Source organism: Calonectris borealis, chromosome 1, assembly GCF_964195595.1.
Source record: "Calonectris borealis chromosome 1, bCalBor7.hap1.2, whole genome shotgun sequence".
Lineage (NCBI taxonomy): Eukaryota > Metazoa > Chordata > Aves > Procellariiformes > Procellariidae > Calonectris > Calonectris borealis.
In genome coordinates, this window is record NC_134312.1 from 159,623,482 (window position 1) to 159,911,839 (window position 288,358).

Sequence of the window (288,358 nt, forward strand, 5' to 3'; positions counted from 1 at the left end):
ATGTATATAACTTGCTTACTTCAAATATTTTGCTACGTGAAAACAAATACTGAAATGCCATTCACCTGTACCTGCACCCAAAAGCAGGGATGGAAGAACGTGGGGATGGAGGGAGCAGGCAATTGAGAAACAGTGACAATTTGCTAAGAGGGAAAGGAGAGGCTATTGAGATGAAAGGATGAGAACTTGCATTTTTCCTATAACCATATAATGCATACTATGGTTAAGAGCAATTTCTTCTTTAAGGTAGCCTGTAGTTTGGGGTTTTTTTTTAATGTATAATATGGAAATGGGGTTTTGTCATCATGCTATGTGTATGGATGTTCATGTCCTCTTCCTGTTACCCATTTTAGCTTTCACAGATAGTAAAAGGTTTAAAGATAATTATTCTCTTAGAAGTGTATGTGCCGCTTTTTGTGTCCCAGCTCTGGGAAAAGTTGGAAGGGGAGTTGACATTTTCAAAGAAGAGAGAATTGGTGTTGAAGAGAGTGCTTGTAGGTGGCCAGCCCTGAGAGGACCTTCAGGCAGTGCTCACATGATCTCAGGTGACAAAGTCAATAGGCAGTGAGAGAGAAGTTGGAAGCCAGACATCGCTGATTCCAAGGATTTGTCTGATTTTTAAACTCTCTCTATAAGCCATAGGTAGGAATATCTGCTTTATTTTCCTATTTATTTTTCTATGAAGTCATTTTTCAACTGCCTTTTTTGTCTACCAGAGCATTTATAAGCATGTTTTCTTGACTTTGTGATAGAGTAGAGATTATGCTGTATATAGTGAGCTTGCTTTATAAATGAGACACAGATTTCTCAGCTTTTGATGTCATGGAGGATCAGCTACTTTTTAAAATTTGTCTTGATTTTTGTAGGAAGTGCAAACTTCCATCAGCAGGAGTGTCTTGTGGTTAGTGTGGATATCACAAACTGGGGTTAGACCTTCTCCAGACTTTTTTTTTCCCAAGTGCACCGTGGGTCTTAAGTTCACCAACTATTGTGCTAGCATACCTTCATTTCAGCAGAAGCTGCAAATTTAGTGGTTGGTGGTGGTTTAGGCGGTGTAGTGGTTGCTGAGCATACCTGCAAATTCAGGAAGAGAGAGGAAGAGAAAAGGCTGACCAAATGGATCTGAAGGGGCTCAGTGTGTGAGTAATTTTCTATTTAGTCTTCTTCCTTTAATTTGCCTTTGCTTCTAAAAATAGAGGAGAGATTTAAAAGCAAAGACACTACATTCCTCCCTGAGAAGGTTGACACCCGCGCTGTGGATTTCATTGCTGCTATAAAGAAAATACTCCAAAGAAATGTCAAGTGGATGTAGCCCCAAAACTCCATGATATTTTCCTGTCTCAAAACCTGTCTTTGCCCTGCACCCAATATTGCTTAAAAACTCTGGAGCTAGAAATATATTCTAGAGAATGTATTAAGCCTTTCATGTTAATAACAGGTTGTGATCAAAGAAAGACCTCATGATGTGTGTCAGAATCAATGCAGGAACTGCAGGGGTGGATTTGTAGTCGGGGTTAGGGAGGGCTACCGCCTCCCCATTAGCACAGCTTGGTGTAGTGCTCGCTGCGAGTCACATGCTGGAAGGAGTTCGTGCACAGCTCCCTTCCTCCTCTTCATCTTTCAGTTGGTTCCCCCTTGCAGAAACAGGTGCAAAAGGGATTAGAGTCCAAGAGTTAAAATTCGTTACATGCACAGCAGAGTCCCGAGGCTGCACTGGGCTTTGTGTTGCTCTACGGTAACAGACACGCATAAAAGCCTGTGAGTTCCCTGGAAAAATAAAAGTAGTGAGAACAACAAAAGAAAATTGCATAAAGTCTTGAGAGCAAACGTGCTATACTTTGAATAATCTTCCTAACCACCATGTCCAGAAGATTCTTGGCTTGTCGTCTTTATTCTGCATTTTTTGTGGGCATTTCTGCTCATTTCAAGTAGAGAAGTAAACAAGCTGGTTCTTACATTCCATAAACATTTCCTCCCTTCCTCCCTTGGATTTATATACATGGCGATTTGTTTATTCAAGACCACCTCTTAAAAATAAGAATTCTGATCTCTTTAGTCACAACATGTAAGTATGTGAACTGAATCCATTATGGACGTCTAAACTTCACGATATTTTCTGTTCCCAGATCAATTAAAAAAAAAAAAAATTTACCCCTGGGTAAAAGGGTAAATGGGAATTTCATTAGAAGGATAGGGCTAATCTTCCTACACATCAGATGTATAAATAAGCAATACTGAGAAAAGCATAAAAACAACAGAGCCTCTCTTAATAGCCAGTTGATAATTATCTGCTTTCTTTCCCAAATTTAGAGTGTCATTTATTAAAAAACAAATCAATAGTGGTTTGGCAGTGTTTCATATCCTGAGCCTTTTCTCGTAAGTATTGATTGTACTTACCTTATTTATTCTCTATTTATTCATATGTATTTTCTTAAGAGTTTACTAGGAGCACTGTCATAGCCATCACCAGAAATGGTAAACGTAAAATTATTGTTTTGTTAATTCACTGATTAGCTTTTGAGTAACAGTTTCCCAAGGAAAGAAACAATTTATTTGCAAGAAACATTTTAGAAAGTGTCTTCTTTTTTTCCTAGGGTCTTGAGAAATGCAGCTCCCAGGACATTGCAGTAAACTTACCATCACTGTGCTAAATGTAGCCATTTTAAGGCTTCATGACCTCAAAAAGAACCCCAACATCTCTGAGGCTTCAAGCGTTTCTAGTTATGCTTTGGTTCAAGTAGAGAAAATTGGTCAAAACATTAGGCTTAGAAATAAATAGGAGAAAGCAGGAAAATTTGCTAAAGAGGAGGAAATGGTGAATTCAATTATGAGAAAGAAGTCGGAGCAGGAAGCTTGAGCATGAGGATTAAGAGAACATACAACTTGTATGGATATTATTTCAGTCTTCATTTGTTAGAGAAAGACTATTAATTTGTAATGTTCATTTTACGTTATCTGCATATTTTTAGTGACAGCTTACCAGTTTCACTTGTACTAAGGTTACTGTGACTGACCATCCAGCACAAATAAAGGTGTCAGAAGTTGTCCCTTATTTTGTGCCTTTGTATAATTTCTATTTATTTTAAAAAATCAATTACTGCATAATGTCAGCTCCTCCAGCTGGGAGCATCAGTCCAAGACCTCGACCCTGTTGCTTTATGGTGTATACAAAGACAGAAAAATGGTTCAGGCTTGGGTTTTAAATATTAGACAGGAGATATGACATAGGTGCGTATAGGCAGGAAAACACAAGGTCATACTGACAGCACAGTCATCATGATCAGGAGTTTTAGTTTACTGATAGATACGAAAGAAACTACTGAAAAAACTTTGTAGAAGCTTGCAAGGAGCTCATATGTAGAGCTCGTCATGTATGGAGAGATACCATAGGAGAAACCACAAAAGCACTCTTCTGAAAATGCAGCAAGGGAGTTACAGAGACAGGGGCTGACCTCTTGAATCTGAAAGAAAGAAAATAGACAGAGTAGGAGTAGACTCTGAGAGACTTGGAAGAAGATGAGTAAGATATGTTTGCCATAACAGCTAAAAGAAGAGACGGCCAAGGATGCATAGGTGCATAATGTTTGGACATGAAGCAGCAGCCTGTGTGGTTGAAAAGGCCAACTGAGACCAAGCACATGGGTACTTCTGCAGTCCTGAGCCCACTGTTTCCTCCAGCTAATCGAGGACAGTGTCTCTTGCATTCATGTTGCAATCATCATTGTGATACTTGGGCCTGTAATTACCAGGGCCTGTAATTACCAGGGCCTGTAGTGACAGGACAAGGGGGCAACAGTTTTAAACTGAAAGAGGGAAGATATAGGTTGGACATAAGGAAGAAATTCTTTACAATGAGGGTGGTGAGACACTGGAACAGGCTGCCCAGAGAAGTTGTGGATGCCCCATCATTGAAAGTGTTCAAGGTCAGGTTGGACAGGGCTTTGAGCACCCTGATCTAGTTGAAGATGTCCCTGCACATGACGGGGGGGGTTGGATTAGATGATCCTTAAGGGTCCCTTCAAAACGAAGCTATTCTATGATTCTATTTTATATTAGTTTTGACAAACTTTTCAAAAGTGCAGTATCACATACAAGCTTGGTCCAGAGTAAAGGTCCAGAACAAGGTCCCAAGATCTTGCTTTCTCCTTCCCCCTCACTTTCCTGAAAAAAATCCTTAAGGAATTGTATTTCATGAATGACAGAATTGAATTTCATGGGCAGACTGTTACTCTGTGGGAGAGTGTATCTTCTTCATCTCTTTGGATTTATTTAGACTCTGGGATCCATGAACTGTGTCTGCAGGAAAGTCAATAATAAGATCTAACCCACCTTTCTGCTCTCGTGGTGTGTCTGCTAGTTGTAGTTCACATCGCTGAGCATAAGAAGGCTCAGCCAGTGCCACCCCCTCAGGAATGTCCAGACTTGGCCTGACCTTGTGGAAATGACCCATTTTCCTCAGTGCTTCCATGTGTCAACACAAGCCCCAGAGACAGCCAGCTGTCTGGCTGGATAGATAATTGCCAACATAAAAATGAGTATTAGAAAAATACATGTTAATAGTAGTATATAGCAAAAAAGCTCTTCTGATTTCGGTAAAGAACATTAACATCTGTTGGCTGCTTAACATCGCCTGTTTGCCTTTGGCATGTTGGGCTTTATCTTAGCCTAGTGTAATAAATGGAAATGTCACCATTAAATTAAATGGCTCCAGGTCAAATCCATCCAATGATTACTCTGGGTTTAAGTTCACAGCAATAGCATTCTTTGCATATTGGTACAAATTTTCTGGCAGCGTTGCTAAGTTTCTGGTAATTGTTTGCGTTGCATACCTTTATGTAAATTTTTGTAAACTAACAAGAGTCATGTCAGTGATTTATATAGGCAAAGCTTTTTAATAAAATGAAGATCCTGTTAATCAGTAAGTACAAAAGCAGTTTGCATGAAAACAAAATGCTTTAGGTTATTTATAAAACTGTTCAAAATGCATTATAAAATGGTTTTAGTGAATTAATGTCTTCTCATTTTTTTCTCCCCAAGGAGGCTTCGTGATTATAGATAACAAAAGTTAACTTCAGGATGCTAAAAAGGAAACAAAGTTCAAGGGTGGAAGCCCAGCCAGTTACAGATTTTGGTCCCGATGAATCTTTGTCAGACAATGCAGATATTCTGTGGATTAACAAACCAGTAGGTATCTCTTTCTGTAGTTACTAATTTTAAGTTAAATGTGACTTGTTTTGTTGAAATATGACTTCCACGGAAGATTCTGTAATAGATATTTGTCAGAAACAAGTATTGAGCTATAGTTGCTAATCTACCAGTTCATTTTTTGCAAAAAGTCCAAAACTAAATAAAAAGATTTCTTTTGGTTGTTGCAAACTGATGGGGATGATCAAGCAGTGTTTGCCAACCAGTTCATCGACTGATTGTTTTTTTAAACAGCCATCCTTTCAATGTCTCTGGTTCCTAACACGTGTATTGAAATTAGAAGTTAAGTTCGTAAAATGAGCTTTTGAAAGGATGTTAAAAAGGAGCACTTCATTGCTAAAGTGGTAGCCAGCAGTCGGCACTTTTGACTTTCAAATCTCTCCTTTTACATCACTTATGAATATAAAAGTGTATTTTGGCTGGTTATTTTGAAGTACAGCTCGCATTTTTCTGGCATCATTTAACCTACAACCTGCCCTAAGAAACAGATAGGTGTAAAAGTGTCTGGCAACTTGAAACTGGGGAAAGCTTCATTGGGAGTGGAGTTATGAATAGAATGTGCAGTATTAAGAAAATGCCTTTACCATGTAAATATGGTCGTAATGATTAAATTATTTATTCAGCAGTCAGTGTGTATCCGGGATTCATATATTTTGAATGATTCATGTTTTTGCAGAGAAGGCATTTTTGCATTTCTCTTAAAGTAGTGTATAAATTTTTACTTTGTAAAAGCAGAAAGTCAAATATTCTGAAATAATACACGTTGTTGACATTACATTTATTTAATGGAACCATCATCTCATTTGCAGTATGGGTGCCAGATCCCCTCTGCTTTGCTGCTGAGTTTTAACGTCTAAATCATCTACAAGACAACACCTATATATTAATTCATGCTAAATAATCTTAAGCAGAATATTTGTATTGACTGCTGTAATAAGCTCAAAATGTCATTGCAGAAATATATGTTGGGTTATTTACCTATGTTTCTCAGCACACAGTACACGGTTTTTCGATGGAATAATTTATTTCTTGTCACGCTGATGAACTAGTTGTATGTTGCTTAGCATGTGTAATACCAACATTTTACTGTGGCAGAGAACGGTTTTTATATCAGCCACACTTTAATATTTATGTTAATTTTTTCAGTTGAAACAAGGTTTGAAAGAAAGTGGGTGTTAAGGGGACATAAGAGATCATTCATCAGGTGCCCTCCACTTCCAAATTATTCATTTCTGCTCAGAGTATGCAAATGATAGAGCTATTCAATTCGGGTCAAATATCATTACACCTAAGTGAGCATACAATGAGTATTAAATTAGGTGAGTGTTCTTAAATCTTCTTGATATCAGAAGGCCTGAGGTGGTGGAAATGAGTGTAGAATTTTTCCTCAGATGAAAAATTGTTATAAATACACTTTAGTTCAGTGTTTTTTGTTTGGAGAACTTTTTTCTCACTGAAGTGTCTTTTTTTTGTTCTTCTTGTTCTGAGAGAACGACCTTACCAACTGATTCATTACACTTGTCTGGCTTCAAGATGTTTCAATGGTGTTTTGATTTAAAAGAAGAAAAATCCAACCTTAAACCCTGGTATTGATACATTTTGCTTTTTTGTTAGACCTCCCACTGTGACTGGCACTGAATTATCAATCAGCTTTATTGATAATGATTATAGTGGGACTGAGACCTAAGTAGTCATAGAAATGAACTGTTCTTTTATAGCAACAAAACTTGTTTGGAACAAAACTGAATCCTGATTTTAAGAAGTAACTTTCTGTGACATAGTCTCTTTTATGTTTATTCTTTTCATAAATGGAAGGATGCTTTTAATCCCTGTGCCTCTCACTTAATTTTTGGAATTGTAAACTGATTTAAAAATGAGTTCATCTAAGTGTGGAACTAAAATTTTCCACAGATATTTTCATTCAATATATTCACTCAATTTATAACATCAACTAATTCCACTTATTGTCTGCACATAAATGTGACAAGTTGTCATTTGAAAAGAAATTGGATTACAAAAGCCACAAAGTAGAAATGATAGAATCCTAATTCTCAGTTTCCTGGCTCTTAATTCTTGGTTTCTGAATTATACAACCTCCCAAATTAACTAATAAAATAATACATGTGTGTATATATATACGTATATATATGTGTGTGTATATATACATACAAAGAAATAAAAGTGCTTATTTTTGGATGAAGACCTTTAATATGTGGATCGTGATGTAAAAGAAAAACGCAAACATGCGTTTACAAAAAGTTATGGAGGCTAAATATTTGAGCTTTTCTTGAACATCAAAGCAATCTTGCAATGTCTTTTTTTTTTTCAGTGGGTACACTCTTTACTACGAATCTGTGCCATCATCAGTGTTATTTCTGTTTGTATGAACACTCCAAAGACCTTCGAGCATTATCCTCCTCTCCAATATGTGACATTTGCTCTTGATATTCTGCTGATGTTTCTTTACACTGCAGAGATGATAGCAAAAATGCATATCCGTGGGATAGTGAAGGTAAGCATTTAAACAGTATTCTACATGTGCTTAAGAAAGTGATCTCAATATATGCTGGTGACATTTGATCTTTGTTTTTTAACTTCTCAGCTCTTTTTGCTATGATTGTTTTTAACTGCAGGCAACACCATGGCATATAAACTGAAAAGACAGATTAACAAAGGTGCAGCTTTACTGCATATTTAATCCCCACAAAATACAATACCAACATTCATAATCGTGGTTTCCTACTAAGAAATAGATAGTTTCATTGTATTAATATAAACAATAAAAGGAAAAATAAGCTACACAGACATTAGAAAGAATATTTTGTAAATGTCTGGAGATCCATATATGGACTTAGAACTTTGATTTTCATTTCAGAAGGCTGGATGTGTTGTGTTGTGGTTACTTTATTTAAATAAGAACATATGTCTTACTGTGAGCTAAATGAGAAAGTTATTTTGCTTTACTGAATTTTTTCCTTAATATAATGCATGTTGGTAAACAAATGCTTCTGTTATCATATGTTTACTGTTGTTGCTGGACTAATTTGTGTAAGTTGATATGATATTGGAGAATGTAAAACTGCAGACTTTTTCAGCAATCATTATTTTGTACTATTTTTTTACTGATTGTTTCCAGTCTTCTGTAAAAAGATACGAATTCAGCCTACACATAGAAAATCCATCTGCAGGCCTTATTTGACAATTATGTCCTTATTGCACAGAATGGAAAATCAGTGTGTTATCCTTCCCTTTCACTCCTGAAAGGTCTGGTGACTCCAGAGACGTCTGAGGTTGTACTTAGCTCTTCAGGTGGTTCTGAGTTTGCAGATAGCATTTTTTGTTCACTGCCAAGCTAAGCTATTATGTCATCATACTTAATGAATATTAATAGCAAAAATTAAAGTATCATTAATATTAATATTTAGAAAATTACTGAAATAAGATGATTCTGAGAAAATCCTTGTGTGTTGCATAAGGGCAAAGGTAATCCTTTGTGAAGTGCTGTTTCTGGCCGCTACCTGTACTCTTTTGTTCGGATATGTCCATTAAGCAGGTGAAGATGAGGACACAGGATCAGGAATGGGGAATCAGTGACCAGCGTGCAAATTTGAACAGTGTTAGAGGCAGTACAGACTTTGCAAAGAAATGGGCACATAGATATTAGAGCAGAGAGAGGGAGGGGTGGCCAACAGTGTGACTTTTGTACTAAGCTTGATTTCTCAACTTTTGTGTATGGAAGTCCCAACTTCATTCACAGTCGACGCTTAGGGACTATGAATAATATGTTGCTGCATATTCTAATGTCTTTCACTGCATTATTTAAATTTGTGGTTTTGTGTATATAGAACAGAACAGAATAGAATAGAATAGTTGGAAGGGACAGTTGGAAGAGACCTACAACGATCATCTACTCCAACTGCCTGACCAATTCAGGGCTGACCAAAAGTTAAAGCATGTTATTAAGGGCATTGTCCAAATGCCTCTTAAACACTGACAGGCTTGGGACATTAACCACCTCTCTAGGAAGCCTGTTCCGGTGTTTGACCACCCTCTTGGTAAAGAAATGCTTCCTAATGTCCAGTCTAAACCTCCCCTGGCACAGCTTTGAATCATTCCCACGTGTGGATACCAAGAAGAGCTCAGCATCTCCTTCTCCACTTCCCCTCCCCAGGAAGCAGGGCCCCTCAGCCTTCTTTTCTCTGAACTGGACAAACCTAAAGTCCTTAGCTGCTCCTCATAGGATGAACTTATCTTTGATCGTCATATGATGAACTTGTCTTTGAAGCACGTCTGATGAGTCTGTCCACACAGAATGAATAGCTGTCTGGAGTTGGTTCCATTGCCTTGATTCATGTTACACATGTATAGATGGCAATGCAGATTATTTCATTTATACACTGACATTGTACTCTTTGTTTATTAGATAAAAATACAGTAGAATAGATTAGACATAACCACTGTTACGCAAAGATAGATTAAGTAGAAAATGGCTGCATTTGTTGTTATTTTAACAACTGAGGATTTGCTTACAGCTTAATCTCTTGTAGCATTCATTGGTGAATATAGTTACACTGAAATGAAGTGCCTTCATTGGTGCTATTCATGGAGTCATAGAATAACTTAGTTTGGAAGGGACCTCCAGAGGTCATCTAGTCTGCTAGATGCCCAAAGCAGGTCCAGTTAGATGAAGTTGCCCGTGGCTTGGGTTGTCCAGGTGAATGTCAGACTCCTCCAACGATGAAGATTCCACAAGCTCTCTAGACAGCCTGTTCCAGTGCTTGACTGATCTCATGCAAAAATTTTTTTTCCTAATACTTAATCAGAATTTTCCATGTTTCAGCTTGTGTCCCTTGTATCTTGTCTTACCACTGTTCACTTCCAAGAAGAGTTTGGCTCCATTTTCTCTGTATCCTCTGATTAGGTAGTTGTAGGTAGCAACAAGGTCTCCCCTTTGCCTTCTCTGCTGAAGGCTGAACAGACCCATGTCTCTCACCCTCTCCTCCTACATCATGTGCTCCAGCTCTCTGACCTTTTTGGTGACCCTCTGCTCACTCTGTTATGTCTATGTCCTTCTTGTACTGGGGAGCCCAGAACTGCACTCAGCTCAAAATTAGGCTTGTGGTTGTGGTCTCACAATTGCTGAATAAAGGGGAAGGATGGCTTAACTGGTCCTGGTGGCTACACACTATTCATGTGAATAAGAGAGAACTGTAGGAAAAGGATATGGGCTTGTGTCATGTATAGCAACTTTCATAGAATCATAGAATCATAGAATCATTAAGGTTGGAAAAGACCTCTAAGATCATCAAGTCCAACCGTCAACCCAACACTACCATGCCCACTACACCATGTCCCTAAGCACCTCATCTACACGTCTTCACATACTTCCAAGGATGGTGACTCCACCACTTCCCTGGGCAGCCTGTTCCAAGGCCTGACCACTCTTTCAGTAAAGAAATTTCTCCTAATGTCCAGTCTCCCTTGGGGCAACTTGAGGCCGTTTCCTCTTGTCCTGTCGCTAGTTACTTGGGAGAAGAGACCAACACCCACCTCACTACAACCTCATTTCAGGTAGCTGTAGACCGCGATGAGGTCCCCCCTCAGCCTCCTCTTCTCCAGATTAAACAACCCCAGTTCCCTCAGCCGTTCCTCATAAGACTTGTGCTCCAGGCCTTTCACCAGCTTCGTTGCCCTTCTCTGGACACGCTCCAGCACCTCCATGTCTTTCTTGTAGTGAGGGGCCCAAACCTGAACACAGTATTCGAGGTGCGGCCTCACCAGTGCCAAGTACAGGGGCACGGTCACCTCCCTACTTCTGCTGGCCACACTATTTCTAATACAGACCAGGATGCCGTTGGCCTTTTTGGCCACCTGGGCATACTGCCGGCTCATGTTCAGCCGGCTGTCAACCAGCACCCCCAGGTCCTTTTCCTCTGGGCAGCTTTCCAGCCACTCTTCCCCAAGCCTGTAGTGTTGCATGGGGTTGTTGTGGCCGAAGCGCAGGACCCGGCACTTGGCCATGTTGAACCTCATACAGTTGGCCTCAGCCCATCGATGCAGCCTGTCCAGGTCCCTCTGCAGAACCTTCCTACCCTTGAGCAGATCAACACTCCCGCCCAACTAGGTGCAAACGTACTGAAGGGAGCACTCGATCCCCTCATCCAGATCGTTGATAAAGATATTGAAGAGGACCAGCCCCAAAACTGAGCCCTGGGGAACACCGCTCGTGACCGGCCACCAACTGGATTTAACTCCGTTGACCACAACTCTCTGGGCTCGGCCGTCCAGCCAGTTTTTTACCCAGCGAAGAGTGCACCTGTCTAAGCCATGAGCCGCCAGCTTCTCTAGGAGAATGCTGTGGGAGACAGTGTCAAAGGCCTTACTGAAGTCCAGGTAGACCACATTCCCTCATCCACGAGGCGGGTCACCTGGTCATAGAAGGAGATCAGGTTGGTCAAGCAGGACCTGCCTTCCATGAACCCGTGCTTCCATGAACCCTGGGCCTGATCGCCTGGTTGTCCCGGACATGGCTTGTGAGCGCCCTCAAGACAAACCACTCCATAATCTTCCCCGGCACCGAGGTCAGGCTGGCCGGCCTGTAGTTCCCCGGATCCTCCCTCCGGCCCTTCTTGTAGATGGGCGTCACATTGGCAAGCCTCCAGTCGTCCAGGACCTCCCCAGTTAACCAGGACTGCTGGTAAATGATGGAGAGTGGCTTGGCAAGCTCCTACGCCAGCTCCCTCAGTACCCTCGGGTGGATCCCATCCGGCCCCATAGACTTGTGAGTGTCCAGGTGGTCTATCAGGTCGTTAACTGCTTCCTCTTGGATTATGGGGGGTTTATCCTGCTCGCCGTCCGTGTCTTCCAGCTCAGGGGGCTGAGTACCCTGAGGGTCACTGCTCTGACTATTAAAGACTGAGGCAAAGAAGGCGTTAAGTACCTCAGCCTTATCCTTGTCCTCAGTGGCAACGTTCTCCCCCGCATCCAATAAAGGATGGAGATTCTCCTTGGCTCTCCTTTTGTCATTAATATACTTGTAAAAACATTTTTTGTTGTCTCTCACGACAGTGGCCAGGTTGAGTTCTAGCTGGGCTTTTGCCTTTCTTATTTCCTCTCTGCATGACCTAACGCGATCCCTGCACTCTTCCTGAGTTGCCTGCCCCTTCTTCCAAAGGTGATAAACTCTCCTTTTTTTCCTGAGTCCCAGCCAGAGCTCCCCATTCAGCCAGGCCGGTCGTCTTCCCCACCCGTTCTTCTTGCGGCACATGGGGACAGCCCGCTCCTGAGCCTTTAAGACTTCCTTCTTGAAGAATGTCCAGCCTTCCTGGACCCCTTTGCCCTTCAGGACTGTCTCCCAAGGGACCCTCTCGACCAGTGTCCTGAGCAGGGCAAAGTCCGCCCTCCGGAAGTCTATGGTAGTGGTTTTGCTGGCCCCCCTCCTTACTTCACCAAGTATCAAGAATTCTATCGTTTCACGGTCACTAAGCCCAAGACGGCCTCCGGCCACCACATCTCCCACCAGTCCTCTGTTTGTGAAGAGCAGGTCAGGCGAGGCACCTCCCCTGCTAGAGTCGCTTACCAGCTGCGTCAGGAAGTTCTCTTCCACACACTCCAGGAACCTCCTCGACTGTTTCCTCTCTGCCGTGTGGTATTTCCAGCAGAAGCAATGTTAGAACCGGATTGACCTTTTTTCAGCTGTTAAATCAGAGCTTTTTTGAATATGTTATCAAGTTCTTTCTTTGAATGCTAATCAATGAATAATCCTTTTTTAGTGAACTATTTGACTTACTCTTTGGATTATTGATTCTAGGGAAAATATTGGTTAAATATTATAACTCCGCCAAGAACATAATGATCCATGCACTTCCAAAGATAGTGGCAATCAAAGTAAAATAAGGCACTATTTAGAAACCTATTAGCATTTATTGAAGATGTTTGTGTATGAAACGTTTTTATATAAGGAAATTTGTTTATGAACTGTAGTCCTAATTCAAATGCATTCAAGAATTTTAGTGAACGTAGGATCAATGAATGTATTGCTGTATGGTTCTACTGAACTTTACCATAAATCAGTATTTCTGTCAAGGCCTTAGGAATTGAAATGCTAATAAACTTTTGAACCATGATTAATGCAAAATTTTAGTCCAGCGAGAAAGCTAATTTATGGAGAAGGTAGGCACCATCCACTTAAGGCCCAATTAATAACAATGCAAGTGTAGCTGAGCTAAGAAGATTTTGAAAATGTTAAGTCATGTCTAATTAACACCTTCTGAGGACAAATGAGAAATTTACTTCCTTTAGTTCCCAGGGGTTTTTAGAAAAGGAAAGTAGGTTCTGAAAAAACTAGCGTTTTGTCTGTAAAAAGTTTCCCTTTTCCCTGTGTAAACTAAGTGACAAAATAAAGCGATACATCCATCCAAGTGTTTTGTTACCCCAGAAGAAAGTTAAACTGAAATGTTGCTGTGACATTGTGCCTTTTATTACTGATGTTTCCTTCTGAATAACTGTTGCCGTGCTAGTAAAATCTATTCAAAATTTGGGCTGCCTACGCCTTGTGAGTGTTGGTTGTTGCTTGTTCCATTTGCGAAGACGATACAGAGGACTCTGAATTACAAGGGCACTGCTCATATAGATATCAACCACTACAAAGAAAATAGACACTGACATGTGTTTAGAAAAGGAGCACAAAATATTGAGGAAACCAGAAGATGACACTATAGAATATATCTACTACGGGGTCCGAGGTCCTTTTGTTTTCAAAATAGCATATTGATATTCCTTATTATTGCTATCATACACTGTTTGCTTCTAATAGGTGTTATGATAGGTTGACTCCTCTGGAAGAATTGAAATGGGTATAACAGATGTATATTCAGTATATAGGCACAACCTGGGAAGAAAGTACTGAAAGGCTTGTGATATGATAATCGTATTATAGTTTTTGGTATTGCAGGCTATTGTTACTTGTCATGAACAAGTGAACTAATGCTAATAATATGTCTGTTTTTACCTTGAAACTCATCTCTGAAAAATGAAATACAGGCTATAATTTCTTACTGATTGAGGTCTTTTTAAATACGAAATTCTAGGACAGTCTGCCTAATGTTGGCTGGCCGCATTGTATAAAATGTATGTACAAACAGTAAGACAACTTGTAGTGGTTTGCTAAGTTTTCTGTGAGATAGAGACAGGGAATTAGACCAAGTCAGTTTGTTTCTTATGACGTATTTTTATGCTTGTATTCTAAATTATGTTTTAAGTTGAAGAATGATGGCCTGTGATAGAGCTCACTGTGAAATGATAGAGCAGCTCAGGAAAATACTGTGTACACAGTATTAAATCTATTTCAAATGGATGAAGTCAGTAAATACATAATATCACTGACTAGAGAATAACTTTCATGAATACTACCTGGCCTCCAACTGACTAGTTTGACGACATTAAAAGTTAGGTGTTAATTACTTCATCAAGCAAGTTATTCAGGTAGTTACAAGAGAAACTCGTGGCTTACTATTTTGATTTATGTTTAACCTATTAAGTTTTTATGAGCAGATAATTTTGAATATAGATTTCAGTCATGAAAATATGCTGTAATAAGTACAGCAATAATATTTTAATACTATTTTTAAAAAGTATTGCATTCCTAGATATGTAAGTTTTCATAGTTACATATTTTTTCTGCAATCTTTCTGTGTAGATCACACATTTTAATGATTTCAAAGCATTGCAAATTCTATTCTTTGAGTAGCACATGAATTAATGGATGATGTGACATAGCCACATCAATATTTTTGTAGGAATAGCTTATGAAGCATGGTAGCAGATGTCTACTAAATTGTGTTACAGACATATCTTAAAAAGACCTAATGTTTTAGAAATTAAAAATTCTGATCTCTTTAAAGGTCATTGAAAAAAATTAAAAAGATTAATGGTAAATATCACAGACTTTCTGCACGTTAAAAAAGCTGTAGAGTGTGTAAAATAAAAAGGCCATTTTAATAAAATGGTGAATGAGGTTCTTTTAGCATTACCACATACATATTATTTCTTTGTCTCAGACCTAGAAACATTAAATATAAAGTACAGCTCTGCTTCAGGGGTGATTGAAGGTAAGAATAAAGGCCAGGAGACCCCTTGACTTTGACTTGTTAGAACGTCAAAACATGGTATGTGGGGAAAGGCTGCGTGTTGACATAAATTTTACATGAGATTTAATGACACCAGAATAGTGTGGATTTTAGGAATAGGAATGTTTTAATCGAATGAAATCAAACTTCTATTTTTAATTATTTTTGACAATAGAGCACGAACAATAGTCGTCACTATCATGGACTTAAAAGTCTTCCAGTCCTAATGTGATGTCCAATCTCATCATTCATTCAGTTCAGTGAATAATTCAGGGGTGTTTCAAGAGATTACTTAATTTAATTTTATTTTTTATTCTCTCATGTGAGATGGAAATGCATTAACTTAAACCATCTTCATAGTGTAGTGTTTTCCCCAGCTATACTCAGGTATGTCTGCTCAGCAGATACAGGCTGAATCATAATATCTTGAAACGCAAAGCTCCACTGGTGCCTGAGTGGCTGAATAGCACAATATAGTATCAGTGATTTAGCAGAAGTCAGGGATCTCTTTTATGTTGGTACAGTGAACAGTGATGGGTTTATTATCAACTATCCTCTCACAGAATACATTTACTTCTCTGGCAACCACTTTCTTATGTTCTAAGTAATATTTTATTAGGTCAGAAATACTCTGTGTTACTTGGAGTTTATCAGGAAACACATAATAAGGTGATGGTCAGAATACCTGGAGTATGAAGATTTGCAGACGTAGGCAAAGTTTAGGTAAGTGACTGACCTCTGATTCACTGGGATCATAAAACTGGAACTTCCACATTTAGCTGGAAATTATCTTTGTTTTACTGCCTGCTACTGGTGATTTATATTTGTATAAAGAATTTAAAAGTTAAAATTGTGTGCAACCATAATATACTTCTTTGGTATATACTTATTTGGTTTTGTGGATGAAATTACATCCTTCTAAGAAATAAATGCAATTTTGGTCACCACAGTACCACACCATGTACCGATGTATAAAATGTAATAAATTAGTGCAATGGTAAAAGTTACTGAATTCAATTTGACATGGGTATTTTCATGATCTCTTCAGTTCAGAATTCCACTTTCTTCAATTGATCCTAGATTTGTTTGCATGATCTTTATTTCCCAGAATGTAAATAGAGTTCAGTGACTCTTTGGTTCCGCTTTCTTTCATGTCTCGGGCTCCTTGGTCAGAAAGAGCTCTGCTATAATCAGCTGCATCAGGGAAGTATTAAGTCTGTTTAAATGAAAGCAGATCAATCTCCTTCATTGTGTCTTGAATAAGATTTAAACTGGTCTCCCAATTACATGCAGTTTATGTCTACTGCATAACTTATTGATTGATTGGCAGGCTTCCGAGAGCACCATGAATTAACTAATGTTTGTGTCTGTTGAAATCGTTTACGAGTCAACTTGTAACCTAACTGACAGGACTCGCAGTCCCTCAGAATGAAAGCTCGTATTTGTGGGCTCATGAGTGCCCACTCATTTGTCACTTATGAACATGACTATGTGCTTGACATAGGTCTGTTCATTGATTCAAGGACGGTTTCCAAAATGATCTCCTCATTGAAAAAAGGAGGTGGAGTGGAGTTAGAGAAAGGAAAGATAAGTCTCAAGCCTAAAACAGATGTGATATCAGATGAGCATCAGACTTCTGAAAGAAAGCAGTGAGCCTAACCTGTGACGGAAGGACTTGGTATTTCTTTTAATCAGTGTGATGCAAAAATTACCTTCTTGCTTTCTAATCGGGTGTCTTCTGAAGGTCATTCACATAGGTATGAGCAAGGTAAGGGTACCTTACTTTAAAGGTACCTTATCTTTATAAGAAGTTTTTACTTTCAGCCTTTGTTTTAGGAGATGGAATAAGGAGAGAAAGAAATATTCCAGGTAAATTGCTTTTATTAGACACACTTGCACTGGTGGCATTATGTATAATAAAATAACGAAAGAGGAAAATGTGCCAAAATCTGAGAAACTTTCAGGAAACTCTGTCCATGATATGAAAGAATTCATGTCCACTACAACAAAAAGGAACCAAGTAACAGATGTCTTAGGTGAAAATTCAGCCTTTAGGGAATGAGAGATGAATGGGTGTTGTTTCACTCCATGGACATTGTGAGGATGTGTGAAATTATCTTCATTATACCACATCCTCATTGCGGCTTCTAATCACAGTCATGATGGTATTAGAAAACCTACATTGAAATCATGTTGTGAAAAGGAGGCGTGGTTTATCCTCTTCCTCTGTTAGAAGAGTAACACTGTAAAATAAAAAGTGTGAGAGTTCTCTCTCCTGTCTTTTGAAAAAGCCTAGCTGACACTTATTTTAGTATCATCATGCTGAAAATTAGAAAAATTTTTATATAGCACAAGTAGTGCACTGAATTTAATGGAAATGTCTTACTTTTCACTGTGCAGTTGTGACACATGTCAGCTAACAAAGGAGATTATAGAAAGTCAGAAGTAATGGTCCTTGACATTTCCCCCATTGTTCAATCAATTACGTTCATAGCAAAACTTTTGTACTAACTGACGTAGTTGCGAGTGGATTTGTCAGACTTTATTTCAGTAGCACAGAGCGCTATCCACTGACTTCAGTACTCCTGCAAGGGGCTGAAGTGAATGGTTGCACCATTAGCTTTCCACACTCTCTCGGTGAATTCATGCAGGAACTGAAACAAAGCTTAATTGTCCACCAATGCAGTCACAGATCGATGGGAGCCATTTCATTTGCTTCTGTCCAGTACTAAAGGCCAGTTAACTGAAATCAGTGGCTTTCAGCCTGTCGGGTGTTCCCAGGCAGCGTTAGCCCTGTGCAGAGAGCACATTTTCCTCGTTGTTTTTCTGATAGGTGGTTTGGTTGCTGTAGTTGCTATCTGTCTGCTCAAGAGGAGAGAATCGAGGACAGAGAAGGCTGGAGACTTACTTGAGCCATGTGGGCTTAACTGTACATTCAGTTCTCTGCCAATATAAGGAATTTTCCACCTATAGTGCAAGCAATGTGAGGTGGAGACGGGCTTTTTATGCTGTAATGAAAGGCTCTGGTTGCTATCATCTAAACTGGGGTCTGCAGCTGTTTCCGTTTGCATATTCTGACACTTTTTTATCTTTGCCTGCACGAAATAGATTTTTGGGCTTAAAATAGAAACACTTTTAGTAGGATTCATCAGCGCTAATTTGAGGGTCTGCAATTGTCTGTAATTAGTTGTTTGTGTCTGAAGTAGGCTCTCCCAAAAGGTAATTTATTTGGCCTGTTTTTCTCCAGTGACTGAAAGGGAAGCTTCAAGTACCTAGGCTGACACCTAGCCTTTAGGTATCTCACAGTCAGCGATTACTCTAACCCATTATTATAGATTTGTTGTCAATAGACAGGTGGGCACTACAGAAAGTATACAGACAACTGGATGCCAGCTGCTTCTTTAATGCTTATGGCATTAAGTCATTTATGCCTAAATGAGTTTCTTCCGTAATCATCCTAATTCAGAAGTTTGTCTTGAGTTATGGATTACAGAACTGTTGTTTACTGTACTTTATTACGAGTATCTGTTTTGCCTTCTTTTCAGTACTTTTAATATTAAATATTCCACTTTCATCTAACAAGAATGGAGAAATTACAAAATTAATTTAATTCTTCTGATAAATGATGGAAATATTAATTGAATTGCGGTGAAACACTGTCAGCTGGCTCACCAGCTTTTAGTAACTTTGTCAAGGGACTTTCTGCTGCCTTACAGACTGAAAACGAAAGATGGAAATTCTGAAATTACTGCACTCCCTGACTTTAGATATGCTGTATACCCCATGGTGTATAAATGAGTTAAGGGTCAGGAAGTTGTGTTGTTTTCAAAGGTCAGACAGTAAAACAGAATATGTGGCACCTATCATGCCCTGTCAGCATGCTCTGATGGGCTCGTGGTGCCTGGTGGTGAAAGCTCAGTCCCGGGATGTGCAAGTCACAAACAGGAGTGAGAACCTTGAGCTGGAGGGCAGGGGCATAACCAGTGGAATCAGTGGCAAGGATGAGAAAATGACGAGATGCTTTGATTAAACAGGGTGTAATTATGTGGGGGGAAAAAATAGAAAACTACTTACCTGTGGTAGTAAAAAGCTCACAGAGCAAACATGAAAAAAGACCCAGTTGATTTGAGTTTTCCCTTTGACGCTACTTCTTGGGATCGTAAGGTGAAAATTATTTGTCCTTATGACAAATTATTTCACATATCTATATTAAAAAAATAGAATTCTGTACTATGTATAACGCTGTTGGAAACCTAGATGTGTAGTGCAGGTCCCATGCTATTCAGCGTTGGCAAAGTATATTATTTCAAATTGTCTTAAAATTGAACTTGAAAAATACTGGAGTATTTTAGAGGTGGCAGCTGTGATTGATTGTTAGTTTTAAATATTATTTCATTGTAAACAGTATTGATATCCATTATTCGACTAAGACATTACTCTGCAAAAGTTGATTCTTCTGTCTTACCTTTTTCCCGTGTTGGTCTGTTGCTCTTTTGCTAAGCGCGTGTGTCCATCGCAAGGACGTTTGTTCCCAGCCTACTGGGATCGTATTGCTAGTGAAATGCTGCGATGCTGTTTCCAGTCACAGGAAATTAGAAAAAATTAAAACTGATTATCATGAGGAAAACAAATACGAAGTTGCCTGCAGCATCCTGCTAGTTGGGTGTTGCTGCCTGTGGGCCCGGGAAGGTTAGAGACCATGGCACTGGAATATACGCACCTGTTTCTATGGTTACTTGTGCCTGGTTTTGTTGGAGTGTTTATTACAGGAAAGTAATGACTCATATTACACAGTGGGGCTTTTTGCACCATTTTTGCATTAGAGTATTAGAAAATTAAAGGCATTTAAATTACTTAGTGATCTTACATAGGCAGTATTTCTAAAATAAAAATGGTAATTTTTCTAACCAGTCAATGGGTCATAAAGATTTTTAGTGAGAAATTATTTTGGGGCATGGATTGAAGTATGTGTCCATATAACACTTAGTGACTTACCGTGGTGATCAAAATTTAACCTTAAAGCTGCTAAGAAAAAATATACAACATACTGACTTTCATAACGTATTTAGAAATTGCTCTTTCAATATACAGACCAATTAGTTGAAGAAAACTTTACTTTCAGTAATGTTATTTTTTTCCCTTTCTAATAGTATTTTCAAGGATTACTTTACTGTTTTTCTTCATGAAGGCAGCTATTATCAAGGGATATTTTTTATGTATCGCTTCATGTCAGGGTAAAATGACACATATACTGGGATAGCAGTGAAATCAACATATTGGATAACATGTTATGTGTTCAGGTAGGAAGAGAGGGAACTTCATCTCTAATGTGCCTTTCTGTGTTGAAACTTTCATTTTCAGGGAAGTCTGCTATAATTAAACAATATCTTTTTATTTTATTTTATTTTGTGCCCGTGTTGTCTTCTCTCTTAATTTGAGAGAATAAAACAAGACATCAAGACGAAAAAGTCTTAATGACATCCAAATCCTTGTGGAAGGGAATAAGAACATTTCTGTGCAGCTGTATTTTCATGAAAATGACAAAATTTTTGTGGGGTTTTTAAGGCAGTAAGCTGAATGTAAAATTTCATTTCAGATTATTGTGTTCTCCACCACTAATGTAAATATTGCTTTCTTACAGCTATATTAAGATTGTTGTTTCAATAAACTTTTCCTGGTCTGTGTAGTATAAAATGGATTCCCCAGCTTTTAATAATGCTAATTACCAAATAATAAAATCCTCTTTCTGAAAAGAGCCTCCTCCTTGTCTATTCCAACTTTCATCATTGTGGCTTTTTTATGTTGAAGGAGAGCTGTGAATGATGATGATAAATCTGAGTTTTGTCATGCTGGATGAGACTGTTTGCCTGTCAAATCTCCCTATTCAATCTCCAGGCAATATTTGATGCTTTAGAGTGAAAGCTTTCACCTTGAAATGTTTGGATCTAAATCCGCCCATGACATCCACCATAACATTAAGACTGGAGGAGGGCAGAATACTGCTGGATGAAGCACAGCAGCGTTTAACACATATCACCTTCTCAAGACTGCAGATTACTTCCAAGCATAAGCAGACATCCATGCATGTGGAACTAGATGTAGAACTGGAGTCTATCCCAAGGAACTGGCATCTTGAGGAGATTGTCTTAGATGCACACAACCAGAGAAAAGTCTGGGTTGGAAGGGACCTATGGAGATGGTCTGGACCAACCTGTTACTCAAAGCAGGGCCTTAATTTGGTTATCCAGGATCCTATCAAGCTGAGTCTTGTATATTTCCAGCAAGAGAGATGCTAGCATTTCTCTGGGCAACGTGTTCCAATGTTTAATTGTTCTCACGGTAAAGATTTTTTTCCTGTGCACTTCCTGGAAACAGTGAGTGCTGTTCCATGTAGGGGGATCCTATTAATCCTCCTCCTGATCAGCCATTTTTAGATTTGCTGAACCCTTTAGACATCCAAGGGAGCCAAGTCAGCTAGTAAGGCAATACTTATGGCACTGAATACAGTTGGCTAATGAGCAGGTGGAGAGGGAAATGAAACTGAGGGTTTCAGTGTAGTAACCTATAAAATCTCACTGCAGGGCATGTTGGCACCCGACTGCAGCGGTAAAGCAGTGTATCAGGAAAGCAGCAATGTAATACACCAGCGAAGCTCCCTTCCCCACGTGTTCTGTAACCGTACCTACTGTTGGGTATTTATAAGAAGGTATTAGAATCTGTTCTCTATTGACTATATATGAAGGCTTGGGCAGCTCTGAATAGTGGACAATCTGAATGACTTGTCACTCAGCTGAACTGAGATGCTCCACAGTGCTGATACGGGCGGTTTGTTGAGGCATTCCTTTCCATTCTTTTGTGGAAATGGTTATTCCTCTTGATACTTTTTGTACTTGAGGAAGGGAGTGTTATGTAATGTTTTCATGTTTGTTTCTGTTTTGTTTTTAAATTTTCTTTAACAGTTTTGGTTTAAAACACTATTTTTTAACTCCTCCCAATTTCCCCACCCCCCTTATTTTACAGTAAACACTGTTACAGGATTTTTAGCCAGTAAAATGGTCCTTGTTTGTCTATTTGAAAGTCTTGATTCTTACTTCATGGCTGGGATTGTTTCTTTTTGGTGGGTTCTTTTTCTTTCTGTTAGAAACAGCGAATGAGATGGTGAACACTATAGTTTAAAAACCTCCCATTACAATATGAAACATGAAATACTAAGTTTGGTGAAGTTAATTACATAAATAAACAAGAATCTAGTGTGCCTTAAAAATACCTTTGAGACTGTTCGTTAATGAATGAAATAGCCTTACATCTTCATTGGTAATTGCTAAAATAATCTGAAAATCTCAACAAATTCACTTAAAAATCTTTTTTTTTAAATTCTTGCAAATGATGAAGTAGTGGTTCTGTAGTGATTATAACTTTTTTGTAATGATAGATCGGAACTGTGTGTGTTGTGTGTCTGTAACATGCATGGAATCACCCTCTAATCCAAAGGAGCAGCAAGAGCTGTGTTTCATTTTTTTAATTATAAATAGAGTAACTTTGTTTTCTGTGCTGTAACATCAAATGGTTTTCAAACGTTTATCTAGCATAGACTACAAGATTACTACAAATATTACATTACACGTTATGACAAAGATAAATTATGCACTAGTAATGTGTTACTCAGAAGCATCTGATGGTGGAGCAGTTCAGTACAATATATGAGTAGTTACAAATTGAACTTGTTTAACTCAGTGATGATAAAGTGATATTACACCCACTATAACCGTTCAGAGTTAAGCTTCACACAGCAATTCTAATTCCATTGGCTGTTACAAATCAATTGCTGTTATGTGAATATGTTTTAAATAAGTTCCTTCACTGTGAATGAAGACACTTTATGAGAAAAAGAAGACATACAGAAATGAGCAGCTGTGTGTCATCCTCCCCCTTACTGTTTCTGTTTTTTTCCAAATACAGACTTTTAAAAAAAAAAATGTTGGTTCATTTTGAAGTGATACTATCACTGTTGCAGAGGGCTAACTTGGAGGTGACCACCCATTTTCAAATATGCCGGTTTTTCCTTGGTTATTAACATGGTCTTAGCTAAGCAATCCACAATTCCCTTTGTTTCCTGCATGGATCATCATTTTACAGTTACAGAAGTACTTTGCGTTAAAAGATGGCTAGTATATAATTTGCTGGTTGTTGCGTAATAAAATGCTTCAGGTTGAATTTTTTCATGTCACACAGAGTAGAAAATGGACTTTAGGTAGGTAGTGCAGCTGAGAGTCGTCTGTCTGTCTGAGGTCCCACTTCAGTCAGTCCCCAGGGCAGCTGAGGAGTTGCAAAGCTCTGGAGAAGGAAGAAGACACATGAGCACATTTGAGAAATAGTTTTATTTTGGGGGGACAGAAGAGGATAATTGAGAACAGAAGTCAGAGGCAGCTTTTCTTCTTGATTAGGCTGTATCTCTTCATTCTTTTTCCTGAGTGAGGAAAATGTTGAAAGTATTTGACAGGTTGGGGGCTGGGTTGGATTGTCCGCATCATTCTGCCACTGAACAGACCTGTAAACTGCAGGTTTTAAGGAAATAGGGCAAGTTTGAAGTTGAGCCAGAAACATAAGGGATGTATGTGTTCATGTGACCGGGTAGGAGATGTGTGTGTATGTATATCTTTATCTGCATTTGGAGGGGGGAGGGAGAGGTAAGGCAAGGTGCTCCCTTGAGCTCTGATTTCATTTTCCGTCCCACTCCCACCTCTGTGCCTTGCAGTGTTTGTGTGGAGTAAGGGAATGGGGGAGGGAGGGTGAGCCTTGTTTCCCTAACTCGGCTATGCCCTCTCTTCTAGCTTCCTCCTTTTGCCTTATAATGAGCATAGCAAAGGGGGAAAAAATGATACTCCCGAATTCTGATTCCCTCTATTCCTTCTATTTCCTCCTGTGCATTTATGCTGCTCCTAAAATGCCAGTAAATGTCAGCCTCCACCCCCAATGCTTATTTGTAGTGCTACACAATGTAGCCCACAGGGTGGTCTGAAGAATTTGCTAGAGTTGTTGATGTGCTTTATTTACAACCACCACATGCAGGATCCAGTGCCCATGATAGAATAGCAAAGTAGCTGGTTGTTATTGAGCTTGCTGGTCTCTTCACATTTGTACCGTCTTTCAGCTATCCTGTTTGTCAGAGACTGTGAGGAAAAGTGGGAGACTAAGGTTCTCCTAATGACAAATGATAAACCTGATATTACTCAGAGCAAATGTCATATCACTTCTTTTATTTAGCTTTCCCACAGAGGTGGCTGGAAAGGGGCGGGAGGGGAGGATTCAGAGAACAGGTTGTAGTCAGGGATGAGAGAAAAAAAGAAATTCCTGAAGGCAAGCAGGGAGGCAGAGAAGGCTTTTCACTTGCAGGGATTTGCTTTTCATCCTGAGATGTTCCTGAGATGTTAAGCGATAAGCAGGGCAGAAATGACCTAGGAGATGACTGTGCTATCATCTAGCTAAGCTGTCTACCTTACCAATGAGATACTGAAATTGCTTAACAAAATTAGCAGACATAATCAATCTTCTAGCAGATCGCTTTATGCAATTCGGATGTTGATTTCATAGAGTATTTTGTTTTCAGCATGGTTGATAATGGAATAATTTTTTATTAAAAAATTACAGTCTGGCTAGTCTTTCCTTCTGGTATAAGTTAAACTGTAACGGCTCTCATGGAGTGACTACCTCAGGTGTTATTACTTCTGTCTGTGGTTCTGTCTGTATTTTGTATTGGCTCACATTTCCAATGAGTTAGGTTATAATTAGTTACAATTTTTTTTCTTTTTCCTGTGAACTTGTGTAACGACTGTTTAGGGCACCTAATACTGGCAGTTGATATTTTATCTTTAATGTGCTGGTTACAATTGAGAAAGTGTATCTTCCGGCATCTCAGTGCTGTTATTGGGTATTAGTATTGCATATGAAAATAAGAAATGAAGAAATGAGCTAATACTTTGTACTCAGTTAATGTAATGGTGCTAAAATCAGGCAAAAACTGGTGAAATAAGGAGAATGTAGGGAGAAGGGAGGAGATTTATTTGTTGGTCCTGTTTTCAAATAGGTGAAGAAATGCTAAGATCTTATGCTGAACTTGAGGTATTCTTCCTTAGTTATGGCAACATTGCCATAGAAAATTAAGTTAAGTTCTTACAGGGCAGAGAATATTTTAATTACAGACCGTTATGTCAAGCTTGTCTGTTCTTTTGGGATGTGAAATTTCAGATTAATTCAGATTAGCATCTCTAAGAAAGAGGCAGACTTTCGATCCATTCTACATGTGTGGTTTACCAAGAAAGCCATTTCCATGGTTGTGTACTAGCCTAACAGTGATACTGACCTGTTGTAAATAAATACTGAGGGAAAAAACGGAAGCATATTAGGAGAAACTGTTTGGGGAGACTAGGAGGGGTATTACAGAATAATGAATAGGCCTCTAATTAACAAAGAAAAGATTGATAAATCTAACAGCTAAGCAGTATTGCTCCTTTGGACTTCAGATTTTTTATGTATCTTAAAACGCTTTGTGTTTAACAGCTGTTAGTTACTTAGCTAGTCCACTGAGTTCGAGCAATGCCCCTTAGTTTGCCTGGGAGAGGCATTAAGTGAGGGCATGGTTTACTGCGCAAAAGCCTTCCAAAGGCTGTCCCAAGCCTGCAGTCATGGACTGCGTAAGTGGACTGGCATCCACTGCTCTGTCAGAAGCAAATGATTTTGTTGTCTAGATAGACTGTAAGTCATGTTGCTGGCGAAGCTTTCAGGACTTGCTGTGCAGATTAAAGAATCCACTGTCCACTGTAGGAAGTAGGGAGTCAGCAACTTTAATGACTTGAAGAGGTTTGGATTAGTCTCAGCATGAGGCATCTAGTCTACAGTACTAATCCTTCATCTTTTGCAAATGTTTAGATCATATTTCAAAGACTTGTAAACCCTGATGCAAATGGTCTGGGATAGCGCATTCACAAAAAAATTCTAAAACAAACCTCATCAATAATTCTCAAATTTCAGCAGACATGATGAAAAAAGGGTGAGGGATTAACACATTGCAAGACTTCAGCTATTTTAGGTAAGATGTCACCAGATGTATTTAAATTTCTTGTATCTGTATTCCTTTCCAAGTCTAAGAACAGGCTGCCATTGAAGGTAAGTGTGGAATTTCAGCCCAAGGCTTTTTTCAAATGTGAATGAAACTCACTGTTCATTGCTATTAATATGTGAGTGCTAGCCTGTGTGCAGTCATAATTAGATTTTTCATGGAAGTAGCACTAGAAGTCAATGTCAAGATTCATACTAAAAAGTATATTCTGATTTTCATATTAAGCAGGACATGGTCCTGCCTTGAAAATGCTTCCAACACCAAGTAACATCCCATATGTCAATACACAGTATAAATGCATTAAAGATTCCCCACGATGTCCGCTGCCACCCAAATGACAAACACGAAAAGGATTTAGCCAAAGCCTCCCTACATGCAAAACAGAAAGGGCCAAAACCTCCCCCAAAATGAGTAGTTTCTACAGATGTAATTCAGGTGCCCTAAGTTTCTGTGGGTGATCCACTGACAGCCTCCCTGACAGGGAGGATGTAGCAGGGGAAGCTGGCCTGACGTTACAATGAGAGAAGTGCGGTGGTGGAGCGGCCTGACTGGTGAGAAGACTGGAAAGGGTCACGACATCATCCTTTGTAAGGAGAAAACAGCAGAGCTGCTTCAATCATGCCACACGTATTGTGGAGAGAAAAAGCCATTTCTAAAAAAAGATTTGGCTTTCAGTGAGTCCTTGCTGGGTTATTCAGAGGAGGGTGAATACAGGAACTCCCACACGAGTTCATGCTCAGATCTGTACAGTACATCTCGGGGAAAACTTTTTGCTTTAGACAAAGGGTGCTTAAGAGAAGAAAAGTAAGTTTCAAAGAGTTATTCAGCGAGAGAAAGACCAATCACGATCTTTGTTCAGAGCCACAATTGAAGGACTCAAGTTGCATGTTGATACAAATCTCACCGGAGATTTGTTCACTAAGAGGGAACAGGGGGAGAGGAGAGAGGAGTAAGAGATCTAGGGTGCTGGTAGCTGATCTCTGCAGAGAAATAACGTGTATCTGCTTCACAGTTACTGAACATAACCACTGAAACAGCTGAGTTTGTTCAGCCCTGAGTGAAGAGTTTTTGATTTGCTGAGACTTGACTTAGGGAACTAAGTCTACTTTCTTCAGGAAGGATAGGTTAAAATTATGATGGAAAGTTCCTGTTCTGTTGCTTCCCTGATTTGCAATCTTCCTCCTCTTAATTCTTGAATTGAGGAGAACTTTAATATCCCTATGTGTTAGAAAATCCTCCGTCTGAAAATAGCATTGAAGTTCTCTGTCCTTTATTTCTGATTTGAAAATCACTTACAGTATTTTCCTTATATCCTTACTTTGTTCACTTCTGCCCTGAAGAATTTTTGCAATGGAAAAAAACCTTTTTTTAAAAAAAACATATTTTGTCTCTACACAATATATCTTGCTGTCACCTACTGCAAGGAATGATAAATAATTTTTAGGATAGTGTATGTCATTGAAAATATTAGATTAAAACAAAACATCCTGTCTGCTTTTAGAATCAATGAAAATGCTGAGACATTTAAAAACAAGTACAGCTTGACTGAAATAACTATCACTGAGATAAGAAACAATGTGTATCAAGCCAGGAATCACAGAACAGGCCAAAGTCCAGTACTGTCTTCAAGATTCTTGAGACCTGACAATAATTTTTTCCCCAATTATACCTGTGAAAAGTGGATGTCAAACTGTAGTTTGTATCTGGAAGAACACTAAAGAGAGAAAAGGAACCAGATAATGTATAAGGCAGGGGAGGGTATGTTCAATCTGTTCAATCTGTTAGGAGAAACCTCATTTGGAAAGAGGTGTTTACATGCCCCTGAGATACACTGCCAGTGCCTCTGCATATGTTTTTACTGCTATACATGAAACTGGGATATCCACTTTCCTTCGGTCCAGTCTTGTCTAGTCTCCTTTTCAACAAGCTGCATCTATCTATATGCATTTGGTCCCCAACTTCCTCTAGGCTCCACGTGGTACACGAAACTATCTAACTCTCAGCCATAATCTACCTAATAAATGTAGGGTTTTTTCAGTTTGGTGGTTGAAGTAAAGTGTGAGGCATTAGCAGCCCACCAAAGAAGTGTTTTTATAGCTTGCAGTGGCGGGCCTGTGTTGCAAGTCATCGTGAGACATGAGGATATCTAAGCATGCAAACTGGAGCAGTGGTTGAGAATAGTGTAGTATGGAGGAACCTGAGCTTGGAGGCAGTCTTCTCCATGCCGCCTTTTAGGTATGTTCTCTGGATTGGACTATCACCAAAACCGTGCTCAGGTATTTTAGAGAGTTAGCTGAAGAAGTCTAAAGCAGAGCCAGAGAACAGGTAGGAAGACATATGGGTCATCAAGAATCCAGTGCTCAGTTTTCTTTCCTTTTTGTTCAGTAGTGCAAAGGTATGCTCTGAATCCTTGTGCTAGACAATTAATGGAGTGCCAGTAATATCAATGTTGAAAAGTTCACCATACCTATTATTAATGAAGTCTAAAGAATGAATTGTCATTTTGAGATGGTACAGAGTTGCTCAGGAAATGTCCAAAGAAACTTGAAAGCTGACACTGTGATGAGATGGTGGTTACTGTCTAGTGTTTTGGAAATGGCAAGACTTTTCTAGAACGTGAACAATTACTGAAAACTTACGGAAAGAAAAATGTAAAATGATACTGATTTAATTGAAGCTGTTGAACGGCACAATACTAGATTGCTAGCATTTTACACTTACCTTCCTCTGCAAGTATTTTGTAATGGGCAATACAGTGGAAAAGTGAGTCCAATGTTCATTTTTTGTGTGTTTTTTGATTTACATCAAAGTGTAAATAATAGGTCTCTTTATAAGTTTTTTTTGACACAAACTGAGGAGAAGCACTGCACAAGAATGAAGCTACCATTTATTCACCCAGAAGATGTGTTTATATGTTTCCAGCATATTCTAGCTCAGATACTAGGCTTTTGGAGTCTTTCAAAAGTAGCATTTTAAAAGTGGTACAGAGAAGACTTTTCCTTCTTCCAAGAACTTTTGCATATGATATTTGTAAATCCTAACAGTAAAACAACAACAATTTACCTCTTACCTTTTCTCTCTCTTGTAGGGTGATAGCTCCTATGTAAAGGATCGTTGGTGTGTGTTTGATGGATTCATGGTCTTTTGTCTTTGGGTGTCACTGGTTTTACAGGTAATTATTTTACTTACCTTTTTCAATGAATAGTTCCTGAATTGTGAAAAATAGATGGCACAACCAAGTAATTACGAGTTGTGGAGGTATAGCTGTACATGGGTCAAATTGTTTTTAAAAAACTGTGCTGAATTCAATAGCTCCATAATTGCACATTGCAGTATATCTACATTAGTAGTAGAATTTATCTTGTTTAATTTCTCTTACTGAGAAGTTATACGTTAATCTGAAGCTTGTTACCGTAAAGCCTCTGCATAGTCAAAAGGAAAGAGAAGGATCTTCAGAGAGCCATTTATCTCTTACTCCATATGACAGTTGTGCTCATCTCCTTCCGTTGGGTCTAGTGGGATGCCATGGTGACTAGCTTAGGCAACTAAAGGGAGAATGTTTCCAATGATAGATGTTTGCCATGCTGTAGGCATATTGATATGGTGGGTGGAGGGGTTTCATGTAATATAGCCCACACCTCACAAAACCTTTTCCACAATTCAAGTTAAAGCACAATGAAAAAAAGAATAATAAATACATTTGATAAATTTTCATAAAGAAGGGAACTTGGACATGTTGCAAAAAAGCGTGGAGTGTTAAGGTACAGGTCAAATTGTGTCCCGCAAACCAATCAGTCCTTAATTATAGCCAGTATTTTGGGTAAGAACAGATTGAAGACTGTGGGACTGGGCCTGCAATAATACAAGAATTGTAAAAGTTCTAGAGTGATTGCTGTTAGGCATAACTTACCCACTTCTGACAAATTTAAGACACATTGTAATTTTCTGCTTTATACACAGGGGAAGCTTTGGTACATCATGTACGCATTTAGAGTGAAGGTTGATCATTACAGATAAGCACCATAGATTACCCAGTTTATGCGTTGCCACGTTCTCCCTCCATTTTCTTAGTATTTTGAGCAAATATTAAATTAAGCAGTTATTCTCAGAGAGTGAGAGACGAGGATTAAAACAAGACATTTTCACCCAATCATTAAGGTAAATAGTCTTTATGGAGTGCCAAACTTGTCAATGTATTAAGGAAATGGTTCCGTGTTCTGTGGCTTGGCTGAAATTCGTGCCATAAGTGGAGTCTAGGAGAACATGTACAGTTTTCTCATGCACTTGGAATTAAATGGAGAATTTATAAGCATGTTGCAACTCATAAGGTGATCTATGTATATGTACTTTTATATCATAGTAAAAACCTTAGTGGTGTGCAACATTAATAGATACTGATTTTCATATTTGGAAATGTAAATTATTCACTTTTAACGAAGTTGTGGGAAACTTGTGGGGTAGGACTAGCACAGAAGCAGGCAGCTGACAAGCTGGCACAGTCGTCTTGAGTTGTTTGAGACAGAAGCATTATGAACATAGGCAGAGTATGTTTTTGGAATTTCATTAGGATAACTTAGAAATGGATTGAAGGATTTACTAAGATTTTTCTTTTAAAAAACATGGTTAAAATGAACCAAGCGAAGATTGAAAATGAAAATAAAAATCATGTATAGTGTTCATAGTTTTAGAAGTTCTGTAAATGAATACAGGACAGCGCCATCAAGAAAACTCCTAATTCTTTTGTTTGTAGGTGTTTGAAATTGCTGAAATAGTTGACCAGATGTCACCTTGGGGCATGTTACGGATTCCACGACCACTCATTATGATTCGAGCATTCCGGATATATTTTCGTTTTGAGCTGCCAAGAACTAGGATAACAAATATCTTGAAGTAAGTAAGGATGTTATTTGAAGAACAACAGAGAAAATTTCAGTTTTCACTTAGAAGACTGACTGTGCAGCTCAGAGAATGACCGTTCATGCTTAATGGGCATTTTCTTCCTGAGTTTTAGTTCTGGCCAAAAATTTCTTGCTATTTTCCGTATTTAAGGAATCGTCAGCTTTCCTAGGAAATTATCAAAACTGTCAAATATTTAAATAAATCTTAAAGCATTTTGCTAATAACTGTAGCCAGCAATTTTCTACCAATGGCAGTAAATTCTGTTCCATTAATATGGGCACTTAATAATCAAGGTGAACACTCTTGGTAGGGTAATATTTGTAAATAAAAATACATGAGCACATGCCTTAACCATAACAATTACAAGTGTACATGTATTGGTATATGTACAGAGATGCTTATATGCAAGCAAACACACATAAGTACGTTTGATACAGCATGTAGTGGCAAAAGCCATGTAATGGTAATGTGAAAGAGTTTTTGGTATCAACTTTACTTCAGCATCATATCTTCTCTGTATAAGTCAAGTGTATATAGTGTACATATACTGTAAGTATATAGTATATATATCTAATAGTATTAGATACTGTTTTACAAAAGCTAGATGTTGTACATATTATTTGGGGGTTTTTTTGTTCCATCCTTTGTAGTTTACCCCTGGTTTAATTACCCTAACTTACGGGTTTAGAAAAAATCGCGGCTCCGTTTTCTATCTCCGCACAGAGTGAGAGATCAGTTTTAAGGACAAATTTTCTGCAGGATGAAATGCTACTTTCTCTGTGTGAGCATATTTTCTCTTCTGGAGCTTTTCAGAGGAGGCTTCACATTGCCTGTGCGTTCAGTGTCATATTTATGTTTTTGCCAGGCGTTCCGGAGAGCAAATCTGGAGCGTTTCAATTTTCCTTCTGTTCTTTCTCCTCCTGTATGGGATCCTGGGAGTGCAGATGTTTGGAACTTTTACGTACCATTGCGTGACCGACGACACGCAGCCAGGGTGAGTTAGCCTGTGCAGGCATGACATGGGTCTGTTCTTTCAGTGCATATGTATAATTGTGGTTAGCGTCAGTGGGTGTAAATTGGACTTAATAGATTAAAAGTAGTCCACCACACTAAAATAAATTGGGAAAACAAAGATGTTAGCAATTATGAAAAATACAAATTTTAACTGTGACAGAGAGATAACAAATGATGGCATTGGGCTGCAGTCTGAGTTAGGGGGTGAATGACTGTGTATGTGTGGGGGGGAGTGAGAGAGCAGGAGAGCAGAGGAGGCTTTAAGAGGAGCATTGCCACTTGCGGCTCATTCAGGTCACTGATGATTCATCAGCTTTCACGGTATTCTCCTTTCTTTTCCCATGACACCTGGGCGTGGGGCCAGACTAAAGTATAGGGCAGAACTGCCCCTAGAATCTCACACCCTTTCTGGATTAAGAGGTCGCTGGGACCTGATGCCCAGATTTAAAGACCCTTTTTACCCAGCCTTTGGAAAATACTTATGATTAATATTTTGCACTGGTGATCGAGTACACATCATGTTTTTGATTCAGCACATACTTAAACACAAGATTAACTTGAAGTACAGTATAGCCTCTTGTCACTGGGATGGCTCATAAAATCACAGATAAGTATACGCTTACATGTCCTGTTGAATTGAGGGCGTATGCTCGACCACCATTACATTATGAGATTCCATTACATCTATTTCTTCATTTTGTCCCTGTTTCTTTGGATAGGAAAATGTTAGCTCTGGAGTTGTAGCCTTTGCTTTAGTCAAAATTGGATCCTTTTATTACTGTATTGAATTTGTCAGAACCTAAAATAAATAGAGTAGACATGAAAGCAAAACACTGCTTAATCTGCCACTGTGCTAAATAAAAAGTCTGATTATCACAAAATTCTGTGTTAAAAGATTTTTCTAAACTAGGGCCTATAAGCTATGAAATACAAAATGAGGTTATTAAAAGTGTCAGATACCAAAAAAGTTACAAAATTAGTTGAGAATATGCTAGACATTATGTGGTATTTTGTTAAATGAAAAAATTGACTTTGGGATATTTTCTTATTTATTTAATCCATACTGTAGTAAAATATGGGGCTGGTCCTCACCTAGACTGAAAATGAGATATTTCATTCTGGCTTTTCCTCTTTTTTAAGAGAAAATCTTTATAGCACAGATTTTTTTTACAGTTTCCCATAGACATGGGGGAAAAAAAATCTTTGTGAAAAATTCGTTTGTGAGAAGATCTGTGATTCTGTGATTTACTGATGTTGTTTGGAAAAACAAGAAGTGGAATAGACAATGGAGGGAAAATCGGGCATCATATAATTGCTTGTGTCACTGAATACAGCTTTTCCCTGAATTCCCCAGAAAAAATGAAGAGGGACGTAATAATGTTTGCAATATGGAAAGTTAAGTTTATAACTTTAAGGTTGCCCATAAAAATTTTGTCTGATTTCTTCTGCATGGGTTGCTCTCTGAATACTGCATTATTTAAAAAAAAAAAGAAAGTTTATGGAAACACCTCAATTTTAGGTTGTAGAAAAGCTGAATTACACAAATAGGTTAAAAGGGTCGAATATCCAGTACTTAAAATAAAAACCTGTCTACAATGAGTTAAAGATGGAAAAGTCAAGCATGCAGAATTAAGGAAATTTTAGACTTGAGCTTGAACATCTAACCTTAACTCCTTTTTCCTTCAGTATCATCAAGTGTATATATTTTTAGCTGCTTAAAAATTAGAAATCTAATTTAAGTTACTTTTTAGGTACCTGGGATAGGCACCTTCAGAAAGTAATTAATCACTTTTGCCATCTCCAAACCAGAATTGTAACTTTAAATGGCTCCCATGGTTGTATATGAGAACTAGAGTTACATTGAAAAGCAGTTTTTCCCTAGAAGTGCTGCCTCATTTATTCTGACAAATGAATGGTGCTCACACGAAGAACAATATATTTTTTTCTTTGTTGCTTGACAAGTGGACTTACACCTTACTTTTGGCATACTGCTCATTCCTACTCTGAAAACACTTATTTTTTCTTCTTGTCTGTAGCATTCATCGTTACACCTTGTGAACACTTACGCGTATCTGATCTTTCTTTAATTTTTGAGAAATGCAGTGCAGAAGCTCTGGGTGGAGTTAGGCTGTGCCTTTTTCACGTAGGTCAAGGGTGACCTTCCCAGAGCTGGCTGCAGAATTTGCAAGAACAACCACTATGGGCTGGGAGAATAAATATAGAGAAAGAAATAAAAGTTCTGGTGCCAAAAGAGGACAATTTAGAGGCAGACATTGGTCCAAAATGTAGTTAGACAGGAGGTGACATGCCACTATTAAATCCAGGAGAGTTTATTAGCCGAGATGTAGTAAGAGCACAAAAGCACAAAAATTGCCTAGACAAATTCTACTTTTGTCTTTGAGGTTCAATTTCTCAACTTTATAATGAGGATTAAACATTCCTGTCAGAAGTTGTCTGTCTGTCTGCCTGCCTGCCTGCCTCAGGTGGTTCTGTTCCAGGCAATGGAGAGTGGCCAAGGTTGGCTGTACTTGGCCTTAAATAACTTCAGAGTCTTTAATGAGCCACAGCTGTAAATACTAAGTATTTCTGGAAACGAGATCCCAGGCTCCCAAGTCAAGATGAGAAAATGAAAAGCGTGCAATTTGTGGCCACCTGTGAGAACTTTGATTTTAGGTGATTTGCCTTGTATTATGCAGAATTCTATGGCAAGCGGCAAGGGTAAAGTCTTATTATTGAGGTCAAGACTTCATCTATTTCAGAAATTTTAGAAATCACTCTTTTTAAGTCTACTGCCTTCTGAATTATTATTATAAGGGAGGCAAGTGTCTTTTGGAAACGGCATCTTAAAATCTTGCTATTCTTTTTTTATTTGAAAGGACATGGCAGCCTCATCAGACACTCATTGCCTCTTTGACTGCTGCAAGTTCTTTTATCCTTCTTGACGCCCACACTGCCTGACCTCCTGTCTCTCCACCTCCTCAGTCATTTTCTAATGTTAACTCTGACAAACAGAAATACTGAAGTGAGCTAACTGCGGTCTTGAGTTTTTCATTCCATCTGTGAAATCAGCAAAATCTGACTTTCTTCCAAAGGCTGAAAAGTTTTTGTTGTTGTTGTTTGATGATAAATCTGTTTTTCCCCTCATTCTTATCATCTTTATTTTGCCAGACTTTTTTTCCCTACAGGGGCCACTGTCTTCTTCCTAGACAATTTTCTCACTCAGTATTCCCTTGTGATTATTACTTATCTTTTTACAGCTATGCTGTCACAGCTTTTCCCTGACGATTTCTCCAACCGGTATATCTTTTTTCTGAGAATAAGTGCTATATTACATGGATTTTCTTAGTATGAATCTTCTTTCGTTGCTTGAAAGACACACAGTATGGTTGGAATGTAATGTATACATAATCCAATTATCTAGATAAATCCATACATTATAAGCAGTTTGACAGGTTATTTTGTTATATCTGAGATTAATTTCAAAGAAGAGAACAAATATGGGGAAAATAGGTTGTGTTCCTGAATCTACTGTAATTTACTCTCAGGCACCTCCAGTATACAAAAGGTACTTCCACAAGGACAGGAGAGAGAAATTATTTCCAAACCATTGCTTTGGCTCTGTTAGAGTATTTTATATATCCTCACACACTAGCTACTCAGTGTTTTCTTTATTTTTATTACCAAGACATGTTTGACTACACAAAAATACTTTCATACTGCATGATTAGTTTATATTTATTCCACAACAGTAAATTTTCCTTTTCTAATTCTCAGCCTGCACAGGAGCTAGGGTAAAGGAAGCCTTCCCTCATCAAAACGAAGAAGGCTAGTATGGCTAATTGCCATAAAATGTAGTACTTACCTATTTCTTTTCCCAAAGTAATTCTTTAAGGGCCTTTTTTTAACACTTTCAGTAGGGTATAGATTGAGTATTTCTGTAGACCTGTCTGCCTTGTCACCATGGCAGTCAATTTAACATTCTTCTTTGCAAGGTTTCTTGTTTAAAGTGGGAACTGCCCAGGAAAATAGATAAGAAAAATAATTACCGAGTAATAGAAAGATAAGAGGTTCTTGGTCATCTTTCCATCTGTCTATGGATAGGCCCCAAAAATGTCAGAAAACAGCTTCAAAGACTCTGGAGCTGAAAGTTCACCACAATATCTAATAGAGGAAATAAATATGATTAAAAAGAACAAAAGAGATTCAAGATACTGTCTCATATCAGCAGTGGGAAAATATGAATGAGTAATTGGATTTCTGAGAAAGGGAAGAAATCAAAGATCAAGCTTGAAAAATCAACATTACAGGACTTCTTTAAAAGGGCACATTAATTTATTGATGCTAGTTGAACGACCAGCACTGCTTTAATACTGCCTTTGGGATTTATTCACAGTCTCTGTTAGTGGTGATATGTCTCTAGTATAAACTCCTCAGGGAGAAGAGAAATAGAAGAAATCTTACTTTTCCAGGCCTGATGTTATTTAGACCCCAACCGAAATCAAGAAAAAGACAGCATCAGACTAAAAGGGAAGTAATTCAGTCCAAATGGGATCCTATCAAAAGGATGGAAGAGGGTGCTGAGGTGATGACCAGTATTGGTGCCCAAGGGAAACAGTCTTCAGGAGGGACTCTCCTCACTTTCGGAGGGCGTGTGCTTTCTGAGCAGAAATCCTTATTTTGTCTAGAACTGTTACATAGACAGTTATCCAAAGGAATTGGGCTGTTGATGCATTTCACACAGGGTTTCCACTGTTTTTGTTTGCCCAGCTCCATTTTGAGCGAGAAGGTGACCTTTTAATGAAGATCTACAATAGAATGATTGGAACCCAAAAACCTCAGCACTTGGTGTCTCAGTAATGACATATGCTTACCTGTAGTAAGATTTGAAGCCATTCGGGTTTACACAATTCTTTGTCCCAGTGAAGACATTACAGTTTATTGAATTTCTACTCAGCCTGTCAACATTTATGAGATTCCTCTCCTTCTCTGGCTAGTAAATACTCCTTTTGAGTAAGCTGGAGTGAAGTTTATAGACTATGGTGAAATTGGCTGACTATAAATACAAGAATTTGAATAACATAACTGCCATATCTCTACAACTACCACAACTCCAAGAAGTTCCATATTTGTCCACAAGATTTTTACCTTGTAATCGCTGTACAGAATTAAGGCCTGGGTAGTACTGAGCTTTCCAAAGGAAACCTGCAGGAGGCCAGGATGCCGCAAGTCAGGACATCCTCCAGTATATCATAAAATTGAGGGAAAGGCCAGGCATCACTAGAAAAACAGAATTGTAAGAGTGCTCTCCACTGAATCTGCCAGGTGGGCGATCAGGTGCTTTCTTGAATAGAAAGGAAGCTGGAAAAGTTCTCTTTATATTGCAAGAGGAAGCCAGACAACCAATGGAGAAGTCTGTGGATGTCCTGACATTCACAGGTTAGACAGCAGTTACCACTGAGCAGTACATCTCCCGTAGCCTGGAAACACTGTGAGGAAGAGTCACTTCTGGATATGCAAGCAGTTACAGGAAATAGTAGGAAAAAAGTTCTAAAAGAGACTTCAGCTCTGTTTCCATGAGTGATCTATCTCATATGTTGTTTTGAAAACCAGGTGACGGTTTTCAGTACTGCTTTCTGGAAGCTGAATGTGAGGTCTAAATTTGTTTCCTGTCCCTTGAATTACTGCAATTCGAGAAGCTCAACATGACCGGGCAATGTGCGCTTGCAGCCCAGAAGGCCAATCGTATCCTGGGCTGGGTCAAAAGAAGCATGACCAGCAGGTCGAGGGAGGTGATTCTCTCCCTCTACTCCGCTCTGGTGAGACCCCTCCTGGAGTACTGCGTTCAGCTCTGGGGCCCCCCACATAAGAAAGACATGGACCTGTTGGAGCCAGTCCAGAGGAGGCCCATGAAGATGATCAGAGGGCTGGAGCACCTCTCTTATGAAGACAGGCTGAGAGAGTTGGGGTCATTCAGCCAGAAGAAGAAAAGACTCCGGGGAGACCTTATAGCAGCCTTCCAGTACCTGAAGGGCGTCTACAAGAAAGCTGGAGAGGGACTTTTTACAAGGGCATGTATTGATAGGACAAGGGGTAATGGCTTTAAACTGAAAGAGGGTAGATTTAGATTAGATACAGGGAGGAAATTCTTCACTATGAGGATGGTGAGGCACTGGAACAGGTTGCCCAGGGAAGTTGTGGATGCCCCATCCCTGGAAGTGTTCAAGGTCAGGTTGGATGGGGCTTGGAGCAGCCTGGTCTAGTGGAAGGTGTCCCTGCCCATGGCAGGGGGGTTGGAACTAGATGATCTTTAAGGTTCTTTCCAACCTAAACCATTCTATGATTCTATGATACGATATGATGAAAAGGTCTGGGAAATGCTGGAGTATTCATCTTGAGATACTTACAAGCAGACTGAAGCTATCATCTCAGCTATTTTATTATTTCCAAGAACTTGTGGAGGGTGGATGAGGAACCGGAAGGCAGGAAAACCGCAGAAGTTTAAAAAGGAGGAAGGGATTAAAGACATGGAAAGAAAAGCCAGGTTAAGGAAAGTTAAGGAAAACCTTAACTTCTGTCCCTGAAAGAATTCTGTAGTGAATAAACAAAAATAAATTTGTAAGCAGCTGGAAGATAAAGAAGTGAGTAGCAGCTAATATAGATTTGTCAAGAATAAACCATGTCAAATCAATATAATTATCTATGGCAGGGTAACAACCATATGAATTGGAGAGAAGAGTGGATGTCATATATCTTTATATAGGAAGGCTTTGTAACAGTCTTACAGGACATTTTTGTAAACTGACAGAAGAAACATGGTTAAGGTGAAAATAATCATAGAATAGGTGCAAAACTGCTTGGAAGACATGCTCAGTGAGTTGACATTAATGGCTCGTTGTCAGAACAGAAAGAGTGATGGCGAGCAGGATAAACCCCCCATAATCCAAGAGGAAGCAGTTAACGACCTGATAGACCACCTGGATGCTCACAAGTCTATGGGGCCGGATGGGATCCACCTGAGAGTACTGAGGGAGCTGGTGGAGGAGTTGCCAAGCCACTCTCCATCATTTACCAGCAGTCCTGGTTAACTGGGGAGGTCCCGGACAACTGGAGGCTTGCCAATGTGACGCCCATCTACAAGAAGGGCCAGAAGGAGGATCCAGGGAACTACAGGTCAGTCAGCCTGACCTCGGTGCCGGGGAAGATCATGGAGCAGTTGGTTTTGAGTGCGCTCACAAGCCATGTCCGGGACAACCAGGCGATCAGGCCCAGCCAGCACGGGTTCATGGAAGACAGGTCCTGCTTGACCAACCTGATCTCCTTCTATGACCAGGGGACCCGCCTAGTGGATGAGGGAAAAGCTGTGGATGTGGTCTACCTGGACTTCAGTAAAGCCTTTGACACTGTCTCCCACAGCATTCTCCTACAGAAGCTGGTGGCTCATGGCTTAGACAGGTGCACTCTTCGCTGGGTAAAAAACTGGCTGGATGGCTGAGCCAAGAGAGTTGTGGTCAACGGAATTAAATCCAGTTGGCTGCTGGTCACGAGCGGTGTTCCCCAGGGCTCAGTTTTGGGGCCGGTCCTGTTCAATATCTTCATCAACGATCTGGATGAGGGGATTGAGTGTTCCCTCAGTAAGTTTGCAGATGACACCACGTTGGGCAGGAGTGTTGATCTGCTCGAGGGTAGGAAGGCTCTGCAGAGGGACCTGGACAGGCTGCATCGATGGGCTGAGGCCAACTGTATGAGGTTCAACAAAGCCAAGTGCTGGGTCCTGCACTTCGGCCACAACAACCCCATGCAACGCTACAGGCTTGGGGAAGAGTGGCTGGAAAGCTGCCCAGAGGAAAAGGACCTGGGGGTGCTGGTTGACAGCCGCCTGAACATGAGCCAGCAGTGTGCCCAGGTGGCCAAGAAGGCCAATGGCATCCTGGCCTGTATCAGAAATAGTGTGGCCAGCAGGAGCAGGGAGGTGATCATGCCCCTGTAGTCGGCACTGGTGAGGCCGCACCTCAAATACTGTGTTCAGTTTTGGGCCCCTCACTACAAGAAGGACATTGAGGTGCTGGAGTGTGTCCAGAGAAGGGCAACGAAGCTGGTGAAGGGCCTGGAGCACAAGCCTTATGAGGAGCGGCTGAGGGAACTGGGACTGTTTAGCCTGGAGAAGAGGAGGCTGAGGGGAGACCTCATCGCGCTCTACAACTACCTGAAAGGAGGTTGTAGTGAGGTGGGTGTTGATCTCTTCTCCCAAGTAACTAGCGATAGGACAAGAGGAAATGGCCTCAAGTTGCACCAAGGGAGGTTTAGATTGGAGATTAGGAAAAATTTCTTTACTGAAAGAGCGGTGAAGCCTTGGAATAGGCTGCCCAGGGAAGTGGTTGAGTCACCATCCCTGGAAGTATTTAAAAGACGTGTAGATGTGGCACTTAGGGACATGGTTTAGTGGGCATGGTGGTGTTGAATTGATGGTTGGACTCGATGGTCTTAGAGGTCTTTTCCAACCTTAATGAGTCTATGATTCTATTCTATGATAACACAAATGGACCCCATTCCCTCTTTTCCAGTGCCTAAAATACTGGCCACCCTTCTGTCCCTGCTGTAGCAGGCTGTGCTGGGCTCACTGATGCTTGATTTGCCCAGCTTCCTTCACAGATTCATAGTTTACTGCCCACCCTCTTCCCTTCCAGCTCCTTGTCTTCATTCCTGCCCTTCTAGCTCACCTCAAACAAAGGCGTAGCCTCCTCACACTCTCTTCTTATGTGGGGAGCCTGCCAAGGCAGCAGGAACAAGAGTTATTGCCTATTACAGCTTGATCTTTTATGCTGCCTTTCTCTTTTCTTGATCATCATGGCCATTGCCAAGGGGCAGTGTTAAAACTACAGTCCAGACCAACTTTTTGTACACCTTCTACCTGGCAGGTTAATGAGCAGGGCTCTTCAGCTGGTATTTGAAGAAAAAGCTTTGGTTACGGACTGTCAATGGCTCATTTAGTTTTGTCTCTTGAGCTGGATGTAACCTGTAGGCTTGAAGGCTAGACCGATTTGAGCTTTTACATTTGGGTTTCTTGGAGCCCCAGCAACGTTTCAGATCTCATATTGACAAAATTATTTGACCTTACTGGAGGTCTTCAGCTGCCTATTTTAATGATATTGTTCTTTGTAATGGCCTGTCAATGAAGCCCTTTCACCAGATAAAACAGCAATCTAGTTTTGGCAGTAAGTCTTCCTGTCCACCTTGTGTACCAGTCATGCTATAAAATGGAGAGATCAAGCTGCACTAGGTGAAGTGAGAGCTTTGGTGGAACAGCCAGTTTCACCAAATGGAACTGGCCAGTCAAAGAGCCAGTCATCAAATGCTAAAAGTTTCCATTCCGAGCTAGCTGGATGATGTTGAAAATTTGTTCTTAGGTGCTCAGTGGTAGCAGCCCCTTTCTTTTATGATGCTAAAAGTCGCATCTCCTGCCACTTCAGATGTTACATAAGTGACTGGCCTGCGTAAATGCATTTGATGAAGGCATCCTGTGTATGGTCTTGACACTTTGCAACACAAGCTTTAGGAAGGAATTTGTTTTGCATGTAGTTCAGGTTTGGATTCAGGGCAGTATTCTTTTACGATGCTGATGATTACCCTGTCTTGTGTCTAAGCAGAAATTTTGTCGAGATAAAACTGCATGGTGCAGTGGTCCAAAGAGAGAGCCAGGGAAACCTCCCCTGCTCGCTAGTCGTAGCTAACTGTGCTGTTATGAGTGACGAGTCGAAAAGTGCTTGTGAGCTTTGATGGAAGTGAATCCCACCTGAACGTCAGGCTTATGATTTTCAAATCCTACAGTGTAGTTTAGTGACCTTGTGTTTTCCCTGTAGTTGGTAGACAGCTACTCAGAAGGTATTTTTCTGTGTTTAATCCAAGTAAGTCTGATATGCAAACTTAGTTTTTTTGAAGTGATCCTGAACATACTTTAAAATCAAAATGGATGTAGTCTTCAGCTTATATTGTTTCATATATTTCAGTTCATGTCCTTGCAATTTAAAAGAGAATGGAGGCGTTTTTCACTCTTTCTTTTACATTCTCTAAGGAAATACTTTATTGGATTGTAATAGGTACTATAGATATGAGATCAGTTCAACTTGTAAACAAGTCTAATTTGATACACCTTGGTGAAATGCAGATTCGTGCAAGCTAGCTGGATTTGTTTTTAACTCTTCCTGTTTATTTCCTCTCTATTAGCACTTACAACGACAGCCTCCTTCATTGTGCGAATGCCATTAATTCATGTTGGTTTGATTCCTGTGAAACGTCTTGCATTAGCATATCTATCCTGCAATTGCTATTTGAATTCAGCTCCCTCATGACTGATTGTAGCAGTCACAAAAATGGGCTGTCATAGAGTTGTTATGCCATGTGGCATTTGATAAAATCTCAAAATAGTACTGTTCATGCATACTACTTCAAGAACAAATCCATACTGGAACCTCTGAAAATTTTCTTCTTTGAGCTTTGCTTTCTAGTGCCTGGATGTACGTTCCAGCACTGCCCATAGGAAAGATTTCTTCTTTTACTCGTTTTTCTGTGGTTAACTTAGGCGGCTTTGTTACTCTGAAGGATAATGACAGAGTGATTTGAATTTAATTTCCTCTAATGCCAGTAACTAGTGATCAAACCAATAGATTGTCAAAACTGTTCAGTAGCCGCAACCATCCTATTTTCATTTGGGCAATGATAGCATTGGCTTTGCGTAACATAAGCGATCTGCCATGAGTAGAGAGTCATCCGTTTCTGATGTTAGCACCTGTGTTAGGAACCTAAATGCCTTGAATTCCCTCTCTACCTAGTAGAGAGGGAAGGGTGCTTCTGGAGTGTGGCTGAACCCATTGACCTCTGAACCTCTGGAGATGTGTTTTCCTCTCTCTGTGTTCATTGCCTAAAATGAGGTGGGATAAGTCAGGACAGCAGAGCTGCAGCCTTTTATTGTGCAGCTCCTTCTGGTGATTCAGCTAAGAGATGCTGGGCCTTTGAATTTTCACATCCTGAAATGTGAGATAAGGTCAGTGATTTAATTTGAGTATCTTCAAAATTCCTTGTGCAGTGAATAGGAGTAGGTGGAACATCAAAGGCACATTTTGTAGACCTTAACTTAGGTCACATATGAAATGAAAAAAAGCTACAATCAAAATCAAATTAAACTTTACCTAGTATTACTGCCTCATGTAATAGGCAGTCTGATTTAATCATGCCTTATTACTGAATATGGGTGGGAGGAGAAAGGGAGTAAGACCAGTACTTTTCTTAATTTGTAGAATAAACATGTAAACAATTTTCTTCTTGAAAAATTGACCAAAAAAGTAAGAATCTCCAAGTTCTGTCCACAAAGGTTCTGTGGTCTCTGAAAAGTGTCAAAAAACCCCAATGCTGAAACCTGAAACTGAACATATAAATAATGAATAAAACATCTGAACTGAATGATAAGATACAGAAATCTATGTACCTTGGGGCAAATAAAATATATTAGCAGTAGTAAAATATTACAGTGTCTATATATTGAATGTAGAGTCAAAAGAAACAATTGGATCATCTAGTCAGATTTCATTTTATTTCTCCTCTATGAAACCTGATAGCTTGCGTCTGACTTCAGTGTGTCTCCTAGATGTGTATCTATTCTCGATTACTTGGCATTAGAACAATTCATGAACAAGAGAACTTTTTGTTTATACCAAAAACTGTTTCACTGTTAAAAAAAATCTTCCTAATTCATAATCTTAATTTGTCCGGCTTCAACTGTTAGTTTTCTATTCTTGTTATACTTTTTTATGCTAGATTACACAGAACCTTAATTCCCAGTATTTTCTCTGTGTGAATCCACTTACACACAACACTTGAGGCACCTTTCAATATGCTTTTTAATAAACTAACATTATTTAGCTCTTTAAGTCTCTTACTGCAAAGCATGTTCTCCAGTGTTCTCATTTTCATGTTTTTGTATGATTTCCTCAATTTTTCAAATATTTTTAAAAAAACGAACAAAAAACCTGTACATAATATTAATCATAATTTGTATGAGTGCCATACAGAGAGGCACTCATTATTGTTCTGCTTGTACAGCCTGGGAAAGCTTTCTTGCCATGATGTTATTGGGACAAATATGAGAGGATACCCTATTATATCCTCTCATCTCAAACTGTCACGTAGCGGCTATATTCTATAATACAGTATTTCCATCCTCTTTTATGCCTTTTATTCCATAGACCATAGGCCATAACGTTTACTTTCAGTGATCCTATCTCTATAACTTTGCATTTGGCTGTATTAAAGCACATTTTTTTAAATTGGATCCAGGTAAGCAAATGATCCTGATAACTTGTGAGACTGTCCTGTCCTCATTGTTATTTATGTTTCTATCCGTATTCTTGATTTTATACCTGTTTCTCCCTCATTGATTACAGTAGATCATGATGATCATTTCACTGGCAGGTATTTTTCTGACATGTCAGTTAATCAGTTTTCAGCCCATTTAGCATGTGCTTTATTGATATTATATAGTGCCAACTGTTTAATCAGTCATGTGTTATTGAATGAATTGCTTTACAAAGTCTAAGCTAGGCAATTTTATTGGACAAATCTGTAATCTTATCAAAATCATGTTAGTATGATGAAAATTATTTTCTCTAAATCCATACTGCCTGCCATTAATTACATTCATGTTCTTTACTCTTTGTCAATTAGACTTTGCATCAGCTTGCTCTTTCTTTTGTCTTGGTTGATGTCAGGCTAACCAGTTGTGCTGCTTGTTCTTTAAAAATTAATGGCACATTAGCATTCTTCCGGAATTTCCCTGCTATTTCAAGATTTATTAAAAATTAATAGAAGAGATGAGAGATGCCCTCAGTTATTTGGGCCTGTTGATTTGAATATAATTATCCCTAGCCGATGCTGTCTGATATTCACCTCAGCTACTAATTCTTGAGTAGCGAAATCTGTGTTTGCCAAGTTAAAATGTAAAATACGGAATGTTGCCAAAGCTTAAGCTTTGTGTTTGTAGTGTTCCTAAAGTCATGAGTCCTTTAGGTATGCCCTATCTTATCTTTTAATGTGATAAAAATAATAAATAGATATCAGAGACAATCTGTTACCAGAAAGGTTTGAAAGCTTTATAGTTATAATTACAGATATAATTATGAGAAACATTAAATATGGATGAAGTTTTCACACTTACAGTTTAAAAGATAAAACAGATTTTGTTCTTGGATTAAAAACTGGAAACTGGTTCTGTAAGTATGGTACATGATGACTTTAGACCTAAGTTTGTCTAAAAGTAAAACATAACATTTAAAAATGATCCTTGGGAATGCTAAGATTACAAAATATCAGAGGAAGAATTGTGCCTAGACATATCTGTAATCCTTAAACCAGAGAGGTAGACTCTGAAATGTCTTTAACTATCACCAGTGATTTTGGATGATACTGTTATTGGATTATCTAGAACCTCTAATGACTCCGGCAGCAGCATTGTCCTAAGTTGCAATCTCTTTCTGCACAGACTAGAAGATCTATCAATAAAACTCAATTACAGTATGAGTCCCTTTCACTGAAGTTAACGGTTATATATGTGGCTGACTTCAGTGACAGGAGAGTTAGCTGACAGTGCATACACTTTGAAAAAAATATACCTAATAATAATGACAAACTACTACTGCGATTTTTAGAAATATCAATATCACTGATTTCTACATTAATATCTTCCTTGTTAAGCTGAGGTCATGATGTGATAATATTTATGAAGATGATCAATAGAAAACTTCATGATAGAAACAAAGTTCTTATAAATGTAATTATTATAACACAATATTATTCTAACAATTGTGCAGGAGAGGCTGTTGTTATTGTTAAGTCCCTCTGTAAAAGAGCAGTAGTGTAAGGGAGTAGTCTAGGAACCATCTGTTAATAGCAGATGTATGTTCAGAGCTTCTCACTGGAGAAAATGGACTTGATTGGGTAAGCACAGTAAGAATTAAGATAAGAATTTGGGAATAAAAGACACATTTAAAAGGACAAATGAAAGGAAATTTGCCTAGGTGCTTACATTGCTTTCACAGTCACCAAGCAACAAATAAATTTTAACCCTTCTCCCTTCTATTTTTTACAAGGAGTCAGATAAAAAGCAAGCACTTTTCCATCTAGGCTTTCTATCTTTTAAATTCCCAGAGTCTCTGAAAACAAGCGTAACTTGGAATATGAAAGAAATATTTTTAACTGCCTGGTGATGTTGGCAGCTGTATAGTAGTTGGCATGAGCTATCTGAGCTTTTAAGAGGACTTATTCTAAATAGAAAGGTTATTTAAAACTTCCCTTCTGCACAATGTTACTGGTATATTATTATCACAGGAACCTTAATCTCAGATTTCCTGATTTTTATTGGTATAAAATTACAGCCATTAATTACGGATATGCCAGAAGTGTCTTTTTTTTTTTTTTTTCTTTTTACTTTCTGTAAATTATCTTCTTTAAGGACAGTCTCTTGATCGGAAAACAAGGTTCTGTGCTCTAAAACTGGACGGTGGTATAGGGGGGAAGCAAACTAAGGCTGATGACTTGGCTTATTGACCATAGGAACCATCATTTTTTTAACGTGAAGGGCCTAATGCAGTTATGCATGTGTAGGCATTTAGTGCTACTTGAAATGAGTAATGTGTCCAAGACACTCAAGTATGACACGGGGCTCTCAGGTGTGGCACAGGACCTACAGAGACCTGTGACCTCCTAGATCAGCATCTAGAGGTTAAGAGGGTTACCACCAGGCATCCCAAATGGCACTAGCAATCTGTGGAAAATCAAATTGAGTTTGGGTATTTGCATGGACTGAATTGCAGGAAGGAGCTTTAAAACTAGAATGCAAAGTGTTTGTGACTAAATAGAGCTTATTCTGCACTTGATGTGAAAATCTGTTCTTTTGTACGATTAAATGTATTAGTAAGAAATTAGCAAGAAAGAAGTTAGTATTTGCTACCCTAGAAATTAGTATTTGCTATATCAAATCTGTGACTTGAAAGGTTCCGTTATTATTAATCTGCCAGTCTGTACGTATCTTGCATTTATATTTTGGTGCTTCAAAGAAAGCTCCAAAATCATTGTTAAAATCAGGATGCTCATAACACAGCTGACCTTATTTTCCCACTATGAATCCAGCTTGTAAATTACATCTACTTTCATAAAATACTGATATAATATAGAATTTAAAGCTTAAAAAAAAATGTTCATGAGCTAGAATAGTTGTCTAGAATGGTGCAGTGAAGGTGTTTCACAGAAGTAGATCGCCCTGGTTTTCAGAATTAATTAATTGCATATCATTCACCTATATAATGTAAGAGAGCAGCATTAATAATACTTATGAGATAACTTGTCTAAAGTCAATGTAGAACCACAGTATTATTTCATCAGAAAATGTTTATTGAGTGATCCTGGCCCAGAATCAATTTAATTTGAGCTTCAAGAACTTCTTCTCTGCAGCATGGAACTCTGTGCTCTCTTCCGGATTTATTTTAAGTTCATTGCTATATTCTCACTAGCTTGGTGCTTTTGCCTTGTGTTCTGGCAATATGGCAAAACAGAAGCGTCTTTTAGAAAAACGTATAGGAATGGAAATTTTGTTTCAAAATTGCGTGCTCAGAGTTATACATCTAAATTCATATAGCAGAAGAAGAAACTATAAATTCTTGATATCTTAAAGAGAAATCTATCTCTTATCAATCACCTGATCCAAGCTTATTTCTATATTAGTACTTCCTATACAGCAGTGTGAATTTCGCATTTAGGTTCTATCACTTTCTGAATTCATTACTTGACATTAAATCACCATTATTGAGAATAACCTTTAAGCTTTTCAGAACTACATAATCTTTCTATTCTCAGAGGTTTTTGTCATCCTTCAGCGTATGCTTTGTGTGATTTTGATGAAGTGGGGTTCATACAGTCCCACAGGTCACTAATGAAAATGGATAGCACAGAACCCAGGCCAATTCCTCTGAGGTCCCAGTTAATGTATTGCTCCCTATTTGAAAGCTGTACAGCTGCTACTTACCTGCTTCATGATCCACCAGCCATTTTTTATGTCTGCTATGGTATTTTTACCAATGCAGTAGTTCTTTAGTCAGCAGCTGTGCAGACAGACATAGGGTTCCTTTCAACTAATACAGAAAATCCTTCAGCTCCAGCTAATTCGTTTTTAGTTATTGACTTCTTTACCTAATTGACCATTTGGAATGTTTTTTTAATACCTTACCAATAAATATCCTTCTTAATTTTTTCTGTAATTTTCTGGATCTGGAAGCTACATGAGCAGATTGGTAATTTTGAATGGCTTTCTGATGATATCTTAGAAAATTAATAGAATACCAGCATAAAAAAATCCCATTTTTTCTCCATTTCTATTTTCGGCAGGAAGTTAGGAGCTACCTCGGATAATTTGTCTCTTAAGTTGTCAAAACCTCTCTTTGAAGAACGGCCCTAGTAAAGAGATGGTGCTCAAAGAAAGATTGTGCTCACATGATGTGCTGGTTTTGGCTGGGGTAGAGTTAATTTTCTTCACATTAGCTAGTATGGGGCTGTTTTGGATTTGTGCTGGAAACAGAGTTGATAAAACAGGGATGTTTTTGTTACTGCTGAGCAGTGCTTACACAAAGTCAAGGTGTTTTCTGCTTCTCACCCCACCCCACAGCGAGCAGGCTGGGGTGCACAAGAAGCTGGGAGGGGACACAGCTGGGACAGCTGACCCCAACTGACCAAAGGGCTATTACACACCATATGATGTCATGCTCAGCAATAAACTAGGGGCAAGGTTGGCGGGGGGGGCCACTGCTCAGGGACTGGCTGGGCATCGGTCAGTTGGTTGTGAGCAATTGTTTTCATTTGCATCACTTGTCTTTCTTGGGTTTTATTTCTCTCTCTTTGTTATTTTCATTTTCGTTTTCATTACTATTATTACTATTATTATTACTATTATTATTATTATTATTATTATTATGTTACTTTATTTCAATTATTAAACTGTTCTTATCTCAACCTACGAGTTTTCTCACTTTTACCCTTCCAATTCTCTTCCCCCCATGGTGCTGGGGGGGGAGTGAGCAAGCCGCTGTGTGGTGCTTAGTTGCTGGCTGGGGTTAAACCATGACACATGAGCACATAGTGGTTGAAAGACCATTTTTGCTACAGATGCCATGGAAAACAGGCACGTGTCGTGCCAAGATATATCAATTCAGGTTCTTCTTGTGATGTACATATGATGTATGTAGTCAGAACATTCTTCAGACAGTTAAAAACATGTCAGAGTAGCACTCCTATGTCTTTTGCAACAATCTTATTATTGAAGGGTTCTTATCAAGCGATGTGGAGTCAATTATCTCCTTCTACATCCTTTACATTCCTGTGCAGAACTAATTTCTCAGCTCACCTGTTGGGTTGATGCTGTAGTCCATACACATTGAATACTAGGCATAGAAATATTCAGTTTGTCTATTGGGATGAATTATTTCTTTGGTTGTGTTGCAAGAATTCATAATTTTATCAAGGCACCCTATTCAGCAAGATATTTAAGCCCATTGCCTAATTGAACTTTTGAGATGCTTAAAACTAGTTATGTGCTGAATCAGCATCTCAGTATTTAGTTGATATTGATATGGCCTATGAAGGAATAAAACCATTTAAATCACCTTATATTGAAAACAACTGGTAATATTGTAGCCATTTCTAGACTAGATGTCTAATATCTAACTTTTTAGCAGGGCCTGTTGTGACACGACAGGGGGGAATGGTTTTAAACTAAAAGAGGGTAGATTCAGACTAGATATTAGGAGGAAATCTTTTACAATGAGGGTGGTGAAACACTGGCACAGGTTGCCCAGAGAGGTGGTAGATGCCCCATCCCTGGAAACATTCAAGGTCAGGTTGGACGGGGCTCTGAGCAACCTCATCTAGTTGAAGACATCCCTGCCACGGCAGGGGAGTTGGACTAGATGACCTTTAAAGATCCCTTCCAACCCAAACTATTCTATGATTCTATGATTTTCTAGTCCATGTAGATTAGTCTATGCTTATTTACTGTCTTGAGGCAGAACACAAATTGCCTAGTGACATTGGTCCAAATAAAGCCTGTATCTGTACGGGGACAGGTACTATAAGCAGAGATTCTTCCTTTTTAGCCTAAATCATACTCAATACATGGAGACAGCTTTTCTTCTTCAGAAGGAGGCTTGATGTGATATAAAAATGACCTAGATTTAAATGAAGCATTTAAAATGAGTGCTTTGCATTGTAGTGATTGAGCCAGCAATACTTTTAATAATATGCCCTCACGCTGCTAGCCTCTTGGATCTGAGGGATTTTCTAATGCAAACTGTAATGTAAAATTCATTAGCTACCAGTAGCCAGGGTTCTGAATCTGCTTGAGCCAATGAATTAATTTTCATTTCTGAAAATATTCATAAAATGTTGTCTTATGATAATCCTATATATTATAATGGCTTTTAGATGGCAGTATCATAAATCTAACGTACTTAAAGCATACAACTGGGTATGAATTAACATATTCTAGTATAAAGGAATTAAGGTGCCCAGATGAATTTTTAAATCCTTGAATGACATGTGCTGAGCATGTTTACAAAAAGTGAAATGAGTACACGTGTGCTTTTGTATCTGTCTGTCTTTCTAGTTACGCACATAGCTAAATTTCAGGGTCGTCTTTAAAACTTCAGCTGGAACTATACATGTCCGTGTGTGCATCCATGCAGATATGTATGGCACTCTGGTATCATGAAGAAATGACTACAGGATGGGTGCAACTACAGTTATTTCTCTGCATTTATAATTGCCTAGGAAAAATTGTGTAGGAAGCTTTAGTTTCACACTGTCAGATTTAGACTAATCTATTGCTATCGCATGCGGTGCATAAAAGCAAGAAAAATAAAGTAATTAAAGCCTCTGTTCACCCAATTTAGTTGTCAAAATGCATCTATGAGTTAGATTAAAAGAAGAGGACTTTCAGAAGAACAATAAGATACTAATTACACTAAAGGGCAGACTGAAAAGTTTCGCCTTTTCTGTGGACAAGCAAGATTAATTAAAATGATAAATTTTAAGGCACTGGTCTGAAACCTCAGGATAACGGGGTGAATACTACAAGATTTTCTGTGTAACTTTCAGCAATTCATTTTGGGTGTTTCTATATCAAAAGTCTGTGCTGTGACCAGGGAGTCAGAATCAACCTGAACATGAATGGAAAAATGCTATCAACTCAGACCAGAACTCACCGTGATTAGCTTTTCAAGTCTGATTTGAAATTGCCCTAGGACTGAACAAAGATCAGGATTTTCATTTGTTGGATGAGAGAATACAAGCAAGGAGAAAAACGGATGTTGCTTAGCTGTGTGCCTGTTCAGCACAGTTGGAGCTATGTCATATTGCAACCTTTCTTCTCTTTGGTTTACCCAGCTGATTCAGAGCATAAGTAACATGAATACTCACTTCTGCGTTGTAATACTGTGCTGTGTTGCTTTGTAGACCCTAACAGGGACCTGCTCAGGATGGAGGGGGGTGGTTTGCTAAGGCTACCTCTTAACTAAACTACTTCTTGGGAAATGGGGTGACCAGTTTTGGCAAAGGACTATGTATTGCAATTATTAACTGGGTGCTCTAAATGCTTAGGGGAAATCCACTGCCTGAGCTTCTCCTTACCAAAGTTTGGGAGTACTTGGGTACCCATCTTTATGCCAGAGGCACAGACTTAACAGGACAGGGAGCTACAAACTTGTCCTCCCTCTCCTTTTAGCTTCTATGTCCCTTAGCACTGGACCTACCTGAATTCCCATTGCGGTGCAGCATGACGGAGCCTCTTCAGCAGCTCAGCCCCGGGTACCAGAGGAGCTGGGAAGACAAGTGATGCTCAGCTTCTGACAACAGTAAAAAATGGCCAACACACTGTGTTGCAGTGCTGCCCCTTGTCTTGTGATCTTTCTATTTTTCAGTGTTACATTTACCAACATAAATCAGTTTGAACCAGTTCAAACCAGTTCAAATTTTTTCACCTGTTCTATCAAATCATTACTGGAGTGACCTAAAAGTGAATCAAATCTGTTTCAGTCACAGCAATACCTAGATACCAATTGCACTAAACATGTAATGATTTGACTTCTTTGCCTGTGACTGTGGCTATCCATCTGTGGTGGAAACCTGGCCTGACCAAGGTACAAGAAGCTGAATACTGACAAGTCATCTGCAGTGCTAAAGAGTGTCAAAGCTAGCTCAGGTAATGTCTGTGGAAGTCCAAGTCACAGTATTGACTGCAGTTGAACACACTCTCAGGATTTGCAAAGGAGCCTGAAGCACTAAGTGTCCAAACTGCATTAAACAGCAGTTCCTGCAGCTGTGTGTTAACTCCTGTGTGTCTTGGAGAGTCTCCATTTTTGATGGGGTCTCTAGGCATTAGTATGAAACTTCTGCTGTTAGTATTTGTACTATCATTACATAAGACTGAAGTCTTAGGAGACAGTTAGCTTGCCCTGTACAGTAAGTGCTTAATTAATGAAAATAACATACCAAAGAACATCAGATAGCAAAAATAATAGCTGATGTACTTTTCACTTTAGTCCTCTCGCTTTCAAGTATTTAGTTTTGCTATGAGTTGAGTTTATGTAACGCCTTAATTTTGTATTTTTCACAGAAATGTAACCTGGAATAATTTAGCTATCCCAGACACCCACTGTTCCAGAGAGCTAGAAGAAGGTTACCAGTGCCCACCTGGATTTAAATGCATGGACCTTGAAGATCTGGGACTAAGCAGGCAAGAGCTGGGCTACAGTGGCTTTAATGAGATAGGTCTGTCCTACTGGTAACATCCATTTCAGTATCCATTTAAAAATGTTTATGAAATGAATAGAACAGATAGCTCATGTCTGTGCTGAAAAGATATCAAGTGCAATCAGTATTCTGCTCAAGTAAAGCACATGCCAGAAAGAGAAGCTGTGCTATTTGCTTTGGAATGATGAAGTTATCATCTATTTTTACATTGCTTGGGATCCCAGGATTTAAATAACTTTAAAACAATGTCTTTATTTAAGAAGAGTCAACCGTTGATTATCACCAGTATGCAAATGCGATGACTAATTTCTGCATTTTATTTATGATTCATTTAAAAGTATATAATTCATCCTATTTGTCTAATTTTAGTAGTAATTCCCATGCAAAAAACCCCACCCAAAATTACTTTGATAATCATCTTGGTACTAAAGAGAAGAGGGGAGAGAAAATGATATCATGTATCTGCGGCAATCTCGATTCAAACTGTGTAAGTCAGAACATCAGCCAGAAAAATGATTGGGAGTCAGGCAGATTTTGCGATACAGGTGCAATTTGTGTTCTGTGAAAAACACTACAGAGTCACCGGGAGAATATATTCTCTGCTAGCTGCAATGTGTCATGCCATCCCCATGGGGAAACGAGCGTAGAACAATAATTCAGGAAAGGTGGCAAGAGCGTGGGGAGCTGTGGCAAGATCCATATCCAAATGGAAAATATGCAGTTACCCTGTCAGAACATTGTGGTCATCTCACATTTATTTAACAGACAAAGGTCCAACAGGAGCCTGCAGCTTAAATTTTCATTTCAGCACAGGTAGGGAAGTCCCTTCAAATGATAAAACATGCCTGCAGGCCATATTTTTTTGATGCATCTCTCTGACTCTGATAAGCTTTTTTTTTTCATTTTTCCTGGCTTGAGCTCCAGACTGTTATCCTGGCCCCAGCTGAACTTGAAGGTAATAAAAAGGTTTAATGACTGAATGACTGCAATTTTTTTTGAATATTGAAAGCCTTTGCAAGCTGAAATCACTTCAGTTGATTCCCAGACTGCTGAATATACACAATGAGCCAGAGAGTTACAAGAAATAGTCTCAGAGTCCTGTTACAACAAGTACTCTGTGATACCAAATACTTTCTGAACAAAAACTGCCATTGTGTCCTTTCTTTTTTCTTGTGAGAAAGGGAGAAAAAACTGTTTTCAGCCAAGCTCCATTCTGTTTCCTCTGGAAGTCAGAAGCATACCAGTTGTACCAGTACTGCTAGCTGAATAGCATTACTGATAGTACCTATCTTTTATGTAAATTTTTTCTTCAGTAGATCTCAAAGGATAACCCTGTCTAATCTCTCAACCTGCAGATTCCTAAGTTAGTGGCATTCTGCCAGGCCTGGGTGAACACAAGCTGAGTTCACACTAGAAGCTAAAAACATCCACACACAAGTTCTCTAGTTTGAGATGGTTTGGCAGGGGAGTGTGGGATAGGTGTTTCACCGGAAGAATTATGCCTCAGATTGAAATCACCCTTCTTATCTTGACATGCAAAATTATTTGTGGCATTGAAGGCTGTCATTCTAGCTGCCTACCTGGTCACCAGGGAAAAGTAGTTGCAATGCCTTAGACAAGCTTAAGTGGGTAGATGATTTGAGCAAGGCTCAGAGTGCTTAATAAAGGAGGCCAGTATGTTTTTAGTGATGGGGGTAGGTTGGCAAAGACAGGTGAAGTAGTTTGTCCAAGGGTGCGTGCAAAGCTCATTGAAAAAACAGGGCTCAGACTTCGGTCTCCTGAGTCGCAGTCCTATAATTTATCAATATGTCATCTGAGTGCTGCATTTTAAAGATCAAAGATTGCTAATAGACTTAGGAGACTTGTCATTGATATATTGTTTTTGTCTAGAAATAGGTAACTAGGATATAACACTTCTCCGTACAGCAGCCAGAAGTTAAGTTGAATATCAATTGAAAGCTGATAACCAAACTTAAAATACTGGGTAAGACACAGCAGCTTTGCCACAAAATGTTAAATAAGCTTCCTCAAGTTAGGAATGTTATAAACAGGGTTATAACCAGCAAGTTTATCAATATTTTATAAATCTCCATTTTGTGATGCACCTTTGTACGTAGTTAACAGGTAAGTAATGCAGTAGATCTATTCTGTGTAATGATACTATTTTATTGTATACATTCATTGATATTTTACTTGCAGATATTACTATGCAGCCTGTCCTGTTGGTTCCTGAAATCTATCATTACAAAAATCACAAAAGCATAGCAGTTTGGCAGCTACTGTATAATTAGTACCACTTAATTTGCGGTATATAAGTACAAGCATATTTGATTTGATCATTTCTGTTATTTTTCTTCTCTTTAAAGAAAAAGGGAGGGTTTTTTACAATTTTATTACTGGGTGAAGACCAAACTGTCCTAATCAGGTAAAAGTTAATAGAATTTTTTATACTGTGAGGGCTATGCAAAGTAGGTAGTTTCATATTTGGCAAATCCCTTAATTGTGGCCATACCCCGCTCCCACTTTTATAAATGGCTTTGGCTTTAAAGGGATGAAAATTGGAAAGATGATAGTAAGTTGTAAGTTGTAAGTTTTGGTACTTGATAACATATTTATTTCCCAGGTTTTCTATTTTTAGTTTTGAGGTGTTCTGTTTATCTGTTTTATGTATGCTTCTGTGCAAGTATGTATGTATTGTTTAAGGAAGAACATAGTTATAGACTACTGATAAATATGGCTTGAAGTCGTCTTGTCAAAATAATCTAGGCCATCCCCTTTCAATGTGAAGCAGACTTCCCAGTCTTTCCAGGCAATCTATTGCACTGCTTCATTGTCTGTACTCTTAGGAAGATTTTCCTAAAGTATAACCTGACTCTTTCTTTTTTGCAATTTTAGATCATAATTTCTCACCTTATTCACTATTGACATAAAGAAAAACTTTAAAAAAGCTTTTCTGCATCTTTCAAAACTATCATTAATCCTCTTCTACCCTCTATGGGCCTGCTGGGCCATATAGCTCCAAATGTTTCAGTCTTTTGCTATAGGACTTATATTTTATACCTTAAATTATTCTTATTGTCCTTCTCTAGACTTTCTCCAGCTGATTCACCTCTTTGTTGAAGTGCAGTAGTGGCAGAATACCCCAGTAGAGCCATTACTTTGTGTGTTTAAGCTTTGTTACAGTTTCTACATCCTAGTGAGATGTTTTCCATTTTCAGAACAGCAGGTTGTGGGTGATTCATGTATATTTCTGATTGGTTACAGCCCTTGTGTCTTTTGAAAGAGCTGCCATCACTGTTTCCTATCCTTTATTTGTTTACTTGATTATTTCTTTTTAAATGTAGACCCTTGCATTTGTCTCTGTTGAATAGCATACTTTCTTTTTTTTCCAGACAATTTCTTCAATTTGCAAAGATCTTCTGGAATTTAAATTTTTTCCTCCTGAATACTTTCAGTGCCTCTTAGCTTACTTTTATCTGAAATTTGATGAGTATAATTTATTTTCTATCAACCTGATCAAGAGTGAAAAAATAAATAGAACCAGACCAAGATCAGACTCTGTTGGAACCTCATTTGACAGTCATCTTCTCTGACAATGTTTCATTAATAGCTGCTCATAAGGATACTTAAAAATCGTTTTGCACCCATCACACAGTAGTTCCACCTAGCCATATTTCTGTATGTTGTCATGGTGAGACAATGTTAAAAGCCTTTTAAAATCAAGATGTAGACCATCAAGTGCTTCTCCTTTCTTTACAAAACCTCCTTCCATTCTGCATTTGTATAGTAATAATACAATAAGATTTGTGCCATAGGTTCTCCAATGCCTGCACCCTTTCAGTATGTATTAATAATATAATACTTACACCTGATGTTTGTGAAGGTAATTTTTCAAACATGGGCCACATCAGCATATATCTACAGCTAATGCCTCTGTTCTTCAACGTACATATTTATAGATTGGCTGTAGAATGAAACACCAATTGGTTTTGCCAACTTACCAGTGTAATCTCTAATAAGAGTGAAATTACTAAAAGCTGGGGCAGTTCTGTCTGGCTATACCTCTAGGAAAGTTATGAGCAACAGCCACAGAGGTCTATCTTAGAACTGTTTGTGAAACTGGAGAATCAATGAAACACTGAGTGGAGAACCAATTAGCCAAGGCCTCAGTACCCCCAAATCCCTAGGTGACGTGACTTCAGATGTTTCAGGTTGCAGCTGATGGCAGGCTACAAGAAGTTACTGCTTTCTTTTAGTAAGTTGCTCATGAACTCAGTAGAAACCGAGTACTCTTTCCAACAGTTTGACACAGAACTTAACTTCTTAAGTAGGTGCTGTTCTTATACAGTGGGAACCTTCATATTAAATGAAGTCTTTTATCCATCAGGATACTTGAAAGGTTTTTCAAATACTACCTGTGGGGCTGAGTGGGAGTAAGAGAAAGGATATGAATGAGAGGCTTGGCTGGCTCTGTGGATGTGAGTGGCAAAGCTCCTTACTATTGACTACACCCGTATGGTACTGTCAAGCTCTTCTCTTTCTCAGACTTCTTAGCTGATTTTGATTCAGGCTCCTGTAAAAAGGTTAATGTTTCCTTCATATTAGAACAGCCTTCAGCCTTGTCTCCCACTGAGAGCATCAGGTACATCCATAGTTGGCCTGTTTCTTCTTTCTGATTTTATTGTCTTCTTCTCTGTGTTTTTCCTAGCTGTGTTTAATTCCGTAGGGTGTAGCTGATAGGATGACAGTATCATGAAGTGTGAAAAAAATGCTAGAATAAATATTGAGAAAAATGACCTTTGTTTTCTGAATAAACCCCAGTAATTGTACAACTCATTAGGCATGTGATTGTATTTGCATAAGTGTTTTCATCTGATATATCTAAAAAGCATAAATACAATTGTTGAATTAAATACAAGCATGCAAGACTTGGCAATTGGAGAACTATGACAAGTACTTCTGCCTTCCATGTCACATGTTTATCTGAATGTGCATCTACCTTTAGTCAATATTTAACATGGCAATAATTGCTATCAGGGCCACACTAAGGATATTGGTAGAGCTGTCTATGTGGGTGCTGCTGGAAAGGGTGCCACATAGACACAAATGTGCCAGAACCCCTGCTGTTGCTGGATTCCGGGCAGTTTTCCTCCTTACCTGTACTTTCCACACAGTACAGATCCTTTTGCATTCAGGTTTTTGTAACATCTGGCTAGTAATCATTCCACATGCCTCATGGGTGCAATCATCTGTAATCATCTACAGATGTACACTTGCAGCTACATTACTGATTTTACTCTTGACATAATCCTAGAGAATGTTTTTTTGTGATTTACAGTGCTACAAATTGCTTCAAATATTCTCAAAAAGAAAAGGAAGTCCAGAATGAGAGATACCTAAAATTTAAAAAATTTTCTACAAAGTAAGGGAAAGAAGTTTTATGCCATGAAAGATCATTCTGAAAGGAGAAGATGATCTTATTCTATGTTGTATCATCAACCCATCTGTAATTGCTAGGGCCAGTACCCTATTAAATTATACTAATTACATCTCATACCTGGAGGGAGTATTTGACAAAGACTACCATATTAATGTCCTGTTTACACAGAGGAGATAAACACACACATGTTGTATCTTGGAGACAAATAATGACACTTCAATGGTAAGGAGTGCTTCAAACTACATATACAAAAATTGCATCTGTATTAAGCCTTACTTGCCTTACAGTAGAAGTGAACACTGTTCAATGGCACAATGAGCCAGCAAAATCATCTCATTTCATGGGCTGTAAAGCAGCAACAGAGCTTTAGGTCTCAGATATTTCCCATGTTTATTATAAGGCCTTTTCTCTTATAGTATGTGACACAGAATTTAAATATTCTTGGCATGCCTACAGTTGAGAGCCTTTTTTAAAATTGGTAATTAGAAGAAAAGATTTTGTATGTCACTGTGAAAAATGTCTGCCATGATTAGGTTAAAAGTGAACCTAATTTAATGTTTGTTAAAGGAAACATCAGGGTGGGGCCAAAGTCAACTTTCTCAATTCACTTATAGGTATTGTTTTAGTAAAAGACTTGTAGAGGGATCAAAATAGCCCCTTTGTTTACCCATGAATTGAAATTTTATCTACCAAACACAGGAGTTACATTGGTTCTCTAAGGATTTCTTTTATGATGGGGAAAAGACTTTCGAGTGTGCAACCATTTTGAATTGCAAAGGCGCTGCTCTTAGACTGGAAGAAGATTGGGGTGGCATTAGGCCCATTGTTCAGAAGGAAGGAGTTAAGGTTAAGACAGTATGCTGTGAATGTGGATTGTACTTAACAATCCATTAAGTACATTTTCCATGAGAGATTTAATGTTGCCTAGAGGTCGGGTACCTGTCTCTAGGATTAGAATTCATAGTGGCTGAGTAGTGTGTTGAGTTGTGAGGTGTGATGGACACATGAAAGCCAAACAGCTGGAAAGGGAGAAAGGATGCTCATACCAGTCTGGAATAAAAGCTGAGAAATCAGCCTAAATCAGATCCCCAATTAGGTGCTCCTAGAAGCAGCAAGCATTCAGAGCTACAAGTCCATTTGTTTATGTGGACACCTGTGTAATGAATTTGGCTGCAGGAGACTGATACAGGTTCTTAAAGAGAAAGCAGAAGTGACCCACGTAGCGCAGTGGTCAAAGTGAGACTCTTGCATTCTGGAAGGATGCCCTACTCACCCTTGTGCAGGGGCTGGGGCAGAGCACACTCCCTTCCATTTCCCTCCCCCTGAGTCTGCAGCAGCAGGAATTCCTGGCCCCGGAGGAGAGCAAGCAACACAAGACTGGTGACTAGAGGGAGTACTATAAAGACCTGCTCTTTTTCATTCTTCCGTGAAGTTATTTCCAATTTTTCTCCATGGACTGCCTAACACAAAAATGTATAAAACCACCTTTAACGTGTAGGAGGCTGAATGTTAACAAGACATACCAACAGAAAAGAAAACACTTGAAAATCCAACTTGCCATTCCTGCTGCCACTGGATGAAGGAAAGAGCCTGTCACTGGTGGCAGAGGCTGACCTTTTCATTTGTCCATTACTCCAAGCCCACCTGACACACTTGTCTCTTGGTGGCAGTATTAGCAGCCACTTGGTCTTTCCAGGTCCCTGCATGAGCAAAAGAAGCAGGTGGATTATGACTGATTAGTTTTACTAGGCAACTGCCTATTCTGCCAGCTCTGAGACTTCCAGGTCCATGAGGAACAGTGAATTATGAGTTGATGAACAGAATGAAAATTATATTTGCAGGTTATTTGTTCAAAGTAGGAGATACAACTGATAGTGAAAAGGATTGCAAGGTTGTTTTCAGCCTCCTATATGCCTCCTTGCTCCCCCCACTACCCTTTCGCTCAGTCATCTCCACGTGAATGAAGCCAGTGTTGTTTTGCGCAGATGTATATGGCCAGAAATGCAGATCAGCCTCAACACCACAGCCTGACTCCCTTGGCTCTGAGTCAGTTGGTATCTGGGATAATAGAAAGCAATGAGGGGATGTAATTGTTAAGTCAGAGCCTCCACTTAATTGTACCTGTTAAAGGCTGAGAGATTAAGATCTTAGGAAGGAAGCATTGGCTCAGTAATGATTTCATCAAAATTTGTGGTCAGACTCTTTAAATCTACAGATGATATGTCCACTTGATATACGCATTGAGTCTTAATACTCTGTTTATCCTAGCAAGCACATCATAGTATTAAATACTTTGATAAACAGGTCTAATCTTATTCCACTTATGCAGCTCTTTGATTCAGGCACTTGCATGTAAAGTACCTAATAAGGAGGCCTTCATCCATGACCATAGCCTGTGGAGTTATCATGTGGTAACATGACAAGTGATAACGATGTTAATGTGTGAAGGTGTAAGAATGTAATTAGGGAAGCCATTCAGACTGTCTAGCAATAAAACTCGTATTTTCTGAATGTGAGCCAAATGACTTAAAGCATGCCCCATTAGTCCACTGATTGAGAAACCAGTGAAAATCATTATTTAAAAAATGGTGATAGATTTTTGTTTTTCTCACTGGAATTCCTTCCTAGGCCTTGCAATAGGGCCCTGATCCCAGCTGAGGCACTGTTTTGGGCAAAAGAGTCTCCACCCAGAGAATTTCACTTATTTGTTTTACTACCAACTAACACATACTTACAATCACTCGTTCAGGTATTAAGAAGCAAGGAAGACAAACAGAGACACTTGGGGAAAACACCTTTCCTCCTTCACCTGTCTCAACTTCCGTCCACACGCCTCCCCTCCCCATGTCCTGGTCCCCGCTCCTCTGCTTTTGCAGCGTGTGAGGTGGGGAGCGGCTCCGGAAGCTGGGGCTGGTGCATAGTGCTTTCTTTTTATTGCGGCTCCTTGTTTCTTACTCCTCTGCTGCAGCTCCTTCCTTCTTAATCATCTCCTCTGCCCCAGAATGGGCTTAGCCATGGGCTGCAGTCCCTTCACAGGTGCCCCTACTCTGGCGTGCCCCCTGCTACCAAAGCCTGCCAGTTATGCCCACTGCAGGCACCGAAATAAACCTAGGCATGACAGCTTAGGCCACCTTTACATAGGCACTTTTAGGTTATACAGGTTTTTGGTGAGCACAGAGGAGTAAAGAAAACGGTTCATATGCCCTGTGCACGTGAGAACAGTGCAGTCCTCATTGTGTTGTTCCTCTTGGGAAATAATTCTAGTTATGTAGGATGTGAACGCTGTGAGGAGTGAAGCATGGCTATGTGAATAAGATAAACAAGTTCAGTTTGTTCCTGAGATATAATGAACATGTTGAAGGGGAGTCAACTAATAAATCCCTGTTTAGGCTTAAGGCACAATATTGTTTTCACTGGTTGCAGCTTCTTTAGGACCTGCTTACAAGGCTATATTTTGTTTCTCATAAGAAAGCATTTAATAATAGAAGGCTTTGGGGGTTTTGTTTTTTCTTTGGGGTTTCTTTTTATTTGGCAGGAGAAGTAGTAATGGAATTCAGTGGTTGGAAGTTGAATGTAGACAAATGTATTTAGGAAAACATGAACATTTTGTATCAGTAAGTGTCACTACCTATAAAAATAATTACCAGGAAGTCGAAGTGAAAACACTTGGTATTTCTCCATGCTAGAGCCCATACAGAAGTTACTGAATTTGGTGCAGGAAACACTTGATTAAAATCTCAGCTTTTTTTGCTATACAAATTAATTTAAAATTCTTCTAGTTTAATGCTAGATTAAATTATCCCAGAGGTTCCTTTGGGCCTTAGGATTGATTCTGTATATTATTTATTCTTTAGCTTGACAGTTTTGTCTCAGTCTTATATGTGGCTGAGAAGCGAATGACCTGCAGTCATAGCATAGGAGAAGTAGTCTTTGTCTTTTGCTTTGTGGTTTTTTTAACTATGGTTCTGACACTTGAATACTTTAAACAAAAGATAACAGAAGAGAAGTAATGCCAACCTACCATGGTCTATGGGTTAGTATTTTCTTTCATTGTAAATACCTGTGCTGTATTTTAGCATTTGTATTCTTAAGTGTTGTTTGATTTTACTCCTGGTTTTATATTGTCCTGGTTTCGGCTGGGATAGAGTTAATTTTCTTCCTAGTAGCTGGTATAGTGCTGTGTTTTGGATTTAGTATGAGAATAATGTTGATAACACACTGATGTTTTAGTTGTTAGGTAGTGCGTACACAAAATCTTACACAAAGGACTTCTCAGCTTCTCATGCTCTACCGACTGAGAAGGCTGGAGATGCATAAGAACCTGGGAGGGGACATGCCTGGGACAGCTGACCCAAACTGGCCAAAGGGATATTCCATACCATATGATGTCATGCTCAGCATATAAACCAGGGGAAAGCTGGCCTGGGGGCCGCTGCTCGAGGACTGGCTGGGCATTGCGCATCACTTGCTTTGTATGTTCTGTTATTGTTGTTGTTGTTATTACTATTATTATTACTATTTTATTTTACTTCAATTATTAAACTGTTCTTATTCAACCCATGAGTTTTCTCACCTCTACTTTTCCGATTCTCTCGCCCATCCCACTATGGGGGGGAGTGAGCGAGCGGCTGTGTGGTGCTCAGTTGCTGGCTGGGGTTAAACCATGACACATTTTCCTGTTCTCAAACACTTCTTAATGATTCTAAACCTGTTCTTCCTCCTTGCAGTGAAAAAAAATGCAGATCTACAATATATTCAGTTTTCACAGAATATGAAAAAGCATTTTTTGACACAATATTCCTCTCTCTTGATGTTCACCTTTAATTCCACTCACTGTTTCGCCACTCTTTCCTTTGAGGTTCCAAATGCCAGTTTGCATAGAGGCTTAGCTTCAGAAAACACAATAATGACCATCTTTCTACGAGGGTTTTACCCACAAACACCATTTTCCATTATGTTCTTCAGCAGGATGTGTAATTTTTGCCATCAACGTTTTGAAAGCTCTGTTCATCTTACATTATGCTTGCTTGTGTTCTTTGTTAGTATTATATCTTGTAAGGATACAGGATAATATCTTTTAGATAAATTTTCCTCTTACTGAAATTTTCTTGATACATCAAGTAGAAACAATGTTTTAGGGACTCTTGTCATGATCCAAAGCAATAAATGTAGCTTTTCCTTCATGATTTTTTTTTTCTCAGAAATTCTGGATTTTTATTCTGTTCACCAAGTGATGACTTTTTTGATGCCTCATTCATGTACTGCCTCTCATGCTTTTATGACATCTAGGTGGCTGAGTTACCACTTTTTCCTTTCCTCAAGAAAATGTCTCTTTTGAATGCCTTATCGTCCATGTGCAATTAATATCATTATTAACTTACTAATTGAACAATTAAAACAGTTTCAGGCATTCTGGTCCATCCTTCCGCCCCTGATGACATGCTCAGTAGTTTAGTTGATACCTTAAACTTAAAATAGGAAATATGATTGATGTAGTCTTGAACTGACAGAACTGAGAGATTTGGCAACACGGTGTGTAGAAAATTCATTTTGCTATTAAAAGAATTACTCAGGCTTGTCTAAGAAGCAAGATGGTATAATTTAATTCTCAAATTGGTGCATCAAGAAAGGACTGTTGCTTATGAGCAGAAACAGAAATGAAGAAGAGTAGGCAAACTTAATTTATCAAAATGTGCTTATATGGCACAAATATTTTCAGCCTTGGCAGTGTCCCTGGGACGTGCATATCTTGCATTGCACAGTAAAGCAGAGTCTGGTAAACCAACACCTAGCAGACAACAGATAACAATAAGTTTTTCCCCTTGACTTATCTCCACATTCTGTAAAGTAGACTTTATATTTTGATCCTATTTCTGTGCCTTTTGTATAAGTTTCTACGGCTTGGCAAGGATATCCCACCTTATGCTTGTCACTTTTCCCCCTTAAATGAATGCTTACGGTTTATTGTTATGTGTACAGCTCCAAAAGCAGGTGTCTCTGTTTTTTTCGGATATAATGCTGTCAGAATATTTGTGCTGCTGCATTAGGTGGGCTCGAAGACGCTCATACCGGGTTGTTGCCTCTGCAAAGTTATTTCTTGACTTGGAGACAGTCCTGTCCTCATTATACCTGCTTTCTCCATTTAGATTTAAGTTTATTCAAGGGTTCATAAACCTTATAATCACAATACCAATTTTTAAGCCATCTCCCAGGATGACTGGTTAGCAGCTGACTGGTTTTAGAAATGCTGATATCCTCAGTATGGAGTTTTCTTCTGAGCAGACACTGAGTGATTGGCCCTTATTTACTGACTTCCTTTGATCATAAATATACTGTTTATCCTTTGTAAATCACTTGCTCCCACAGCCTACAGGACAGGGTTTATAACCCTCTATTAACTGTATATGTAAGGGAATATCCCTGTACATTATACTTTGAACATACAGTTTTTCTTACTTAAAAGTTATGCAATAAGGTTTACAAAAAGCAGACAAATACATGTGATTCACTATTTTTTCCTGATAGAGATGAGATATGGCAGTTACCAAACAATTTGGGGGTGATAGTGGTTTTAGGGTGAGTGACAATTAGCTTGGTTTAGCAAAAATTCTGTGGCACGTGGCAAAATTATTATTGCTATAGAAGGACTGACCATGCCTTTCAAACCTGAGGTCTTGATGAGCCTTCCACTGAAGAGGTGTAGTTTGCCAGACATCTTCAGATTATTTCTGTTTTGTTCTTTAGTATGACAATTCCTTCTAAACAAGCGGAATAATTTTAAAATGGAGGTTCTCTAACATAAGGCAGCGTTAGTCAGTGAGCTTGCATGGTTTGGGAATGTACGGGGAAAGGAGAAAACAGGTCATTTCTTGGTTTGCAGGGAACACAATGACAAAATGATCAGACTCTAGCAGGGAGCATGTTTCCTGAAAATTTTCAGTCTCTTCAAGCTCTCTGAATTCTTACTGTTGCTGAAGGGAGTCACATCTGTTGTATCATTGTTGTGTGGGTGATGTAGATTAAGTTTTACTGGAGAATGTATTAGCAAAGAGTCTTTCATGAGAGATTTTCGGCAGATAAGAAACAACTGTGTCTTAAATACATTATGTAAGGCCCTGAATTGTCATGGAAAGCCAATGGGCTTTATTTAAAGGCTGTATCTCAACTGGTGGACCTGCATGTCTGAGGTCCTGGTTTTGTATGCCCTGGCTGTGTTGTGACCTTATACCGGAGAGATACTTCATTGATCCTTCTTTATTCCTGCTTGATTTCTGTGGGAGAAGGAATGCCGATACGTAGAGCGGAAGGCAGCTCCAGCCTCCCTTCCCCAGGGCTGAGGCACCAGTGTCCTGGCACTCCACAGCACACACCGACTGCTTAAACTGGTTGTACTATGTGGGTCCAAGGGCATGACTGGGATGTAAATATTGGCTGTCACTGATGGTCACAGTGAGGTCTTTGTATTTCTGTGTTGGAAGAGCAACACAGAGATACCTAAACCCACAGATTTTCAAAAAAGGATACTAAGACAATGCTTCTGATTTTAGACAGCTGAATAAGTGGCCTGAATATGGGGAAAAAAAAAATAGTGGGACGCTCCAGTTAACTCCGTTAGCTATTTGATGTTTCTGTGTGCTTGCCACTTTTCTCACTGAGGCTGTTTTAGTTGCCTAGTTAATTAAGACTTTTTCTTTTTTTTTTAAGCAATGGTTTAGAGACACAAAAAAATTGCACAAATAATGTCCATTGAATTAGGCCTGTTACACTAACAAATGGTATGTGGGAAGTTGTAGAGTTTTGGAAACTTAGAGTAATTTGAGCAGCCCTCCAGAATTTTAATTTATTGCTGTGTTAATCCCAAAGTAATTGAGTCTTGCATTAAACCAGGCAATCAGGTGAAACTAATGTGAATGGATTAGTACGGTTGTCTTGTACTGACGGTCAAAGAAAACTTTACTGCTGCTGAGAGAATTCAGTGGAACATACTTTCCCCTGCCATTTCAGGGTGTTCCGTGTTAGTTTCAACAGCTAAATAGTTGGATCTAGCATGGAACAAAACAACCTTCCAGAAAACTTTACTTTTTCTTTTGTTCTCAATTTTGTTTGTAATTGTGGATCTTTCCTGGTGGCCATCTTTTTCTGCTATATATAGTCTGATATATCACTCGTGTCATTATAGTATGCTGCACAGAATTTAATGACCTGTCTGACATCTGTGCTGTGCGCTTCCTCCTCTCTCTCTTTCATTCCCATCTGCGCCTGGGAACGCAGAAGGAATGGTTTGCACATTGAACCAGTATGTTTTGATCAGATTTCATTTTGAAAGCAAGTATTTTGAAGATTTCCTTCTAATATACCTTCTGATAAGTACTTGCGTGATAGGGATGGCAATGTTAAAAAAAAATAGTCATACTTGCTGATTTTAAGTAAAAGGCCCATAAACTGTCACTGATCATAAGCTGCAGAGATGGAAGAGCAAAGTGTGGCAGAAAGGCTGTCTTAATTGAAGGGTGTAAGAAAATGGAAGTTGAGGCAGATTAAATGCGAGCTTTAATTGCATCTCGTTATGCTTTTTTCTACTGTAAGCTATAACACCTCAGACATATCGATCCCGTATTGACATATAACTTCATGTACTGTTTCTTAATTTATCTCAAGTAGCATAGTCTTAAATTCTATGTAAATAAGTTTTCCCCTGTGATTAGTAGGAGACCACAAGCATAATAACAAAAAAAATTGAAAATTCAGTAGAGCTCACTGGCATCAGCACAACTGTTGGCTTCTTACTGAACCACTTAAATCCCTGCCCCTTGCTCCCTACTGCGTTGTGTCTTAAGAGGGCTTATTTGCTCCAACATAAGGGTTTAAGGAGTCCTGGAATGGAGCTTGCTGGGGAATGTGGTGCTGGAAACATTGCAACTGGCTGCGCAGGGCGCAAGCTCCCAGAGGGCGTCCCTAGCAGAGGGCAGCCTTTGCACCGCCTCCCCCAGAGAGTCTGCAGTGTGTCAGCGACGCTGCTGCAGACTGTGAGTTAGAGGTAGTGGAGGTACTATTTCCACAGATGACCTTCTTGTGCTTACTTTCTGCTGCCCCTGCTCCAGCATAGCGAGGCCTCCCAGCGTGATTTCGAGATGATACACACTCTGCGAAGGCGAGGGAGGCAATTTGCTTTTGTACTGCTGCTACTGTTTACTTATAATTCCTATGGGAAGCTTGAGTTAAAACACTCAGGTCTATTATCTACAGTGACATTTCTTTTTCTGTAATGCAGAATGCTAACCAAAGGGTCTGATAACTTGAGAGGCTGAGTAAAGCAGTCAGGGGACACATGAGTGCTAGGAATGCCACGGTCAAAGGGAAATAAATGCGCATTAAGACCATCTCCGTAATGAGGATTTACTAAGAAAATAAATATAAAGAGCTGCTTCAAGCAAAAACAACCTCCCAGCCCACCCGTTTGCACTCTGCATGAGAACTGAGGAAAGGCTTATGTCAAACACAAGAACTATTTGTGTGGATAGCTACTCAACAACTCACAGTCTGACAAGGAATAGAGAACAATGTGAAAAAATAGAGGAGTTAAAGGTGTGACAGTAGCGTGAACAGTTGAAAACAAAAGGCGTGACTAATTTCAGCCAGGCTAAGGAGCAGGAAACTCTTAGCCAATAGGCAAAGCATGAAGTTAGGCAATTAGAAACCTGTCATTCCATACCAAGAAAATTAGATCCTATCGGTTTAATTATCAGTCAGTGCCATTAAGACAATATAGCTCTGCATAATGAAAGCTGCAGTTACTGGGTAATAGAAGTAATTGTTTTCTCAGTGGAAGATCTTCACTTTCAGGCAAGAGCTTCAGTATGTGACCAGTTTACAGGCTTTGACCTTCAACACTTGCATAATGCATGGGACACATGTTTTTACCTTGCCTCCTGACATTTGATTATTATATCCTAAACAGCATTTTCGTAAAGTTGGTGGAAATGAGCAAAAACACCCACTACAAATGCAATCTACAATAGTCATGCAACATGCCCTCTGTTACTGCAATTAGAGCAGCTTACCAAATCATCTTTGATTTAAGACCTTTGATTTGATAACACAGGGCCAGCTTGCAGCTTGGCTTTCCCACTTCTGCTGGGGAATAAGGGGGAATAATGCTATTCCAGAAAATCTAGATCACAGATGGTCGCTCTAGAGGGGGTAGCACACACAGAGCAGAAGCTTAGGTGTGACTCTCCAGCACATCTCATCTGTGGTAACTGACTTCATACATGCTGCTACCCTTGCAGTACCCTGTGGCAAATGTGTAATGACATACTCCTTCTTCATTAAATAGTGCACAGTCTCACTTTATTACTCTGTTACTCAAATACTTAAATATGGAATGTTTCTTTTCCTAAGTGTCTTTTCCCTACTGTTCTTAGGGACTTTCAGTAGTTACTGTATTCTACTCCAGTAGAATGACATTGCCACGTGAAGAAATTCTTACACAATATCTAGTACACACTGCGTGGTATTGGAAAAGACCTAGGTTATAAGTTAAAAGAATAGTATGATATTTTGGATCCCCTGTGAACTACTTCAAAAAAATGTAAGACCATTCACTTCCAGTTACTGCCTTTCTCATAGCAACTAAGAAAGAATAGAAATGACTCAAAAGACCAAAAGTGTTATCTAAGAACATTAAATACCTTATGTATTCTTTACTCTAATCATGAATTTTGGTTGTGATCAAACTGGGAGCTAGATCTTGCAGTATCTTGAATAAATCTTTAACACGTCTAATGAATAGTTACCACTTCTGTATTTTTCTGTACTAAGGACACAATGTTGGGAAATACACCTTCATTTCTTTGCCACAGGGTCATTTTTGTTCTATGAATTGTTTCAATATGCAAATAATTGCTGTCTTTCCTAAAATCTCTACAGATATTTTCAGTGGACAGACTCTTTAATGGTACAAGTTGCTTTGGAGGTTCTCCTTAATACTCAGCAGAACGTAAGGCTTTTTGAAGACATGCTATTCCATCTCCAGGGAAGGTGTCAAGGGAAGCGTCAAGATACACCTTCTCCCATACTGCAGTCCGCATTTTCCACTCTCATCCAAAAACTCCTTTACAAGGTTATCCTCTACTTTTCCAACAAATCTATACTACCGTCACCTTGCAGTAGAGAGTACCATAATGATCAGCACTTTGGCTCATTTCAGTAAGAGATTTTGACCACAGTTTATGCCTCCTAAGATTAGGTAATTAGCATGAACTCTCAAGTTAAGAGTCTCAGTTCACATCTGAAAAGGAATAAACCACACAACAGTATCACCTTTTTCTTTCCACTGCGCAGAAGATTGCAGTAACTGAGCTCCCAATTTTGGCACTTAATTTAAACAGCTGTAATGAGATTGGATGACTTTGGGCCCCTGTTTCCAGCTAAGCTCTACACTTTTTAAATTAATGATACTGAAAGAATTAAAATTATTTATTGCATAAAATTCAAAAGAAGTGAAAACAGTTAGCATATTTTCTGACTGACCTTGTCAGTCCCCATTGGGGCAGGGATATCTAACCGTTCATAGAGCATAGATGCTCTGTGGTAACGTGTACAAGATAAAAACTTTAGAAATCTGTTCTGTTTCTCAAGGAGCTGACTCTATACATAGCTGATTCATCTTGACAGAAGTTACCCAGGGGCTAACAAATTCAAATAAAATAGATTAGTCACAACAGGACTTCTGTATGTCTATTCTGATAAACTGTGGTATTATTTTCTTCTAATTACCTGCCTGTGGCAGGTTTTCCATGGTTTTTGTACTGGTATGTGTACTACTTACATATCCTTCTGTATTAGCCAACTTTGCTATATTCTACATCTGAATATTTTTCTTACATTTGTTTTTCATCTGCTTTTTTTAGGCATTTTACTTAGAATTGTGAGGTTAAGTGACAATTAATTAAATATGTCTATCATCATCTCTGAAACAAAAAAGCTTCGGCTGTATTACTATTTAATCCTCTTCTCCAGAAAAAACTCTATCTGTGTTTTCTTTTTTCTGTTTTCATTCTTTGCATTTCATGTAGAATCATAATTCTGCCATTACCTGGATGTTTTCTTTTTGTCCTCAGTATGTGATACAGAAGTAGGGAGCAATAACGGTGATTCATGGAGGGGTAGTGGCAGCGAATAGAAATTGCATACTGCGAAAGCCATTTAAAGTCAGCATTCTATCATTATTATACCATAGTCACGGATATGTATTTCACTGACATTCACATATCAAGATGGTAAATGCCCTGGAAATAGCTATGGATATTGACTGCCGTCATTGGGGCAATAAGAGAAATTCTGAAGAGAGTTTGGAGTATCAGGGGAGAATACTGGTTTTGAATAGTTGCTCTGGGAAGCTTGTAGGATTAATTTAATAGACATCTGTGTAGTTATTTCACAATCAGATTGGTCTTTGAAGTCTTTTACCTGGTCATTTTGTCCAGTGAAGAATGCTGCTTCTACTGTGCACTTACTCAAACTGTGGTTAACCTGCTCTCTACAGGAGTTTCACAAGTGTCTTAAACCAATCAAAATAGACTATGTTAGTTGCTTCACACATACCTGTTTTCTGTCTATTCTCTTCTCAAATATTTTGCCAAATTTGCCAGATATGATGCTTTCTGTTATACCAAACTAGCGAGTCTCCATCAGCTTGTATTTCTCCAGATGCTTTCTGATTTCATTCATTCCTTAGAAGTGCTATGAAATCCATAACACAAGTTCTTTCATGGGTCTTCAGATTCTTGGTATCTCCAAGAGCTAGGACTTCTTTTTTTTTTTTTCCTCCTAAATGCATGTTTAGTTCCTTCTGGTCCTTAGGCAGTCCTTCATTTCAGTTAAATTTTAGAGTCATCAATAGATTTGACCCACTATGCTGACAGCAGTTTTTAGAGTGTTCAAATGCTTAGGGCTGCCATAGTGAACGTTTTTGACCAAAGTATGGGGATATTGTTAGTTTTGTATGCAATTTACTTACCACAGACAGATGCAGGATTGCAGCTGTGTCCACAGTGTCCTCAGGCACAATGGGGAAGGTGCAACTCAGGAAGAGAATTTCAATGGAGTTCAGAGTAATCAGATATTTTGTAACAAAACCAGACTGTACCAAAGAATGACCTTCCCCAGCTGTTGTGCAGTACTTTATTAAATCAGCCACATTGCTGAGAACTTCCAGAACAGAGCACAGTGTTAATCCTTCCTGTATAACTTCATTAGAAGCATTCTTCGAAATTTCCCCTGCCAGGAAGCCAATGAAAATGAAATAATTAACATTTTTGTACTATTTGCTGCTTGAGGATTAAGCTTGTATTATTTAAAACAACTGGACTTTATTGGACTTAGTAGGGTTTTGTTTGGAGCCTGTATCACAACATTTACTGATGAAGCCTTGTTTTTTAGCTGGAAGGAGCCTCTCGGTGATGCTCTTGTCCACCCCTTCTTGTGACCATAGGGAACTGTGCCATATCCATTGTTCATAAAAGTGTGAAGTCCAAACTTAGAAAACTTGCGAATGGAAGAGGCAAAACACGACAAAAAACTCTTTCAGGACTTCATTTCTCTGGTCCCTTCTAGAGCAGAATGGTTGTGTATCCATATGTATAGTGGTTGGTTTTGATCTCCACTGGACCCCTTGAGTCACCCCTGTGGCCCCAAAACATAACTAAAAAATGTGGGATTTTTCAGTCCAAAGTTCCCGTGAACGTTGTGTCACATCCCTGGTGTCACAGCCCACCAGGGATGTGATTTTATAACCCAGTATTGAAGGTGTGTATGGCACGAGGGAATGTCAGCCTGTAGAAAATGATGAGGATGTGAGCCTATGTGGAATAGTACTGAAGGTGTGTATGGGTTGGAGGGAGCTACACTTGGTAAAGGGACATCCGTAGGACGATAACATCAGGGAACAGGAGCTACAGTATTTGACTACGTAAGTGCTCACAGAAGTGCTGCTTTGCAATAGACTCAGGCTGCGGTTTGGCATGCGTTAAGACCCGCAGTAGAGATTGCTCAGTTTGAGGTAGGGTGCATGAATGTGTTACTGTCGGAGTCACTGAGGGAGGCACACAATACTGAAATTATACCAGCTTAATGTCTTTGGGCCGACTTTATGCTGGAGGTAGAAGAGCAGACAATACCTACTGTGGCACAAGTTAGGGTGCAGACGGACAATACAAGTCGCAGTGTGCAACCTTTCAGTACAAAGTGAAACCCTCCAAAAGGGTATTTTTTAAGGGGGAGAGTCAGCTTATAGCAAATCAGTACTTTGTTTCATGTGGCTATGGTGCTTTTAACATATTATTCAGAGCCTTACAGAGTTAATTTATCATCAAGTCATGTCCTGAGTGACATTTTATTTCTTCACAGTGTTACTTTACATCTGTTACTTTACAGAAGTTAGATCTACAACCTATGACTCACAAATGCTTCCTTTATGGAAGAAAAAGAAAAAAGGGCTTTTTGCTGAAGAATATGATTTAGCCGGTTCAGAAGCAGTGGAATTTGGCTCTGCACCACCATTCCTACAACAGTTTTCCAGGCAACCCTAATGCAAGGTGCTTTTTGCACTGTGAACTCTGTTTCTTGGTAGTATCTCCGTGCAGCATTTGGAGAAAGTAGTGTCTATGTGCAGCCTAAACAAACACAGATTACTTTATGCATGCTAATATAATTCTTTGTATAATTAGTAAGGATCGGATGCTGTACTGGCTTTACAGAATTTTTTAATGCTGTAAAATTGGAGACAACTAGTATGAGCCTCAACAGGATATCTATTTGAAGGTCAAGCTCATTGCCTGGCCACTCCAAGATTGAGTCACCTCTACCTACATCATTCCTCATAGATGCTTATCTGATGTATTCTTAAAGAGCTCTGAGGAGACAAATTCTGCAGTCTCGGTTATTGCAGTGCTCGCTATTGCCTCCTAACAGTTGTTTCCCCTCTATTTCAATTATTTCTGACCTAAGTACATGAATCCTGCTAAAAGCATTTCATTGGTACTTTTACAAGTTCCTTAGGGAAATCACTGGAAAGAGTTTTAATGCCAGGGCACCACAGATCTGCCTCATGGTCAGTTTTGGAAGCAGACATTTTTTGAGATTCTCGGTTGCATTTGTCTTCATTTAGGAAGCCGATCTCCCAGATGCTGTAAAATGGATGGGCCTGGAAACAGTTGTGCTTTCTTCTCTTGACTACGTCTTATAGTATAGTTTTGTTTTTAATGTGGCAGGCAATTTAATAAGTGTTTAGAAAACAACATATTGATCAAATATACTGTTTTTCCAACATCTTTTATGTTTTGCAGGGACTTATGTAGTAGAATCTCAGAACCATAAATCTAACTCTGTTTCTACTAAAGGAATGATAAAGCTCCCTTTGACTTCAAGCACTAGCATTCAGGCCAGGATTGAAAATTTCAAACTTGTCTCCTTCAGCATCTCAAAGAATCAGACTATATCCAGCTATCTGAACATCAGCTCATGTGCCTGACTTTGGGCAGTGCGATTTAAAAATTGTGAATGTAGTTTTCTCTTCAAAAATATTACATAAATGTGCTGGCAGAACTTCCAACTTAGGATCAGGATTTGTTTCTCGTTCTGAAAAATATGGGAACATAATGTAACAACATAAAATTCTACCCAAGCCGTCGTAGAACCTGCAGACACATTACTGAGGATAACAAGATGTGTTTATAATGTCCAGCAGTAACTGTCCTTATGTATGTTTTTATTCCTAAGTAAGTGATAGATAATTAGAGGTGCCTTTGACTTCAGTGAAGGGAGTGGATAGACGTCCAAAGGTCTTTTTTAAGGCGAAGAGTAGGCAAAGAGGTAGTCACTGTGAAGTAAATGGCATGCAGAAAGTCATTCCCGAATTTATGCACGTCACTTGTTTGCGCCTTCGGATCTAAAAGCTCTGATTTCATTTCACCAACTGAAAATTATTTTCGTATGGAAAATGAGGTCTGTTTAGCTCATCCTTTGATAAAAAATTACTGGGACTAGGTCTGATCTGTATTTCTTGGGAAACTGCTTCACTGAGCAATGCCAAAGTTCTTTTTTTTCATACACAGTCCTTTTTTTTCAAACCACATGTTCATGTGGCTCAGTACAAAATGCCACATTTTCCACTTTAGCAAAAAGCTTTGAAGAAAAATATGTTAAATATCGTAGGTCTATAAGAAATTAAAGCAACTTTGAGTCAAAGCACAGAGTTGACACACACCTACGCAAAGAATAAACATCTTTGCAGGTAAACTTGATGCTGAGAAAAAAGAGAGCGGGCATATCTGAGAAAAAAAAATTGTTAATTTGACAGTGAGAAATCCAGGAAATTTCTGTTACGGGTGTGTGGAACTATTTTCAGTAGTGCATAAAGATCAGAAAGGATTTCTGCAGAAGGAGATAATATTGAAAACAAGGTTTAAACAGAGTGTATTAAAACTTTGAATGTTCTCTCTCCCAAAAAATACCTGGCAGTTTATACAGCTTTTCTTGCCAATTTTGATTTTCGTCTCCAAATAAACCTGCCAGCTGCTTAGTCTATTAGTGCTAGTCTTCCAAGAATTCTTTTGATAACCAGTACATCTCTGGTCATGCAAACACTTTCTTCATACAGGCAAGAATAAAAGAAATCAGATGTTAGAAGAATTGGTTTTCTTTTCAACTCAACCTTTAATTTTCTGAAGGACAGAAAAAAAAAAGTTGTTGTCTATTCTTGCTGACATCCATGTATGTTTTGTATTTAAAAAAAAAAATCAGATTCTTTTGACATCCAGCTAAAGAACAAAAATTTTGAATACTCTAATCCCTTTTTTAAAATTGGAAATCTTTAAGATAGTCCCACCTTAGACATTGATTCTGTTGCTGTTTGAGGAAAGTCTCAGTGTCTCTAACTTAATACAGCCATCTCTGAAATGGAGTTAACAATATACTTACCTCACAAAGGTGCTGTGGGGTTTAGTGAGCTATCAGCACACTAAAACACTTCTCCCTGTCTCCTCCTGCTCCCTTACTGCACATATTAGGCTAGCAGGCAAACCGCTCTCTCACATCAACAAAGTAGGTAAATTATTTTACTTCTAGTGTCACATAACAGATACCAGGGAGTACTTAACTCATTAATAGCTGAACAGGTCACTGAGTGAGTGTCGTTTGGGTTTTCTTGTAACAGTCAATCATAGAGCTCCTTTCTCCCAGTCAGGAGAGGAAGATTTTGTCTCTTCAGTTAGACTAGTCTCTCAAGATGCATTTGGCACTGTATATTTGCTCCTGTTATTCAGATGTGTGGAGCCTAATGAGATTTCAAACATCTATCTGTTTTATAATGTCTCCTTGGCTTTCAACTTTCTTTGCAAGCTTTACTGTCTGGTTTTTTTCTTACAGAAATGCTTTGAGCTAAGTGCTGCTGCTGTCTTATTTTTGGTCACTGAATACTCAGCAGGTCTTGCTAGTTGGGATTTTCTACTGTTGTCCTTAGATGAAACTTTTATACAGAAAAGAATAAAGGCTTGTTCAGATATAGACTGAAAATTAAATTAAGGCAAATTAAATTAGGATGCTTTGGGGAGGGATTGTTAAAAACACCTTATTTAAGATGACAGCAGTTTTACCACTGTTTGCAGGAGGGGTAAAATTTCATGCAACTGCTTTTGAAATGTTATCCATGCAAGAGGAAGGGGCTGATCTCTTCATTTTAAGGGAGGGAGTACATCCTCAGAGAAGTGCATACAATTCACAAGTGATGCCCAAAGAAACTGAATGACACCAAAATGGAGCGTTAGAGCAGAGCAGCAGCTTTGGTTGTCTAGGTTTCCTTAAACTGTTGTTTCTCCAACCCTATGGTAAAAAAATAAATATAGCCTTCATAAGCTATTGAAATTATATACTGTGGAATTTCCTCCTGGAATACCTTCCTGGCTACCTGCAGATACCTAGCCTGCTGTAACTCATCATCAGGCTGGCCAACCACTTCCCACACACAGTCACCAGCACGGGTTCTCGTAGAGTGAATTTCAAGCTCTCTTTGGTCCTCTTCTGTCTCTTAAACCTCTGCTGGGGGCAAGGACGTTCTTTCCTTTGTTAAATATTTGTGCTGTTGTTTTTTTTAATTGCTGATTGATTGGACTGTTTGAAACTTTAAGATGAAGGGGTTACACTGCAACTGGAAATAAGGAAACACGTTGTCGTGGAGGTCAAATAAAATATGCTGCAGTAGGTTTGAAAACACTTGCAAGATCTTTTCTAGCACTTTCTGGACATGATCTTTTTTTCTTTATGGACTGTGTCAGCCTCTTTTTTCCTGTAAGGCTTTTTGTCTTAAACTTCTCTGATTGTTTGGTTCTTGCAAATATAAATACCACACTGCTCCATTTAGATCAGGCACTCTCTTGTAATCTGTATTTCCCAAGTATGCACACAATTTTAGGAGCTCTGTGCATCTCCAGGTCCCCCAGTTATTCTTCCGTTCAGCTGAATCACTAATGCATGTTCTCTCTAGCTCCTACATCTTTTCTTCTAGTGCATTTTTTCCACCTCCGCACATTTTTGTGCTTTCGAGGCAGTTGCTACTAGTTGACCAGACTCAAGACTTGATGAAATGATCTCTCATGGTAGAGCTTACAGTCATGCTTCTTACTTAACTCTGCTTTTGGGTAAAGTATCGTCATGGTCACTCTAGATGCAGAAATGTTACTATGTCAATACGTACTGTGGTTTCATTTGTCGATACTTCTTTCTTCTTACAAAGCAAATACGTTTTTTATTAATTAAGCAAATTAGTTGACTCCATGATGCATGCTAGCTTTGCTGTTTCATGACTGCACTTAAAATGAATTAGATTGCTCTGTCTATAACAATTGGGGAAAAAAAGTTGATGCAACAAGTGAATAGTCTTGACTGACAGTGTATGAAAGTCAATGCTGAATTTACGTGCCTTGTGTCAAGGAAGATTTGCATACTTTGTTTTCTCTCTAACAAAGGGATCCATCACTACCTTGATTTTAATAGTAATTCTCAGTGTTTAATATATGGCTGAATGACAATTCAAATGCGTAATGTCTGTACTGAGAACATGCCTTAAATTTGTCTATTTAATATGATAACCCTTCAAGTGTTCATTAAATTTTAAATGTAACAATTTGTGTAAATTTCTGAATGTTTGGTTTCTGGACTGTCACTTTTACTGTATGGTTTTAAAGGTATCTACATACATAATGTATTTTAAAAGAAGAAGAAACAGTCCTATAAAAAGATGTCTCATTTTAAAAGGAATAAGTTAATATAAATTACAGAGTTTCTTCTGTTTAACATTTTTTGTTACACAGTCTTGCCATAACATTTACTGTAGCAGTCATTTACTCTACTATGACTGTACTTCAAATCAGAGATGTTTCATTAGAAAGACTGAGGTGGTGGCAGGCCCAGCATTTGTCATTCTTAAAACCAAGGCCTAGGGATTCCTGTATTCTTGTTTTTTAGATCTGAGAAGTGAGTATTATTACAATTTGATTCCCTGACAGGGAAAAGCACAGCTATGGCAGTGCCCTACTTCCAGGCTCCAGCCTGAAGCTCTGCCCGTTCGGTTGAGGATGGGAGCCCGGGGATCTGAGAAAAGTTGCATCCTTAAAAAGACTCTCTAGGGAGAAGGAGAGGTGGGAGTTGTTGACTGTGCCACAAAGCTTCCAGGTAGAGGTGTGCGAGTTGTGAACGATTCACAGCTCAGCATTTCCTTGATTCTCATCAACTGCCAGTAAACTTTGTAAAGCTGCCACACACAAAAAAAGCAGCGATTATAAGAGAGAGTATATATTAGCACTACAGCTGTGTATTGCAAAAAGGAAAAAGCAGAGAGTATTTATGCACATAAAGCCAGCTTATGAGCTCTGCTGACATTTTGGATCCCTATTTGCTAGGTTATTTGTGAACATATAGCTGAGGAGCATTTTAATCATAAAAGTATTAAAGAAAAGCAAATACAAATGCTAGTCAGGCTAAATATCCATAAACATGCACACCTAAAGTAATTTTGAAGAATGGTTGTCCCTGTTTACACCATGGACATGTTCACAAATGTAAAATAGATTTCTCTTTGTAAAGCATAAAATATTACATCAGGGAGCGCAAGCACTATCACATGTAAGACACTAATGGTTTAACTAAGCATGAACTGCCATGCTCCTATTTACCCTGTTCAGTCAATACATATGCCAACATTGCCACATTCATGTTAGTAAGCTCACACTTCTGAATAGCGAACAAATTTCTAAAATACTTGCAAACAGTGCAACTAAGTCCATCAAAATTTTTGCTGAAAGTTGGCTGACTTTCCATCTTTCCATTACTAAGTCTGTAGAACAAATTGCATTGATCCTAGCACTTACATTTGCAATGTTTCTTTATCTCCTTATTGGTGGTTTTATGCGTACAGTCTCTGTGTATGGTCTCTTCTCATATGTAGAAGCTTCATCTTCTCATAAGGAAATATTTTCAAAATGAAGAATCAGGAACATATCACTGCTGTATGATTGAAGTCACTCCACTTACAAAGGTTAAAATATTGTGTTCAGACTGGCAGTGCGTTTTTTCTGCTGTTGTAAATCAGTGCTCTGCACAGCTTCCGTTTTGCCATCTTTTCCACAGCTCAGTCACAGGGAAATGGCACTGGGGTTTGAGGTTTCAAAGGAGGAGCAGAGCATGTTTCGTTTTTCTTCTTTTCCTCCTTACTTCTGCTGGCTGGCAAACTGGCTGGTATGAGTTGGTTTGGGAGAGTAAAGTAGACTGGATCGCTCACTCGGAGACGAGCAAGAAACCCCATGAAGCTGTTCAGGATTTGATCTTTTTGTTGATTCCAGTCCTATCTACCAGCTGCTTCCCAGAAGTGCTAACAAACAACTTTATCCTTGCATTTCTGGGTAATTTTTATTTCCTTCTAGTTTCACCAAAACAATAGTGTAAGACAGCTGGAAAATGCTGACTGCAGGCAGTGTTTTACAAGTAAGATAAGACATAAATTAAAAGCTGACTGGTCGGAGGGAATATCCATGCCTTGCAGGAATATTCAGCTTCATGATTTTATCAGTGAAAGTGAGCAGGGTCAGAAACGGGGTTGATAACATTTCTGTAGCCTAAGTGAGAGGTCGTTTCTTTATGGACGTAGCATTCACAAAACCATCTTAAGCAAGGCTGCCTGTCAGTATTCGGCACAACAAATACGGTTAAATTAGACAGCGGCGCCCGCTAGAAGGCTGCTTAGTTTTGCCGGGAAATGGCACAACCAGTCCTTTTGCCCGCGCAGCGGGGCTGCGCTCGCCGGGGGGGGGCGGCCCCTCCGCTGCCTGATGTTCCAGATGTGCCTGAGGTGCACGCTCGCCATCTGCTGGCTGCTCTGAAGTGAGGAAGAGGAGCGTGTTCCTGGCTGGCATCTGAGGCATTCTATGGGTGACAACGTGTAGCGTTTTAAGCTTTTAATAACAACGCATGCCTTTTTACTTGCCTGAATTATTCCTGATTAAAAAAGAAAAAAATTACAAAATCAAACTTTAATCATGTTTTTTTTTTACATAAAGTGGCCCTTCTGTAAATTTTCTTTCTCAGCAGCTTCACAGCAGGCACAAGAAAACTGAGAGAACCCTGATGTGGTAAACGAAGGTAGTCAATACATCAATACATCAGTACATCAATACATCAACACAGGTTATACGTGCAGAAAATGCTGGAGTTAATTGCATACCTAAGCTTAGTTTTCATTTTTCGTTTCTCGCTTGGAATAGCTACAAATCACATAGCACAAAGATATTAACAAAAGACAACACCTTGACATCATGCATCCCCTAATAATATGGGATTTTGAATCTAGAAGCAAGAACGTACCATAGAGTTAGGAGGAAAGGATTCTGTTTCCAGATTTAATGAAGTTTCCATGTGACCTTTTAGCTCTGCTCCTTTAATTCTGAAGTTATAAAATTACAGCATTATTCAGTGCACTCTTTTTTCCCTGATGTCCATTCGGAGAATGAACTGATTATAGCAAGAGCTGATGTCACAGAGCATGGTGGTGTGACACAGGCACAGAAACAAGCAGAAAATCCTGTGCGTTTACAAAACATGCATAAATATAGAACACACTATGTAAAATAGCATCCCTGCATAGTGATACTATTGTTCACTTCTGTCAACTATGAGTCCTTTTTTTAAAATAAATACCTTCTATATTCTTTAGGTATTTACAAGATAGGGTTTTGGCAGGATAGGTTTCTTCACTCCCCTACGGAAAATCATCACCTATGTGCTCTGGCTCTTTCAACTTTTTTCTCCCTGCTACTCTATTCATTTGTACAGCATGAAAGAGCCAGGTGACCTTGCACCCTGGAATGGCATGGAAACCAGTAGAATTTTCTTTTATTACCACCATTTGGGTGTTAAAGCAACTACTCCCTCCATGCCCCTTCAGGCTAATGCTCCCAGCTGGTAGATCTGAAAGAAACGTGTATTGAAGAAGGCATAAGTCCCTTCATTTTGGTGCTGAATGCCCATATACCTAAACATGCATTATTAGTAGGCATACAGTTTGTCTCTGGTTGCTGTCTTTTCTTCTATAAGGTATGAAGCAAGTGAAAGTGTTGCCTAAATTGAGCAAGATTCAATCTCTTTTCCCATACTTCACTAAATCTTTCATTTTCTGGACTTTTTTTCCTTTTGTTTTTGGTAATGACCACATGCAGTTGTAAAACATTTCCAAACATAGAAGTGTTTACTGGTTGCATAAAAGCAGTCTTTTGAGACTGATACAGATTATGATATTGATTTATTTAGTTTTAATCTGTGTATTGAGAAATGTTTTCCTTCCTCGTTTTGATTAAGCATCAGCGTGGTTAAAGGAATTGTTTTATTGTAACATCAAAATGTGGGATTTATTAGACAAGTTCAAACAAAAGCACTGAAATGAAAAAAATTCAAAGTATATTCCTGTGGTTTACTTCTGTTGTCATCAGAAAGATCCTCCTAAATGACTTCTTGCCACCAAGGTTTAGCCATCTACTGAAACAGATAGGAAAATTATCATAAATATTTTCTAGATATTTTTCTTTACTAAGATTTAACAATATTCGAGATGCAAATGTTGAAATCCTAGTCCCAAATTTAGCAAATTACCCATGCCAACTTGCCTAAACTGATGAGTAATGTCATTATAGTCATGTGTTTAACCCTCTTCATGGTTCAAAGCTTTTTCATGACTGAAATGTCTTGCTGATGCCTGTAGTTAGATTGCATGAATCTTGATCTAAATGTTCAGGACATTGACAGGAGATGACTACATTTTGAAGTAAATGGGGTTTGTTGTGTATCTGAATAGCCAGGCTCTGCAGGTTTTCAAGCCCTCGTGCCCCCGGCCACTGGTATTCCTGCTTGATTTACACAAGGTCCTATGCCCTCATGTGTCCTAATCATGGGACTCCTAGCACTATGTGGTCAGGACTTAAACCCTCTGAACTAGTAGAAGAAGACACAATGTCACTGATAGACAGAATACTGATGCCTGTGGAAAAGGGGAATTTTGCCATTTGATCTAAGGGGCATAAGTTAGAGTTCATACATGGCAGCATTGCCATGTCTGGTTTTTTGTGATGTATCCCACAATCACATAAAATTTTGATACTCCATATGGATTTGAACATGGTGAGAAAAATAGGCATGCTGCTCTGTGAGTCTTTTTAATAACTTACACATAAACTTTAGGAAGATGTAGTCAGATATTAAAGAAATACTCAGAAAAAATAGAATCAGTTGCTGAGTGTCTTCAAATGTAACTTTTAAAAGAGCAAAAACATGCAGTAAGGCAGATGTTAACTAAAAATTACTCTTCTTTTTGAAAACAAAACATTTCGTGGTGTTGGTCATGCCTTTATTCTGTACCCAGTTGAAACAGTATTTACAGAGATAGTTAACAGCATGGTTCCTGGCATCAGTATTGAAAGTTTTATTACTTTCGTCACATATGTTAAGTAAGAACGTATATTCTTAGCGGTGATTGCTTTCTAATAGCCTTAAGAACACCTGTACCAGTTATACAAGCCATATTTTTACTTTAGTGCCACAGATGAACACATATTATTTTAATTGGGTTAACTGTGCATTTTTGTCCATTCACAGTATTGCTTTACTGTGGCAGATGGCCCAGTGTATGTGTTATAAATACTTTGCATGACATCTCCTCTATTTTACTAATCTTCACTGTGACTTTCCCATTGGTAATGACTAATTACAGTTTCCTAGCCAGCAACTTTTAATAGATTCCTTTTTTTTTCTTAATCTCTGCCTGTCCTCAACAGCACTGTTTTGTTCAATAATTTAATCAGTTCAGCAACAGTATAATATTAGATAATTGAATCAGTACTTTTTGAATTTTTGAAATGCAAAATACCCATGAAGTAATCACTGATGAATATTTCAGTATTGATAGAGACCACTCTCTTTTCTGAAGGAACAGAAAGGGTTTTGCTAACTACACTTGAATGCTTTTTGTTTCCTTTTATTTTTATTTCTGTCCCTTGGCCCTGAGAACCATATGCAGTAAATAGGAAGGAACCCAAAAACCAGAAAAATTAACAGAAAGGATTAACATTTTTGCCTACCCACCATGACCATGTTAACTATCCAACACCTAGATATCAAACGAGCGAGTTTATACAGAAAAAGTTCCATTCATCCCTGTATCCTCTTATGGGTGAAAATTTTCTGCATAAGGAACTCCCTGAGGCAAAACCACTTCCAGGTTCATCACTTGTGTTAGCAGACAAAAGGATTTAGCTGCTGCTAATTCAGTGGGAGAATAACAGCGCAGAGCTCCTTATAGGCTGGTGTGATTTTTGGGGGAAACTCCTGGACTCGGGAATTTCTGACTAGAACCACTCCTTTCTCTGGGAATAGGATCAGATAGTCGGCTGGGTCATGGTTACTACCTGTATGTTTCAGACCGGACTCCCTTCTCTCCTTGGACGCACATGCATAGATGGGTTCACTGGCGGTATGCAAATGCATATGCATATGCAGCTGCGACGTTTTGCTATGGGCAGAACTCCTCACGCTCCCTCTCTTCTATCCAAGCTATTTCATGAAACGAAGCAGTAGTGGAGCGGAGCTAGCAGGTGGCTGTAGGACAATTCCATGATTTCACAGCAGTTTGTGAGATTTCACAGTTTAATTTCACAGTTTAATTGTGTTCCTTCTCAGAACAAAAAATTACTTCAAACAAGAATGCCGTATGAGCCCTAACCACAGTCTGTATTTTGAAGCTTTCGTGGCAGAGATAAGGAGGAAGGGAGAGCTGGCTGGAGCATACTATCCCTCAGACATTAGGATGAGTTTGGATCTTAAGTTTAAAATGAGTAACTTCATAGCTTTTATTCAAAAATGGTTTCTGCACACATAAATCCCTCATAACTTTTCTTTCATCTCCTCCCCGCCTCCCCAGAGTGGTATAGGAAGTTCAACTTCCTATGGCTGGGTGTGTTATTGCTAAGTTTTTATTTTCTTTTAGTGAAGTAGGATAATGCTTTTTTATCATGTCATTGGTGGGTTTGGAATTAGGTTGCTGTTGAATATCACTTTCTGTGTTAAGGAAGAAGAGCTGAAATTACAAGCTGTAGCTGGAAGAAGAGAGGTCAGAAGTGGCCGAAGTGTTTGGGGAAGCTGGTCTTGGAACTGACCTTTAACGTTTTTTAAAACAACACATGTATGTTAATGCAGCTACCCTGGCTATCTGCCTGAATTTCGAAACTGTAGCTTGTTGTAGACGCTTAAGTGTGTTTCCTAGTGTCGGGCACTTTCTCGGTGTATTGCTGCTTACTCAGTGTTGCTGGTATTCATAGTGATTTCTTTCACCTACTGAATGTTGATCCTGATAGTTTTAATTAAATCTGCCTTTTCTCATGGATGCTGCTGAAGTCACATGATGGGACAAATTCTGCCTTTGGAGATATTTGCGTACTGCCAGTGAACCCATCTAAGGGATTATGCATGTGTGTCCAGGGAGAGACGGGAGTCCGGTCTGAAACAAAACCAATTCATATTCAATTGCAAAAGGAAGAAATGCACCTGAAAAACTTCTCTTTGAAGAGAGGAAAAGAGAGCTGATTGATTGATACTCTTTAGAGAAAAGGAAAATAAAATAGATAAAAGATTATTGTTTGCTGATACTGAAAACTTTCAGGGAGGCTTAATGCCAAACATTTTCATTTTTCCTCTGACAGGCACAAGCATATTTACTGTTTATGAAGCTGCTTCTCAGGAAGGCTGGGTGTTCCTTATGTACCGAGCAATCGACAGCTTTCCCCGATGGCGTTCATATTTCTATTTCATCACCTTAATTTTCTTTCTGGCCTGGCTTGTTAAGGTACTGAAAAATGTGTTCATTTAAACCTGTCTGAAATGTAGATCATATTAGAATAAATTTCTTCTCTTTTCTGCTTGCTGAGCTTTGTGTCAGCCATTCTTTCTTGTTCCTTTTTCAGAATGTTTTCATCGCAGTCATCATTGAAACATTTGCAGAAATTAGAGTGCAGTTCCAGCAGATGTGGGGGTCCAGGAGCAGTACTACTTCAACTGCCACCACCCAGGTGAAGCACTTGAGATACTGCGGTTCTCTGGGGACTTGACTGGGTTTAGTTTATGAATGAATAATAAGCCAAAAATTCCTGTTAGTTATTGTTTTATCTGATTTATTTGACTTTGCATGTTACTGCATACATTTTTAAGTTGGTATATGAATTTTCTTGTAAAATTAAATTCTAGGGTATATTGTCCAACTAGGCTTTCTTAAAAAAGAATAATAGAGAAGACTGTAATATGTTTCTCTATGTGGCTGGGTATGTTATTGCTAAGTTTTTATTTTCTTTTAATGAAGTAGGATAATGCATTTTTATCATGTCATTGGTGGGTTTGGAATTAGGTTTGCTGTTGAATATCACTTTCTGTGCTAAGGAAGAAGAGCTGAAATTGCAAGCTGTAGCTGGAAGAAGAGAGGTCAGAGGGTAGCTGAAGTGTTTGGGGAAGCTGGTCCTGGAACTGAGAAGGGCATGTTGGGATCAAGGAGGAATGAGGTGCTGAGGCAATGAAAGAGCCATGCTAATATTTGAGGTAGTCACAGAAAGTGAGACCCTGAATATGATACAGTGCGTAGGAAGAAGCCATGATAGGAAGGTTGCTATGTGTGGGATGGGTAGCGTGAAAGACCCAGTATGAAAAACGAGGGCTAATGGGTTAAGATTTAAACTCTTCCACTCATTATTGTAACAATCATATTCTGTATCCTGAATGTACAAAAGGCCAGGCTTTTCCAGGCTAGTGCAGTTTGCCATCTCTAAGAGGGACCAGTACTGACTGCCTGCAAAAAGCCCTTAGGAAGACAGATATGAGAAAAGTACCCATGAGGAAAATTTTTCTAACCTCTGTAGCTAGAGATTATTTATTTTCTTAAGTCAGAGGATTTAAGTGTTTCAAAATTATTTATTAAATATTTTCTGATATTCCTTTGGATATTCCTGTAATCCATACGTAAATATAGTCCTTTTCTGCCTGCTGCTACGTTTTTTGCCTCAAAAAGACTTTGTGGCAATAATTTCTACTCTATATATGTCTTTGTCAAAGCAGACTTGGTGATATCAATTTAAAAATCTAACAAAAAAAAGGACTTTTCCATATGACACATACGTAGCCTGAGGAACATAATGTTCTTTTCATCTCTGATGGGACTAATTCCTAAGCCATATAGGCTTAACCGACATACTCTGAACTAGAAGCTGGAACAGAGAGATCAATGTAGGGAAACTCAAGAAGCAGCCAACGTTAAGGAATTTCAAGGATAAAAGAAATTCCCAAAATAATGTCATCATGCCAAAGAATATGAACATGCTGACTATAAATCGCATCATGCAAAATAAAAACAGCGTGTTGGCTGCAGACAAGCGAATGTTTCCTTTGTTCCTTGAGTCACTGGCATAATGGGACATAGAGGGAGTCCAGCTTACCGAACTACAAGAATGATTTCTCTTTTTCTGTATTAAGAAGGGCAGAAAATTTCTTGCAGGGTTTCTTGTTCAAAGACAGAAGTTAAAAACCTTGCTTGTTTTGTGCATGAAATAACCTTGAGAAAAAGCAACAATATCTTGCTTCATTTGCCCACTTCATAAATCATTAAACTGGTCCTGAAACTTAGTTCTATAGAAAAGAAAATGAGTGTCTGAGAGTCAAAGTCAAGGAAGGGGTCCCTGGAGAATGATAAAAGGAGGTTCTTGTAAAGCACTTTAGCATTGCACATTAAAGCATGGTACAAAGAGGAGTAACTCAGTGCTGATCTGAGTTAGCAACTCTTCCTGGTGCAGAGATGCTACATAAGGACTCAGCAGCATTATAACCATATTTGTGTGACGCTGTCCCCAGTCTAATGAGCACTTCTCTCAGGATGGCTTTTAAGCTTCAACCACGCTGCTGTGGCTGTGTCCTTGAGGTGACTTGTTTGGTTGCTGGGTGCCAAGGAAAAGGTGGGAGTGAGGTGGGAACTTCGCCACACTTCATTACATAGTATATGCAGACTCTCAGGTGGCAATTCAAAATGCTAGATTCATTCATTTTCTTTCAAGGACATTTTCAAGGACAGTGTTAATCACTGTTCCTTATGTCCTGCAGTCTTCATCTTTTTATGTCCTAATTTTTAAGTCCTCTAATTGAGGGGGGTGGGGGGGGGAAGCCAGAATGCCTACACCTATGCTTCCAGAGGTTATTGGTAAAATGTGAATACCACTGTGGTCAAGAGAGCCTTTTCCATTGACATCATTAGAGCCCGGATATCATTCAGCTATTTGCAGGAATTATAAGCTCTGGGTAACAGTACAGAAGGACTGTACAGCTACTCTTGATATGCATCAGTGCGACAAAAATAAAGTCGGATCTTTGGAGTAAAATAATTTTGCCAGTAAAAAAGACAAGGTTGTCTATTGTTTCGAAATGCACCATGAAACTTATTTTTTGGTCACAATGTATTTGTGTTTCCTCAGGATAAGCTTACCTTAGTAAGGAATTTATTCTGAACAGGTACTACTGTCTAATGATACTGATCAGAGATTAATTGAATCGGTTTCTACATTGGGACTAATAGAAACACATTGTGTTTGATGTTATCTGAGTAAAATTCAGAATCTATTAATGTTGGAAAAAGAGCATGTTGCTTTTTTTCTGAAGCAGTAAGAACAATTTCCCTCTTATTTTAAACTAGCTATCATCAAAATGTATGCAGGTCCTTAAGGGGAATGTATTAGATTTCACTTGTATTTATTGGCATGTAAAACATTTCTGACAATAATTTTCCCTTTCAAGATGTTTCATGAAGATGCTGCTGGAGGTTGGCAGCTTGTGGCTGTTGATGTGAATAAACCCCAGGGCAGAGCTCCTGCATGTCTACAGGTATGACATTGCTTTTTAATAAATCAGTGTGTGTTACCAGCACCACTCAAATGTGGGCATAAGGAGACTGTGGTGAGAAATAGCTACAATAGTTCTAGTCATAAATTTCTTTAAATCGTTGCTTTCTGCAGTGTAGACTTATTCTTGAAAATCACAGATCAACAACAAAAGATATACCACACCAAAGGGAGAAGATTAGAAAAATGCATTCCTTATAAAGGCTTTGTTTTGTGTGCTCATGAGACAAATATTTTAGACTTTTTAAATGCAAAATAATGTAAGTCATCATCCTTTATCTTTCAGACTTTATATACAAGCTGATTCCATTCCTAGGTTATTCACAACAGAAATGCTTGTTTATTAACTGCAAAATACAATAGCATATGCCAGGAAGCGTGACTAATCATAATAAACAGAGAAGTACCTCATTTTTCTTGTTCCATCTTGAAAATAGGCTTACAGAAGAAGGGGGAAGAGGCATGTAGGTAGTAAGCCGTACAGTGCTTGAAACTTCCAGATTTAATATTCTCACTTGGATATAGGTGAATTTGTAAAACTCTATCCTCATTGTTTAAATAAATCCAGACTAAGATAAGTAATATTTTTATAAATCCCTTTTTATTACAGCACATTGTACAGCAGCTTAAATTTTTATTTGCAAGTTAAATAATGTCACTTCTGGATGAAACAAACTTGCTTCAGAGTAGAAAGCCAAATTTACTATAGCAATCTGATAGCATGATGCTTGCTGGCAGTTTTGGTTATGTTTGGTTTAATGTGTAAACTAAAATACACATACTTGTTGGCAGCATGTACATTGCTGAACACTAAGCTGGCAAGCACCTTTCATCCCCTCCACAAGCTGTTCATTCTCAAATATCTCTGCTTTGTCAAACCACTGCCATATATTTAATTATAGCATATGTCTTAACTGATAATTCCTCTTCCCAAATTTGATTCTTGATTTTGACAGCAACAGGAACATCATTTGTGGTGTTCTCAAGTAACAGTCTCAGGTATGTGGGTAAAATGTAGCTGAACTCGCAATGGAAACTCCTCCATCTGACTTACCTAGTTTGCCTTTGTCTGTAGTATTGCATTCTTGCCCCTTTTAGGAATCATGTGAACACACAGTAAATTGTGTTCCAGGGAATACAAACCTCATGCATCAGTGGGTGCTGCAACTTTTTATAATTGCAACTCAACTAATGGTTTCCTTCTCATTCTTCATGCCTTTGTGCAACATCTGCAGGGTTTCCAATAATCTATGACCTTGCTGGATGTCAATCCAAGGAAAGCAATCCAAAGGAAAGCAATGTGTTAAAATTTTATTTTATTAGGACAGTGCCCAAAATAGGCTTTATTCTTATTAAATATAGACTAAAATACAGCCCAAAGAAAGTAAAATCTCAAAGTCTGGATAAACACACACACCTTTATTCATCTCACCATGCATTATTGTTTCAGTTCTATCAGTTCAAAGTAAAAAGAAAATAGACTTCCTAAAAAATTAATGTATTTAAAGCCTTTGCAATATATTAAAGGCATTCTTTATGCATTAAGTCCCTAGTGAGAGATGTGGTAGTTATTTTCTGAGGGTTTGGGTGCATTTTGTTCCTTCAGAGGAACATGGAGCATAAATCTGAATCTAGGAAAGAGTTAATCAGATTGGAGAATATATATCCTGCCTTTAGGACACATGCAATTAATATGCATTCTTCTGATCTTTATTAGCTAAGTATATTGTCATTCAATATCCTGTGAAGGATGGAGTTCTTAGAAAGAGGTAGATTTCCCTGTATCATTTTAATTAAACTTTGCAGTAAGTTTGGTTTTATTAATTCCTCTCTGGGCTCTGTAAATATTACTGCTCCAAATACGAAAAAGAACATTATTAAAAGTTCTGTTTCAACAGTTACATGGGTCTGGGTCTGTGTTTTGGTGAAACTCCACTTATTCAGTGTATTGAGTTATTTAGAATTTACTTCCTCAACAAACTATACTGTGCATCGGGAGAGGAAATACCCTAGCGGCGAAGGGAATGGAGAGGGACTGGGGAGATCTGGGTTCGATTTATTGGCCAAGCACAAATTTCCTGTAGACCTTGAGAAAACTACTTAATAGGTTTCTTTGCTTTAGTTCACATTCCTTATGCTGGAAAAGTATATCCCTCCCAGATTTGGCTACTGTGGTGTTTCAATCTACTAACTACTTGAGAGGCGCTCCAGTAAGATGGACTTGTGCTATCTCAGCTGGCAAATAGATACATCCAGCTCTCTAAAGCGGGGAGCGATGGAGGAAAGAATAATGTGATTTGTGTGTGGTGTGTAACATAAAAACCTCTCTAATACAGATTCAGGAAGACACTTCACACAGGACTAGCTGGATCTGCTGGGATTTACTAGTTTGGCCTTTGTATAACCATGCTTACTCCCACAGACCAGGTCAGGGGTTTCAGCCTGGCAGGCCTTGCTAGCCGAGGTAGAACATTGCGATGGCACGTGGAGCAATGCAGGTCTGGTGTTATTCCAGAGCAAACAACAATTCAGACAGAGATACCGTATAGGCTCTGTGCAGAGCCACTGTAGCTCACTTTGTCTCACACAAACGTGTCATTGTTGCACCGAACCGCACAATTGGGTAAAACGAACAAGCAGGCTAATCATGTCTTTACGCTTCTGTCACAGCTGATCTGCAAAGAGGGGATTACAAAGGAGTTTCAGAATCCCATCTAGTGAGTAGCGTGCCTTGGTATGTCTAAACTGCTGGGCAGGGGAGCGCAACTGTGCTTGCCAGGGTACCCCCTCTTGTCTCTCCTGAGAGAGCCCCTGCAAGGGCTCTTGTATACAGCAGCATAGTAGTTAAAAGTAAATAAGACTAAACCATGAGAGACGGGCAAGAAAGATGGGCATTAATCTGGTGTTTTCGAAGAACTTTAACTCAGACACCTAACTAAGTTTTCTTTAGTTTTTTAGAAACGGCTGGAAGTGGCAAGGTGGAAAATTAGTATCAGTATGGTTTCTGATTTTGACTTGCAAAACTATCCTAATGTGGGGCAAAGAGGCTTTTATTTTGGTATAATGGTTTTATATTTATTGCATTTTTCTTTTGAGTGTTCCCAAAGGTGCTTTGTGGTCTTTTGTTACTTATTCTCACTGTTCCCCATGACTGGCATTGATTTTAAATATTGATTTTCTTTTGTCACTGAAAAATAATCTTTGTGTTTTCCATTTCAACATGAACAATTTGGCATGAATGCACGCTGAGGCTCCCACATTGCCACGTTATTTTGCTGTTGTTGATATTACTTTAACACATTGTAGTGCGTTAGAACTTCCTGCCTATCGTGATTTACTCCTACGAGCACAGTAGGAAGCTCTCAGTTCACAAATAAAGAAAAACTGAGCACCAGGTTCCAGAAAAAATCCTTTCAAAAACTCTTTGAGCATGTATTTACCCCTTTAATCCCATGTTAAAGGCACACCATGTTTCTTATTATTCCTTTCCTGTTAATTTTAGAGGTTGTTGATGTTTTTATCACTCCTTCCTTCTCTTTGTCTTCCTGTCCGCAAAGACTTGTAAAATACGCATACTGATTTGAAGCTGAACTGGAAAGTTTTAACTCACGTGTCTTCTGTGAACCTGTGGTTGGTATTACTAACACCAAGTAATGACATCTTCATTCTTCTCAATGCTTAGTTTTGCAAAGAAAAGAGGAACTCTGGAACTGTGATTCCTGTGGGAACATTGAGCCAGACAGCAATTCCCTATTCATGCTAATATTTTGGGGTCGTATGTCCAGCAGAAATGAAACACACAGCTGGAGATGGAATGACGTTTAGAAAAAGCTTGGGAACGCTGTGTGTGTTGTGTCAGCATAAATGGAAATGGTCACCTACTCACAAACTGTATGTGCAGTCATACTCTGATAATAAAATCTTCAACAGATTAAAAATACTGCATTCACTTTTAATCATATGTGCTCCATCTAGGGAAGAAATAGAAGGTCACAAAGCTATGATCTGAGCAAGCAAGTGACATCATTATGATTACAGTGCTCTTGAACATATGATTAATGTCAGAAATTTAATCATATCTTTTTGCCTCAAAAAAAAAGTTAGTCCTTCATGCTACATATTATTATCAGAATGTGTTACAGAATTCTGTACAATTACAGAATTTCAGAGAATCTTGAAGGAAAGACAAAAAGATCAAAAGTAATATCAAAAGACAGAAAACATATAGAGGGTGGAAGAGACATGACATGGCCAGAGAAGCAGGAATTGAGTGTTTCAGCAGTTTCGTAATGGATATATTGGATGAGAGAGAGAGAAATGAGATAAAACAGTAGTTAGGGATTTTCATTGCAGGATTAACAGAAGACAGCACAAGTGGGTTTTCTCCTCATCTTTTTCATGGGAAGTAATTATTGGTGAACCAGAAAAGTGTGGTAGTCTATTTATATACTAATTTGCCCTTTAGTGTGACTTTGGAATCAAGCAAAAGGTATGCTTACTCAGTCCTATTCTCTTCTTACCTACAGTGGCTTTCATTAAATTAAATACATATATAATAGATTTCTTCCAATTAACTGAAATCCTGTCTTACAGTGAAAGAAAAATCTTCTATTATTTCAGTTGGCTAAAATTAAGTTTTGATTTGAATGAGTTTATTATTTGGGTATGAGTTCATTCAGAAGCAGATTAAATTGATTCCAGATCCTAAACTTCTGAGTATGCCATTAAAAAAAAAAAATCTACTTCTTTTTTCTATGCCCTGTTCTCATTTAGAAAGCCTAGAAATTGCATCAGTTAACAGAAGCTTGGATAGTTCAGTGATGTACTTGGCAGTGAAACAGGGCTGGAAAACAACCATATTAGTTTTACTGAGGAGACTCAGGAGCAGAATATGCGAAGTGTAAATGTAAAAGCAAGCTGTTAGTTTTGGTGAGGTAAAAATGGTGAAAAAAATGAGGTGGAATGGAAGACTCTGCAGGGAAACTAAACATGTTGGCAGCAGAAGAACATGCACCAATAAAGTCCAGCACCATCCACCCTTCCTATCCTCAGTTGCATATGGGAAGATAGTAAATCCTGGGCATTATGAAAAGAAAAAAAAAGAAAAGAGTCTTCCAGTATTTTCCCTGGATATATATCCTATACCCTATAGGGGTATGGGAAGAAATGGTGAAGTGTGGTGAATGGAATAAAGGGGTGGAAACTACAACATCTGACTAAGTCTCGGACTTTGGTTGGGGATTCACAAAATGAGCTGTCGTTAAATGTGTGCTCAGTTTCAGCTTTATGCCATTTCAGATGAGAAAGGTAAAGCTGTTACCTTCCTCTGCTGTTGCTCGCCTCCTTTTTTCAGGGGCTTTAACCACAGGAACAATGGCAACTGAAGAGGCAGTGAGTTTACTCCTGGGACACCTCAGCTCACTGTCTCATCTGGTAATGTAAACTGGTGTTCACTTCAGTTTATGTTATTAAAAGAAGTCATGAATTCACACAGCTGAAATGATTATAGTCCATGTAACTGGAGGAAGGACGGGACAGGGCAACTATAATGTAAATGAGCTGCTGCTGCGGTGTTGAGAACCGCTATCTGTTTCAGATATGAATTAAAAAGATAATCTCATAAAACTGGAGAACCAACATATTTTGCCCATATACATTTTTTGCGTACTTAAATTCACCATTTTTTACTAAAAGGGACCTGAAAAATAGTAAGCCTCATGATGTAAATAGCGGAGAATGCATTAAACGAGCAGACAAACAATGCATTTGCCGTGTCTCCAAAATCGGCCTGTACCAGAAATAGGCATATATAGATCATCCTTCTCTGAGCTTCTGGACATCCATTTATGCCCTTGTTCTCTATCTTGGAGTCCAGCAATCATTCATTTAGGGGCTTTCTGAAGTGGATGTTAATTTAGGCCATTATATTTAGTATCCGTTGGTGGATTTATCACCTATCAATTTTTCTAGCCTTTTTTTCGAACCCATTTATCGTTTTAGCCTCCAGAACATCTTGTAGGAACAAGTTACATAAGGTAACTATGTAGCATTTTAATGGATTACAGCTGAGGAATTAATTTGCTGATTTTCCTGAGATTACTCAGAAATTACAAAAAACGTAGCGCAAAAATTATTGGTTGTAATTTTGAGATGGATGCTCCTTTTCTTTTCAATAAAACAAAGAATTTGAAACAACAAAACTTGACAATGACAGGATCACAAGCTGTTGTAACATGCAATCAGTAACAAGAGGAGGGCAGACATGAGTGTCTGAGGACGATAAACACAAAGTATGGGGGGTGGTGGGTTTATGTTTGTGTTTGTGTATACAAACAGAATTATCAGTGATGAGGAAACTTCAGAAAGGGAAATAGACTTTGAATATCAGGAAGGACTGTTAAAAAAATAGATTAGTGTGTTTGGTGACAAGGCTGTCATTTGTAAGGCAACATTCAGGTCTCCCATAGGTAACATTTTGGTATTAACAAACATTAATTAACGTAATGATTATTAGATTCCTATTGTAATTTTGTCTATGCTTCTATTTCTCTGCTATTGTATACGTGCATCTAAAAGAAAAGTAATTTAAAGGGGGTGCAGAACTGCATGCATATTTCCAGTCTGCAAGGCATACAACCAACCTTCCTCCTTTCCTTCTCTCCCGTCTTTCCTTCCCTCCTTCCCTCCCTCCTTCCTCCTCTCCTCCCTTCCTCCCTTTCTTCTTTCCCGCTCCCTTCCCTTCCTCCCTCTCTTCCTCTCTCCCTCCCTCCCTCCCCTCTTTCTTGCCTACCTGCCTTCTTTTCCTTTATAACCATTATACCAAAGCACATGTTAACAAAGTTAGAGACATAGTTCTTTTATATTGATAGTTTCTTCTCCATAGTTTTCCATTTACTTGCTAAACTGTCTGTTCTTGTTCACTACAATCAAAGTAAATTACTAGCCACAGTTTGTAGCAATCTAACCACAGAAATGAAACAAAAAAGAACGAAAACATGTTATTGATTTCACTGTTTTGCATTTGAACAAATAGATTTCATGAACATGACTTCCTTAGCTTGAACATGTAATTTTCCTGCAGACTTAAAGTATCAGAATCCCGTTGCAAAGACAAAACGGATAGGTGTTAAACTATGATTAAGCTTATAAAAGGGTACTGGTTTTCCCTGGCAGTATTCTTTATTAGAGGAGGGCCTGCTGCAGCAGAAAACATGGTCACACCAGGGCCTTGGCATCTCCTTGGAAGATTTAGTAACAAGTATTTGGAATTTGTCTGAGGCAGTAGGTTTTCAAAAATCTTCGTATGTCAGAGTTATGGAAGCCTTGGCTGACAGTAATAATCAGTCAAGGTCTCTGAACTTCCCCTTATTTTTGGACAAGCTGAAAGTAGAACCTTTTTTGTAACTCCTAATTTCAAACAAGGCCCTAGAAAAACTTTCTGCTCCACAAGTAGTAAGTTGTGCATGAGGAATTTTTATAAATCTTGACCGTCTTTCACACAGGCCTGTACAGTTCACCGACAAATGGCTTTAAGTAGTGACATTCGGTTATTCCAACATCATGGTCAAATTAATAAGCTGAAAATCTCCCACGATAAAAATATGCAAGTTGTTATAATATTTTTAAAAGACTGCTTCAGGTATGTGGATTTTTTTTTTACCCTCAATCTTTTTGCAATGGTCTGAACATGCAGACTGGACCATTTTTCTAGCATTCTTTTGAGCAATGGACTTCAGTACAGGCTGTACTCATAATTTGCACTTAGAAATTTTGGGGCACATCAGTGTCAGTGGATTATAGAAACTATTCAGTAATGCCACTAAAATTAAAGTTCAGCTGAGTTTCCTTTAGCAACTTCTATTTCTGGGGTTAAATATGTCCAGTGTTTCAAATCCCATCAAACTGAAAACAGGTATTTAAATTGTCATGTAGCTTTTTTGTGTTTAGCACAATTACAGCAATCAAAGCGTTGGAAGCGGCAGCGGCAGCAGCATGACTTTCTTTAGAGCTGTAACTTGGATGACAAATCTAAGGAAAGTGGAAGACTGCAGAGTCTTAGAATAAAACTAGCAGGGATTTTTTTTTCTTCGTGTGAGTTGTTTTCCCCCCAATATTTTCCATACTTCTAGTGTTTCTCAAAGAAAGGTCTCTTTTCACTAGGGCTGCAAAGAACATCATGTACTACAGCTCTGTAGGTTATTAGATTGTTCTTTATAGATGTTCTTCTTAGATTTTTGAAACTTCGAAAAAAAATCACTTTGCAATACCTTTTTGTAGTGTTGGGATCTCTAATCCTTTGGGTTCCTCGGTAGTCAGTGGAGAGGGTGATTCCCATCATGAATCTGAAGATAATTGACATGTTGGGGATGCTGAATTTCCTCTCGCATTGTCTGTGTTTCTTCATTGTCACAGGGAGGCTACATAAACTGTGTGGCCTTCTCAGCACCTCAGTGAAGTTCCTAAGCGTAAGTGGGATGAGTCTGAGCTAATAGGTATTTAAACAAACAGCTCTTACTAAATTCTGAAATTTTTAAGTGGCTATTTCATATTCAGATTAAAATTTTTACTTTCAATTAGTCATAAATAAATAAATACAAAAATTAAAAAAAATCTAATAGAAAAAGTCTTTGCCTTTTCTTATCGTATTCTTGGTATTCTGAACACTGACTCTAACTCTTTTGAGAATCAGTCCTGATTCATCTCACGTGTCTTTAAGCCCTTAGTAGATACCGGTGGTAGGATCATAGCGTCACAGAGCCAATAGAAGGAGATGGGCATTGCCAGCGGCCAGCTGAGGATCTGCATCTGGTGTTGCCCATCACTCTACAGACTGCATCGGAGTGCAGGGTGTTTACTTGCCAGTTTTAGGTGTGCCAGTTCTTTTGGGGTGAATCTCTAAAGCCAAAGTCTTTACCTCCTCTTTCTCCAGTAGGCCATAATAATCTCTATTATATATTTTTGATGTGCAGATTTAAAGCAAAATTAAGTCCCACTTCAGCAAGCATGCATACTGAATTTTCATAAGTATTTTGCATTTATTAAATCCTACTGAAATCAGTAGAAGGTACCTAGAGCGTTGAGAATCATGTTTTTATATGAGTGATTTCATTGACATAGATGCGGTTGTTATACAGAGAAGTATTTGCACTGTCATGTCAAAGTCTACATCCTTTATGCTTTGTGAATTCCTAAAGTGCCAGCTAGAGAGAAGCATCTTCAGCTGACCTATGCATTTTAACAAATTGAAGGCTGCAGTGCAGTACAGTAAATTTGGATCTTCAAGCGGCTTCCCTCACAATTTTGCTTCCCCTTCCTAGGATTCCCTTTCTTTCCTACGCTTTCTTCAGACCTTTGAAAAGAGGGTCTTTGAGGCCTGGCAGGAGTGAAGAGGAAAGCTAGCAATGTGGCATATGGAGGAAGGACACTGAGTTTCTTCGCGTTTAATGTGTGTGAACTGATAGCACAGGTTTGCAACCCTTCTTCAGCATAGATGTACTTTGATCTAGCCTGAGATTTAGTTTGGTATTCAGGATGAATATTTTGCAGTTTGAGGTCTTTTTTTTTCAGTCTGTTATTTTATTTCTTCCATACAAAAAAAAAAAATCATTTTATGTTCTTGTCTCAGAGCTTTCAGACAACGTACAAAACTGAACTGTCACAGTAGGAGTGTGCATTCCCTTTTATAGACTCATTATCTTTATTTTTCTAGCTAAAGAGGACGTCTGACATGGACTGTGGCCTTTCATACTTCCTTCTCCAGAACAGATCGATCATGCCCACTTTACACAGTTGCTTGGCCCTTTGTATCTTCTGGGCCCCTGTGGCATCCCCGTGTCCTTCAGGCACAATTATTATTCTGTGTTTTTTTCAGTTCTGAGTATCCAAAATAATGTGAGGGTTGTGTTGCGGCTCACCAGAACGATAGTTTTATGGTCTGATGCTGAGATCACGCATTGCATGCTCTTAGGTTTGATACCAGGGCGAGTGAGGTTATTCAAGGGTGCAAAGACTTTTGTGATGTTAGAGAACATCACAGAACGGAGGGAGCCATGCTTGGGTGTTGTTTTAAGGAGAACTAACTGAAGAGGTCCAAACCAGAGCTGTGCAGCCAGCTAGCAATTAAGCAGACTGGGTATGGCAATCAGCTCTTGTAGTTGCTTCTTGGCTTTCATTCCTTTAACAGAGTAAAAGTACCAGATGGTACCACAGAATGAATTTTTGTCAGGTGAAAAGTTTTTAACAAATTCTTTCATAACACGGGGGCAAAAAGGATACAGTACAATACTTAGATGCAGAAAACAAATATGCCTGGTTGTTAATGCCAAGTATTTTAAAAGAGTGAGTAGAGAGGACAGAAAACTAGGATAGGGTAGAGCAGGGTGTACATTATATGGTGCAAGCAAGTGTGACTAAGACTAATGGCATAAAATTAAGAAGGAGAGAATTTATGGCCACCAATGAATGTTGTAGTTTGTGTGGTAGCAGGGAAATGCCCTCCAGTGGCTGCAGCCATTGTCAGGCCAGGCTGGACAAAAGGCTAGAAAATAATTCCGCATTGGTAGGGATAAGGGTGTGGTGCAGTAGGTACTTCTTTTACTCTCTTGTACGATGAGAAAGACAAAAATGAATCTCAGCTGAAAAACTGGCACTCAGCTATGTTGGGTTCTTTCCCCAACTTTACCTTTTGTCTACACAAGGAGCTTTCATCTGTCCATCTCAGCTCAGTGCAGAACTGTTATATGAGCTTCCTTTTCTCAGGACAGTTGCACTATATATTCACTACTCTATATATATACTATATATATTCACTACTATATATACACTAGCATATTCTTTCCTAGCACACAATAACCAGTTGTTCCCATGGGCAGGAATTGGCTTTTAACTTACTTTAGATATTTAAAATTTAGTTATCCAGCTGAGGCACAGGTTATACTTAGTGGAGAGAAGCAGGCACCTTCAGCAGATACTTTCTTTGCTAGTTGTGGCTTAGATTTTTTATCTTTTTGTAGGCCTAAACCCACAACATGCTATTTCATATTTAAATTGCAGTGTTTCAGGATTTTTCATAATTGCTTTCCACAATCAGTCATTTTCATTTAATCTTCACCTCATCGTTTGAATAGTAGCTTGAGACATCATACTTTAAGTGCTGTGCATTATTTTGCCATTAATGCCACCTGATGTATATAATCTATGTGGTGACATTTTATTAATTGCACAGTACCCAGAGTGTGTATAAATAACTTCCTCTTCTCAATCATAAACTACTCAGAAAAGTTTGCCTGAGGAAAGCAGATATATACACTAATAGGCTTGATTTCAGAAGGTGTTTTACTACAGATGCTGCTAATATAGCAGAGTTGGCAGTACATGTGCTGTGCTCCGTTCTTTATTTCTGGCCTCCACTTCCCTCTGTAGGATCCTAGATACTCAGAGGAGGAACTGGAACACTAATTAGTGAAAGCTGACTGTACACCCAGTTCCCTCCCTCGTGCTCTCTTTATCTGCACACAGTTTTGCCATCCAGTCTGTTATTCTGTTGGCTCAGAACTATCATTTTGGATATCTTCTCAGTTTTCTTCGGTATCTTCTATGCCATTTCTCTTTTACTGAGAAACTGCCTCCTACTGACTATTCATGGTTGTTTGCAAGAGAAGTCTTACTATTTTTACCCTCAGTCACTCCATTTTATCCCCCGCCCAAAGTAAAATTTCCCAATATTGCATAGCTTAGAAGTCACCACCAATAGATCCATTCACAGATTCTTAATTTCTTCTTTCTTTCTTCTCTAGCCAAGGTTCAGCAGCCTTTGGTCAACGCTGGCTGTCCTTAGCTAACGCTGATAAACCTTCAGTGTTCAGACCTTCTCTCCCTCATCCATTTAGTTGTTGCCACTCAATCAGAACCATAAAGATAAACATACTTCTTCACTCATATGCATATACATATATGCATATCAGTTACTGAAACAGGGCAGAAAGAAAGCAAACAACTATAAGAGCCCTCTGAGCAAGTTTTTTATGGGTGAGCAATTTTAAGCTCTGTCTCTGGAAGATAATCACCTGGACCGTTTCTTCTGGTGGAGGTCTTGATTTTCTGCTGGATGCACTCCTGTTGCATGCTTTGTGGAGCCAGAATAGCTCCAGTACTGCTCTTTTTTGCGTAGATTAAATCTTCTCCTGTTAAAGCAAACAGTGGTTTGTGCACTGCTAGGTATCACGTAGACTTTAGCCATACCTACCCACAGTATAAGCGTTTTGCTGAGATCAGTATAAGTGTTTGACTGATTTGTTGGTATTGTTCCATCACACCCTTATAGTAATCATTCTACTAAGCACACTCAAAGATAAGCTTATTTGAAAGGCAAAATTTTGGTAACCATAAATTCTGCAAACCAACCCGTTTTTCTCATATTTGTACATTAAGTCTTTTAAGTAAAGTTCCCATTTTTCTGTACATTGCACACTTCCTTTAAAGTGATTTTGTTGAATACAAGTTTGAAATACCAGTAGCACTGAATTTAAAGTTAAAAAAAAAAAAGATAAAAATGTGCTATGGCAATAGTAAGGCATAACTGTAAAGCACAACCACCTAGAACTCAGCACTCAGCTACACCTTTGAAAGGCATGGCAGGACATGGCAGGCAGCACACTGGAATTTGACTTTTTCACCCTAGAGTCAGATACCTTTAAAATGAGGAACACTCTAGTAATGACTGGCTAGGAGAAGTTTCAGACAGCTTGGTTAGCATCACAAAGTTTTCAGCAGAGGTAGACGTCAAATACAGTTCTCCAGGGAAGTATTCGGCTGCCTTAACTGTGAAGCCATCCTTCTCCCTGTGCCATTCTCTGCCTTACTCACACCATATGTTGCAGGATATTTCATCTACTGATGTGCATCCTATAGCCCCTTGATGTTCACTGTAAAGCTCAGGACTTTGGTGACCGTGTCATTAAAGGCTGTATTAGAGCATGCACACGCCAGACACAGATGACCTTAATTCCAGCATTTTGTAATTCATAGCTTTGCAGATTTAATAACGTTCTGTGGTTACCAGATTTACTTTTAACAGGAAGTAATTTTCAACTAAGAAGCTATTAAGCATATAGGTCTTTATTTTGTTTCCTGAATACCAGTAGTTTATTCAGAAAAAAATCCAGCGTAGCAAGCATAGGCATATATATGAATCTCATTAAAGTCATTGAAATATGTAAGGATTTTGTGCCCCAGTCCTCTTATTGATGCCATTGGCATTGTTTGCGGAAAAGTAAGGGTGCGGGTATGGACGGGAGTCTAGTTTACACTGTGTCTTGTAGTGGATGGTATTTGTTTTATTTGTGTGTTCCCGGTCAGAAGGATTCCTGTGAGAGAAGGGAACACTGTTCCTTTTTCAAGGACGCTACGGAACATGCTTCACATGGAAATGGTTGCAAAGGATGTAGATGAAGTCAGGCAAGGTGTAGCTATGTTACAGCATTAGGATCTTACAGCTTATGCCAGGAGACTTTGAGATGACAGTGAGTAGGCATCCTTCAAGAGGTGATAGGAGTAACTTCCTGGGGGTTAGGGCAGACTGAGCAGAGTTTATTGCAGCTGAGAATGCCACTGAGTTAACTAAAACCAAACTTGGAGCAGTGATCTGCCTGCAAGGATACTTGGGCAAAGAAAGAGCTGTGTATGATACAGAAATACCAACTTTGGCTTGCAGTCTTTCAGTTGACTGGTCTGAGGCAGGATGTTATTCACTGATGGAGCTGCAAAAGAGGATGATTCACTGCTCTTGGATTGGGTTTCTGAAAGAAAATTGGTGGGGCATTCTCAGTGTTCTGCAGAGCTAAGTAGAGCCAAGCGCCGATGCTTAGAGACCTTGTTCTACCTATTCGTCAGAGAAGAGGTGAGGAGGAAAGGGCATGTGACAAGCACAGTGTTTTTCAACCTCTGTTCCTCCAGATTTTCTCTCTTTCTGTTTAGGAGAAGTGCAGAAGGGAAACGGTAGAACCCTGGCACCATCAAACTCAGGAAGCTTTTTGCCACTGGCTGTACTGGACAAGGATTTCAGTTCTAATGTTGTGAATATACAACACTGGTTTTGCAGTCATTTAAAATGGCAGATTGAAACAAATCTGAATGCCAAACAGTCTTGAAACAAATAATACCATAAACCCATGAGGCAAAAGGGACATGCTCTTGCGAAGTGTTCCTCCTTAAAAACATGAAGATTTAGGGGTGTATGGGAGAAACTAGCTGTTTATTTCTCCCAGCTATAAATACAATGAAAAAAGGGAGTTCCTTAAATTTACTCTAGCTGTAAGAAATATACTTTACTGTATATTTATGTTTAACATTGAACACATTTCTAGAATACTACCTAGCTCTCGGAATTAATGACGTACTGTGCTTCAGCAATTCCAAGACTTGTTTTGTACCTATTCCATTCCTTCAATGGAACTTACATGTCTAAATCCACATGCTTTGAAAATCTTGATCTCTAAGAAGACAGGTAAGTGTAGGTACAAGACACATAGTGAATGCTACAAACTTACTCATTTTTGTGGATTGTGATTACGCAAATGTATTCAACTAAAAACATTAGTAACTGGCATTATCATTTAACGAAAGGACAGTAATACCAGTGGATATATATGAACCAGTGTAGTTACTTTTGCAGATCATTTGGAAAATTGTCTGTAGTAATGCTGGCACTGAAGTTCCTTTTTCACATAAAAAACCCACATTGTAAATCAATGTACAATTTCTGCTGTACGCACCATTTCAGTTCAGCATTAATCATGAATATATAACCATTAAGGTTAATCCTACTGGATGTTTAAGAGAAGAATAAGTTATGCAAAGGGTGAATAATTGAATATAACTGTGGCTTAGAAGGGGATGTATGGCAGTGATGGATGCAGTTTTAATTAGATGTTTTTACTCTTTTCACTGGTGGGATAGCAACATTAACTAGAAATTAATTTAAAAATTACTTAAAAGCCTTAAGGGTGGGAATGAGGGCAAGAATAGATATTTATGCGTAGGTGTGGTTGTACAGACATAGACATAGAAGGAATGGAATTTATTTGGCTGTCTTAGGAGTCTAGCAATTAAATGTGCTGATAGGATTTGATCACCTTAGGCGCTTTATAATCAGAAGAAAGAGACATCAACAGGAGGTGATTCGTATAATTTTAAGACAGTCATTGATGATAGCTCAAACCTAGGTCATTTAAATTTTCAAGACTCCAGCTGTATTCACAGTGCAAATATTGAATCACATATTGTGGTAATGCATTTTCAGTAGACCCTACTCTTCAAGTAGGTATGAAAACCCATCATGATAATAATGAGAAGCATTTGGGGGGCACGTTCTAGTTTACAGACATATCAAATTTCATCTGTTAAAAATAAAACTCGTTAGCCAAAACTGGACATAAAAACTAAAGAGTTTCTACTTCATTAGTATTTAGAATAGCATATTAATTCAGTAAACTGCAGTATGTCAGTGACAACAGTTCCCTTTAAAGAATTTGTACAGGATAAAAATACACTGGGAGTGTATATCTCCTGATGTCTTACAAATAGTTCTTCAGTTTTGGATGTATTTCAGTGGCCGTAATTAAAGAGATCGTTTTCAGTAAAGACAAATAAATTTCTTAATACTTGATATAATCAAAATTATATAAACCTAATACTTATAAAATAGCTGGAATTTCTATATTTTCCTGGTTTTCAGGGATGACTGTATAAATGGAAATATTACTTCATGATATATATCAATGTGATCATTTTTAAAAGTGCTGTAGATCTTCCTTGGAAAAATAAAATCAGCTGAATGATTTTCAAACGAGAAAACATCTAAATTTGCAGAACTTGCATCAATATTGTCAGACTTATGTTATTAGTTTGTTTTATCATTTAATTACAGCATCATTCTTCTTTCCTCAGGTCATATGAGATACCTTATAATTCCATTGAGAATTATCAAATAAGAATTATATATTCCAAATATAGGACAACAGCATTTTCCTATCAAAGGATATTCCTTTGTTGTTCAAAAAAATGTTTGATGCTCATATTTTTAAAGAAATCCTTTGAAGTTAACTTCAATAGAAACTCTTACCATACAGACCAGAAGAGATTTAGTTTACTAATTAGCTGCTTCATTTTGATTTAGTATATATCAAAATCAATTCACAATTATAGATTTTTTATTAATTAAACTTTTAAAAACAGCTGTGTATGTGCTGATGGCAAACTTTTAACCTGCCTTTTTCTTTTATTTAATTTTCTTTCTTCTCAATTCCCAACTTGATTTAATGCTCTACGTTTTTAGGCAAACACTGCACTCACCAGTTGAAGAGCAGGAACTAGAAGTGAGGCTCACGTAAATCCATATCCTAGAATGGGTTTCACCGGCCATGAATGGCAATTCCCCTATCATTGCCACCCATGGTTCTGTCGACTACTCTTACGAGCTCACCATGGTACTAAACCCTGCTCTTTGCACCTGTTCTGCTTCTCTGTCCTTCCCCTCCTGTGAAGATAAGATTTCTTAATTCCCACCCCTTTCATATTGAGCTTTCATATCAGGTAAGTATTTCTAAAGTGAAAATTCATAAAGGATATAGGGGAATAATTTTTGAAAGGATGGGTTATAGGGAGAAGAGCATTATAAGAGTTCAAGAATCTGTGGGAAGGGGAAGTTACGTATTTTCTTTCCTCTCCCTTACTTAATCAACTTCTTTCTATCCGTGTCACTTCTCAGTATTGAGGGCATGCCCCAAAATTTATCATTTTCATTCAAAATCACACATTACCTTGTGTGTCTTTACTGCTTTCTCAATCCCATTTATTTTGCTGTAATCCCGTCCATCTCTAGCAGCCTTCAGCGAAGCAGCTCTTAATTAGGTGGTGGTAAAACTGTCAGTGTTGCAAATCAGCTCTACGGGCAGCTAAACTGCACTTCTAGTTTGCTGGATATAGATGAGCAGAAGCTGACACAGCTCCAGCAAGTCGTGGTGGTGAAAGGAGTAAAAAAAATGCAGTTGTACCCCCCTACACACAATCTCCCAGCCTTTGAAAGGAGACTCACTAGCATCTGCATTTGGTGCATCTGTTGATCTGCCTTTTGAAGGACCTGCTAGGTTTTATACCCTAAGTATGCCATAGTTATGAATGCTAATCATTATGCTTATCTCTTTTTATATGGCACATACATTTGTAAGTCTTCTTAATCCTGTTTGGAAAAACAGTCAAAGAGTGGAAATGGTGTGCAGGTTTCTAAAAGATTCTTTGTGGTTTGTTTTTTTTTTTGGAGGGGGGGTGGAATGATTTTCCAAGAGGACTGAAATTTGGATTAACGATGCATATGTTAGGCTTGAGACAATCTCTCTGTCTTAGGTCTCTTGCTTTAAATAAATGTCTTAACATCTTATAAAAGAAAGCTGGCAATGTTGAACTATGAACTTGCTGAAAATTACCATTACAAGTTACCTTTGTGTGTGGTTATGAAATTGAAGAGCTATTATGTTGCTCATTCAATTAGCCAACTAAGTTTGAGTTCAACTAAATTTGGAAAGGTGAGCTTCAAAGTAACCAGAAGGCTGCAATCTCCCGTATCCTATGACTCCAGCCTCTCCAACAGATTTACACAACAGGATTCCTGTGTGTTCCAGTCCAAATCCAACCTTAATTTCATGACCTTTTTAGAAAGTGGGGAAATAATTTTTGTGCTACTACCTGTGAGAGGGAAGCAATTAAAAAAGTACAAATCTTTGATCTTAGAATCAACTTATTTTCATTCTGAAATGCTACTGAATTTCATCCAAGCCACATTAGTTTGAGTTGTCTTTCCATATGCCTTTGTTTAGACAGGTGTACACCGCTGGTTCTATCTTAGTGAAGGGAAGAGGGATATCACAGCTTGACTGCAGTAAAAGTAGTCTAGCTGGTAAAGTTAGAGAACAGATGCTTTGTAAAAAAAAAAAGGGAAGTACATAGGCAATCACTGCCCTTTGCCCTCCAAATTAATAGCAATCAAAATCTCTGATTAGCTCTGCTCTCCCCCTGCTCAAGACAATAGAGCCTTTAAGTTGTCAGCAGTTTCCAGTGCTATTTCGGTTTTAGGAGGAAATACTCCAGTAATTCTCTGCTGTGTGTTTTGTTTGAATGAAAACTGCTTTACTAGAAAGTAGGGTTTGAGTCTACGTGCAAAAAGTCTTTTTTTACTGCTAATTATTCATCTGATCACTTCTTTAATGGGCCATTTGATTTATTTCAAAGTAATCTCTGCTTTTATATGTAAATCACAAGTTTTAGAGTGTGATAATTAAATTATGCAAGGAAAATGCAAGGAAAAACTGTTCTAATCAAAAGGTGGAAATTCCATTAAAATGTTTGATATTTATTTATATCGCCAAGTAACTCATTTTAGAAAAACATTTTTTTAAAAAAATTAGGTTTTCTGTAGTGTACCACTGTGGGCATGTTCCTTATGTTTCCCATCACATAACTGACTAGCTATTTCTGAATGGTGTCAGCCCTTTAGTATGAAGTGAAATTTTTGTTGCCTCATTCAGGCACACAAAAGTGTTAAAGTGACAAAGACCAGAAGCAAAAGTATTTTAAGGGAGGTAGCTATTGCCAGTCTGAACTACATTGTACACTGTGTTCCCAAGACAAGTACAGTACATATGGTAACCAAGAAGATTAATGTACTCTGTTAGGCAAGGCGTTGCAATCAGAAACCGATAATCGATACAAATGGCCAGTCTGACCCAGGAAAAGATTTTCATTACTTCTGGGTAGAGTTGTCTTAATTGCCTAAAGCACACCTTTGGCAGTTTTTGTTTCAGAAGGGAAGTTATCAAAGAACTGAAGTATTCTACTACTTCTAATGCTGATCAAGTACTTCTGTGTTTTAAACAGCTCAACAATACAAGAGCTGTGAAAAAGCACTGAAATTCAGCTCATCCTTCTAAAGAATTTCAAAGCACACATGCTATAATAATAATTGTAAATCATTATAAAGCAGCTAGCAAATCTACACTACTGCAATAACATAAAAATAAAAAAAAAACCCCACATTTCTAATGAATCAAGAAAAAAAAGGCCAAAGAAAACAGAGACAGTGAAAATGGCTGATTCACATCTGGTTAATAAATGACATTTCAAAGACATAGTTCTTGAATCGAAATGTAAGTGAAAGAGTAAGTAGCCTATTGAAGCAATTTCAAGGAGGCATTCCAGATGAGGTCTTCAAAGGCATATAATTCAAGGAACCAGTGTTAATGGAAAATTATTGGAAGTGAGGCTCCTAGAGTTGTAAAATGTAAAAGTTATGGAAATTTTGAAGGCATAGAAAAAAATTACAGTGCCAGTAGGTTCCAAATTCATTCTCTTCACACTCACCTTTTCCTGCAATTTGCGGAAAAGTTGAAGCACATGTAATAATCAATTACTTGTCAAAATTATATTTAATGTGTTTCTGAAGGAGCGAGCAATATATTATTTACTACAGCTTATCCATAGTACTGCTTTGAATAATGGCAAACAGATTTTTTATTAGAGATGGAGCTGTCCTGCTGCCCAGTAAACACGACATTATTATGTTTTTTTCCTTTTGTGGTTAACATATTTTCAAAATAAAAATATACAAACATAGGAAATGTCAATATTGTTGACGTACATAAAATAGAAGGTTACATCTAGAGGATTCAGAAACTATAAACACAGACAATGTTATAATGCAGATACTGACGCAACTTGAGTTTTCAGAGAAAAACATAGAAAACGTAGATTAGTAACATCAAATGCATCCATTATAATGTGACTGACAGAGTGCAGCATCACAAATCAGCTATAAATTTGGCCTACTCTGTAAGTGTGTACATATATTCAACAAGGCCAAGTACCGGGTCCTGCACTTGGGCCACAACAACCCCAGGCAACGCTACAGGCTTGGGGAAGAGTGGCTGGAAAGCTGCCCGGAGGAAAAGGACCTGGGGGTGCTGGTTGACAGCCGGCTGAACATGAGCCGGCAGTGTGCTCAGGTGGCCAAGAAGGCCAACAGCATCCTGGCCTGTATCAGAAATAGTGTGGCCAGCAGGAGTAGGGAGGTGATCGTGCCCCTGTCCTCGGCACTGGTGAGGCCCCACCTCGAATCCTGTGTTCAGTTTTGGGCCCCTCACTACAAGAAGGACATTGAGGTGCTGGAGGGTGTCCAGAGAAGGGCAACGAAGCTGGTGAAGGGTCTGGAGCACAAGTCTTATGAGGAGCGGCTGAGGGAACTGGGACTGTTTAGTCTGGAGAAGAGGAGGCTGAGGGGAGACCTTATGGCTCTCTATGACTACCTGAAAGGAGGTTGTAGGGAGGTGGGTGTTGGTCTCTTCACCCAAGTAACAAGTGATAGGACAAGAGGAAACAGCCTCAAGTTGCCCCAGGGGACGTTTAGATTGGACATGAGGAAAAATTTCTTCACCGAAAGGGTTGTCAAGCCTTGGAACAGGCTGCCCAGGGAAGTGGTTGAGTCACCATCCCTAGAGGTATTTAAAAGACGTGTAGATGTGGTGCTTAGGGACACGGTTTAGTGGTGGACTTGGCAGTATTAGGTTTACAGTTGGACTTGATAATCTTAAAGGTCCTTTCCAACCTAAATAGTTCTACGATTCTATGATTTTATATATATACGTATACGTATGTGTGTACATATATTTTGGAAGTGTTCAAAGTCAGGTTGTATGGAGCTTTGAGAAACTTGATCTAGTGCAAGATATCCCTGCCTATGGCAGGGAGGTTGGACTAGATGATCTTTAAAGGTGCCTTCCAATCCAAACCATTCTATGTTTCTATGATTCTGTGGGGTTTTATATATTTATGTACATATGTGGTATATAATATGACCAGGTGGAAGTGTTAAATTGCGTCTATACCACTTCCTGTACCTGAGGTTAAATGCATTTATCACTGTGCTTTGAAACTGGTCCAGATATCTAGGTTGCTGCTAAGAGATCAGTGATAATTTGCAAATTTAGAGTATTTTTTATTGTAAAAGGAAAAGAATTTGTAGACTTTCATTTTGAAAGTACTACAGTGCGAGGAAGTATGCTAATACACATAGGACAGGAAGGGAATCAATTACACCTTAGTAAAGTACAGGGTCCACTTCAACCCTACAGCTTAGATGAAGTCACTAGATACAAACCAAAAATTAATTTGGCCTATTTCATTGCAGGTTTTATACAATAATTATTTTGTCTCCTTGTATTTTCTGAATTGAACTGTGTTGCAATGTTTAGGAAAAAGAGTTAAATCTGTATTTGTATTATTTGGGTTCTATTTTGCATTTCATAGTATGCAGCTTTAAGAAAATTACTGCTGAGGTGACGATATACTTACTAACAGTTCTAAAATCTGAGGAGAAGGTAACAATCTCTACGCATTATTGTTATCACGAACAATTTAAGTAGTATTTTTAGGTTTCTTTTATGTTGCAGCTGCTGCTCTCTATTTCTCTAAGTCAGATTGCAGTCGCTGAAAGGCTGCTTACTTCCTCTCTATCTTTTTGCAAAGAAAATGACATATCTGCGCTAGCCGATTTATAAACTGGTGAGGAGGAGGTTCATTTAGTTTCAAAGAAGCCATTATTTCATGGATTTTTTAGGGCAGAAGAGACACCATTTCTCTTTTTGACTGTTCTCTTAGAAGTTTGTGGGAGGGGAAAAGGACTACTGTTAGTAAGAGGCATACAGGAATGCACCCGTACTACTGCTTTATTCTCTTATTGCAGGGTATGAATTAACAGGATGGAGCTAGTCTGAAGGAGGCATATGCAACACTTACTCTTTAGCCCTATAGCAGAAATAGGACTTTGGCTATCAAATCTAGGATGTAAGGGAAAAAAGTATCTAATTTCTGACAGCAACTTTTGTCTTTAAAGTTTGGTTACTCGGAAAAGTCATATCTTACAGTTTTTCATTTCTCTTCAGTAAGCTTTCTATCATTATTTCCATTCATTTACTTCCTAAGTGTTTATTTTCTCATTCTTCCTGTGTTACTGACTTTACTTCGTTCCTTTGACCAAAATTCAGTTTGCCTTTTTTAAGTAGTTTTTTTTTTTATTTTTAAATCAAAATTTGCTATGCAAAAAGGCAGGAGAGTCTGGTACAATATGACAGGTTTATTAATTGCTTGTATTTTCAAATATTACAGAGACATTTAGACTATTGGAAGATAGTCCTTGGCAATTGCTGATTTCTGTATGATTTTAGCTATAAATAATCTGAAAATGACATTTGCTTTAAAAAATGTATTGTGATAGCATGAAAAGCAGGACCCTGCTTACATATCAGAGCACATCTCAGATTTACAATGTTTTTTAATGTCCCACATTGATATATAACTGCATCAATGTAAGATATTAAAAAGCCTGTTCCCTTAAGATTTGTGGTTAATGCTTAATAATTTTCAGAAATGTTCAGATTGCAGAGCATGAGAATAATTTGCTAAATTCTCCTTACAAGCATATCTTTGTCAGGCAGTCATGAAGTAAGTTGAAAGCAAAATGGTTTATAGAAAATTAGTTACACAGCTTGTAAAATGCTCTACAATGTTCTGCAAACAAAAGGGAAAATTTCCTGCAATTTCACAATTTTGTACTTGCTCAGATGGCCATTAACCAACAAGATGAAAATCAAATTTATCCTATTCATGCTATGAATTATCTATGATTAGCAGTCTATAGAATGTGATTTTCTAAAGCTCCTTTCATAGTCAAGGTATCTTCAAGCACTTTGTAAAAAAAAAAAAAGAAAAAATAAACACCACAAGTATACTAAACCTGTACGGGATCAAAAAACTTGCCCTTTTCTTTAGACCAAGATTGAATCTTTGCTCAGTGGCTTTTAGAAATTATGTTGCATAGAATCCTAAAAGTCAAGTTTTCTTCACTATTTCTAGTCTTGTTTCAGGACCAGTACCTTATAATAATTTCTGAGGCATGTGATGTCTCCTGCTTTCACTATGAAATCTGTATCGGCTAGCACCTTGAGCGACTGTTTCCCATGTTGCTTTCTCAGTGGTATGAATTCTATGCATACAACTTAAACTGGCCCTGTTGTATAAAACCTATGATCCCTTTATATGTATTTAGAAGTTGTGGTCCAAGCTCTGAAGAAATTGCCAAAAAAAAAAAAAAGATCATTTACTCACAATACGTTTTCATTTCTCATTTGACTTACTGTTTTCTGTGCTGCTGTAATGAACTTGAGTCATGCTTTGTTAGCTCTTCTGAACAAGGGTTCTGTATTCTGTGATACTCGTATGACGCCAGCTAGTGGGGCTTTAAGAAATCATCAGGTACCATAAGACTTGCAGGTACCATAAGACTTACAGAACGTACCCCCATCACAAGTCATGGTGGTGCTGTGCACTGAAATAAACTGGGAGTCATATTTGCCTTCATGCCACTGCAGTGGTGTGATCCAGGCTGCAACAGGCCTGTAAGTAAAAAAGACTGGAGTAGCACAAATGTAACCTTTTCAGTTGTGATAACTATTTTAAAATATCACCCGACTCTTTTGTACACATCTAAACAACAACTTTAACAAATCAAAATCTATTCTAGCTACCAGAGAAGATGGTCTTCCAGTAGACATGTGTAGACATGACTACAAATAACCTACAACATCATTATAGCCATAGGTACAAAATTAACCACAATAATCATATAGCCAGTATAAGGTCTTTCAACAGCTGTAGCTGGAAGCTTGGCAGGAATCTTTTAGCAGGATCTAACTTCCTTGGGCAAATAGCAAAAGCTGATGAAAATGAAAAGGGAGTAAGCAGCTTGCCTGGGCCATCCTATTAAAACATGGAGGAGGACATGCTATTGTTTTATCAAGTGTTAAATTATATCTAAAATATGAAGAGATACAGGTACAAACTGTATTTTTCCTACAGTTTTGTGTTGATGAATACACAATTCAAGAGTATCAAAATTGGGAAAAAAGCTGCTTACCCATACAGTGATTATCAAAGTCTTTCAGTTAAATGGTGTTTACACTGTTCATTAATTAGTTTGGTACTTTTGAGAGCTACCCTGCCAGTTAGACAATTATGCACTCTAAGCTTTTCACACACTAAATGGCCAAAATAAGCAGAGCTTTTCTGCATATCAAATCCTCACTATGTCTTGTTCAGTACTAACAAGCTTGAGGGCTTTGTCAGTAATTTTTATTCTTCAAGCCAATTTGTCCTCATTATTTTTTTCTTAGACTATCACCAAGAGTGTTAAGTATTGTCAAATGGAGTCTGAATTTCTGTAGGTCTGAACTAAAACCACTGAGCCCTTTGAAGACACCTCTTTCAAGGTTTCACATGGTAATATTGAACATTATCAGCCTGGCCAGTTTTGAGCTAGTAATATCAGGGTAACACGGCCCGTGTGTTCTTTTATTATTAAGTCAGTCAGACCCTAGAAGTTTGCAACATTTGCCTGTTTGCTTAGTAAGCAATATCTATTATAGACTTGAAACAAAAATCCCGTGTAAAGGATGGTGGTACGAGGAATGACCTGATGTACATGTCAAGCCACAGAAAGGGGTTTAGCATTAGGAAAATGTAGTTCCACCTTCAGTTATTCTGGTTTGCTTAGTGACTCCTTTCCTGAGCCAGGGTCTGTCTGGCTTTGGCTGCATAAGGTGGCAGCTGCTGTGGATTTTCTCCATGGCAGTGAGCTGGCAAAGGCCAGTTTATGTCACTCATCCTCCCTCTGCTGTGCAGGAAGGTGGAAGGAGCATTAGAGCAATGTACCCCATTCTGATACTCCTGACGTGACAGAAGACTGCTTTAGGCCATGCATGGTAATGCTCCATAAGACTAAGTGACCCAGGTAGGCTCCTCCTGTCAGCAATTCCAGTGTCATCGCTTAGTTCAGCTTTTGGGTGAATCCAGGATATTACGTATAATTCTTTGTTTAGAGTTCCTCAGTTGTAACAAGCATATTCCTAACGTTAAATAAACGAGTAGTATTTTAGAAGTCTTTTCTGCTTTCATGAAATTCCCATCTAGGCACAAAGCAAATCCTCAACTGCTTTGTGCATTTCCAAACACTGAAAGAGTTTGAATTGTTAACAGTTTGTCATGTATTGGTTTTTATGGCCATTGCATCTTTAATGCACTGTGCCATCCACGTTCTTCACAGTGTCCTGGACACTGAGAATTGTCATCCTGCATGAAGCCAGGTGCCAGCATTAGAAGTGATTCATAGTAAACGTACAAAATCCTTCACTGTTGTAGTTGATTGATGGCAGCAACAGGGCATTTCTCTTGAGACTGCTTCAACACAGCTAATCTTAAGTCCAATTTAATATTAGACACAATTTTCCCGTCATGCAACTGGCTGACAGCAACATCAGAACACTTCTTCCATCTTATTCCTACACAGTTTAAGAAACACATGTCCAAGGGCTGAAAAAGGTCAGTAAATTAAACAAGAACAAAAACTGGCATTATGTCTCTTCTTTCAAGTTTGCACAGAGGATTTTCCGTGGCTGTGTGCTCTGAAAAGGGCTGTAATCCAAACGACACGCTGCTGATCCAGTGATCCAAAATGATTTTTAAGGCTCAGGCAAGTGCTGTGGGCTAAATTCAGCTTTCTCTTAGACCTTGTTCCAAATACAGAAACGTGAAAAGAGACAGTGAACTGTCATGGTCAAACATTACAGCAGAGGTGCAGTTGAACCATTTCAAGGGTACAAATCCAAATTAAAATTCTGTGATGCAGAAAGAACAAACTAAGATTGAAGTAGGGGGAAAGTTGGGCACAGTAGGTGTGTGGGCTAGAGCACTGTGATTGATCTCCTAAGGATATTGCAGTCTGTCTCTGAGAGGCCAACAGGAAAGCTGCTCATCACGCATAGCATTCATGACAAGTGAGCAGCTAGATTCTCACATGCTGTAGAAAAAATTAAGAAACACAGATGCCAATCTGGCCCCCGTGAGCAGGCCAGTCCTGGGATTTAAAAGTAATGAATTTCTTTTTTGGGTCTCCTCAGCATAGTGTTTTTGCTGTACATGTGTATTTGCTCTGATACCTCCACCTTGCTGGCCCCATGGGCTCTCTGTCTTTCTGCCAGCAACTAGCTGCTTTTCACATTGCCTCCCACAGCCATCTCCTAATTTCCTGCCTCAGCCAGCTGTTCCTGCCTGTACGCAGCCTGTGCCTAGCTTCTATCCTATCTGAACCTCCTTCCTTATTATCTTGGTGTTGAATTGTGTTATGCCAACATAATACTCTCTATTAGCTAAATCGTTTCCTTTCAGTTCAGTTGGGGTGGGAAGGCAACCTTTAGTAATTGACAAGAAGCTTCACTGAATTTTACTGAGTCATACTGCGATTAAGATATTATTTATGTTATTGTAATTTATTTTCCAGCATTAAATATACCACTGGAAAATCTTTTTATGAGTGTCCGAAGGTACGGACTGTATAAAAAAGTATGCATGTATGTACATGTATACCAAGGCGGTTTATGCTTTTTTATTCTTCCTGTACTACCACTTTGCTTCCCTGTTGTTTTTTGTGAAGGGAGAGAAAAGTACGTTTTACAGCCTCACTTACTAGGTTCTTTTAGCAAGTCCTTTCACAATTGAGGCAGAATACTTTGTTACTATGAAGGAAATTTTGACACTATTAAAAATACAGTGTAAAATATGCAGAGAGACTATCTGTTTAGAACTTGTGTGAAATAGAAATGTTACAGATACGACGCTACCTGTTTCGAATCACACCACTGACAAAAATGCATGATTGATGCCAGTAGTCCTATCTTTAATTTATTGTATTCTTATAGCTTGCCTTGTGGATTAAAAATAAAAGCAAGGCCTCATTTAACCACTCATTTTGGTGACTTCACTGCGCTTTAGGCATTGTTACTAGCCCAGACTTGTTCTGTAAATTTCTGACTGTCAGGCTTTATCTCCTAAGCCTCCCTTTCTAGATTGGAATATACAACCATTTTATGCCACTAGAGTCAAAAGGAGGCCAGCTTGCATGAGGAGGGTTGAGCTGTCTTCTGCCTGCAATGCTACCGGTGATTTGCACAAGAAGTCCAGATATTAAGAGACAAGAGGCAGTCCTATTAACTGAATGCTTGTAAATATGTGCTTAGTCTCCTCTCAGCTTCAATTTAAGCAAACTACCTTAAAACACCAGTGGAATTCAATATGGGATGAATTCTTCTGTAGGCAGGTACAATTCTTTGCTAAAAGCCTAAACAAATGCTGATCCCTGCAGCCTCCCATACATACCATATTGTGTTCTAATTTGAGCACAAAAAAAAAACCAGTAGTACGAAGAGTAGCTTGGTCAAGACCCCCAGCTCCAGGCAGAGTTAAACATAAAATGTAAATGTGGACATTCTTTACCAACATAACAACCCCAGCTCACTAAAGACTGAGACAGTATTTTACAGCTATGTATATGAATCTTCTAATATGTTAATGTATATTTACAAATGTAAAAATGTGTTACTTAATTTTTGCATTCTTCTGTAACATCTTTACATTCACAGGCCCCGGTTCTCTTGGGGCAGTTTAACCACTCTGGTATCTGCTAGAAGGGCAACACAGCAGGAAACAATCCACATTTCTGGATTGCAGTGATGGTAACTTCTTAACACATGTGAGCTGGTGAGGGCAGGTATTCTGGCTGGACCTCATACTTCCAAGCAAGGAGGAACTTGGTCAGTTGTGAGGTTCAGGGGCAGTCCTGGTTGCAAAGACCATGAGATTGTGGAGTTCAGGATCCTGCAAGGAGGGAACAAAGCCAAAAGACAGGACCACAACCCTGGTGTTCAGAAGAGAAGACTTTTTCATGTTCAGGTATCTGCTTGGAAGAATGCCATGAGGTACAGTCCTAGAGATAAGAGGGTCCAGAAGAACTGGTTGATTTTCAAGGATCTCCTCCTCCAAGCTCAAAAATGGTCCCCTTCCAAGTGCAGGAAATCAAGCAAATGTGGCAGGAGGCCCACATATATTAACAAGTAGCTCTGCACAAAACCCAAAAATAAAAAGGAAGCATACAAAAGGTGGAATCAGGGCCAGGTGGGCCAGGAGGAATACAAAGATTCTGTCTGAGAGTGGAGGAATAGGTTTAGGAAAGCCAAAGCCCACATGGAGTTGAATCTGCCAAACGGCACGGATGGCAACAAGAAGGGCTTCTACAGATATAAGAGCAGCAAAAGGAAGACTAGGAAAAATGTAGGCCTGCTGCTGAATGTGTTAGGGGACCTGGTGACATGGAAATAGTTGAGGTACTCAATGCCTTTTTCACCTCTGTCTTGATGAGTAAGACTGACCTTCAGGAATCCCAAGCCCCTGAGACTCATGAAAATGTCTAGAGCCATGATGACTTACTCTTGGTGGAAGAGGATTGGGTTAAGAAACATTTAAACAAGCGGGACATACAGATGTTTATGGAACCTGATGGGATGCACCCATGATTGCTAAGGGAGCTGGCCAATGTTATTGCAAGGCCATTCTTGATTCATCAACACCCTCTTTAATGATCTGGATGATGGCACAGAGCGCACCTTCAACAAGTTTGCAAATGATAGAAAACTGGGAGGAATGGCTGATACATCAGATGGTTGTGCTGCTGTTCAGCCAGACCTTGATAGGCTAGGGAACTGACCACACAGGAACCTCATGATGTTCAACAAAGGCAAAAGCAAAGTCCTACACTGAAGAAGGAATAATTGCATGCACCAGTACAGGCTTGGCACCAAACAGCTGCAGTTTAGCAAAAAAGGCCTTGGGGGTCCTGGTGGACAACAAGTTGAACATGAGCCAGCCGTGTGCTCTTGAGGCAAAGAAGGCCAACAAATCTCTGGGCAGAATTAGGAAGAGCATTGCCAGCAGACTGGGGGAGGTGGTCCCCCTCTACTCAGGCCCGGTGAGGCCATCTGGAGTGTTGTGTCCAGTTTTGGACTTCTCAGTACCAGAAGGATGTGGACATGCTGGACTGAGTCTAGCAGAGGGCCACAAAGATGATAAAGGGGCTGGAGCATCTTTCATATGAGGAAAGACTGAGAGCGCTGCAACTGTTTAGCCTGGAGAAAATAAAGCTCAGGAGGAGATCTTATCAGTATGGAAAAATACCTGATGGGAGGAAGTAAAGAACATGGAGCCAGGCTCTTAATAGCGTCCAGTGGTAGGGCAACGGACACAAGCTGAGAAACATGATAAAAAACTTTTTCACTGTAAAAACACAGGACGAGGTTGCCCAGGCAGGTTCTAGAGTTTCCATCCTTGGAGATACTCACAACCTGACTGGATGTGGTCCTGAGCAACCTTCTCTAGGTGATGATGCTTTGAGCAGAGGGATTGGTCTAGATGATCTGAAGATATCCCTTCTAATCTCAGAGATTCCGTGATCTTATTTTTCGTCTCCCACTGGGACATTGTCTAATTTTGAACATCTGAACACAAGAAAACACTCTTTCACTGTGGAACAGCTTGCACAGGCAGGTTGTGGAGTCTTCATCTGTCGAGATACTCAAACCCTGACTGGACACAGTCCTGGAATACCTGCTTTATCTGACTCTGCTTGAGCAGGCAGAGGTAGACTAGATGATCTCAAGAGGTCCCTTCCAACCTAAATAATTATGTGATTCTGTGAATATAAACCAGTACAGGCACACAGAGTCTTTAGGAAGAAGTTGAGAAGAGGCAGAGTTCTTCTACCTTTTGAGTTTTATTTTTCCTGAAATTTTGTCAGGCGCTTTTACATATAAACTCAGGAGCAAATAAAAAGGGCCTTTTCCAATGTGAACACAAATTTACACACAAACACAAGGAACCATAATGGTGCATAACTTATTTACGTTGTGTTTGCAAATAAGCATTAAAGACATAAACTGTATTACTTGTGAAAGATTGTAAAAAATATAGATATTAGTGACCATTCATTCAAAGATGGTTTAATGTAAAATAACACTACATTCTGCCTGTTTGACTCTAGCTTCTACTTGAACAGGGTAGTGGTTAAGCTTTCAGGGTAAACCATAAGTCCACACTCTTTGTGGTGGGAGCCTAGAAGTTAGTTCTTCGAACTTCTGGCATACCTCTTATCACTACTGTTTTGGCAACTCATCGATGTAAACTCTTGGCCAGTGCTGTGTGCCTCCATTTCTCTTTTCTCTTGTGGGATTGCAGCAGCAGTGACACAAAGCGGTACATGAATATGAATTATCTGTGAAGTAGTTCACAGTTCATTGGCCCAAATGTGCATATGTACTATATGCAGATATGTTTTATACTTTTAGGCAATAGTTTAACATCAGATGAAACCCATATTACTTGTCTTTCTTGAGCAAAAGCAATGCACAAGGTAGAACTGATGTTACTTGTTCCTGAATAGTAAGTCATTAAGATCTGCGTGAATAAATTATAATGGAGTATTAACCAAAGGCCACTGAGTAGTTAGAAGTACAGTTCATGCTTTAAAAACATACTAACGCAATGAATATCATATTAAATGATAAAACTTCAGTAAGTAGTCAATTGGCAAATAAAAATCTGAAAAGTATAAAAAAAACAACTTGCATATATAAACTGGTTGAAGCAATATATTAGAATATATTTTAGAGAGTAATAAATTACAATAATGTAAAGAAGCTTTATAAAAACATATTATTATAGCTGATTATGTTTTGACAGTGTGATAAAACTTTATAATGCATGTGATTTGACTCATTTTGATGATAAAATTTTCTTTTTCTTTTGCAGAAAATGATGAGGTCGTCCGTGTTTCATATGTTCATACTAAGCATGGTGGCTGTAGATGTAATTGTTGCTGCTAGTAACTATTACAAAGGAGAAAATTTTAAGAGACAATACGATGAATTTTACCTAGCTGAGGTGAGTATGCTGAAATTACTATCTGGATATTTTTCAAGATAAGCTAAAGTAGAAAATGTGAATGGCAAGCACATTTTAGTATGTAATTTTTTATTCCCTTAAGCATTACAAGTATTCTTTGCTAACTTGTTCAAGTTCCTCTGTCTGACAATGGCTGACAGCCCTATCTTACAACCTTTTGAAAGGTAATTTCCTCAAACAAAATGTCAGTGGTAATGAGCTGAGGCTTAAGTATAACATCTGCAGGCAATGCACGGCTACTGAGTTGCTATCCTTCTCTAGCAGGAGTGTAACATTGAGAAGAATTTAACTTTAAAAAAGTGACAAAACACTGTCTTTAAAGAATATAGTACTTCTTCCTAAATCATCTTTATTTGATGTATACCTAGCTGCAAGAAGGTCCTTAAGCATAGCCAAAATAGTGTTGCAGATAGCCTGGCTTCAGTAACCTCGAGACCACACTGCAAAAAAACTCATTTATTCAGTCATGAATTTGGTGAAGGAGGAGGCTGTGCTCCTGAACTGGTGAAGTGGGGGTAAAAAGTTTCTTTATAAGTGACATTCTGGCAGGGCAAAGGGAGCCTGCTTGAGTCATTAGCTGCTCAAGGATTTTACTGTAGAGCATGCACTAGAGATCCTAGAACCTTGCCTCCATGTCTTTTTAGTACTATTTAATTCAGTTTAAAAAAAAAAAAAAAAGACTTGAAGTCTTTGGTACTAGTTTACAGGCACAGCTTTAAACAGATACTTGTTTTTCCTGAATCAAGAGTCAAATCAGTAGCATTCTTTATTAAAAATACTTATTTCCATGGGCACTGTGAATTGTTACTTTAGCTGAGTATAAATCCACCAGAGCTGAAATTCACCGAGATCAGTTCTCTGAAAGTGTTGATCACGGTTGTCTAGATTGGGCACATGTCTAGCTTTATGGTTACTGCAGTTTCCTTGGCTTTGATAATTACACAGTCCTTCTTTGGAGCCAGAGGGGACATTCTTAGGCTAGAGCACATGACAGCAGTATATTCCTTGTGATTCCTCTGCCACTTGTGAGGCAATATCAATGGCAGAGGAATCACAAGTCAAAAAGTCCAATGATTTGTACTCTTGGGGTTTTAAATGTCTAAATACATTTGAGAGTCAGGCTCAAGTGCCTAACTTTAAACCCTTTAGTCCATAACATTAGGATGCTTTATGAATCTCCCTTTTTTAAGGGAGATTGAGTTGATACCCATTTTTTAATTTATCTGAGTTTTAGAATTTGTATCTGATCTCGTAAAATCTTATGAAGCTGAGACTTCACCAGTTCTGGGACAAAAATGAAAGCAAAGAAAAGTTAAAGGTAGCACCAGAGTCCAAACCCTCAAAACAGTGCAGATTGTGGCGACATCAGTGCTGCGTCATGCTCTGCTGTCTCTCATGGCACTGGAGATAGCTGAAGTTTGTATGAACATTGAGTAAATTTGGCCCAGCCAACAATTACAAGAGTAATTGTGAAATGTATTATCTTTATTTTATCTCAAGTTCTTAGCATATTCGAAAAACAACGTGATCGTGAAAGAGGATGATCCTGGGAGTAAGACATTGGAATAAAACCAACAAATGCTGGATTCTCTTATGACACCCCCCGCAGATTTGAAGATAGAAGTGAAGACAGGGAAACTCATTTTAATCTCTGTCATGGTTTAACCCTGGCAGGCAGCTCAGCCCCACACAGCTGCTCACTCGCTCTCCCTCAGTGGGATGGGGAGAGAATCGGCAGGGTAAAAGTGAGACAACTCATGGGCTGAGATAAAGACAGTTTAACAGGGAAAGCAAAAGCCGCGCACGCAAGCAGAGCAAACCAAGGAATTCATTCACTCCTTCCCATCGGCAGGCAGGTGTTCAGCCATCCCTAGGAAAGCAGGGCTCCATCACGCGTAACGGTTACTTGGGAAGACAAACGTCATCACTCCGAACGTCCCCTCCTTCCTCCTTCTTCCCCCAGCTTTATATGCTGAGCGTAACGTCATATGGTATGGGATGTCCCTTTGGTCAGTTGGGTCAGCTGTCCTGGCTATCATCCCTCACAACTTCTTGTGCACCCCCAGCCTCCTCGTTAGTGGGGTGGGGTGAGAAGCAGAAAAGGCCTTGGCTCTGTGTAAGCACTGCTCAGCAATAACGAAAACATCCCTGTATTATCAATATTGTTTCCAGCACAAATCCAGAACAGCACCATACAAACTATGATGAAGAAAATTAACTCCATCCCAACCAAAACCAGTACAATATCCTAGGCCGGAAACAAATAATTAAGTCAGCATTAAAGCCTGAGATCATGAACTTTTCATAGTTGGCGTTTTTGCTTTATGCCCAGGATAGAGCAAGTGGAGCCTGGATTCTTAACAAAATAACATTAATTCTATTTGTATTCAAAATAGGAAACGCTGCATGTGCTATTTCTATTTTGGCACTGAACATATAGTATAATTATGCTTTTATTAATCAGTGCTAGAAACACGCTCTTCAACATCTATTTCAAGTGCAGGGTTTGGGGTTTTTTTCCAACAGAAATACTTGCCAGGGTTTAATAATTCAAGATGAGTATGTCATGTAGACTACTGTATTATAATTCTGTCCTATAAGCAATGTCCGTTTTTCTTTAAAGATACATTTTTCTGGTTTCTGCATAGCTTAGATTATTGTTTTATAAGTGGAGAGGTTGTCAGAAAACTCATTTGTTTACATTCTACATGTTTACATTTCTAAGTATATAAGGTAAATTAGTCTGGAATAGAGAAACGTATTTTGTTTATTTGTAAGGCATACTCTTTTGATGTCCATTTGTTTTTTTTTTTTTTTTTTTTTTACCTGAGATGCTTTTACTAGAGACACTATAAAAATCAAACAAGAACAAACCCCTAGTATCTTATGGGAGGAGGTGTAAAATACAGTAGCAGAAGAGCAGAAGAGTAAAAAAAGTCCTGGGAGAGAGGAGAAATTGATAAGCTGGTGTCATTTCCTATTTGGTTATTGTGAAACTTGTTCTTTGCAGCACAGGGTGTACAAAGAAATTGTTTTTAAGAGCCTTGAAGAGGCTGAATACTCAAACAATGCGGATTATTCCACAGTGGCTGGTTTGTTTCCTTGGTAAGGGAGACTGGTTGGAGCAGGGTGCGTTGCTGTTGCTCTGTTTTCCATTAGACTAGGCTGCAGAAAGCTTTCCCTTCAGAGGGAGCTTACTTGAGCAGCCAACAGCATTGGGGATTCCCTTTGCTAAAGGAAATAGCCAGACTGATTACGGCAAACATATCTGACTTTCTGATACATTTTCGAGAAGTTATCTTGGAAGCTGCTGGCCTTAGGAGCAGACATGGTCTAATAAAGTAGCTCGTTCGGTCCATTCTGTGGATCACACGTTGTAGTGGCCTAGAACTGTAGAAATACATCCACTTAAATTCAGTAGACAAATCTAAGTGAAATTACTGACATACCCAGTACCAAGAAAAAAAACACTATTTTCTTTGTTGGAAAGAGAAGACAGACTCAAGAGAAAAGGAGGCAAAGGTTGGACAAAAAGAGATACAAATGAATTCCAACCGCAGATCCCATTGGTTGCATAATTTTGTATACCCAGTAAACAAGAGGTTCTGACGAGCATTTCAACATGTATACATCAGCCCTGCAGATTAAGCAAAACCAGACTTTCAGCAGGATGACTCAAAACCCCAATGCAGTATCTGAGAACCTGGAAAGAGTAGAGCTTCAAACTCATTTTGGTAATTGTTATTGAGGATGTTGGCTTTACCTGCTCAATACCTAGACAGAAGAGTGATGGATGTTTGGTTTCATAGGCAACTGCCATATTGTCTTCCATTAAAAGAGATTACAGACTAGAAGTCTTATTGGAGACGTGCGAGGTTCCCACTAGTACTGCTTTAAAGGGTCGGAAAACCAGAGTTCAAAACCAGGAGCTCCTATACGCTTCCTCCTAGGTTCCTTTTGCAGTCTGTCCCCCTGCACTGCTGCCTTTGTGTAGCCTTTGCCCTGTCCCCGCTGAACGAAAGAATGAGTGCTGTGTCAAATCTGGTAGCAAGAGAAGTGCTGGAGGCCTGTGCCCTTAATCCCACTGATCCTGCTCGCAAGAATTCTTCTCTTTCCCGACAGCTTGATTAACCTTTCAAGTAAGGCACAGTTACAAAGAAAACTAACTGGGTCTGTCACCGTTGGATGTTGGCTGATACTGAGCTCTGCCTCTGCAAAAAAATGTTAAGGGGCTACTGGTAAAAGTTACTGTTGCTGAAGACAGCATTAATACTGTAAAACTTCCAGGTGACTGAATGGGAGGTAGCCCTCAGAGAAGCAGCCCAGTCCTGGTAGCTCCTCTTCGGCCTCACCAAAGCAAAATTGGCAACCTGGTGGAGGGTGGCTGCTCATGTGTTACACCTGCTTTTTCTGTGTGGGTCTGCTCTGGCTTCTTATGTGAGTTTGCCTTTCCCCTGTCTCTACAGCAATGAAAGGAGTGATTTCAGTTTTAAAAAGTCTATAAAATTGTATTACATTTCACACCTAACAAAAAGTTCTAGTCAGATATTTTGAATCCTCTCTTGTAATTAATTACAAGGAAGGAAAAAAATAAAAGCTCTGTCAGCAGGAAGACAGGTGTATAAATGTAATCAAATGTTATGCAAACCGTTTGATACATTTTTAAGTACTAGTGGTTTGAATTCGTTTGACAAGCATGTAAAATGCAAATGATCCCACCCACGCATTTTTAGAATAAATTAAAATACACTTAACATCGTATTTGTTAGTTCTTGTGCTAATAGGAAGCCTATGTGCTCTGAAGTATATGTGTGTGTGTGTTTTCCAATGGCATTGTTATTCCACCTGCTCTGAAACTGAATTCCAGCTGCTTTCTACCCACTGTTTCTTTTTTCCTAATTCGCCCCCCTTATTCTTTCAGGACTCAATTAGATTTTTTTTCCTTTTACAGTGACCTTCCATTTTAAAATTTTTGATAAAATATTTTCCTTGTGTTTCAGGTAGAGATTTTCATGTAGAGGGGTAGTTTCTTCAAACTTTCTTCAAAATTGTTCTCCTTGAGCTCTTTAAGCTACCAGAACAAGGGTTGAAAAACTGGTCAGATACATTCAAGAATATGGGCATGAAAACGTCCCTACACTGTGTACATGGATCCTTGTATGGCTGAAATCACACAAATATTTCTTACTAGTATTTCTTTCCTAATGTAAAGAAATTTTTTGAGTGCTCTGAAGCATTTCACCTTGATTTAATCATTCAGAGGACATCTGAAGCCTGATAACTATTTTGCGTGCCTTGAAGAAGCCTTATAATATAGCTGGTAGCACTGCTCATAAACAGCTGTGTGGAGTAGGGGAATAAACATAGGACATAAACTTCAGTGTTTAATTTCCATCTCCACTCCTGTTTGTGACAGTTCTGTACACATAAAATATGTGAAATTTTATTTAGCTATCACACAATCCCCCTCTTTCATGTTGATAAATATATTTTTGATGGATTGGAGAGTTTAAATTTTAAATAATGTAAGTACTTAAGGCAGCATCCCAGAGATTGTCACTGTCAGATTCAGGATTAAAATCCTATTCTCTAACTCTGTTATCCCCTGCCAACTCCAGTAAACCTTATGGTCCACAGTCAATTAATCTCTCCATCTTAAAAGATTAATAATACTTTCGCTCAAAGAAGGTTTGACCTGTATTTTGTTAATGTTTGCACAGCATTTTGAAAGTATTAGTCGTATATAGATGCCACCTAATGTTATTTCAGTGTCTCTTTTAAGGCCCAAAGTGTGTAAAGGGTCAGAGAGGAAAATTACTGAGTCGAGGAAAAACATCTTTTCCATTGGGTTTCCTGGCTGCTGGGAAGTGAGGGAGAGAGTATATACAAGGTAAATTAAGAAGACAGCTGAGGAAGAAGTGTGTCTAGCCAGGAAGATTTTTGGTGGTGAGAGAAGAAAGAGAAAATAAGTTTTGAAGATGTAAGCCTATGCAAAATTGTCTCCCTTTTTTCAAGAGGAACATCATGCATTTCAGTGTGTAAATATTTCAGGAGAGGCCTCTGGAAGAATCCCACAGTCATCCAATGCCTACAAGTAGATTTCTTCCCCTATAACCTCCCACTTTACTCTTTTTGCTCAACTTCTTTAACACTATCTCTTTTTAAAATTGTGAAAATTTACTAATTCTGGACTGAGTTTGAATTTCCTCTTTTTGTTAATTTGTTTCAATGCTTAAGCCCCATCACCCCTTTCTTACCTGTTTCAGGTGTCATACTATGGATGTTTTCAAAAATTGAAGAGATCTTTAAATTTTGCTTTGTTCCTTAGATCTCTTAAAATTCTTCAGACAGCTCATGTGTTGCTTCACATTTTGAAAAAAATTCTCATCAGTTTTTTCCTTTTCATCTGTATACACAAAGCAAAAGGTCAACTGGATGGATTTGTTATTTCATGCTTTCCAAATTGTAGAATCTACATGTCTGGGTTGAAACTTCAGAAAATTTCATAAAGTGTACATTTTAAGGAAGAATATGAGCCAATATGAGGAAATTTCTTTTTTATTATTTATTCTGTTTAGAGTATGAATGTTTTTGTTAAATATTATAGAGATCTTTATTTTTGCCATACAAAACCTTGGTAGACACCATGACATAGAAACTTGTTAATTTAACTCAGTGTTTTGAACACATCTTTCTTGTTTTATGTATTTGTCTAGGTTGCTTTTACAGTTCTGTTTGATTTAGAAGCTCTCCTGAAGATCTGGTGTTTGGGTTTCACAGGATACATCAGCTCATCTCTTCACAAGTTTGAGTTGCTGCTTGTAATTGGAACCACTCTTCATATTTATCCAGACCTCTATCACTCTCAGTTTACATATTTTCAGGTATGATCAGCTACTTTTACGTTTTACCCTATATACCAATTAAAAACATTACCCATCAACGTTTCACTCTCATTTACTTCCATTCTCAGACTACTGATGTTCTCACACTGATATTGACTCTTGTTGAGTATATCTTTAAAATAACAAATATGTCTGTTCATAACTATGTTTATTGGATGGTGTCGTGGTTTAACCCCAGCTGCCAACTAAGCACCACACAGCCGCTTGCTCACTCCCCCCTGGTGGAATGGGGGAGAGAATCAGAAGAGTAAAAGTGAGAAAACTTATGGGTTGAGAGAAAGACAGTTTAAATCTTCCAGCGAAGATTATGGAGCGGTTCATCTTGAGGATACTCACAGGGCATGTGCGGGACAACCAGGGGATCAGGCCGAGCCAGCACGAGTTCATGGAAGGCAGGTCCTGCTTGACCAACCTGATCTCCTTCTATGACCAGGTGACCCACCTAGTAGTTGAGGGAAAGGTCTAGATGTGGTCTAGCTGGACTTTACTAAAGCCTTTGACACTTCTCTCCTAGAGAAGCTGGCGGTTCACGGCTTAGACAGGCATACTCTTCGCTGGGTAGAAAACTGGCTGGATGGCTGAGCCCAGAGAGTTGTGGTGAACGGAGTTAAATCCAGTTGGCAGCCGGTCACGAGCGGTATTCCCCAGGGCTCAGTTTTGGGGCTGGTCTTGTTCAATATCTTTACCAATGATCTGTATGAGGGGCTCCCTCAGTAAGTTTGCAGATGACACCAAGTTGGGCGGGAGTGTTGATCTGCTTGAGAGTAGGAAGGCTCTACAGAGGGACCTGGACAGTCTTTAACAAGGCCAAGTGGCGGGTCCTGCACTTCGGCCACAACAACCCCATGCAACGTTACAGGCTTGGGGAAGAGTGGCTGGAAAGCTGCCCAGAGGAAAAGGACCAGGGGGTGCTGATTGACAGCCGGCTGAACATGAGCCAGCAGTGTGCCCAGGTGGCCAAGAAGGCCAACGGCATCCTGGCTTGTATCAGAAATAGCATGGCCAGCAGTAGTAGGGAAGTGATCGTGCCCTTGTACTTGGCACTGGTGAGGCCGCACCTCGAATGCTGTGTTCAGTTTTGGGCCCCTCACTACAAGAAGGACATTGAGGTGCTGGAGTGCATCCAAAGAAAGGCAACGAAGCTGGTGAAGGGTCTAGAGCACAAATCTATGAGGAGCGGCTGAGGGACCTGGGACTGTTTAGTCTGGAGAAGAGGAGGCTGAGGGGAGACCTTATCGTGCTCTACAACTACCTGAAAGGAGGTTGTAGTGAGGTGGGTGTTGGTCTCTTCTGCCAAGTAACTAGCGATAGGACGAGAGGAAGTGGCCTCAAGTTGCGCCAAGGGAGGTTTAGATTGGATATGAGGAAAATTTTTTTTACTGAAAGAGTGGTCAAGCCTTGGAACAGGCTGCCCAGGGAAGTGGTTGTATTTAAAAGACGTGTAGATGTGGCGCTTAGGGACATGGTTTAGTGGGCATGGTGGTGTTGGGTTGACGGTTGGACTCGATGATCTTAGAGGTCTTTTCTAACCTTATTGATTCTATGATTCTATGATAAATAAAGCAAAAGCCATGCACACAAGCAAAGCAAAATAAGGAACTCATTCCCTACTTCCCATTGGCAGGCAGGTGTTCAACCATCTCCAGGAAAGCAGGGCTCCATCACACGTGATGGTTACTTGGGAAGACAAAACACTATAGCTCCGAACATCCCTCCCTTCCTTCTTCTTCCCCCAGCTTTATATGCTGAGCATGACGTCATATGATATGGAATATCCCTTTGGTCAGTTGGGGTCAGCTGTCCCACCTGTGTCCTCTCTCAGCTTCTCGTGCACCCCCAGCCTACTCGCTGGTGGGGTGGGGTGAGAAGCAGAAAAAACCTTGACCCTGTGTAAGCACTGCTCAGCAGTAACTGAAACATCCCTGTATTATCAACACTGTTTCCAGCAAAAATTCAAACCATAGACCCATACCAGCTACTATGAAGAAAATTAACTCTATCCCAGTCAAAACCAGCAAATTCTCCACCCCTTATTCCATACCATTTACATCATGCTCAGGTCTCACACTATCTAATACATTCTCATTACCCACCACCACCCTTCCCATTTTGATACAATACACAGATATCATTCCCTTAGTCTATGGACCACCCCTGTGAAATGTCTGTAAAATATCCATAAATGTCCACAAAATGTCCATTGAGTTCATTTAGTCCATGACTTGGGGCTCCATCTGTTATGGTGGTCACTCAGGACAGGAGAGGTGGTGTGTTGCGTGGAGTTACTAGGCACCAAAGCCAGCTCAGGTCGTGTCACTGCTGCACTTGCACAGCTTCTTGTAAGGCTTGTCCTCCATTGGTTCAGGTGGTTCCTGCTATAGTAATTCCTGTAACATGCATCTCAAATCATAGGTTACAACAATTTAAAGGTATTTCCATTACAATCTCCACCCCTGGTCCCTTTGGACCAGACCATAGGGTTTAACATTGCAATGAACTCCTCCCCTTGCCCCTGCTTTAGCTTGGATTTGTCCACAGACTGCAGTCCCTTAGGGGTGTACCTGCTCCACATGGAGCCTTATCTATGAGCCACAGTCTCTCCAGGGGTATTCCTGCTGCGGCATAGACTTACCCACAGCCACAGTCCCTTCAGAAGTAAACCTGCTCTAACATGGCCTCACCCTTGGCTGCAGTCCCTCCAGGGGTGTACCTGCTCTGTCGTGGGCATATCTACGGCCACACGCTTTGGAGTGCTCCATCATGACCTCATGCACAGCCACTGATGCTTCAAGGTGTACCTGCTGCAGCATGGACTTATCCACAGCCACAGATGCTTCGAGGTGTACCTTCTCCAGCGTGGACTTACCCTTGTGCCACAATCCCTTCAGAGGTATACCTGCTGCGGCACAGACATAACCACGGCCACGGATGCTTCAAGATGTACCTGCTCTGGCATGGGCTTATCCACGGTCACAGACGCCTCGGGGTGTCCTGCTCCGGCGTGGATTCATCCACAGGTCACAGTCCCTTCGACTTGAGTTCACACTGGAGTTCCAGCTTGTCCAGTGCAGCAGCACAGAAGCAGCAGCGATGCCCTGGCCATCTGCCAGCCCAGGCGCATCGCCATGGCTGTTATCAAAATGTTCCCAGGCACAGCAGAGTCAGATGATGAGCAGGACAGCAGGACAGCAAGCAGCGAAAGCAAAAAGCAGCCACCAACGAGCACTAGACTCTAATGTACAGTCAGGCAAGCAAGCCTCATGGCAAGCACAGGAGCCTGCCAATTAATAGGTAAACAGCAATAACAGCTATAAATTTGATTTAGCACATTCCAATCAAACCTGTCATTATCTCAAACACTTCAAGTCCCATGTTGGGCACCAAAAAAGACTGACATGGTTTAACCCCAGCCGGCAACTAAGCCCCACACAGCCGCTCGCTCACTCACCCTGGTGGGATGGAGGAGAGAATCAGAAGAGTAAAAGTAAGAAAACTCGTGGGTTGAGAAAAAGACAGTTTAATAGGTAAAGCAAAAGCCACACACACAAGCAAAGCAAAACAAGGAATTCATTCACTGCTTCCCACCAGCAGGCTGGTGTTCAGTCATCTCCAGGAAAGCAGGGCTCCATCATGCGTAACGGTTATTTGGGAAGACAAACGCCGTCACTCTGAATGTCCCCCCTTCCTTCTTCTTCCCCCAGCTTTATATGCTGAGCATGACGTCATATGGTATGGAATATCCCTTTGGTCAGTTGGGTCAGCTGTCCCAGCTGTGTCCCCTCCCAACTTCTTGTGCACCCCCAGCCTCCTCGCTGGTGGGGTGGGGTGAGAAGCAGAAAAAGCCTTGGCTCTGTGTAAGCACTGCTCAGAGTAACTAAAACATCCCTGTGTTATCAGCTCTGTTTCCAGCACAAATCCAAACCATAGCCCCATACTACTAGCTACTATGAAGAAAATTAACTGTATCCCAGCCAAAACCAGCACGAGTAGATTCACAGAAATAGGATTCTTTCTGACTTTGCTGAGAAGTCCTTTCTGTTTTCAGTAACTCCCATTTCTTATCTGAGGTACACTGTTCAGTAGGTTCTGGATTAGTTTATTCACTGTCTTTCATTCAGCCTTGACCTTGCATACAGCTGTTTACAGCATCACCTTCCTGTAGTGTCCACCACTGCTTTCCTGGCTTCTGTGCCTGAGGACTCAGTACGCTTGCTGTTGCTTCTCCAAGTCTTCATCTCTACGGCAGTCACATGCCTAATTAAGAGTCTTTGTTCCAGTTATTGTGGGTCTTCTGAGGTCATTTCTTCCAAATCATCATAGTGTTTGTTTTTATAGCTCTCCAACTATTCCTTATCTATAGAGAAAGTGTGTTTATTGAGACTCTTCCTACATTTTCACTTTGGGGAAGAGCAGGAAGGAGAGACAAAGAAAGACTGATTAATTCAGACTTCCGATTCTTCCTCTGTCAGCCAGTCCAACCAATTCCCCATTCATCCTCCTTGAAGTGCTTAGGGTTGCTCCAGTTATAGGAGAAAGCATTGAGATCATTATTATGTGCTATATTCTACAGTGCTGAAGAAAGGGATTTTCTAAAAAAAAAAATTAAACGATTCATATCTGTACATTTTTCAGCAATGGATTGGCATAGTGAATAATTAATAATCAATAAAGGCAAATAATAAATTGTCAGACAGAGTCCTGTCAATAAATGTGATTAGCTATAGTGACACATATTGTAATCAAGTGAGTATAATATGGGGGGAGAAGTCTCCCTAAGTGTGGGTTGAAATATGATGGCCTTTTCAGACTTCTGCAAATGCCATCCTGCATTTTTTCTAAATGGTTCTACAAACCTTCTCAAGAAAGCTTTCAGGATAAGAAATCCTGTTTTGCTTTCACCTGGTATCATTTGAAGGCTTTTGGATGGTTATAGCTTTGATTTTGCTGTCCAAATATGTAAAATGTTGTTATTCAATGTATGTGGCATGATATTTCTAACCTGCAAGAAAGGATGATCTATCATCAGGAGCATGCCATTGCACTCTTGTGTCAAAAGCACACAAGAAACCTAGCTGGGAGCTCTCAGTTATAACAGTTAGCAACTTAGTTAATAGTTGGTCCATATTTATTAGGGCAGAGTCCACTTACGTCTGATGATTTCCTTCGAGGAATTTTAAGTATAAATTATCAACATGTTGGACTAAATAGGTAAACTAGCTCATAGGATTGAAAGTATAATGAAACTCTAGCCAGCTGTTCATAATGAAATAGTAGGTCTTTGTAATGGAATTAATTAGTTTTGTGGGACGGGGGTGGTGGTGTGTTTTTTTTTTTTTTGAAGTGCTAGCTTTCATGACAGAAAATATCAGGATGTGATTTTTTTTTCCAAAACATATGAGACACATACATTTTACAAGCAGAAGCACCTGCCACACTGAAAGATTTGGGTTGTATTTTGCAATCCAAATCCCCTAAGAGGCAAATGACAGTAAGGCTGGAAAATACTTTACCTTTAATGTCAGTGTGTAAGGGAGGTATGCACCATATTCCCCTACAATTAAGCTTCTGGGCAAGCTAGATTACACATTTTCAAATCAACCAAGGTCAAAAAGTCTTTTTCACATGGATACGTCTTGACGTTAGGCAGGTTTCCAGGCCTTTAGGTATTAATGATGACAGGTTAAATGTGTTCCTTGTCAGCCAACAAAAGAGATTACTGAAAATAGAAGTCTTGTTTGACACATTCCAGGATAGCGAGCAGAAATATCATTTGGCTTATCTAGTCTTCTTTAGCATATATTTCAGTCTGCATTATTCATTGGTCTTTATCATTACCTTTTGCCAACACATCCTTTGCTCTTCACCACATTGGCTACTGTGCTCCCCCCCCCATCTTCTTGCATTCATTGTACTTTCATTCAAAACACTTTGCAAAGCCCTTTGTGAAAGAATACAGCAAAGCACCATTCCGTGGCTATAATCTATAGTACACAAAATTAGTGGGGAAATGACAGAATTTGCATATTATTGCAGAGATCTGTAATGAACCAGCATAAAAGACAGAGATTTAAACAGAATTTGACCTATACTGGACTGAAGAGATGGTATTGTATTTGTGCTTGGGGAAAATATTGCTGAGTCATGTTCTGAATAAATATCATGCCTTTTAGGAGATGCAGCCATTCTTTGTAACAAAACTGTGGTTTCTCTTGTATTTTTCATTTTGATTTGGTGTTTAACATATTTTTATATTTAATCCAAATAGTGCACCTTCTATAGCTCTTAAATTTAATACAATTTGCGATCCAATTACATAGAATGCATAAACGTTCATTAGAATGTACTTTTGCTAGATTCAATTTGTCACCTAATGAAAATAAATGGAAAAAACCAAATAGTATCAATAAGATTAGTGTGTTGCTTAAAGGTCAATTAAAGTTCCGCGAAGGAAGGGGAAAAAAAGTAAGGCAGATAATACAGTTTATCTAAAACACAGCTCAGAATGCCAGCTAGCATGAAATCTTCATCCTACTGGGGTCAGTGTCGAAACTAGTATTAATGGGACCAGAGCTAGCATTTACACTGAGAGGAGATCTTGTAAGTAAGAAGGCACCATGTTTCTATGTTCATAGTACTTGGAAATCTCACTCATCTCACTGTCTGTCACTATCTTGGTAACCAGTTTCATGTATTCAGATTATATGCAATGTGATCACGGTACCAATGTGAAAGAAAGGACCTTATCTCACCTTGTTCTAGTGTTATGAAAGTTAAGCTGCCTAGTGTAACCTCTGTATCTAGGACCCTTTTTAACTGCTGAAGACAGCGAAGGCTCATCCCATTTCACACAAGGGGTCTGGTGTGTGTTGGAGTAAGTTGCTCTCTTGAGTTGACTTTCTCTCTCTCCCTCCTTTGACAGTAGAGCCTAGATGACTAGCGTGTTCTGTGTACCTGACGGATAGCTAGGGAGATGAATTTCATGCAAAATGCAAAGGTGTACGTTATTAGCAAGCTACAAGTTACAGTGAAGTCCTTCTGTAAACAACTACTTTATCCTTCTGTCAAACTTATTTTCTCTCCAAAAGCAGCACAGTAATTCTATTTGACTTGTACATCAGGTCAGCCTATAATTGCACTGTAATTCCTACCTTTCAGTTTCAATATGATTCTTATGGAAATACAGGCAATACCTTGGGCTAGAGAATCTTTTTCTTCGTAAGAACTGCAGAATCTCATTTGCCTCATATGCTCCTGTCTGTTGTCTCCAGCAACTGCTGTGGCTGCCACTGCCTCTTGTTGATACTGATGTTATGTCACTGTTTGTGCCGCTATAAGTGGCAGAAATAGGAGAATCAGAGCTGTCAGCAGCTTTTCCAAGGTAGAGTCAGCATTGAATGGGTCAGGAATTCCACGCATGATACAGTTCTGCCGCCGCCACTAATGCTGAGATGTGTCAAATATGTCAGCGTCACACAATGCCATTTCCTCTGATATTGAGAAATGCCACCTGAAATTTCCCTTGTTGTATATAGTATGGAATAGCAAAATATGTTCATTACCAAACTTCCTAGGTTATATGGTACACAATGTCTAGCCATTTTGTCTTGGGTCACTGAAACAGAAAGATGACTTGTGGAAGAAGAGTTGGCAGTTCTTTATGTGAATAGGTAACCTGGTGTAACAGAACACATAGAATCATAGAAAAATCTAGATTGGAAGTGGCCTCTCAAAGTCGTTTCATCTAGCCTGCTGCTCAAAGCAGAGCTTCCTTCAAAGACTGTTCTGGACCTTGTCCATTCAGAATAAATATGAATTTTTAACAGTGATGATAATCAAACTGGAGCAATTTACACTGTAATAGGTTCTCAGTTGCTAAATCTAGACTGATATATTTTGACCTCTGCCTGAAGCCATTCTTACGTTTGGTAACACATTATAAACCTTCATTGGTCTGTAATTCCACATTACCTTCAGATTTACTGTCTGTGGCGTGTTTTGCCTATATCTTTTTTCCATTTGTTACCCCAAAACCAGCTTTACACTCAATTACATTTCTGTGATGACTGTTGGTGATTGGGGAGTTGATTATAGTCTTGGGGGCCTTGAGTATCCTCCCGTGCCTGTACTCTCAAGACCTCTGCTGTCATCCCATGCCTGTACACCTCAATGTTGCATTTTATGAAAGGGTCATAAATAATTCATTCTAGGCAAAATTGCAGCTTGTTACTACTATATGTTAGAAAAAAAGAGATATGTAACAATAAGCATTACATCACACAATTGTAAAAAGCTAAGCAAAAGACGAAGTAGGTTAACAGTTACCTGGTCATTAGGTAACTGCTGTTACTAGCTAAAACAAATCTCCAGGCAGGCCAAGGTAAGTATAGACAAAACCGGACAGGTTCCAGGGCTTGTGTTCTTAACCTTACACACAACGTGTGGTCTGTTACGAGTGGTGGCAATCTGATATTTACTGGGCTACAAGGCTGCAAGTCCCTTTTTGGCCTTGGAGTCTCTGATCCTGTAAAAAGTTGTTGATTAATGTGATAATCAAATAACTAACACAGTCCTATTTTCTCTTTCTTTGCAGGTCCTTAGAGTAGTTCGGCTGATAAAGATTTCTCCTGCTTTGGAGGATTTTGTGTATAAGATATTTGGACCAGGAAAAAAACTTGGGAGTTTGGTAGTATTTACTGCCAGCCTTTTAATCGTAATGTCAGCAATCAGTTTACAGATGTTTTGCTTTGTGGAGGAACTGGATAGATTTACAACCTTTCCACGGGCAAGTATAAAAAGCATCGATTACTTATTGCTTGTTATTATTTTCTTATCATTGATAGATCATATTTGTTATTACATTAGCAGTCTTCCTTTCCTTCTAAGAACCATGAAGCAGTTTATCTCCATATGCATAGATAAAAGAATTGTATTTTCTAGGTGTAACAGTCTTCCTGTAGTCCTTCAGTAGTGAAGTTTGTCTTTCTTTGGGTTAGGTGTTCTATTTCTGCCGTCGAGGGAACATAGAGAAATTTTGTCTATGCACCTGATGATCACACAACAAAGCATATGGTTTAACGGTAGTCTAGCATGCTACAGAAAGAGGATTCATGTGCATAATCGTGACTATTAGCCACAAAATATATATAAAATATGTCTACGCATGATTTATATCTTCATATTGTGAAAGTGGTTGTTCTTGATTTGTACAGGAATGCTTGTTTTACACAGGGTCATAAAACCTGTCTGCATTGACAAAATAAGTGTTTGCCTTTTGGGTATAAATAATGGATATTTCTGGGCATTGCGTTAATTTAGAACAGAACATTGAAAATCAGTGGAAATTGGAGCTAATGTATTTATTGAAGCACACTGTTCTGAATGAAAATACTGCCATTTCTTTAATAATGGATTAGACTGAGTGTACGTGGATTGGTTCCAGTCACAATTTATTTGTTTCTGTCATTCCAGCTTGGTTATCCAATGTATCTATTTTAGTGAAAGTGCATTGGTTGGAACAATTAAATAACAATGAATAAGACAGCCTCAAGGGTCATGCATTTAGCAAACAAAATGGCTAGGCAACAATCTGTAATTATCAACCTGGACTTCATGTGTGGGAAGCTAGCCATCAAATGTAAGACAAAAAATACCTACCCACAGGAAATAATGTAACACCACGCTTTCTATTTCAGAAAACGTGCTTAGAAAAGCAGCCAGTAGGATCATTAAGAATGCAGTATAATTCATTTTTTAAATGCTGAAGAAAGCAAAAAGAATATAGTAAAACTTAAGCTTTTCTAATGAAGTCAGGCCTCTGTCTCTAAATTGAATGATAATACCACTATATTGTATGCCCAGCTCCCATGTATAACTTCAAAAAAACCTTCCAACTGAAAGTTTGAAATCATCGTGGAATTTGGTTTTAGAATTATTTTTATTATTTATGCAAAATGGCAATGACATTCCTGAATGAATTATTGTAGTATAATTAAAATAAGACAGATTTACAACCACCTGCACATTTTAACTAGATAAATTGGTATAAGTATCTGAGAAAGATTCTCTTGCAGGAAAACATTGCCAAAATATATCAAGATGTTAGTACAGTTTTAGATTATTTTGGACATTTCAATCTGAGGCCATTTCGGCCTCAGTAAGAACAATCATATTGAATTTTAACAGATAGATGTATATACTAAAATACATGTTTGAAGAGTGAGAAAATATCTACTCCAGTAAATTATACAGTTTTTTACAAGCAGAAAATATCCAAACTTTTTTTCTATTTTCTGACTTAAGTTTTGGAAAAGCAGAAGACCTGTTACCAATAATAAAGGAGTGTTCCTGCAATACTGAATTAAAATATTTTTAATACTTTTTATATGATAGCCAGAAGCAAGAGTCTCTCCTTATTTTTTAGTTATTGTTTATGATCTGTATACATATTCACCTCGTTACGAATGGTTCAGAAGTATACTTCATAGTATGTGTTTTCTTTTTGTAGTTTTCTGATGAAACATCTCTTAATAGGGTAATAGAGTCAGTGAAAATTTTGTAGTCAAAAATTGTGACTGATGGTGTGAGTGATGGTGTCCCTCCGAAGGAGGGGGCTTGGGGGGATTGCCACTGATGTTTTCTGCTCTGAATAAAGATCACTGAATCAGTTTACAATAAGGCAATTATAAAATATGCGATTTGGGGGTTGCCTGGAATGTATTATTTTCAAAAGGTGACTGAAGAAATACTTGCATTACTATGTAACACAGGAGATGGTGTGAGGTCTGCATTAGCAGAATTGGCTACAATAAATTTTTAAGGGCTTACCCCCAAAGAAGAGCGAACCTAAAATGGCCAGTACTGTGGCTGTGGACTTTTTCCGTTACAAATACAGAGAGGACAAGCACGCTAACGAAAATAGTGACACTAGAGGCTAGATTTTCAGTTTGTACATTAAAATGCCTTCTACACTGAAACAGACAAAACCTAAAATCATTTTGAAAACGTAAGTGTTTTATAAGAAGGCACAGTATGGGTTTTGGAACAAGTAGACCTCCTCCTTTCTCTAATGCCTCTAAATTGCATGTTTTCACATGGTTTCCTGACAACAGTCAATAGGCACAAGCTCAGTGTTGCCATGGCTACAAATTTTACCCTTCTTTTGGCCATTGTAACTTCCCAAATGGACTGGCTTTCTCTCTAATACTAAGTATGAAAATATAGATGTTTGCTATACTGTTTTTAACCGATCCGCCATCTCTATTTTTGCACATCTTCTTGGGCTGCACATACGAACCATGAGAAGGACGGGGGTGGCTGGGCCCCCCTAAGAAGGAATGGGGCAGGGGGGTGTTCAAAGGCATTGCTTTAAGACGGCCACTAAGAAATCTTAAAAATCACTGTATGGAAAACAAAACACGTTGTTAGTGTCTCTGACTTCCATGCCCTGGTTTCTCTTGGGGTTCGGGGCCATGTGCCGACTACTCGGTGTCTCAAGTTACAAAGCTGGGAATTGTAACTTCTTTTCAATGGGTCAACACAAGATGAAAGCCAGGCCCCACTGATCTCAGCAGCAAAAATCCCCCAGTCTTCAGCAAAACCAGGACTTCGCTCCTAGCCTTGAACTTGGAGAAGGCTCAAGTTGTGAATTCAACCTAAGCATCATCCATTAAATAAGTTGAACAATGTAGTCTGAATTCTCTGATGCAGTTACAATCTCAGTGCCACTGCCACATTTTTACAGGACAGCTACTCTTCTCTCAGGGTGTTATTGAGCACTCATGGCTATGTTAGGAGAAAAAAGCTACGTTTACACAGGTAGAACAAATTGCAAGCATTTCACAGCACTAGCCTAAATCCTGTTAGCTTAAATTGCAGAAGTAATCCCACTGATTGTAGGACTGTTTCCATGAATCAGGCCATTGGGATTTGGCCCATAATATTTTATGGACATGCAGCAGTTACAAGTCAGGTACATTATAACTGTGAGTAGTAATTTGTGTGGTACCACCCCTGTAATAGTTGGACAAGATATCAGAACTGGCGCTTGGGCTCGTATGTTCCACTGAACCTTTGCCAATCTTCCACTATAAATAAAAAGGTAGTTTGACTTCCATCATCAAAACAGCTAATTAAGTAATAGGGCATAAATACTCAAAGATATTGACAGTCTTTTCTATAACACGAATTAATTTAGAAAATCAGCATTTGCATAAATCTCTAAGTCTCATCTTCACAGATGTTGATTCTGTCAGCTAGTTGCATTTCAAATTAATTTTAAAATAAACAGTGGGAAGTGTACCTTTCAACTAAAAATAACTTGCTCCGAAGGAGCACATTGTGTGAAGCACATATTCATTGCGCAGTGCCGTATTTTCTTAAAACTAATGTTTTGTCATATACTGGACTTTAATGTTATAATAAAATGTTTAAATTATATTGAAAGGCCATTTTCTATAACTATATGCTTTATGGGCAGCTGTTTTAGATGGAAGATTAGGTTTTTATGATGTTAAAAGAATGTCTTTTCCAGATTAATCTAGTGCTTGTATTAATGAGGGGTCCACAACGTAGTACTGGAGGTGTCTTTATCCTTCGAAGAATTAATTAAAATATATATTTTTAAAAAGCAATAAACTATAGCAATTTAGTGTGACTCAGAAGGAAGGATACTGCCCTGGTTCCCAATCCCTCAGGTGTTTCTAAAGCCAGCAGTGGGGTGTATTACTTACTGTAGTGCCCCCCTTATGTTTCAGCAAGGAGTGTCACACCAGTCAGGCACGACCACCGCTGGCTCCAGCCACGCTCTGAGTGCAGGGGAGCAGCGACTGCCTGGTTTAGCTTCACCTCCCCCTCACGAAGGGGAGCTGAGAAGCGGTGCTGGGCACCGATGGGGTGGTTGTCTTCTTCACACTCAAGCACCACTGGCAGCTATAAAGGAGGTGGAATTTGCTGCTTGTTTCATGCATGCTCCTCTGGCTACAGAAGGCCTCTCCTGAGCTAAAGATCTCAAATGTTTCCTTCTCTTCAGGTTTTGCACAGGGAGAGACTTGAGGTATTTTGCAGAGCTAGGTACCACTTGGTGTTTTGTTGGGGTTTTTTTGCAGGACCCATATAATGATTTTTTGTAAGGAAAGGAATGACTAGTAAGAGTCTATAATTTTGTGCAGTGTAAGAAGTCTGCGTGTGTGGTTGTGAGGGGGCACTAATTCAAAGAGGTCAGGTCTGGGGGAGGATCTGGCCACAGGTCAGCAGCATGCTAGTTAAGGCCAAGATTACTGGCAGGAACGTGGAAGTGGAGGGCACTGCGAATTCCAGCCCCTGTATTTGGGCTCTCCTAACACATAACATACCAATGATTTTAGCTGACATAAAGGATTTACAGAAAAGTAGTTGCAAGCAGTTTTCTCTGCTGCTGCTAGTTTATGCTAGCCTTTGTTCTCTGTGGGATCTGTCTGTTCAAAGGGAAGGTTGGGACATTACATTTGGTCAAGATGTTGCTGATGTAGAAATTAAAGTCTTAAGTTTAACTTCATCTCCCAATGCATGCGATTGCTCACTTGGATGCCTTGATCTGTTTTATGTACACCTTAGCTTCACTTCTTGTGAGTGATTTGGACTTGATCATCTCTGAAAATTTGATTAGTGTGATTTAATTCTGAAAAACATCTGTAAAAATAGCTCTCAAACTCCTTGGTCTTAGCCTAACAGTATGTTTATGCTTCTGTCTGCTTCAGATTGCCACAGAACATAGCACCACTAAGAAACCGATCTGGGTTCTGGTGTGGGTTTTTTTGTGAGAGCCAGCAGGCAGAATTTTTACAAAGCCCGTAGCAGCTAAATGTTTGGGACCCCCCTAACAGACTAAAAATGCACACTTCTGAATGTGATCTAGAGGCAACATGATCTGATTTTTGTTCTTTAAAATATGTACTAGTTATAATGGGCAGAGGAGAAAAAGCTTTAGTCCTAGGGTCCTTATCAGTGGTCAACGAAAGAGGGCCAGACACTGAGCTCAAGCACTGGCCTCCTGATACTGATGCTGCTTAGTTGTTAACTTTATTCCTGCTTCCAGCAAACTCTCTTGGAGGCAATCCCTGGGCAGGGGCAGGGGAATAGTTCTCTCCAACTGGGCACTCCAAAAAGGCAGTGCCTTTTACACAGTGCCTTGCGCAACAAGGTGCACCAGATTAGATTGTCCCTGCCTTAGTTAGCCCTCCTACACCACCCCAGCAAGTTTTGCACTTGCAGGCCCTCTTTTCAAATGTTAATCATATAGCATACACACTTGATTTCACAATACAGAAACACTAGCGTGGCAAGCTATGCCACATCCTTATCATTACTTCAGATAGATGGAACCAGCTCCTTGTCACCAAATATTAATGATGTGTTAGGGCCATAGGGACATCACATAGGGCCAGGAGGAGATGCAGGACCAAGTGCTATATGTGTGCACATGGACAGTCCACTCTAAAGGAAATTGGCCTACACTGCAGGGTAGAAATCACAGCCTGGAGTGGACTCCTTTAAGGGTGTGCGTGTACCCTTAAGGGTCCTGTTTGCATTGAGAGAAACTACTTAGAGAAGACAATGTTTTGTTGGAAAAACTCTGCAAACTTAATAAGGAGCCCAAGAAAAGTATTTGCCTGTAGTTAGTATTAGTAATATAAACTTGAAGTCTCCCCCCCGATTAGTTCATTAGTTCTGCTAGCAGCTTTAAAAATTAATTAGAACCCTTTTTACTGTTTTTTAAGCACATAAGTTTATATATCTACATGTTTTCAGCTGTTCCAGCATGCATTTGGGTTTAGGATAAGTTGATGGGAAGGGCTCTCTGGGTACTGTTTTCTCATGGGTGTGACAAGAAGAGTCCTCTTCTCTTTGTGCCATGTGCATTATTGGGTTAATCTGCTATTGCTGGGGGTGTCAAGCACACTGAGCATAGACAAATACATCTTTATCACTGTGTCAGCATTTTGAATTCAAGGAATCCTATTATCTGGAAGCTGCATTGTTAATGTCTTTAGTTTCTAACACTTTTTTGTTGTGTATTAAACTTCAGTAAGATATCAGCTTTGATCCTTGCTGTCTGGAAAGACAGAACTTTTGATGTCAGGCAAAAGCAAAAGAAACTTGTGCAACAGTTTGGCCTTATTGAGAGATTTAGGACTATCAAGATCCACACTTCACTTTGATACCGTAGTCAAACTTCTGTGGCTGAGGCAGAGCACAGTCCTCAGCGTCTGTGTATGATGTACATGTCACGCTCACATGCTGGTCGTGTTGAGTTAGAGTCTGGTCTGTGCGGTAGGCTGAAGTTGGGGTTTCAAAGGTTTAAGATATCTGGGTTCTAGGGCTTAACTGGATTCATATATTCCTATCACCAAAACCAGTTTGTTGAAACATTTCCGTTATTCCCTGTATTTTTGACATGCACCCCTGGTCTGAAGGGATTTGAAAATGTTACAGGAACAGTTCCACAAAGAATGCTATTTACAAAATATATAGGGAAAGAATCTGACTGACTGAAATGGTTGGAAGAACTGTGACTTTGCCTTGTATTGGTTAGTCTCTTCTGTGGAATGCCTAGAATGCTTCTGCTGTTAAGATAACATAGATGTATGGTCACATTTAATTTTAACACTTTATTATAGGTATATTTATAGAGAGGTAACACTGAAGAATAAGCATAATCACAAAATTACAATACGGTATAACACTCAAAACAATGATCTCTGTTGCTCAGGGTATTTCTCCTATTTTGTCAGCCCTGGAGGAAATCAAAAAGCACTTCATATGGGCTGATGGAGCTAGGACTATGCTTACAAGTTGCAGATTACAGTTCTGTCAATGGTTAAGCTATTTATTTCTCCTTTTGCTCTGGAATAGCATTTCACCTGACTTTACAAATTGAAATACATTTGTTTATTAAGATTTAAAAAACAAACCAAAACAGGTGTTCTGCTCTGCTAAATCAACTTGAGAAATGTGTCTATAAAACCATGTTAATATAATTTGTGAACTGTTAATATGTTTGTAATTCTTATCCTTCCAGGCGTTCATGTCAATGTTTCAGATTCTCACACAGGAAGGATGGGTGGATGTCATGGATCAGACACTGAATGCTGTAGGACATATGTGGGCACCAGTAGTTGCCATTTATTTTATACTATATCATCTTTTTGCTACTCTGGTAAGTTTTGACTTGCAAATGTGCTGTGCTTTTCTTTGTTTTGAATTATTCTCATAGCTCTTGTATTACTTATTTTTCTCAGCTAGTTAAAACTAATTGTGATGCTCATTTTCAGCACAGAAGGCTTTAGGATTAGTTCTTTGATGTGGTAGAATTTACCCTTCAGCCATGTGGCATAAGGTGGTGAGCCTTTGTTTTGGTGTGAGGTGTTGTTCTTCGTAAGATCCAAGTCACACTGCTAGACTAATAATATAATTGTTAACTGTCTTGTACCTTCACAGTTCTGATGATTGCAGAGTGAAGCAAGTGCTTTTATTTATCATGTAGAAATGGTCTCCTCAACTTCCGTTGCACTCCTTTTGCAACAGTAATTAAAGTGAGAAGTGTAAAGCCTTAGGATGCAAACTCTTAACTAGAAATCACTGCTTTCCTGTTGTCTAATACAAAATCAATGCATGGAATATATATGATGTAGTATATCAAGCAATAAAAGGATGAGAATTAATAAAGCAGTTCCTGCACATGAATGGCAATGGGGATTATATCTAAATGCATATCTGTATGCATTTCAAATGGGATGATTACAATTTTGTATAGAGAAAATGGTAAGGGAAACAGCTTTTTGAATATCCTATATCAATAAGGCCTTGGTTCTGTATTTTGAATACCAACAAAGAGAAAATACCACAGTAAGGGGAATAACCATTTTAGCCACCCTTAATTCACTCCTACTTTTGCTCATTTTGTATTTTGTGTTCATTGCAATTTTTGATGCACTTATGCATATTTTCACTTTCTTCATTACATTTTCTTCCTTTGCTCAGCCATCTACTTATATAAGCCACTAAGTGTATTTATACAATCTCCATCAGTTTCTACTACTCTTTTTCACTTTGTTATCTGTCCTGTTTCACTTCTAAAGACTGAATGATCAGAGTGTAATTGTGGATGCAGCAGGTTCCTTCACATGGGTTGAAATCTCGACCACTTTATAAACGGCAGTAAAGGGCATTTGATTCTTTTAGAGCTGCTTAACCAAATTAAAGTATAAGCCAAACAAATGTATGTATCAGCAGATATATAGGACATGTAATTTGCTCACAAGTATCAGAGGAGTCCTTGGGATCTGGAAAAGCAACTTTTCATGCTGAAGTGATCTTTAAAACTCCTTGGGAAGTGGGGATAGAAAGCAAAAGCGAAGTGGGGTTTGGTCAGGGATTTGAAAGCAGTTACTGGTTAGAGAATCTTATTGCTGTTTTTCTGATTCTTTGCCAAGAACATTGTCTGAACTGGAATCCATTTTTATCTCTTAGATGAGCATTAAGCAAGTCCATAAAGTAAATTAGCGTCAGGTGGGCTCTGTGCTAAAAATTCACACCTTAATTGAGAATTAACTTAGCTGTAAGAGCAGTTTTAGTACTCTGCTTTATGTTTCATGTTCGAAAGAGTCATCTGGGACTTCTCCATTTGTTTACTCAAAGGACTTCTTTTGCTAGGAGCGAAGTCACTTTTCTGTACACCATCCTCAGTCCTTTTACAGGGAATTTGCATTTAAGTACACGGTCCTTGTGTTGCTTCTTAAGTGTACACGTTTCTTCTCATTCACCTATGTAAATTTTACATGGATGAAGAAACTCTGCTAAGACAACTTTGCAGAATTACCTAGCCTTACAAAGTTGTTAGTTTTTGTTCTAAGATCTTCCTCAGACCCTGGAAGAGAAAAGCGATGTAGGACAGAGTTGTCTGGAGGCAAAAGAAGTTTAAAGAAAAAAAAAATGTGGAATTGGTAAAGGAGCATGAAAACGGTTGGGCTGCTGCTAAAACAAAAAAGAAGAGTTCTGAGAATAAACAGCCGTCAGTGATTAACAAGAGTGAAGTCAAATGAAGAAATTACTTTCATCAGCCAGAAGAGGGGGGAGGATTAGAATTGAGAAGTGATAATTGCAGGCATTTGGCAAAGCAGACTGTAGAGCCTTGGAAAGAAATGAATAGGTTTCACATTAGAAGGCAAAGAAAAGTTGAAGCTCAAAAACAAAACCTCTGTTGGAAGCAAGAACTGTTATTAGTTGAGATGGCAGCGGAGGAAGTTAAACAAATAACAAGTTTGCGTTTAACTTTTCTTTTGTGGTACATCGTCTTTGGCTCTTGTTGAAAAAAAAGTGAAAAGGGAGTTAATGAAAGTCTTGATGCCTTGATACATATCTGTGCACGAAGCAGCAAGGCTGTAAGTGGTGATACATTTAATGAGTACTATACTTCTTTTTAGTGTGGAACTGTACTTCCCTAACTAGTATGTTCTGAGCTGCAGGTGCTGGAGTATCATAGACTGTATAAAGTATCTGAAGAAGAAAAACACCATACTGTAAAATCCTGACAGAATGATAGCAAAACTGTTAATCAGCAATTAGGGATCGAAGTAGTTTATGCCAGTATTTTATCAGAACTCTGTCTTGCTTTGCCATTCTGAAGATCATCTTAACTTCCGCTGTTGGTAGTAGTCAGATCATTGAAAACTGTATGAGATACTGTTCAAGTATGTGGCATATATAATATGTCTTTTCTAACAGCTGCAGGAAATTCTACATATTGCTAAAGCCAATTTCCTATTAAAAGAACATTTATTTTTCTGAACACTGACATTTTATAAATTTATGGGTGGGAGTCATTCCCATGTCTTCTGTACCTTTATAGTTCATGGAGGCAAAGGGAATCCCGCTCTGGAACAAGGTCCAGACACACAGCTCAGATGCAGACATCTGTGTTGGAATAGATGAGTTCCAAACTCCTTGTCTGGTGTACTAAGCCACTTAAATTTCATCTTCCATATAGATGGGGAATAATTTTCCAGTGTGATTGAATGACAGGTAAACTTACACTTGATTTACAACAGTGGGGGACAGATATGTCTGCTCTGGTTGTCACTCAGCATTCCAAGACCACGGAAATATTTTAGGCCTGTAACTCTTTTAAAAGAGCTTAGATTCCTTCTGATATCTCTAGGAAATTGGTGCTCACCTGTAGGAGCTCATTATGTTTGAGGATATTTGCCTTGAACCTCAGAGACTAAAACCTTGGCAGTTGCTGACAGCTGTAAAGCTATATATATACAAATTTACTGCCTTAAGATGTAAGTTGTCTGAGGATATATGCTGAACGGTGGTATCCTCTCTCACCTGCATCCTTGCTCTCCTAGTTCTGTCTCCTTCTCAGCTATATCAGTCACATTTTCAGCTTCTTTGGCCTCTGATCAGGATCTCTACACAAGGAAAATATAATAATCTGATATACACTTTTTTCCACCTGGGATTCTTCCTCCTAGAGGCATATCTACACAGTATTTAATGTATAGTAAATGAAAGTGCATGAGTTTCCTACACTGTGGCTATCGATGCATGCAGGTAATGAGGCAGCTTACTTTTCTTTCAAAGTGGGGTTAGTTACTTTGCACAGAGGCACTTTGAGCATTAAGCAAGTTCATAAAGTAAATTAGTGTTAGGTGGCCTCTGTGCTAAAAATTCACATCTTAATTGAAAAGCACCTTATCTTTACGAGCTGTTTTAGGATTCTGCTTTGTGTTTCTTTTTTTTAATTATTTCTGATTAATTTGATTTTCTTTTCCTGTGAAATACATTGTGATGGGTGTATTGTTAAACATACATAATGCATTGGTCATAAAACCTAGAATTCAAAATTTTTAAATTCATATAATAATTGTATGATAAGCTAAAAAATAGTTTACTACTTGCAAAATGGCTAGCGGACATAGTAGCAGGTGATATTAGTTCAACAGATGTCAAAGGCAAGACTCCCATTCATATCGGTAGGGCCCTCATTTTTCCATGTCATTTCATAGTACTTCTTAAGAAAAATAAGACAAGCTTTAACAAATAATTTGCAATTGTTTTGTAGATTCTACTCAGCTTGTTTGTTGCTGTTATTTTGGACAACCTGGAACTTGATGAAGATCTGAAGAAACTTAAACAAGTAAGAACGTGTTTTTATTGTGTTTGGAGGTAGTTTCAATAAAGCATTACTTTACTGGTGGTTTTGTGGTAAAAAATGTGAAACGCCTTCATCAAATGAAAAAAATAGTAGATGTTGAAGAGAATATCAGTATTTTGTTAGATAGTTGACCATCACATAATGTTAGGTAGAAATTAAGAGATTGTAAAAGAGGTTTAGAAATTGGTTTAAATATTCGATGAAAATCAGTTTAGATAGTCATGTAATTAAAATAATTTTAAAATCACAGCTAGGTCATCTTTATGTTTATAATCCCCCATGGCAGGGAGGTTTGGACTAGATTATCTTTAAAGGTCCATTCCCACCCAAACCATTCTATGATTCTATATGATACTATATGAGCACACCGTAGAACTGCTGCAGAGGAGAGTACTGGCAAGGGTCCACAGATATGAAGCGGCACAGGGGACTAGGTTGAATGTGTTAGGTGAGTGCTAAAGACACTTGGCAAACTTAACTCGCTTGCTTGATTCTCCAGATTTGGGGACCAAGATTACCAAGAAGCCATTCTCTCATGCTTGAAATCCCAAATGACAATCACATTAATGTAACTAGAGAGTTCGTGTTGGCCGTTCTGACCTTGTGCATAAACCACCAGAGAGGAAGGTATCTGTAGCTTTTACATAAATATAGGTGTGCTTTAATCTGCGCAAAGAGGAGCAAAAACCATCAACATTTGCCTATTATTTCATGCACGAAATAGCAAACTGAGAGCTTAATATGTGGGAACCTCTTTTGTAATATTTGGGTTATAGCCTTCTTTCACCCATCATTTGCTGGTTTTGTTCATTTTTCAGGTGCATCAGCAATTGTTGTAGAATTATGTTCTTTCAATTCTTGAAAAATAATTTAGACAATTTAGTTATTTTACATTGAACTGTTACATTGAAACTAATGTGCCAAATAACCACTCCCTTGCTTTTCCTTCTATATTATTTTTCTTTTAGTTTTAAAACTAAGGTGATATGTTTATTAATTTATTTTGTTTATATTCGTTGTGTTCATTTTCTACAAAGTTCTCATTTGTGGATTTAGAGCTTGTATGTTTCATATATGCTCACTGAATATGTGGAATGTGTCAAACTAATATTGCTTCCCAATCTTCTGTTGCTTGAAGGCACTGACAAATGAGAATATTATATGGTTACTTTAAATTCTTCTTTACAGAACTCAATACAGAAATCAATATTGCTTTTGCTCTTGCAGTGTTAAGTATCAGTATGTATTCCAAACTTTAAATAAGTTAAAAGGGTAGGTATTTTCTGCCACAAAGAAATATAAATACTGGATTTCAGTTAATCAGCTCACATAAATGAAATGAGAGATCTTATAGATGATTTTGGGATGGCCAGACAGTCTTGTGTATGCAAAGTGAGTAGACCAAATCAAGTTTATTCATTTTTCTCCTTACCAGTCTCAAGAGGTAAAATAATTTGAAATGAAAATGGCTCAGATGTGTGGTAAGCAATGTCATATCATACTGATAATCTTACAGGAAAATTTTCATAATGTCTGTGTGAGTTAGGAGCACAAATCAACTTTCTGAAGTGAGCTTAAGCTGTGAAATCCTCTGGCTTTTCTGTGAAACTTAGCATCTTCAATTAAAAGTCTACACCTTTGCTTATGAAATGGCAGCAGCATGACTTTGTGTTTTAGCAGCCCACTCTGGAACTGGTGAACAAAAAGCAACGATGAGAGGCCACCACTTGCAATTCTTGCCACTGTGTCAGCCTGGAATCTTGCTAGCCTGGTAGGAATCCTGTTTCCATAATAGCAGTAGAGCACACTCAAGTAAAAAAAAGTCCCTCAACTTCATAGCTTTGAGACTGGCAGTAGCACAACTACACGAGTGTGGTGGTGGGCCAGAGTAAAACCGCTGTCTGAGTCACCAGACCTTCTAGCTACCATGCAGTGTGGCACCATGATAACATCAATATAGTCTCTTTCCATGACCCTAGTGGGTGTTTAACCAGAGGACAGCACTTTGCCATTGGACATACCAGTTTGGCTGACTGGCATAATGGTATATGCATTATACACCATTATGATGAATAAAGATGTCCAAGGTGGCTGATGCTGGTTCACTTGTATTTATGCTTTTGAAATGTTGCTTTAAACAGTAGCCTCTCTTCAAAGACTATTACTCAGTACTATTGAATGTATTCCCTTCTGGTATTTTATCCAAACAAATTAATGTTATAGGAAGTGTTGCATGTTTTAAAAATGCCTAAGGTGAAAGGAGGCAAGAGGTTGGTTCTTGGGACTGAATCATATGGAATTACTGGGATGACTGAACAACTGATTAAGTGTCTAGAACAGAAAAGGTTTCCTGCAGGGTAAATGTGATGGTATCACAGGTTTAGTGCTGATAGTGACTGTGCGCTATTATACTGAAATATTGGTTGTCTTATCTCAGAAGATAAAGCAGAAAATGTTTTTAATTCAATGATATTTTGAATTCTCCACTAAAAAAATGGACTATAAGAAGAAGGAGAATTGTGAGGTAATTGTTAGGTTTTAATCAAGACCATTTCTATAAGGAAATAGATCTGTATTGCTGCACAGGAAAATTTTTTACATCTATAATTAAAAGTTGAATGGTGTTCCAAGGGAGGAATCAAATAATTCAAACCATTGATGTAAAAGACATTGATTGGTTAAAAATGGTGAAACTGTAACACTCTCAGAAGTATTTCCATGCTCATGTTTGCATTTTTTCCCTGCCTTTAATGGCTGTAAAGCTTGAGGTCCAGGGCATTTTCAGATGACGAAATATTGAATGTTTTTCAATGAAGGAAGGAGAATATATTTAGGCCAGAAATCACACCTGGCTAATCATCCCTTTTGGGATGTGTCCTTCTTAATTATGACTTAATTCCTTTTCTTGACCTTGAGAAGAAAAATAAAATTACTTATCTTTCAGATTATTGGGAAAAGAGTAATTAGTTAATATTTGCAATGTATTCTAAAATGTAAAGTGATATGTAAACACTTGGTATTCATGTCGGTTCAGTAAATGTGTTTAAATATGAATAAATCAAAGCAAAAATACATTAAATGACTAGAAGATTATAAGTAAGATTGTAAAATAATGTATTTAAAAGCTAGGAAACTTTTAGAATGAGATTTGCCAGTGCAAATTTAGTTGAGGATATACATCATGATTCAGTTTTTAATTACATCATTACATAATATTCTTTCCAAAAGTCTGGCCTCATTTAGTGCAAAGAGTAGATAGAGCTCACTTTAATAAGCCACTAGTCGATATTTTTTTTCTTTATTGTACAGTGTGTGATCCCTGTGCATTACTTATTGCACAGTATTCAAGCTTTGCTACGAAGACAAAACTATTAATCTCCTTCCTGACTTTTTTATGGTACCCCTCATAAGTATCTGGAACAAACATAAAACTTGTAAAAGATTAATCTAAGTGATTCACTTAGCATCACAGGCATGCATAGGAAAAGAATCTGTTTTTCCAAGACACCATTCAGCTGGCTTAAAATCAGAATCATTCTTTGTATTCTTACAGCTCTGTTCATTCGCAATACGTCTCCCATCCTCTGCCACATGTCTCATCCTCTCATCTATGTCTGCCGTGATAGCTCAAGTCAAGTGAAAAGGGGTTGTACTATCGCTCATAGTCACCATCTATCTGCAATAAACTTGATCCTCTGCAGCGATCCAGACTGACCCTAACACGCTACTTAACCTCCAGGTATGAGGTTGATCCTGCTCATCTTCCCGTGAGGCCCCTTTCTGTGGTGTTCGGTGCATCAGTTATGCAGAAGACAGCGATCTTGGGCACAGGAAATCTATCAGCTACAACCTTGACTTCCTTCTCTTTTATTCCTGTCTTCTTCACCCTCTGCATAAACTGTTGCCCCAAAGTTAAAAAGAAACTGAAAGGATTTCTTTGATTTCTTTTGCCTTTTGTGATAAAGTTTGGACTTTCTTTTTAGAAATTCAGCACTCTAACAGATTGTGAAGCATGACTTTCCTTTACAGCAGCTGTGTTAACTTTTCCCATTATATTTTCCATGTATTTACTAATTCTGTTGTTACTACATTTCTATCAATTTGCCTAGATATGAAGTCAGACTGATTAGTTTCTAATTTCCCATGCTCTATCCTGAAGCCCTTTTTGAAAGTTAGTCACATTTGCCACTTTCCTTTCTCTAGCTACCGAGTTTATTTAGGAGACAAGTTACTCACCACTGCCGGTATGTCAGCGTTGTTATATCTGAGATCCTTTAGAACTCTTGAGTGAGTGTTATCAGGTCTTGGAGAGTAACAAATTGACCTTGTGTCAGTTATCTTCCAAAAGCTTTTCTCCTGACATTTTTGTTGGAGAGTAGTCTTCGGCATGGTTTAGGGTCTTCTTTGACCTCCTCTCAAGTGGTCGACACTATTCATTTTGTTTTCTTGCTTTGGTTTTATTTTTCTGAACACTCTCAATTATTAGTCTCTTGCTCTTTTAGACTCTCTGCAGATCTTGCTGCTTTCTGTATGTTCTTAAAAGATTCCGTATTAGATTTTATTTCTTTAGAAAGTAGTCCCTCAAAATCTTTCATGATCTGCCACATTATTGTTTTATAAAAAAATTCCCAGAATTTACCCTTTTTTCTCTATTCTTTGCTTAGCATCTGGCTTCCCTTTCTGAAACATATCCATTTACTTTTAAAAACCTTCTTTGCACTCCAGTTGACATTGCTGGCCTTTTTTAGCTTCTTGAAGTTTTTCTGTAGGTGGTAGATGTATTCTGTGCTTCTAAAACAGGATATTTAAAGTTACTCCATACAACCCCCCTCCCAGTTTCTGTCATTTGGCCGTTCCTTTAGATTTCTTTTCAAAAGCTTTATGATTTTATGTAATTCATTTTTTAAGTTAAATTCAATGTAGTAGATGGTTTTGACCTTCTACTTGTAAAAAAAATTCTGAATTTAAGAGCATTTTTATCACTGTTACAGAATAACTTTTTGATATTTATGTCATGAACTAGATCTTGCTCAGTATTAAACCATGAGATGCTTCTTCACTTAGGTGTTCTCTGACTATATAGTTCAATGAGGAGTCACTTATGAGTAAAAAGTTAATCTCTTTCTTCTACCCTTTCCTAAACATACATGAGGGTAAACAAAGGCTTCCCACCACTATTACTGCTTGTCTTCAGGCCTTTCATACTACTTTACATATTGAAGTGACTTTCAAATCCTCATCTACATGTACGCAGAATATTTCTTCCAGTTAGGCATGCAGTTTCAATACAGAGGGATCCTATGCTGTTTGTATTCCTTATTCACTTTATTGACTGTAGATTTTCTGTAACAAATAGCACCAGTCTTTCACTGGTGCAGCATACTGTCAGTCTGGATAATACGTTGCCTGGTTCTGCATATTCCGATTCTGTAGGATCCTACTGCTTGTTACTTCTACCAAGTTGCTGAGATGTCTTTTGTGTCAACATTGTGCATTTTTTAATAACAGGAATTCTAGTTCCATCATGTCATTTTTTAGGGTTCTTCTATTAGTATAAAAGCCTGTATATGTGTTGTTCTTGTCTAGTTTTATGTCCCCTCCTTAACATGGCTTTATTTCTTATATTTTTCTGTTTCTATTAGAATTTTGTAAACTTTTAGGATTCCCATAGCCTTATTCTGTACAGAGAAACTCACTTTCACCTTGTTGATTATGCCTTTTTGAGCTTACTCTACTGTTTTAGTACCTGCTCCCTGAAATAGCTTTTGCAGCCAATGAAGTTAATTTAAAATGTTACGGAGTTTTAAACACCTGGGTAGAATCCATCCCGCTTCAATAATACATTACAAAGTTGCATGTGCAGTTTGAAATATTCATGCAGGTTTCCTTCTCTAGGCATTGAAGAGAAGTGGATACTTTTGGAGGGCAATTTTTAGAGAGGTATGTTTTATTTGTAGGGTGGCTACAAGAAAATTTGAAGCCAGCCATGAGATTATACTCAAGCTGCCCAAGCTATATGAATTATCTTTCCTTCATCTGCAGCGTAGGTTGTAGCTTACAGCAATGACACCTGTATGACACTACTTCTCAAGTGTATATCCCAGCTTCCCTTGTACCATACAAAGTGGATCCCTTCTAAGCTTACACAATTTAAGAAGAAAGATTTTCTTGTGGAATAATGATGAAAAGATAGAAAACAAAAGGTAGGGATAAATGATTGTTTTTCATAATAGAGGAAAGGTACCAGTAGGATTCCATGGTGATCTTGGCTGGGACCTGTGCTGCTCAGTATTCGTAAGTTATCTAGAAAATAGAGTGAATAGTGAGGTGACAGACTTTGCTGATGGTGCAAAGTAAAGGCATGCAAAATTAAAACTGACTGTGAAGTATTCATATTTTGTGTCTGAGAAATAAAATGTCAGATGAAATGCAATGTCAATAAATACACATGGAAAAGAAGCTTACTAAATTCATGAATGTAGGCTTTAATTAAGCTATCACCAGTCCAGAAAGATTTTTGAGCCATTGTACGTATTCTCTATCGTATCAGTTCAGTGCTTACCAAAAGAGAAGGCAAACACATTGTTAAAAATGGTTAGAGAAAATAGTTAAACAGAAGTGAAAGCATTCCTGTTCTGCCATCTACATCCAAGATGCTTCCATGTCTTGAATACTGCATGCAGGTAAGATCACACCATCTTTTTAAGAATAAGATATAATAAACCTAGAAAAGGTACAGAAAAGGATAATGAGGATGATCTCCATCTTGTAAATTGAAGTGACTGAGGAGGAGGCTAAGACAGAGTTATATGAAATCGCAAAACGTGTGAGAAGTTGAATAGGAGAAGACTATTTTATTTCTTCCACTGTAAGAAAATGAGAGAGCACTCAATCAAATCAAATTGGTTTAGTTGTAAGACAAATTAATGGAATAAAAATCCTATAAGGGCTGATAGTTTAGATGTAGCTTTCAGCCCCAGAGGTTGTCAAAGCTAGGAAAGCATGCAGGAAGTATAATTGCTCTCTATTTGATCTGTTCTTATACTTATTTCTCTGACACCTTCTGCTGGTCCTTGTCAGAGGCAGGGTACTGGTGAAATAGACCTTTGCTCTAAGCCAGTGCACTCATTCATATGCCCCTAATGTTCCATAATCTGAATAGGATTTCAGAAGCAATTTACAAATAGCATAAGGAGAAACCATATAGCCCATTGGTGGGTAAAACCGTATGTGCCGCCACTTTACTGAGTTGTATTTCCACAAGGAATAGAGCAAGCATCTCAAGCATCTCTGAGTTTAAGCAGCGGCCTAACTTCCTTGTCCATGTAATCTTACTACTGTAATCCCACTTCCTGGAATTCTGGAAGTATTAAAATATAAAATGTTCTTGATTTGCCTTATACTTACGATAACAACCCCAGTTTACCTCACTAACTTTGGAGGGTTTGTCTTACAGTTTAAATTAGACAAGATTATTGTGTTCTTATTTTACAACTGGAGAATCAAAGCTGAAGAAGTGACATATCTGGGTTCATACATAAATTCCCAGTACGGCGAGAAATTAAATGACGTCTGTTCTAATGCTTAGGCCCCTCAAGTCAATCAGGAACATCCATCCATTTTAAATTGTTGAAATTGCACATAAGTGTAGTTCTGCTGCTTCAAAGGAATGTTCCCTTAAGGAAGATTAGATTTCTGTCATATCACATGTGCTGTCTGTGCTCACTAGTGCACACTCACAACATGAGTACAGATGGCATTCATTACTAAAAATATTTTCCCAATACATGCCTTACTACCTAGCAACAAAAATTCTTGGAAGAGTAAACAAGAGTATGCAGTAGGGATATTATTCTTCTAATTTAATGAAATTCTCACTCTCACCAGTGAAGGTGCTTGTCAGATGTACCATGCTGCTTTCCCTCCAGTTCTGCTTCACACGATGAAATATATATAGGATTTTTTCCCCCTGAATCCGTATCAAACCAGCAAATGCAGGAGGCTGCAGAGGTGCATATATATATCTACTTATAGTATATATATTTTTTTTCAAAAAGTCCTGCCTTTAGAGTTTTATTGTTTTGCCTCTGTGCTTTTAAAAATAACAGAGGTTTACCATGTTCATTTTCTCTCTTTTAACTATTTGATGTTGAAAACAGAAACTTTCATAAACAAAGAAGCTTGGAGATGATGATAGCTTCTTTGCTGGTTTTGTCTGTTGAGATAGATTGAACAACTCGATTTGATGCAGTGGTTCAGGGTCAGGTTTTGACATGCTTAGAAGCTTTGCAAAAAAGAGACAGTTCAACAAACATTAGGGGTCTTGACAAGACTTTCATAGCAAAAGCGTAAAAGGAAACCATTAGGCAATCTGTCTGATAAGAAGGAGCAATTGCAGTAGAAGAAAGTTAATCGGGAGTTGGGTGCCGTCAAAAATGGCGGAACTATCATGTAATCTAATTCTATAGTACTCTTTTTTTTTTTTTGGGTGGTGGTGGTGGTGATGGGGGCATGGGGATCCACCAGCTAATTGTCCAGAACTACAGCAGCAGGGTACAGGGGTCTTTGAAAAGAATTTGAAAAAAGAAAAGTATTCATTTTTAGGTGTTAATCCCTCTGGTCTTAAAACCTACCCTGTTTTTTCTGGTTTTGTTGTCAGGGAAACAGAGCAATTAACACTTCTTTTTTTCTCACTAAGCAGTTACTTTTGCTTCTTCACTACTCAGTACTTAGGTTAGAAAATCCCTGATTTATCATGAAACTTTTAGTCTCCTACTATCTAAAGGGAGAGTACCTGATGTTTTCTGAACATTGTTCAAGATAATTCTGGCACAAAAATTCTAAATATTAATTTGATACTGCTTCCCTTTCATGCAAGAATACATAAGTGAAATTTTTGTTTATGTCAGTCAAGACAAAGCAAGTTAGTCTCTAAAGAGATTTGTGCTGAGTCTTTCTACATTTTTCTCTAAAGTAGAATGAATTTGAATAAAAGATTCAAATCAGACATTTATATTAAGTAGAATAAAATATTATTTCAGTGTTGCAGGACTCTGATACCATCCTGTTGATTTTAGGACAGTCACAGATACTCAGTTGCTTGTAGAGTTGGAATTTTTATTAAACTAAAGCAGTACTCACATGCCAAACAATTCAAACTTACACCCCCAGAGCAAACATAAATTTTCCTTTCTGTGATTGCTGTAGTATTCAGTTTTGTTTGTCTGTAAGCTGGAAAGAAACAGCACAATTTGTAACTTTGATCTTAAATTGAGGTTGGAATTTTCTAAAGTGTCAAAGGATAGGATTCATGTCACCTTGTTAGCCATACAAAAAGTTAGGCATGAAGTCTAAGCTAGTCATCTGCGCTTGCCTGTAATCATAGTTACCCTGCAGGAAATGATTCATCCCATCCAAGTTGGGTGCTCTCTTTTTCTGTTACAGAGGGAGTCTAGACAACTAATTAGGCAAAATGCCTGCGTTTCAATGGGTAACATTGAATGACATGAATCTCCAACTTTAATGAATTAGGAACCTGCATTTCATTGACATTTAATCATATGGGTGCTTTTACATTACCGAGGCCCAAAATCACAGCGTGTAACGCTAGACGTCTTACTGAAGTTCCTAGGTTGGGATCCTAAATTAGGTTAGGGACTTAGATGATAATGGCAAGAAAGAAGGATAACAGTCAACATTCAAAGCTGGTCATCTCTCTTCACAGCAGAGAACGAATTCCTCGTTTGTGAGCTTAGGTTCATAAAATAGCAGGTCCCTGGCAATGGCACTTTAGTTGGTTTTTTAAAGGTGCATAGCACAAATCCGACAGGATCTCTGTAGAGGTTCCTGACTTCCACCTGGGTGGCTCAGAAGGAAATACAGGCCCTGGCTTACTTGTGGCGCAAAAGGCATGCTCAGAGGAAAAGGTAGTGTCGTCCATGTGAAACCAGACGTTCACCATTTGCTATGGGAATATGTCAGAAGTGTGGCTCTCGCATGTTTTAATGTATCCTACTAAGTTTTTGTAGTTATGTTTGGTCTTAAAAGACAAAGATACAAATAATTGCTTCCCCGGAGAATAAGGCTCTCACTGCACTGCCAATGATGTTGAGGGTATCCATCTTATATTCCCTGCAATGATACATTAACCAGTGTTGCTGCATCAATATCAAGATCCTGGGTATATATTTTTTTTTTATTTGCTATGGCGCTCCAGTAGTCTTCTTGCCAATATGCTCCACAGCTTTCTCCCCTCAGCCATCATCATTATGGTTCCCATTTTCTCAACCACTGGTTCTTTTTCTTTCATATCCAGACACAATTAGTGCAGTCTTTTGTTTACATTAGATTGTACATTTGTTATTGCCTGTAGTCAATTCTCCACTATCATTGTCAAAGGAATTTACCCATCCTCCATTGTTGGAAATCTGCAAGACAACCATCTGTTTATTAAGAGAGCCTCCATAAATTCGCGGATGCAGCACTGTTTTCCATGAAACATTTCAAGGTGTCTCTCCTTTTTAAAGTTGGCTCTTGCTCTGGGAATGATCACCACTCTCTTTTGGACTAAAATGTCCTAATAATCGATTATCAGTGTTTCTGTGTCCAAGGCATATACTTATTGCTGAAATTCATGATGTGAAAGAAGGCTTTCACACAAACAAAGTTTCCATTATGGAAGTCACACTGGCAAAGAGATAAAAATGAACAGTACACTGATCTTTTCTAGAACTAAATACAGAAGTCAGGTCTGCAACCTACTCTTCCATTAGTCTCTCTCACACATAGCATGTTTCTACTTTCAGTGCTGGGGATGGTTGCAAATTTTAACTCATTTTCAGGTTTTGGGTTTTTTTGTTGTTGTCGTTCTGTTGAAATCAGATGAACAGGAAGAAAAGGCCAAGATTTTGCTACCGACCTCTTGAGTATACATTCATGATGTTTGCTGAAGCAGTCTATCTGTATATTTATACCTTCCCAGTTTCTGTTTGCTTTTTTAACTGTTTCTAGATACTAAGCTATGAAATTTGGTTTCCATACACTCTTGCCCTCCAAATATTCATCATCTCTACATGTAAAGCAGTTCTAACAACTGAAACAGCTCACTGGTTTTCTAGCTAGTGAAAATATGTGCTATTTTTATAGCTTCTACTAGACACTCCTGCTGCTATCTTTTTGTATTATTGTCTGCAGAACAAATGAAGAAACCAATGTGAACTAAGTGCCCTGCTTATTTTTCTTTAACTTTTTACTGTGAGCTTCTAAGAATAAGTATTTCTGCATTGATCCTTACCTTTGTTTTGGTCAAGAAATCTTCATAATTAAACCCCTGTTAGAGCTTTGCAGAGGCGAGGGCTAGCAAAGTGATTTATTCAGCAGAACTGATCATAGAGAGAAAATAAGTCAAAATCTGACTGTCGGCCAAACTGAAGCCCATGTGCTCCAGTACCATCAGTGAGGCCAAGAAGTTCTACCTAAGCCTCATTCCAGTAGGAGAAGGAAGTCTAGATTTTCTGGTACGAAGGATAATTGAGATGGCATGCCTGAAACAGTACAAAAGGAAAAGTTTTTCCTTAATGTGAATTTGAGAAAATATAGTTACACGCTGTAACAGAGCTCTAAAAAGCAATTATTTTCATCTCTGTTGGAATGAAAGCACATAAACTAACTAAGGCTCTATATGGCTTTTTTCCCCATGCAGAACCCTGGTTTCTCCCAGAACATGTTCACATGGCAGCTAGCCAGTGGTCTGTGAATGCTCGCCACACTATCATGCATGACTTATTAAAAGCTAAGTACTTTCCTTTTGGGAGGGAAATAACTCCTTGGAAAGCAAGCCATTTTGAAGAGGACTGTGCTAGGGAAAAGAAAATAATGTTTTAGAAGAGTCCTTGATCCTCCCTTTCTCCCTGTTATGAAAACCAAACCATAAACAATTCAGGTTTTGGAGTAAAGCACAGTTACACAGCTATCTGCAGTCCAAACCATCCGTGATTCAATATTTAAAGTGCAAGAGCCTGCATTATTCTGAAACCAGAACATCTGCAATAGAGAAGCTTTAAGCTGTTTTACCAACATTAACAAAAAAAAAAGGTTGTATTGAACAAGGTAACTGTATTCAATAGCCTACTGTTTCAGAATGCTCCTTATGTTAAGTATATGCCTTTGGGTCTGGATAGTCATATGGATAACAGAAGAGGAAAATGTAATGCTTTCATTGGTTCACTGTATGTCTTAAGTAAGTTCCTGATGTATATCAACTAACTCTGGATTCATGAAAAGATTTAGATGAGCTGAGAGAAAACAAGCTGCTTACAATAGCTGCAAGTAATTTTAAGACTTGCCAGAGCTACTCTGGGAGCCAAAACTATTAATGCCGGCTGTCATTTTTAATCTTTGAATTATGATATCAACAGATCTGCATGAAGCTGCTCTAAAAAGACTTTCCAATGTCGGGTTTTAGCCATTTACTGCATCCTGTAAAGATATCATAGGCTTAGATTAAAGCCATTCAAGAAGCAAGGGACACCAAATTTTCATGGGATATATAGGATGCAGTCCTCCACAGTATAAAACTGTACCTCAGCTCTATGATTCTGAACTATCCTTCATCCTATTCGTCTTCCTCTTCTTTTTCTTCTTCTTATTTAAAAACTTAGTGAAACTCTCTCAAAATTCTTAGAATATGTTTCTATTTTCAATGATGAGAAGAAAATTATTTTCTGGTTCAGTTCTAGGAGATCAAACTTTCCCAGTTCATTTACTGAAGCTGTAGCTTATATAGGAGCTCAGGAGTTGTAACAAATTATTACTAGAAGATTTTTTCCGTGAGTGCCATAATGCGATCGTCATTTATATTTGGTACCACTTGTGTTTTCTTTTCTTTCAAAATGTGTCTGTCTTGAAAAACTGACTTGAAAGTCTGTAATGCATTTAAGTATTAGTAAAAAAAAAGTAGAAGAATATTTGTGGAAACTTGTTGAAAGTTGTAATTTGTAAGAGATGGTAAGAGTTTCAACAGATACTTTTTTTGACTTAAGGTGTTACTGCGAATGCATGTTCGTATGCATATGTGTGGGGATTTCGCTGACTCTCCCTAAGCTCACCTGTAACGTGGCAATTCGGACTAAGCATGAACAGGGACAGGAGAAAGTTATAAGGTCATTCACAATGAAATGGCTAACTTTTCATCTTGTTAGTGTTCCCTTGAAAATTAATAACGTATATTCTTGCTTTATATACTATCGTTCTCTCAAACCTCCACCGTGTTATACACGCATATGTGCACACACACGTGTGTGCTATAAAGTTTTATGTTAAGAACCCCGCTAGCTAAAAACCACTTATATCTGCCACTGCAAAATACTAAGGCTGACTTATTGATGCAAGTGAAGTTGGCAGGAGCTTCAACATTAACTTCAACAGAATGAAGTTATATAAAGCTAAGGTGAACTGCAGTACAAACTACATAATGATCATCATCTCTGCTCAGTATCACTTTGTGTAGAAATCAAACCTGTTAGTTCTGAAATCAAACCTGTGGGCAGCTGAAATGAACATACTTCAAAATGGAGCTTCTTATCCACTAGAAAAAGTGTAAAATCTAGCAGAATGTTACATAGCCATGGCAATACTTGGTGTGTGCTGGCCATTGGAACAGTGTTTCAATAAAACTTTCACACAATGATCAAGTAGTAGCTAAGATTTCTGAATTACGTTGCCAGCTATCTGGTCACTGACTTTTTATGTCGAGTACAACCTTAGGACAACATTGCATCGTCATCACCACTGCCATCTTCCAGGACTATCCTCACTACGTCATGCCTAACTGAGCAAAAGTGACCTCTTGCATGGTTTCAAATAACAAGGGTGACCCATAGGCCTGATTTAATCTTTTCATTTCTTCCATGCTTCTTTCACTACCCCTTTTCATTCCTGAGCTCCAAAAAGACTTTCAGTGTCCTTGCAAAATCTGGTGGGAAAAGAGCTTTATTTTCTTGAGACCTAGCTTTGTTTTTTAATTTGGGCAGCTCACTAAGGACCAGTCCTTATTTCTGTGGAGGATCCTTACTATCACTTTACAGCATAAAGCAAGTTAAATATGAGTGAAATGCTAGCCTTACACTTCCATATTTAGCAAACAGGGACAACAGTAATTCTTCCAGTCCAATCTTCCTGTGTCTTCGTGAATTCAGATTCTAACTTCATGAGGACAAAGGACGCCTGTTTACAGTATGTTGTTACCGCGTGTGGACGATACGGTGTCCCAGGCTCTGCTGAAATCTCTACGCACTATTGTAATATCCACAAGGATTATTAAAGGGTGGTGACATCTTTTGCTAGGAGATGACCTAGAAAAGGACTCCTCGTGCTTTCTCCTTTTTCTTTATGTAAGTGCTTAGACTGTGATAGAATCATAGAATCATAGAATTGTTAAGGTTGGAAAAGACCTCTAAGATCATCGAGTCCAACCGTCAACCCAACACCACCATGCCCATTAAACCATGTCCCTAACCACCACATCTACACATCTTTTAAATACTTCCAGGGATGGTGACTCAACCACTTCCCTGGGCAGCCTGTTCCAAGGCTTGACCACTCTTTCAGTAAAGAAATTTTTCCTAATCTCCAATCTAAACCTCCCTTGGTGCAACTTGAGGCCATTTCCTCTTGTCCTATCGCTAGTTACTTGGGAGAAGAGACCAACACCCACCTCACTACAACCTCCTTTCAGGTAGTTGTAGAGCACAATGAGGTCTCCCCTCAGCCTTCTCTTCTCCAGGCTAAACAGTCCCTGGTCCCTCAGCCACTCCTCGTAAGACTTATTCTCCAGACCCTTCACCAGCTTCATTGCCTTTCTTTGGATGCACTCCAGCACCTCAATGTCCTTCTTGTAGTGAGGGGCCCAAAACTGAACACAGTATTCGAGGTGTGGCCTCACCAGTGCCGAGTACAGGGGCACGATCACCTCCCTGCTCCTGCTGGCCACACTATTTCTGATACAGGCCAGGATGCCGTTGGCCTTCTTGGCCACCTGGGCATACTGCCGGCTCATGTTCAGCCGGCTGTCAACCAGCACCCCCAGGTCCTTTTCCTCTGGGCAGCTTTCCAGCCACTCTTCCCCAAGCCTGTAGTGTTGCATGGGGTTGCTGTGACCCAAGTGCAGGACCCGGCACTTGACCTTGTTGAACCTCATACAATTGGCCTCAGCTCATCGATCCGGCCTGTCCAGGTCTTTCTGCAGAGCCTTCCTACCCTTGAGCAGATCAGCGCTCCCGCCCAGCTTGGTGTCATCTGCAAACTTACTGAGGGAGCACTCAATCCCCTCATCCAGATCATTGGTAAAGATATTGAACAAGACCAGCCCCAAAACTGAGCCCTGGGGAACACCGCTCGTGACCGGCCGCCAACTGGATGTAACTCCGTTGACCACAACTCTCTGGGCTCAGCCATCCAGCCAGTTTGTTCAGTCAGTGATGATTGTGTCCAAAAGAAAAAGATGCATGATATGCACAAATTGAACTTTACTCTCATATAACCAGCTTCTGTAATTTCCATTTATGTGAATGGATCCTTCGAAAACAGTAGACAAAACATAGATCTCAGTTAATGTGTTTATGCTGCCACTAGTTGGGCAGTAGCACTGGCTCAGCACTAGTAATGGTTGTATGACTTTGCAAGCTATTCTAGAAACTTTTCAAGTGGTTTTTTTTTTTTTTCTTTATAGAAACATAAACTCATTTCTTGTTTAAACTACTAGTGGTAGGGTAATCCTTACAAAAATAGAGTGGCATATCTACTAGTAAAGATTGAGCCAGTCCTGTAAATGCTTAAATTAATAGCAAAGTCATCATCAAATGTCATACAGAATTTTAGATTATAATGGCTGACAGCTATTCATTTAAGTGTTAAAGCCCTGATCTGGCTAAAACTCACTGACTCATGAACCTGTAGGAGCTGACTTTAAGGCTTGGGATTATTCTTTCTAACTTCTGGCCTCAGCAATATGGTTGCCTCAGTTCTCTGAGCAATGGAGAGGAACAGGCTTCTTCAGAGACACAATGAGATCTTAGGAGAGCTCAATTGTCTTCTGCAAATATCCCTCTCTCTCCGGCCCCTTCCTTCCCCCATCTCATTCTTTCCTGTGGCTGGAGTCCAGGATACCTGTTTTACTAAACTAGCTGCCTTGGTAATTGCTTACAATTGAGAGAAATTAATTTAGTGTCAGGGTGCAACTTTTCCTGGAGAAGTAATTCAAAATTCAAAGTCACATTAGGTTCTTCTTATGCCCCATGCGTGAAAGTGGTCAGTCTATAGAAGTGTAGCTATTAAATATGCAAGCCAATAGCAATTACTTTTTTACTTAGAGGTCAGAGATTTCCAGGCATCAGGTTAAAAACTAGGATGGGGGAGCACAGACTCAGGCAAGGAGCTTGTAGAAAAGGTATACTTCAGCTCCTAACAAAGAATGAAGAGGCTAATTTTCATTTGCATTGACCACATCCTTTTGAAAAGAAATGTGTGTACTTCAGTCATGTTTACAATATTTCACACAGGTTTTAAAAAAGAAAAAAACCCTAAAAAATAAAGAATCATAGCATTTATTTTTTAGAACATACAAAAAAGACACTGAATCACATTTTTTTGGTTATACCACCAGTGCCTTGAGGTAGTTAAAATGCTTGCAGTGTGCTACATTCCATTCTGCACTAAAAATAACATGTGAGTTCTGGGAGGATGAGGTACCCTCTAGACAGTAGTATAAGCAATTATGTTCGGGGCAAAAAAGCACTGATCAAAATGTCAGGACAAGCTCTTCTTTTTGCAGTTGTTTTTATGTTATTTGAAAAGACTAAAGGATATGGAGACCTCCTGAGTGTACTTGCAGATGCATATTTTTCTAGGCATCTGATTATCATATCCTAAATGTATATTTTGGGTCTGCTTTCCAGCCCAACCATAAAAACATAATATATATTTTTGCTCTTTAATGCCAGCAGCCTATGTGATTTTGAATCTACACAGACACACACATATGTGCAAACGGTTTCAGAATCACAAAAGTTTTCCCCCGTTTCAGGTCCTGCAAATACCTTTGTTACATATGCATATGTGAATGCAGGTGTACACACACACCCACACACAATAAACTTGTCAAATATACAGTTTTTTTCAAAGTGCCCTGATTTTTACAGGTTGCAGAACGACAACAGATCCCTTTTAAAATCAGGCCTGTTTTATGTAAGTGCTGAATATATTCTCAAAGCTTGAAAATGTGTGTGCATGCCTTATAAGAATATTGTTCTTTAAAAAAAAATCTTTAAATGCCTAACAGCTCCAACAGTGCCCCTAATGAGCTTTCTTGTGTGTAGTACTTTTTTTTCCACCAGGCATGTCTTAATTCCACAAGATTATTTTATCCATTATCAGTAACAAAATGATGTGGAGTACCTGCCTATCTTGTTTTTAATGGCAGTGGACTGTCCTAAGAGCAAGTCCTACTAGAGACTTTTACTTTGGTGACCCAAGTGTACTATGGTCAAATTTAAGTCCTTTTGGACCGCTACCCTAAAATTACTGCTCTTTAAGTATGATGTTGCTTGGTATTCGAGATGATGGTTGCTGACATCAAAGGAAAGCCTTCTGCAGCCCTTACCCCCAGAAACCCCAGTTTCTCGGGTAAGGGTAGATTCTGGTAACCCCTGTCTCCCTTCTAGCTCTAGTTATATCAGTATCAATGTCACCTGAAAGTAGAACTAAGGCACTGACAGTCGCTTGGCAGTTTCTTGTGACCAATGAGTGATTTCACTATCTATGTTTCTGGTAAGAAAAATAATGCCAACATTGTGCTTAGACATTTATTATGAAGCTTACTAAGGAAGAACCTGTAGGCTCGGAATATAACAACAGCTGTACTGGGTCAAAGCAAAGGTCCTCCTGGTTCAGTATCTAGACTCTGACAGTGGCCAGTAAAAGATGTTTAGGGACTAGCATAGGAACAGGGAAGGCACATAGTGATATTTCATTCTCCAGTGATATTTCATTCTTGAGTGATAGTAACTCTCCAGGGATTTGGGAACTTCCAGTGTCCAACATGGTGTATCTTTGTCTAGTAGTTCTTGATGGATTTTTTCTTGCGTGTGTTTGTTAAATCTATTTTCAAATCTGTATATATTCTAGCATTAACTGCTTGTGGTAGCAAAGATAAATTTAACGATACACTATGTGAAAAAATATTTCTTTTTCTACTTATGAATCTGCCACTTGATTATTTCATTTGATGCCCCCTAGCTCACAATGTACAGTCATGTCAGTCAAACTCTTCCTCAGTGCTCTTTCCTTCCTACCATGCCTGTTATTACTTCCACTGTATTCTGTCTTTGTGCACCTGTACATGCAGCTTTAGAATCTGACCGACGTTTCTTTTCACTGGGTAAGTCTATTTGAAGTGATCTACATTTGCAAGCAAATTTGGCAGTTTAACTAATGCATCTTGGAAAAAGTCATGCTTAATATTCGTTACAAACCCTCTCATTTTTTTTCTAAGTAAATAAATCAGCACGTGGAATTATTAGGATAGAATTTCTGTAACATCATTTCCTGGAAATTATTTTCTTTTTAACAAGAATTCAAAATATCTAGTCCATAATAGAAAAAATATTAGCAAGGCAGTCTGAAATAATCAGAAGTCCTATCTCCCTGCATGCAGCTAGCTTGCTGATGCTTTACTGGTACTGTTTTTCAGGGATTTCAGCTTTTTGCTTTCCCTTTGTCTCCATTTGCTCTCCTCAGATCTCTTTTCTGGTAAGGCAACTTAGTATTTGAAAGCAAGCTGTTTCTAGGGAAAGTCCAGGCCATTCAGATACAGTCATTATTCATTCAGAAGATAGTTTTGACCTTACTCTTGTTAATACTAAGGAGTCTCACTGTCCTGGCAATGCAAACACCATTTTGGCAGACCTATTAACGACTCCTTTATTCAGTGAGGAGCAAAACTGTACTCACAGTTTGTGACCCAGTTGTACTTTCCAGTGTGAAGGAGTTTTCCTTTTTCTTTTTTTTCCCCCACAGATTCTTGGTAAGTGAAACCAAAGCACATAGCTCACTACTGCCTTTAATGGAGACCAGGGACAATGGTGGGTCAAACACTGGTAATTGATTTTTGAGGCACCTGGCTCCAAAACCTGTGTTAAGTAATATCTCAGAGGAGATATTTTGTCTATCAGTAGAGGAGGAGATGGAAAAGATAGGATTTGGAGGCTTTCTACCTGTCGGACCTAAGTGTTTTCATACGTATAGAAGCCCTTTGTAAACCAGGAGCAGATCTGTGAAAAATCAAAGGCTTCAACTGAGGCGTTAAGAACCATCTAGATATTACCTTTTTAAAGAATTATTTTCTTTTTTTCTTCTTTCATCTTGATGATACCCATTAGGATTGCACAGTGGAGAACTACAAAGCAGAAACCTCATCTGGTCCTGACTGTCTTGCTGCACCCCGTTCTGGGATGCTGAACACATTTGGTCAGAACACGTTGCTGGAGCCCTGTGCCTTTCACCCAGCACCGCCAGGCATTCAGCAGATCTAGGAAAATGCCAGTGACAACTTCAGCAGTAGCATCACTTCCAAATTTTGTGTGCTGAGGTTTCAGCATTGAAGTGGGAGTTTCAGCCTTGGGATTTTTCATGAACATATTGTGCGAACAAGGTGTTATAAATGGTATATCTAATTTAAACACACTCGGCATAAAATTTTTTATATATATATATATATATATGTATGAGCATGTGTGGGAAAATCAAGGAGCTTTTTAAAGCCTAGTTAGATTTACTTGCCTCCAGAGTATTATTATTCTGAGGACAGTGCTTGAGGTAATTCCAAATGGGAAATAACTACAAAATAGAATAAAAATTTAAAATTACCTTTTCATTATATCTGATCCCATGCAAATAGATTTTTAACAAGTGGCAGGAAAGATAAGTGTCGAACACATTTTATTAACAAATGAAAAGTACAATAATTGTTCCAAACTGAATTTTAAGTACTACATAAAACGCATTAAATCCTTTTTTTCATTGTAGAGGGAAGATAGTAGAAATTCACACTAGATAGACGGATTCACAAAATTCAAGTTGGTCCTCCACTCCCAGGCCATAAACAGAGCATTTAAAGTAGCACTATTTCAAAAGTAGTAAACTTTACAGAGAATATGTCCATTTCTAGAAAACAAGCTGTCCTTTCAGGACTGGAAAATGTTGTCATCCGTAAAACTGCTTGTGCCAGACTCTTTCCTTTTTTAATAACTGAGAAAGTTTTGAAAGTCTCCTGAAGGCTGTAGCTTCCACCTTTGTTTTTTTCTACTTCTTACCTCATGTATCACCATTTTTAAAAACGGTATCAATGGAACGTGAATTCTGGCTTATACATTTGATGCCCGATGGTGAAATAAATACCTAAGTATTAATTCAGAAATTGCCAATCCTTAGTATATGCAATACAGTATTATTTGTCAAAAAAACACATTGAATTCAAGAGGAGTTCTCTTGGAGGAAGGTTTTATTGCATAAAATTCGGACCTTTGAAAATTCTAGTCAAAGATCATATTCAAAGGACACACTTTTCAAGCAGGAGAGATGGGAGTCAGATTTGGTATGAATGTGTGAACAGCAGTAACAAAAATACAAATGTAAGCTGCTGCTGCTTCATTTATATCACCAGGGAAGAAAACGCTTACCTACCTTTTACTGGAGCTCATCTAATCTTTACTTTTTGTTTTATTTGGTTGATACCTAAGAAAAATGCAAGTGCTCTCAGGGCACATAGGTGTTTCTAGATGCTCCATCCTCTGGAGAAAGGGACAGTTCTATAGCTCTTTGGAAGGAAGGAGAGGTCTTGTGTAGCATTACTCAATATTTTGATGGCAATTGGATCCCTGAAAATCCATGCTGTGTTTGCCTTTGGGTCCTTCTGTGTCACACAGGTCTGCACTGCCTTCTCTGAACTGTGTCTTAGGCCCGTAGGAGCTTGTGGATCTGTGCAGTTGGGTACACATTGTACACAACCTTTGTATGCTTATAAAAAGTAGAGGCCTGGCCTTTGCATGAGATTTAATTCCTTGTTCAGTAAGTAAAAAAAAGCTAGCTGCTTAGCAGGATTGATTAATTACATTTTTATTGAGATTTTTAGGTACCTGAGTGCAAGTAGGTCACTTATTTTCCACTTAGAATTCAGAGGACTTCTCTTTATAGTTCATCGAGAATGGATCAGGCACTCTTCTTAAAACATGACAGAAGATGAGGAAGCCTGCACAGTTTTCCTGCATAATATCCTATGAGTGGGAGCACTATTTCAGAATTAAGGGAGAATTCTTACCAATATCTCCTCCTTTAAAGACGCAATCCATCACCACAAGAACACAGAGAACCGTCCCCATCTCGTGTGAAAGGGAATAACAGAACGCAGGAATCTAGCCCTGGCTAAAATTTCAACAAACTTGTATGGGAGGAAGGGCAGCCAGTAGAATCATAGAATCATAGAATCATACAGGTTGGAAAAGACCTCTAAGATCATCGTGTCCAACTGTCAACCCAACACACCATGTCCACTAAACCATGTCCCTAAGGGCCTCATCTACACGTCTTTTAAATACTTCCAGGGATGGTGACTCAACCACTTCCCTGGGCAGCCTGTTCCAAGGCCTGACCACTCTTTCAGTAAAGAAATTTCTCCTAATGTCCAATCTAAACCTCCCTTGGCGCAACTTGAGGCCATTTCCTCTTGTCCTATCGCTAGTTACTTGGGAGAAGAGACCGACCCCCACCTCGCTACAACCTCCTTTCAGGTAGTTGTAGAGCGCGATGAGGTCTCCCCTCAGCCTCCTCTTCTCCAGGCTAAACAGTCCCAGTTCCCTCAGCCACTCCTCATAAGGCTTGTGCTCCAGGCCCTTCACCAGTAACACCAAACTATCTTTGTTTTCACCTAGTCCAGCCAAGAAGGTTTCTGAAGTAATTTGGATCAGCCTCTGTGTCTTCCCAGTTACCACTCGTATAGGTTTGCCTCTGCATGTCCTTTCGTTAAATTAACTTTGTGTATGAATTTCTGTACTGGAGAAATACTGTAAAACTGCAATGAATCTAAAACTCCTGTGTCAAATTAAATGTACTGCCTCTGCTTCAAAACAAACAAACAAATAAACCACAAAAGGCAAGGGGCAGCTAATTTGTGCAAAGATAAAGTCTTTCCCATTTAAAGAAATATAGTGGATTCTGTCCTCAGCTACAGCTATGAATTTTTTCTCAACTTCAGTTACATTTTCTCAGTGTTAAGGATATTGGATTGTAGAAATTGGTCCACTATGTGGGTTGCAAATGCTCACTCAAATCTAAGTTATATTAATTACCTTCTCACAAAATCTGACAGAGCCCAATAATGGTTTGAACGAAAGTACAAGTTATCAAGAGATGGCGGATGCATATACACAACAGTGAAACTGAAGAGCATAATTATCTGTTGTCTTGCAGTTCACAGCTATCACCAAATCATAGAATCTTAGAAAAGTCTAGGTCAGAAGGGACTTCTGGAGACCATCTGATCCAACCTGCTATTGAAAGCAGGCTATTAGATGAGGTTACCCAGAGTGCTATCAGGCCAAGTCTTGAATATCTCCAGTGATAAAAGTTCCACGGCTTCTCTGGGCAACTTATTCCAATGATTGTCTTCATAGTGAAGAATTGCTTTTTTCATCTAGACAGATTTTTTCGTGAAGCAAATGGTGCTCTTTGCCTCCTGTCCTATGACCAAGTCTCCTTGTGAAGAGTGTGCCTTTATATTCTCTAGAACTACCTTATAGAGAAGACCTCTGTGGCCCCCCCACAGACCCTCTCCAATTTTCCAATCCCAAACAAATCAATTACATGGAGATCAGATCAAGTGTACAGCCTCATACATGCTTAGCTGAATACATTTTATGAAACAAATCCACATGATAATGGTATTTATAATAAAAGCACTGGAAACAAAAAAAAAGTACTGTGCACTATGGTTGAGGTTTGCTTAGCTTGTCCTGTGAGTAAGACCAAGAATAATGCATTCATTATCACATTTGCTACTTATGTTAGGGTATTTTTAGGAAGATTTGTCTGGTGTCTCACCTGAATTGTATTCCATGTTGCAGATGAAGCATTCTTGTCCTAGCTACAGTGATCATGAGTAGATTATCCTTTTTGTCCTTGTAGAGATCCTTTATGTGTTAGAAGATATTATTATATTGACCTGCGCCAGCAAAGTATCCCTTTACAATAATGTTCATAGACACTGCAGCACACCTAAAAAGAAGGAAACATAGGTTTGCACTGCCACAACCCTCAGAAACAACATGCAACCTGCTGCACAAGCACCTGCATCACGATCTGTGACAAATATCATTCAGTACCTAACTGCTTCCACCTCAAGCAGCACTCAGAAATTCACAGGGAATACATAGGTTGGTTTTGGAATCTGGAATTAGGTTCACATAGCACAGGTATGTTTCCTACCATGCAAATGAAACTAAGTAGTAAATCAAGTTGGATATGCCTTATGTCCACACCAGTTTAGTGGTGATCTATCCTGTGTAATATCCTGGACAATTTGTATAGGCATAGAGCAGCCTATACAAATCACATGGAATAAAGAGTTTGCATGTATGGATCAAATTCTAGTCTTCCTATACTTCAAGTATTAAGAGGGCCTAGGTCAAAGCTATATTGCTTTGTTAAATTGTGAGCAGGATCACACAGATCCTGTGCAGATTGAGTCTTTTATCCCTGTGACCTCACTGCTATTCAGCATTTTGTATACCTCTCACTGTCTGTATCCTGATAGGAAGTCAAGCTGATGACTTCCTCGGTCAGTCACAGCCTGATTCTCTGAGTGTCTTCAGCTCTTTTTTAAGTAAATGGGAGCTGCCTGTGGTGAGAACCTTTGAAAGTCTGTCCGCAATTACCATTTCCCAGATTGGCTCTGTTTTTCTGCGAACCCAGCAGGGCAGATGAAGTTGTGTGTCTTGGCTACGTGTAGCTAAGCGCCATTTAAAAGCTATCTCCAGGAATCTTCCTTTGTGCAAGGCCTGGAAGAAGTAAGCAAACATTAAGAGTCTCTGAATTGTCCTGCAATGCTACTTCCTTTGCTTCCTGTGCAGAAGCACTCTTTCAGGTTGTAATGAATTTTACCCTAAGTCTTGAAGATGAACATGTTGTACCTAGTCAATATCAAATTATTATGTTTGTACAAGAACAGAATTCATACCTCTTGTGCTTCTGTTCACTTGAAAATATTTTAGTTGCTTATTTTTCATCAAATATACAATTCATAACAAATAATGATGCCTAGTTTAAGTGAAGTCTCAAGCAGCTTCCTCTGATGAAATGGAGCATGTAATGCATTTTTTATTATAGTGGATGTTCTTTTGTGACTCACTAACCTTTGTATGGAAACAAAAATATTTCTGCTAGTTATCCCAAAAGAAAAATAACGAATATGAAAATGGTAAAGCTGCATTTATATGTGAAAAAGCTATTAATAGTTATGCATGTTAGCATTAGATTTATGTTTCATTTCCATTACTTATTTTAAACTATCCATCCAAAAAGGTACCTACCCCTGAACTGTTTAAAAATAAGGGTGAGGTTTATTTTATCTAAGATAAGCCATTTTATCTTATCTAAACTAAAGCATCTTCTCTAAGCTAATCATTTAGCCGATTTATATCAAGAGAGTGAGCTGTCCAGGACCTGCTCTCTGTCCCTAAAGCTGGCTGGCCAGCACAGCCTGGCTTGTACATACAGCTCAGTTATCTTCCCTTTCCAAAACTACCTACCACTTAAATAGAAAGTGTCCATACTGCCTACTGGGAATGTCCCCAGCTGGGATAAGCCCCAAACTGTGCTCACGCATGATCAGGGAGAGTGCTAGCTGGCCAAGGCCAAAACTGTGCAAGCGGCCTTGCTAACGGTGTAACACAATGGACAATCTTATGCCAATTCTTAGGCCCATACCCCCGTACATTACTAGTATAGATATAGCCTTATACTGTCTCTACATTCAATGAAGGAGTTACCCTAACGTGATACTCCATCTTGCTTGTCTTACTTATGTGTTAGTATGGGATGAGTCAGTATCTGGAGATACCTTTTTCAGTTAAATATAGGAAGTGCCTAGATGATTATACGATGTACTTCACATTTGGACAACTATAATTAACTGAGATGAATATCATCATAGATGCTATGGCCTAGATTCATCCTGCCTAACACTGGGAATCACACATCTGATTTAAAGAACGTACTGTATTCAAGTTCCCTACTTAGTCAATGGAAAAAGATAAGCATATCTGAGAGATATAGCCAGTCCAAGATCTGAACTGACCTCTACAAGTGCCTCTTCGTCACTTTTGGCTATAAAGAGAGACTAAGACAACCATAACTTAATTAACTCAGGTTGGTACCTGAGTCTAAAGTCAAGAAGGTTGCATTTGGTCTGGTAAGTTCATTCCTGGGGCCCTGATTACAGACGCTGACTGCGCAGAATCTCACATCTCATTTTTTTTAAATGGTGTAATTCTTGCCACTGCAGAGGGGGAAAAGATTTGGAAATATGGCTGAAGTGTAATCAATGTTTTTGCCTGAGTCTGTAGACAGTATGAAGTGACAGCTCTGAAAAATTCATCTTATTTATCTCAGTTTATCAAAGGGAAACTCTCTGACGCACTGGATTCCTGTCCTCTATTAGATAAACGGACTAAATCTTAGCCAAATTTTTTAGAGGAGTTTTGTACCATTTGAATTGCAATCACATCTTGTCAGCAGCATTTGTTCCAGAAGAACTGATAGGAGCTACAATTACTGGGAGGAAGTTATTAAAAAACCCACATTTGTGAAACCTTACTCAATATCTTATTAATTTGGAAGACTTCATGCAAAATTGAAGAAAAAGTTATTTAAATGAAGAACTGGGAAATAGCAGTCACAGCATCAAGTCGTACTACACACAGCATATAAACCCTGTGTCACAGAAAAGTTGTTTATAAAAAAAAACAAATCTTGTGCGTATGAGAAATATACGTGTAATCTTGTTCCTCCACCTGCCAGGAACTTTTTCAGTTTATTTTACCCTTATATTATCAACAGTGCAGTCTCTACTGTGAATGCCAGCACCACCGTAATCATATTTTTTGGTACATTTCACTGAAAATTCCCCAAGGCAGCATAGAATGTGGTTAAAATCAATTTAGGTTCTGTTTTAGAGTCCCTACATGGGAGAATTTTTGTTGCAATGTCCCTATTTGTTTAGGTGAGCCCAAAGGGCAAAATTCACAACCGATACATCTAGGCAGTTAACTAAACGAGGAGAAGAGAGCAAGCTCAAGCGCTAACCCCTTGTCTGTGCACGCCGCTTAACTGTTCACTCATTGCTGGGTCTCTCCTGGAGCTCTGGCTGTTTTCTCCCAGACAATACTTCGGTGTAGTTCAGGGAATATTTTAAGGGAGGGACTACTTTGAAAGAAAGGCCTCACCACGTTGGACTCTAAGCCACACAGTCCTGTAATGCTATTCCACCTTCAGCCAAACTCACAAGCTCTTCTCTCTCTCAAAGTAGGCAACATACAACACAAATTTCATCTGCAAGAAGTGCCACTCAGGGGAATTGCACGTAGCATGTTGTTTGAGATGCCTTGAAGAATTGGAAAACCTGTGGAAAAATAGCTGTTGTAGTTGTGTCTCAGGGCCACCACACAGGGCCTAGAGGACCAAGAGCCAAATATGATGAAGTATGGTTGAAGTCAGCGGATACCATCTGACCTTAGGCAAGGTGTTAGGCCCTTGGCAGTCTTTTATATAGCACTATAGACATATTAATAAGATCTACACATCATAAATACTGCTTTTTAACACTGCAACTGTTACTTTTACCCAAATCTAATTTGTCTTTTTTTTTTCCTTAATTTTCAGATTGCTTTTTACCTTCCTTTTTTCATGGTGCAGTTTGCTTAAACAAAATTGAGCTTTTTCTTCATTGTAATTGGAATTGCAGGTGTAAATACTAGTAACTGAACAGCTGATTTGTGTTGAACTTTAAATCAAATGCAGGTACAAAAATGTTGATACAAATTGATGCCAAAGCTGAGTGTGGGCTGTGAAAGCTTACCCATATGCATATCTTCTTTTAGTATAGCTCATTCATGTCCAAAAATTTACCAGGTCTATACGTTTTCAGAATAATAACAGAAAGGAAATAAGTGGCTCATTTAATTTGCCTTTCTGATTTTTAATTGTTTAATTTACATGTCATTTAATGCTAATTACTTGGATTTCATTCAAAGCTCTTTTTGACAAGCCAAAGGTGATGGTAAATCAGAGAATTTGAATAAGTAAAAAATTCTGGAAAACTGTTGGATGGGTCCTGGTATCAGTTTGTGATATCTTTCATTCCCACGCACTTTCATGCTCGGAGTGTTTGATGTTGGAGCACATAGCATATCCTGCTAAGAGTGTAACACAGATATTGTGTAGTCATTTTATTGTTCAAATACAGCCCCTAAAGGAGATTTCCAGTGAAAAATGTTGATGTATAGCAGTGCACTATAAGGTACCAAACAGTATTAATTTAAAACTATCCTGTAGTGAGCCCCCCCGAACTTTCTCAAAAGGTTTGAACTTTTCAGTTACCATGAAATTATTCTGGGCAGCTGGCCAGTTCCTAAATAAACTGTGTGTACATCAGTAGCAAAGCTTTTAATTTTGAACATGATTGATCTCAGCCTGTTGTGAAAAATGTCAACTAAAATGAAAGAGTTAGAGCATTGCAGTAAATTTTTCATAATCATTTAATTTCATTGAAATATTTACAGAGTGTTTAAGTGAATTTCACATACACTTGCCTTACAAACCATATGAAAACTGCATCTTTCACTCTTTACAGTTTGCGCATTACTGGCTCTTCTTCCATGATCAGAATCAAATGAATAGAGAACAAAACAAAAAGTTAGGAAGGGTAGGTCTTATTCCTTTGGCTATGGTTTAAATCTGTTTCTCCTTTGGCATGTTCTCACCAAAGTGTCAATATCTTAGAAACTCAATGACTGTGTTAAATTTGAGCGTTTGGTTTGCTTTGGAAGAACTTTACTTTTGAGGGTGTTTCTTTCTCTAAATGCAAATTGGTGTTATTAAGAGATACTCACCTTATTTAGCCCTTTGAACTGTTCAGGTGATCACGTTCATAAGTACCAGACCCTGGAACACTTCCATTTTCCAGGCTGTCAGCTCCCACCTGAGTCCATTACGAGACCTCTGCATGTGCAAACACTTCTCACATCCTGCTCCTGTAAGGGGCTGGAGGGCAGGCGTGACACCGCCCTGCGTTCAGCTGAAGATCTGAAGCGCACCGTGGCATGTCTCTTCTGGTGAACGTAGGGAGAAACCGTGGGAACGCAGCTCTCCTAATCAGGTCCTGCTGCTCGTCTCGCTCCAATGCTTTAATGCTTTTTCAACAACTCCAGTCACTGCTATCAAAGAAGTTGCAGTGTGCACTTTAAAAGAACTCACTACTTTCACCCTGACCACACTTGCAGTGATTAACATCTGGGTGACTATAGTACTACATTGTTTTAAGATGAAAAAATTAAGAACCACCATTTATTGCCTTACTCTCCTCTTCAGGTTCTGCGTAACACTGTGTATACAGTGTGGCTCAAGTACTGTAATATAGTGTATTTTTAAAAATTTTTAAATGTCAACACTTCCATTTCTGTAACACAGATGAGAAAGCTTTAGTAGCTGGCAGAGGTGGAATGGTTTGTGAATAGTCTCGTGCTGTGGCTTTGTTGGCCTGGTGGGACCAGTGTGGTTATGTGGGAGATGCCAGCTTCCCACCAGGAAGGCTGCTGTCTCCAGTGGGGCAGTGATTGCTTTTCTGACCATCCCAGCACAGTTGTCTAACCACAGCCAGGGTGCATCGGCGTTAAAGAGCTAACCCTGCCCCTTTTTCTCACTAGTCATTACCTGCTGTCTCTTTTATTCCCCCTGCCTCTACCCCAGTCTTCCAGTTTCACCACCATTCACGCTACTGTGTGTGTTTAGGACAACTTCTTACAGGTTCTTTTCAGTTTTAAGGGCCCAGATCTTAATTACGCTAACACTGGTTTTAGCAATCACCTTTTTGTAAGGAAGCCTTGAAGTCACAAAGAAATTTACAGCTGAAGCTGCATTAAGCAGTGTGAGTGAGATCATCCCGCGTTAACGCCTGGGCTGCGCCGTGGGACAGAATCAGTACAATGAAGCAGTTGCTGCTGCTGCCACATTTACAGCACGTGCGGTTCAGAGGGTTTTGCTTCAGAGGAGATTCGATCTCACACTGGGCTACATGCCCCATCACACATGGGGTTTGAAGCCACCCTAAGGACCAGTCATTGGTTCTGATCCTTACGTCAGTCTCAGTGCCTGGAGTGCATTTGTGTGTCACCAAGGTGGAGCTTGGGCTTTTGTTTCCTCCAAGAAGAATCTGTTTTGCTTACCAATACAGCTCATAAACTAAACCAGCAAAGAGCAAATGCTCATGATTGGGGGATTCACTTCAAACTGCTCCGAACCAAATGGAGACATGGCCATAACGCCTTTCTGGGAGAAAAAAAAAACACAAATATGCTCTCTTCACCAATAAGTCCGCCTTTCTCACAGCTGTCTTTTGTATTGATCTAAGACAATTATGTGAACAGATCAGGGACAGCTTGGATTTCAGGGACCCATAGCTGAACGTATTATTCAAGCTACCATTGGAATCCAAATTAAGATTTCCTCTCTGCCACTCCTCACCATTTATGTACTAATTGGATAAGCTCTTCTGATCAGGTTCAGAGCAGACAGTTGTACTGTATGTATTGTGCCATTAAATCTGCCCCTGTAAACTCAAGCACTGTGGAAATAGTGGAAATAGACGTAAATTCCTTCTATGGCTTTACAGGAACCGTTCTAGCAGCCACAAGAGTATTTAGCCAGGCCAGGCTGACAAAATGTTGGTGAACTGCTCCCAGTAGGCTCCCCCTTTGGAGCTGGAGATAAAAGGCCATGCAGAGCAAATCAGACCAGAGTGCATTTCCTTGCCAATAGTGATAATAATAAATAAAATTTAAAATCATAGAAACATATCCTGATATTTTATTTTGGTTTAGCTGTTACTAGAAACACTCAGCACCATCATTGCCATATTTCAACATAATCTTGTACCTTTAAAAATATAAGTGTTTGTTATGCGGTAAAGGAAGTTGAAGTGTAAAGGTTTTAAGCAGCAATACAAAATAGGATGTATGTCATGTGGAGCAGCAATTACACCCTAAGTGCATAGAGAAGAACTCAGTGAAGCTAAATGCCTCGTGCTCCCCAATATGTAATATTATCACAGCATGAGTAATTAGAGATATTCTGTAGCACTGCTTTGACTTTAGGTTATTTTAAAGCCTATCTTGAATCATTCTCTTGTTTAGACAGGGGATATTGCTGTCCCTTTGCTTATCTTTTGAACTGTACAGTTTCCTGCTTCCAAGCTCTCCCTGATCTGTTCTGCGCTGAGACTTCAGACAACATTGCAATCTATCATATGCTCTCTATTCTGTATAGACTGACTTCTGTGAACAGGAGTTCATAGCTGTAAGAGACATTATTTGTCCTTGCCAAAATCTGCATCTTATGCAATGATTTCTTATTAAAAAGCAAACCCGCAGAAACTGGAAACCTTTCTTCCCTCTAAAAATAAGCCCTTCCCAAAGCTTTTCAACAGTACAATGTTGCAGAAAAGCCCTGTTAGATTATCCAACTCATTTCCTTGTCAGTGAGGGATGTCTTTCTGCAGTACTCTGGCGTTTCAAAGGTTCTGTCTAGTCTGAATTTGAAATGATGAGGCACTTCCCTCCGGAGACCTCTCTGAACGCTCAGAGATTTCCCTGTAAGGATAGTAATCTTTATTCTCAGCCCAAGAATTCCCGTTCTTAATTTCATCCTCTCATTCCTGTATTTGGGGTACTCTATTATATTCTTGAAATAATTTGTTTTCAAATATTTCTTACATAAATTTACATCGTCTCGCCTCCCTTTACTTTATTATCAGTTATGGTAGATGTAGTATAAATACCGGGCCCCTTTATTCTTTCTCTCCTTTTTTCTCCCTTGCCCCAGTTGGTTGTTGTAGCTCTCCCCTGGTTTTCATGGCTCTCTTCTGCACTATTTTGGCTTGTCAGTGTGAGACTGATAAAGTGGTATTTAGAAGTGAATGCATACCCAAGTATGGTCTTTTCAAAGCAGCACGGAGAGGAGCTGTGGACTTCTGTACCATTTTCTAAAACTATATAATGTCTAACCAACAGAGATTGGTTGAGAGCATAGCCTTTGGCTGGTAATGTAATTGGTGCCCAAATTGGCCTTCTGATGCTGTACTGAAGTACAAGTTCTTGTTTAGTTTCTGCTCTTATTCTTGTTCTAGAATTTTTTCAGTCTGTTATTTCCTGACCCTATTTCTAAATCTGTCCTTTTCCTTGTCCGCCATGGTATTCGCATTTTAACATCAAGTGAATTTCATTAATGTCATAATTTCTTCCTTTTAAGGACCATTAATGAAGCAATTAAATAGGACTGGACATAATACAGATTTATGCAATATTCCCCTTCTATTCTGACTCAGTGCTTCACCATTAATCATTAGTCCTTGTCTGTAGCTCTTCAAACAGTTTTCAACTTGTATCCAACCGAATATGAATTGATTTTCAGTTTAAGCTGTGCTATGGCTGGAAGTGGTGATGTTGCTGATAGCATGACAGTGCAGCAGAGCAGTTCTTCTGTGGGAGGAATGCTGTGGGAGCATGCATTTCACTAGGCAGTGCAAGTGAGAGTTAAAGCTCCATTCGACTTCCTGGGCAATTCCCGCTGATAAAGATCTATAGCTGATATCTGTCAGCAGTATTCCCTGCAGGTGCTGATGGTGAAAATCTGTTTTAAAATGTAAGCTTCTAAGCCTGTGCTCACAAGCAGGTGGGAGAAAGAAAACTGAAATAATCTCAATTAGATGTATGCTTATTGAAATAGTATGCAATACACATACCATTTAAACTAAAAGTAAAAATGAGTTTCACTGATTCTTTTTGACCTGGTATTTTGTTCAATGACACAACTGAATTGCTACATAAGGTAATCAGAATTCAGGAATCGTATCTCCATATCATATGTTTTTTATCTTATTTCATTAGATGTAGCCATCATCTGTTCACACAGATAGATGTATCTGCCTTTTCTGTACTTAGATGTGTGATATTCCATGGAATAACTGTTTGTGGCTACTTTTAAATGCAACATTTATTATGTGATTTGCTGCAGCTCAGTATCAGAATTGCTGATATAGATGGATTCTTTTGAGTCCTTTCTTATATCACTCATCTAAATGTAATTTTCCTGTTATTTTCATGTTCTGAGAGCTGGATTTCTTTAAAATTGCTCCCTTTTAAAATGCTATGTTCTATTTGAATATTGAAGAACTGTCAATATATACAGAATGATGTGCCTAATAAGAAAAGATCATGGATGTTTATTTGCTTGATAAAGTGCTAGGGATCTGTGAAGAAAACCTAGAAATAAGCATATTGAATAGGACACTAGTACGCTTTGTATTTTAAAATTAAAATTATTGGCAATCCTCCCATTTTATGACTTTCAGTGAAAGGCATGGTGTTGTTAGGTATTTGTCAGCTTCTAGCGCAAGCAGAGCAATAGACTCCAGAGTATCAAATTCACCCTCGGTAGTTCTTTGCTGCCATCTTCTGTTTCTTTAAATAATTGCCATTATTATTTGGATTCTGAAAAACAAGGCTGGGATATTACAGAGCAAAATTTCCCTTTCTATCATTTTTTTCGTTTCCTTGTTTTCAGCTAAAGCAAAGTGAAGCAAATGCAGATACAAAGGAGAAGCTTCCATTGCGTCTACGCATCTTTGAAAAATTTCCAAACAGACCACAAATGGTGAAAATCTCCAAGCTTCCTTCAGATTTCACAGTTCCAAAAATAAGGTATTGAAATATTTCCATTGCTAGTATGTTATAAACCTGTCTGGTGCCACATAGCACCCAAAATATGTGACTGTTTTGCTTGTGGATTAGGCAGATAGTTCAGAAAATGAGAAGTGAAAGAGAATTAACATTGGCATCGAAAGGGGGTGACGTTTTTGAAAAAAAAGAAAAAAAATCCTAGTATTCCTTATAACATATTCATGAAAGCAACTGGATTGACCAGAACTGACACAAATACTGTATGATTGAAGAGTGTGTTGTTTCTCAACTCCTATTTGGATTTTAGATTCTCTGCTGACATAGACAACTAGCAGTCTAATCAATTCGCATGTAGCTTTTTAAAGATAAGATGATCAACTGGCAGCAAATCATTAGAGGGGATAACACAGGCCATCCAATACCAGTTAGGCTGTGGTGACCTTGTGCCCTCTTTGGATTTGCGTAGTTACCACTTCCCCGTAAAACTCAGCTTAACAAAGGATCAGACCCTCAGTTGGCTACTAGATCATCAGTTACAGTATAATTATTCTTGGCGTGGTCCCAAAAAAAGCTTACAGAAATCCAAGAGCTGCTCATTCCAGTATCCCCATGGCGGGAGAGAGGATGGTGTGAAAGATGGCGGTCATTGTTCTGGGTCTCCTGAGGTTACTTTTCTTTTGATTAAACTCACAAGGAAGCTAATGCAAGTGATTTGACCTGTTTGTGTCATCTTAGCTGAATGAAAGGAATAATGCTGGTCAGAAGGGTCAGGAAAAACAACCTTCCAAACCTCAGGGAGACAGTCATAGATACTTTGCTTTCAATACCAAAATACTGTTTGATTATATATTGAGGGTGTTCTTGTACTAGTCTTAGTCTTTTTTGGTATTTCTTTTTAGCTGTGATTTTCCCAGCATACTCTAGACTAATATGTGATCATGCTAACTACTGAAACAGACTTCAAACTATCACTAGCAAATCATATCTTTAAATCTGAAGCTATTGTACTATGTAAAACTATCTCCCCAGATAAAAATTAGTTTTGACATAGTCAGTTTACACTGAAAATAGGGCAACTCTACTAAACTTAAACTACAGTAAGATAAATGTACATTTGTTGTAAACAGAAATGCTTCTATGTTTTAAACATGGTATGTGTGAGGCAGGGAATTGCTGAAGCGCCTTAATACTGGCATTCAAAGCAGTTATATGAACAGATGTTGTTTGAAATCTTGAAGAAAGAATTTCTTGCAGAGAGTATGTTTCCTTTGGATTATATCAGCGTTTGATTTACATTGAAGTAACAACTCACTGTTTAATGAGCTCAAAAGAGCTGAAAACTGCAAAAGGCAGTTCAAATATTTAGCAGTTTAACTGGTAAATAAATAAATAAAAGAATTATTATTAAAAGGAATAAAATTATTTTCTTTGAAGCTACATGCAAGCCACCCATCTCTCAATTCAGTTATGGATTTCTTTAATAAATTAATTTAAGTTTTATCAGTTGTTTCAGCTCTCTGTCCATTTATACAGCTATAGCTCAGTACAAATTTTTCTTGCAGTTTATCCATCTTAGCACTAATGGGTTGTGACACATTATAAAGAAAACCAAATATTAGCTGTTCCTGAGTTTTTAATCCATCAATATCTTCTATTTGTTCACAAGGGAAAGTTTTATGAAGCAGTTTATTGATCGCCAGCAACAAGATACCAGCTGTTTGCTGCGAAGACTTCCTTCAGCATCTTCTTCCTCATGTGACCACTCTAAAAGATCAGCAGTTGAAGAAAACAAATATATTGATCAAAAGGTAAATCAAGAGTATAGGGCAGTATATGTCTTTCCTTGAGTATTGTGAGGAAAGACCTCAGATTATTCAGTTTGTCAAACGTAAAAGTGAACACAAGCTAGGACGACTGAACACAGGCTAAAAGGCTATATTTAATTTAGCCTGAAACAGACATCACAGCAGATCCTCACTTGGTTTAAATTTTCCTGTCTCCTTTGACTTCAAAATTCAGAATTTGATACATAATCCATCTTATGAAGTTATGTTTTTTGTAAGTAGTCTTGCTGTTAATCACTGAGAAGCTAGTGGAAAATGAAAGTTTGTGAATATCACATTGGATTTTTGAGTGTCTCGATACTGTTACAACGTTGAAAACGCACTTCACTGAAGCACGATCTCTGGGTAATCACTGGAGATGGGTAAAAATTTAAGAATTACTCTGATTATTTAGAGGACATTAGCCGCTCTGTAGGCCTTGGAATCACTAGAAAACAGATGCTGAACACATATATTTGAGACCCGTTGTGTTAAATGCTGCTAGTCTCCCAGTCGGACTAGCGTGGATGGTTGGATTTGAAAAATTTCAGGACTGCTTGGAATGATGATGATGATGCTGCAGCATAAGTAAATGTGTGTGACTTCTTACACCTTGCAAAACTATAGGGTCAGAAAAAAATTTCATCTGCATCACGGAAGATGATTTCTAGTGGCTTCTACACTGATATGACTTCTTGATCACTTGTAATATTGTGTAACTTATTGGCGACATTTTAACAGACAAAAGAAAAGTCCTTTCAGTATTCATAACAGGGTGCTCGAATCCTGTTTGAATATTGACATCAGGGGTTTATAAATACATTTTAAGTCACAGAATCACAGACAAGAAAAAGAAGGAGGGGACATACTGTAGCTACACGTATAACTGGCTTTCCTAGTATGTGATTTGCAACTATAACTCAGGACAGCATTCGTACAGGCAGGAAACAGAGTTGGGGAAAACAATACTTTTCTTATAATGAATGAAAAGAGACAATTTGCAAACTACTGTTAATTTCCATGCCTATTTCAGTGCAAGAACCCATTCCTGTGGCTGATGTATTCTATGGCATCAGTAAGCCAAAGCTGAACAGCATGGCCTGAGAGGGAGGTCTGTGGCAAAATATTATTTATCAGACAAGGAAGGTCGTAGGAAGGAATCAAGCCTAAATGGACATCATCTGCTCTAACAAGCACAGCAGAAAAATTGGTTATTAAACGACAAGCCTAGGGGTCAGCAGAACTATGCCAAACATTGCTAATGATGAACTTCAAACACTGTGCCAGGAAAATCAGAGTACATTTCTACCATGTAATGAAGAGATGAACAGAGACCTTAAACTTGTCCCAGCCACACAGATAAGTCCACAGTATGCAATGCAGAACTGTGCAATGATTCGGTAGATCTGTTTACATTAACATAATTTAAGTATATTAAATTGCAATCTTAATTCCTTCTGCCTGCTGTTCACAAAAGTGAATCCTTATTGTTTCTGAAGAAAGGTGAATACATGGCACAGTTTATTCAATGAGGTCTTGCAATATGAAAACAGAATGGTGCATTCTTTTCAAATTTTCACTTCCCTCCAAGAGCAAATATGCATGATCTGACTTTCATTTTTTAATTGAAATAAGTGTTTGCAAATTGGTTTTGCACTATTCAACCTGCTTCAAGCACATACTTTTGGATTTCCATGCCTCAAGGGTAAAATCACTGATGAGTAATATATCTGATAAATGTAGCTTAAAGCAAGGTATTTACACATTCATATTAAGAGGGAGAAAGCACTAGGAAGGATTTTGTGAAAGTAATTACTCTGTCTTTCTATAGTTACAGTTGCCAAGGCAACCTCACTTTTGTATGAACAAATCTTCTTAAAAATATCTTATCCTTAAAACAAGCTTGGAATGACTGGTTGCACTTAAATACAAACCTGGCATGCATACTTTACTTTTTTTTGTAAAAAAAGAAACCTGACGAAACATTTTACTGATCCCAGTGCCTAACAGGATGCATTCCCACTGCTCCTGATGGCTTCAGAAACTTTTCACATCTTTTTTGCTTTGTAGTTGATTAAAAAAAATAGCGTGGAATCAAAAGGTGGGATTCTGATGGCAGATTTGACTCTGTCCTTCCTTTATGGTGGCTGAACTGTGCCTAGTTCCTCCAATTTCTCCTGGACTTACATCAGTATTTCTGCATTCCACACCTGCTGAAGTGATAGGAAGTACTTAATACATACATTCCCTTATTTCCACTTCAGCAATATTCTTCTTTTCTTTCTCTAAAAATCTGCCACTATATATATATATGGTGTTGGTTTTGTGTTCAAAATCAATCTGACCCATAATTTGTGATGACTGGTAAAGCAAATCAGTTTTTGTTCTCTTATATAACAGGTTTAGTAAGTTTTTTCAGTATTATAATTACCCACTTCCTTGAAAAGATGTTTTAAGTTGCAAAAGGGGAGTAGATTTTCATTACATTCTTTCTTTTTTTAAGGTATTTTACCTTCTCCACATAATTGAAAAGTTTATTTATTTGTATATATTACCATAACTATGACGACAATTGGTTTGAAATTCTTTTCATCTATGCCGAATAAAATGAACAGCTTTGGAAAACAGATTTCTCTGCTATACTCCTTTTTTCTAGTCAAGTCTGTAAGCTCCAGAAGTTTTTCTAACTCTTCCAAATTTCTAAACTATTATCGAAGTAATAAACTAACCAAACACTAATATAAAAAATTACTTTTAGATACCTAAATGCCATTTACCTTGTATACATCCCCTAAAAGTTCTCTTTCAATGTGTGGGGTCTGAGTGGGTGTGTGGGGACAGACCATGCCATCTTCATTCTTCTACATCCAATGCCAGCAACACCTGAGCTATCTCAGATACAGATGCTTCATAGGCAGCTTAGCACGATGCTTTGCTTGAGTTGTTCATGATTATCTGTAACTTTGTGTGCAAGACTGGGATTGTCTGGGGTTCTCTGAACTTAACACTGCTAGAAGTGCAGGATGGTCATTCTTTGCTCTCTGCTTGAGGTCCTGCTGAGCAAATTTTCCTAAACCCATTGATCTTGCCACAGACCTCCTCCACTGCATGCTGAGCTATTCTATCCTGATGTGGTCTGCAGGCCATGAGTTGAAAAGCTCTGGATCTAATCAGAGAAATGCGGACTGTCAAGGTTGGTGAGGATACCCCTGTTGTAGTAGAAAGTACCATGAAGACGCTTTCTGGTGAAAGAAGGACGACTGCTCAGAAAAAGTGCAAGTATAAGGAGACAGTGCCATTATAAAATTAATGGGAAAAGTATCTGTGGAAAGGGTTAAAAAATGAAAAAAGAGAGTTATGGTATTAAATTGACATGGTAGATGTCGGAGAAGGGGAGTTTTAGAGACAGGGAAGTGTTCTTTTATACTTCCCCATTTGTGTGAAAATTATTCACAGTATGCTGGGAATTTCCTCAGCTAACCAATATTTCAGTAAATTCTTGGACAGGAGAACTGGATGCAATATGGAAACAGATAATTTTTGTGTGAGTGGGTGGATAAGAAGAAAGGAAGTTGGCAGAAAATAAGACATCTCGCTGTGGTGGCTCTCACAAGAGCCTGAGGGATAGTCACAGCAAGTTTTAGGCGACAAAAAAACTAAATAAGCTGTAAGTTTTGCAACAAATCAGGTGTCCAGTAAAATACAGCTGAGTTGGCTGTAGAGATTGGCCTTGGCTTCTTAATTTCAACACTAGAATCAGAGGAGCATAGAAAGATCTCATAGTGCTTTCCTAAGAGACATACAACTTTTAGCAAGCCCTGTGGAAAATCGTTGAGAGGAGGACACTCCTGAATCGGTTACTTATCTTTGGCCACAGAACACAGCACATTGCTGTTAAAGTAAAATTCAAAACTGACAGGCTCATGAGGTGAACTTTGAAAATGCCTATGGCTCAATATGTACAGATACGCATGTGCGTGCAGTGGCACAGCAGGAGTGAATTCCAAAACAAAGCAAAAGAGCATTTAATATATCCATGTATTTTATAGTTCAGACTTTTAGCATCTCCCATTCAGCTGAAGGAATACAAATGAGCCAGCCCTCTTATTTCTGCGTTTGAAATATTAACTGGATAGTAGCAAACATATTTTCTCTTTTCTGTCCTTTTTATCATCCTGTTTCCTTTCTGTTTCCTTTCACGTATGAGTTTTGTTTTCAGCTCTGCAAGCAGTGAAATGAGTAGCCAGTACTGTTTCCTGTGGGAGGAAGATCCATCATTAAGGTCTAGCTCCTGTGAAATCTCGACCTCCCACACCATATGCCTTTCCTAGTTGATTTCCTAGTTACAGCAGAACGTACCTGTCTGACAGGAGGCCATGGTCAGAAAGTGAGAGCTGATCTCGGAGGTAGCCAGAGCTGTTAACCATGGAGGACTATGAATGTTAAGCAGCAGACCTCGCGCTGGATTCTGCCTTCTTTGGGGAGTCGGTGCACAGAATAGGGCACCGAGGTGATATGTTCATGATGACCTGTGTTGCCTTGCAGGTGGGCTGCTGAGCTTTGCACCCGCTTTTTTTACACTCTTTGGCTTCATTCCCAGATATGATCCTGCTGATAACCATTAAAGTTAGATGGGATGGAACACAAACATCAATGCAATTATAAGCCTCATCCTGGAAGGGTTTGAGTACTTCCTTGGAGATTTACATAAAAGTCATTCCCTCTGATTTACGTAGAAGTCATTGTCTCTTGACACCTCAGGGAAAGTTTATGATTTTATCTGTGTACAATTTCACACACAAATTCAACACACAAGATTGCCCACAACTTTTAATGCATGTTTGGTTAACATCATAGATACTCCATTTGTGAGCTGCTGAGAAATGCCACCTATGCTTGATAAGATGTTGTTATTTAATCTAGCAATTTGTTCCAGCATGTCTTTTTCTGATCTGTGCTCAGCTTCTTTCATTAACTATTCTGTTTCTTGCAAAAAGAACCACGTATATTCTGAGAGGAATATTCTGCAAGGACTTTTCCTTGCAGAAAGTATTTGTAATTGTAAAAGCTGGAATAGCCTTTCAGCTTTTCTAAGGCATAGCTTTTAGTATTGAAGACAGAGTGTCCCAAAATATCTTTCAGGAAATCATCAGGCATGAAGACATACTCATAAACTTTATTTGTATTTTTTCGTTCTTAGAAAATAACCAAGTGTAGAATATTTATTCATAAATAGTCATTTCCTGAATTTCTACTTCTTATTGTAATAAACTTATGTCTCAAGTTAATCAACCTCTTCTAAACTTTACTTTGGGCATTCTATTGTGCAAATCAGAATACTGGCACAAAAAGTACTATAGCATTGTGTTGTGTTCCTGATTATTCTTTTCTCCAAGTAATTTGAAATTTTATCACATTAATTTTGAATGTAGCAGAAACTAATAAAGTGTAATTGCACATGAATTCCAAGTAGAAAAGATTATTTCTTTTAAACACTAATAAATACTACATTTTTTTCTGAAGGAATTCTTGCAGAACTTTGTGCATAAGTATCAAAAAAAATCATTCAAACTTTATCTTGATCTCCCTTTACTGAGTATCCGAGTAGAACGCTGTCGTACAATTTCAGTTTCCGTATACCGCTTGTTAATTAAACATAGCCGAGTGCTTCAGTCTTACCTACTTATGTCATTAACAGGATATTGCCAAAATCTATCTAGCTATAACATTCAGAAAAGTCATTAAAACAATCTACCTGCTGGAATGAGAATGGCTTATGAATCCAGCACTTTCTTGCTCATCACAGTCTTGATTTTCAAAGATTATTTTTGTCCCATGTCTGTTCTCATCAGATCTTTCTAATGAAGTTAATATATCTAAATACAGTGATGTATTTCAGGTTTTCTGAAGATTATTCAGGAGACCTCTTTGTCTGTTTTGCATTGCTTAAAGATTTTGTTTATTTTCAGGTAAAATGGATATGTAACAATATCTCTATGTCCCTGTGTCTAAATAATCGATTTATTAAGTATTTTACCACATACACATTTCAGCTGGTAATGTTTAACTTCTGTGACCATGTTTGCCTTCAGAGTAGAGAAGACACAACTGCAATAGTAACAAGATTCTGTTCTTGTTATGGTCTGTCTCTGGCTTCTGATGATTTTAAAGTACTTTGTCACTCTTGCCTCTACACGGTACGTTCAAAATTCTGCCTGGGAAAGACCAATTTTCAATTATATTCTGAGAGAAAAGAGGCTGGGACTGGATACTTTGCCATTTTCAAAGTGCCGTAATTCAGCACTTCTTTCTGGTATTAGCTTTCTACTTCATCAGTTTGCGCTAAAAGATTTCAAGGGTTTGATACAAAGGCTGTGAAGATGCATTAAGATGCAAGGGGCTGATCATACACTTCCTGTTTCTTCAAACAAAATTCAGACATGGCAAAATTTTTAGCCTGCTGTATTTTAACAGAAAAGAGCATGCATTAGTTTGGAGTGAAGGGGGAGACAATGAGGGGCTGGGTTACAGGAAAGCCCTTCTATTTGAGCCTTGTACTCTCCCTTTCCCTGCTCCTACCGAGGAATCCAGATCTTCTCCAAGCCCTTCAGTCTCCCTCACCCACTCGCAGGACTCATTCACAAGAACTGATTAAATATAGTTGTCATCGCTTTGTTCTAGTGAAGGGAATGTGCTTGTACAACCAGGAGAAATGTTCTTCCTTGTTCCACCAACCCAAGTTACATCTCACTTGAAACTCCCAGTTCATATCAGTCTTCTTCCATTCCCAGTCCAACCCAGCCTGGCAGTCCTTTCTTCCCTAGAGCCTCAAGATCCCCAACTCAAGGTGTGGAGTGGAACCTTCTCCTCCATCGTTGTGCACCCAGCAGAATGTATTGCAATCCCACATCAGCTTGGCCAGGAGTCCTCACTTCCACCCTGCTGTTGGCTGCCATGAGTAATCTACCCAGCCCTCTTTACCAGCTTTTCCCAAGGTCTCCCTGGTTCCTGCATCAAGTAAAGATAGAAAACAAAAGAAAACAAACCTATCCAAGGTTGCACTTGCCAAAACGATCGGAGGGATGGACCACCTCCCCTATGAGAACAGGCTGAGAGAGTTGGGGTTGTTTAGCCTGGGGAAGAAAAGGCTTTGGGGAGACCTTATTGCAGCCTTTCAATACTTAAAGGGGGCTTATAAGAAGGATGGAGAAAGACTTTTTAGCAGGGCTTGTTGCAACAGGACAAGGGGTAAGGGTTTTAAACTAAAGGAGGGTAGATGGATAGATAGACTAGATAATAAGGAAGAAATTCTTTACAATGAGGGTGATGAAACACTGGCACAGGCTGCCCAGAGAGGTGGTAGATGCCCCATCCCTGGAAACGTTCAAGGTCAGGTTGGACAGGGCTCTGAGCAACCTGATCTAGTTGAAGATGTCCCTGCCCACAGTGGGGAGGTTGGACTAAATGACCTTTAGAGGTCCCTTCCAACCCAAACCATTCTATGATTCTACGTTTCTATGAAAAACCTACCCTTTAAACCGCTGAAAGTAAAAAACTCAGATATGCCAAAGCAAAAAACCCAACCATAGTATGACAAGACATAAAAGAGAGGGATTCTTCTCCTTCCCTGGAGCTGCTCCCCCATGTATCTGAGATGGACTATTATCATCCTTTTGGGGGATATAATAGTCCATTCCCCAAGTCTTTGGGGGTTTTATGAGTATGCTAATATTAGCCTTGTCCACATTCTCAGACTTAATTGAAAAAGGTTCTTGGTTATGAAAGGACATGGAGATTTTCCAGACCAGTAGTCAGCTAATTAGAATAACATGGCTTTCTCTAAGAGGTAGGCAGCAATCAAGGGCTACAAAAGGAATTAAGGCTATTTCAGGTCAACGACTCCCAAGAGTTAAGAAGATTATGCCCACTTCTCATTCTAGACATCTGATCAAAAGGGACAGCCTTTGTGGCACTCCCTGTGGCACTTATCTAATGCTAGACCACTTTCTTGACTGTTTAGCGAGCCTGTTTCTTATACACGACAACCTCACCAAGGGCCAGATTTTCGAAGCCCAAATGAAAATAGTTAGTTCTACTTTGAGAGAGGGAAATGGATTAGATGATCTCTAGAGATCCTTTGTAATTGCATCTTTTTTGATTCCGTAGGCATTAAGCAAAGTTTTCAAAAGAGCTTAGGAAATTGCCCACTGATTTCTATAGGGTTTAGTCACTTACTTAACCTGCTTAAATTCTTTTGAACATTTTGTTAGGTACCTACCAACAACTTGCAGTCTGGCCTTCCATCACTCTATTTTTGTCACATTCATTTTGAGAGAGTCCGATCTCTTCAAGCCAAAGATGTATAGGCAGAATGTTGTTGAACAAATAATAATGTATGCATTTGAGAGGCTACACAGCAAACTCCTGTGGGCCAAAAATATCCTATATTTAATGCAATGCTCAAACTTTGAACAGATTCTGCCCAAATATTTCCTCGCTGATTCTTAAAAATCACTCTGATATATTGCTTGTTGTACTGACTCGTCATATTTTCCCGAGAAGCTGTACATATTTAAATAATGATATAATACCTAACAATCTGTTCGTTCTGCAAGTCTACATAAACCATCAATTGGCATCCAACAAATTCCAAACTGAAACAGAAGCTTTGGATGATTTTTTTTTTCCTTGCTTGGAATTTCTGGCATGGTACAGAAGACTGTTCCCATACGGTCCTGCAGTTGCCTATAAAGATTGCTATTAACACCACTAAGCTAAAATTCCTAATTTTCATATATAACACTTAAGAAATGCCTTAGAAAAATATATTGCATGCACTTTTTTTTTCTATTGTCAACCAAACATTTCAGACATTCATATCTCATTATTTACTTATGACTTTGTCTCACCTTATGTTGCAGAACACCCTCCAATGCTTGTCTCTTCTGCCAACTCTGCAGTGGTCTGATACAAAAATAATACACTACATCACCACAGTTTTTACCTGTTGATAGCATACAATTCTCTATCAAATTGGTTGAAAACAATTGTTTTATGCAGTGCTTGCTGGGGTTTGTGGAGCACAAACATGTCGCTGGGAAAATATATCAAAACCTTGACAATGAATAGCATTTCTCAAAACTTAAAATCACTGAGCCATATCTTAACTGTTACAAATTGGCGTAGATCCCCCTGAAGTCAGCAGTGCTGTGCCAATACACCGAGGCTGTAGGACTGATCCACAATCATTAGCTCTCATCTAGCAAAGGTACCATCCTGTGTTGCTTTGCTTTTAATCTTATGCCAAGGATTTTCTTTTTCCAGGGTAGAAAGCCCGGATTTCTTAAATATACTACTAAACAAATATTGTCGTTTAAAATGGCTGCAGTACCTTCTTAAAGCAGCGGGTGGCACTTGCAGAGCAACAATGTTCTGTGATGTAGCTTCTTTTACAACATTTACAGTGGTTTATTGCTTTGTCCTTGTCGTTTTGGACAAATGGGATTTCGTAGGGTGTAGCGTTCAGATCAAGTTCACACTGACTGGACTGAGTAATTTTGTCTGCCTGAAGTCTGTCCTGCCAACAGCAGCAGTGAAGGGTGCCAGCACTTGTGGAAGAAGCACTGCCTGCAGATCTCCTATTCTGTGTCTACGGGCACATCTGTGTAAGTAAACTCAAAGGAATGTGGGAACCAAGACATGAGCTTTATTCATGGTTTCATAGGAGCACATACTTTCAATCTGAAACCTTTTCATCCAGGAAATCTTGGTAATTTGCTGACCTGTCACAGCTAATCCTTACAGATTAAAGTAACCTGCAGGAGTTCTTTAAAATGTGTTTTTGAAAACATATTTAACAGTAAGCAGATGCTGTTAGGTGATTTCAGGACAGTATCTTATGATAAAAAATAGTGCTTTCTAGCAGAAAGCTATATGGCACTGTTATTTCCGCACTGAGTGTACTTATAGGCTGCATAAAGAAGTAAATAAATAAATAATGGCTAATAAAGATACACTGAGGGTGTCCTCACAGTACATCACAATCTATAATAAAAAACCCAGCAGGCTAAACACATATACCCTAAAATAACCTCAGTTGAGTATACTGTACTTATTTAATTCCACATCGTCTGATCGAGTAATGTCTTTTGTACATTAACACTGCTAATAATTTCTTCTGCAACATTCAAGAACTCGGCAGGTATCACAAGTTTTAATTGCCAGACTCCTTCTACACCAGCATGTGGCATCTAGATATTATTAAACAAAATACTGATCATCACCCCTATTTTCTTTTGTACGGTTCCATTGCAGTTGCCTGGTGTGCTATGCAGATTTGGAAAATTAAATGGGAAGCAGTTTGGTTTATTTATCCAATATAGAAATAAGGACACATGTTTTAAAAATCTATAGTAATGTTTGATTTTCTTCAACATGCATGTAGACATATGCATGTTGCTTTTTGACTGACTGCTGATTCCTTTAAATATGAGCAACAGCTCAATCGTGCATATCTAAAAATACTATCTTGTATTGCTGCTTCTGGATACTTTAAACTTAAGATAAATTCACTAGGGTTCTGCTGAAGCAAGGACTCCTAAGTCCTAAAGAGCAATCAGGACCATCATCTTCAAAAGCCATAATGCTTGGAAGTGCCTGGGTTGTATTATCGGTTCCATTTTGGACCACTGAAATCCCAAGCACCAAAGTATAGGATCTTGTGCATGCTCATGTATTCCTGGATTAAAGAACTGGATACCTGGCTCCAATCTAAATTCTATCACAATGCAGAGGATGGTGACAAACCTTCAAAACTTCGCCTAAGCCTCAGTCCATTGGGTATGCTTAGACCATGGTCAGTGCCCAAGGACATACTGTCTCAGGTGCAAGTTTCACAGCTAGCCCTTCTGAAAAAAAGTGCAGGAAAAGTAAATGCACTCTTCGCACAAATAACCTGGTGCAACACCCTGTGTTCTGATCCCTCTCCCCATTCCCATAACTTCTTAGGCATTTGTTTGTTTAAGCATCACTGAATAAAATCATTAGCATCTTTGGGAGTAGGAACTAGAACCCAGTCTTTTCTCCCCCATCTCAGTGGCTTCAGACATGGACTCCTTCCTACTGCTTCACTTCGTCTCTCTGGCTCTGTGGATGTTGCACCTCTGGCTGTGTGGTGGCCAAACACCAGAGTGCAGCGCTGTCCTTGCAGATCTCCAGCAGACAACTAGGATGTTCACTGAAGGCATCAAAAACAGGGGGTCCATTTCCAGCTGAGGCGTGCAAGGGATTTAGCAGTATGCTTTTATGTAAAACATAGGCCACTGCCTCCTTCTTTGTAAGTCTTGATACCTAGAGGGAGGACTCAGCAGTCCCTAGTAGATGAATGTGCCAGATGTCTTGGGGTAGACCTGCTAGCAGCTTTTCTTGAGATGTTCTTCTTCCTTGCTGGCACTAGGTGGTTTAACACTTGGCTTGGAGAAGCACTGAATGTACCTGTACAAGCGCCCAGCCTCCTTGTAAAGTCTTTGAAAAGAAGTCGACTCCTCACTCCCGCATTCCCAGGGCACATTCCCTTGTTGACAGTCTGGGTGAACTTCCCTGCTTGGGCCACACACTTAATGCCAAGGTGTTTTGACACCTGTTTTAAACACCTCATAGAAGTGGTCTGTGCCATATAGGAAGCTGTAGACAATTTAAGGAAAAATTATTTGCCTCAGCTTTTTTCTGTAATCAGATGAGCAAAAATTGGAAATTTGGAAGGATATTAGTGCTTTCTGTGTTTGAAATCTTTTCAATTTCTAAGATGTTAACAAGCAAAGAATTGTTATTAGAAATAAATGGACATAACACATTAGTAGGCAGCACACTTTTTTTTCCCCTGACGTTTGACGTAATTGCAATTATTCTAAAACAATTATTTATAACAGGAAAAAACAACTGAAACAAAAAAGCTGTTTTTCCACCTTCATTATTCCTATAAGTTTGATGTTCCTAGTTGAGCCCTAAAAATTTATTAGCTAACACCTTGCAAAAGGATAGGTACTCCTGTGGTTTGGAGAAAAATGATGTGAAAGAGTTGCCATTGTTTTCACCACTGTCAGTTATATCTAAATCCATAGTAAGATACCATGCTGATAAATCCATTAAACCTGTGCTGAGGTACTGCAAATGGGTTAAAACTACACAAATATGTTTCAATATGCGAAATATTTACCCCTATACAATACTTAATATAATGGTATATCTCATACTGTGATTTTCAGTTTATTTTGATGTTAACCATATCCAGGCAATGGAACAATTTTTTTGTTTTATATTCAAATATTCAACAATTCTGTTACTATTATTTTAATCTTACCTGGAATTCCAATATCTTATTTTGCAAACTGCATTCTGAAGTGTTGCATACTTTATTTCAGTTTTCAAGTTGCAGGTTTTTTAAGGAACCCACAGAATCTCAAAATAGTGGTGTTTTCACATCATCTATGTTCTTACCTCCACAGGCTGTACAGAGATGGATTAGGACTTGAGAAAGGTTAAAGGGGCCACACTTGGAAAGGCAAGTGTTAGAAAGAGATTGTAGCTTGCTGTTACAGGTGTGGGTTAAAAAGCAATAGCCATTTTATTAAGGACAGCCAGTATAATTAACAAGTTTTTAAGGTATTTTATAGGCTTCTGTTTTTCTCCAAAAACATCTTACTGTGAATCAGAGTCAATCTGAGTCTTGAGAGAAGTTCTAGCAAAATGTTTGTCAAGTGACTCTGTATTTGAGGTAGTGTTTTAGAAATCTATTACTTACATCCTTACGTCAGACACACATCAATTAAACAAATCCAATATTTATAGTAAATAGTTTTAAAGAAATGTGCTTAAATAGTCCTTTTCATTTCGATCAAAAACAGGGCACATTGCTGGGAGCTGCCAAATCTCTCTCAACCATTTGCTTCAAGATAGTGATCTCCAAACAGTTGACAGAGTTAAGTCTTACAAGGTGCCAGAGGCTTTCTGTTCATCACAGGTGCAATTCTCAGCTAAATTCTTCAGCTGTGATTTGTTCCTTGATTTGCCATGTTTGTTACTACTTGCTTAGGAATTAAATGTTTGTTTTTTCTTGTATCCGAGTCCTTTCACTTAATGTCCAGGAAGTCCTGTTCACAAGAATATGCCTAAAACACTGTTCATGACCAGAGGTAAACACAAGCACATTTTGCTCACCACATTTTTTGCTCTACATTGGGGGGAAAAGAAGGAAAAAAAAAGGATAGCAAAGATGGCAAGGGCAAGAACAGGCAGGCAGGCCTGGTTTCAGGAGAAACAGGAAAATTACTTTCATCTCACCTCACTCAGGCACTGAAATGAGACATCTAAGCTTTATTAGCTGGCTCTTCTGTATAGTCAAGGCATCTCCAGAATATGATCCAGCCTAGACAAAATCCAAAATGGAGGAGGAGTAGCAGGGACCAGGACAAAGGTATGACTTGGCCAACTGCAGAAGAAAAGAAATCTGTAAATATTACTGCTAGCCAACAAAACTATCTGCTTCTTCGCACCCAGAACTAGCTAAGGGTTGGGATAGGGAGGCCGAAAGCTGCAAGGTAAGGCTGGGATCTTACACATTGCTCAAGGAATTTGCTCTGTGTGACCATTTTGATCTTTTCCACCACCCTTTTAATGGAAAAAGAGACCTGTGCCACAGACTGTGAAAAACAGCTTTATGAAAGAGAACATTATGTGTTTAATTTTACATACACTCAGCATCATAATTGGTCTGTCAGATACACATGCTATATTTTATGGCAATTAAAAAGTACACTGTCTTTTTCTTAATTTTATAGCTCCGTAAATCTGTTTTCAGCATCAGAGCAAGAAACCTTCTGGAAAAAGAGACAGCAATCAATAAAATTCTAAGGTAAGAGTCAGCAGTGATTTGATACTGTTTTGACTGTCATCTGATTTCTCATAACCTTGTTTTTCATGAATGTTACTGTATGTATAATATTTATGATAGGGTATCCTTTTGTAGTACATCTTTTGCCTTCATTATCAAAGATAAATTGCTCTTTTCTCTGGATATATTATATGCTTGAACAGCAACAAGAGAGATATTGTTCTTCTTCTTCTTTGAATTCTATATCATGCGGAAAGATCATTTTCCAGCTCTTTTCACATCTTCCTTCTAAATTAACCAAAAAATGTCTCTTCATAAGCGGTGTTACTTTGCCTAAAGAATTCCAGCCTAGTTCTTGCGTATATATGCACATAAATGTTCACAGGAGTTGTACACTAGAAAGCATAGACTACAGCTAAGCATATTCCAAGTAGGAAATGTGCAATGAAGAAGACTTCAGAACTGTGACTTCTGTAGAAGGATTTTCTGAATATTTTAATAATGATCACTCATTTCGGTACTCCATATCAAGTAAGTACTCAGCACCGTAAGTAAATAATGCACTCCTAAGTCTCCAAGACCCATGTCTAAAGTTATCATATGGGTAACATATGCAGTGTTTCATGCCACTATTGGTTTTACATTAGAATTACTATCATTGATATGAGGTGCATTAGCAATGCCAACAATTTATAGATCATTCTTTTTTTATATTTACATTCTCACCAAAGCAGGTGCATCTCCAGAATATTGTGAATGACTGGTCCCAGGTAAATAAGCAGTATAAACAGGAATAACTGATCTGAGAAGTACAGCTGTGGGATTAGATTAAGTATGGCAGTGTTTTATGAGGATCAGTGCACTAGGAATTCAGTGTGATTTCTGAATTGTGATGTTTCTTGAAAAGTGCCTAGTAATTATATGCCATTTGAGAAATATCACACCTCTTTAGTTCTTCTTAATATATGTAAGAATACAGCACAGGAAGAACTGTAGAAATTAATGTGCAACTTTGTCTTTAAACCCATGGTAATGAAAACATGAACAATTACTAATTCAAATGAATGCTTTTTGTCAAAATATTATTAAGAAATGTAACTACAAGACCATAAGTATTCCATTTTAACAAACTTAGGGCTCTATTTGTAAGCATTTCTTTCAGTTAAGTGAATGTACCTTGATTTTACAGGCATTGCTGGTACAGATAGATAAATACAAGTCTCTTTGTCCTAATCAAAAACCTTTTAAAAATATGGTTTTAGATACAGACTTCATGGCAGCGTTTCTGTAAAACATTTCTAATGAAATTCTATGTTATATTACAACTGTGATATGTTATTGACACCTCTAGGGTGACACAAGTGTCAATTTGTTTGACATGCTTCTTATACTATAGCACAGAGGAAACATGTAGACAAAGAGAATGCCCTACTGTTTTATATTTAAAAGATTTTAAAAACCTATGACATCTGTAGGGGCTACATTCTTACACAGAAGAAAAAAATGAAGTCCTGCAAATTGAAATTCAGAATTCTGATGAATTCTTCCATCAGCACAGAACTTCCTCCTTTTCAGGAAAAGTCTGAAGCAGAGTGGGAGGAGAATCCAAGCAAACCTTTGTTTGGACTTCACTGAGTTCTCAGAGGTACCAGGACAGAATCAGAAATCAGTACTTCCAATTTCAATTACTTCCACTTGGTCCTTCAGAGCACAGCTTCTGCCAAAGTTTTGTATCTTGGACGACTTCTCATCAATTCACCTCTGAATTCCTCTGAAGAAAAATTTCAGGGGCAGAAAAAGAAAGTTTTAATCTATTAATCTATTACTTTAATTAATCTATTAATTTAATATACATTTATCGTGCTTTCCCATGTACTTCCTGGGTCATCACTGATGAACTTTTGAGGAACACAGAGAAAAGGAGGGAACTTCTGTCAAGTGAGGAGAATGTGGGATCATTTGTTTTCTAATGCTTTCTAGGGATGCTTGTAAGTCATTTACAAAAAGGCAGTCTTTAATCGCCTCCTGAGAAAAAGGAACAAATACTGTTTATTGTTCCTTTTTACTGCCTCAAAATTGTTGCATAAGCTCTGAGCTGTGACATCTCCAATGCATCTGTTCCAGCGTAAGAAGATTGTGTTCATGGTGTATCTGGTGGGCATGCTGACAGAGAGCATTGCCAGTGGTGGACCTGCTGGTCCTGAGCACTGCCAGTGTTTCCATCTTGATGCCAGTGTTGATGCAGGGAAGTTTTACGAACAGAAAAAGAAATCATAAGAAAGGATAAAATTTACAGCTGAAACTTTGGATTCAGTTCAAAGAACACAGGAAAACTCAAACTCACAAGACATGAGAGATTCTTTTTCTTATTTTTACTTTAGTTGTAAATGCTGTATACTCCTTAATAAAAGTAACTGAGTCTTGGCTATTCAGAGTATCTGACAAAAGAAGAAATGGCGTTTATGCCAAGAACAAGAAGAGATAAGTCAGATCTCCCTCCTGAAAAGATTCCTTCTAGTGTCTTTTAAATTTTTGTCTACCTGAATTAAGGAGCTTTTATCTAAAGCAATGCCTCTACACAGTAAAGCTGCCCATGGGCAACTTCAACTTGATCAAATTGCCGTACTGAAAAGAGAATTTTAAGTCTGTTCTTAAGTCTTAAGCTTAACTCCACCTCTTACCTTTTCCCCCCTACTTTTTAAACCTTGTCAAATTATATTTTAATCCAGTTGTACAACACATAAATATTCATAAATATGCATTACAGACAGGTACCTTTATGTCTCTCTCGTGCATCTTCCTCTATGCAAACCTTGGTTTTCCCTTTATATACTGAACTGCAGCTTGACATCTTCTTCTCCAAGGGGAGGAAGAAGGGCATAAATAGCCCTCAACCCAAAGAGACAGTTCATACATTCAATCCTAGGTGTCTCACCTGCTCATCAAATGTTACATTTTGCAGCAAAACGGAGGTCTCGGGTCTCTTCATTTTCCTGCAACTTTCTTACTGCACTCCAGGGAAACTACGTATTTTCTGAAGATCCTTGCTTGGAAACCAACCTTCACCCTGCCCTCTTGAGGTCTTGGTGCAGTTGGTCCTGGGAACAGAGTCAAGGATGTAGCAACTACTGTCCTGGGTATTTTGACTCTGACCAGTGATTTGCATCACCCCTGCCAATGTCAGAGCACAGAGAGGCTTAACTCTTCACATAAATCCATTCTGAGGTGGGGACTTCACCCTTCCAAGGAAAATGAAATGAGATAAAAGTGAGTTACAGACAGTTAGAACAACTTTTTCAAAACACGATCACATTTAGTAGTGCCTCTGAATTCCAAACAGCTCCATTTCTTTCTGAAAATTATGATACATTTCACTCAGCAGCAATAACCACAGCTTCTAGTAAATTTCATTACTCCTGCATATCTTCAGTGTTTCCCACTTTTGTCTCACTCTCTCTTGCCGTGGGCACTGCTTTTCATCTTAAAAGCAAGTTTTGTGCCTGTGGTTCTTGTGACCCTCATTCCTTGTGGGATCATTATCCAAGAATGGGTGTCTAGTCCTTTATTAGTTCCACTGGCTTTCTGAAGTAGAGAGGGTGGATAAGGTCCAGTCAAAATGTTGTGTGTAAACCAGTGCATTCTCTCCATTCTCTGTAAACAGCACAGAATGGTGGGAAAACTGAGCAAATTAAAAGTAGTCTCGCATAGTCCAAAATATAATCAAAGTATCAGTAGTGCAGAACCTGATTCTGGTCTCTATTAAACCATGCTTCACAGATACACAGAATGATTGAGGTTGGAAGGGACCTCTGGAGGTCGTCTGTCCAACCTCCCTGCTCAAGCAGGGCCACCCAGAGCCAGTTGCCCAGGACCATGTCCAGACAGCTTTTGAATATCTCCAAGGATGGAGACTCCACAACCTCTCTGGATAACCTGTGCCAGTGCTCAGTCACCCTCACATAAGAGTTTATGCCCTTATTTTATAAAATACAAGGAATAACTTAAATGTTCTCTGGTATGTTGATAAGAAAATCAAACTCATCAAAATCACAAAAATTCATTTTATTATAAAATATATATTGTGATGGTTTGGGAAACTAACACTTTTAAAAGGGGCAGCTTTTTATTTGCTTTTCATTACAGCTGATGGTATAGTCAAACTGTAAACTGATGCTAGGGGTATGCAATAGGATTTTCACTGTTCTAGTCAAGATTTGTCTGATGCGTTTACTGGACCCAAGAGAATAACATAGCTCATGCCTAAGTGGAACTTTCAGTTTCATAAACAGCTAATTGAGTGAAGCGTATTTATCTTATGTTTGAAACTGAGACTGCCATGACTGCATCTTGGGGGAAGAAAAAAAAAATTGCTTGAATTAAGTATCCAGTTCTACTAATTTGCTAATATGCTAGAAGATAATTCAGACTGTGTTCATACAAGTATTTCTGCAAAATATAATAGTTTTTTCTGAATATTAGAATGAGCAAGAAATGAGATTCTGTGCTTCTAGGAAAGTTATAAAGTTAATCTCTGAATAAATTATCTCTGGACACTAATACAGTAGTATAATACACCACCTCTCATAAGAGAATGAGCAGGCATTTTCATTAGTTTGTTTATCACACAAACATAGATGTTTTGGTCAGAAGGGAACTTTGGAGGCCATGTTGTCCAACGGCCCACGTGAAGTAGGACTTTTGCTAACCCTGGATCAGATCAGCTTTGCATCTTCCACCTGCTCTGGTTCCAGCAGTGCATTACCCTACCCTTGAGAGAGGGTTTTCCTGAAGTCCAGTCTGAACCCTCCAAGCCACGCTTTCTGGCCATTGCTCACTGCTCTGTCATCTTGCAGTAACAAGAGTTTAGCTTCATGCTTTAACCTCCTCTTCACAAAAACAAACAAGGCCAGCTCTCTCAAGTCTCCCTGGAGGTCATGTGTTGTAGACCACTGACCTCGTGTCCCAGGTGCAGCCTCTCCAGCTCTGAGTAGAGGAGGGGTAATAACTTCCCTCTATCTGCTGGCTATGCTCCTTAATATAGTAGGCAGTTTGCCTTACGGATGGCAGGAATACATTCTTCCAGTTATCATCCAGGTAAGTCCATCCCATCCAGACCCAGTGCACAGTGTAACTCCCAGATCTTTTTCCTCACCCAGCACTCCACAGCCTGCATGGATGCATGCAGCTATTCTGTACCAGGTGTGAAACTTTGCACATTTCCTTGTCTGGCTTCCTGAAGCTTTTGCTGACTCTGTCCTCAAGTTTATCGGGGTCTTTCTGGTTTAATGCTCTACCATTCGGTGTGTCAAACACTGCTCTTCACTTGTCCACATAGCCAGTTGTTTCATCATAGAAGGCATACCCTTGGCATTCTTTATTAGAAATTTGCCTGCATTAAATAACTGACTTGCATTAGTCAGTTCTAAATCACTTACAACAAGTTTCTCTGTATATAATTTATGTTTTCTCTTAAGAGTATGATTTCTTTCTTCATAACTGCGAGGCTTTGATACCATGCATTTCTCAGAAAAAATATTCCAGTTAGACTCAGATGATGATTGTTGTCATCAGGAGCAAAATCCAGATTTAGTCACCACCTTCTTAAATCTCCAGAAGTGTATGACATCATTGGATTTTCATATCCATTGGTAAGAAGTAGCTCTGTTTTATGGGTTTTGTGCCAAGTGACTACCATGTTATAGATCACTGCAAAGCTTTGTTGTGAAGCAGAGTTAGTGGGCTGTGGAGCCTCCAACGCTGCAGGTGTGGAAAAGGAAGTTAGACCAACATCAGCCCAGAATAGTGTGGATATCATTGATCCTGCTTTGAGGGAAGTGATAGACTAGATGGCCCTTTGAGGCTCCTCCTTCTCCATTGATTCTATCAATTCTTCTGTAATCCAAGGAAAATAATTATTATACAAACATCTGGTAGAGGAAGAGCTGAAACAGCAAGGTAAGAATGACAATGAGAATACAAAACATCTAAAGGAAAGACAGTATGCTACCATAGTTCAACAGACTGAGCAGACACTAAAGAAAATAAGTGACTATTTTTTTTTTCTTTAGAGACATATGGAAGGAAACAAGAAAAAACATGGAAAAGAAAAACCATGAATTATCCAAGTTGCATTAATAATTCATTTTATATTACCAACAAAATTCAGATTTCTTTAAAAAATAGTATATTTTTCCCAGAGAACGGTAGTATAGCTGTGGTGAAAATGTGCATTTTGCTTGCTATTCAAACAGTGCCTTACTGAATTAAATTTAAAAAATGAAAGAGAGAAACAGTAGAACACCTATCAGGTGGATTCACCACCTGTCCCATTTAACCGTATTTTCCAACTTAGATGGAAGTATAATGAGAGCATGGAAAGATTTAGTCAGAATAGAGAGTCATAATGAAAACAGTGCTGAATGATGTTGATAACTGAGTGTTTTACTGAAGTGTACCACACTGCTAAGACTTCAGTGTGAGCACATTTCAGGGAGAACAAGGACAAAAGTACATAATAATATATGCAGTTACTACAGAACACATAAATATTCACTCATTAAAATAATGCAGAAAAACAACAAATCAGTGTTATACTGGGATGCAAGAAGATGGGTAAACCCTTGTTGCGGAAAGGACGCCTCCCTAAAAAGTCCAGGAGTGAGCCATAGGCATACTGTCTGCAAGTGATCTCATAATACTCATGAAAGGTATAGTATTTTGAAATACTGATCAAAGCATTTAACATTTTGCATTAGCTCAAAGAATGTTACTTGAATACTCTGTTCACTACTTATTTTTCAGGGGTTCCAAAGCGTGAAATAGTTTAAAGGACTTCAAAAGTTTGGACCTCATAATTGTTTGCAGGTAATACAAACTATGTAGTATTCCAATATGGTATTGTTCTGTATGGTCTTAACCTGTAGCCTTGCTTTCTGATAACCTACCAAATCACATTTTCTTTTTCAGGATATTTTATTCCATTTGTGTTTTTCCAGGCAAATTTAGAGCATGTAGTTTGCAGCTGCTGGACTGTGGTCAGAGTTCCGCAAGTACAAAGTCCAGAAGCTTGACCTATTTCTTGTCTCTTCTCCTTTGTTTCATAACTTCCTCTTTCCTCCACAAGTGAGCATGAACCTATCTAATATTTCATAGAGGTGGTATAGGAAGATAGGATGGACAATTTTAGCAAAAAAAAAAAAGGAATTTTGCCTGCATTGTTCAAAGAAAGCTCAGAAGATTCTGACCAGCTACATGTTTCAAGAAGATGTATCAAGTCAAGAAAACATTTATTTTGAACTCTAATTTGCAAACCAATAAATTTTTAAAACTGTGACACAGTGATTGTCCAAGGTGTGGGATTTTCCTCCAGACTACCAGATCTACCTGTGAGCTTAAGTGTTGAAACTCTCATTGAGTTGATAGAGGTCTAGTCAATACCGGCAGTGGAGCCCAGTGAGATCTTCGGCAGACTGCTTTGTCTTTAGATGCCCACTTTATGATTACTTGAATATCTTTCAAACATCATTAATTAAATTAATTGACCAAGCGTTCATTGAAGTTGCCCACATATGGACATCTAGTAATGTATGAGATGCCAGAGGATGTCCAAGACATCCTCTTGAGGGTGACAGGTAAGACAGAAATTTCTAGGGGACCCATACCCTGCTGGAGCAGCAGCTGGAAACAAGGCAAAATACTCCAAGGCAGTGCAGGTGGCACTAGCCACCTCTGTACAAACAATTTAACTGAGTCCTACATGTCCACTGATTTATGAGGGAAGCCTCGACACATGGCTCACATGTAGGCAGTGAGAGTAAGCACATAAGTGTAGGTGTCTACAATTACAAGTCAAATCCTATTGTAGGTTTTAAAATGGACAACTTTGCAATTCTGAAAACTTCATGACACCTGCCTTCTTTTTCAAAAGTCCCCAAAGATCTGCTACTCTAGGTGTCTAAACAGCTGAAAAATATCTAGTTCCTGACCTGAAAGGAAAGCAAAGTGTGGCTTTTACTAAGAGTTAATACAAGGAAGATTAAGGCACTAATTCCCATCAAGTGGAGGATGCCAGGAGAGAGGCTGTCAAAAGTAGCCACAGTATTTTCAGCACAGCATCTTTGCCTCTGAAAATACAAAAAGTTTCTTTGCAGTTACTTCATAACAATTTCTGATGTCTATGCTATACAACTGGCATTTCATTATTTCATTATTCCTCTGTTGACTTCAGTAGGAGCTGCAGGACTTCTAGGGTTAATGAAAACGAGGCAATGGATATAAATTCTAAATATGGATTTAGGAATCTAACTTAGGCAGAGATCATAGACAATCCTGACAGTCTTTCTACAGGTGTTACCCTTTATGCATGCTCATTCTGTATAGTATATGGTTAAGTGTATTTTATTATACTATTAAGAATCAAATAAGCTGTATCATTCATTGGTCAGGTAAAGAATTTATTGTTTGAGCAGTTAATGTTCTCTTTTATTATGGACACTAAGAGTTTATGTAACTTGATATTCAAGTAACCTGTGCACAAGGACATGAAAAGTTTATGTGCAAGTCACTTTTTGATGTCAAGAAAATAATTTCTAACTGTTAAAAGCAGAGCACAATAATTCATATTTACAGGAAAAAAGATAAGTTACCCTCTTTGTCACAGCAAGAAGCCTCTATATAGAAGTCAGACCCCAGAACTTCCCATTGTCTCTGCTGGGAAAAACTGGATTGTCATTTTAATGGAGTTGGGTAGGATCTATTTTTAGGAAATAATTTTTATCTGGTGTTTTTTTTTTCTTTACAAGGAAATTGCACATGTATTCAAATGATATCTCTGCTGTCTTCTGACAGCAGAAGTATGTAATATCATCCTCCACAATATAATGCTTAAAATCCATTGGTATTAAAATGTTCATGATTTGGCTAACATAAGCTGTGTTTTATAAGATACACAGTAATTTTCTTAAATGGCATGATGCTTCAGTTCAGTGTAGTATAATCTAATGCAATGATGAGTGTAGCACAATGTATTTTTCTAGCATGCTAGTATGATTGGCAAGGATGACACTGACAAGCATTCTAAGCTTCTCATTTTTGTTCCAGATCTCACTTTGGATCCCTACTCCTATCATTTCTGTGTTTAAATCCAAAAGAAGGAGAAATAGGAAGAAGAGTGAAAAACAAAGTCATATTGGGGAAAGAATGTGCCTGGGACGCCTTTTGCCATCAAGCATGATCATCCCATGCTGTCAAGGATAGCATTTATCCAAGCCTTACAGTAGACGGGCGAATAGAGTGGTCACTCCAATAGCATGTAGTCTTTTTCATGTTTAAAAAAAAAACCTGGAGATTCAATTCATTAAAAATTATGAAATATTATCACCTGGGTCTTGTGTGAGTTTCTCTGAATGATTGCATAGCACAAAATGAGCAATAAGGCGTGCACTGTGTAAACTTAAAATTGCAGCATCTCTGGAAAGTTAAAATATTTTTCCAAAGTTGAAATTCCATTTCTTAGCCATCAGTGGAGTTGTATGAGCTCTTTTAGTGGAAACCTCTCTTTTTCTTAAGCAAATCCATTTCATTGTAGCCAGCAAAATAAAGATATGCATGCTCTGTTTAGCTGTAGCACACTTACTAACCAACAAATACTGATTTCTGCCAAAATAGTGTAAAATGTATTTGCCTAAATTCAGCAAAACCAAAATGAAGCAAATGAGCAAACAAGTGAAAAAACCCACACAACAAAGTGCTGCAAGTTCAGTGCATTCCCAGAGAGCAGACATTTCATATTACAGGATATCAGCAATGTGCAGCTTTTTGTTTCAAACCATATATGGTCCCAGTTATGTAGATGAACACCAAAGATATGCTGTAAGTCTTGAGTGTGTACATAAATATTTTGCTACGTGCAGCCCTGAAAGGGAGCTGCCCTAAAATGACAGCTGTACTTGTACTATTCCCCTCTTTATTGCTGAGAAGCTGGTTTTACTGATGATTAGTGCATTACTTGACCCTTTTCATACTTAGTGAAGTCTTGAGGGACCATAAATTCTACCGCAAACTGAAAAAAAACTCAAAGATGGGCCTTGCTAAGGCATGGAGAAGGTTCATCAGATGACTGGTTATGTTGTAGAGTGGGGACCATTGCCTTGGAAAATATGTTTTCATGGAAAGTCCATTTCTGCTTTATTGTTATTGACTGTTAAGCTGTGCACTTGCTTCCCAGAAAGCCAAGCTGACTTGTCTGAACACGCTACCTCAGAAATTATCATTTATGCTGAAAACTCTATGTCATTATATTCTTCGTAGGGCCTGCACTAGACAACGCATGCTGAGCGGATCTTTTGAGGGGCAGCCTGCAAAGGAAAGGTCAATACTTAGTGTCCAGCATCATATACGACAAGAACGCAGGTAAACATGGACAGAAAGGATGGTTTAAAAATATTCTTAAAATAAAGGTGACAAAAAGAATTAAATTTGAGCAATACCTAACGTGTGAAAAACTGAAATTGCTTACTTGTACAAAGAACTGAGTTCTATATTCTTCATTGTAATGATAATGAAATTCATTGCACTGTATAAATGGAAAAAATGCCTTTTTATTTCAAATGTCATTTCCTTCGCTGACTACAAAGCTATCAATTTAAAGATCAGAAGGAAAGAAATTGGCTTATGTTAGACCGGATTGAAAACAATTGAAGAACATATAAGCTTCTGATGTTAGCAAGAGAAAAATGATAAGAATTTGAGATATTGTGTGGCTGGAGAGCAGTGCTTTATAATGGCCATCCTGTAAAGGTCAAAATTTCATCTTGAGATATATTGTTAAATTGATTATGATTGTTTCAGGTCACTGAGACATGGTTCCAACAGCCAGCGAATCAGCAGAGGAAAATCTCTTGAAACATTGACTCAAGACGTAAGTCCTCATAGAAATTATGGTTTCAATTTGAGAATATAAGAAATAAGAATATGTACTATATAATAAATGCTTGTGTAAGACTAATGTCTATCTATGATCTTGTTTATAATTTGTCTTTTGAAATCTTGAAATCGTAAAACAAATACTGTAATTGCGTTAGAATTATTGTCAAAATAATTGACATGGTCATTTCACTGATAGACTACTGGTTTTGAAACACTTGCTGAGATAGATTCACTGAAGCTGTAGGCAATACATTAGGAACACAACAATTGCTACCCAGGACACCTTAAAAAGCCTTACTCTGGAATTACACAAATCACTCAGGCTGGCAAAACAGCACTTCAAAATTTCCAATGGAAGTTTAACAATATTTTTCAAACACAAGAACTGTCAGACAAAAGGACAAAAACTAAAAGGGAGAATAATAAGCACAGATTTCACTGTGGTATAGTTTCATGCAGTTAAGTGCATTTTCACTTCTGCAAATTCATAATGGTATTTTGTGGATCTCTGAGACTATGAATATTCAAGGGGCGGTATTAGTCCCTCCGTCTCCAAACTATGATAGTCGTTTTCTAGATGTGCTTCATACTTAAAAAAAAAGGTGTAAGAAGTATTTAATGAATTACCCTGCATGGTGGTAGAAAGAAACTGTCGGTAACTAATATTTTAAAGCAGATGTGGCTTTGCTTGTGTCCAATAGTAAGGGTAACACCCAGCATTACCCCTCCAGGAGCGCTCCAAAGACTCACTTAACTCTGAATAGTAATACTGATTGTACCCTCCACTGGATGAGCTCAGACAACGTCCTCCCTCCCTCTACTCTGTCCCTGTGCTCTGCAGCCACTACCTGTATGTTCTGCACAACTTGCTGCCTGGCAGCCCGTGCAGCAGGCTTGAGAAATGAAAGGGTGTCTAAAGCCTCTTCTTTCCCAGTCTTTGCCCTTAGTAACTTTGACGGTATTCATTCCAGTTCAGAGATATCAGCTGAGCTTACAAGACCTTTGCTTTTAAAGTTAAAAGTTGCATTGGATGGGACTTCACGCATGAAATTAAAACTGAAATTAACCTTGATGAAAATAAGCAGCCTTGCACTGTAGACAGAAAATACTGTACAATATGCTTGACTGAGTTGATGTGCAGTGCATTTGGACATAAAGATTTTTCATTCGAATCTTTCTATGTAAAATACCGTATCTTGCTTTCATCTGAAACATTAAAAAACAACCCACAGAATTCATTTAAAAGGAATCGTTTTGCTTCTAGCACTCCAACACAGTGAGATACAGAAATGCACAGAGAGAAGACAGTGAGATAAAGATGATCCAAGAAAAAAAAGAACAAGCTGAAATGAAAAGGTATTTAAAAATCAAAAGTCTGAGTGCACACTTTTCTGTATTAAGTATTCTCTGTATGAAGTAAAAAGTATTGAGAGTCGTGATGAAAAAAGAAAAAAGTGTAAGGGATATTTTTGCCAGGTATAATGCATATCACTTAATAATTTACTTCTGTCTTTCAAAAGGAAAGTCCAAGAGGAGGAGCTGCGAGAGAATCATCCATATTTTGATAAACCGCTTTTCATAGTTGGTCGTGAGCACAGATTCAGGAATTTCTGTCGAGTGGTGGTACGAGCTCGCTTTAATGCGTAAGTTTATTCCATATCAACAATTGATTCCAACAAGTGTGTACTTTCATGTCGTCAGAAATCTAGGTCTAACTTTTATTTTGAAAGGAGAACTGTGTATAATGTGGTCACCATACGAGCTGGCACTCAGTTGCCTCCGGTATAGTCTTGCTGTTGGAGGAAAGGAGGCAATAACATGCTGTGCAAGGGCAGACACGTTTGAGCAATCTGAGATGGGACAAGACTGTGGGGAAACTACAGGCATGAACTGAGAGGAAAGGGTAATGTTTTATACCCCCATTTTTAGACCTTGGGGAATCAGCCTGCTGTTCCCTTCCTATTCCTCATCATAAGGCGAGAAATATTTATACACCAACAGTTACTGAAAGAATAAAAAAAGGTGAAGAGAAATGAATCCCACTTATGCTCACCCGAAGACTCCTTAGCCCATAATTAGAGACCCAGAATGGGATGGGGAGGTGTTCAGCTGTGGGAAATAAAAGGAGAAAAGCTGAGACCAGGGCAAAACCACAAAGACTCAGTAACTAAACTGAATAGGTGTATGCGAGTGTGGCAGATACACATCTATGCACAAGCAGCTTGATAGAAAATCATCTTACAGCTCTTCTTTTAAACCTCTCTCTATGGCTGGCACCCTAATTTGGGGGGATTAATGCATGTCACCTTGCAAACAGACAGGTAAGACAGAAGAGCTCAAGGCTATGAGCTTGGCACTTGGAAGACCTGGTTTCAGCACCTGCTTTATTATTGATTTTCTCTGTGCCCTTCAACAAATTACTTCTAGGTAGAACAACAGGAAGGTTAGATACTCAGTTTTACAATACCCATATTTAAGTGTTCTGCCTCCTATGTAGAAGCACGTTCTTGAGTTAGGTGCCTACTTTCCTATGCAGCTGCTAACTTGATTGCGGTTCGCTGGTCCATGAAGCAGTTGCAAATTAAAACAGCAAAACAAAACACACAAACATGCATTCCAATTCACTTGTCAAATACATGTCAGTGCCTCTTAGCATTGTGGAGTGCCTGAGAGTAACAGGATATTTATATTATCAGCAGTTTAATTAAAATGTTTTCAGTTATAAGAGTAAACTGATTTTGTTAAACAGTCATTTTTTCATTTATTTAAATCCTACCTACTTATTTATAAATCCTACCTATTTATTTAAATCCTACCTACCTACAAGCTGTCCCACCCAGCTTGCCAAGTAAGATATTCTAGATATCTTTCTCAAACTGGTAGGATACATATTTTGTTCTAGTAAAAAAGGCTGAGGAATGCCACTAGATGCAATGTGGTGAAGAGGTATGAGCTTAAGACGACACAAAAGTCAGTGGGTTCAGTGGGAAGGCATCAAACCCAGTATATTCTGTATACTGACTGGTGTAAGTGGGTGAACCTGGCCTGTGGAAGATGCCTCTTGTTCTCCTTGTGCACATCTTGCGTTCTTGTAATTCATAACCATGAAATCTCTTCTGGTGGTAATGCCTCAAGGTAAGTCCGTTTTTCACTTTAAGCTGAACGACGAAGTGACGGCAATTTCACATCCCAATGGCTAGAGCCCTCACATGGAATATAGGATATCTCAGTGCAGATCCTGTCTCTGCATGATTTGCTCAAGGATTTGAAAGATAAGTTTAAAGTGCCCCTAACCACTGAGGCAGGGGAGGTTTGTTGGATAGGATTCTTGTAGTTTCTCCTGCTGAAGCCATTCTGCTTTCTATAAAAAAGCCAAATAATTGCTGGAGCAAGAACTTAACTCGTGTCAGCTAGATATGTGCTTATTACTTACAGAGTGGTTCTCACTCTCTCTGGCTGCCTAATGGGTGTTTGGATATGGTAGGTGAAGCACAGCAATTTCGTAGGAAAATTTAGGCATGAGGAATCTAGCAATATTCATCAGAAAATGATTGAAAAAGTAATAAAAAAAATAGGGCTTGTGGAAGGATTTTTTTTGTGTCAACTGAGGGTATGGTCCAAGAGGTTTTGAAGTAAAAGGAAAGGACTCCTGAGGAAGCACTTTGGAACATAGAATTTGGTAACGTGCTATCCCCCCGCTGTCCCCAAGCAAAATACAAAATTAAGTCCTTGCTTACAAAAGCAAGACCCAAAAAACTAGCAGTTTAAAGAATCGTTAGAGGAATTACAGGTAGGCCATGAATTAAAGTGATACTAGCTGTGTTGATAATATGACTAAAATTGCATAGAATTAAATGAAACCTCTACGACATTTAAAATTAAGCCAAGATAAAATGTAACCTTGATTTTGGATATAAACTACTTTGAGGTGATGGATGCATGGTATAAGTATAATGCTGACTAAAATAAAATGTAAATGACTGTATCTTTTCTTCTTTTTATAGTTCTAAAACAGATCCTGTTACTGGAGCTGTGAAAAATACCAAATACCATCAGCTTTAGTAAGCGCTACAAAAGTAACTTTGCTTGGTCACATAAGCCTGCAGTATAAGTGTGTGAGCGCACACATGCATGTATGTGTGTATGTGTGCATGCACATGTGTATTTCTTTTTTTTCCCCAAAAAGGTTTTTCTTTCCATGGAGTTGTTTGGGGAGGAGGATGAATAGAAAGACTTTTCTTCTTCGCTTGCATGTAACTTCCCTAGTTTTACTACACATTTCTGAAATATTGAAATCTTTGACACACCTCAGCTTAATTTATTTTTCATAGGAAAGCACTTAACTGTGGTGTAGACACAATACAAGTGACACAGCACTCTTGGCATTTCTGTAATGGTTATCCTTATGTATTGTTCACAGTGACTTGCTGGGTTTGGTTACTTACCTGGACTGGGTCATGATCATTGTTACTATATGCTCCTGCATTTCCATGATGTTCGAATCCCCCTTTAGAAGAGTTATGCATGCTCCAACGCTCCAGGTACTGTCACTGAATCATTTTACATTTAATGAAGCACAGTCACCTTGTTTTTCTCCACTGCCTATTCCTAAATTATGACTGTTCTCTGCTTTGATTTTCAGATTGCTGAATATGTTTTTGTAATATTCATGAGCATTGAGCTTAATCTGAAGATTATGGCAGATGGCTTGTTCTTCACACCAACAGCTGTCATTAGGGACTTTGGAGGAGTTATGGACATATTTATATATCTTGTAAGTTTTTATATTTATGGGAGGTTTCTGTAGCATTCTTAATTTTGGCATCTTTGGGTTGAAATTTTTGGTAATGTTAAAAAGTTTGGCTCTGCACCCTGGTGCAAATGCAGTAGTGTAATTTGTGTACAAACATCAGTTTTCATGTGCAGTCCTGTCAGTAATGTGTACAAATACTTGTTTAGATATCTAAAAGTACACTGACATGTGATAAGCACCTGGCAATTTAGTGTATGGCCCCTTTTAATTATTTATTTGTTGATATGTTTTAAGTACCAGACCTGATTTCATTCCAAGTTAAGCTCGAGATCTCTGACCTTGCTTCAGCATTTTTATGCAGGAGAGTCTTTATTTTGTCTGTTTCTTAGCCATTCATTGCTTCCTTCCCTCTCGACAGTTCTCCTGCTTTATAGAAGGTGTTTCAAAAGCCTCTAGCATTTGACAGAAGGGTACATCCTTGTTGCTGGTGTTGCTATAGCAGAAAGAAAGCAAAGCAGCATCTTTCTATATCCCATACCTATCAGTAGTGGTTCTCAGGGAAAAAATTGTTCTACTGTTTTCTTTGTCCCCTGGAAATTTCTTGCATTCCATTCACATACAAGAGAAGGGGGTCCATTTCCCCTTCATGTTTGATAATAAACAGCACAGAATGTGTCGAAACCAGTACTCAGTATAATACAGTATGAAATATTTTCTAACTGAAGAAATTACTAAGCAAAATGGCTTTGATGGATTTAGATTAAATCTTGCAGAGATTAATCCACCAGACAGATGTGCTGCATAAAATTTGTCATGATCAATTTGTATCAAAGATTCCATTGTTAGCATGAATAAAAATATGCATACTTATACAAAACTCCTACTGTAGTATGCATAATCAGTATGTGCATTAGTTTCTTGAAATCCCTCTGAATCCCTCTGCTTGTCTGGAGGAAAATTTAGGTGGTGTAGCTTGGATATTCTGAATGTGCCTGTGGTGGTCTTAAAAGAATATGAAAGAAAGTCAGAAGCACTGGCAAATCTTTTTATTTTGGTGGGGTGGCTGTCTTTTACCACTGTTGTTTTTAACAAATCGTATTATGTTTTAAATCATATTGGTGATATTAGCTTGATCCTCCATTTTTTGTTCACTTACCTCTTTGTAACATTCTCACTTCTGTTTCCCTGTAATAACATTGGCTTTATAAATACTTTTTAAAAAATAAGAAGTAATTAACAGATTTTATAAACAATAACCATCTGTCGGAGATTGTTCAGGCTACAAGACACAATTATGCTGCTTGAAAAATACTTCCAAATGCATAATATTCGTGTGATAAAACCACACGGTGACAAAGCTGTAACAAAGTGGTAGGAAAAACTGGCGAGGAAACTGTTAACAGACTTTCCAGGTGAGGATATCTCAGTCTCAGGATAGAATCTCTGTTTGAAATGAGAAGGGTGGGGGAAGAGATGATGCTGCCTGCTCCAAGAATATAATTCGTGTCCCTGCTCTGAATCGGCCAATTTGATTTCTTCTTTTGGAACTGTTCCATCTGCTGAAAAGAATAAAATAGGTTTTGAGTCAAAGGGGAAGACAGGCTGAAGCTGATGCCCATTAGTTAGGACAATCAGCCAGGGCACAGGAGATCCAAGTCCTTTTTCTAAATGAGGCTTTTTTTGCCTTAATCTTCCCTTTAATTTTAAGGAAGAGAAGTGTTTATTGATCTTCTGTGCTGTGTCTATGTCAAGTAAGACATATTGTTAGCCTAATCCTTCCTTGCCTTTTTCTGCTCTGTCTCCTCAAGGTAAGTTTGATATTCCTGTGCTGGATGCCTCAGAACGTCCCTGCCAAATCGGGAGCTCAGCTCTTAATGGTACTCCGTTGCCTCCGACCTCTTCGAATTTTCAAACTGGTGCCTCAGATGAGGAAAGTGGTGCGAGAGCTGTTTAGTGGCTTTAAGGAAATCTTTTTGGTATGTGCCAATTATTTTGTTCTTGTTATTAAAAAGAAGATATGGAGGAGTAAAAAGATACCGTTTTGCTATAAGTTTTATGTTTTCTAATCTTTTCTTCACTGTTGTCTGTTTTCTTTTCATTGTAGCTACTACTGCAGATGACCACAGAACAGGTTAAAAATTATGAATACAAGTAACTAATTTACATTTATGAATAAAACTGCTGTAATAATTCTTTTATAAATTATATTATTCGTTCTGTATATATTTGGCCATAATTACATAAGAGGACTACTGAAATAAAACCTACCTCTTATTCACAGTTCTAGTTGGGGAAGGAAGGTGAGAAGTAGGGTATGGCAGCTCTGCAAGAACAAAAGCAAACCTGGTTTCCAAGCTGAAGGTCTCTACCTCCAAGTTTTCTGAGAGGCAACCAGAGACAATGCAGTTGTTCATCACAGATCTGGATCTCATTGTTATGTCGTTGTTATTATTATGATCATGATTATGCAGTTATAGTAGTAATAATAATAATAACAATAATAATGATGATAATGATAATGATGGAGTCTGTGATTGCTTGATCAGAACCTAGTCTATTGTCTTGGGACCCAACTTTCCCTAAGTGATATGTGTCAACCTAAACAACAGACATTTTATTCCTGAATAGAATACTGTATTAGGTCAGGTTGTTATAAAAAGCTAAGCTACAAAATATTTGCAGACAGTAATAGAACAAAGAAAAAAAGTATAAAGCTAGTTAGCATTTCATAGATACTATATCTTATTAAAGATATTTACATCATAATTTGCTCGTGTATATCTTTATTGTAGCTATCCTGGATTTAAATACCTAGCAATGGCTTACTCAGATTAATTAGCAAAGACTGATTCAGCAAAACAGAAGCAGCACATATTTAAGTACTTGAAGAGTCCTCTTTAAAGTGAATGGCAATTCTTATGCATGCAGAATTTAGCAAGGCTGTACACTGAGTGCAGAAAAGCTTTGATCCTTATCTACAATTCTTAGATGCTGTGTTAATAATATTAATAATAACACAGTACCTGGTTACTGGATCAGAACCTACAGTAACATGTTGATCATGAAAGCCTTATCTCCAGGTGTATGCAACAAATGATCCTCCCTGCAGTTCACGGAATGATCTAACCCCCTTTCTCAAGAGCTTGACAAGTCTAACTTTGTCTTTACAGGTTTCTATTCTTTTGCTGACATTAATGCTTGTTTTCGCAAGCTTTGGAGTGCAGCTATTTGCTGGAAAACTGGCTAAATGCAATGATCCGCACATCATCTCTAGGGTAAGAACTGCTTTCCCACTTCAAAAAAACAGTACGCTCTGCCTGCTGAGGAAAGGAAGTGGGGCAGAGCTATCAACTGAGAGGTGAAGGTCTTGTGCACTTTCTTGTTCAGAAGCAGGGTGATGGAGGGAAAGGTGATAAAGGAATCAGTGAATGAGGGTAAGGCTGGGTTTTCATGTAAAAAAGTAAAGCAAGTCCAGATATTGGGGACTGTCTGAAAAAGTTGTCGAGTTCATGCCATATTATCTGCAAAGGACTGGATGTCACATGGAATTAACTGTGGAAAATGACAGCTTTGCATTCCTAGGTCAGCAGCTAAAAACCGGGTTAGGCTGCTAGAGGTCAAAAGCACCGGGAATGCTATGTAGGTTACATCAAGAAAGTTAGCTGTATTTCTTACTCTATTTGGAGAAATATCATCACCTAAAGAGAGCAATGGTCTTTAGGAAAGAAGTGAAAAGCTGGATAGTCTTGCAAAATGAAAAGCACTCTCAGTCCTGGAAGGAGAAGGGTTTTTTGAATCCTTCCTAAGATGCATTTTTTATTTTGGTAAAGGTCCATGACTATTAATCCCAGACCTGTAAATAACTCTTCATTTCTGTTTACATTGCTTCCCCGTCATGGCAAGCGTGCTGTCTACGCTGGCATTTTGGCATCTCTCACAGGCCATTATTTAATCTCAGGCTGTGGTTTATTTCACTATAGGAAGATTGTCATGGCATCTTCAGAATAAACGTAAGTGTTTCCAAAAATCTCAATTTAAAGCTAAGACCTGGAGAGAAAAAGCCTGGATTTTGGGTGCCACGAGTCTGGTGAGTCTTGGCCTGTCTTTCAGCTTTTGATATAGAATATGGCTTAAATCTTATGGCATTAAACTACTAATGTATGGTTTTTATTGTAAGTCAGATGATATTAAAGGTAAAAGTTCTGGTATGTTTAGTAAAAAGCCGGATATATGAAACTTCTCCAGTCTTAACCTGCTGTTCTGTTCATAAAGCAGAAAGGCAAAAAAATACCTGTAGGTACTGAACCTAGATAGGAATTAGATGTGATTATTATTACAGTGGCAGTTACTAGCTTGAACCAAGATTATCACTTAATTGTGCTTTAGTACTATTATGAAGACATACTGAGAGCCATACCTCAACAACAGAACCTAAATCAGCCTGCCTACAGCTACTCACAAAAAAACGAGCTAGCCATGCCTAAAACCAGCCTTTCTCTTCTATAGCCATTAACCATGCCAGTTAGCAGCTTCTTTCTCTTTCCCATGCATGGAATCCTTGTGGTCTCTCTGGTGCAGTAGTGCAGTAAAAATTATTTAAGAGCTAACGTTTATGATTAGTATTCTGATAAAGTCCATTTAATATTTCCCAACACCTGAACAGGCAAAAGACCCTCTTTTTAGTTGTTTACATTTTTAAGTTGGTTGGCATTTTGCAAAATCAGCTAAACAGCCAAAATTATTTTAATTGACTATGTGCGTGGATAAAGAATGTACCAGCAGTGATAGATTCAGAGCCATCCTACACTAATGAAATAATATGCTGTGATTTGAACAGTCAGTGAATCTCTGACATCTGCAGAAGTCTTTGTTTCTGTATGCTTCAGACAAATTCTTCCTCGAGTAAGCAAATTCAATCCTCTTCAGCTTCATCCAGAAATAAGCAAAAACTGTCTTAATCAGCATAACTGTAAACTTTGGGGAATATTTTGTTATTGCAGAAAAACGTCTTACCACAAGGACATTGATACCACCTGTTGGCTGTGTCAGGCCAGATTTTCAACAGCCAGATGTCAGTATAAGGACCACATTTAAAAGATGTATCTACATCTGAGAACTCTCCTTTTCACTGAATGGTTGGATTTTCAGAAGCACCAAACACTTAACAGTTCTTCTGGAATACAACTATTTACCTTATAAATTCTTGAACATTAATTGGGCTCCTTGGTTTATCTATCTCGGATTGTAGAGGCAGAGCAATGTGCTAAGCCCAAAGAGGGTACCTTAAATGTTCAGCTGGAAACATACTCTTGAATCTCAACTGATACAAAAGATCGGAGTATATGGTATAGGAAAGCCAAGAAGATGTCATGTCCTCTCAGTAAGTTTTGCTTTAGACCATCAGTTCCTGATGATAATAGAATCATAGAATCATAGATTAGTTTGAGTTGGAAGGGGCCTTTAAAGGTCATCTAGTCCAACCCCCCTGCTGTGGGCAGGGACATCTTCAACTCGATCAGGTTGCTTAGAGCCCCGTCCACCTGACCTTGAATGTTTCCAGGGATGGGGCATCTACCACCTCTCTGAGCAGCCTGTTCCAGTGTTTCACCACCCTCATGGTAAAAAATTTCTTCCTTATATCTAGTCTAAATCTACCCTCTTTTCGTTTAAAACCATTCCCCCTTGTCCTGTCGCAACAGGCCCCGCTAAAAAGTTTGTCCCCGTCTTTCCTATAAGCCCCCTTTAAGTACTGAAAGGCCGCAATAAGGTCTCCCCGAAACCTTCTCTTCTCCAGGCTGAATAACCCCAACTCTCTCAGCCTTTCTTCATAGGAGAGACATTCCATCCCTCTGATCGTTTTTGTGGCCCTCCTCTGGACCTGCTCCAACAGGTCCATGTCTGTCTTGTGCTGAGGACCCCAGAGCTGGACGCAGTACTGCAGGTGGGGTCTCACCAGAGCAGAGGAGAGGGGCAGAGTCACCTCCCTCGACCTGCTGGCCACGCTGCTTTTGATGCAGCCCAGGATACGGTTGGCCTTCTGGGCTGCGAGCGCACATTGTTGGCTCATGTCCAGCTTTTCGTCCACCAGTACCCCCAAGTCCTTCTCGGCAGGACTGCTGATCGTCACCAATCTCCATCTGGACATTGAGCTGTATTTAATGAAATAAGGAACAACATTTTCTAAATGATCTCACTGACTTTGGAGTCTGAATCATTTATGTGGGTTTGAGACTGGTCTCCTTCAGGTGAATTTATTTTAGAATCTGGCCAATGCCATCAGATCCATTTTTTGACGAATGCTGTATTTTGCTAATTTCTTTGACAAAAACACTGAAATGCAGCAGCATGTTACAAGCTTTATTACTATGGATCAGATTCTGAGTAACAAAATAAAACATACATAGGGATCAAAAAAAATTATGCTATACATATTTATTGCTGTTGCTATTGTTTTGTTATTTAGAGGCTTTCACACCAACTTTGCAAGGTATTTAAATGTTAGTTAGACCGTGAAGAATCAAGGTAACAAATAGAAAGAACAACTTTATTGCTTAAGTTACACCTATTTGTGTACTGCGTTTCAGGGCAAATCCTCGGAATTTTAATTTTGACAATGTGGGGAATGCAATGCTGGCACTATTTGAAGTTCTTTCATTAAAAGGCTGGGTGGAAGTCAGAGATGTTATTATTCATCGTGTTGGGCCGGTAAGGAAACACATCAGAGTCTTTGAATTCTACAACACATACTTCGATTTGTTTTAACGATTAATCTTATTTTTGTCTATTCAGATCCATGGAATCTACATTCATGTTTTTGTATTCCTTGGCTGCATGATTGGACTGACCCTTTTCGTTGGAGTTGTCATCGCTAATTTCAATGAAAACAAGGTACTGAGTGAGGTGGTTTATTGTGTGTAGAACTGGCTCTGTAAGAAACCTAAAACTGATACTACACTGTCTACGTTACCTGGTAAGACTGCCTTTAAGACTGACTTACCAATCTTACATTCTGCAAGCCTGCAAGTATGGCTTCAGACACACCTGATCCATATTTGCCACAAAACTCAAGCCCGGGGTGATAGCAATCCATCACACACTCTTTCAAAGTTGTCTGAGTTTATTTACAATGCAGCCGTGTTGCCAGATGGAGATTGAACGTAAAGCACAATGTATTTATAGGTGCTCCAAATTCTGCTGTTTTAGTTTGATGCAGGCATACATGCGGTGGCAGGTAAAAAGGCATGTTATGCTTGTACATGTTACAACTAAGGGGTCTCGTTAGAGCCCTGCAGTATTTCAGATCCAAAGCAAAGCTGCATGGCTTTTTCCTGGCAAACAGCAGAGTACATTGTAAAATTAATTGTCCATCACTCAAACAAAAAAGTAGCTAGCGTTCTAGGAAAAAAACGCAGTTCACATGGGCTTTGCAGATTTCTGAAAAGTAGAAAAACCTGTCCCCAGGTGAATTGTTACAGAGCAGCTCATGTCTACACTTGTTAAAGATAGCATCATCTGGATGGGACTGCTGCATACACACTGCATCGCCCTTAATATGACTGTTTTTTCTGAGCCTCTTGTGGTGCCCCTGTGGCACCAAGACATAATTACTGATTTTCTTCATCTTTCAGTTCGAAGTCCCAAAAATAATGAGATGTCTGTGTTGCAGCTAGCTAGAGTGATATTTTTATCACTCATGGCACCGGAGGGAAAGGATGATTGTGCACTCTGGGGCTTGGGGATGCAAGACAACCTGGTGTGCTTTTGCTGGAGACAAACTGGGTGCTGGCCATGGCCCTACTATGGCCCTGGCCCAAACTCTGTAGCAAACACAGCTGTTGAGTTTGCCCTTTAGGGAAACCATTTGACTCCTTCTGGAAGGGCGCTGCACGGCACACAACCATGTGTCCAATGTGGGCAAGCAAGGCATTATGAATTGAAGTAAAGCAGGTTGCGAGCCAAATAAATAGCCTAAAACCTCTTCAGAAGGTATTTTTATGTTTGCGTGACTCCAGTGTAATTTTGGTGAGATGAAGTGCAGTCATTCTTGTTAAAATACATCTGTTCTAGAGAACAAGGAGCAATATGCTATTCATTTATTTTCTTATTCACTAAATTTTGATTAGTGAATTAACAAAGCTGAAATTTTTCCAGTATGAGAATTCCACTGGATTTTTATAGATGCTTTTGTCCCTTCCTGTTCAGCTGTGTAATATTGCTTTTCCTTCAAATGTGTCAGCCTTACACTGATGAATACAAAATATTTTTCAGCGAGTCTTGAAAAAAAATTAAGTCATTTTATTTAAATTACAGGTAATTAAAATATTATTTGAAATGTTAAAATTATTCTAATGTTTATCTTCCATAGCTATGATGTATTTAGCTATGTACGTTTCTGTCATGTACATCATAGTTCATGAAACTCTATTGAGATGTTAGCTGAGCATTTCTATCATATAAATTGTTTCTTCTTCCCCCTTTACACTTTCTACACAGGTCAATTTCCTCAAAAACCTGTTCGTAGGCACGGGTGTAGGCGAGAAGAAGAAATATCACATTACAGAGTTCGCTCTTAAATAGCTTTTGATCATGGCTGATCAAACATCTTTCCTTTACCCTGTTGAGGTGTGGTGCGTGTGGTGTTGAGGAGTGAGGAAGCGGTGTGTTTCCCCTTCAGTTTTGCATGTGGTCTTGAATGTATCTGTCATGAATTCTGAGACAGCTCTGTGGGCAATGGAGAATCATCAGGAGCCACTTGCTGCTTTGCTACACCTACAGGCATCTACTTTTGGCCACTGTCGTAGAAAAACGGTACCAGAGGAGCTGGATCTTTGCCCTTACTAGTATGACTTTTACTATGCTTTTGTGACAATAGGCCCAATCTTATTAAGAGCTGTCAATCTGCTAGACAGTGTTTTCACCCTTAGTTCCCACTCTTTCCATAGGAGTCACTCACAAGATCAAGTTCACTGTGTCAGCCTGTCTCCTGCAAAGGTAGCTTGTGAGATTTCTTTCACAAATTAGTGAGATGTCATTAACTCATAACTCATTATTCATCTGTGTAGTCAACTGTCGACTATGGAATAAGGTTACTTTTGAAGTACTACCTCAGGTAGCTGCTATGGCATGTAATGTTTGTTTTTCTCTCTTTTTTCTTGAATATCTGTTACTTTTTATGTGTGTGTGTGTGTGTGTGTGTGTGTATATACGTATATATATAAAGAGTATATATATAAAAAAGTGTATATATATGTATATATACTTTTTATGTATTTACTATAGGGAAAAGAAAACGTTTTCAGATTTGGGTTGAAAAGATAAGTATGTTAATTAATTACGCAGTGGGGGAAAAAATCTCAGCCCAGTCAATATTCAAGTAGAGTGAAGAAATGTCCAGGAATTGAAAAAAAAGTGAAGTAAGATAGACAGAAGGCTGGCAATTAGTCCAGAAAGAAGAGAGCAAAACACTCCACTGTATGAGTTTAAGTTGCATCTTCTTAAAACTGGCCAAGCTATTGGTGTTTTAAGTAGATGTTGGCTTTAGAAAGTTCATGGCTGATACATGGTTAGAGTAGTGCCAGGAGTTGGTGAGGAGTGTCAGAGTTGGACAATTACTGAGTGAACTATTTTACATGAGAATGAACAATTTCCTAAAAAAAAAACCCAAAATATTTTCAGATATGCCATAGTATTTTGTGTGACCTGTCGGAGCTGCAGGCCTGGAGATGTTGGACTGGGAAGCAGCACCGGGGGCTCTGGGCTGGGTCCTCAGCTGTCCCAGCGACAGGGCAGTAGCCCAAAGCGTTCCACCGCCCCCCATTTCGCAACCCCCGCACATCACTTGTCGCAGCTCCTAGTGCCACGTGTTCAGTCAGTAGTGAAATGTGATCGACTCAAATATTGCCTGGCAGTTTTGAGCTGACGTCCAAATGCAAATGCAGCTCCTCCAGCAGTAGTCCCACTCGTGGGGCTCCGCTCTGTGGTCCCCTTGTAATGATCCTGCTGGTGGAAGTGGTAGTTTCTGAGAAACAGAGCGACTTGGCATCACTATTTCTAAATTTTACAGAAGTCCACTTTTTTTGCCACCTTTTGTCTTCTTTGCGGTGAAAGCTCTTCAAGAATATAAACCAGACACGCTCGTTTGGGTGAACGAGCTGCCTTTTAATTCAAGCTTTTCTAAACGGCACGGTCTGGGCTTGACACGGGTAACAGGCATCCTTGCATCTGTCGCTTTGTCTGCATCGTGTTGGAAGGCCCCTCCTCCCAGGGTGCCGTCTGGGGACACAGCTCCGTAAGGAGATTATGTCCACTGAGAGGGAGCTCTCCTGACCTTATCAGTCGCACAGCCAGCCGCAGTTCCAGCGCCTACACAAGCCAATGCCGAGGCGAGCCCCAAAGTTCACACCAGCCCTCGTCCGGCTCGGTGCAGCTCCGTGCTGGCTGGGGGAGCAGCCGAGTGTCTGGGAGACAGGCCTGTGACATTTACCTTGAAAAGGTCTCGCTCGTTTTTGTAACTCCAGACTCTTCTATGAGATTTTACAGTTCTCTGAAGTGATGAGGGCCTCATTTTGTTTTGAAGGTCATTTTAAATGACATTGAATTCTGTTTGAGGTTTGCTTGTCTTTCTTCCTATGTTATGAAAACACACACATTACCATCTACCACCACCCACCCTAAAGGTGTATCTCCGCCTCTCCTTGTGCTTCCTTTGTGGAGAGCTCTTGTAGATTCACAGCATACTATTATTTTATTTCAATTACACCCCAAGCAGAAGAGCTGTGGAGAGTGGCAGCGGTCTCCTAAAGGGCTCGTTCCCCGAGACACTGTAGCGGCACTGACGAGCCGCAGGATTTCCTGCAGCAAAGTCCAGACAAAATCAACCACTCTTTAAAACAGTGCTTCCAGGCAAATGATGTTCAGTCAAATGGAAGACCTCCTGCGGTGTTTCACTGCCCACACGGGGCTGCTGCTACAAAGAGCAACTACTGTGCCTGCTGAGCTGAGTCCCAGGAACTCGCAGCTAATGCATCCAGAAATCCTCTTGAGTACCGGCTGATACTTTGACTCCTTTACCCAAACAGTGTGTTATTTAAGGAGAGTTGCATATGTAACTTTATTTCAGGCACCGAAGAGAGTGTTGTTTTCATGTTTACAGCATTAAATGTTCTAGCTTTTATATGACAAAAGCTTTATACGCTTCTCTTTGTTTATTAAGGGGACAGCTTTACTGACTGTAGATCAGAGACGATGGGAAGATCTGAAAAGCAGACTGAAGATAGCACAACCTCTTCATCTCCCACCTCGTCCGGGTATCAAAGATATTTTGATTTTATTCATGTTGAGCCCTAGTGTTCACAGTTCCCCAGGAGTCTGCAATTCAAATTAAAATTGTAATCGTGAGGCCACTAGGAGGTTGTGCATAAGTTAATGTGGCAACAGGCTCCAACTACAGATCTCTGCATAAGGCTGTTAAAATCAACCCAAAAAATGTTGTGCTTCAATGGTTTTAGGATAAGCCTTAATGAAAAAATGAATTTCTAAATGAAATGTATTTGCATTGGCTGTTAATGATATGAATGGAATGTATTAACCTGACAGCAGTTGAATGATGCACTTGCCCTACAAGTACCAAAGCCTTCATGCAACACTAGTGTTCAGTATTTGAAATTATATGATCAGAAGCCCTATTTGATATGGAAAATCGTAGCAGAAAATTAGAAATGTATTTTGAAAGTGGTAAAGGATGATTTTGCCACTAATGAACATGGAAAATATGTCAAGAAATAGGGGAAAAATACTACCGTGTATTTTAACTCTCCTCCTCGAACTCTTTCTTTTTCAGATAACGATGGCTTTAGAGCTAAGATGTATGATATAACTCAGCATCCATTTTTTAAGAGAACTATTGCTGTACTTGTTCTGGCCCAGTCTGTGTTGTTATCAGTTAAGGTAATTGTGTTTCTTTTAAATGTTTCATTAGAGTAGTACAGCATGTGTTGCACGCTTCCTAACACCAATTAACGATCAGTTGAGCCATTACTGTGATGAATGTAGGGAAACATGATTTCTAGATACAGCAATCTCAGTTGGCACGGGTCAGTGTAGATTAATTGTAACTTGTAGAGCTGCGTTGATTTCTGCCCTTTTGTAGTCTGGTCCACTATTTTTAATTTCTGGTTAAGCTGTAAATCTGTGAGAGAAGAATACACCAAGATGCCATTCCTGTCTGAGTATACTTTAAAGTGAAATCTATTCATTAACAAAACCTGCAAGAAAAGTTAAGGCGATGAAGAGGCATTTAGTTCTGTTTAATAGCTACTCTTCTACGAACGGATTTTGTTTGCATTTCAGTGGGATGCTGCGGATCCGGTGACTGTGCCTTTAGCAACAATGTCTGTTGTTTTCACCTTCATTTTTGTCCTTGAGGTAAAGTAATATATTTTATGACTTCTTGAGATTAAGACTAGGGTGTATATATTTTATTTTGGCTTTAGGGATGTTGTCTCATTCTTCACTACGGTTTTTATTTCTGAACATGTACATTTGGCGCTCTCCATGTCACTTGTCTTTAAACATGTATTGTAGGAATAAACTTTTAATTTGTTACAGTCATACTTCTCCACCAGCTTGAACTTTGTGTCCTTTTATATACATTCAGCTCTAGGCATTTCAACTTGTGTTTTGGTGAACCCAGTGAACTCCTTTCTTGCAGAAATCTCAGATTAAATTCACTCCGTACAACACAAGGTCTGTGTTGTACCGTGGAAGTTCTGCTCGATCCATTTCTATTTTGCCTGGTCCTTTGGAACACGGTGCGTTAATCCCCACTATTCTGTAGCTGTGACATCATCACACCTCTCTCAGTTTTGTTTTGGTTTCTTTAAGTACCATATTTCATTTTAATACCTTTTAATAAGGTATGTCAAATCCCAGTATTGTCTATCTTTCGTTGCACAGATCTGGATCCTGTGTGGTGACGGTTCTCTATCTATGAGAAAATTGTCACCACAACCAACCGTGCAAGGTATAATTATCCTGTTTTCATAAGATTGGAATCTAAGGACTTAAACACATTTTTAAAAGCTTTTTTTTTTTTTTAATGTATAAGGATATCCGTAGTGTAACAAAGCACACATTTATGAGGTTAAAGAAGATGCTTCCTCTGTGGTTAGGTTAGTACATAATTCTTTTATAAGTTTGTGGTTGAGTATTTTTCTTTTCAGTCCCCTCTGAATAGCTGATACTGACCACTATCAGAAACAGGATAGTAGACTACATTTCCCACTGCTCTAATCCAATATGACAGTTCCTATGTTCCAGTGATAGGTTTTGCCAGCAGTGATGAATAAACAATGAAGTGAATACCTTGTAGCAGCTGTAGCTAGAGTATGTCCATGTTGTTGCTTCTTTTTTCCCTACCCAGGAGAAATCAATATCTCTTGAGAGACTGAGCAAACACAGAAAAGTTTGATTTATATCATACACAGACAGGTTTTAATTTACCTAGTAACGTGCCTTTAGAAATACTTTTTTCTCTTATACAGCCAGGGGAAACAAATACACTTCTAGAATTTCAAAAGAACTTTGTCAGAGCCAAGATTGTTGACTGTCTCAACAGGCAAGCTATCACACTGTGAGTGCACACAATTTATGGACAGAGGAAGCAGCTTCCTGCCCAGGATCTTAGCTAATGCAGCATAGTCGGGTTACAGAGTCTGCTATGTACGTGGTCTGCTACCACTAGCAGACATGGTCCATGAGCAAGGCCAAAGCTTTCTGCATAGCTAATGGCCCTGTGTCCAGTCTAAGGACTCCTGATTCAGTCTTAAACCGCTACTGCTCACATCAGTGTATGTGGTATAGAAGAACAGGAAGAATTTGGAGATCTCACTTTTGTTGCCACACTGAGGATCGCAAAATAAAGTGAGAGTGATTTTTTTATTTGCATGGTGTGGTATTCAGTTTAAGATTATAGACACCTGAACTTAGGTGTTTAAATTCTACATGTGAGGTAGGTGTTTAAGCTGTCACTGTGATCAAGGGAGACGTAGGGTGAGATTCAGTTGCCTAAATAACTGAAGACATCAAAAGCTTTTTTGGGTACCTAGCTGATCTCTCCTTACCTCCACTAGCCACTACAGAAGGGCAGGGATGTTTGCAGGTCTTGTGTCATCCCTGCCAGCCCCATGCATCTATCTCCAATATTCTAGGGCATCTCAGCTGACTGGATAGAGGTAAGGCAAGATACCTTCAGGTACCTCAAATGATAATTAGAGATTCAGAGACCATATTCTTCATTTTGTAATCAGGCTTGAGAAAACATATGGCAAAAAACTAACTGGAAAAACAGACTTCTTACATCAAACTAGTGTCCCTTTATTTGCAATTTAGGTTCAGAAATGTAAAGAATCCTACTAAATGGCAGTGTTGCAAGGTGGGATGGAAAGAATCATATAATGAACACCTGACATTTATACCCTTTATAGAGCAACACTTGACTTGCTTGGAGATTTGATACAAATTGTGTATGAAAAACTCTCTGGTGTCCCCTCTACCTGCATCACCCTACCTCGATATCTGTTAGCTGTTGTGACTATTTCTTACCACTATCTATTCTTAAGCTTCCTGCCTGCACTCCTATTACTTGAATTGGTAATGTCAAGCACTTTGGCTGCTGGTTTTTTTTACCAGGAACATTGTAAAATGTACTGCCTTTACTGTTCTTAGCCTTCTTCTCTTATATGCTGCTGAGTGCAGATGGCGCTGAGTACAGATTATTCCTTAAAACAAGAAATATTTGCAATATAGGAATGCTTTTCAACTAATTTGAAATATGGGAGCTACAGAACACAATTACATTGTTGAGTTCAAATGTGCTTATGTGATTTTAGCCTGCTTATGGACAGCTAGATAGATAGGATACTACTACCTCTTTTAGCTACACGTAATCGATATAATCATTTTCTAACTTCATAACTTGCTTAACTATTAAAAATCTTAAGCCCACATTCACTTCAGCAATCTATACATTAAGCATTCAGTCTGAGGTGGTCAGCTGCACTCCTTCAATACTTGATGGAGAGAGACGCTTCCAGAATACTGCTCATTCCCTTGTCTCAGTCATCTGTGGTCCTCCACAAGTACCAGCTTTCCTCCATCTAACGGAAGCTTATATGATCCAGTTAATCTAGCAGCCTAACTTGTCTTCATGGGAACGGTTAGCTGACATGAAAGCTGCCCTTGGTTGTTTGAAAACATTCATAAGATGAACTCAATCAATCATTTTAGAGGTTCTTATAGTAAGAATTAACCATTTCTTCAATACAACTGAGAAATTGTTTTTATCCATAGGTCACAATGAAGATTATTGCCATGTCACCTTCTGGCTTCTGGCAAAGCAGAAGAAATCGGTACGATCTCTTGGTGACATCTCTTGGAGTTATATGGGTGATACTTCATTTTGCCTTACTGGTAAGATTTACGAAACACAATTTCAATGATTAAGCTTGATTTTATCTGCTAAGCACCAGCAGTAGGATCACTGCTATACATCCAGATAAACCCTTGGGAGTTTAATAAGGCTGAAAATATGGCTGAAACAAATTAAGCTTGATGCTAAGAAGAAGGAATCCTTGTCTTGGGCAATGATGAAGTACAAAAGTTGTTTGATATGAGATGGAGTCTGTATATGTGGTAAAAAAATGTAGTCTTTGGAAGGAATGTGAGTGAGGAAAGGAAGGAATCTGAAGAAACCGAGAGCTCTTGCCAACAGCAGTCTCATGAGCAGCGAGGAAGAAAGAGGCAATGCACAAAATCCAGATAGGAACAGAGGACTGGAAGAAGGCATAGGTTCAAAATTGCTGAACAGTGCAATCTGTCCCAAACCCAGCAGAGATTCTGGACCACTGTTTTTGATTAAGGGGCTATGTTTAATCCAAGAAGGCATAGAGGAAAGGGGAGGAAATCACCTCTCCCTTCATCTCATCCCAGTTTTTTAAAGTTTGCTAAACCCCTGGTTCCCTTACTTATGAGGGAAGGAGAAGGGATAGTTGATGCTTGTCGCCAATCACAAGTTGTGGAAGTCAAAACCCTAAAATGGCTAGGGGCTTCTCTCTTGTCTGCCCCAGGCTCTGTTTGGAGGAAAACCTGTCTTATGTGGCTAGTCATTTTGCCCTGACATCCACAGTTTGCTTCCTGCTGCTGAGTAGCTTGGAAAGCCTCAGGAGGTTCTGTAAGCCAGCAGCTGCCTAGAGAAGTAGACTGGGGCTGCTGGACATAATTACAGCCCCGCTAATAGAGGATTGAAGGTTTTTTGGTTTGATGTGTGGGGAGGTTGGTAGTGTTTTTGACTAAATTCTGTCTTCTGTTAGTTTCTTACTGCTCCGCTGGTATTGAAATATTGGTGCTACTAATTTATGATTTCTCTTATTTCATATGGCAACTGCCCTACATTATTAAAAGACCAAGTATCCTGATCTTTCCATGAGATCCGTGGGGGACAATGTATTAAGTCTTCTGTGTTTCTGTTCCAGAATGCGTACACATACATGATGGGGGCATGCGTAATTGTCTTCAGGTTTTTCTCAATTTGTGGGAAGCATGTAAGTATAAATTAGGAACTACAACCATTGCACTGCTCATGTATAGGTTAAAGGACTAGTTGTTACGCATCTCTAGCGCACGTTTTGTAAGGCTCCATTTTATATGCCAAAAAAAGAGACTTCAGGCAGCAGTCTCCAATTTTGCATGCTGTCTTTAAAATGTCAGGATTTTAGGTATATTGTATAACAGTACTATATTGTGGTTACTGGAAAAGCTGCATTTTTTTCAAAAAAAAAGTGCAATTGCAATACCACACAGTTTTTTTAAAAATGCTCTCTAAAACTCTGAACATACATTATGCTACTTTCAGTCCTTGCCATTTCAGTGTGGTTTGATGTGCCTGCTATTTATTTATTTTCTCTGCGTGGCTAGTGGAGTGGTGGTTGATGCCCTCGTCTTGTTATGATAGTGCTCTCTTCCAGAAGTTTTTTCCTCCAGGGTGCAGGTCTGTGTCTTGTGTCTCTACAATGTATGTCTTATCACAGTAAAGGATTTATGTTCAATTTTAAAAAATACTGGACCACGGTACTCTTCTGGAAACACTGAGATGGCAACAAAGCAAGTCACTTCTAAAGTTTACATTTCTTTTGTATTTGGATTTGCTCTGATGTAGTTGAGCGTAGGCTGGCAGAATAAGCCTAGGCAGAGAACAAACACATTTTTTTAACAAGTGGTGACACTCTGCATTCTCTTGCTGTAGAACTTTTTAGACTATCTAAACATTTTCTGTGAAGTCTGACATATTTAAAGTAAATGTAATAAAAAGACTGCTATACTGGGTTGCTGGGGTTAAGAACAGTAAGTCAGAGGGTTTGTTCAGTAAAGATAAAAAGTTTTCCTTCAATCAAACTACACAGAGCCTGTAGAGCCTTGGATGTCAAATGAAAAATCCTTGCTTCTCCTATGCAGCCAGGCCAAGTGATTGCCTTCAAAGCTTTCAGATTGATTCTAAAGTTTTTTCAAGGTTTTAACCTACTCATTTGTGCTTTCATGTTAGGAGCTGCATCAGTTTCTCTAATTTATCTGTTGTTATGCAATGTGATGACTAAAAGTCAACAAGAGTTATCAGTTTGGCATGATTCTAAAGAAAACTGCTACCCTCAGTCCCGTAAAGAGAATTTTCCATAGCGTCCAAAGTGGTTAAGGGTATTAAGGCAACCTAGGGCAATAACTTTACCAAGAGTAAAATGTACAATATGCATGCATGGGAAAGTAATATCTGTTATCTATGCCTACTGCCTGCTCTCTTCTTAAGCTCTTTGGCCAACTTGCGTGAGAAATTAACTAGTTTAATCAAGCTGTCCTGATCTTAAGGAAATCTCCTTCTCTATACATCACTATCTGTGATTTCCACCTAACAGTTAGCATCACTTTCAGATAAGCCCAAAGTAGTGTACTGCACCACTGTTCATGCAATGCTAATTTTGATACTTCTGGAGTATACTGATCCTAGAACATTATAGTTAAGCTTATGCAGTATTATTGCTGTATTGTCCTACACTGTATTATCTTATACATCCTCTTTGAGGAGCAACATCTTGACCTTGTAAATTAGGTGGATATGCTGATCTCTTTAAGAAGCAAAAAACACACTAAATTTCAGAGGAAGCCACAAAATGTTCAGTTCCAATCAGATTCAGAATGTGCCATTTCACTGGGCTCATCCATTAACATATATGTGTAAAGAATTCATTGTCAAAATGGCAAGTGCAATAAGTCTCTTTTCCCTTTTACCTCTGCTTTCCTGAGTGGCGTCATGGTTTGCTGTTTCTCTGTCCTTCCAGGTGACACTAAAAATGCTACTCCTGACCGTGGTTGTCAGTATGTACAAGAGTTTCTTCATCATAGTGGGAATGTTCTTACTGCTTCTTTGTTATGCTTTTGCTGGAGTGGTTTTATTTGGTACAGTGAAATACGGAGAGAACATTAACAGGTACAGTATCTACTATCTCATGGGGATGTTACGATCTTATTGGCATCACAGAGACGTGGTGATGTTTAATATCTTCATCAATGACATAGATGAGAGTGCACCCTCAGCAAGTTTGTAGATGACACCAAGCTGAGTGGTGCAGTCGACACGCCTGAGGGACGGGATGCCATCCAGAGAGACCTGGACAAGCTCGAGAAGTGGGCCCGTGTGAACCTCATGAGGTTCAACAAGGCCAAGTGCAAGGTCCTGCACCTGGGTCGGGGCAACCCCTGGTATCAATACAGGCTGAGGGATGAAGGGATTGAGAGCAGCCCTGCCAAGAAGGACTTGGGGGTACTGGTGGACGAAAAGCTGGACACGAGCCGACAATGTGCGCTCACAGCCCAGGCGGCCAACCGTATCCTGGGCTGCATCAAAAGAAGCGTGGCCAGCAGGTCAAGGGAGGCGATTGTGCCCCTCTCCTCTGCTCTGGTGAGACCCCACCTGCAGTACTGCGTCCAGCTCTGGGGTCCTCAGCACAAGACAGACATGGACCTGTTGGAGCAGGTCCAGAGGAGGGCCACAAAAACGATCAGGGGGATGGAATGTCTCTCCTATGAAGAAAGGCTGAGAGAGTTGGAGTTGTTCAGCCTGGAGAAGAGAGGGCTTCGGGGAGACCTTATTGCGGCCTTTCAGTACTTAAAGAGGTCTTATGAGAAAGATGGCAGCAAACTTTTTATCAGGGCCTGTTGCGACAGGACAAGGGGGAATGGTTTTAAACTAAAAGAGGGTAGATTTAGACTAGATATAAGGAAGAAATTTTTTACAATGAAACACTGGAACAGGTTTTCCAGAGAGGTGATAGATGTCCCATCCCTGGAAACATTCAAGGTCAGGTTGGACAGGGTTCTGAGCAACCTGACCTAGTTGAAGATGTCCCTGCCCACAGCAGGGGGGGTGGACTAGATGACCTTTAAAGGTCCCTTCCAACCCAAACTATTCTATGATTCTATGATTCTATGTTCTTTAAATAGCCCGAAAAAAACACATTCACTTTCTGCTAGAGAGGTTTATCTGTGGTAAAAACCAGAAAAGTCCCAAGGTCTAGCTGAGGAGCTCTAAACAGGATTTCTGATAGGAGGCACTGAGCCATCTTTCCAATCTGTGTGCCTTGGACCAAATGACACCCGATTGAGCCCAGGGCAGACTGAGAGCTGTTCTTCATTATGCCAGCTAGAAAATGCTTCAAAGCAGGACTGCGCTAGCCACAAGCTGCTGAAACACAGTGTACCTGCTACACTTTATCGGCATCACCCAGGAACAGGATCCATATACAGGCTGATATAGAGAGGGGACAGTTCTATGAACTGGCTGTTAACTGGAGATTTCCCAATCAATAGCATCATCAGACTCCAGGAAGAGAATGGAGACAGGAGATAGGATCTGTCTCTGAGTCTGCTTTTGCTCTTTGATAAAATGAGCCAAAATAATCAGAGCTGTGTCTGAGCTAAAGTTCAGTTATTATATCTTAAGTCATGGAATAAATAATTCAATGAGCTCATTCAAATAATACTGTAGCTATTCTGAGTTTGAAATAGTAGAACAGTAGAAAATGGAAATTATTTGCATTTTTTCTTGCCAACGTTTTAGTTCTGGGATGTGAAATGATATATCTCTCTCTCTCTTATTCTTTAAAACAGACATGCAAATTTTTCATCAGCTGGCAAGGCTATTACTGTACTCTTCAGAATAGTTACTGGAGAAGACTGGAACAAAATTATGCATGACTGCATGGTAAATACAGTACTGCTAGAGATAAAGTAGGCAGGAAACAGGAGACACCCTTGCATCTCAAAGTGTTTCCAGTATCTTAGCTTTGCACAAGGAATGTTGTGATTGCCTTTATCTCTTCAAGAGATATAATGTTCACTAAACCTCAGAACATGACACATAAATTGCAGTTCCAATCACACACTCAGGATGTAATATTTCATGGGGCTAGGCTATTACATGATTTAAAAACAAAAAAAAAAAAGATGTTTTCAAAATCAGAAGTGCAGTAACTTGCTTTTCCACTGTTATCTCTGTTTTGACTGTGGCAAGGTGACTTTTCCGATTAACTTTGTCTTTAATGCCTGCACTTTGGCTCATTCCGTGTGAATGGTAGTCATAATGACCTCAAAATTTGTCCTGGAATCATGTTATTTTGCCCAAGTAAATTTCTGTCTCTGGATTCCATTGCAATGAAAATCATATTCCCTTCCTTTTTAAAATTAATGGGCAGGGAAGCTTTTTGAAAACCACCATGTTTCAGAGCACCAAGTTGTTTCTTTACAGTGGCATAATGCACAATGTGCCTTGTGTGTGGTAGGGAGATCCTCGCCTAGGCCTTTTTTGTCATACCTCTCTCTTTTCTGATTTCTGACTGCTAAAGGAACAACAAAAAACTGCCCACAATAATGCCCACAGCATTATTCTCTGTTTGTGAAGCTTTAAAAAAATTATAGTCATAAGTATTGTATTAATTGCAGAGAAATTAAGAATCTCTTTTTATGATTAATTGACTTTGTTTTCCTATGTTTTGAAGGTTCAGCCTCCATTTTGTACGCCAGATAACAGCACCTACTGGAAAACAGACTGTGGAAATTATGCTGGTGCTCTGATGTATTTCTGTTCATTTTATGTCATCATTGCATACATCATGCTAAATTTGCTTGTTGGTAAGTGAAAACATACATTAATAACAAAAAGGTCCATCTTGGTAGGTAGTATGTTAGATTTAAGTCTGCTGTACTATGCAGGTATGAAGTTACCTTGTACCTTCACTGTTACCTTATATGCGTATGATGTTTTTGATGCTTCGCTGGCATGGTGTATGCCAAAACTCAGGAAGTTTGAGAATGAAAGTTTTTTTAACAGGGAGATGTGTTATATTTGTAAAGTATAGTTACCGTAAGGAATATTATTTTCTGAGCTTTTCCTTTCTCCAGTTAATGTTTTTCCAACATCGTCGGAATTCTTGTAATTGATTTTAGAAGATGTTAGATTAGGCATCTCACCAGCAGTTAGGATATAGCTTTTAAAAAGTGAGCACAGTAAGTATTGATGTAGCATGACAGCTAAAGGCATTTATTAGTGTGAAGTTTGCACAACAGAATTCGTATTCTGTTGAAATTCATTGTTGCTCATAGAGATTAACCAGTTAGACTGTAACTACAGGCTTTCTTTATAGTGTATTTTGGTTTTGTGTTTTTCAGCTATCATTGTGGAGAATTTCTCGTTGTTTTACTCAACCGAAGAAGACCAACTTTTAAGTTATAATGATCTTAGGCATTTTCAAATTATTTGGAACATGGTTGATGACAAAAGAGAGGTAAGAAACTTGATAATGAGCACAGAAATCCAGTAAATTTACATTTTTCCTTGAAAAAACATAATGGGAAAAGAAAGCGTGCTGACAAAACTCACTAAGCAGTTACTGTTAGGTTGTGAAAGTTCAGCGAGCATGATCTAACATTGTCCATGGTCCTTCGAATACTAACCCGTATTCTTTACTACTGTGAAATACTTATGATAGTAGATTTAAAAACAAATGTAGATATTCATAGGATCAATACAATAGTATCTTTCCTCCCAGCTCCCTGAGAGTTGTTCCCTTGGAAGTCTAATGACTCATATCCATTTATGTGCCTGATCTTCAGGCTTTGCTGGGATTTCAACACTGTGTCCCGTACGATCCTCATAGAGAAGCTGATGAAGTATGGACTGGGTGTGAAGATGATGAGGTGGGCTGAACACTGGCTGAATGGCTGGGCCCAGAGGGTAATGATCAGTGGCACAGAGTCTAGTTGGAGGCCAGTAACTAGCGGTGTACCCCAGGGATCAATATTGGGTCCAATCCTGTTCAACATCTTCATAATGATCTGGATGATGGGGCAGAATGCACCCTCAGCAAGTTTGCAGATGACACAAAACTGGGAGGAGTGACTGATACAGCAGAGGATGATGCTGCCATCCAGAGGGACCTAAACAGGCTGGAGAAATGGCATGACAGGAACCTTATGCGGTTCAACGAGGGGAAGTGCAAAGTCCTGCACCTGAGGAGGAACAACCCCAGGCACCAGTACATGCTGGGGACTGACGGCTGGAAAGTAGCTTGGCAGGAAAGGACCTGGTAGTCCTGGTGGACACCAAGTTGAACATGAGCCAGCAACATGCCCTTGGTATCCTGGGCAGTAGGCAAAGTATTGCCAGCAGGCCAAAGGAGAGGATCCTTCCCCTCTACTCAGCACTGGTGAGGCCACACCTGGAGTTTTGTATCCAGTTCTGGGCTCCTCTGTACAACAGAGACATAGACATACTGGAGAGAGTCCAGCGAAGGGACACGAAAATGATGAAGGGACTGGAGCATCTCTCCTATGAGGAGAGGCTGAGAAAGCTGGCACTGTTCAGCCTGGAGAAGAGAAGGCTCAGGGGGCATCTCATCAATGTATATAAATACATGAAGGGAGGGTGCAAAGAGGATGGAGCCAGGCTCTTCTCAGTGGTGCCCAGTGACAGGATCAGAGGCAATGGGCACAAACTGAAACACTGGAGGTTCCCTCTGGACATCAGGAAAGACTTTTTCACAGCGAGGGTGACTGAGCACTGGCACAAGTTACCCAGGGAGGTTGTGAAGCCTCCATCCTTCGAGATATTTAAAAGCCATCTGGACATAGTCCTGGGTAACTGGCTTTAGGAAGCCATGCTTAAACAGAGCGGGTCAGACAAGGTGACCTCCGGAGGTCCCTTCCAACGTCAACCATTCTGTGATTCTGGGATGAGAAGAGCATCTGGGAGACTGAGCTGTTCAGATACCCACACAAGTTAAATCATCATCTGAATGATTCATGACATCACTAAGATTTGAATATGAACAACACTATGGTGAAAGAAGTTGGTTGCCTGTAGTTGGCACATGGCTGTGCTGGAGATGGAAGCTGCAGTCTGTACTGATGGAGGCAGAGGGTTCTGCATCCATTGTGCCCAGGACTGACAGTATCTCTCTCTGATGTGGAACAACACGTCACAGCAAAAATAGTTCCAGTCAGGCTTATTTAGCAGAACAAAATATTTAAGGAGTATGGATACCGCAGTTTTGGAGGGAAATATTTTCAGTCTTAATTTTTTACAGCAGATCAAAATTGTTGTCACAAAAAGTGCAACATGTGCTAGGTTGACTCTTAGAGCAGAAGACTTTCAACAAGCCAGTAAACTCCCAACATTCTTCTGTCCAAAGATGCACAGAGGATAGTTTTACAGCCAGGTATAGGTATAGGCCTGGCTGTGAATATTTAAATTGAGTTTGATTTCAGTTTTTCAAAGGCAGCTATTTGGGCATCTAATTCTCATTACAGATCAATGCAAACGGGTAAACTGAATCCCCAAGCAATTTTGAAAACTTCTGACAAAATTATCAGCACAGATTCCCATTTTATATCAGTCAAATAACAGCAAAGACTTCCAAGAACTACAACTGATGTGCATGTGCTGAAGAGCTGGCTGCATGTGTATATTCTTCAGTAATGTATTCACAGTGAATTAAATAGGCCAAGATTTGACGCAGAGTCTTTGGAGAAATAGTGTTTCTCTCACTGATTCAGTTGAATGTCTGCGTTTGTTGTTAGGTCACAGTAATAATTTAACAGCTATTATGCAATTTTACCCAGGGAGTAATCCCTACTTTCCGAGTGAAATTTCTGCTGAGGCTTCTGCGAGGCAGGCTGGAGGTGGATCTCGACAAGGACAAGCTGCTGTTCAAGCACATGTGCTACGAAATGGAACGGCTCCATAATGGTGGTGATGTCACTTTCCACGATGTGCTCAGGTATGCCGAGATTTTCTCTAAATTTGTAGAGTGGGTATAATGTTTCTCTCCAGGCTAAAGGGTATTCATTAGGCTTGGGAAAAGGCAAGATGTAGCCAGAGAGGCACTGCCATTTTAAATGATTTTAAATGTAATACAAAACGTAGATGTCCCTTTTTTTCTCCTGAAAAAATATTTGTGGTGGAAAACATAGGTCTTAGGGAATCAGCTCTAAGTAATTTTAATGTTTTCATTTGAGACAGTGGCTTAAGCAGCAGTCTTGTGGTGTTGTATCCCAAGCAATGCAAAGTTGTGCCCACATATGTAGCAACATAACAGTGAATCTGACTAGAAATAAGATGGAGATGGGAACATTATCCAGGAGTAAACATTTAGGGGAAAAAAAAGCCAAAACCCGCAAATGCCCTAGTCGCTTACAGCTCAGCAACTCACCTGTATTGGATAGCTCGATATAGGTGATAGGGTCTTCATTTGTTTTGAGCACCACAAGTCTCTTCTGGAATCATCTCAGCATTTTTTATCTTCAAATGTGAATGTATTGCACACACCTAAATTACATATTTTTGCACTAAGGTCTTAAGTATGAGCTTTGATTTTCTAAATTAAAATGTAAGGTCACCAACATTTAAAAAAAATAAATCTATGTTTCTTCCAGCATGCTTTCATATAGGTCTGTTGATATCAGAAAAAGTCTTCAACTGGAAGAGCTGCTTGCTAGGGAACAACTGGAATATACCATAGAAGAGGAGGTGGCCAAACAGACCATACGCATGTGGCTGAAGAAGTGCTTAAAGCGAATCAGAGCAGTAAGTCAAGCTAAACCAGGATCTAAATGGTTGCAGAAATTGTACTGCTCAACAATGCTGGAATTTGCCATCACTATGCTTCATTTACTCTGGAGTCACGATAATATTTATGTGAAGAAGTATGTAGCAGTTGCTAGCTCAGCAAAAAAAAGTATGTTACAGCTCAATTGAAAGCACTGCAAAAATAATCATCTTTTGAAGGCAAAAACTGTCTTCCTGCCAAAAATTTATCTGTCTTCTCAATACAGCAGGAAGAAACCAAAGTCAAAAGAATAAAGAAAAAACAATATGTAATTTGATGAAACCTCATAGGCCTAATCCTTCCTCACAGAATGTGATTGTATAATTTCCTTGCCTCTGCTGGGAGAAGATACCATGATCAGTCACCAGCAGATGACTCTTCAAAAGTAATCCATATCAAGATACATCATTTTAATAAGCCATTACAGTAACTGTGTGTGCAAATGAGCAGTGTGTACATGCAAATCAGGTATGTGAACCGTGGCACACAGTCACCGTGTCTATGCCAGGAAATTAAGCAGGGCCAAGGCTGAGTACTGGTATGGGGTCACCCATACTCGTTAGCATGTTCCTCGGCACAGTTTTGGCCCATGCATAGTCATACTCTCCCAGACCACTGCCATATGGTCTCCCAGAGCACTGCCATAGGAGCATCACTGCCCTCCAGGCATGGGTCAGGGTGGAGACTGCTCCCAGTAGGTAGTGGTTGAAGCTGTCTTGTGTGGTAGAGGGAAGATTAGCCAGATCATGCCAGACCTGACCTGTCACTTGGCTTCAGCACTGCAGAAAATCCCGGTCCGTTTAATTTACTAGTATAGACCTAGCCAGTGCTTCTGTATTCTCTTTACGCAGTGCTTCTGATTGTCAGAAACATTTTTGCCTTTGCTCAGGATAGCTACAATATATGCTGGTCAAAGTTTGTCTTGGATGAAATTTATATTAAAAAATTTCAGGAAATTTGAATTAGGTTTTGCAGTTATTCTCCTCTTTTCTTCCAAAAACAACTCTTCCTTTATATAAAATGTCACAACCTGGTTGCCTTGATGACTGATTTTTCAGTTACTGTAAGGCTGAGTCCAGGTTTTGGTGCATATATTTTTTATTTTTATAAAAGCTTACTTCTTGTGAGTGGAATTTTCCATAGAGATCTGTGATCATGGGATCTGGCTTTTCCTGTTTGTAAATTTATGAAAAACCATAACTGGACAATTTGAATGTAATGTACATTCCAGCTGAAACGTCAATGTTCAAGGCATATTCAGATAGATAGTTTCATTTTGATCTTATCTCTGTAATAATAATGGCAGTAAATTTAATCTCAGCTCTCAGTTCTGGGTTTGTTCAACTCTGTTGTTCATCTCATTATGATATTGAATTACACTATGTTAAAGTAAATATGCTATTCATTTCACTCTAATAATATGGTTCAGATCATTTCACATTATATGAACCTTTTATAAACTGAATGTAATTATGGAAATTAATATATATTTTCAAATTCTCTTGTTAGTCTCTAAGTATCTCTAGAGGGAGCATGGGAAAACTACCCAGGAAAGTGAAACCCTTCCTAAGGGCTGTTTATTTTAATTTAAAAGCAAATTAGATTGTAAGATCATAATGGTAGTGGTTTTGTTTTTCTATTTGTACTGTAAATCTATACTCGGTCCCGAGGTTTCCACTACTGTTTTATTCAGTCTTATTGACAGCCTGTTCCAAAGTCCATGAAAGAAATCAGAATTTTTTCATTGCCTTCATGTAATTCTTAGTGAATCTCTACCAATTTCCTTGTTTCTTTTTCTTTGCAAGAATTTTTAACTCATAAATTCAAAACTTTATATGTTTTGAAACCCTAGGTTTAAACCAACAATTGAGCAACTTGCCTTCCTCTTAATATAGTTTATGAGTTTCATCCTCTATTCCCTACATAAAGGTTAGACATATGCTGGAAGTCACTTTATTTAAATAGCGACCATCTGATACATGTAGCTTTATCGATGCACCTGGTATCCACATCTGGCTCTCACTGTTTGGTTAAATATTTAGAAGGCTTTAAAAAAAAATCAAACGCTGTGACACACCAGTGAGAACATTTTTGTTGTTGCATATTGTACCTTGATAGAAACAACAGCAGTCGTGCAGCATTATCCATAGTCTACGAGAGAGTCAACAGCAGGAGTTGAGCCGATTTCTGAATCCTCCCAGCATTGAGACAACGCAGCCAAGTGAAGATATGAATGCTGTTAATCAGGATAACAGTGCACAGCCAGAGGTATGTTAACCAGAAGACTATCAGCTACTCAGAACAAATTCAGAAAATTTCCATGTTTCTTATTTGTTCTTTTTTAAACATCATCTTAACTGGAAAAGTTGAAACCAATATCTTGTTTTGCTTCAGGTGTAAAGGCAAGATGGTCTAAGGCAGTAATTCCCCAGCTTAGTTAGTTGTCTTGCTAGCACCATAAAGAGCAAACTCAGCTGTACGACTCTGGCAGCACCAACTTTCAACTCCAGCGTCAGCTCAGGGACTTGAAATACAGGCTCAGGGACTTGAAGTTTTCCTGTTCAAGCATTCTGAAGTAGTTTTTACACTGAGAGTGATAACATTGGGCATGCTGGATCCAGTGAGTAGGAGTCCTGGGCTCTTCCAGGGTAGGGATTGAAGAAGGTACAACATAAGGACTCCACTGTAGAAGGCTGAGAACAATTTTGTACCCTTCAGTGGGACTGTATAATGGAATTGAGCCCAAATGGTCTTTTTTTTTTCCTATTAGTAGTAGTTTTCTGGGCCAGTAAAGAATAGAAACCATGCTGCCTTAACAAATGGCAATATATTTTGTTTGTATTCATGTATAAAGCTTGGAAATAGAATAGAAAGGTAACCCTTCTTAAGATTATCCCCATGCAATGGGGAACTATGACTGAGATTCTTTTTTCTCTGTGCAGACAAGTAGCCAGCAGCAGCTCCTTAGCCCAACACTTTCTGACAGAGGTGGCTATCGACAAGACTCTGCAGATGCTGGGAAGCCTCAGCGGAAATTTGGACAATGGCGTTTGCCATCAGGTACATGAAAAATGTGTATCAGTATGGTCCCCACATGCCAAGTCATTGCTGTACAATAACAAGGCCATGAGAGGCTTCATGATTCACAGTTCTACCTCCCGCCTGCTGCTCGCACCCACATCAGGGTTTTTCTATCCTCATGCATGCTGAAATACAGCAGTCTCTCCCCTTCCTCCCAATTCTGAAAGTTTGGAAGATGGGCTCAAGCATTGCCATGTGCAGGTTGTTGGGATTTTTTACTTTTTCATACCTTTACTCAGGATCTTTGAATTGGGGGCTGTACCATCCCGTATGTTTGGATAGCATCTTGTGCATTGAGAGTTCTCTTTTACCATAAAAAGCACAGTGAAAATGAATGAAGTTCTTCCTAACAACAGTAATAACTTCCGAGTGCCTTGTCTTGCCTAATCATACCAGGTGTATGATTTATACTTTACCATAATAATACATTTTTATATCTTCACTTCAGCCAGGAATTGGCCAGGTATACAATCAGTTTCCCATTTATTTTCTCACAAACAGGAAACATTCTCAAGTTATTCTAGTAACTACAGTCTGCTCGAAAGGAAAGGCTAGGTTATGCCTTATAGGAGAGTGCTTACAGGAGGGTGGGAGAGGTGCATAGGTACAGTCTGAGGCCTCATTAAGTCTTTATCTCAAGAGCACTCTCCACCACCTGAAATATTCTCTCTTAAAGTGCATATTGACCTCTGCTGCCTGCCACATCTTGTGACCAGCAGGTTAGGTGTGTGCACATCAACCTGCTTTCAGCTGTCATCAGTCAGTCCTATTCCAAATCAGAGCGCTGCCTTCAAATGCTGCCACTGTTCAGGCCCTAATCATATCTAGGTGGAAGTGGAAGAGGTGGTCATGCTATGAGTGCCAGTAACCCTACTTCTGTGACCAGAGTACTTGTCCAAGAAACAGGAGAGAGCTTTCAATCCATGTTTTCCACTTAAATGTCACTGAGCAGCAAAGAAGATCAACATTTTGTTGAAACAGAGAGAAAGAGTAAAAGAGGGAACGTGGTAAGGAGGAATCGTACTACTGTAGCCAACTGGACAGGTTTTTCAAGTAACAATGAGGAGTTCAGGGTTTCCTTTCTTAGCACTGATCTTGGCCATGTCACTCTTGAATGCTCCTCAGTGGACGTTCTGAGAAAAGGAGGGTCACCTCCATGTACAGTACAGCCCGGCAGATGATAAGTACTCTGCCCCCAATCCAACAAAGACGTATTTAAGATCATGAATAACATCATTAAGATCAGTTGTGGTTTTCATATACTTACACATGTGTTTTAGTGCTTTCCTAAAGCCATACCGGCACCTTGTACTGGCTTCCACCCCTAGGCCGTAGTTAAATATCACTTTCTAGGTGTAGCTGCCCCTTCTAAATGCACTTTTCCCTCCCTTTTTCTGGCACTTAGCACTTTCAACATTTTGCCAGCAGATCAGCTCATTACATGAGTTTACCTATGCAAACCATATAGGTTGCAGTTAGCCAGGTAAGACGAGACCTATTGCATCAGCTATCCCAGCAGAAGGAGATGAGGCACTGCTCAGTTAAACTGCTCTACCAGCTGACTAGTGGGAGCAGTGTGAACAGCTGGAGCTGGAAAAAAAACACATTAGAACAGAGCGCTACTCTTTCTGTACTAAATCAGTTAAAGCTGCCCCAGTCCAGCTAGTTCTGTATACCTGAATTCTAAGCAAAAATGCTCAAGAAGCAGATCTGCTCTAATACAGAACTTTCTGTTTAATTTCATAGCCCCCAAACCAATAAGCCATTCAGTGTCTTCAGTCAACCTCCGCTTTGGTGGACGTTCAACTATGAAATCTGTTGTATGCAAAATGAATCCCATGTCTGATGCTGCTTCTTGTGGATCAGAAGTCAAGAAATGGTGGACAAGACAATTAACTGTGGAGAGTGATGAGAGTGGAGAGGATCTTCTTGACATCTGAGAAAAATTTAAGTCATACTGCAACAACAACCACTTCAAGTACAATCTAATTTTCTATGTTTAGAATTGAAGATGCTGTGTAATGTATGATTTCTTTAAAATTGATGTCATAAATTTTTTCAAATGCTTATCCTTCTGCCATATGAAGCATAGCACACACTTACATGTTAGAATTCACCTCTATAGGTACTAACTGTACTTTAAGAAACCTGTATACAATAGCAGTACTAACAAAGCCAGAGACTATATTGCCTTTAGCAGGCAGAGCATTGAAAGATTTCATATCTTCTGTAGCTACATAATGAAAATGTATTTTGATATACACACCTCTGTGTTTTATTTCAACCTATACCGTACTTTAAAGTGGCAACACTTTACAATACAGGGGTAACGCATTTCTTCTTTTTGTGTTTTCCCTCAGTTCTTATGTAGTAACATTTAGAAAGATTTTATTACTCACAAATGACCTGAAGAGGTCAGCACTGACTTCATGTTCAAGGGAAGTATTTTTACAAAGTACAGATTCTGAATTACAAATCTAAGCTTTTTCTGGACCTTTTTTTAAAATATGCAAGATACAGGATAATTCATTTTAAAATCAGAAGGTGAAGGATTGGCTTTTAAAATGTAAATATCTTTGGGTTTTGGTTAATTATGCAAAAAGCTTGATTTTCATAGAGAAAACAGAAAAAAAAAAAGAAAAAAAAAGACATGAAAACTGTGCATTTAAGCATCCAGCAAAAGACCTCCATGTGAAAAACATGGTTTATGCTTCATTTTCAGAATATACTGGTTACATATATGTATGGTGTCATTATTCTGCGGTTAATTGGGTCCCATTTCCTTGTGTAGTTGTAAGATAACTTTCTTCTTGTCTGTGTGATAAAAATTCGCATGTTGGGGGTTCTAATTACAGAGTAGTATTGTATGGCTTTTAAAATACAGTTCAGTTTTGCCTGTATAGGTAGAAGTGAATTTTACTTACCCATGTTACTGCTCATGCTACAGCCCTGCAAAGCTGTACTGACAGGTACTGTGGTTAAGTACCTTTGTCCCTTTTATCCCGATGCATCATATTTTGACATGTTAGCCTTCTTTTATTTTATGAAGCACCTATAGTGCTACATTATTGCTGGTGAAATAACAGCTGTCCTTTCATAAAAGTTTTTCCAGTGAAAGGCCAATGCTATACAGAGACGGAGGTAGAGAAGAAAAGCCACAAAACACAGCAGAGTTTGTTAGTTTCAGAATTCAAGGCTGTCTAAAAACGCGGGCTAAAAATGTGCTCTTCCCTCAAGGAAGAACTAAGAGGTTGCAGATTTTGTTGGTCAGCCCCCGACTGGGTTTTTTAGCATAGCTGGGACCTTTCCGTTACCATTGTTTCCTATGGAAATGATAGGTTGCTCTAACATGGCCTGATGTGAGAACTTGTAAGAGGCTCACAGTTAATGTATATCACCACTTAAAAAATACATCCTTTAAAAAGCAGACAAAAGCCTGTGCTTTGCATTGTTTTCTGGCCAAAATATTAATGTAGAGTGGTCAGAATACAGCAATGTTTTCACATAGTGAAGATGCCTTCACCATCAATGCAAAATTAGTTTTGCCCATAAAATACAGTTTTCTTGGCATCTATCAATGTTTTGTTCCCTGTGTATGGTTGAACATGGTTTAGAGTTTTTTTGAAAATAGTCATATTGAACACATCTGTATTTTGTGGTTTCTTCATCTGTTTTGGGGTATATTTAAGTTTAAATCTAGTCAGCTGTAACTCTATAGTAACAGAATGTGTGCATTCTATTCTCTTGTTTACTAGATTATGAACCATCACCAAAACTTCATATGCAAATCCATTATTTTCTGTTCTGTTCTGTGCTTGTTTAAGTTGAGCTTTTGTATATATGACAAAAAGATAAATATTGGATTTATAAAAGATAGTATCTTTGAAAGTTCAATAATATATTGAACTGCAGATCTTTCTGAATCATTCTTGCTGCAAATCTTCTTTTTAAAAGATCTGGCAAACATTTTTTCCTTGCCTTACAGTACTCTGTCAATAAAAGTGAGTTGCTTTAAGCAATATTCCTCCCTCTGGTTTTCATTCTAACTGCATTCGCTATATCTGACTCATCTGTGATAATGCTGCATAGTGGCTAGGTGTGTGGTTTGTACAGGATTATTTAAACAGATGCTTTCAGACTCCTCTGATTGGAGGGTCTTTGGTTTTTTGGTGAGAAGTTCAGCAACCGAACCTCATCAGTACTGCCACGAGGGGTCTCATTCAAAAAATGGGACTAAATAGGACTGTACATTATTTATTTTTATACTTTCTTTGTTTGCTTTACAGCCTGGGTATGAATATGTGCGCCCGCATGCGTGTGTGTGGCAGGGGGAAATTTGTGGTGGAAACATTGTAATGGTAAGATAGGTGAAATGGAGTTACAAAGATATGAAAATAAAATATACTAGAGCACCCAGGCGACTAGGTTAAGGTGAAAACCTCTTTAGTATGGCACCCCAAACATAACTAAAGAAAGTGATAACCTTCTACTCTGCAGCAGAGCAACCAATGCACATTTGCACATGAAGTTGAAGAAGCAGAGAGGAAAGTTGAAAAATGACTGAAGTTCAAACAGCCTGTGCAAACAATGGAGAGACACAGAGAGGGAATAGTGCATCAGGAAATCAGAGTCAATCCAGACAGCCTGAGAGAAAAGTTGAAACAAGAACAGACCCTAGACAAAGGTAAACAAAAAATTGCCAGGGGAATATTACTACCTACAGTGCTCTTGGCTCCTGGAATTAAATTTAGAGTTATCCTATACAAATGAATAGATTCCACCAAGAGAGCTCTGTTCCATAGGAAGCAAGTTGTAAAAGTCTTCATGGCTTGGGTGGGCAAAAAGTATAGTGCATGTTGTTAGTGCTCGAATAAAAACCAGTTTGTGGGAAGTCTGAGAACATGCAGCAAAGATGTATCTCAATGTCATTCCAAAGTCAGGTCAGATTTCAGACAATCACTTTTGTAATGAAGAAATTAATAACCTGAAACCATTTGCTACTGGAAGATAGCCAGCTGAATTAAGAGCTAAAAACATAAAGTACACTTTTATCTGGCAAGCTGAAAATACCATCATTGTTTTAACTAAGGAGGACCAATCAGGCTTAAACATCTTCAAAATAACATTACTTTCAATACTGTCTGCATTTGAAGACCAGTATCACAGTTTCTGAGAAGCCAAAGAAGATTTAGATGCCAAAAGCAAGTGAATGACTTTGTGAGAATAATTTTTTTTGTTCTCTTCTTTTATTCACAACATGCCCGCAGCTCTTGTTATTGTGCAGATAAGGATATCCATGAATAACTGAAGCAGGAGAAGAGTTCGCACTGTTGTAACAGTACATTTGGAGCCCCAGCAAGGAAGATGTGTGCTAAACCTCCCATCCAAGAATGCGCACTCCTTCTCCTGCAACATTTCCACTAGTAAAAACAAACACTGGCCTGAGTTGTCAGTCAAAATTACGAATAGAATAATCTCAGCCTCCCCAAATTTAGCTTTAGGAGGCTAAATTCCTTCCTTCTATTGAAGGCAGTTTAGTCACACTGCAGATGAACTTGCCGCAATGCATAGGCTGATGCTGGGAAGTTGGCTGCCCTGGTTTGTTCAGTTGCTCTGCAATACAAAGGGGGGCTCACTAGAATTCAATTAACCTTCCTCTTCATCCCAAGGGCGCTAGTGTTGGACCCCATTAGCAGCTGTTGCCCATTGTTCTCAATGAAGAACCTCTAAGCACCAAGTTATTAACCCATCAGTGAGCTAAGTGGACAGGCAGTGGCATTGTATCCCCCTTCCACAGGTTCCTGTCTCAGATACTTATTGCAGTACCCTTACTGGTTTCATACTTTTACCTGACTTGATAATCTGCACTGCGGAGTTTGGGTAAATTACTTGGGCACTTACAAAATTGTGTTTCATAAAAGGGTAGCTTACTGGAAAGGCAAGAAATTTCTAAGTACAGGTAGAAAAGGAAAAAAAAAACTATCCATCAGCTTGAAGAGCTGTTGACATCAGCCTTTTCTTCTTTCTGAATTCAAGCAGTGGCCACCAGTGGCACAAGCCTCCGGTGTCTCAGTGGGCATTGCTTTGTTTCAGGAAAACTTTTGCTGAGGTTGGAAACAGGCTGGTTTATACCAGGTAGACATCAGTGAGTCCTAGAGACTTGGGCAGTCAAGTTCTACTTGGATCCTCCACATGATTGAAGTCACTGCGGTGGGATTACTGTTTGTGGGTACGTTTACCCCCGGAGGTAAGAGAAGAGGGTTTGTCTTCGAGTTCATCGGCAGAGAAGCTGGATGTCACATCCTCTCTCATGCCCTGTATTCTGGTTTTCTTTTAGGTTTTGCTCCCCAGCTGCATGTAAGGCAGACAGTGCCTTGGCATATTCTGCGTTCTCAATACATGCTCCCAAGAAATGGGAGATTCAACAGAGCTGTGAATTCATTATAATGTATCTGATGCCAGTTTGTAAGGGTAATGAGTCTTGCTTCTTTATCTCAGCACCCATTCCACAGAACCACGTGTTCTACAGATCAGGCACTTTCATCTCTCAGATCTTCTAAATTCATACTGCCTGAGGAGTCTGTTTACTGCACATTTAAAAACCAGAAAGAAAAAGCAAAAGCAAAAGAAAGAGAAAAAGAAGAAAGAAAAAGGCGTTACCTGGGTGTTGGGGTTGTTTTTCCATTTTAGCAGCTATTTAAAAAAAAAACAAATCCGTGTTTCTGCCTAAAGACAAGCTTCTCAGTTGTCCTGACCAAGCTAAGAAAACGAAAAAATGTTTTACCTTTTTCTTAATGTGTCCATTTCTCAAATGCACCTCAGTTTTGAAATGAAGAGTTTTCACGTTTTGACTTTTCTTTTTAGTTTAAAATGTCATCAAAATCTGTTTTCTGTGTTTGACTTAAAATTGTCAATATTTTTGTCAACCAAAAATTGATTATCCCCATGAAGTTTTATCACGCACAAAAACTCACCCAGTTTTTTTCAAGTTTGCCAGGAAAAAGTTCATCCTGGTGGATGAAAACTGGACATGAACCGGCAGTGTGTGCTCGCAGCCCAGGCGGCCAACCTGGGCTGCATCAAAAGCAGCATGGCCAGCAGGTCGAGGAAGGTGATTGTGCCCCTCTGCTCTGCTCTGGTGAGACCCCACCTGCAGTCCTGCGTCCAGCTCTGGGGTCCTCAGCACAGGAAAGACATGGACCTGTTGGAGCGGGTCCAGAGGAGGGCCACAAAAACAATCAGGGGGATGGAACGCCTCTCCTATGAGGAAAGGCTGAGAGAGTTGGGGTTATTCAGCCTGGAGAAGAGAAGGCTTCGGGGAGACCTTCTTGCGGCCTTTCAACATATAAAAGGGGCTTATAAGAAAGACAGAGAGAGACTTTTTACCAAGGCCTGTAGTGACAGGAGAAGGGTTAGTGGATTAAACTGAAAGAGGGTAGATTTAGATTGGACGTAAGGAATAAACTCTCTATGATGAGGGTGGTGAGACACTGGACGAAGTTGCCCAGACAAGTTGTGGATGCCCCATCCCTGGAAGCGTTCAAGGTCAGGTTGGATGGGGCTTTGAACAACCTGATCTAGTGAAAGATGTCCCTGCCCATGGCAGGGGGCTTGAACTAGATGATCTTTGAAGATCCCTTCCAACCCAAACCATTCTATGATTCTATGATTCCTATAGATCTTTGTATCTGGCATAAGAACAATGTCATACAGGAAAATGGCATGCAGGGAAAAGAGGAACACTGCCTTTGTTATCAGTACGTTAAAAACTGCACAACAGTGAACATTTTGCTCTATTTGCTGAAGTTGATTCAGCCAAAACGCTGGTTTGCTGACATCGCTGTGAGTCTTCGTCCCAAGCACTTCAGATATTTCAAAAACATCACCAAGGAAAAAAAAAATCACTTTTCCCAGTTCGTCCTCAGCTGCCTGCCAAGTCCTCCAGTGCGACCAAGCACATGGTAGTGAGTTTTGCTGTGCCCCTGTAGACACAGCTGGCCCCAGCTGCCCCACTGTCAGAGACAACCTCCTCCTCATCAAAGCTGGTAGGTGCAAATAGGTGCTGTGCCTCTCCTCCATGGCAAAACCTGGCTTTTCCGTCGCACCCACTGTGGAGAGGAGTTAAAGCTCTACCAAGGTCAGCAGAGGCTGAGCAGACGCAGGGCCCCTCAGGCTGCCCTGCTGGGAGAGGGACACCTCTGGCACCGCGGCGCTGGGGCAGCCAAGAGCAGCCGACAGGCGCAGCAAGGCTTGCCTAAGCATTTCTGCCAAAACTTTCAGATCGGTGATGTTAGGCATGCAATTTATCCATGCCTGTGCTGCGGACACTCCTGAGGACACGGTCTGGTGAACTGTTTTAGCTGCTGTGAGTAAGAAGGTCTCAAACGCAGTTGCTTGTAGCCAGCTCCAGGTCTTCTGCCACCAGAAAGTACGATGCCCTCAACTCCGTTGGTTTAACTCTTCACCCAATTGCTTCTTTTTCTGAGCTCTGTAAAATACTCTAGGTTTAAAAATCCAGGTATTAAAACCTTCATCTTAATTGGATCAGCAACAGCAAGAACATTTCTCTGACCTTGGCCTATAGATGTATTTCAACTTTATATACATACGTCAATTCAGCATGTATCTGTAAGGGCTTATCTACATGAGGAAGTTGCACCAGCTTAAATTTAACCTGTTGTTGCAAATTGATTTCTCTAAATCAGTTTCAATACCTGTGGAAATGCTTATTTCAGTTTAAAGATTTTTTTCTATTGATCTGTGTTAAAACCCGAATAACCTTTATTCTAATGGCAAGAGTGCTCCCACAGGTCTACACATCAGCCGTCTTAATTGGTTTTAAAACTGCACCTTTAATTATATGGTTGTAACTCCTTTGCCTAGAGGCGACCTTTCTTATGGTCTCTGGGAGCGGCCGAGGTGCTAAATAAAAGCCGTCTCAGGAGGGGCTTGCACCCAGCGCCCTAAGCAGCCACGCCGCCCGGCGCTCGCACAGCCCCAGCTCGGCCGTAAGCCCCTCCAACCACGTTGCCCCAAGACATTGCTGGGCAGTTTGGGGTAATTTGCTCCAGCAACCGTCCCCCAGGAGACTTTTTGGATGGGACTGTGCCGGGTATGGCTCCCTCCGCCTTGTGCAGCCCTCAGATACGATGTGAGCAGCTTTGTAGCCCCGAGTATCCCTGCAAGCCCCCCGCCATGCCGCAGAGCGTGCAGGACATCCTCTCGGTTTCAGGCGATGGCCGATGCGACGCATCCCCTGCCTTATTCCAGACAATTGAGCTGAAGCCTTCTACTTAGGTCTCACAGAACTATGACGAATTTAAACTCTTTTTTAACACTAGAGGGCTAGTGTTACTTTACATTGGCTGTCTGCCCACACTTGCACAAGATTAGTAGGTTGATCATCTTTGTGGTAGAAATTTAATTTTTTTTTTTGCTTTGTAGAGTATTTAGATACCACAGTGACAAGAAATTTCTAGCATCATTATATGACAAGGGACCTTTCATTAACCTTGTAGTACTTACGGAAAAACTGCTTTATTTTGTTTGTGGAAGCATGACATTTTGGGAAACTAATGACATTTGCATTCCCACTTGTATATGATAGGCACAGAAGTTGTAATAGAAGATTGAATTAACAACAACGTTTCATTTTCTCTGTCTCCAATGATTGTGGTATTTGCATGTCAGCTGGAATGCAGCTTATATTTGCATTTCAATTCCCAGGAAAATTCAAGAGTGACATCATTTTCAAAATTTAACTCCTAAAGTTGAAGAAACAAATAGCTAAGGATATCAGAAATCTTATGCCACAAAAGAAATGCATATTTCATTTCTTGGACACAGAAATTATGCTCAATAATTTGAACTGTGACACCTGCTCTTTATGATGCCTGCTTTTCATTTCTGGATTTTTTTTGCCTGACTGTAAGCATCTTGTATGTTCACTTACAAGCTATGGTTAGATGAGAAATACCATTACAGATTATATTTGTTGATGGATAGTTAATCATTCTGAGAAATATTTGAAAGTGCAGCTTCCTTTCTGTGCTTTAGCATGAAAAGCAAGGAGTGCTTGGGGTTATTTTTTCATAACAATTTTTATACTAAGAGGGAGAGGGAAGAAAAAGTGCAGGATGGTGCACGATGTCCATTGAAAGCAGCATGAAGTTTCCCTTTGGCTGCAGTGAGCCCATGGGGTCCCTCCTTAATGGGCACTTCAAGCTAGTGTGATTTATTTCCGTTTCACATGCCCACATGTGCGCCGTGCCCAGCTGTGTGCAGTGACTTGTCCAGTTGTGGTTCACCCACATCCACCCACATGCCCACATCTTTGCTTAACATTATTGGTTATGCTAGTTATTTTGGGCTTCCCCTTCAAGTGTTCATCCAGCATGAACCACAAGACTTTATGCCGTATCGAAATACTTGCCAAGTATTTGTCTCACCAAGGGATTAGTTGACTTGAATTGCATATGAATTTCATTTAAAATCTTCAATGCGCATCTGCATCTGAAATTTGCTGCAAGTGCACTGCTAAGTGGTGTCCGGGAACTGGCACACAACCTGGGAGCACGCGAGGTACTGCTGCCTTGCCATTTGCTGTTGTGACTGCCTATTGCATTTAGCGTTACGGTTAAACATCTCCTGCATTGCTCAGCTTCTGCGTGCTGAGAAAAGGGCTGAGAGATTTTCTTTCCTGTGTGCAGTAGGATACCTACCAGCAGAAAATGTAATCTGGAGCCCAAATCAGAGTAAAAGCCTTCCGTTGTTTTTTTCCATTTCCCCCCAACATTTAGCTGGGGGGTTAGGAGCTAAGGGTCAGCAGATGTGGAGGAAATACTGGCATCTTCTGTGATCATCCTGTTGAGAAATACAAGCAGGCTTCTGCAAAGTTAGAGTCGTGCAGTGGGTAGAGGATTGGGGCAGCAAGGGCACAGAGGAAGGAGCAAGGAGAGAAAGCTGCAGTTGAGGAGGGTCTGGATGTGTTTTCTGGGCGTCGCTTCTTGGGAGAGCCCTGCTACAGCTGCGAGCCCTGCTAAAGCTGTGCAATGGCCAGCAGCAAAGGCAGAATGTAAGATGCATAAAATAATTTTTCTGGAAATCTTTATAGAACATCCCTACAAACATTAGTTTTCTTTTCTTCTGAAGAAGTGAGTAGGCAAGGCCTTGCAGGATTTTGCTGTCCCGCCATCACCACTGACTGCTAGCTAGCTGGCACGGGGCTAGTCCACAAGGTGCCAGGGGTGTCATGGTAGTCGTGTGTGCAGCCATGAGGCAGGTGCCAAATGCAAGGGTCGTTATGATAGCCAGGGGGGCACTAGGTGTTATTTAGGGTAGGGTAGGGTAGGGTAGGGTAGGATAGGATAGGATAGAATAGAATAGAATAGAATAGAATAGAATAGAATAGAATATTTTCAGTTGGAAGGGACCTAGAATGATCATCTAGTCCAACTGCCTGACCACTACAGGGCTGAGCAAAAGTTAAAGCGTGTTGTTAAGGGCATTGCCCAAATGCCTCTTAAACACTGACAGGCTTGGGGCATTGACCACCAGTGCTTGACCATCCTCTTGGTAAAGAAATGCTTCCTAATGTCCAGTCTAAACCTCCCCTAAGATTTGCAAAGGACATGGGACCATACTGGGGCCACTGTCACACTCGATAGAAAGGGTGGGTTCACCACGTCAGCGGCGCAAGGCTGGGTAACCAGGGACAACAGTTGTCTCAGATGTGTCTCCAGTAGCTTCTGTTTAAAATGATATGGAGCAGCTCAGGAAGACTGGTCGTGCCACTGTTTAGCATGGTGCTGTCCCCAAAGCTGAGGTGTGGAAATAAGAGGGAAACATATGCTCTCTAGGCAGGAGAAAAGCAACTTGCAAAGCTATATGATCTCTGTGCCAAGTCAGAGCTTTAATTGGCACAAAAATTATCTTTACAAACACCTGTGAGCAAGTGTATAGTACACTGCAAAATTAATAGTCAGAGGGAGAATGAATTCCTTAGAGCACAAAGGAAGAACATTTCCTCTTGTAGATGGTGGTGTAGCATGGTATCTCAGGCTGCTTCAAAGCCAAGGGCATTAGTGAAACCAAGAGCCAGAACCATGACACCCTGCTTTATTTCAGGTGTGAACCTCTTAAAGTGCTCTCCCTCAAAGAAGGAAACCTGGCTGAAGCTATACAAGCTTGTCAGCATGGAGGTTAGTCAGGTGAGAAGGAGCGATATAGAAGCACTGCTGGAAAGGAAGGACAGCCTCCTAATCGAAGGTGCTTACTGCTTTCATACGTGCTTCCTCCCGTGCTTTTCCCTGCTCAGCCCTCACAAATGGGCCAAAAAAAATCTTCCAAATCCGTCACTTTTCCATGATCTGCCTTTTTGCAAGTGTTCATGGATGACGCTGAGCACATGCGTGCAGGTAAATCATGTTTCTGAATGTTCTGCTGTCCAGGTGCTGGATAACCCTCAGGGCTGCTTTGCTTCTGTGGCAAACCAGCATCCAGCAGAGTAACAAGCATAGTGGTCAGGCCTTGGAACAGGCTGCCCAGGGAAGTGGTTGAGTCACCATCCCTGGAAGTGCTTAAAAGACGTGTAGGTGAGGCGCTTAGGGACATGGTTTAGTGGGCATGGTGGTGTTGAGTTGATGGTTGGACTCGATGATCTTAAGAAGTCTTTTCCAACCTTAATGATTCTGTGATTCTGTTCTATGATTCTAACTCACTTGGGGTGGCTGAGACATCTCGTACATCACCTGACCCTTCACCAAAGCGATCCCTGTTGCAGTTTGAAAGCTACGGGCTTCTCCTTTAGGCTGACCCAGCCAGCTGTTCAAGGCCTGGGATGTAAGGGACTGGTAGGGTCTCAGCAGCTGTGTCTGCCTTGAAGCGAAGAGGTTGTTAGGTTCTTGACCTTGAATCAATTAGATATTCCCGAAAACGCAACGTGTAAGGACTGGGCCCATCAGCGGGTATCTTTTATTGTAATGCGGCACTCTAAGGCCTCTAACTCTCTAACAGCTAAGCCTTGGTTTGCTGATTGACTGCAGCACTGACCATCGTTTCAGTTGTATCCCCGATCCTGATGTGGTCAAGTTCACAAATCCTGCACCACACGAAGTAGCATTACAGAGCTGCATTGTCCCAGGTGGAGGAAAAATTCAGCACAAAAAAGCCCATCTCAGGAACAGGCAGCCTGGGGGGAGCCCTGGTGCAGGACCTGGGGGGACGCTGAGCCCAGCAGTGCTTTCTCAGGGTTTGACCCTGGGCCATGTAACTGAAGTACAGCTTGTCCATGGCTCCAGAATAAAAAGATCTATAAATTGTTTGGGGTTTTTTATTTTTTCTCTGCCTTTTTGGGCTCTTTTTCCTCCTGGAGATCAGGGCAGGTGCATAGTCCAAGCGCACTCAGCCAGAAGTCTGATCCTGTTCGGATCGGAGCTGCCCCGCGCCCATGCAGATACCTGGTGCTGGAGTGGTTACATGGACCCGTAACATCCGCAAACACATAGTGAATCCTCTCGTGTGGGGATATAGGGAGGGTGTTAGCAGGTCTAAGCACAAAGGGAAAAATAATGTGAGGGAAGAAAAACATTTGGAATTATCAAAATTGGATTTATCGAATGTATTCTAGAAAGTAATGTCTTAGACTTAAGGGAAGAAGCAGTCATTCAGTCTCTTAAAACATTCATAAAGAAGGATGCTCAGTTCCTGGAAAACTATTTCGGTAAACCATAGGGAAGTGTGTATAGGCTTTACCTCTTTTTCCTGAAACATGCAAAATTACAGCTTCTCAGCAGTGAAAGTTACCAGGAGGGAGGGCTCCTGGAAATGCTTGTGTCTCATATTTCTTTCTTTTTTTTTTTTAAATTGTCACTTCATCCCGAGGAACAACATCGCAGACCAGAGCACCTGTGCTGGGGCAGGTTTGAGGGCAGCCGTGCCGGTGGCCGGGGACTCGGCACACACAGCTGCCTGCCGCCCGGGGAGCGGATGAGTGGCAGGTCCGCCTTCCGCGGGAGGGTGCCAGGCGGGAGGTCTGCCCCCGGGACTGCACCTCGGAGCCCTTTTTGGGAGCCGTCTGGACTCTGCCCAGCTCCAGCTGGCACAGAATTACTTGGGACCTAATTACAACAACCTGGTGACAGCCCAGCGAGAGGAGTCCCTCGTTAAACGCGATGGTCTGGATGCCACGGCTGGCGCTGGAAACTCTTAAACTGTTATTGCTGGAAACGGTGAGTGCATACCAGGGGAAAGATCACTCTATAAATGCGTTATTTCTTACATTCTTTCTCCGAGCATCTGTTATTGCTCTCTGCCAAAGACAGGATATTGGATCCTTAGCTTGGCTCAGTGCAGCCAATCTTCTGGTTTTATGGTTAGGTCAGTAACAGCAGCTACAAGAAAAACTTTAAAATACTTGAGTGGAAAAAATCCTTTAATAGTATTTGTGCCTTTTTGTTTGGCTCCTGGACTACAAAGCAATACAAGGGAGATGCGTCAGTATTGATCAGCACGGTCCCACTAGCAGTATTTGCTTTCTATTTCCATTATATTATAATAATGTTTCATATAAGTAAAATTTATATCTATTGAAATATTACATAAAGTAGAAGACAAGCCTTTTCTGATACAGTTAGTTGTACTGTGGTGAACAATAGCTCTCACGTTGTGTGGCACATAGTGGGAAAGCTTTTTGCCTTTTTACTTTGATGAGATGGAATAAAGAAAGGGTCGAGCCAGTAGAAATCTGTCTGATCTAAAAATAAAACAAAGGGCCTAAAAAAACTGCACCACGTCCAGGGACCTTTGACAAGGTCTATTCAGGGACTGAATGTGTGGCCTCCTGATTTCAGAAACATGCTTTTCCTTCCCTTTCTTCACCTTGCTTTGCAAGGTTTAGAAGCCAGTTGCCATGAAGCCGGTTTGGTGATTTGGGGCACCAATGGCTCATCATCGGCCAAACAGAGGAGCAGTAACGAATCTCTCCTTGCATTTGGTTGGGCTCTGAAGGTCTCACTTTTCTCGTCCATTAGGTGCAGCATCTCCTTCCAGGCCACCGCCAACACAAATGGACCCTCGTTCATCCTTCCCAAACATCTTCATACGTGATGTGTTCTAGGGCTTATCCAAGGACATGCTGTTGGTTCCCTCCGGGTCTTCCTCCAGCTTTAGTGTCCCAATCCTCCTCTCCTTTGACACGTGTGCTCATCTGAGGCACCCCTTCATTGATTATGTCTCCTTGGTGTCAAGTTTCCCAGAAGCAGCAAAGTATGTGAATTCAGTGATAATATGGCTGGAGCTTCTCCGGCAGGAGTTCCTGCGGTAGTAGTAAGCCTTTGCTACATTGACTTGTAATTAGCATTTCGTTGCTTGTGTCACAAATAATTAAAAATGACCTGAAGTCACTCCAGCAGCTTTTTAATTGCTATTCTTCTCCTGTGAATCTCTGTTAGTAACAATAGACAAAACAATACAGCATAAAAGCAGATTTCAGTTTCTTTTTTATTATTTTTCAGTGCTGTTTCCTACTGATGTGGGGCTCTGCAGGACATATAAGCATAAATGCAGTATGAGCAGCCAAACATGAAAGCCCTGGCCACCTGTTCTTTTGCTAAGATGAATGATGAAAACATCCAGTTAAAGCAAACTTTAAAGTAGGTTTACTTTAAAATTACTCTGACTTTGCAAAGTTAAGCCTTTCAGGCTCCAAATAATAATTATTTTAGCACCTCCTTGTTTTCAGAAGAATGGTCCTTTTTTCTATATTTACCTGGGAGCCACAAAAAAAGCAAAGCAGGTCTCCTTGATGCTCCAAAAATATGCAGAAAGAGGCAATCTTTGCCTGAAGAACTTTAAGGTCCAGAATCTCTAAGGTCTTGTGGAGAAAAGCCTGGCACCACACCGTTGCAGACGCTGAAAGCCTCGACTCCAGCAGGAACAGAGTATTTTTGAAAATGCTGTTGTGGGGATGTGCCCAGCCCATGGCACATAGCCGTCGTGCACCGAGGCGTTGGGGAAAGTTCTTGCCAAGGCCACCTGCAAAAGGCAGTGCTGCAGATCTCACTTGCCCATAACCGAGATCCCCAGCGACACCCACACTTTGCTCACATATGCCAGGCACTAAGACTGCTGCAGCTGCTTCTCAGCACCCCACAACCCGGGACCTCTCCAGGAACTGGGTTTTAGGATATTGCAGGAGAACTTGTCTCTTTTTCCCAAATCCCTGAGCAGAAGTGGTCCTGCCCTGTCAAAATGTTAGGTGATGCTCCCAGCCCTGGAGGCACCGTGCTGCTGTCTGCTCCAACAGAAGACCCACTGTTCCTACTTTCAACTAAAATGGTGTTTTACTGAAATTGGCTTCCTCTGAAGCACTAGAAGACATCTCAGCGCTGCCTCCTGAGTTATGGGAAGTGGCAAGACTGGGAAAAGTTTTCATTTACAGTAGTTTGGAGGTATCTGGCTGAGGCTGTTGATTACCCCATTACTGGAGTTTATGGGGCTGAACATGACACAGTTTGGTGGGGTGGGGGTCTCTTCTTACCAGGCTTGCCAGATGCCACCGTCGAGTGGGAGACTTACCCAGGTGCTTCCTACTCCACATACCTCTGTTGCTAGGGCTCTGCCTCCCTCTATCTCGTCCCACACATGGAAATATCTGGGGCCCTTGGCACAGCCCCGCATTCAAAAGAAGCTCAGCTTAGACCCAGACTCTCTCAACAACAGTCAAATACCATGCTGCCTTCTCCATTAAGCAACAGTCCAAGGGCAGACCCTCATCATAGGATCCCACATGGAAGTACAACTCCACTGTGCAAGTCCAGCCATGGGCTGCATCTGACGTGCAAAATATACATAAACAACATGAGCCGTCTTGTAAGTGGCCATCAGTAATATGCAGCAACCTGAAACACAACAGCCTAATCAGCTCCTGAACTCCAGAAAGAAAACTGCCTTGCATCTATGCATAAAATCTTTCCTGTGCTTAAAACTAGATTTCCAGCTCAAGTGGTCCATTCCTCAAAGACAAAGTCCTGGCATTGCATGTCCTGCTATATGAATCTGAAATGGTAGGAGTCAGCTTTCAGGAGGAACATCTAATTTTGCTGCATGCACTTAAGTTTTATCAGCCAGCTCACTTACTTACCTTGCCTAAGCTGATAAATGACACACACACTTAAATCTATTTCCAGAGTTCTGCTCATTCTTTTTGATCTGGTTTCACATCCACAGGCAACTATTTTAATCTACATTTTAAAAGCAGAACTTAAAGTATAAAGGTTATTAATTTCCGGAACCTCCTGTCCCTGGGCAGTCTTATAAGGTCCCTGACTACCAACAGCAGCTTGCTGTTCGTTCTCGTTATGCTGACATATAAGTTTGTTCAAACACCCCTGAAGAACTGAAGGCTTCTTGCACTCCTAGATTTCTCAGGATGTCTGCCAGAGGCATAACATGTTCCCAACTATCTGAAAGTCATCAGTGAACTCTGAGAAGGCAATATTTAAAACCGAAGCTAACAGTGAATGTTTGCACTTTATACAAATACAGTAAAAAAAAAAAAAAAAACAAAAAAAAAAAAACAAAAAAAAACCCCACACCTTAAAATAGTTTCTTGATGTGGTTTGGAAAGCTAATGATATGAAAACTGCAGAAACAATTTTCTCCCTCTCCTCAGAGAGAGCAAGTGGACTCACTACCCTTAGGTAGAAAAACTGTCGAAGAGTGCCTGCTTGTTAGGCAGTCAAACAGACAAAATTGGGTGCTATAAGCAGAAATCCAGGACACAAATACTGGAGTTGAATCCAATATGGGGAGGGCATGTCTGTGGAAGCATGTCCAGGCTTATGTTGGTTTGGAAGGAGCAGCAGCAGCTCCAGAACTTCTCTAGGGGTGGCAATAAGAAACTGTGATTAACTTTGACATCTTACACTAAATTTTGGAGATACCTGGACAAGGTAGTATGCCTAGTCTGGGGCAATCAAATCAGAGCTTATTGCTGCTATTAGCTTCAACATTGTTTGTGCCAGGGAAGCCTCTGATGATTTGATTTAGCCAAACATAATGAAATGGAAGTAAAGTATCCCACCAGAAGCTGAAAATTGTATTCCAGCCATGCATGGAAAAGAGAGAAGAGAAGAGAAGAGAAGAGAAGAGAAGAGAAGAGAAGAGAAGAGAAGAGAAGAGAAGAGAAGAGAAGAGAAGAGAAGAGAAGAGAAGAGAAGAGAAGAGAAGAGAAGAGAAGAGAAGAGAAGAGAAGAGAAGAGAAGAGAAGAGAAGAGAAGAGAAGAGAAGAGAAGAGAAGAAAGAGAAGAGAAGAGAGAAGAGAAGAGAAGAGAAGAGAAGAGAAGAGAAGAGAAGAGAAGAGAAGAGAAGAGAAGAGAAGAGAAGAGAAGAGAAGAGAAGAGAAGAGAAGAGAAGAGAAGATTTCAATTGGAAGGGACCTGCAGCGATCATCTAGTCCAACTGCCTGACCAATTCAGGGCCGATCAAAAGTTAAAGCATATTATCAAGGGCATTGTCCAAATGCCTCTTAAACATTGGCAGGCTTGGGGCTTCGACCACCTCTCTAGGAAGCCTGTTCCAATGTTTGAGCACCCTCTCGGTAAAGAAATGCTTCCTAATGTCCAGTCTAAACCTCCCCTGGCGCAGCTTTGAACCATTCCCACGCGTCCTATCACTGTCTTTTCATCAGCTGAGGACTGATGAGCATATTAAGACAAGAGAGCTGGTGACCTGCCTCTATGGAAGCTTTGTTCAATTTTGAGGTTCTTGAAACTGAAAGCTTCTCAAGTGTCCCTGGTGAGAAGAAGGGGACACAGCACTGGGGTACAGGTTGTGTTCTGATGTAGAGGCTGGTTGCTAGCAGAGCGGCCAACCTCTCACTGCCTCCCGAGAGCACTATAAATGAGCACAACCAGTCCACAGATACAAAGCCACAAATCACTTCTTCACTTCTTGCAGTTCCAGGAGCTGTCATAGAGGATCTCCTGGGACAACGCATTGACATTGGCAAAGTGTAACATGCTGAGTTAAGTATTCTTGCATGCAAGCTAAAGCAATAATCTTCTTTTCCTTTTGTTTAATAAAAGCTGAGTTAGTGTAGCTAAATCTCCAGATGAAGATTCAACTTTCTTCTGGAAAGTTTCTTTCTTCCCTTGGAAGCTATCTTGCATCAGGTGTGGGAGATAGGATAATGGCCAAGGAAAATTTGGCTTCCACTCCCAAGTGAAGCTAACTGTGTCCCACTGCATGTAAAATTCTGTATAATAATGCATTTATTGGTTTTCATCCAGCAATCTTTCCTACTGTTGCTAGCATTCCCCTCCAGCTGAGAGTCTGGCTTCCACACAGCTCTCTCACCAAGCTGTTCCCCCAGCCTTGAAGAATTCCTTGAAAAATGGATTTAGGATGCCCACAAGTCTGCCTGGCTGTTGGGGCTTCCTACCAGGCATCCAGTGCTTCAGCCTGTGAAATAGCTGTTATTCAGACTAATGAACATTGCTCGTGCAAGAACCGGTGGGTATAAAGTGGCCATGAATATATTTAAGGTGGAAATTAGACAAATATTTCTAAGCCTCAGAAAAGGATGGTTCTGGAAAAGCCTTTTGTTGTAGCAGTGGTAGCAAAATCCTGAGCTACTTCAATTAAAAATAAAAAGTTCAAGCCGTTTATGTTCTGCCTGCAAAACAGGAGACCAAACCAGCCTTTTCAATCACTGTGTTGCCAAGCCTGAGTATTAACACAGGCACGTCAGCATCTCCGCGCTGCGCAGCGGTGACTACAGGCACGCTGCAAATAACGCACGTTTCACGCCTCGCTGCCGCGGGGCGTGGGAACACAAGCGTGACAAGCACGTAGCCCACAGCCTGATGTTTTAAGTAAGGGACGGGGGGTTAAGTTAGGCTAAACCTGCCAAACAGGAGGCAGCAGAGATGGCTCTCTGGAAATGCCAGGGCCCCCGGGGGCTCCCCCTGTGGCTCGGCAGGTTGGGGGGAGCAGCAGGGCTACCCACTGGGCTGAGGCGCCCGCACGCCGCACCTGGGGGATCCCCACCACCAAGGGGAGTGCGTGATGACACTGGGTTTCATTATAGAAGGGTCTTCAGAAATTTGTAGGCGTTCATTAACGGCTTTTCAAGGTCTAGCGCTGTGGTTTACCTGTTGCATTCGTCCTGAATGTATGCTTCAGTGGTTGCTCGTTACTTACATGTCGCTAATAAGTAAATAAATCTGTCACCCAGATTGGGTTTAAACAGCATGAACAGTGTGGTATTTCCCTGTGACACAGCAGTTGAAAAGGTGATCTCTACCTAAAAGAGTTTACGAGGGATGGGTAAATCGGATGGAGGCACACAAGAGACCAGCAAACCGAAGCGACACTGCCGGCCACAGCGTTAGGCAGAGGTCTCTGCTCAGCCGCAGCCTGACCACTGTCGAGTTTTGCTGCTGGCATCGCAGTAGAGGAGGGTTTTAAGAAGGGATTAACCACCAGAGCATCTTCCTTCTGCTTCCTTTTGTGCTTTTGTGTTTTCTCTGCTGGCTAGAAAGCAGCAGGTAAGTAGCCTGCATTATTGTCAGAGTTTTTCTTGCTGTTATTGATGATCTGCAGCAGCACAATGGGAGGGAGAGGAGCCTTGGAGAGTAAAGCTCCAAAGAAACAAAACTAAGAAAATCAATGTTTGCTAACAGAGAACAGAAAATCATCTGCACTGAAAGGAACTGACTGATGGAATGGGGTCTATGAGTCCCTGCCTCAGCTCCCGTAGGCAATCGCCTCTGTTTAGAGAGAGAGAAAAAGAAAGAAAGAGAGAGGAGAATGGTAAAATGCTGCTCCATGAATTAGGGCAAGTACTCCTCCCATTCTTGGATGTTCCAGCTTTGCCTGCAGAGTCTGTGGAAGTCAAAGCAGTTTATAGGATGTATTTTCATTTTATATCCAAATAGCTGTACATTACCTTCTGTGTCCCTCTCAGGTGTGCAGTGGCCATGAGCTAACCTGTATTTAAAGTAGCACTGAGGGGAAGAAGTAAAATACTGTTCCTAATTTCTGGCAACGGAGAAAAAAGATCCTTTATTTCTTTTTTTATTAGCAATGCATGGAGCTCATGTGAATGGGCTACCCAGAATGGGGTGGGTAGTTCTTATTCAGAAGTGTGCACTGTATGGGATTATTGATTTCTTCTCTGTTTGGAGATAAAAAACAGAATAAGCAGGAAACTGTTTTCACACTTGACCTCATGCATGTTCAGCCCTGAATTGTTTCCTAGCAGGTTCTCATGCATACATTTTTAACCGTTAGATACCACTGTCTTTATGCATTCAGCAACGACACTCCGCACACGTTTATCTCCTCCTAGCCATCAGCTAATTGGTTTTTCCAAAATACACCTCATTGAGCCCCAAATTATTAAATCAATGGTGTTTTTTGAACAAACCATTAATCATTTTATCTCTGCTTGTCTGCTTGATTTTGTCTGGTGTTCTACACCCCCACCCGTATTATTATGTCTTCTCTTAATGTCTTCTGTTATTAAAATAGAAGCAATGACAGTGCTGACACAGATCTGGAAAAAGAGGGAAATGATTAATTAAAGCATACATCAGTAATCACTTGGCTTTCTCTTACTGCAATATAGCACTAAAGGATTTAGCAACTCCGGAAATAAAAGCCTCTTAAATAAATATCCGTCCCTTTTTATTGAGAAGAACACTTAAATTACACATCTCTTTTAAAACATACAGTGTATTTACCTGCTCTGCAATTTCAAAATCAGTTATTTTATAAAAAAGCAATTTTCCTTGCTTGCATAGCTGATGTACAACCATGCATTATATAGTGTAGAAAAGGATACAGAATTATTCTTGTAACTGGAAAGTTTGTTTCAAATACCTCTTCTTGGTTTGTTTTGGGGGGTTTTGTAGGGTCCCATTGTTAGTTTTTCACAGTATCAAATGGACACAAGCGACTTACACAAATGCTCAGGACATCAAACCACATATTTCTTGAATTATATACAAACAGGGGTTCAGCCTTGTACGTGCACATGAACGTGTTTTGCCACCCACAATTGCTCACCCTCATGTTTAGAAGCTCTTGGTCAACTAACCCTGGATGAGGTGCAGCAGTAGCCAGCCTTACGCTGCCAGCAAGAGATATCTAGTTCAAGGTCAATATATTCGGAAGCAGTTCTGAAGTGTTTTGCCATCATCCTTTCCACCTGCAGCAGACGTATTTTAAATGCAGAGATGGAAATGCAAAAGTCTTAAATTGTGACAAAAGAGCAAAATATGTAATTGATATACCTTAAAAACGTAAGGACACAAGGTGTTGGGATTAGTGTATGTCATTTAATGTCAACTTTCATTTTGTGTTCTAAGATCCAACAAAAAGTTAAGGACCAATAACAACATTTTTGTATGGCTTCCTTTTGGCCTTGCACTGCTTATAATGAACTTTTTTCCCTGGGTTGATACCTTAACTCTCCAATTATTTTAATCCAGCTGGCCCCATCACTAGCAGATATTTACAAAGGAAACATGGATTTGCTGCAGCCAAAAAGCTGGTGTTTAAGGCATGTAAATAATTCCAGCTAGTTCCTATTGGTTTTCTGGTGATATCATACTTCCATGAACAACAGGACATTTTTTAAATATAAAACAACAATTGAATTGTCACAGTATGGGTGGCATTTCAGTTCTGCACCACTTCCTCACCAGGCCAGAAGATAAAAGGTTGAAATATTAAGGGACATGGAGCCAGACATGCTTCATCTGTTAGCATCCCAGCATGGCACCAGAAATGCGCTTCTGAGAAAGAAATATTAAAATGAAGTCCCCAGGGATGTTAACCCTTGAGTCCCTGTTCTTTACCTTTAGCCCACTCATTCTTCTCTCCTCAGAAAATGAGGGTAATGCCACCGCGGAGGCAAACACCAGGGTGTTTTTTTAAATTATGGTGATGAAATTGCATGGAAAAGCGTGAGCTGGCTGCTGAGGACCTCCACCTCTCACCAAGGGCTAATTCAGTGAGACTCCTCCTGGAGTCTCTACGTTGCAACCAACTCCTTGCATCTCCAAAGCTTTTGGATTTCATCCTTTTTTTTTTTCATTTTTCCCCTGTGGCTTCTTCAGCTGTGGTGGCTGGAACCCTGGGTCCTCTCTGCAGCCCTTGTCCAGCTCTCTCCCCATGGGCTTTCACCTCGCTGTTGTAGTGCCTCCCCTCACTTATATCTCTGACCACCTTACCGTAGCAAAGGCAAAACTATGTCCAGCTTTACGCCTGTTTCTTCCCACACCCTTTTTTCTTTTCTGAACAGCTTTCTTGGCCGAGGTGCCTGAACGGTGACTTTTATCCCAAAAGGTACTTGAAATTTGCTTAAGACACATAATTGAGAGGAATGTGAATATTTGCCAGTTTGCTTAGGAGAACGTGAAGCAGGGAGCCAGCCAATGCAGTTGAAACTGGTACCCTCTGTGTGGTCTGGCATGGTCCAAAAGCATGCCAGGCACTGTTGTAACAGCTCCCCAGTATCACAGGTACATCCCAGTGCCTAGGCTCATGGCCTGACTCTTCTAATTTTCCCAGTGGACAGGCAGCCCAGATTTATTATTTAGTCACTGTTTGCCTGTATGTCCATCCGTGTAAGGATATAATGCTGTTTCTGAGAAGGTCCTCTTTGCATTTCATTAAGAAGCAGTCTCCCCTTTAAAGCTAGAGAAAAGCCTGTCTGGTTTCTAATTGTTTCAAGACAGAAGAGGAGTGAAGAAATTAAATGGGACAGAAATGTAATGTGAATAGTAGGCTTTCAACTGCTTGGGAATCTTAAGTAAAATGTAAAATGCTTTTTGAAAAGGTCATGTAGTAGAAACCGTCAATTTTAATAAGACATTCCTCTCTGCCGTTGAGGCAAAAGTGTCAATATGCAACAACCTCCTACCAAAAGTGCACGAAGCAAAAACCTCTGGTGTATTTAAATACTATTGGATATTATGAGAAAATATACTCTTATGGAATATGCAATTTATTGCTTAAATAAAATCATATATAGGGAAGGTCACACTCAGTCTCAGTAAGGCTGAATGACAAGAATGAAAAAGAAGCTGACTTGTGTGGACTGAATTTTCAGAGCAGTGCCTGGGCAACTCTTTTGTAAGACTCCATGTTTTGCATGCAGAGAGAAAATACATCTCAGCAGCAAATAGTGAAGCACCTGCAATCTGAATTTCTGGGCTTTTATTTACGATGGTGATCAGGTACCTGCACAAAACTCATCATCAACTCAGTGGTCCCTGGAGAGCCGCGTTAATTAGAAAAGCCTGGTCTCAGTCAGTAACAGCAGAGGTCACAGCTCCGATGCAGACTGCCCCAGACTCTCCGAGGTTTAATTGCTGAGTTTACACAGGCTCAACTGATTTTTGCCCATACCATTTAACTTGTTTTTCCTTCTCCCAGTCTATTTATTAACAGGTCTCTACGTAGTGAATATAGTTACCCATTTTCTTTGAAGCTTGGCTTTCCTTACTATACACATTTGCAAAAAAAGTTTCTAACTACTGCAAGTATGGATTAAAGATATAACTGGCTTTTTGTGACTAGCTCTTGCTGATTTGTGCAAAGATACCTTTGATCTGTACAGAGATACCTTACATGAATAAAATGGTGCCCCAGCAACTTAATGAATGACTGATTTACTCAATGTGTTTCTATTATTTCTTTACAAATCTGAAAAAGTCATTTTAATATGAAAAAGGAAGTGAATGTATGGATTGATCAAGTCATTTGTCTCTGCAAACACGGTTATTTAGCTTCAAAGTATACATAAACCTTCAGTACACAACTGAGGGTGCCAATAGTGCCAATAGTGCCAATAATAGAACCAATAATATCTGTTACCAAAGTTACTGTGTTCCTTGAGCATCTGCTTGCACCTATGAATGAGAAGGCATTTTTTCAGCAAGACAGCGAGGAAGGAGGAAGGGTTATGTGATAAGAAATTAGCTTGTATACATAGAAAAGCACAGCTTTTTGTTTGGGCTGCTGAGGTGAACCAAATATGACTATTTGCCAACAGACAAGTAAAGACAAGACTTCTGCAGATTTCAGTGGGTCCAGAGTTTCACTTCAGAAATGGAAACACAATAAAAGGAAAAAAGGGCAGCTCATGAGAGGATTTTAAAATATGGATGGCATATAGAATGCAGCTAAAAACAGCAAACACCAAAATGCAACTGTTTCTCTGTGTTCTTTAAAGCGAGGTACAACTTCGCTTATTCTCATAGCTTTACTCCAGAGCTTCTTGATGACAAGCATTTTTGAAAGGAGCTCTTGTCTTTGGGTCCTTGTCACACACAGACCCAAGTCATGTTGCAGAGCTGTGGTTCATGTTTTTAAGTGATTGCTTCATCGCTTACAAAAGGAAGTATTATGGCCATTTTAGTCTTTATGTGCAATTTTTAAAGACCTTGTTTTACAGGAGCTGAGTGTGGAATCCCCGCAGGCTTAATGAGCAAAATTCATTCTCAAGATTACATATTATTGCCATCATCCAGCTGTCATCTCACTGTCTATTTTGTATGTTCAGTCGCTATTTTCTTTCTCTAATTCCTCGGATAGGGTGTTTTTCAATGTAACAGACAAGTAAAAACATCAGATTTCCCTCTGGCTAATGGGTAGCAAAACTAGCAGGGCACAGCAAGCCTCTGATTTTAAGGAACAGAAAATATCCTCTCTCTTGTCGATTGTGCTGTTATAGTACTCTGGTTAAAAGTGGACAGAAAAGCAGCAACAAGACTGAGAAAAGGCTGAAAAATGCTTACAACAACTGTCTTCTTCCAAATACTTTACAAATGATAAAGGGAGAAATAAAGACAGCGATGGCTCCTTTGCTTAGTGTTTAACAGTTCTCACTTCCAGCTTTCGCAGTGTTTGTGTCAGCTGCACCACAAGAGCTTTCTGCAGCCGTGGTGCCAGCCCCGGACACCAGAAGGCTTGCTTTCGAAAGCTGCGTGGCGTGGGCAGGGCTCAGACTCACCCAGGTTCATCCAAGACATCAGCTCTCTAGAAAAGTTGATTTCTGTGTGTAAAAAAACCTGCACTGGAAATCTAGCTTTCTTCTCTGTTGAAGTGACAATTTAAAAAATAATTCTTGCCTGTTATGAGATTTCTGTTTCCCTGTGACTATTCCTGAGAGTCTATGCTATTGTACAATTAATCCAATTACCCAATCTTCTTCACAATAACCTTATCGTGTGGCTCTGTGTTTGTGGGTGGGCAGCTGTTATCACAGCCTGCTGGGGCAGATCTCAGAATTACAGCAGAGAGAAAGAATTGCATTTATGCATCATTCACTTCTCACCTGGGGCATAATAAATACAAGTCCTTGTGATAACCGGTTGTCGTCTCAACCAGAAGAAAAGAACATGTAAAAACACCGCGATTCTGTTGTTCACCTAAAATATGGTAGAAATTGCTACCAGCCCCCAGAGAAAAATATGGCAACCTGTTCTTTTCTCAGTTAATGAGGATCTATAACAACTCAATCCTTGGCATTAATTTTTCCCTACCCTTTGCAATATTTTTTCATGGCTGACTGACTTCATGCTGAGAGTATCCCTTCACTTTTTTGCTTTTTTCGCATGTATACTTAACTTCTGGGATTCCAGTTTAGTCAGGGGAGATCTCTGTTTTATCCTTACAAGGTGGAGTAAAGTCCTTCTGTATGTATAGTGAGAAGACTAGACTGGGACATTTCTTACATGAAATACAGTGACCTTCACAGCCACACTTGGGATCACATAACGTCTCTGCTTTCAGTGGTACTAAAGAGACTCAAACTTGCCTAAATGCGGTATCCCAGGACTCCCCAGAGCCGAGGAATCTTTCTATAATGGGAGGGGATGTTCAGACAGCGTGGGGAAGACACCAGACATCTGTCTGCTGGGGAAAAGCAGCACAGCCAGGCCAAATGTGTCCTACTGATCTCAGCAAAAGGCAAAACCTCAAGCCTTCACCTGCTCGGTTCAGTTGCCCACACTCAAGCCTCTACCACTATTTCAGACACCAGCGGGTGCCAAAGGTGGCCCCATGGGGCTGGCAGAAGCACAGGACCTATAGAAACGAGAGCCCTTGGGAAGAAAAGGGAAGGTCTGTACAGGGACCCACCGCAACAAAAAGCAATCTGACTGCAGTGTTTGAAAATACACCCTTTCTGCTCTGAGTTTTCCATTTTCTTTTTAATCTGTGATCTTTGAGCTTTATGGTTTATCCATCTCTCGCCTACCTGAGACTAATCCACTGATTCTTATACTGGAGTCTGATATCACTATTTGGTACTTTAGAAAATGACATTATTATTTATTAGCATGTATTAGCCTTAATAAAAAGCAACAATATATTTGTTGTTTTGTTCCTTCAGACATGATCCACTAGTCCGAAACAATTTTTGAAACTCTTGTAGCGAAACCATAATACAAAGGTCACACAATAGTGAGAAAATTAGAAGCATGCTCATCTTTTTGCATAAAATGCGTATGTAAAGAGGCAGATATGCTTCTTGCAATTGAAAACACCTAATTTGGTGTGCTTTTCTAATAATGCATTTGGGAATTTAGAAAGCATGCAATACAAATTTCAAAACATATCTAAAAAAACCAGACATACAGAGACAAAAAGTCGTAATCTGGAAACTGAGCCAAAAAAAACCCATTGTATATGCAATCGTTGCCTTTGAAGGCAGGAAGGAGAATATCTCACCTTTGTTTGTGCAGATGGGTAACACCTGGTAGTACAAATACCACTGGGTGAAATATCTATGCGAGTTTTAAACTGTACATGTTGGCACCTTGTAACAACCAAAGGTGGATTCTGTTCACAGATTAAGGCAGTTCGAGGTGCCTTCTTGTGAGCTGGGTGTCTTAGTTCCCAATATATTCCATGGAAACCTAGACATGTCAGAAATCAGTTTATTTGCCCATGCTCTGGTCCGTAGGCCCATGTGAGATGCCTTAGGGCATCCCACCCTACCTCCACCCCACGCCCTCAAGGCATGAGCCTCACAACCTCCCAGTGCAGATGTCTCAAATGCTTTAGGGCATCAGAGATGCATGAGATTCCTGTATTTAGAATAACTTAATAGATCGCTCCTTATGCCATGTGGGGAGAGAGATTCATCTCCCTCCAGAGCAGACACCTACAGCTGAGCAAGTTCAGATGGCCAGGCGGGGGTGCCATAGGGGTTCCATAGGGGTCCCATAGGCGTCTGGTACTACTGAAGATGCTCAGGAGCATCCCAGATACCTACACAGGGTGGGCAGGCATGACACAAGCTTATGGGAGACTGCTTTTTCTGAAGCAGACTCTGGAGACTGAGTTGCATAAAATGACTCTATAGCCCTATGTTTAGCCGAGTCAGTTCCTCCAGAAATCTCCATCACTTGTAACAGAGATTTGACACCCAGTTCATATGTAGACACGTAAGCGCAGACATTTCGAGTTATTGAATCCCACCTCCACAGTCTAAAACAAGGTAATTTTTTTTTTTACACGTCATGTTAAATAGTCAAGGATCTTTTGTGATCAGTTAAAAACAATATACCAGATCTAATCATATTTGCAAGCCATGGCCCACAGAAAGACAGAAACTGATCTCACAGACTTGATATGCCTTACCCTCCCTCCTTTAGAGAGCTGAAGCTAGGCACAAGACTAACTCATAATCTTTCTCTTCAGTATACAAAAAACCTAAGACAGATAAAATGGAGCAGGACATCTTCTTACCCAGGACTTCTCTTAATCCAAAAGAGAGAAAAGAAGCATCATTCCTCCAAAAACATATTCAAAAAGGCAACTAAAGAGCAGCCCAGGAACTCTGTCCACAAGGGCAAATTCCAGTATTGCTAATGCTTGGCTTTTATTAGCAGGCTTATTATATAAGAGTTTTTCTTAGAGTCCAGGATCATATTATTTCTGAGAATCTCAGCATCGATTAAAAAAAAAAAAAAAGACAGGAAAGGACAGAAGATAAGGGAAAAGAGAAGAGGGAAAAGGGAAAAGGGAAAAGGCAAAGGGAAGGGAAGGCAAGGCAAGGAAAGGTGAAAGGAAAGGCAAGGTGAAAGGAAAGACAAGGCAGGGAGAAATATCTAGACCTAGCTTTCAGAAAAGAATCCTTATGATAGTGACTCATATGTACCCTAACAGCTCATAAAAGAGAAGGAAATAAAAAAGCTTTTCATTATTTATGTTTTTTCCTTAAAAAGTTCTGGCTTCTAACTCAATAACACCTATGGGAGTGTGATTTGTGAATTTTGAACATTTGGGGTCGGCTGTATTAAAATACATATATGGATCGAGAGTAATGGAGGATGATCAGAACAGTATAATGTGTCTTCAGGTTTTACATCTGATGAATTTCCCTCAAAAAGAAAGGCATTAGAGGGAACATCACTGGTAGTAAAAAGCTGAGCACTTGGATGCCTGCCATGCCCAATTCCCCATTGACACTGAAGTGCCTGAGATAATGCAGAATAGTACCTTGCAAGACTGCTTTAGTTCTCCTTCGCTGCGTGTAAATGTTTCTCTTTCCTCCTATGGCAACCACTTAAAAAGCTGAGTGGTTATGTTACCCAAGTGTTTCAAATATAAAAACTTACTGTAAGGTTGGGAACTTACTATAAATATCTCCTGACTGTTTGCCCTATTTAATGCTGAAAACGGATGTATAATTTCAATCTATTAATATGCAAAGTGCCACCTTCCTCTCTTAAAGATGAATAAATGGCAATATAATCTGAACTAATCCTCCCTTGTGACCAAAGGGGTGGGGAGGTGGAGGGAGATTTTCCAGTCACTGGGTGCAGAACATCAGAAGGGGACTCTGCCACCTTGGACAACATTAATGTTCCTCCAAGGGCTTGACACAGAGTCCCTGTCACTATATGAGCAGTTGGGTGGGCATCAGCTCAGACAGCAGAGAGCAAGAAAGGGATGGACAGCTGGGCTGGGCAGGAGCCTCCAAGCTGTAGTATCAGAGGTCCGTAGAACGAGAAGCCGTCACGCTCACCCATTTCATCCCTCCTTAGCAATAGACGAATTGCCAGGCAGGACCAGACCAATTGGCCAAGAAGTCCAAGCGATGCTGTTTCCAACCGGATCGTTCCAGAGTCTCAAGCTCATCTCTTAGTCGCACCTGGCAACGCTGCGCTTTCACAGAGGAGGGGAGAGAAGTGCGTGTCTTGAAGCTGCCAGTGCAGGCACAACAGACTGTTCCTGAAACTGTGGGTCTCCCCTAGGGTGTATATAGATCAAATGGGCTGATTCCCTCACAAAACAAGCAATTCTGAACTGATATATTACCTGTCTTGCCGCTCTGGAGGGCTGATCATCTGCTTCTGAAGTTATGACTCCTTCTTGGATGAGTAACTTGTTCAGGTAATTGAATAGTCCATGTCATCAAATTTTAAGCACCATTGCTTAAAGGCCTTCCACATTTTGAAATGGCTTTACAGTGATTGCTCAAAAAAGACATCTGCACATTTGACAGTAAATAGCTGCTGTTTAGAACAGAGTTTTCCTCCTAGAAAACAATAAATGCCTGTTTCCAGGGGATGCAGTATTCTACAAGTCAATCACCAGTACTAGATGACCTAAAAATTAACTGTTGCCTAGGTAGCAATGATGATTTGATTACATTTGTGTTGTACAAACAGACATGGCACCGATAGATGATGTATAAACTTATGCCTTTAAAAACATCAGTTTTCTAAAAATTAAAGCAACTGTTGGCATAGCTGACTAGTTTTAAATGCGGTTCAAGAATGCTCTAAAATCAAAGTTTGCATAAACGCTATGGTCAAAAAGCCCACTGCTTTAAAAACAAGGATTAAGAATTACTGTTTAATAAAAATTTGAAACAAATCAACGCATAAAGATTGGATGCATAAAGATTGGATGAAAAGGAATGCTGAAAAATATGGGTAAGGAAAGCAAACAATCAATACTGATAAAGACACTAAAAGCCACTCAAAATATAGTCAGAAGAAAACAAGACTTCCTTCAAATAAAGTAGATGCAGATGGCAAAATGGAAAGTAACGGTATAAAAATAATCAGTATATATATCTATTCTATATTTTAAATCAGGCAAGAAGATGTATCCACCCTATTTGATGTTGATGGAGAATGTTACTATTGACATCAGAAAGGGCGGTAGGGAAGTATGTGATAAAGTTCACATTTTCTGTGGCACACACACAGATAATCTATATCTGAAAAGGAAGTAGGTGTGGAGCTTTCTGAAACCCTCTGTTTAATTTTGAACAGATATTGGAAAATAGTGACATCTTCCACTGGCAATGCAGAATATCCAGATGCAAGTCAAAAAAGGTATACTGCTGCCCCAAACAATATTGATAGTACTTCAGGGACCTGGTACAAACTAGTGAAACTCCTAAACGCAACCAGTATAATCCCAAGCATTAAACGAGCACAAGGAGTTTACAAGCCCGTTTGACTGATATGAATAAGAAAGAAAATAAACTAAAGCCCCAAGCTGAACTATGGCTAACCATAGACTCTGCCAAAAAGGAATTAAAGGTTGAGGGTGAGATACAAAAAGTATTCAAGACATGAAGAAAATTTGAGAAAAACTGTAGGTACCTACCTATCACACATATCTAAGGCATGAGGTTTTTTGCTTGACCAGTGCTTTCCAAGTTGCCCAGATGTGTTGCAGTTTTGGTTAAATCCTTAGTTTAGAATAAACCTGTGATTTAATAACCTATAAAACCTGCTCTATCCATGGAGACAAAGAGACTAGGGATAGAGATTAGAGATGTAAAAATTATGATATCAAGACCCAGCATCCTCATACCTAAGTCAGAAAGAAGAATACCTTGCCAGGTATTCCAGGAGCTGTCTTTACATACTCAAGCAGCAGAGATCTCAGCTCAAAACATACAGTAGCAGCTGTCCTTGCCTCTTGCATGATTGCCAAGTGGTTAGGACACTTCTGCAGGGATCAGGACACGGGAGATCTGGTTCCTCCTGAGTTTGCAGGGTTGTTCATCCAGCCTGCCTCCTCCCCCCACGGCTTCCAGGCTATCAGGAACAGCAGGTCCTGAGAAGCTGCTTGTGCATTTAGCATATGACAAACACTGAATGAAAAACAGCTTCCAAGTGGAAGTATGTATGGTTGGGTGAAGCATCTGTGTGAGGTGGCTCTGCCAATTCTACATCAAGTCTGGCTCGTGCCCCTCCCACCAGTTTTTCCTAAAAACTTCACACCCCTCGTTATTGAGCCAGGTCAAGAAGGATAACAAGATCCAAGACAGGAGTATTGAATGAGATATTGAATGATTCAATCTCTCATGAGATATCATGAGATACCTCATGATTCAAGGGTCTGAAAGCCAACACACAGAACTTTGGTGAGAAAATGCTGAAGTGCTGAAGTGGGGCCCTAATTTTTGTCTGTGAGGGCCTGGGTTAAATTACACTGTAATGGGTCTTGCCTGTAATGCACTACTTCTGACGACTTCTCTCTCAAGTTATCCGAAACGGGTGCTTTGCCTCAACTCAGGTCTCAATGAGAGTGCAGTCGCTCTCCGAACCCCACAGCTCCTACCACCACAAATTGCAGACTCCATCAGGAGATCAACAATTTATCTGTCACAGAAAACTGGCATCTTACCGCTAAAGGCAGGCTTGTCAGATCAGCGCTGAAAAACCTGTCCTGCTGCCTCCCGTGCTGCACCTGTTCTGTGGATAATGAGAGGACTTCAGGCTCCAGGACTGTCAGTCTGACACCTTTGACAAGCTCTAAATTCTAGGGCAGGGGGGGGAATTGTCTTTTTTTTTTTGTCTTTTTTTTTTTTTTTTTTTTAAGCAAACACTTATGGCTACAATTGACTGCCTAGCCCCAGAGACAGTACATTGTCGTTATTTATAGCCCAGCTTTCTGCTCCTCGGAGTTGACACAGACTGCCTGGGATGCACCTGTACATGTCCTGGCTGCTTTGCTGACTTGCTCCCAGCATTACAATCCCCTCTCTCAGCCGGTGCAACAGCTTTTGCTCCGGCAATGACAAATGTCGCCATGTGCTGTTGACATGCAGCCAGAACATCACCGCAAGGATTTTCTCCTTAAACCCGCGACTTTGCCGTCTCACCCCGTCTGCGTATCCGTGCAGCAGCTCTGCTCTGTCAGGCAAAGGCCGTGTGTGCCTTCCTCCTCTGCAGCCCCCTCTTCCTCCTTCCTCCCTCAGCACGGGCGGGTCCTGGGAGATGCTCGGCCTGCTATCTCTCATGCCTCTCAACATTGTTGTTGTTTCTTTAAGGTCTCTTGTCTGTGGATATTAAGATTGCAAGCTGAGAGGAGAGGGACCATCTCTTTGTTCTGTATTTGTGTAACACACAGTGACACAGAAATGCCTCCTGTTTCTAGCTGCTTTGGTAATACAAATTAAACAAGAGTAGTGACACGGCTGCCTAATTACCTTTTTTTCTTCCCTGTATCGGCAGTAATTTCAATCAAATCAGTTGAATTTTGTAGTGACAGAGTTAAGAGTGGGCACCATACCAAGTCTCTTCTTTTGCCCTCTGATGGTTGAGAGTTTCTGGGCACGGGTCCTTAAAGAGCTAATGGCACTGTGAAAAGTCACAAGCCAGAGTCATGTGCTCCTTCTCCAGATCCTTAGATTGACCTGGGGATGTTTCTCTTCCCTTTCTGTGACTTATTTTCCCCTGCTCAGTGCCAGTCTCATTTTCCTGCCCCAGCCCTCTGAAAGGAGGCTCTGGGGCTCTCCCCCTTCGCTCTCCCACTGGGGGAGGCAGCTCCTGCTGGTGCCACCAGCCATGTCCCAGGCAAAAGCCACTCATGTGTTGCACTCCTAACACCGGCTGCGCTGCCACGCTACAGCTATTAGATGTTCTGCCACATTACACTTTTTAAAATGTGCAACTTCTGCTTTGATCTTGGCAGCCTGAGACAGTGATTTAAATGCCTCCTACCTTCTTTCCTGAGTGAACACTTCAGCATCACTGCTAAGAAGCACGGCTGGCTGACAGCTCTTTGGGAATCAGCCTCCCGAAACAAGTCGCAGGGAGAAGGAAACATGGCATGGTGCCCTGCTTGCTTTGCAGATCTGAAATACACAGGGACTCAAATGACTAATTCTTGAAAGTTTGTCTTTTTTAAATGAGCAGCTTTCTAAATAGGGTAGGAGCCCTTAGTGCTGGTTTTTACCCGAACAGCTTTTAGGTACCTTTCACCCAAGACCAGCTCCCCTGTGCCTTTTTTTTTTTTTTTTTTTTTGTGGTAGATGTTTGGGTTCAGGCAAAGCCTGACCGTACTCCCTGTGTAACGCCGCAGCTGCAGGGTGCCTGCGGGGCTCCCTGGGGCAGCCCTCCTTAATAGGCTTTGAAAACTCTCTGCAATAAACTCAACAGCTCCCCAGATGAGAACCTTGCATCAGAACTGAACCAACCAGCTAATCATCCATAGCCATCTATAATTCAGTTCAAAGCTCTCTTGTAACCCAGACTGCCTTTTCAAAGGCACATTTAACCTTATTTTTTACTGCTCCTAGCTGAAACCTAAGAAAAAGAGTCCATGAATCAGCAAACTGATTGTCTTTTGTATTAGCTGAGTATGTTTAGTATGAGGACATAACTAAGTAAATATTGAGATTAGTGCTCTCAGGGATATGAACTTTCTGCAGATGTTTTGGCTAGGACTTCGATGTGATCTGATGGCAAGCAAGGGATGTTGAAGAGAAAGCATATGTAATACAAAGTAGACTACACTTAAGGAGTTATTTTAAGTAAGAAACAAGAGCAAAAGGAGTTGAGTGGTCATGAAAATAATTAATGCAAAGCTCTTTTTTTTTTTTTTTTGTCCCAGATGAAATTTATAGGAATTTGTGATATTAAGATAAAATTTCAATTGGAACTGACCTCTCAAATACCTTTGTTGACAAGATCCCCTGTTCCTACAGACAGCTCCTACAGAGCTTTGTTCTTTGATCTAACATGGGCTGTTATCCTTTTTAAACAAAAGTTGATTGTACCTTATGAATATAGCCCTGTCTCCTGTTTCTGATGAGATTTGCAGAATGATGTCAAAAATCACTACAAAATTGATGTGGAAGCTGATGCACATGGTAGGCAGCAGCAATACTGACAAACTGTATGGGCAGCTTCTTCCATAGACTCAGAATATAGAGGCACAAAAGGGCATTCATGAACCTTCAGCTGGGAATTTGGCCTGCAAAGGAAAATGTCCCTTTACACTGACTGATATGAAAATTAACAGTGGTCTTGGCCTACTGGATTCCTTGTGGCATAGCACAATGCTCACAGCTTAATCTAATGAAACCAGACACATCAAGTGTGATTTGCATTTTCTAATGCAAGGAGCTTTGCCTAGGAGATCCCAGATTCAGACACTAGTTTTTCAATTTCAGGTCAAATTTAGGTTCTTAGAAATACAGAAATTGCCATGCAGAACTGGACCAAAATCCTGTTTCGTCCATTGTCTTGTCCCTGACAATGGCCAGCAAGCAATGCATCCCTGGGAGGTATAAGTGCGGCATAACGTCTCTTACTAAGTCAGCAGGAACCCTTTTTTGCACAAGCAGTCATTTAGCGCCTGACGAGGCTTGCTAGATACCTTTTTCAAGAAGCCTTCTCTGAATTGCAGCAATTTACCTGACTAGATTTTTCATTATGTAGCTAACTTTGCCATGCATATGTGTGCAGTGTACATTTTAAAAGCTGCATATTTTACAACTACAGCTCATAATTTGACAAGGCTTATAGCTTGGTCAAATGAAACCAATTCCCTGCACAGCAAGCATAGATGCTTCTTTTCAGCAAAAGCTGTTTCCCTGCCAAATTCCACTTACAGCCCCAAGCCTTTTCACTCATCTCATATAATTTCATATACAGCTGCTTAAAACATGGGCCCTTTTTAAAGCTCCCCAAACTCAAAAATGCCTCATCAGTTTTTCCTGTCTCTCTCCCTTCACTCCCTTAAGGCAGAAAGGAAATGTTTGACTCATTTTTACTTTTTACCTATCTAATTCTGTAGAACAACACTTGCATAAGCCCGTAGCAATGCTCCAGTGGGTCCTCAAAGGGGTTTTCTAGAAATGGAAGGATCTGAAAATTATCAGTAACTAAAAAACAAGGATGAAATGAAAAGTCTGCAGCAACTTTAACAGAAGGGGTTAACACCTCTCTTTTAATTGATGAAGGGACCCAGAGATCTAAATTGGAAGCTAGACAAGTAAATGCTTGAGTGTGATCTGTTGTGGTTGGTTTCTATCCCTTAATGAAGACAAATCAACGCACTTTTGTGAAAGACAAGTACTTACCCTGGGACATTCAGCTGTTATTATGCGCTGCTAGTCTATGGCTTTAATTCTTGTTATTACAAGCTTGATTTGCTCAAAATAAAGGTGTGTTGAAAGCCAAGAAAATTAGACTTATTTTTGTTATTATGTTGAATTAAATTGACTGACAAAACTATGAAAGCTTTGAAATGAAGACTGTAGGGAAGAATTACCCTAATGTGCATAAATCTTATTGTAAATCTTCATTGCATTAGACTACTTTTTGAAGATGAGAAAAATAAATGATCCATGGCCCATTACATACCAAATTGATTTTGCCTAATTCTTTCTTAAAGAGCTGTACTATAGACAGATAGAGACAATGCTGTCTGTGCCATAGCCTTCTAGACCTTATCTAGACCGTAATTCAGTATGGTGGCTAGTCATTATGTTTAAGGCAGAACAGTAAGTCGGGGAGCGCAGTCTTCATTTGAGTAAAGCTTCCAGTCATTTCAACCTGAGATTGCTTGTCCTGGTTTTGGCTGGGATAGAGTTAATTTTCTTCCTAGTAGCTGGTATAGTGCTGTGTTTTGCATTTAGTTTGAGAATAATGTTGGTAACACACTGATGTTTTGTTGTTGCTAAGTAGTGCTTTTGTTAGTCAAGGACTTTTCAGTTTCTCATGCCCTGATAGGGAGAAGCTGGGAGGGGGCACAGCCAAGACAGCTGACCCAAACTGGCCAAAGGGATATTCCATACAATATGACGTCATACTCAGTATATAAACTGGGGGAGTTGGCCGGAGCGGGGACTGCTGCTTGGGAACTGGCTGGACATTGGTCAGCAGGTGGTGAGAAATTGCATTGTGCATCACTTATTTTGTATATTCTACTATTATTATTATTATTATTATTATTATTATTATTATTATCCTTTCCTTTTCTGTCCTATTAAACTGTCTTTATGTCAACCCACAAATTTTACTTTTTTTTCCTGATTCTCTCCCCCATTCCACTGTGGGGGGGGGAAGTGAGCAAACAGCTGTGTGGTGTTTAGCTGCCTGCCAGGTTAAACCACAATTGGGCAAATCAATCTACCAACTATAGGAAAGTTAGAGAGCACATGAAAAGTAAGTGTGAGTCATATAGCATAAGAACTACTATTCTTAACTGCTTAATAGGTTTTTACCACTAAGCAGATATTTTGCTGAACAACTGGGTGGGGAGGAACACTGATCACACTGACTAGAATGCAAAACACTTATATTAAGGCTGATTTCTACTGAAAAGTATTTCTCTATAATGGCAAGAAATTAAGGCTTACAGCTATCTGTATGGCCCCTTGTCAGACAATTTAAGAGACATTCCAGCAGCTGAATAAGATGGGGGTTGGAGTTGCTCTTCATTGCTGGACACGGGCCTTTTGGGTTATGATTAAGATTTATCAGCAAAACAAGGAAGGAATCATGTCCTGCTTCAGGTTCCTGTGACTGTAGACCCAGTTAGCTGATTTACTTATTAACGAAAACAGTTTAAAATTTCATTTTTGGTTTAAAACTGAATTTAGATGCAATTTAATATTCCCAGTTTGGCTGGGAGCTGAACAATGGCAGGCAAAGAAGGAGGTTATGAGTTGTATAGGCTTTTCTAATGATCATTGACAAAGTTTTCTTTTAAAATGTTATTAAAAGAAGGCAGGAGACATAAATTTGCTGCATTATAAAGAAAGACAGCCGAACTGGTAAGTTCTGTCTTTCTCCTCAAGCTCTATATCAGTTTTGGAAGCTTGTGTAGCACAGTACCACAGATGGAAGGTAAAACTCCAAGTGTGCCTCCTCCAAAGGGAGAGGATTCTGGTTAAGCCAAGTCTTGCGGCCGTGAAGCCTCTAAGCCATCATGGTTTACAGTGGCTAAGGATCTGAACCATTGTCTCTATATCTTTCTTGCTGCATAATTCAAATGAATTTAACTTGGGTGGCCAGGTACATAAACTGAATCAAAACCTCTTTGCCTTAAAATACTGAGTATTGTAACGCTCAGTAATTTACCCTAGGAGAAAAAAAAAAACAACCAAACAGGACACCACTGTCCTAGAGAAAGAAATGGTTCTTCCCCTTACACAAGCTTTTTCTAATCAAAAACCTCATCTAGAAGAAATATGTGCTGACATTTCATTCATAGTGGAAGCTGCCTGAAAAGCTGTCTCAAGAATGGAAAAGATAGGGACTGTTCAATCATATATAAAGCAAACGCCTATGTGCAGGAAAGCTATTGCATGTGTCCTGCTTTCCAGTCTCAGTTCAAAGGACTGCTCCACCCATGGCATCATCCTTGCTAAGAATTAAGCTGGATGAAAAGCAAGCAGAAGTTTGCTACTACTGAAGTTGCTTTGAAGATACTGAGGAATCTTGAAGCTGAAAATTAGGCAGCGTGATGTACAAAGTGTCTTCTTTATAGCAGACTTTATGGTCAAGTACAGCTGCCTAGTAGAAGAATGAAACCAGTGGGGACCTTCAATCAGAGAAGATGGATGTGCATTGAGAAAAGCCTTGTAATCAAATGTCAGCAAGTTGTATATGACCCTCACTGCTGTGTTGCATACCCAGCAGCACAAATGAAACCAACTGTTCCCAAAAGACCACACAGTTTTGTTCTTTTTTTATTAACTAATAAAAGTACCTCATCTCTACTGGGTTGCTAATCCCAGCAAATTCTCTGCAAGGAGCTGTCAAAAGATCATCTGAAGCTCAGCATCAAACAGGAAGATATAGAGGCACTGAAGAGATAACTTCACAACATCTTCCACACCTATCATGAGTAAATGGGGAAAAATGATAGCTTTTTATGCTGGGAAAAATCATTGATGCTCTCTTTAAAAACAGAATGAATGAAAGCCGGGGCTGGCCTAGATAATAAAAAGCAAAAGTTTGCCTTTTATCTTGTTTTTTATTTTTTTGTATTGTATTTTATTGAACGTATGTGATCTTTAATTGCCTGGTGTGGATCTGAACATACATATTCCTTATTTGACTATAAACATAGAATTATTGAAGGTTTAAAAACTCCACATTTTTGAACAATTTGACAGAATCTGGATCACTTTCTTGATCCAATTTAGAGCATAAACATACATATATCTGAGCTATCTGAGAGGGATTCAGAAGGGGAAACTGGCTTGCCTGCAGAGGATAGGCGTGTGTAGCTGGGTTTGAGAGGAGGTGGGAACTTCCTTAGTCAGCTTTATCACCAGAAAAATCATAGCACCCAACCACTCCTTAGTATTAAAGCTTATAGTTAATGCGATTAGACTGCCTTAACCTCCAAGTGAACTTGTCACCAGAACAGAATAAAGACAAAGCAAAGCAAAGCAGAAATATAATGGAGCTACTTTTGTTTAAACTGCTGTTGTATTCCCAGGAAGGAATTGAGAAATGGATGTGTATTAATAACTATGCTGGAAGAACTGAACAAAAGAGAACCTGCCTTTTTAATTATAAAGTGTTTTTACCATGTTTTTTTGTTAGTCACGGGCAAATTCGGTCATGCCTTGTCAGGAGCATGACAAATGCAGCCTGTTCTGTTTCTGTTCGAAGAGGTGACTTGACATTCTTGATCATTTGGCATCACTCAGATTGGTGAAACGGGCGCTCCGTTTTTTTTTGATACTATGTTTGCTGAGCTGTGAAAAAGTGTCACAAAGTTATTTTAACCTCAGTTTCAATGTGGTTTTGGAGAAACTGAATAGTCTGTTTTGGACATGAGTATGTACTGTAAATGTACTGCTAACGCATGTCTTACAACTAGGATAATGCTGCAGGTAATTAAGTCGAAGATTCACTTATTGTACATGCTAATTGATAACATCCTCTTCACTATTGACTTAATCCTGCGCTGCTGAAGTTAAGAGGAAAGCCCAGTTGCAATATTAGGGCTTCAATTCACACTGCATCCTTGGTACCCCTCACTGAATTCTAATTGAAATTTTCAAATGTGTATTCCCCTCACACAGTAAATGCACTTTGTGTTGCTGTAGAGTTAACTCCAACATTGTTTTTAAATGCTCATTTAGACTACTGTAGGGAGAAGAAATGATTTTAAATTCCTGACTCCTTTCAGCCTGTTTTTCTATGGAAGCAGCCTTGCATGACCAGTCTGGATGGGATTCAACCTACCTAACTTCAGATATCTACAATGCAGATGTTTATCTCTAGGTATCCTTAGATACAGATTGGTCTTATAATTGGTTATTTCTGTGAAATACAGCATCTTAGCAAAGAAGACAGGTCCTGTAACTATACAAATCAAGGGAAAGGCTACAGCTGAAGTTCCTCCATTTGCAGACCTCAGAGAAACCACATAGATGTGATCTGGCAAAAGTCCCAGGTGGGCAGGCAATTAGTCCCCTACACTGGGCATCTGTCATGGATATAAATCTTCGATAACTAAGATGAGAGTAAGCTTAGCCTTGGAAGCTATAGCTTTACAATATGCACCTGAACTAATCACCTGAGACTCCCTTTTTCATGCAGAAAAATAAAATCATTTAGGGTGCTGCTCATCTGATCCCTTTTAGACATCTAAATGAAGCTGAGAATTCCACTGTCAATGTATCCCTCTACATGGATAATAAAGGAATTTAGGAGGACTAGCTTAGGTATTCATTTGGTATGATGAATTCCTTCCTAGTCTCTTAAAACTAATGCCTACCTCCCTTGTATAAGTAGTGGAGAGTGGAAGATGCCTTCAAATGATTAGAGAGGAGAATACCATCCACCTAAATAAGTTGTCATTGATTATGTGGCAGCCTGAGGCATTTATCTCAGATGCACTGTCCCACTACTTGCCTAAATTTTAAGAACTAACTTGATCTCTAAGTTAGGCAGACTAGTTCTTACCACTAACTTCGTCAATTCTCCTTAGAAAAGAAGTTGTTAGCTTTTCTCTCCCTCAGGAAAAGTATAAGTAAAGGATGGTTCAGCTGCTGGGCTCTCAGCTTACCTAGATAGTCTCACCTGAAGACAACATTGTTATTCAAAATCTTACAAAGTATTTGCTAGAGATTATGAAAGTAAAGAACGAGAAGTGAATGAAACAAGGAAGACTAGAAGAGAGAGACAAAGGTCATGTGAAAGAATAAATATTTATTTTAATTTACTTCCAGAAAAGACTATTTCTATTTGGAAACAAATATTGGATAAATTCCCAGCAAATGCACAACATCTAATAGTTTCCCAAAAAAAAATCTATCACTACTAACTATTTCTGGAGCAAATATGACTGTAGTTTGGATCCTTTTCTGTATAAAAATTAAGCCAAGTATTGCAGTACTTCTATAGCAAGTTACTCTTACTTTCCCAGTCAAAGGGGTAGATTCATCTCACCGAGCTTCAACCCTCTAAGCATTAGCTATCTACGTTTCCTATAATTACAGGAAAGAAATAGGAAACTCCAAACTGATATTCATCGTGGCTATGGGAGGTTGAAGTTTCACAATTGCCTTTTACCAGTCCACGGCTGTTGTAATCCTGCCTAACCCACGCTCACCCCTAGCCAAGTCTCTAGTGTTGGTAAAGCTGATCATGAATGGAGTCAAATCAGCCTGGTGAACACTAGATGTTTTTCTTTTGCAGGAGCAAAAGAAAAGAAGAGAGATCCACCTCAATGAACTGTTGTCATATTGCTAGACCCATCACAGGGAAGGCAGTACAGATGTTCAGCTGGGGACAGGAGGGAGCCTGGGGCCAGTCATTTCAACAGCATCACATCTCATACAGACTTAGGCTGATGGTGACACTGCACTTACAAACCACTGTCCAAAGAGGGGATGAGTTGGTTTCTTTAGAACCTCTTTCCCTCTACTGACTGCAAAGGGAGTTTAGATTTGTGCATTTAACCCCTAGATGGCTAAGATTAGTTGAAGAAATTGCATCCCGACTTAATCAGAATGAAGATACCATGAGAGAGACAACCAGTGTTCTCAGCATGTTTCACCAGGGCAGTTCTCCTTTCCACAGGGATGGACCAAACGAATGTTCCACGGAACATTTGTTTACCTGCTATACAGATTTAGGGTTTTTTTCTCTTCCATGATGGGAATTTGCAGTGGTTTGCTCAGCAGCAGCATTCGGGGAGGGTATGCAGTGATATTTAGCTCTTCAGGTCAACTGGGAATTCCCGGTCAACTGTCTAACCTCTACTCACGGATTGCACACACACTAAAATCCTGCAGTAAAATCTGCCCATTCACTACATCATTTCTTTTTTTCCTGATTATACTCTGATTATATCCAAAATTTCCTTCAGCCATCACTAGTTACAACTATAGGAGGCATTTTGTCGCATCAGACTTGCGCATGCAGACTGCAGAAATAATGTATTGCATTTCCATAAGCTTTAGCTAGTCTTCTGTCATGGAAGGAAATCAGGTCTGTATTTAGGTCCTTCATAAGAAATCTAAAAACAATGACGTAATAATGTGTGCACATGAAAAATTTCTGAAGCACCTTGCTCAAGCCTTTCAGACGGAATGCCACCTCACTTATGCCCCTTTCTCAACTCCACCAACTTGAATTGTTTATTTCTTGTTCACACTAGGGTAAGTGAAATCCAAAGGAAAAACATGAAACATTAGTTCATTTGTGGGAAAAAAAAAATCTTGTGAGGATCCTGCTCATCTGCAGTGTTCTACCATTCATAGACTAAATTACAATATCACAAACAACATATCGATTGACTGATAAATATGATCATCTTATACTGAGAAAAAGGAAACCAAGGAAATGAACAAACAAAATTAGAAGACAAAGCAATTTGATTAGATTAGAGGTACAAATGCTGAGAGGAGTATATTAGCCTTAGCTAAAACATCTAAATCTCTTAACTAGACTCTGTCCCACACGATCTTACATGGTGCTCCTGTGGATCAAGCCTTGTGTGTGTGCACACAAAGCTGCTGAAATTTTGCCAAATCAGAATTTTACAGTATCTGCTGCCAGTCGCACCCAGAACCTGGGTGGGGGAGAAAGGAAAGTAAGGGAGAAAAGCTCCATTCATGTTTGGTTTGAGTTTTCTGCAAAAGATGTTTATCTTTACAGACAAATTTGACTAGTAGTTGCATAGATGCTGGCACCAGATCAAGTAGTAAAGCCCTGGAAAAACAGAGAATAGAATAAAGAAACTGCTTTCAATTTTCTCCTTGAAGATAAAAGAAAAGCAGACACAGATCTAAAGAAGAGAAAAGAGTAAACACTTTCCTGTAAGGTTGCATATATAGCACTGTGAAATGCCTTTTATAACTTTAATGATTACTGGCTCTCTCCCCACATTTCTGAAGGTTGAGACATTAGTCATCAAATGAACAATTGCCACTAATAATTCATTTGGCCGCATTCCAAATAATAGTGAGTTGTGGGACAGTTATGGAGTTTTATATATGAGAAGACACGGGAATATTTTCCTAGTTACTGACCAGTTCAGAAAATCCCTGAAGACACATTTGAAAAAAAAAAACAAAACCAGAGGAGGAATACATGCAACGAAAATTTGCTGAAGAAAGGTCTTTTTCACACACAGGTCAATACCACTGTTTGCAATAAAGCATGAACAGGTTTCAAAGAGAGATAAAATGAGAAATCTTCCAAAGTACATGGTATCCCAGGCCAATACTTTCAAATTTGACTAACTATGATCAGACTTCTGAAATCACTACCAGCCACTCAGTTCTGAAACTTTCCCTTTTAGTCTACATATAGATTCAGAGATTAACATTTGGACTGAAATCAACAAGAGAAACAAAAAACAGACTACAAAATGAAATACTTTTAATTTATGGCATACTAGAATGCAATATAAACCATTTCATATGAAGATTCAAGTAAAATATGATCCGGGTCGACACTGTTTTTACAGTCAGGCCCTTCCTAACATAGAAAACACAGTTCAGAAATTTATTGAAAGAATGGTGAAAGTCCCTAAGAAATCAAATGCTATTTACATAAAGTCTAATCCTAAGCGTTCTCACGTCAATGGGAGACCTGCTTCTCTAAACAGAAATTGTTATATTGTCTCAGTTAAGCTATTTCTAACTCTTGTGAAATGTGTACCTATGGAGTTTTTTCACTAGTTGCCTAGGCTTAGGCAGCGAAGTACCTAAACTTTAAAAAATATAAGTGGGTAAAATGAACGTGAATCAAGACAAGTAATGGTCTTACCAACAGGTCAAGTAGCAAAACCAATGTATTTTATAGATTGATGTATAAAGCTTATATGCTACCTTTGGCTGAAGTAATAAGCCACTGAACTCCCACAAGTTTGGGGGATTTTGACAGTTAATTTATAAGTGCCAGCTCAGAACAAGCAACTAAGACTTCAGGTCTCTCTGTGCCAAAAAGTAATTAGCTTGAATCTACATGAGTTTGCTAGCAGTTAAAGACAAGCTGAGCTGTTTTATATACCCTGTAGAACATCGTCCTTTCAACATTGTGCAAATGAGCTTTCTTTGCAGCCTTGCACAAGTATATTGTAAACTAAGGCCAGATTCTGTCTCAGAGGAATTCAGTGAAATCTAGGGACAGAATTTGGCCTATACTTTTTAATCACCTGCAATATTAAAAAATGCCATCTCTTCCAGGCACAAATTTGTCATCTCCTTTCAAATTGAGCATCTACAATTAGCCATAACGACACAGTAAATTATAATGAATATCACTAAAACCTAGCATTAATTAAACGCATATGTGAATTCTCTTATAGCAGAAGTACAGAGGGGTTCAGATCTACATAGCCACTGAATGTAGAAATTAATGCACGTTCTACCATCCCCAGCAGTCTTTTAACAATGCGTGAGTAGTTTGATAAAATGACAGGTCGATAAACTAGTACATTTTACTTCACAGCTGAATCGGTGCTTTAGGAAATCTCATAGCCTGTAATGTTCCTAGCACATAATAAAAGAAGTGAGTGAGATGATGATATAAGTTTTACTTCAGCCTTTGACCTTTAAGGACAAACACTTTTGTTGCTCATATTCATTGTCACTGGATCTCTGGACTGCATCTAGGTCATTCTTGCCAATTAAAACATTGTGAACTCTAAGGGGCTCCACTGAGAAATGAAGGGAGAGTTATTTCCTTTTGAAGATGCATAAAGAGCACAAGTGACTCGAACAAGGTCTTCCAGTGTTTGAGTCACAGAGATAGGACTAGAAAATAGTTTTTTTCTAAATCTTCATTCTTTCTTTTTTCCCTGGATCTCGCTGCTTTTGTATAATGGAAAACCTGTGGGACAAACTTCTGAGCTACAACTCTTAGCACAGAGTGACTATTTTCATTGAATGGAACACTTTCAAATTGAAGTGAAAGAGCATGTGCAATTTCTACAGCAACATAGTTAGCAACTATAATCTTCAATCAGTATGAAATGGCAGTCACTTGAAGCCATGCCAGTACAATAAAGAAATAATTAGGTCATTGCACTTTCCAATTTCTGACACAAAAACATTGAATAAAGGAAGAAAATTCATTTCCATCAAATATACTGCTGCTAATTTCACTCTGAAGACATCCTCCAGTGTTTCAGCCTCAGCATCATTCCCTCTGCTCTCCTAGTCCCACAGCAGTGACAAATGGCCAGCCCTGTTTAACTGCAGCCCCATTTCAGTTTCTCATTTTCTCTAATCTCTCTCAGTGGAATAAAACTGACATAAAGAGTTGCCCAGCAATATTTCCTGAGAAATTTCATTCATAGATTATAGACGCGAAAAGAGAGATTGCGGTCAATTTTTTAAAATCCTACTTTCCATAACTCTCTCCAACTTCATAAGAGAAGAGGGTACGTTTGCTTAAAAGCCACAGACTTCAAACCTGTGTATATAGAACTTGCCTTCGAAAAGCAGATCCAAACATCGGTGCTTACACTTGGTTATAGGCCTAGCTTTAGGCTGGCTTGCAAGTTTCAAAACCTTGGTGGAAACGCACAGAGATAAAAGACATTTTTCCTTTTTTAACAGAGATTTCTTCTCTTTATAGTTTTATAAGTTCTTACAGTTTGCAGCATAAAGCACTTCTAAGCACACCCAGCTAAAGTGGGATCTAGGTGATTTCCCATCAAACCTTGCATCTATCAAGGAGACAAAATATCCTTTCTGTCATAGTCACATATTTTTCTTCTCTTTATCTCATATGTAATAAATGTTTGGGGGTTTACAGAGAGACATTTGGTTATCTGTGACCTGCTGATATTCCACAATTGGCAAACAGAGAAAATTATCATAAAAGTATCTCTGAGAAAAAAGGCACTTGTTAGTTACTGGTTTATACAGAATTTACAGAGAGACCAGGATGAAATTTCTGTACTCCTAGATGAACACAGTGCAATTCTCCGGCAGAGATGAGAGAGATGAATGCCTTAGGATATAGACTCTCTTGCTGCACATTCCAATCTCTCTTACTGTTAATGGAATTACATACACTTACTGAAATGCAAAAACACATCTCTCTGCTTGTCTAAACGAGGAAATAAAAAGTGTGTTTATTACAGCAAGAGAGCTTGTGCAGACGAAGTATGGGACTGACATTCCTAAGGTTGTTCTTACAACAGCTGTCTTGACGGACAATCAGGGTTGTCAGGACCTTGAAGGAGGGACTGCACATCATTATTTATGAAAGCATTCCTTATCTGCGTTAAGGGTCTAAAGGATGCCTACACTATAATTGACAACAGGATTAGGCTTTATTTTACAAATAGCAGGGGACATTTGTACATAGCTATGGTGTCAGCTCCCGCAAAGTCATTAAAAGTTTTAATATATTTGGTATTTTTCTGAAGTGTCCAGTCTCATGTATGTATAAAGGAATCAGAAATCTATGAGAATATCACCTTTCATTTAAAATACATAAGATATTTTAATTTCTTGCAGTGGAAGGTTTGTTATTTTAAGGTGGTTTGGATTGAATAGTAGCTTGCTTGCTTGCTTATTTGTTTTTAAATCTCCACTAGGCTAAAGATTTATAAATAGTCTGGCACTACTATACTGCTAAAGAGATCAAGAGCGGAATTCAACTCACGGATTATATGTAGGTGTCTCCATATAGGAATCCAAATGGATGTATCTGAACTCCTGTTCCAGTCAATGGAGATCTTGTTAATCCTGTCAAAGAAGGCAAGAGATACATTCAGCTGCAAACAGAATCACTTTTTAGAACCCGATGACAGTACTGATTAGGGAGTAAATTTTGCCTAAGCAAAGGCACTCGGTGTATTTGAGATGCCATATGGCACCCTGCCTGGCCTTCCAGCATGTGGGTCAACCTCAAAGTCCTGTGTTGTGTCTGTTAACCCCATAGAATCATAGAATCACAGAATGGTTTGTGTTGGAAGGGACCTTTAAACATCCTCTGGTCCAACTCCCCTGCTATGGGCAGGGACATCTTTCACTAGATCAGGTTGCTCAAAGCCCTGTCCAACCTGACCTTGAGCACTTCCAATGATGGGGCATCCACAACTTCCCTGAGGAACCCGTTCCAATGTCTCACCACCCTCATCACAAAGAATTTATTCCTTATGTCCAATCTAAATCTACCCTCTTTCAGTTTAAAACCATTGCCCCTTGTCTTGTCACTAAGGGCCTTCTTAGTGACAGTCTGTCTTCATCTTTCGTATAAGCCCCCTTTAAAAATTGAAAGGCCACAATAGGTCTCCCTGGAGCCTTCTCTTCTCCAGGCTGAATAACCCCAACTCTCTCAGCCTTTCCCCATAGGAGAGGTGCCTCAGCCCTCTGATCATTTTCGTGGCCCTCCTCTGGACCCACTCCAACAGGTCCATGTCTTTCCTGTACGAAGGATTCCAGACCTGGACACAATACTCCTGGAGGAGTCTCACCAGAGCGGAGTAGAGGGGCAGAGAAACACCTCCCTCAACCTGCTGGCCATGCTTCTTTTTAAGCAGCCCAGGATACGATTGGCTTTCTAGGCTGCAAGTGCACATTGCAGTGCAAGTGCACATGTCATTTTTTTGTCCACCAGTATCCCCAAGTCTTTCTCCGCAGGGCTGCTCTCAAACCATTCATCCCCCAGGCTACATTGATACTGAGGATTGCCCTGACCCAGATGCAGGACCTTGCACTTGGCCTTGTTGAACCTCATGCAAATGTCTTGACAGCCTAGGGCATCTCTAAAACTGCCCTTCTGCAGGCAACTGAATCCAGCTACCTGCCTGCAATTGAGCTTCAGAAAGTAGGTATCTGAAAGTAGGTTTCTGAATGTTAGTGACCCAACAGGAACTGGTGTTTCAATGCCCCTTTTGGTCACTGGAGAGCAATATTGACCAACATCAGTGTTAGAGACACAGCTCATTTCTAGATCCTTGAGTGTGAAATCCTAAATTTAGGTGTCTTAAACTATGGGTGAATCTCATGCCCCAGATGCCAGTCTTTCCCCAAGACAGTCTACTCCATTTCATGCTCAGCAGGTCCCGCAGTCCTCCCTAGGAGAGAAGCAGATCCTGAGTCCTCAGCAGCCCTTTCCCCCACCAGAAGAATACAGCTGTAGGAAGAGGACAGTGCCATGACCAAGAGATGTGACAGAGGACACCAGAGGCAATGGCTGAAGGAAAGGGCCCTCCCACGTAAAGAGGAAAAAGCATGAGACTCATACCCAGGATGGCAGAGCAGGTGAGATGGCAAGGAGTCAGTACAGGCAGCGCACAGCACACACACGTTGGTTTGGAAAAAGTCCTTCAAACCTACTAGTTAGTGTTGGCAGATATGGCTATTTTATATAACATCATAAATTCCAAAATCAGCACTGACCAGCTGCTCCCTCGGGGCTGGGGAGCAGGGTGCTGCGGGGACTTCAGGGACGAGTGTCGCAGGCAGAGCCAGGGCCAATAACAGGGACACCAACAGCCCCTGACACTTTTGGAGAGGAACAAGCTGAGGCCCCAGCCCGGCCAGAGGCAGCACAGAGTCAGGACTGAGCATAGGCACTCCCGCAGCACTGCTGGAGCTGGGATGGGGCATGACTGAGCCGAAACGGGACCCGTGGTCCTGGGTGGGCTGTTCCAGGTGAGGCCCATTGAGGACAATAAGGCCTGGTGGTGCCCTCAGGGCCATG

At 39.4% G+C, this 288,358-nt stretch overlaps 1 protein-coding gene across 1 annotated transcript; it reads left to right on the plus strand.

Annotated features, from left to right (window-relative positions):
- Positions 1-5,037: 5,037 nt before the first annotated feature.
- Positions 5,038-242,943, plus strand: NALCN (sodium leak channel, non-selective). Its single transcript, XM_075137770.1, has 43 exons — positions 5,038-5,184; positions 7,535-7,717; positions 29,537-29,620; positions 31,199-31,338; positions 32,213-32,341; positions 53,063-53,217; positions 84,931-85,073; positions 85,192-85,296; positions 88,052-88,138; positions 118,945-119,076; positions 125,814-125,981; positions 134,593-134,784; positions 142,057-142,194; positions 146,104-146,178; positions 179,137-179,273; positions 180,919-181,060; positions 194,911-194,984; positions 205,272-205,373; positions 205,812-205,881; positions 207,154-207,245; positions 207,410-207,532; positions 209,894-209,950; positions 210,310-210,430; positions 210,532-210,663; positions 212,451-212,618; positions 213,813-213,917; positions 214,623-214,729; positions 217,227-217,347; positions 217,432-217,530; positions 221,855-221,948; positions 222,482-222,588; positions 222,991-223,065; positions 225,991-226,110; positions 227,172-227,240; positions 229,026-229,174; positions 230,854-230,947; positions 231,741-231,873; positions 232,411-232,526; positions 234,862-235,019; positions 235,675-235,825; positions 237,966-238,115; positions 238,790-238,907; positions 240,675-242,943. Exons 1-43 carry the CDS (start codon positions 5,077-5,079, stop codon positions 240,866-240,868), a joined length of 5,217 nt encoding a protein of 1,738 aa, XP_074993871.1. The 5' UTR covers positions 5,038-5,076; the 3' UTR covers positions 240,869-242,943.
- The last annotated feature ends 45,415 nt before the right edge of the window (positions 242,944-288,358 follow it).

What these genes read in the sequence shown, in the direction of transcription:
- NALCN (XM_075137770.1), top strand. Translation starts at nt 5,077, where the DNA reads ATGCTAAAAAGGAAACAAAGTTCAAGGGTGGAAGCCCAGCCAGTTACA. An exon ending in AGGATAACAAATATCTTGAA is followed by an intron (nt 31,339 to 32,212) that starts GTAAGTAAGGAT and finishes TGTTTTTGCCAG; the next exon opens with GCGTTCCGGAGAGCAAATCT. An exon ending in ATCCGCACATCATCTCTAGG is followed by an intron (nt 213,918 to 214,622) that starts GTAAGAACTGCT and finishes ATTTCACTATAG; the next exon opens with GAAGATTGTCATGGCATCTT.